Source organism: Artibeus jamaicensis, unplaced genomic scaffold (genome assembly GCF_021234435.1).
Source record: "Artibeus jamaicensis isolate MK-2021 breed Jamaican fruit bat unplaced genomic scaffold, CSHL_Jam_final scaffold_1689, whole genome shotgun sequence".
NCBI classification, from domain to species: Eukaryota; Metazoa; Chordata; class Mammalia; order Chiroptera; family Phyllostomidae; genus Artibeus; species Artibeus jamaicensis.
The window spans coordinates 129800-418157 of record NW_026522029.1 but is presented as its reverse complement, the minus strand read 5'-3'; the positions used below and the strand labels follow the sequence as shown (position 1 = coordinate 418157).

The window sequence follows — 288358 nt, the reverse complement described above, 5'->3', positions numbered from 1 at the left end:
TGGGGAACTTGTCAAGGGGCAGGGTAACAAAGATGAACAAAGGTTAGGGCTGGCCACACAGAGAGGTAAGAAAAGACTGGCAGGAATTTCTTCATTTTTTTCCTTGTGTTATCCTGAGAAAGGGCCAGCTGCTTCCTTTAGTCAGATGCGAATATTCTTCAGTAAGAATCAACAAACTGACAATACCGCTTACTTAGAGACCTTTTTTTTCTTCTAGAGATCAATGGACTTAGCAATTTTAATTATCTTTCACAATGTCCCCTGGTGCTAGATCAAACTGCCTCCTCTGAACAAACATTCCTCTCACCAGGGTGGGAAGTTCACCGAACTTATGGGCTCCTTTATTCCCCTCCTCCAGTGGTTCGGTCCCCCTTTCCAAGGACCCCCCCCACGTTCCACAACCCCCAAGACTACTTGTTTCACCCTCCTTATCTGATTTGATCCTTAGTATGGAGGAACAGTTTTTTTACCATTCATTAAAAGTGAGGGATTTCTTATTAACTCTAGGATCAGTTTGTCAGTTCCTGCTGATCCTGAAGTTCATATGGAAAGGCAAGGGATTCAGAATAGCCAGATGATCTTGAGAAAGAACAAGTTGTTGGACTCGTTCTTCCTGATTTCAAAGCTTACTGAAAAACTATGGTCATCAAGACAGCATGGTACTGGGACAAGGACAGACACACAGATCAGTGGAACAGAGTTCAGAATCCACAAATAAAACCGAACAGTTATAGTCATTTGATTTGTAACAAAGAAGCTGAAAGCCTTCAATAGGAAGGAATTGTCTCTTCAGTAAATATTATTGGGATGACTGAATACCAACATGCAAAAGAATTTGGGCTTATATCAAATATCATACATAAAAATTAACTCAACTAGACCATAGACCTAAATGTAGGAGTTAAAACTGTAAGACCTTTAGCAGTAAACATGGGACTGAGTCTCTGTGATCTTCGTTAGGCAATGATTTCTCAGAGACAACACCAAGAGCATGAGTGATAAAAGAGAAGATTGATGAGTTGAATTTCACCTGAATTAAAAACTTTTGTGTTTCAAAGACATCATGAAGAAAGTGAAAAGACAACCCACAGAATGGCAGAAAATATTTGCAAAGTCATAAATCTGATCAAGGATTTTTATATAAAATCTTAAAAACACTTTAAAAATATTTTATTTATTTATTTGTAAAGAGAGGGAAAGGGAGGGAGAAAGACAGGGAGAGAAACATCAATGTGCAGCTGCCTCTTGCTTGCTCCCTACTGGGGACCTGGCCTGCAACCCAGGCATGTGCCCTGACTGGGAATCGAATTGACAACTGTTTGGTTTGCAGGCCGGCACTCAATTCATTAAGCCACACCAGCCAGGGCAGAATCTTAAAAACTCTTAAATTCAATAATAAAGAGACAAATAACCCAGTTTAAAAACAGGCAATTATGATAGACATTTTCCAAAGGAAATATACAAATAGCTAATAAGCACCTAAAAAGTTAGTAGGGAAATGCAGATTAAAATCACAATGAGCCTTGGCCAGGCAGCTCAGTTGATTAGAGCATCACCCAGTATACCACAAGAATTTTTAAAAAGATTTTATGTATTTATTTTTAGAAAAATGGGAAGGGAAGAAGAGAGGGAGAGAAACATCAATGTGTGGTTGCCTCTCATGTGGCCCCCACTGGGGACCTGGCCCCCAACCCAGGCATGTGCCCTGACTGGGAATTGGACCAGTGACACTTTAGGTCACAAGCCAGCACTCAGTCCTCTGCGACACACCAGCCAGGGCTACAAGAATTTTTTTTTTTTAATTCCAATGAAATACCCATTAGAATGGCTATAACTAAAAAAGCAGACAATAACAATTTTTGGTGAGGATGCAGGTAAATTGGAACCCTCATATATTGCTGATGAAAAAGTAAAATGGTGCAGCCACTTAGAAAGCAGTTTAAATGCTTGTCCTCTAAATGCTAAAAATAGAGTTTGTTTCTGACCCACCAATTTCAATCCTGGGTTCCTACCCAAGAAAAATGCAAACACATGCCCACACAAAAACTTGTACATCAGTGTTTATACCACCTGTATTTGTAGACTCAAAAGTGTAAACAAGCCGAATGTTTACCAACTGTTGGATGGATAAGCAAAGGGCGATTTAACCATATGATGGAATCTTATTTAGCAACAAAAAGGAAAGAAGTATAGATACATGTTACAATATCGTTGAACCTCAAAAATAGTATGCTAGGTGAAAGAAGTCAGTCACAAAAGAACACCTATTGTGTGGTCTCACTTATATAAAACATTTAGAATATGTAGATCCATAGAAACTGAAAATAGATTAGTGAGTGCCAAGAATTAGGGGAAGTGGAAATGGTGAATGACTGCTAATGGGTACAGTTCCTTTTGGGGATAATGAAAATGTTCTAAAATTAATTAATGTGATGGATGTACAACTCTCTCTATACTAAAACCCATTGCATTTTACATTTTAAACATGTGAACTTTACAGCGTATAAATCATACCTCAATAAAGCTATTTTTTTTAAGTGGCTTCATGTTCACTATTGGAAAAGGACACCAGATTGTTCCATTCGGTGCCCTGTAAAAATTTGTTCCTGTAATGCTTGAAGGAGCATGCTATGAGAACTGCCCTAAGGGTTGCTAGGAATAAAAGCTGGAGGCGGAGAGGGGCCAGGGGTGGAGGAGGAGGATGGACTGAGGGAAGGAGGAGGGATGATAAGGAATAGGCGAAGAGACGCGCCCAGAAATGAAGGCATAAATCATTTCAAGGTTGGCTGGGGAAAGGAAACGTGGGAGTGGGGTTTGCAGGAGAGCTTTATTGTCAACTGTGTACACATGGGGGCGGGGGGTTGGGCAAAGCAAAGCTGCAAAGCAAATGACGGAGAGGAAAACTTCACTGATTCCTTGCGTCTATAGTGCCGGGTAAAGCTGACGGGAATTGTTTGGTTAAAGTATATGAGCACTGCAGTGAATTGGAAAACTCATTCACGACGGCTATCACTAAATTTGTATCAGAGCAAAATTATAATGTGATTCTGCAACTGGCCAGAGAAAATAAAAGGTTAACCCTTCCTACAAACAAAGCTGGGGATTAACACTGGGTACTTGTGTGACAGTGCTCCTTTGTTTAAGCAGAAGTCTATATGTATAATCTTATTTGTACATTCCCTTGCATCTTAAGAAGAGTATTTTTTAATTTCTAAAAATGTTTTCCCTAAATTAGAGCTTTTAAGAGAGATGTTAGATCTAAAATGCGCCCATTTTTTGAGTAAGAATTTTAAAATAACAACATGGGCAAAGTGAAACAACACAATGGTTAACTCGTTGTGCGCATGCGCACATGCACACATCACCCCCTCAAAGGTTAAAGCAGGGCGAGGTGCAAAGCCCTTACCAGCAGCCTCTTCTGTGGGGCCTGGGCCTGGGCCTGCCCATTCAAGAGCGCACGTCTTCCTCACCGCCCTGTCAAGTAGGGTGGAAAAGACAGACAGAGCGCTGTGACCAGGGCTTACTCATCTGTACAGTCACTAGATGACAATGGTTATAATAATTAACACGTGTGAAGGGCTTTGCCGTGTATAAGCCTCTACTGTGCATTTGATTTTTATTTAACTTTAATCTTTATAGAACCACCCCCAACCATGAGAAAAATCAAAGCTTAGGAATGAAGTGACTTGCTTAAGATCTCTTACTACTTTCTCAAGTGTATAAACATACCTAAACCTCACTCCTCACACCCTCCTGCCAACCTATGCCTCTTCTTTCATAAGTAAGCTTTTTCGCACTCCCTGTCTCCCCCTTTGCAGTCATATTGTTAATTTCCCTTATCTAAGGAATGTAATATACAAAGGCAGTTCACAAGCTGAAGGATCACACCTGGGGGCACGGTCACTCAGCTCCTGCAGCTTGGACACGCGTAAGTATTAAACACAGCTTGAGGGTTTAACAAGAGGAATGTCCTTGATCGCTGAAGAAAGCGGGCAAACTGGGCAGGGAAGCTTGGGAAGATTGCAGCATTCCTCAGAGCTCCAAGGAACTTCCCATTCTACGGTTACACTCCCCTCCCTTCCCCTCTCTGAAGGGAAGAAAGAAAGGGAGAAAGGGAGGATGAAGGCAAGGAGGGAGGGAGAGAGGGAGGGAGTGGGGAGGGTAATTTCAAAACAAAGTCATCTGACCTCAAACCCCTTTATCAGGATCTGTTCTGATTCACTGCTGTTGGGGTTGCAAAACGGAGACCACATTTTTAGAACTTGTAGCTCTGGCCTTGCGAGAAAAGAAGGTCCCCATACTCCAGAATTGTTTCTTTCACCTCCTATCAAAGTACCTATACTTCCTCCATTGCAACCTCATTAATGATCTAGATCCTGAAAGGTTTTCTGAGTTGAAGAGTCTCAAGGAGCTAAACCTGCTAGGAGGGGGTGAGGATGCTGCAGAAGCAGGAGTTACCTGAGGCAGATGTCACCTGCTTCCTAGTGCTTCCCAAAGTCCAGTCACTTATAGGACAGAAACACTTACAGGACAGAAAAGCTTGATGCAAAGAGGCCAAGGAGTAACTTCATGGTCTTGGGTACACACTTAGTTCTCTCCCCTCCCAGCTGCACTAACCATACTTCCTGTTCTGTTATGTGAAGTGTGAGTCTGGCACTCTGTGAAGACACGGTGCCCACTTCCAGCCAAGCACAGCAGCCTTTCCTCCAGACACAGAAGGTGACCCCTGTTCTCAGGGCTCTGCATCTCCAGCTGCAAAAACAGGGTGCAGCTTTCATCTCCCCACATTCCGAGGTAATGAGCCTCTGGGAGACCAGCATTCCAAGGACATCCCAACCTGACCAGTGTTTAAAATCTAGATGAAGCCCCTGCACATTTCCCCTCACTTTCCATCCCTTCTCTGTAATTCGGGCTGCTGAAGAATACGTAGATCCTTGACAGCAGAGGGGACACATGCAGGTAGTCAGGAGAGACCACAGCAAAAGCACAAAGCAGGTGAAGTATATCTTTGGTGCTCGCATCTCTTCCCCTTGTCCCTCTCCCTTTACTGAAGTCAGGAAAGAATCTGGAAATACTGTTTGTAATTCAGTGTGAATGTGAAGTTCTCTTGTATCTCACAGGGCCTTTATCTGCAGTTATAAAATTGAAAAAAAAAAGCAGCAGCTTTTCAGGCAGGTAGCAAAGATGCTTTTAGGGAATGTGGGTATCACCCTAAGTGGAGACCTGTTGGAAACACTCATGTACCCAGGCTCTTCCTGCTCGTGGAGCTGGACCATGTGGGAGGTTCGAGATGAATGCTCCATTCACTTCAGAAACTTGCCCTCAGCCTCTACCTCTCTGGAGGCTTTTCCATCATCACCCACCTTCTTAGGCCAGTGCCTGGTGACACTCCTGGTGACCCAGAAGGCTGGATCAGGGGAAATGGAGAACAGGCTGTGCTGATGATTTATTAAACCCTGTGGCTTCTGACGCCTCCCCAAGACTCCTCATCAGAGGGTGCGGCTTGGGTCATGCTGGGCACTCAGCAGCTTTGCGGTGGGTATCGGTTTGTGCTTCCTCCCCTTTGCTTTCGATTCAGAGCTTTCCTGTTGCAGTCTGAGCCGGTCTCCTTCAACCAGGGCCCCACAGCAGCTACCGCTGCATGCAAACTGGGTCCACCGAGGGGTGAGGATAGGGCAACCAGAGGGGAAGGGTTGAGAGGTGAGAAAGGAAAGTGGTAGAAGCCAGCTGGAAATGAGAAAGAAATTCCAAAGATAAAATGTCATGATGAAGAACAATGAAGAAAACATTCCAGTAATTTAAAAAACATGTTCCAGTTCACATTCGGCCATGGTAAAAGTCGATCCTGATCTAACTTAATTTGTTCAAATACCTTTTCATTAGAACATAGCCTTGGAAATATTTTTCAAAGAAGTAAGAAATATGTAGAATGAAATAAGGTTAATTCAAGATTTAACTAAATCCAAAGGAGTTGGGGGAGGACAGAGAGGGCACAGGGGGTCAAATATTGGGTGATGGGAGGAGACCAATGTCAGGTCAGGAGCACATGATAGAGAATACAGATGTTGTATTACAAAGTGGCACACCTGAAGTTTATACAATGTTATCAACCAGTGTTACCCCAATAAATTTAATGTAAAAGCATGTTTACTAATTTAAAAAGAATTAATTAAAATTGAAGTAGCCAAGGCCAGGTGGCTCAGTTGGTAAGAGCACTGCCCTGATACACCAAGGTTGAGGGCTCAATTCCTGGTCTGGGCACATACCAGAAGCAACCAGTGAATGCATAAATAAGTGGCACAACAAACCAGTGTTCTCTCTTCACCACCCCTCCTTCCTCAATAAATTGAAGAAAGAAAAAAAAGAAAGTCAGTGGGAACTGGAGAGTTTCAAATCCACTCCCCAAATGTTACCAAAAAATGAAGTATCCAAATCCAATTTTAATTCAAGAACAAGATAACTGACAATGGAGGGGGAGTGGGATTTAGATTAGCTATGTTCAAGGTCCTATACTAGATTGTTTGAGTAAAGGGAAGAGTGTCTGTGAGGGCCTAGGAGCAAGAAGAAGCAGGTGTGTTTGAAACACCGGAATCCAACATGAGTGGGGTGTGGACTGGTGGCTGCTGATCCCGAGGGGCTTATGAGCCCTGACTAAAAGACTGGGCTCCAACCTAAGGACAGTTAGAAGCAACTACACGATTCTGAACACAGGGAGGTAAATTGATCAGATTTGCATTTACAAAAAACTCCTGGTCACTGGTGGAACTTCATCCAAGGGCAGAGAAACTGAAGGCGGAAACTAGCAAAGAGTTGCACAAACCCAGAGGTGATCACTTAAACCAGGTGGGGATGAGGATAAATGAGAAGATTCAAAGAAGTAGATTTTACTGAATTTGGTTATTGATTAAATGTGGAGGGTGAGCAGAAGAGTAATCAAGGATGAATCCTAGGTTTCTGGCGAGGACAGCAGGGTGGATGTTATGGTATATATTTGGATAAGGGACACTAGAACCTTATTTGAGTGAGTGAATACGGTTCCAGGAATTTCCAACTGAAGAAGTTCTAGGAGGCAATTAAATGTATGTCTGGAGTTCAGGGGAGGTAGAGATTTGGAAGTCCTTGGCATGTAGACCTCAACTAGACATGGAAGGGGGTGAGATTTCTCAGAGAATGTGTAGAGGGACAAGAGGCTGATGTGGGTCAGGATCCTGAGGAACACTAACATTTCAGAAGTTCATAGAGAAGGAGGGGCTTGCAAAGAATGCCGAGGATCTGTGACTAAGGCAGGACAAAATACTAGTGCATGGAAACCAAAGGAAGACAGTGGGTCTTTCAAGGAGATCAATAGCATCAGCTGCTTAGAGACATGTAAGATAAAGACTAATGTGACCATTAAATTTAGTGATACAGGAAGCACTACTGTCCTAAGCAAAAGCCCCTTAACGCAGTGGGAGCCAACACCAGATTAGACTGAGTTGAAAAGAGAGAGAGAAAGAAGCGAAGAATTAGAAAAACAGCAAAGGTAGGCAGCAAGGTGTGCATACTCCACCCTCTCCCCAAGATGACCTTCCACACCATTCCTACTTGGTAAAAATCTTGCTCGTTCTAGGACTGGACTGAAGTGATGTGGGTTTATTTATTTATTTATTTAATTTTACTTCCAATTTTATTTTGTATTGGTTTCAGGTGTACAGCTTAGTGGTTAGCTAATCACCTACCTGACATAGTGTTCCCTCAGTATTTCCCGTACTGACCTGGCACCATATATAGTTCTCACAATATTATTGACTATATTCCCAAAGCTGTACTTTACGTCCCTGTGACTATTCTGTAACTGCCAATTTGAGGTGAAGGGGACTTATAAACAAACAAAAATTTAAGGAATTTTTTTTCCAGAGATGAATTCCGCCAGGGCTGGACGTCAGGAAGTGAGTGACTTATTCTGTGCTCACCAGAGAGGAACTTTCAACCAATAATGGCCCGCATACTCCCTGGTGCCCACGTGGGGGGTGTCGGTCTACATTACGCCAAGAATGTGATGCAATTCTTAAGAACAGGAAGAGGTTTAGCTGGAAGGGAAAGATGACTCTGACTTGGAGGTGGTGGTGGAGGGAGGGGGCTGGAATGGGAAAGTCTTTTTTTTTTTTTCTTTCAAAAGAGCAGAGCCAGAAATGAACTGACAAGAACAGAAGAAATTGAAAAACTGTAACAGAATGCCTTTGCACCCTGATTGTAGTAAAACAGGCAGAAAAAGCATCAGGTTCAGAATTGGCTCTTTTTATCACTTAGGAGAGAACAAGTACCCAGTGCTTAGGACTCTCTTGTTACATGGAGCATCCCCTGAACTTTAAGCACAGAGCAGGTATTCTGATAACAGATGAGAAAATGTGTCTCCAAGTTGGGGAGAGTGGCTCTTAACCACATTTGAAAATATAGAGGAGAGGACCTCCTCTGCTATTGAAACAGTTCAGATGTTAGCTGCCGGAGTTCTTACACAGTATAAAAGCACAAGGATATTTTAAAACAAGTTTGAATAATGAAACAATAAGAATGATTAGATGCAAATAACATTTGCTCCGAATGACAATGACACACTCTATAACAGACACATTTAGGCAGTGTAAGGGATCATTTTTTAGACTTAGGTAGGCATCTTAAATGGAAGGAATTAGGCCTGAACAACTTACTTTCTCCTTATTAAAAAAAAAATTATTTCAAAGCCAGTGCTATGTGAGATGTAAAATTCTGTAATTAAACAGGAAAACATGGCTAAGAGTTTCTGGTTACACCAGTCAAATCTTTAAAATGAGACCAAAGGAACAGCCCAAATTATTTTCTTCAGAGGATACAGAAAAGACAAAATATTATTTGAAATGAGTGAATGTTTGTTATATTGTAGTATTTATAATAACACGATGTGTCTCATCTGTCACTTAAAGACCATTTGTTAAAAGCTGTTCTCTTAACAGACTGATGGTTGCCAGAGGGTAGGGGGTTGGGGGGCTACTTGAAAAAGGTGAAGGGGTTAAGAAGTCCAAATTGGTAGTTACAAAATAGTCACAGGGATGTAAAGTACAGCATAGGGAATATAGTCAATAATATTGTAATAACTATGTATGGAGCCAGGTGGGTACTGGGAATATCAGAGGGAATGCCTTGTAAAAGTATACAATTAACCACTGTGCTGTACGTCTGAAATTAATACAAATAATATTGAAAATAAACTGTAATTGAAAAAATGTTAAAGAATAGCAAATAAATAAATAAAGCGATTCTCTTTGCAATGTAGTTGCGACCTCCCAAGGAAAAAGTAGGTTAGACACTTTGAGGAAGTGACGAGAGCCTTCGAGTTGGAGTTTTGCTTCCCTCTTCTGGAAACGGTAAGTCATGACCTGAGGACTGGGTGGATGGTGCTAAGGGATCAAGAGTAGAATAATCACGGGACTGAGTTGTTAGTGTCCAGAGGAAAAGATGGATTGGGCTGGTCCTGAATGTTTCCCTTAAGTTAGAACAGTAACAATAATAGTAATAGTGACATTCTGTGGCACGTACAGACCACTTAATAGTTCATAAAGCATTGAACCATGATTGCATTTTTACCTTTATCCTCCAATAATCCTTGTGAAGTAGGCTAGCAGATACCGCTCCCCTTTTCAACCGTGAGAAACTGAGGCCTAAATAACTCACCTCGAGTCCCACAGGGGCAGAGTGGGGACCTGAGTCTAGAAGCCAAATCTCCCAAGTCCCCAGTTTGGTGTTTTCTCTCCATTCACCTGCACAGACCTACTGCGTGGGACACCAGGAATTCATCTCTGTTGTACTCTCATGTAAATTTCTATGCTCCATCAGCAATGTCCCAGTGTTCCCCTAATTGGTGGATATAAATAAGTATCGGACTGCAGAGAATTTTAGCAAGGTTACACAGTTATTGTAGCAAAAACAACAAAAATGTATATATTGAAATCCCAAAGTACATGGGCTATAGCAGATCTTAAACTTTAGCTTGGAAGTTCTTCAGTATTTAGTTTAGTGGTTTTTGTAATTTTTAATTTTTCAATTACATTTACCTTACATTATTGCATTAGTTTCAGGTGTATAACAGTGATTAGACATTTACAGAAATGATCAAGTGATCTCCCTGAGAAGTCCAGTACTCACCTGTCACCATACAGTTATTACAATATTATTGACTATGTTCTCTATCCTGTACTTTACATCCCATTACTATCTTAAAAAATTAAAACCACTGTTTTATTATTTTTAAAGAATCTCTGGCACATAGAATTTTGTTAATAGTAAGTCCCAACTCTGCTACTGGGAAAATTGAGTTTGTGAATGATGGAAGAAAAAGCAGAGTGTAAAGATGAAAAAAATCAAGGAAAACCAATTTGAAGGTCAGAGTACATTTATTTTACAGTTCTAGGTGTGCAGATAAACATACTCTGCATGTTAACAAAATGGTCAAACAAAAAGCACACAAACTGATGTGCTCTTGTCTTTACTTTCATAGGCTGTACCACCTGCCCTTGCATGCCCAGCCCCACAAAATTCATTGTCTACCTACACTAGTTGCAAGGGAACCATGGGAGACGTTAGGCAGGTGAAAACTGCCATCAGTTGGTCAAAACTAAGCCTTTCACCAGTTTTGTAATGGGGACATGGTAAAATATGTCTTCTTTTATAGGGCATGTCAGTCAAGGTATTTGTTATTGAATTGGAGTCACTTTTTTTTTAAGATTTTACTTGATTAGGCGCCCTGGCTGGTGTAGCTCAGCGGATTGAGCGCGGGCCTGCGAACCAGACAATCGCGGTTCGATTCCCAGTCAGGGCACATGCCTGGGTTGCAGACCAGGTCCCTGCAGGCCAATTCCCCGCAGGGGATGCACAAAAGGCAACCACACATTGATGTTTCTCTCCCTCTCTCCTTCCCTTCCCCTATAAAGATAAATAAATAAAATATAAAAAAAAAGATTTTACTTGATTATTTCTAGAATGAAGTGAAGGGAGGGATAAAGAGAGGGAGAGACACATTGATCAATTTCTTCTTATATGAGCCCCAAATGGGGACAAAAATCGTAACCCAGGCATGTGCCCTGACCTGGGATCAAACTGGTGACCTTTCAATTTGTGGGATGAGGACCAACAAACCGAGTCACACCAGTCAGGGGTGAAGTCCCTTTTTTGATAACAAACTGGTAAGGAGTTAAGTGACATGAAAAGCTCATTTACTACTCTCCACACAACATAAAAATAACCACAGGCATGAAGGCTCTGTGGTCAACTAAGAAGACTGCCAGCCCGAGGCTGCCAGTCTGACTTCGTGTTTGGTTTTCAAGCCTACATTACCTCTACGCCCCACTCTCCTCCCTCTTCCCTTTTGATTGTTTCTGCCCTGAAGGGCTGACTTCATTTGCTGTATTATCTTCCTCTTCTCCAATGTGTTCACTACATATAGAATCTTCCTGTTGGACTTTTGTTGTGACTTCTTTTTAACATGCCTCTTTCCTTCCCTGTTTACTTACTAGACCTATACCATTGTATTCCACTCTTGTTTTCTTTTACTCAAATGATGTATATATCCATGACTTACAGAATAGCCCAGTTCCAGGAAACTTGCACATAATTTTTTAAATCAGTGTATTCATTCTGCAAATACTGCCGAGTCCCTCTAACGTCACCCAATGTACTGAGCACCAAGGAGACAGACAAGCACCCAGCAACCGCTATTCTAAGTTGGTGAGTTCTACGCTAGAAATGTTAACAGGTTGTTATGGGAGGATGAAACCGTAATTTCTCCCAGGTTAGTGGGAAGAAGCACATGAGGCTGTTGGAAAGGTTTTCCAAGGTTTCCAACGGAAACCTTTCCATGGTTTTCAAAGACAGAGCTGGGTCTTTGAAAGATAAGCAGACCTTTAGATCCTTTTAAATCAAAAGGGAAAAGGAGAGGGGTATGGTTTACAAAAAGATGTTCTGGAGAGAAGGTACTACTAAGCCAAGGTACAAGGTCAAGTGCCTGACTGGTAGAGAAGAGATAATGTGGCAGGGCTCAGACACAGAGGTGGGGGTGGGGAGTGGTGGAGGAGCCTGGAATGACACAAAGCACAGACTGTGGAAGGCAGACTGCGGGGTATGTGATGGTTTATTCTATAAGGAATGGTGGTGTGATCAACTCCTTAAGAATATTTCTGGTGCTAACATGGAAGTGCTGAGTTGGAAAAGGGACCTGTGTAAGTAGAGTAGTAAGGAAGCCACTGCAAGAGTCCAAGTTAATGAGAGCTTGAATCTAAGGCCGAGAGAAAGGAAGTGATGTATGAGTGGTTATTAAGAACAGACTTTAGTTAACAGTGGAGAGGTGGAAGGCAAAACCGGGACTCAAATGCGGTTCATGACTTGTAGCTCAGGTAAAGGGGATGCCTACAAACTGAAATACAGCAGGAAGCCCAAGGCAGTTTTACCTTCGAGTGTTGAAATGGAGATAATGTTTTAGATGTAATTACATATTTATGGGCCATTGAAACACAGATCTCCGATAAGCAGCAAAAAATTTGGGTCTGAAGCTCAAGTGTGAGCACAGACAAGGGTACTTCAGAGTTATCGATACAAGGTAGAGCTGATGCCCTAAATATAGAATGCAAACCAGTGAGGCTGGTTCTTAAAGAATTCTTGCCACGTTTGAAATTTTTAGTAAAGGGATTCCTTAAAGCAGGGGCATGTCTGTATTAATGAGAACATAGTATATTATAAAAGCAATAAAAGGGAAGATAAACTAAGGACTAAAAATAAAGAGTACACATAACAGTTGATTTTGAAGGATTACATTAACTCCTCAGTAAAAACAGCATCTAGGAAAATGAAGTAAAATGGCAAAGGGAGAAAAAGAAGTGAGGAAAAGAGAGAATGGGCAAAAGGACTAGGAAGGGAAGATTCAAAAATCATTTTGCTAAATTTTAAATGAGTCAGATATAGAAAAATGTTGAATGAACATTGAGACCAAATGAAAAAATCAAACCAAGAATGAGAAATGGCAAATAAGAACTCATGAGGGAAAAAAAACAAACACACAGAACATTAACAAGGAATATAGGAGAAATGACAAAAAAAATAAAGAGAATGGAATAACATGAAATTGTTTAAAAAGATATACCTTTCTCCCCAAAAAGCAAATTAAATAAACTTGACAGGACAAAGCAAAACACCAAATGCTGAAGATGAACATGTCTGCATGATTATTCAGGAGTAGGAACTAGAATGTGTGCTGGTTGAGTGTCCAGTGGTTCTGGAGTTGAACCTCAGTATTTCAGTTTGCTATGTGGCCTTAGGCAAGCTGGGAAAATGGTTATGAGGACTGTAATATCATGTGTAAAATGCCTAATACGTGGTTCTCAGTAAATGAAGGTTATGGAAGAAAAAAATTGGATGTCTTGATTAGTACATGAAAATCAAATTTCCAACAGTTTTTCTGATCTAAAACATGGTTTCAGTTACAGCACTTGAAACAAACTTTATTAGAACTGAGTGACGAAACTTCTCGAGATAGTTTTACATAACTGTTGGGTCAACCTTTGCTGTAATGAGTAACAATAGGATGTGAAAGTCAATTATGTAACATGCTATAAATTTTCTTTGGGGGCCTTTACGGTGCAAGCTACTTGGTTCAACCAGGTTATTTGCAATTATAGTAACATCTATACACCCACTGTACTTCCCCTTTTTGCTGAGCTGTTTGAAGACAAGCAGGGGAGGGTTCAATCAGTTTTGCTAAATACATTAACCAAAAAAAAAAAATTGTGTGCCCACCAATGTTCAAGCCTTCAGTCATAAACTCCCAATAAGATGGGAAATTAAATTATGTTTTCTTAGACATGTAGCATGAAACATTGTGTGTGCAAAAATAATTACCCTTAGTCTTAACTTGCTTTTGCTAGACTTCCTACTGATAAAAGTAGAAAACTTTAAGATTCTTAAATGTGATTCTGTGGAACTGAGACCAAAATATTTATGTAACTAATCTGTATAACTAGCTCCCTAAAATGTACTACAGGAAAATAGAATCTTTTTTTGTAGACAACTTTCAAGAATGCATCTCATCCACAAAGTTAGTTCAAACTATACAGTTTTTCCAATTCACCAGAGCTGGACAGTTTCCAAGGCTTCTGGGTACTTACCTTTGAGTTCCACATCCTACATTTCTGGGGTTCTTACCTGGGGGATCATGGACCACTGGGTTACGAACAGGCTTTATGGAGTTCTTGATTCCTTGATGTAGTGTGTGATACTTAGTATGCATGAACATGTCAATGTTTTTCTGAGGTAAAGGCACATACCTTTTACCAGATTCTCAAAGGCTTTCCAAAAAGCTTAAGAACCAGTTTGACACTTAAATGAACAGATGTACAATTGGCCAAATATTGCTGTATATTAACATTTCTGAGATTTCTTAATTTAATAAGCATCTCGGGAAGTTCAGTGTTGTAACTAGCAGAAAAGCTGCTTATAAGAGTAGTTCTTCCTAGTAATTCACACAATCCTCAACCTACTGTGATCTGACTTCTGTCCCATTCTCTGGAATTACTTGTCTGTATGATTAAGTTCCTAAGTGCTAAATTCAAACTATTCTTTGGTACTTATTTGACCACTTGGTGGACTAGTATAATGGAGAAAGCAGACTGTGGAGCCAAACTGTCCAAATCTCAGCTCCATCACTTTCTAACTCAGCAACTTTGGACAAATTAACTCTCTGTGCCTCAGAGCAGTATCCTTTGTAAAAAGCTTCTTCACTCATGTTGTGTGAGCAGTACTTACTTCAATGTGAACTTAAATTAGCTCCCAAAAAAGCGAGCATTATGTGTTAGCTATTATTTGGCACCTGGGATAACTCCTGTCTTGGAAATCATTTGAAACCTGTCTCCTATGTCTCATTTAGTCAACTAAGGATGGCTCCTTAGTTGCACCTTCCTACCTCTAGGTTTACCCCTCCCTAATATTATCTTGTACACTACGGCCAGAACGATCATTTGAAACTATAAATCTGATGTCATCTCCTGCCCTGGACATTAGTGTAGCTGACATTCCTTAGCATAGTACACAAGTCCCTTTAGGAGAGTGGACCACTCTAGCTCTTCTTCCTAAGTCTCCATTGCCTACACTTACCCTACCAGGTACATTGAACCGGCTAATTATAATCCCCAAAATGCACCTTATTCTTGTAACTCATGACTTTGTATAAGCCATTGACTCTGGAATATCCCATTCTCCTCTTCTTACCATACTCCTTCCCAAAGTAAATTAGGTGGCTTCTCAATGTGCCCCTAATAGCCCTGTACACTACACTTTCTGTTCTATTTGGTTACAGATCTTCCCTTCCCACTACTTCTAATAAAGAAGTAGGAGCCATATTACAACAGTCTTGTTCTTTTTCTACCATAGTTATCTTAAACCATTTTTAAAAATTTCTTTGTCATTCTACAATCCCTCTTCTCATTTTTTTAACTAGCCCAGTGAGTTTAGATAGAAGTATACCTAGAAGGTCCTATGTACATAAATGAACTAGATAACAAAACTTCACACTGAAGGGAACATTCTAGAAGCATTTATTTCACTGCTGACCACTTGGTTACAGCATGCAACTCTCAACGGTGAGCTGCCACTCTGCACTCCTACAGAAGCACCGAATGCTTTGCTGCCACTATTTAGCTTTCCGGCCTTTCAAAGGCTTTTATTACCAACATCATTACTTAGGGACAACATTACTTTCAGGGACTTAACTTATTTTCTATAAAAAAAGAGTAACTTCATATTTCATGCACAAAATGCCAATTAGCAGGTTTAGGTCCAAAATGGAAAGAAAAAAATTTTATTCTAGTTCTGGAAATTATCAGGAATAAAGTAAGCATTTCTCCTTGCCTTATTACAAGGAAATAGAATTTTTGTCTCTATCAGGAATCAGGACAGTAGCTTTGGTGACCCCATAGTTATAAAATTACTGACTGGTTAAAGTTCTTTCCAAAGATGTTAAGAAGTTGGCTCATTTTCCTGTACAATTTAAATAAATATTTGCAGTATTTGTAGGAGTTACAGGTTATACTGCAGATCCTTGTGACAATACTGAAAAAGCCTACTCTCCCATTTAAAAAATTCTATCTCAGAAGGTAAAAGGAAATCCCCATTATCCCTGAGCAAGGAAGAGAAAAATCATAGGTACTTTGTTAAAAGAAACCACTATAAATGAGTTACATAGCTCTAGATCATTCTCAGAGAATTTACATAAACTGAAGCAGGTGTGAGGAGCTCTCCACTTTTTCAGATAAATGTAGTATTTAGTAGTTTGAGTAGTCACTCCACAAAAACCTTAAATTTAATTAACTACATAGCTGAACATCCTTCATTTTGAAATCTGAGACTGTCCTGAGAGGATGCTTATGGGACATGAAACTACTGGGCAAGAATTTTAAAAATGTTAACAAATCGTAGCAAGGAGAAAAGACAGTGAGAAAACCGTGACGGAGAAAGTGAGAAAGGGGCAGGACAAAGCTGTAGTTATGAGCTGAGTCTTTCTTTTCCTAAGTCAGGGGCCTCCAGCTTTACGTATGCTATGCTCACTCATCTTAATATAAACCAGATGCTGAAAAATAAAATAAAGAATGTCCCAAACAAATTTAAGTCTTGTAAGGAATAAATGACAGAAAACACTTTAGCTTCTTAATCAAGGAGTGCTATAATATAATTTCAAGGCATCTTGATATAATTCGTTTAACCCTAAAGCAATTGTGCAATAAGCAAAATATAAAAGAAAAATAACAAAGGTTAACTTGCTACAGGGGCCAACAGAAAAGGTCTTTGCAGCACAGCAATTAACCTTCACATACTGGAGTCTTACTTTAAAGGCCATCAAAAAACTCAGATTACTGAAAATTACAAAGGTCACCAACAAAAGGAATGTTGATCAGATAGAGTCAAAAACCTGCCCAGAGGACTGCCTTCTCCGAAGGAATTTCTGACTGTTGCTAGCACAGGTTGGTTAAGTTAAATCTCACTGATGGCTCCGATTGAGAATGAGAATTCCCCAGTCAGTGCTGTTTTAAAAATGTAAAACAACTGGGAAAGAAAACAGAAAACGAAACAATCTACTGTTCCCTAACATACATGGCTTAGTACCCAGAGAAAGCCTCTGCCCCCAAAAGAGACTTTCTACATAGGGTTAAGCTTTATTAAATGAGGTGTAATCTTTCACTTTCAGGATATGTCTTTTCTTGCAAAGTCCTTAGAGGCATAAGTTCCACTTGGATTCTAATACACATCTCCGTGAGCTCAGCTTCCTGAAAACATACACCTGCTGGGTTCTAGGCGCTCCCTTGCCAGTGCCCGGATTCACTACTTCACAGCCACCAGAATCGCACATACACTATTAACATGATGAAAAACACAGCTACTGCTGCAAGTTTGGCGTAGGTGGACCGCATGTTCAAGTACTTCGCATCCTGGCGGTATTTCTTGGACAGACTGGACAAATTGTTAGCCTTTGAATCCAATGCTGTCAAAGAAGAAAAATGGAAAATATTAATTAGTACATGGAAATATTTTATCAAATGTATTAAGATATAAAGATAACCAAAATGAGTGATATTATACCAAACCACCATGAAGCTTAAATTATCATTTTTAAGGGTAAGGTAGTATGTACTGATTAATCCATGATACTGAAGTACTGAAAAATCTACAATGTACTTTATTTTTTTAACTATATTCTATTGGTTATGCCACTATAGTTGTCCGGATTTTTCCCCTTTGCCCCTTCCCACACAGCACCTCCTACTCCCTCAGACAATCCCCCCACCATTGTTCATGTCCATGGATCATACATGTAAGTTCTTTGGCTGTTTCATTTCTTGTACTGTAGTTTATATCCCCATGGCTATTCTGTAACTACAGGTTTTCACTTCTTAAACCCTTCACCTCTTCACCCAACCTCAACATCCCCCTCCAATCTGGCAACCATCAAAACACTCTCGATATACATGATTCTGTCTCTGTTCTCATTTGCTAAGTTTGTTATTTACAGTCAATCATTGATAAGATATATTTATTGACATTTTGTTGTTCACTGTCTTGAACTTCTTTTTCTTAAGTAGTCCCTTTAACATTTCATATAATAATGCTTTGGTGACAATGAACTCTTTTTGTTCTTGTCGGGGAAGCTCTTTATCTGCTCTTTGCTTCTAGATGATATCTTTACTGGGTAGAGTAATCTTGGCTATAGGTCCCTGCTTTTCATGACTTTGAATATTTCTTGCCAATCCTTTCTAGCCTGCGAAGTTTCTTTTGAGAAATCAGCTGACAGTCTTATGGGAACTCCTCTGTAGCTGACTGCTTTTCTCTTGCTACTTTTAAGATTCTATCTTTAACCTTTGGCATTTTAATTATGATGTCTTGGAGTGCATCCATCTTGTCTGGGATTCTCTGTGCTTCCTAGAATTGTATGTCTACTTCCTTCATCAGATTAGGAAAGCTTTATTATTTTTTCAAATAGATTTCTAATTTTTTGCTCCTCTCTTCTCCTGGCACCCTACGATGCAAATGTTGGAATGCTCAAAGTTGTCCCAGAGGCTGCTTACACTATCCTTTTTTTGGAATATTTTTTTTCTTGTTGTTCTGATTGGTTGTTTTTTGCTTCCTTATGTTCCATATCATTGATTAGATTCTCAGTTTCATCTACTCTACTGTTGTTCCCTGTAAATTGTTCTTTATTTCAATCAGTGTGTCCTTTGCTTCTGACTGGATCTTTTCATATTGCTGAGGTCCTCACTAAGTTCCTTGAGCATCCTCATAACCAGTGTTTTGACCTCTGCATCTGATAGATTGCTTATCTCCATTTCGTTTAGCTCTTTTTCTGGAGTTTTGATTTATTCTTTCATTTGGGTCATGTTTCTTTGTCTCTTCACTTTGGAAGCTTCCCTGGGCTTGTTTCTATGTATTATGTAGAGCTGCTATGACTCCGTTTCGGTAGTGTTGCTTAATATAGTAGGTGTCCTGTGGGGTCCAGTGGCATAGCCCCCACTAACACGTAAGCTGGGTACTCAAGGTGCACCCTTCATGTGGGCTGAGTACACCTTCCTCTTGTAGTTGAGCCTTGTTTGCTATTAGCAGGTCAATGAGAGGGAATTACCCAGGCCAGTCAGTTGCAAAGATTGGCTGTGACTGCAGACCACCAACCTCCATCCTCCACAGAGGATCGGTTGTGCAGCAGCAGGGTGGTGGTGCTCTGATGTGGTCTGTAGCTGTCTACTGGGTGCACTGGCCCTGTGGTTTCCCAGGCGGTACAGGCCAAGGTCAGCCCCCACATGTATTTTTCCCAGGGCAACCTTGTCTGAGCTATAAAGCAATCTGGGATGGCTACTATTGTGCTGGGCTTGGAGATTCCCAGGGGAAGCCAGGCTGTGAATCTAGGCCGGCTGCCACTAGTGCCATGTCTGGAGCCACTTAATAAAAGGTACAGGGGCTGGTAGCTCACTAAGTCCACCTGTTGCTTGTTTGAAAGATTTAGGAAGTTGTGAAGCATAAGCCAAGACCAGCCATTCATACAGAAAAGCTACTGTTAACAGCTGTAAGTTGGGTGGGATGGAGCCTCAGGGGATCTCCAGGGCAGTACAGTATTAGCCACATTGATGGATTTTCAGATATGGGACATATTTGCTGGCTCTGTGGCTCTGAGCACCTTTCTGTCTAAAAAAAATGCTGTTGCCCCAGCTCTCACCTTGATGCTAGACACTTCAGTTCCTCCCTGTATGGTGTGGTACCTTTCAAGCTGCTACCCTGATGCTGGAGCTTAGAGGAAGTGAGTCTGAGTAAGTTTGTGGGTGGGTTCTTTAAGTGGAACTGCTTGGGACTCTAGAATTTTCTTCCACTAACTCAATCCCTGCTGCTTTTTGCAGCCAGAAGTTATGGGGATTTATCTTCCTGGCACTGGCCCTGGCTGGGGGGCCTGGTGTGGAGCTGGGACTCCTCACCCCTGAGATATTCCTCCCGGAACTTTTATCCACCACCCATGGATGTGGGGCCAGCCTGTTCCATCTCTGCCCCTCCTACCAGTTTGGATGGATGTGGTTTCTTTAATTCTGTAGTTGTCAGACTCCCACTAAACTCAATTCCTGCCACTTCTGAGTGATAGTTGTTGTGTATTTTAATCATAACTTTGATGCGGCTGAGCATGATGAGCTATGTTTACCTATGCCCCCATCTAGACCAGAAGTCCCTCTACTATGCATTTTAAAATTATCAGGCTAAATTTTGCTCAAATTCTTGAGACTGTATAGTGAAATGGTTAGGAGTGCAGACTTTGGCCTCTGACTCTTTGGTTCAAATTTCAGATGTACTGGCCATGTGACGTTGGTCAACTCAGCCTCTCTAAATATCCAGTTTCATCATCTATTCAACATATAATGGGGATAACAGAAACTTATCACCAGAGTACAGGTACGTGAGAATGTCTCTAAAGTGAGTGCAATGCCTGAATACAATAAACATCTGAGACATGCTGGCTGTCCTAAGCATCTCCATAATCTTTCAACAGTCTAAATCATATTATCATATTATGAAAAATAATAACATATGTAAATAAGACTCATGAACCCAGAAAATTCAAGGAACCAAACACTAAGCTTTATTTCAATGGTGAATGCCAAATTTCTAAGATTCTCCAGCAATTATATTCAACAGACTTAAGAAAGTTGTATTGTACTTAAAATACAATAATAGGTGCTACAATACTACTAATTTCTACTAAATCAAGCTTTTTAGAATCTTTTGCAACATTTATTTTTCCTACAATGACATTTGTAATGTCATTATCTTCTTGTAATTGTGAACTGAGCACTTAGAGAAATAGCCAAACAGACACAAGCTAGACTGGAATAAAGTATACAGCATACTTTAATAATAAAAACGGGTAGAATAAAACCTCTCAGTTTGACATTAATGAATTTTGATTAAACATTGCACTTCTTTAAATTTTTGAATAACTATTTTGCAATCTGAATTTGCTTGTTCTCCTTCAGAGAATGCTTTTGGAATATTTGCAGTTGCCTAATAGAGACTGGTTTGATTGAGAAATATGCCATTACTTAATAACGCAGGCATGACAGCCACAGCTAAATTATCAACTTGTCTACAAGAAAAACACCTACTCATGTTAAAAAAAAGTTATAGGCTGAGAAATAACCATGACAGTGCTGTAAGGAACCTTTCTAACCTGTCTACTAGAGTGTATAACCTACTGGACAGAGGTTTTTAACTACTATGTTGACAGCTATATCGCCAGTAACTAGGACAGGGTCTGGCATGTAGTCAGTGCTCAAGAAGAAAATCTTTAAGTGAATCTAAATCCACTGGGAATAACTGCGCAGAGGAACATACATATGAAATATGAAATAAGTAATAGGTAAGGGAATTCCTTTACACAGGAACATTTAGAAGTACACCATAGCATTAACACAAAGCTACTGCTGAGAAAAGTCATTTAGGAAATATGTGAAGGCACTATGTGAAGTGCCAGGGGATACAGTGATGGTCAAACATGGTTTTTTGATCCCTGTATTTGTGAAATTTACAGTCTAGCAGGGTGACCCTTTTGAATGAAATCCATGGCTTAAAAGAAACAGTATATTTAGGCAGTAAAAAAGGGCATAATTTGATCTTCCTAAAAAGAACCCATAAGAACTATTCTTGGGTCTTAAATGCAAAGTAGACTAACTATAAAACTTAAAAAAATTGGAAGAGAAGCAGGCATAAAAGATGGGTTCTTATTATGAAGAAGCTTAAAGAATAAAATTTTTTGAGGTAGGCTCATTTTTTCACTGTCCCTCTCATATGCTCTGTTCAGAAATGCTTTTTCTTCCTCTTAAAATACACTCTTCATTCCTTCCTGATTTATCAAATTTCAAGAAATCTTTCCTGCTCAGTTCACATTTACCTACTTCCTTCTGCATTTTTATAGTTCTCTTGGTCTATATGTCTATTTAAAACTGTCCTGTGCTGGAGATAGACAACTCTGTGGCCAACAATTTCCACCAGGCACTAGCAGGGGGACTTTTAGTAAGCTACTAAACTTTTCTGAGTTTCTGCTGCTTTATCTGTAAAACTGATTTGATACCATGCACCTCACCTGGGATTACTCAAAGAATACGTAAGATATATACAGATATTTACCAGATATTTACCATACTGCCTGGCACAAAGTGTTCAATTGATATTTGTTTCCTTATACCATCTATACATTGCTCTGTGACAATGTTTCTTATTTTCCCAATCAGATCAAGTTACTTTAGAGTATAAATTATTTCTTTTTATTTTTTTGATTTTATTTATTTATTTTTAGAGAGAGGGGAAGGGAGGGAGAAAAAGAGGGAGAGAAACATCAGTCAGTGCCTCTTTCATGCACCCCAACTGGGGACCAAACCTGCAACCCAGGCATGTGCCCTGACCAGGAGCCAAATCAGCAACCTTCAGCTTTGCGGAACAGTGCCCAGCCAGCTGAGCCACTCTGGCCAGGGCTTAAATGTACATTTCTTTTTCAATCAGCATATCAGCCATGTAACAACCAGCAAAGCCCTAGAAGAGAATTCTTTACGCTTATGATAAACTAATCAATGTAGTATATATTTTGAATTTTAAAAAATTCCTGTGCACGTCTACTTTATCTCGGATAGAAACTGTAAGTCTGTTATGATGAAAATATACACAGACTCACTCAAAATTTGATGTTTAAAGAATGTGAAGCTATACACTGGGACAACTTCTCACTACTAACATAAAGGTTCAATTTTGCAATATATAATTTTAAAAATATATTCATGAATAGGTAACAAGGTTAAATTTAAGAAATATTAAGATATCTACTTGTGATCACTACTATGAGGCATAAAAGAAGTATATGAAATAGACATGAAACATAAGCACTACCTTTAAACACTTCAGTTAACATTTAAACACTTATATAACATTTCAACATTAAATATAAATATACACTATATATTAAATATATATTTATATTTCAGGTAAATAGGTAAACAAGAACATCTACACATTTATACACCAATGCCCCATTATACGCCAAAAAACCCACACATGTAGCTAAGTGCTTTAAAGAGTTTAATGTGATGTGAGCTATAAGGATCAGAAAAGCCTTCTGCAAAGAGAAAGGTCTTGCCTGGGCCAGCTCACTTGGTTAGAGCGTTATCCCAATGCATCAAGGTTGCAGGTTCAATCCCCAGTCATGGCACACATAAGATCCAACCAATGAATGCATAAATAAGTAGAAAAACAAATCAATACCTCTCTTCTCTCTCCCCACCCCCTTCTTCTCCCTCTAAAAAAAAATCAGTTAAAAAAAAGAGAGAGGTAGTTGTTATCTAGATTTTAAAGAACAGTTCCAGGATGACCAGAATGAGTCAGAATGTTTGTGAACCAGGAAGGAGAGCAGCTCGTAATCTCTTTATCTTCCATCACAGAGAACACAGTGCTTTGCCCACTGCCAAGTACTCAATAATGATGCCTGACTGAATGAAAAGTAAGTTGAGGCCAGACTAGGTCTTATCTTGCAGTAAGAGATTTTAAAGTTTTTCAGCTGAGGAATGCCTTGATGAAAATGGCATTTTATAACTTTTGCTCTGGCAGCAGTAAAGTCGCCCAAAGTGCCTACTCAGGAAACCACTGCAACAGACAATTTCCTCTCATTCTTCTTTTCATTTCCCTTAACTTATGTAGGTGTTCCTGTAAATACTTAATTTTGTAAATATCTTAGACACAGTAATTACTTCTGATATGGAACGATATGCTTACACAGTTCCAACTCCGCAAAAACTAACCACGCTAGGAAAAAACGTATTGGAAGTTTTACAATGTAATCTATTTCTGAGAGATGAATTCATAACAGTGCTCAACAGAATCTTACAGCATAAAAGGTACCCCAACCTAAGCTATCCTTGCCTGTGGACATCTAGATTTTCCGCAGGCAGGGCTATCAGGATGAGAACCACCTCTTCAGAAGACCCGTTATCGCTTTCAGGTACCTGAGAGTGCTTCTCCTCGTTGTAAGACTTCTTCAATATTGGCCACCATAAGTCTCTGCACATCTTGTAATTCAGTGTTGATGGAGCCTAGGTTTCTCCGAGCACGGCTGTCGATGTAGAGCTTCTTGGTTTTCTGAATGTAGGTCTCTAGAATGATAAAGAAAAACAGCCATTAATGACTTCTTTCGTGTCCTTCAAAGTACTGAAGTAGGCAATACAGAGTTCTGGGTTCAGTCCTCGATTGCACCTCTCCATGGTTAAATCCAGCACTTGAATGAGTATCAAAATTTGACTTCTGATGTCTTCATTTGTAAAATGTAAAAATATAATCAGATAACCCTTCAGAAGAAATGCCATTTGTACAACTCTAAATTAGAAGTATCTGCTCTCAGATCCTTAGAGAAATTAAGACCCGCTACTGTAGCCCTTCCTGAAAGCAGAAATTTTCAAAGTGTATTCCAAGCACCCGAAGGGTTTCATCACTTAACTTGACACATTCCCTGAAAAGGATGCTGGCAATCATCTAGCATGTCTACAGGCTAACATGACAAAAGAGTCACTCCATCATTCAAAAGTCGAAAAAGCCTTGGCTGGTGTGGCTCAGTGGATTAGATTCCCAGCCACACATGCCTTGCTGTGGGCCAGGATCCCAGTAGGAGGCAACCACACATTGATGTTTCTCTCCCTCTCTTTCTCCCTCCCTTCCCCTCTCTCTAAAAATAAATAAATCTCTTTTTAAAATTGAAAATATTGTCTTAAAGTATTTTCTTTAACATACATTCCCAATGTCACTGTTTGTAAACTTCAGGTAAAGCAAACATGTGTTAGGGTGTTTCCCAAATAGCCACTATAAAACTGCAGTCTCATGCATATTTAGTCCACGTCTAAACCTCTCAAAAGTATAAGAATGACATTATTATAGATTATATACTTAACATTTGGCAAAAATCTTAAACTGTGTGTGCTGGGTGCCTTCCATTTGCCCCTGTAGATCTCCTCTCCACCGTCTGCACCCCACTTTTGCCTTGGGAAGCTGACCTACACAGGCTATATCCATGGGCTCCTTGTCCCACGGTGTCCGGTTAGGTTCAGCCAAAGGGGCGGCCCCGAGAGCAGGAAAGAAGAGCGAACAGTGATGTTGGTGTATGTATCCTCTAGCTCCTCCCTGAGAAGTCACCTTGAGCTGGCACCATTCGCCCACCAAAAGTTACAACTCAAGTTGGCCTTCTTTTTTTTTCCTAATGGTTTATTTATTTATGTTTAGCGAAAGGCGAAGAGAAGGAGAAAGAGAGGGAGAGAAACATCAATGTATGGTTTGCCTCTTGCATGCCCCTAACCAGGGACCTGGCCCACAACCCAGGCATGTGCCCTGTCTGGGAATCGAACCTGTGACTCTTTGGTCCACAGGCCAGCACTCAGTCCACTGAACCACACCAGCCAGGGCTCAAGTTGGTCTTTATAAGTTTTCTCCCTCCCCAATCCTTCCTCTCATCCCTCCATGCCTAGGGATGATAATGATTACTGTCCAGTAAGTACCCTGCAGTCCTCCTATATCCATTCACATCTTTGCATATAAATCTTTAACCTAATTTGAGTGTATCAACTATTTCCTGTTGACCTTGACAACAGTAGCTTATCTTTTTCTTGGGTTTACTGGACCGCTATTATCTATAAAAGTAAAACTTGAAAAAACAAACATTAAAAAAAATTAGCACTTGGAGAGTTTGGAGTTATAAAACACTGGAGTATTTTGCTAAATTTTATTTATTGCTAAAAAGCAAATGATCTTATCTAGAAAACCTGGAACATTTCAGAAACTCAGAGACAGTAAAAACCAATTTCTTTTTTTTTAACTAAAAATGTCAGTGATGTAGTCTGAGCATACTTGTTCTCACTTCCTCCACTTGCTGTACTCAGGACATTCCCTCTGACCTACTGCCATCAGATACTTTAACAGATCTGAACAGTGACGAGTCTGTCATTCTTACATAGATATCAACACCTGTGTTTACTACTTCTGCACGTAGTAATGTTACCCGCCAATGACATCTATCTTCTAGTATTTTTCTTTAAAATTAGCGAATCTTGCTTTTCTCCGAGAAACAAAACATCATTCTTCTGATTTTCAAATTCTGACCTCCATAAAATGAGCCTTACTGTGAGTGTGCAAGTGTGTGGATGTGTCTGTGGGTTTGGGGAAAGAACTCAACTATTACATGCCAATCAAGCAGATCTTCAGGCACAGTTCTTGAGCCTAATGAAGAATCAAACCAAATAACCAAAAAGGGCAAAGGGTAACGAGTTCTGTGGGGAAAAGATCAAAAGCCCAGAGAAAATTACTTATAAGAAGAAAGCCCCATTCATTCAAAAGAACAAGAAGAGGTAGAATGGGAGAGGCAGAATCCACTACTTCAGTAAGTAAACATCAGTACAATTATGTGAAAATTATAGCAGCGTAACAAAAAGCTTTTTCCATATTCTTTGCTCCCTTTGCTCCTTGATATAGAGGCGAGGAGCAAACACTTACCGAACTCAATGAAGCAATAGGGTCTGGACACAGTGGGCACCTTCTTCCCATACTGTTCATCAAACTCTGAGTGCAAATCTTCTAGGTAGGCAAAAGCCAGCTTCTTAGGGAAGGTAGCTTCACACAAAACCAAATAGCACACTCCTTGCTCAATAATGTAACTGGAGGAACAAAAAAGCAAGAAAAACTTTTTTGTAGAGTAACAATACCTCTAACAATCTGAAGCAGACTCTCAGCGCCATACAAACTTTTAAAAATATTCTAACTTAAGCCCTTTGAGGATAACTAAATCAGAAAGCCAACTCAAAACCACAAATTCTTGGAATCAGAAGCAAATATCTTTCCATTACTAGAAGTATATTGCAAAAGGAGTATCTAGACATGTTTATTACAATTACCTATTCACTATATAATTCAACTAAAATATCCTAATACCTAAGGCTTTTATCTCTAAACCATGGAGTTGTGACTATATCCATCCTTTGATTATGTATGATATACTAGTATACACAGTTTCAAACTCCTCCTAGCTGTAAGAAAAACAGTGAAACTAAAAAATTATGTGGCTACTTAACAGTTAGAAGTTAATGCCACAATATTACTGGGTACAGAAAACAACCACCTCAGGACTAGAGATATTCCCTATCTAGGGTAGGTATGCTCTGTTCAACTGGAAACTACCCAGTAACAGAATGACTTCCTCTTGTGAGAGTGAGCAGTGAGTCTCCTGGCCTTCTGGAAGGCGCTTCATGATTACATTCCTGACATACCCTTGGAAAGAAGTTAGGCTACTCAGTGATTTTTCAAATGTCTTTTTAGCCACTATACTTTTTCTTTAGCAAAAATTACATTCAGGAAACCAATATGTATAGTAAATAAAATAAGTTATTTAGTTTAAGTAGGAGTCTAAGGGCCTAAAGTATTACACATACCCCGCTCCTAAGGCACCCTAGAACTCTATGGAGTAGTATTTACAGTCTATTATGTGATCTCTCAGGCCCTTGAAAACAATGATGATGATAATAAATAATTACGGTGATGACGATGACAATAATAATAACACTGCTGTCCTATCTCTCACTTGGGCACTGAGTTAACTGGTCTCCTTGCCATCAGTCTAGACCATCTTCTAATCTAAACCATTGGTTTTATTCCTAACAAGTGAAAAGACTGTGTTACCCTACTTAAAATCTTAGGGGTCCCCAGTACCTGTAACCCTCCAACACAAGTGTAGACCACATTGCGTCATATTTCCTAATACACTATATGACATGCTGTTCTCCAACCAGCTAGGTTAGTTCCCATCCTCGTGGACTTCTACTTACATAGTTTTATTATAACTATAATACCCTTTTATGTACCTGAGGAAACCTTATTAATTTTCATATGCTCAATTCTACTACAATTTTTCTATGAAATTTCTTTATAGTCTCCCTCTATCCCCTTTCCTCAAATTTACTCCCTACAAATGAAAATGTATTGCTTCGTTCTCTCTGTTCCCAAAGGATTTCAATTATATCCCAATGGTAGCATTTCTTGCCTTACAGTTGCTTGCATATGCATCTCTCTGCTAATTAAGAGGATAAGTTCATTAAAAGCTATGGCCATTAAAGACAGGACTTAAAACATAGTCTGCCAAAGAATAAATCTTTAGGAAATAGCTCTTGGATGGAAATGAAGATTGAGATAAGTATAAAAGTCCTAAAGAAACAAAGCAAAAGGAAATCTCTTTCCAACTCTATGAGAACTCTCCTAGGCTTTTTGTTTCTTTCGTTCCTAACCCATGATTGATAGAAAGGTACTATATACTTAAATGCCTGTAACTTTTTGACATTAAAAATTAGATTTATAGAAAACATTTTATATACTACACAAATTAATACCTTATAAAACTTAATATCCACTATTTTAACCACTAGGCCATGGTTTTTTGTTTTGGTTTTGTATGCTTATTTGATTATCTTTGATGGGTAAAGATTTTTTTTCCTTTTAAGTTGAATACAGAGAGTCCCAAAGAAGTTGGACCCAAGAAGAAACACACCAAGGCACATTATAATTACATTAGCCAAGATTAAAATGAAGGAGAGAATCCTAGAAGCAGCAAGAGCTAAGGGGACAGTCACCTACAAAGGAGTTCCCATCAGACTGTCAGCTGATTTCTCAAAGAGACCTTACAGGCAAGAAGGGGCTGGAAAGAAGTATTCCAAGTCATGAAATCCAAAGACCTACATCCAAGATTGATCTATCCAGCAAAGTTTTCATTTAGAATAGAAGGACAGATAAAGTGCTTCTCAGATAAGATCAAATTCAAGGAGTTCATCATCACCAAGCCCTTATTATATGAAATGTTAAAGGGACTTACCTAAGAAAACGAAGATAAAAAAGATGAACAGTGAAAGGACAGCAAACTCACAGTTATTAACAACCACACCTAAAACAAAAGCAAACTAAGAGGACAGCTAGATCAGGAGCAGAACCATAGAAATGACGATCACATGGAGGGTTAGCAACGGGAGTGGGAGCAGGAGAAGGGGGAGAAGGTACAGAAGATAAGTAGCATAGACAGTAGATAGAAAATAGGTGGGGGGAGGGCAAGAATAGTATGGGAAATATAGAATCTAAAGACCTTGAGACACGTGGTCATAAATTAAAGGGAAGAATGGTAGGGGAGGGGTGTGCAGGGTGGAGGGGAATGAAGGAGGAAACAGAACTGTAATGGCATAATCAATAAAATATATTTTAAAAAACTAAAAAGAACAAACTGATAGAAAGCAGACAGGAGCAGGGAGAGAAATAACATGGGAAAGAAGGGAAAGGGTCATAAATGAATATGTATAAAGGACCAATGCATAAAGCCAAAAGGGGGGTAGGATTGTAGATGAGAGCTGGGGTCGGGTAGGGAGGAGAAAAGTGGTGGTGGTAAAATGGAGACAACTGTATTCAAACATTAATAAAAAATGAATTAAAAATAAAGTCGAATAGAATAAAATAAAAAAAAGGAAGGTCCCTCCCAAGTCTGTATTACCTTAGTTATCAGAGTTCTTAAAATAGCCAGGTTTACTAAGCTAGTCCTTTTACGTTTTTCTCTGCTCTTCTTGTCCTCTCTCTTTTTAAATCCTTCCTGTTTCATCATGTTCAAACTTCACATGTATTAAACATTTAATACCAATGATTTGTGAGTAATTTGAAATCCAATGATGTGCCTTTGATCCCTCTCTCAGCTATATGCATTATCTACAATCACTAATTGGAATGCTCTGAAAGTGTTCTTTATAATTTTTTTCTAAGTAATAACTAACGGTTACTGACTATTCTCTACGTGCCAGGCAAACTATTAAATGATATACATGGATTCCCTCCATGTATAATCTAAACTATGATTATGTTTCCTATTTTATAGAGGGAACTGAGGCTGGGAGAAGTGTATGTGAATTTTTCGAGGTTACATTGTTAGTAAATGTTTGATCAGGGTACTACCCTACATGTGTCTGGCTCTATGAATGTCCTAAAGCAAAAAGCTACCTATCATTGCATTGTATGATAGGTACAGCATTCACTAGACATAGGATAACAGGTTAGATTACTGTGTGAAAGTGGAATAAACAAACCAGGATTCCAGTTTTATAGAATTAGAGCTAGGGAAGTTGCTTCCATGAAGAGACTGTACTTTTAAAGTTACCTTCACTTTTAAAAAATGGTTACCATTCTCATCAGGTGTTACTTACACTCACTATTATTTCACACTTAAATGATCACAGAGAAATCAGGGTTGTACTCACTGAAAAGTCATGGTGCCGGCTTCCAAGGTGCATCTGGTTGGGGACTGTTCGTTCAACTTTCGAAAGAGCTGCTTAGCCTGACTCTGGTACTTCTGAAGATCTCGGACAGACTGAAAGAAGACACTTTCAGTTAAGAATCTTCTACACACACACTCAAAAAATTATAAATTAGTAAGGAGCATCAGAGTATGAGAAAGGACTATGTGAACAAGGTCCTTCATTTACAAGTTAGTAAGATTCATTTTAACAAACACACACACAGGCCTACTTTTATACCAAAAGAGAAAATCAAACTCCTAGTTTTCAAGAAAATCATATTAGTTATTTGCTAACAAGAAAACGTACACTTTTCAACTATATTTAAGGCAATCTTAACTTTCTTTTTGTTGTTGTGCTTTTAGAAAATAACCTCTTTTTAAACTTTTCAATTAGTTTACATTCAGTATTATTCTGCATTGGTTCTGGATGTACAGCACAGTGTGCTCCCCATAATGTTTCCAGTACCCACCAGGCCCCATAACTGGTTATTACAATGTTACTGACTATACTCCCTCTGCTGTCATTTACATCTCTGAGGTACTCTAAACTTTCAATCCAGTGTTCTTTCCACTATTAAGCCAGTGCCTCCTCATAACCCACTTCACTTGTAGAGTTACTGGCACAGAACTGTACTCGGGACTTGTTCTGTACTTGGGAAAAATCTTGGGAACAGCGAACTGGTTTTATTTTTATGCTGGAATGTCAAGCAAAACCTTTCACCAAGTGTTACAGTACTGATGAGCATTTCAGCAAAAATAAATGTGTGCACCAATGACTGTTCAAATTCTTATGAACACTGTAACTGCAACTAAATAAAAATGAAAAGTAAGGACAAAGATTAGTCAAATATCCTTTACTGAATAAATATTTGGTTCCCAAGTCTGGATAGCAGAAGTTTGAAAAGCAAGGGATATGTGCATAAAAACATGAAAATAATATTCAGGTGCTAGAATTACAGGTAATATTTCCCTGAACAATTTCTATATGATTTTATAATTTTGTTTTTTAAAAAAGAGGGGAAAAGGAGAAAAATCATCTCTCACCAATGCACAAGCTCCAAAAGGGAGAAGAACGCATGAAGAATGGAAAGCAAATATGCATTACTTTTTCACCTACGTACTGGGGGGAAACTCCTGCCATGTGATGGGAAGAAATTATTTTATTTGGGGATTATTTATTTTGGTTTGAATGATAGCTACAGTCTCTCCTTGATAGATGTTTAATAACTACATGTTTAATAGAAAGTGTTTATGCAAGGTTTGCCCCCAGTCTGGATGTGAGGTCTAATATTGAAAAAGTATAAAATTAAATCTTAAAATTCTAGATAGTAAACCACTGACCTATAAGAGTAAACACAAAGAAGCAATAAAAAATGGTTTAAGTGGCAGATAAGTAATGTACCAGTATAGCTATATTTAAAATGGTAAACTGGAAATGCAAATCAAACCCACAGTAAGATACCACCTCACACCTATAAGAATGGCTAATATCAAAAAGATTAAGAAATAACAAGTGGTGGGGAGAATATAGAGAAAAGGGAACCCTCTTTCACTGTTGCTGGGAATGTAAATTGGTACAACCGCCATGAAAACAGTATGGGATTTCCTAAAAAAATTAAAAATAGAACTACTGCCCTGACTAAGTAACTTAGTTGGAGCACTGTCCCATACACCGAAAGGTTGCAGGTTTGATTCCTGGTCAGGGAAACGTGCCTAGGTTGCAGGTTTGGTCCCCAGTTGTTGGGACACCTATGGGAGGAAGCTGATTGATGTTTCCCTCCCACTTTGATGTTTCTTTCTCTCTTTTTTCTCCCTCCCTGCCCTTCATTTCTCTCTGAAATCAATGAACATGTCCTTGAATGAAGATTTAAAAAACAAAACAAAACAACTATCATAAGATCAGTGATTGCTCTTCTGGGCAGTTATCCAAAAAAAATGAAAACAACAATTTAAAAAGATATATGCACCCTTAACATTCATAACATTTAAGTAGCAGATATATGGAAACAACCTAAGTGCCCATTAATGGATGAAAAATGGATGAACAATGGATGAAGAAGATGAGTATATATACACAATAGAATACTATTCAGCCATTAAGAAAATGGAATCTTATCATCTGCCACGTGATGGATGAACCTTGAGCGCATTACACTAAGTGAAACAAGTCAGAAAAACACAAATACCATACAACCTCACTTATATGTGAAATCTAAAAAACAAAACAAACAACAAAAAAACCGAAGCTCACAGATGCAGAGAACAGACTGGTGGTTGCCAAAGGGAAGGACAGTAAGTGGTAAAAATGGCTGAAGGGATCAAAAGGTCCAAACTTCCAGTTATAAAATAAATAAGTCCTGGGGATCTAATGTACTGCATAATATTAATAAAATATTAATAATAATGTATTGCATATTTGAAAGTTTCTAAGAGTGAATTTTAAATGTCCTCATTACAAGAGAAAAATCATAACTAGGTATGGTGCTGGATGGTAGCTAGATTTATTGTGGTGACCATTTCACAATATATACAAATATTGAATCACTATGTTGTACACCTGAAACTAATATGATGTTATAGCTCATTTGTGCCTCAATAAAAAAAATTAAACAAATTGGTAACCTGAAATTTTAAATTTAAAATTAAAATAAAATAAAATAAAATGGTAACCTGAAAATTTAAATATGAATAAGGAAGTAAATAAGCATGAGGTGAACCAGGAGAGTTAGGTGGAGCCCACTAAAACTATCATTTGGTATATTTATCTAGTTTAACATTGTTCTTATGACAATTATTTGTTATAATGCTGTTTACTTGAGTAATACTTCTTTATCAACATTTATGTTTATATATGCATGTACCTGTGTATATATGTACATATATACAGTTTCTTGTATTAACAATACTTTGAAATAATTAACATTATATACTATCGTTAAACAATATTACATACATACATATGCATTGCACACATATATGTATGCATATACATATGTGCATTTTTCATAACTGGTCAGCCAGTTATAAAGGAAAGTGTATATATCACATGCTTTGAACTAGTGCACAATATCCTATGTTCCTACGTTTGAACAGTACTTGCTAATTTGTTTGCTTCCCTCTGCCATTAAGTGGCATTCAGAAGAATTCTGACCCCACTACAATAGAGAAAAAGAATGTAAATAAAGTTGAAAACACTACTAAGGTGCCAAGAAATAATATTGACATAGATTAATGATTCTTAACCTTGGCTTTACAAAAGAATCACTTGGAGATCTTAAAAAACAAAGAAAAACCCCACTCACGCACAATTTCCATCCCCAATCAAATTAAACCAGCAAACTGTACATGGAACTCATACGTTGCTATTTTTAAAATATCTACAACCACAGATGTCTTTTTTGACAGGTAAGGCAGGTAAGCACCTTAGGTTTACTTTATATTTGAGAATTCAAACTTGCTCAAGGACTTGGAGCCAAAAAAAGGAAAGGGGATAGCATATGAACCCAAACAGAAGCAATCTAACTCTGGAACTCCTGCTCCTAAGCATATTATACCACTTCTTCCATCCAAGTACTAACCAGGCCCGACCCTGCTTAGCTTCCGAGATCAGACGAGATTGGGCATGCTCAGGGTGGTATGGCCATAGACAATATACCACTTCTTCAGTTGAAACTGCTTCATACCCTGGCTGGTGGATTGAGTGTTGGCCTGTGAACCGAACGAAGGGTCGCTGGTTCGATTCCCAGTCTAGGGCATATGCCTGGATTGTGGGCCAGATCCCTGGTGGGGGTTGCTCAAGAGGCAACCACACACTGATGTTTCCCTCTCTTTCTCCCTCTATTCCCTTCTCTAAAAATGAATAAATAAAACAAAATTTAAAAAAACACTGCTTCAATGATAGCAGATCCACCTCCTAGGTGCTATCTCACCATTGACTATTAATTGAATTCATAGGAAACGGTAAAAAAAAAAAAAAAAGCCCTGGCCACTATGATCTAAACCTCATAATAAAATCACTGCTTTACAGATAAACCCTCAGTTTGCTTTCAAGGTTAAAGTCACAGAGGGCCCATACTCAGTCTACCTAAAAATAGATTAGATATCCTAATTCTGTTTCCTACTTCATCCAGAAGAGACTTAAACCAGTATTCACTGTGATGGGGTATCTGTTAGTAATCCAATAATAAAGAGGATGTGAATGTCTGGACAAACTCTGAAACTAACCTGAGGTCGGTCATCCAGTAGCATATTTAGGATTTGGTTCTGTATATAATATAAAAAGTACAGGGTAGTAATTTGCCACACAACCACAATATTTTTTATTGCTGTCACTAGGACTGTGGAACAACCAATTGTATCAATCCCATCTTCTGTCTTACAAGAATGTTTAGCTAAACTCTTATCACTATTAAATTCCTGTTGAACTCAACTGGTCAAAGGCCAGAAGCACCAGAACCAACTGTTTTCCTCTAAAAGCAATTACAGCAAGGAGATTAATCAAAATTCGTTTAACTATAAACAGACTATCTGCTTTCTTGTTGCCTGCTAGGTCCTCAAGTCCACAGAGCTAGGGCAAAATAAAGAGAAGAGAATACAATTCACTTTGAGGTAGAACAGAAAGGTAGGTGAAGAAACTGCAAACATCTGAAAAGGAGAAACACAGCAGGATGGAAGAAAGAAAGGAAACAGAGGATCAGTTACAGATTCTAGGTTTGAAGAGAAACATTCCTCTTTTTACCTGCTGAGGCCCTCATTTCTAGTTAAGTACAGAGGAAACAGTGCATAAGATATTCTGCCTAAATCATTTTTTAACTTTACTCTCTATTGTATTATCTAATAGCCATTCAAATGCAGTAATAAGTCAGCTTGTACAGAGATTAGCACCTAGTAACTACCTAAAACATGGTTTCTATTTTATCAATGTTAATAATTGAAAGGTACACTGAATTATTTGGCCTGGACAATTAACGTATTTACCATAAAACTATTTGGTCAAGATATCCATTTCATAAAACTTATTTCTGGATTCCCAGGATGTAAATACATGATTAAAAAGCCTTAAAACAAGGCAGTAAAGTATAGCAGTTAGGTTCTAAGGCTGTGGTCTAGAGTCTGACAATAGTAATTAAAAACCAGTGGTTCCCAACCAGGTTTGATTTTGCTCCAACCCCTTCCAGGTACACCTGAGAATTTTTTTCATTGTCACAACTGAAGGGAGAGTGGAGGTAATGCTACTGGCATCTAAGGTATAGAGACCAGGGATGCTGCAAGACATTCTACAATGCACAGGACAGTTTCCCGCAACAAAGAATTACTCATCCCAAAGGGCAATAATGCCAAAGTTAAGAAACCTTGCTGAAAAATTCCACTGTGCTATTTGTAAGCTGTGTGACTTTACTCAGGAGACCTATCCTCTCTAAGCCTCAGAGCTTCCTTATCCATAAATTTGGATAATAACAGTACCTACTGGTATGAAAACTGAATGACATCATTCACTTAACAAGCTTAGCACAGAGCATTCTATAAACATTCTCTATAATACTGTACTGGTAAAAAATAGTCTACAGTTGATATTTTTGCAGATACTGAAAGTTTAGGACTTTATCATTCAAAGCCAACATTTCTGGAAGGAAATTACCAAGGAACTACAATCGCAAAAAATCTTTTTGTGTAAAGTTTCTTTCCTTGTCAACTGAACAAAGCAACCCACCTTGGTAAACCAATACCTAACTTGGAAAATTAAGAAACACACAATAATAGGTCAATTTTTCAATAAAGTATCAAGGTAGAAAGTAAGGGCCCACTAAAATTAAGTTGACTTCAAATCCATTTTGCATTCTTTGCCCTGAAATTCTTTACACTGAAATTCAATGCAGTAGTTCGAAAACTGACCTGACTTCCCTCACTTTGGGAAAACTATTCCTCAGTCAAATGACATATCCTTTAAGAAATATTTCCCACACCGTCCTGCTTATTAGAACCACATTCCACTCTAAACTTTCATTCTCTCCTTCTGCAGAGTGGTCTTAGAAAATCTTAACACACTGATTGATAAAGAGAAAAATATTTCACAATTTAAAATTAAGGGCATGCTTCATTTTTCATATATCAGTGTTTGTGTTGAATAAATAAAAAATATTTCACTGGGCATGACATGCAATTTCAAAATCTATGTCACTATTATTCTAAAAGCAAAAGTAAACATTTCTACATCAAACCTACAAAGGCATACAACCAAAGAGAACACTTCCTTATTACTAGACACTATGGTCAGTTTAGATGTCATTTCTTCTGAGACTTTCCTGATCTCCCCAAACCAACTTAGATACCATACCTTTTCCATGTTCAACCACAGAACATTCTTCCCCTCCTACAGCAATTACACTATATTATAATTGTTAGTTATCTGGCTTTTCTACTAAACTCTAAGCCCCATGAAAGTAGAGACTATGTCCCCTAACTTGCAGCATTAGCACACTTGATGTGCTCAGTTTTTCTTTTCATGAATATATGAATGAAAAATCCACAAAAACGGTATGTGCAAAATAATTCTTCCTAAGACTCACATTTTTTAAGGCCTTGAGGTATTTTTCCCCCTAAAACTACTTAGGTTGTAATATAAAATGGATTACTTTAAATACATTATAAAATCTCATTCTCAGCCTCCCTTCTTCAGGACCTTCCAACCTTGCTTCAGAAACCTGTCTCACACCAGAAATTTCTCTTGTGAGCCTGATCACAAAGGACCTCCCTTTCAAGATGTCTGGAGTTGTTGTTTTTTAATAAACTCAGTGTATTCTTGAGCACCTACCAGCATAAAGCTGCTGTAGTAAGTGCTACAGGAAACACAAAGATGACTAAAATCTGTCATTTGCCTGCTAGGAAACTCTATCAAGACAAAGGAAAATAATAAAGGTAGAATTCATAACAGGAATATTACACAGGAGTTATAATTCCAACAGTAAGAATTTACTGAAGAAGGTGCAATTCGACATAACCTTGAAAGAAAGGTACTGTACTGAACTTCAAACAGGTGCGTATATGTGGCAATATTACCTCACCCACTTTCAAAAGATGTCAGCAAGCTAGGTCAAGGATCAGGTGCTCAAGTTGAAGAATTTAGGAGCTGCTTTAACCCAGGACCTGTCACTCAACCTTATCAGCAGCAAATATTTAGAAATCCTGGATTTTGACAAAGTTCCTAAGAGTTACGGAAGACTAGGTGATCACAATCGGCCGAACCTATCCATTCTCCAGAGCGAAGTTTGTTCGTTTTAACAGAAACGAGTAACAGAAAAATCTACCTCCACCCTCAGAACAGATTTCTTCTAACAGGTAGTCTCTCCAAAGTCAAAAGATAAAAGCGAATTTCAAAGGGGACTGGAATGCCTGAGAAGTCACAAGGGTCTCCAGCATCCTAAGAAGGAATCGGGTGATGAGAGCACAACATTTCGGCAGGTACTTGGGGTCGCGGGGATCTAGTAGCTCACCTGTTCGTCCTCCTGTATCGAGGCGGCCAGCGGGAGCCCGTCCGCCACTCGGGCAATCATCGTGAGCAGTAACATCTTCACAGGTTACGGGGACCCAACACTGGCCCCTTCCTCCGCCGCTACAACAGTTCTTGCTCAACCTTAGTTCCCCAAGATCCAGCCCCTTACGTCTCCGCTTCCCGCTGAGGTGGCCGGAAACAAGCTCCAGAGCTTTCCACTACCGGTCCCCAGAATTGGCTTCCCACCGAGAATCACAACTACCGGAACACTAGTTCCGCGGTCTCTCCCTCCACCTTCAGAATCTTCCAAGGCCCAGCTCACTTTTCTGGATTTCAAACTTCCAATAAGCCTTAACCCCTGAAGGGACATGGCACACTAACTAAATCAGAATTTTCTAGTACTTGAAACTTTAAGTTCGGGGAGAGAGCTGGGAAGGAGGGTGAGAGTTGTTGGGTACTTAGATAAAGGGTGTATAACAGACAACAAAACAAAACAAAATCAAGCTACATCTTTTTCTTTTTTCCATTTTATTGATTTGAGAGAGAGAGAGAGGGAGGGGGAAAGAGAAAAATCCACCTGTTCCACTTATCCATGCACCCACTGGTTTTTTCTTCTGTGCACTCTAACCCCGAACCTTGCCCTATTGCGACAAATGCTCTGATTTATCCAGCCAAGGCTTACATATTTTCATATTTAATTTTTATTTTATGTATTATATATGCTATACATAATATTGTATATGTTCATATATTTCTAGGCAGAATTTTTTATCTTTTTTTTGCTTATTTGTTTGTGGTTCCCTAAGGGATCCTTGAACATTTTCTGGTAAAAAAAAAAAAATGTATATGTGAATAACTGATCTTAGGTCACAGCATCCATCAGGAGAATGCCAGAGTTGTCTCTTTTGAAACTGGCCGGAGTATTTAGACCTTAGGAACTTGAAATCTGATTTGCTTTTGCTTTTGACTTGCTCGGCATCATCTCGTTCACACCCAGGAGTTACCTTTGAAATCCTGCCCTTTGGTCCTTTCGGAGATACAGGACTAGGTAATGGCAAACACTGTGATCAAAATCGGGAAGGTTCTCAACTCTTTTACACTGAATGAAAAAAAGGGGGGTGGTAACAAACATTGTTCGGAACTTTAAAGTTTATGAAGCTTATGTATGTCCTTTGCCTGTAACCTGACAACACTGTGAAATGGGTCAAATACCAGGATCATGAAGCTTGTAAATGTACTGGGGCAGGCAACAGAATTCTTGAATATCAGAGCTGACAGCAAATTCTTCACTCTTATCAAAGAAACCGAGAAAGCACATATCTAGACCAATTTAAATTAAGCTGCTAAAACAGGACGACTTTCCATTGGCAGAAGATTGCAGAAATTTTACACGTGAGATCAAAGGAAGCAATAAAGTCTTGTGTCCATTTGTTCTTAAACAATTCTTGAGTTCCTAATTATATGCCAGACACTGAGCTAGGTTTTGAAGATGAATACCAATCCTAGAAACCTATGGTCCTTATGTACCCCCATATCAAACATTGTCGCTTAGGAGAAAAAGTCTCTAAGTAAACAGTAGCTCCTGTTCGAATTACATGATTGTTTAAATGGCGGGGGGCGGGGAGAGCGTTTCTCAGAAGGAGGTGAAGCTCTTAGAAAACGAAAATAGATAGCCACTATATTTGGACTGATATCCAGACATATACATTAGTACTGCGAACCAGTTACTAAAAAATTGAATCTCTTTCTTACAGATTAGTACACAGCAATAGTCCTGAATACCCGTGTTCAGCCCCACCTACCACCCCTCCAGCACCAGAACTTTTCCGGTTCTGCCTCCTCAGTTCACACAGGTTAGGTTCTGATCCGTGGGTTTCTATGCCAGTCAGCTTCAAAAACTCCGCCTCCTAGATGGCTATTGGCTAGCTCCAAGAACGGCCCCGCCTTGACGTTGGTGTCCGCCCTTGGCCACGCTGCAACGCCGCTGCCCCTCACAGCCCTGCCCCTGCTGGGAAGCAGCAGGTCAGGTGGACGGTACTGACACGTTCTGTGCTGGTGGCAATTTTGAATTACCATCCCTGACTAAATTTCTTACAGTTCGAGCTCCATTAAAGCAGGAATCTGTCTTGTTCATTCTTGAATTCGCTCACAGACTTCATCTGTGTCTGTGCACTCAGTCTGTCCAGACACTGAAGTGAAAAGTAAAGATTTGGGGAGGAAGGAGGAGGAAAGAACAAAGTGTGTATTGTAAGTAATGTGAAAGCCCCTATTTAAAAGAATTACTACTTTAGATGGCCGACTTCAAATATCGAGCCTCCCTTCTAGAAACTATTTCACGAAAGTACGTCTTTCCTAGTGTCTGTGCGGTCTCCCTACTTTGTTACGAAAGCCAGGCCAACTTGGAGTTTGGGATAGTGGGGTGGCGTAGGCAGGTGCGGTATTGGGAAGGATAGTTGGAGTAGTTTTGACAGCATCTAAATATAATATTGAAATTAAAATAATTTTAATAGATGTCTTTCTTCTGCTAGCCCCAAAATCCTTTCACAGCAGAAAAGTAGTTTTTTGTTACTCCCCAGGGTCTAGTATCCTGTACATGGAACTTAACAAAGCCCAATTAATGTTTATTGCATAAATGCCTGAATGAATGGCATGCTCATAGACTGAGACAATATTTCATTGGTTGTATACAGCCCAATTCATAATGGGAGTGTACTAAACGAAGACCTATCCATAACCATTCTCTTCGTCCAATTAGTTATTCAACAAATATGTACTGTTCAAGGGCTATGGCCTGAAAAGAATGTCAGGTACTGGCTTAACAAAGAAACACGATTGCTGGTAGGTTACATTTTACCTGGCTCTGTCTCTCTGCCATTAGCTCCCAGCCCACCTCTACACCCATTCCTTTTACCTCTCTCACTTGGGAATAATAAAAGCTTTGAATGGCGATTTTTTTTTAACCCTACCTACCTAGATTGTGTCTAGGTAGATTGTGTCTACCTAGATTGTGCCTCAGACATAAAGCCCCACTTGCTTTCTGTGGAGTCCAAGTGGATTGCATTGTTCCTGGCAGCCATTACAATTTCCTGATTTTAGCTGCTGTTGTCTCAACAACTTCCAGAGTAGGTTGGCTTCTTTGTCTTAAAGTCCTTCAGCTCCTCCTTTTTTATTGGATTTGCTCTCTCTCTTCTATCCAAACTGGTCTTTCAGAAATTAATGAACAACTTTCTCTCTGAGTGATTTTCTTTACAACCATAAGGGTCAGTTATTATTAGTCTTTGTTATCATTCCTTGTAAAAAAAGTTACCAGCCTCACCTATTCAACTTTATATGCCAGAAACCTGAATCCAGTAAGTCATCAACTGTGACAGAATGAAGTATAACTTAATTTGTTGCTAATGCTTTCTTATGGTGATTTTCTACCTCCCCAAAATACAATTTTTGTTAATTAGCTTCTTGTGGTTATCCTTCCCTGTCTCCCTAGCCAACCCTCTCACTCCATCACTATCTGATGTGGGAACTTTTACTCCCTATTTTGTTAGCGGGTATAATCCTCTGGTTCTGGAAATCTTACAGACCCAAAGTCAGCACCATTTCTATAAGGAGTCCTACCTCAGAGCCCTCAGGCAGATGAACCAACATCCTGAAAGCAACTCACTTTTTTTCAACCTGCTATTTATTTATGCAGCCTGTTGCTTCTTGAAAATATTACAATGGTAGGTTTGAGTCAGGGTTTTAGGGGATTAAGATAAAAATCCTTTCTTCCTCTTCTGTGTTGAGATCAAATTGGGAATAAACATAGAAACCAATGGACAAATAATACTACTTTTATTACTGATCAAACTAAGTAGGGCATATGGATTTAGAACTGTGATGATCTAAAGATCTTGCTAAAATTTTACCCCAGAATTAGGTAGACTTACCCACCAAGCCAAGAAACAGCAGGCCTTCCCCCAAAGAGGTAGGCAGACTCCTTACTACATGTTAGAGACGGAACCAGAATGTACCTGCACTGCGGCCAGCATCTTCTCAACAACACTCACCTAATCCTGAGTACAGCCCTACATAGAGGAGGACCTAGGCCCTGCCAGCAGGCAAAAGCTTAGTGGTGGTGATAATCTCACAGACTTCTAGCTTTTCTCTCTCTGCAGCCTTTTGCTGGGAAGAAGTTGTTGCAATACACTTTTTTGGTGCAGGATTTGACTTTTGTAGATGCCTGCCTTTCTTATTAGTCTCCTCATTCTGTGTGTTGTAGTCCAGTTTATGACAAAGTTATTGCTTCAAAAGTAAAATTACTAGTTTTTCATATTACTTTGGGATAGAATGTATATTTTTGTTGGTATCCATCATTTTTGTTGCCACACATGGCAAAACCTCAGCTTAAATTACTGTAATTGAGTTCAGGTTTTTAGCAAGTTTTATGCTGCCACTTGATTTTTTTTTTCAATATGCTCTACAAAAAAAGTTGGGAAATGCTGCTGGAAAAAAAAACCCTGAAAATACCAATAAGACAGAAGCTTTAATTGAACCTCTAAAATGCTTCAAGACTCTGGAAATGATATTATGCATGATTGATGATATTTGAGTGATGTCATAAATTCATATAATTTGTATAATTTTTAAACCACTTTTTAAAAGAGTGATGGGAATTATAGAGGTATTTTATATCTGGATTAGACTATATACAAATACCATTTACCAGAAATTGCACCAGAGGCATTTTGTGTTTTTTTATAAGTTGGTTTTTGTAACTGTCATAACTTTGTAATTGTTGAAATTTATCTCAAATGGAATTTTCTGGTGGTTTTGTTTCGTGGGAGGAGGTGCTGGTGGGGACCCAGATGTTTTTTTAAAACACATAGATCAACTATGTTGTACACCTGAAACTAATACAAAATAATATTGAATGTAAACTGTAACTGAAAAATAAACATAAAAAAATAGAAGAGCACAAACCCCCCCACATTAAAGATTACAAATGAGAGAGGGGATATTACTACTAGCCCACAGAAATACAAAGGATCATAAGCAAGTACTATGAACAGCTGTATGCCAACAAATTGGATAAACTAGATGAGGCTGACCAAATTCCAAGAAAGGCAAAAGCTACCTAACCTTATGTAAGAAGAAATAGAAATCCTGAATAGACCTGTAACAAAGGAAGAGATTAAATTAGTAGTAGTAATAATACTAAAGCTTCCTACAAAAATTTCTAGGTCTAGACAGCTTAATTTGTGAATTCCAGCAAGTGTTTAAAGAACACCAATCCTGTGCAAACTCTACCAGAGAGAAAGAGAGAGAGAGAGAACATGTCCCAACTCATTCTATGAGGTCAGAATTGCTCTGATACTAAAACCACACAAAAATTTTACAAGAAATGAAAATGAAAGACCAAAATACCTATGTAAAAATAAGTAGCAAAATAGCCCCAGCTGGTGTGGCTCAGTTGCTTGGGCATTGTCCCACAACCAAAAGGTTGCCAGTTCAATCTGGTCAGAGCACATGCCTGGGTTTTTGTTCCGTCTCTGGTCAGGGTGTATACAGAAGGCAGCCAATTGATGTTTCTCTCCTTCTCCCTCCCTTCCCCTCTCTCTAAAATAAAAAAGATAATAATAAAATAAAATAAATAGCAAAATAGTAAACTTTTCTCAGTAGTATATAAAAAGGATTACATATCACGACCAAGTGGGATTTGTCCTAGGAATACAAGATCAATTTAATGTAAGAAAATCAATAAATGTATTACACTATATTAATAGAATAAAGAACAAAACTCACATGATCACCTCAATAAAAGCCAAAAAAAGTATTTGAGAAAATCCAGCACCTTTTCTTATTAAAAATGGTCAATATACTAGGAATGGAAGGGAACTTTCTCAACCTAATAAGTGGTATCTAGGAAAAACCCACAGTTAATATCATACTTAAAAGTGAAAGGTTAAAAGCTTTTTCTCTAAGTTTGGGAACAAGACAAAGATGTCCACTTCTACTCAACATTATACTAGAAGTTCTAGCTAGGACAGTTAAGCAAGAAAAAAAATAAAGGTGTCAAAATTGGAAAGGAAGAAGTAACAAGAAATCTATTTGCAGGTGACTTGATCTGATACATAGAAAATTCTAAGGAATCCACAAAAATAGAATTAATAAGTGATTTTTATCACAGTTGCATGATATAAGATCAATATGCAAAAATCAACTGTATTTTTATGAACTAGAAATTAATCCAAAAATAAAATTAAGAATACAATTCCATTTACAACAGCATTAATATAAATGAAGTATTTAGCTGATTCTAACAAAAGTGTAAGATTTGTACACTGAAAATTACAAAACACTGTTGAAAGAAATGAAAGAAAACCTAAATAAATGGGAATACATCCCATATTCATGGGTCAGAAGATTTAAATGGGTTAAGATTACAATAATTCCCTAAGAGATCTACATATTCATTGCACTCCCTAACAAAATCTCAGTTGGCTTTTTCTTTGTACAGAAATTGTGAGAGCATCCTACAGTGCATATAAAAATTCAAAGGACTAAGAATATTCCAAACAATCTTGAAAAACAATAGTTGAAGAACATACACCTTCTAATTGCAAAATTTATGACAAACAACAGTCATTTAGATGGTGTGATCCTGTAGTAAGAATAAACATCTATAGATCAATGGAATAGAACTGAGAGTCCAGCATAAACCCATACATCTCTGGTCAACTGATTTTTAACAAAGGTACCAAAATAATTCAATGAGGGAAAGAATGGTATTCTCACCAAATGATGGTACAATTGGATACTCACATTTAAAAGAATGGTGATGGACCCCCTGTTACATAGCCCAGGTGGCTAAGAAAGGACTGGAAGCCAAAAAGATCCAATTAAGGTTTTTTGTTTGAGGTGGGACACTGTGATCAGGCAGGTTGAGTCTGAGCAGACTGCAGTAGCAAGGGAAAGAGTAGAAGGGTTTTTAAAGGTGTGTAGTAGACCCCTGGGGAGGGTGAGTCACCCTGCTGATCTTCTCCAGGTGTCCTGGGTATAGGTGTTTGCAAGACAATGTCCTCTGGTTGGGGATGGCTGATTTGGTGACAGAAAGTCTGGGGAAATTATGGACCTTGTTCCTGGGGAAAGCCTGAGGGAGAGGGGAGGATGAGTAAGGATTCAATTGGTTTCCAGTGGGATGCTGGTGACTATGCCTCAGTTGCTTCTGATAATAGGGAACCTTGTGGTCAGGTGTTCAGTCCACAGTGCATACCTTCTTTCTTACAGCATAGGTGGTGGCTTAGGCCTCCATGTCCCAGTCCATTCAACACCCCTTACCTCACATCATATATAAAAATCATTTCAAAATGAATCATCAACCTCAATGTATGACCAAAAACTATCTTCCTCTTAGAATAAAACATAGGACTGAATCTTTATGACCTTGGATTCAGGAATAGTTTCTTAAATATGACACTAAAAGCACAACAGGAAAAAAATTGGACTTCATCAAAAGCAAAACCTTTTTTTGCTTCAAGGGACAATCAAAAGACAAACCACAAAATGGGAGGAAATATTCGCAGGTCATATATCAGGTAAGGAAATTGTATGCACACATACTACACACACAAACACACACTCTTATAATTCAACAAGGATAAACAATGGACAATGATTTGAATAAACATTTCTCTAAAGAATATTTATTGTAGACCTCTGGTCAAGATGGAATCATAGGCAGACATGGCTCAACTATTCACAAAATCACTTCAAAATTACAACTAAAATATAGAACAACCATCACTCAAAAGTGACAGAAATGGTGTTGAACAGAAGTCTGACAACTACAGAATTAAAGAAGCCATATCCATCCAGACTGGAAGGAGAGGTGCAGATGTGGAATGGGCTGGTCCTGCACCCATGTGTAGTGGATAAAAATTAGGGAGGAATATCTCAGGAGCAAGGAGTTTCAGCCCCACACCAGGGCCCCCAACCCAGGGTTCCAGTGCCAGGAAGATAAGTCCCCACAACTTCTGGCTGCAAAACCTGGCAGTAATAGAATTGGGGGAAGAAACCTCTAGAGTCCCAAGCAGTACCTCTTAAAGAACCCGCACACAAATTTATGCATACTCACTCCTTCTGAGCTTCACCACTGGGGTAGCAGCTTGAAAAGCACCAGTGGCACACTGGGAGAAACTGAAATCTCTGGCATCAAGGTGAACAGAGGCCATTGACCCTTTTCTAACTCCTCCCCACAGAGCCACAAGCTGGTGCCATATCTGAGACTCCATCAGCCTGGCTAACACTGTTTAACCCACCTTGGAGATCCCCACAGACTCTGCCCCAGCTGACTTATGGGTTCACCCAAGCTGCTTTTCCACAGGAATGGTTGGTCTTGGCTTATGATTCACAGTTTCCTAAATCCCATCAAACAAGCAACAGTTGACCTTGGTTAGCTCCAAGCCCAGCACTAGTAGAAGCCAGCATAGATTTACAGCTTGGCTTCACCTGGGAATCTCACAGTACAGCACAAGTACCAGCTGTCTCAGATTGCTTTATACCTCTGGCAGAGTGACCCTGGGCAGAACACAGGTGGGGGCTGACCTTGTCCTGAACCACCTGGGAAACCCTAGCGCCAGTGATCTGTGAATAGCTACAGATCATATTAGAGCACCATCATCTACCCATACAAAGTTGATCTTCTATGGAGGGCAGAGATTGGTGGTCAGTGGTCACAGCCAATCCTTGCAGCTGACTGGCCTGGGTAAATCCCTCCCATTGACCTGCTAATAGCAACCAAGGCTCAATTACAAGAGGGAGTTGTACTCAGCCCATGTGAAGGGCTCGCCTCGAGTACCCACCTTGGTTGATAGGGGAGACTGTGCCACGGGACACTACAGGACACCTACTACATTAGGCCATGCTACCAAAACAGGGAGTCATAGTAGTTCCACCTAATACATAGAAACAAACACAGGGAGGCTGCCAAAATGAGGAGACAAAGAAGCATGGCCCAAATGAAAGAACAGATCAAAACTCCAGAATAAGCACTAAATGAAATGGAGATAAGCAATCTATCAGATGCAGAGATCAAAGCACTTGTTAGAAGGTGGCTCAGAGAACTTAGTGAGGACCTCAGTCGAGTACAAAAGATCCCGTCAGAAGCAAAGGATACACTAATTGAAATAAAGAATTTACAGGAAACAACAGTACCCAATAAATGAAGTGATGAAATGAAATGAAGTGGATGAAGCTGAAAGTCAAATCAATGATATGGAACATAAGCAAAAAACAGCCAAGCAGAACAATAATAAGAAAAAAGATTTTAAAAAAAAAAGGATAGTATAAGTAGTGTCTGGGACAACTTTAAGCATTCCAACATTCGCATCATAGGTGCTAGAAGAGAAAGAGCCGGAAATTAGAAATCTATTTGAAAAAATAATAAAATAAAGCTTTCCCAATCTGGTGAAAGAAATAGACATACAATCCTAGGAAGCACGGAGACTCCCAAACAAGATGGATGCAAAGAGGCCCACTCTAAGGCATATCATGTAGCAGGAAACCTGCCTAGACAAGCCGGACAAGTCAGAAGAACACTGTGCCTTTGCTGAGCCACTAAGATAAGGAAGGGTGAGCAACTAAATAACTAAGAAGTAAGAACAAAAGAACATTGTAAGACCCTAACAACAGCTCTGCTTTCTTGCTTCTGTAAACCTGCTTCTGCCACACAGGCTTAGTAAAATTGCTTCCCCATGCCACACTATATAAACAAGCCCCTGCCCCAACTCGGGGCCCAGAATTTGAAGACTGCCTCTTCTGGGTCTGAGCGCATAAATAAAGTTCTACTCAGTACACCCGAAAGCAGCTGAGTGGTTTTCTGTAACAATCATAATTAAAATGCCAGATTTTAAAGATAAAGAGAGAATCTTAAAAGCAGCAAGAGAAGAGAAATTAGTTACCTACAGAGGAGTTCCCATAATACTGTCAGCTGATTTCTCAAAAGAAACTTTTTAGACTAGAAAGAATTAGCAGGAAATATTCAAAGTCATGAAAAGCAGAGACCTACAGCCAAGTTTGTTCTATCCAGCAAAGACATCACTTAGAATCAAAGAGCAGATAAAGAGCTTCCCCAACAAGAAAAAAATAAAGGAGTTCATCCCCACCAAATCATTATTATATGAAATGTTAAAGGGACTTATTTAAGAAAGAGAAGAAGATCAAAGCTATGAACAATAAAATGACAAAAAATACAAATCTATCAACAACTGAATCTAAAAAACAAACTAAACAAATATTAAGAAGAGACAGAATCTTGGGTACAGAGAGCATTTTGATGCTTGCCAGATGGGTGGGGGGAGTTGGGGAATGAGTGAAGAGGTGAGGGGATTAAGAAGTACAAACAGGTAGTTACAGAATAGCAATGGGGATGTAAAGTAATTAGGAAACCGAACAGCGAAAGTACTTATAGGCATGACACATGGACATGAACCATGGTGGGGAGATTGTTTCAGGGAGTGGTGGTGAAGTGGGGCAAAGGGGAAAAATCAGGACAACCGTAATAGCATAATCGATAAAATATAATTTAGAAAACAAACAATAGCCCTGGTTGGTGTAGCTCAATAGATTGAAAAAGGGAACAGTTTTCAATCAACCACTCCCTCAAGAGGGGAACGCCCCATCCCTTGCCTAAACAGGCTTTTATTGTTTTCCTGGGGTCTTACATCATAGAAAGATTTATTATCCATCACGTAGAATATTATTGTCTACATTCTAAGTACAATCAAGGAAATAAAAATAACACGCAAAGGGGAATGGTGATGAGCTCATTAGCTCTGTCCTTGGGAGAACTTATACAGGCTTTGGGTATTACCTTGAAGATAGACAATACACACTTGTTATTTTAGACCAGGGTGATGGAGTTTTAGCAAGAGCAAGCCATAACAATCTGTAAGCATTTTCTAGGCCTGATTCCCATGGGAAAACTCAGTTTGAAGGTCTGGCTCCTGCCCACTACTTTGCTTCTGTAGGTTTTCCATACAGAGCTGAGTCACATTTGCCAGGCCAAGACAAACCGGTCCCCCACAATGATCCAACAATTCTACTACGTATCTACCAAAAAGAATTGAAAACATATGTCCACTCAAAAGTGTATACAAGAATGTTCATAGCAGCATTGTTCATAAGAGTAAAAAATGTAGACAATCCAAATGTCAATGAACTGATGAATGAATAAACAAAATGTGATCTTTCCACACAATGTGATACAGTTTCCACAATAAACATGAATGGAATACTGGCATATGCTACAAAGTAAGTGATCCTTGAAAACATGCTATGTGAAAAAAGCCAGACACAAAAGACTATGTACTGTATGATTACACTTTTATGAAATGTTCAGAATCTCCCCAGAGAAAAGAAAGAAAGTAGGTTAGTGGTTGCCAGGGGCTGGAAGAAGAAGAGCAGATAATGGGGGTGGAAATGGTGAGTGCCTGTGATGGGATGCGACTATGGGGTTTCTTTTGGGAGTGATAAAGATGTTCTGAAATTGGATAACAGTGATGATTGCACAATTCTGGTAATTAATAAAAAACTACTGAGAAAAAAATCAAAGAAGAACTAAATGCATGGAGAGATACCCCGCGATCATGGATAGGAAGACTCAATATTGTCAAGATGCCCTTTTTTCCCAACTGTATTTATAGATTCAATGCATCCCAATCAAAATACCAAGTTATTTTGTGGATACTAACAAGTGGATTCTAAAGTTTATATACAGCGGTAGGAGACCCAGAATAGCCAACACAATATTGAAGGAGAAAACAATGTCAGAGGACCAACACTACCTGAGTAATCAAGACAGTGTGACTTTGGTGTAAGAACAGACAAATACATCAAAGGAACAGAATAGAAGGCCCCCAAAATACATCAACAAAATATAGTCAACTGATTTTGGACAAAGAAGCAAAGGCAAATTAATAAGAAAAGGGTAGTCTTTGCAACAAATGGTGCTGGAACAACTGGACATCCACATGCAAAACAAGGAATCTACATACAGACCTTATACGTCTTACAAAATTTAACTCAAAGTGGATCAAAGACCTAAATGTACATGGAAAACTAAAAAACTCCTAAAGGTAAGAGGAGAAAATCTAGATGGCCTTGGCTTAGGTGGTGATTTTTTAGATATAACCCAGATAGGAGCCATGAAAGAAAGAATTGAAAATTTGAACTGCATTTAATTTTAATTAAAAAACTTCTGTTCTGCAAAAGATACTGTCAAGAAACAAACTGCTCTCTTTTTTCTTTTTTCTTTGATTGGGAATTTTCTACTGACCCATTTTCCATTTCACAGACCCTGACTTCTGCTGCACTCAGACTGCTGTCAAGCACATGCCATTGGTTCTTACTTCTGATTATTGTGGGTTTTATAATTAGAATGTCCATATGATTTTTAATAGATTCCAGTTCTATATTGAAATAAATTCTCCATCTTTGCCCATATTTTCTTAAACCTATTAGTCATAGTTATTTAAAGTTCTGTCAACTCTAGTATCTATCTGTTTCTATAAACTTTTTTATCTTTTTTTTTTGAAACATCAATGCAAGAGGGAAACATTGATCAGTTACCTCTCCCATGTGCCCTGAATGGGGATGAAACTGGCAACTGAAATGGTGATCCTTCGCTTTGCAGGATGACGCCCCACCAACTGAGCCACACTGGTCAGGGCTCTATTAACTTTTCTCTTAGTGCTCAGTCATTTGGATTTGATTTTTAGCATGCCTCATCATTTTATATTGTATCCTAGACATTGTAAGTAAAAAAAAATGGGAGGTTGTAGAAAATGTTATCTAACACCAAAATTCAAATAGACAGAATACTGGCAGACTATGGAGTCTCGTTTTTAAGCTTTGATAGATCTATTCTATTTCAGTATGGTCTTTACTCTGTGGGTGTGGCCTCTTTGGGGTTCTGAACTGAAAGTTCTGGGTGTCTCTCTGCCATAGGGAGACTTGAAGTCCAACTCGTGTTGGAAGCTGAAGTCTCTGCTGAGTTCATTAGCCTAAAACTGAAGTTAAAATTTTTATTGATTTTAGAGAGAGAGAAACATCAATTTGTAGTTCTACCTATTTATGCCCTCATTGGTTGATTTTTGTATATGCCCTGACTGGGATGGAACCAGCAACCTTGGCATATCAGGATGCTGCTCTAACCAAATGCACTGCCTGGCCAGGGTCAAATGGCTGTTTTTTGTTTTGTTTTATTTGTTTGTTTCTGGTGGACTTTTTGGCATCTTGCTTTTGCATGCCGGGTTTAAGAATTGACAACTACAATATCTTGAGGCGGGTGAATGCCTAGATTATTGAGCTACTTCTCCGCCATTCTCTTTTCTCTGGGAGTTCTCTCTCAGGTCCCAGCCACTTTGATACCTCTGAATTTTGAACTTTGATTCTTTAGCCCAGCAATCCTGACATTTTATTTGGCCTTTATCTTCTAGCACCTGGTTTGGAAATTTCCCTCAGGAAAAAAATCCCAGGGTAAATATGGTGTCTCACCTCATGCGCTTTTCTTCTAAGGTCATAAATTCAAGTCCTCTCTGCTAACTCTTCAATACCTTCCAAGAGTTACTTTTGTATTTTCTACACTTAGACATGTAATATTTATATAATGCATAATCTGTTTATAAATACTTACAAATATATAAAATAATATAGTCTATTCCATCTCACCCCCCATCCAGGGGAAGCGTTAGTCTGATAACGTATTCCTCCATCTTGGCTGGAGGTGGAAGTCTCAGCACTTCTTAGCTTTGGGTTTGCAGTGAACGCACTAAACTATTTATCTGCCTCAAATAAGATGGCAGATTCCCTTTAAATTAAGGAACCCCTTTCCTATTCTTTTTAATTCGTGTATAAGATAAAATCCACAACTCTTCTGTGGGCTGAAGCAAAGTCTGAGTCTGCCAGAACAGCAGTTTCAGCTAAGTAATAGGATTAGAAGCCTGACTGTAGAAGTTTAGATGGTGAGGAAGTCAAGAAATGTAGACATCAAACGAACACAATGTATTTAAACAAACTAGTGATAAAGGGATGAGAGTATGATGATGGTTTGTGGGGAAAGGACTCTTTTTGGGATAAGATTTGAACTTGTTTATTTGCTGGGGATGGATCTAAAGGAGAAGAGGGCGGCTAGAGATATAAAGGTAAGAAAAGTTAATTAAGAATTTCTTAGTAGAGATGAGAGTGGTAGGGTGAATTACCCAAGTAAGAAACATTGGGGGGCAGGGGACAGGAAAGAGAGGTAAAGACATAGATTAATTTAGAAGATTTAAGAGAAAGAATGAGGAGATCGCTGATGGTTTCATTTTTCTGGAGGCAGTTGGACTCATGATGGGAAGGAGTCCTTAAAGACACAGTAAAGAAGTAGGATTAAAGAAAAGGAGAAGGTGAATGAGTGACAGAGACAAGTCTCTAAGACTCCCAGGTTTGGCACTTGGGGTGGGTGGTAGTGCTGAGATTTTGTTTTTGTTTGTTTTTAAAGACGGGACTCAAAGCAGACTTGGAAGGAAAATGAGTTAAGGATGACTGCAGCTTCCTTCACACTGAGTCAGTCAACAACAGTGATAATTGCCTATGAACCCTGGGGTGCATCGTATCTGTGATACTCCCTTGCAGGCCCATGTTCAGCGTGCCAGCTTTCTGCTTTATTGAAGACTCGCTACCTTCTGTTCTTAGAGGACATGGTGGGATTATAAGAAAAGGGTTTTGAGAACAAAGAATTAGTAGGTTTATTTGATCTATGAACTTTTTTTTTAACCATGAAAACATTCCCTTGATTTGATAGTGGATACCAAGCTATATATATTCTACTGTGAGCTCTTCATGGAAAATGGCAATCAGAAAGTCTCAACTGAAAGGAAAATTAAGTTTGTTTAGGGGAAAGATTTTTACAGTAATGGGAAAACTGAAAGGAAAAGTAGATTTTAAAAGAGGGAGAAAGGAGGCTAACCACTAACCTGGCAAAGTAGTGATTCGGTGGAGAGTCTAATAATATATAAGAGGATGACTGGTTTGGCGGGAAGAGCACGACAAAAATCAGGACAGGTAATGAGAAAAGGAGAAAATTTCTGAGGTTGTAAATTAAGGAAGGTGACAGCGGAGCTTATAGGAAGGGAGAAAATAGAGGTCTGGGAATGAAGACCTCTCTGGGTTGAGGCGCTGGGTGGGGAGCGAACGGGGAGATGGTAGAGGGTGAAGAGGCAGCGGCGGGTGTTTGTGGGAGACGGAGAGAGCGGTCTGGGCGGAGCAGGTGGCAGAGGCGGCCGCGGAGGAGGCCTGGTCCTCCCAGGTCTCCGCACTACGGTGGCAACCAGAGTGGACGCTCGTCCACACCAGAGAACGCGCGCGGGCAGGCGGGGAGGCCACGCAGGGGCCGTGACTAGGACTGGGGCGGCCAGGCCCGGGAAACCCATGAAGCGCGCGGACAGCGGGTCCTGCTGCTGCTGCGCGTCCGGCTGGGCGCACCACGCGCCTTACTGGTTCGGGGACGTGGCTCGAGCCCCGCAGTCCTCGTGGCAGCCTGCGGGCCGGGGAAGAAGGCACCTGGAGCCGGCCGGGAGCTGGGCAGCGGCGGCCGAGGAGGAAGAGACGGCCTCGGTGGCGGAACCCTGGATGAGGTGAGAGCATCGCCGGGACCCCGTCCGGAGGCTGCAGGCGGCTGTGCGGCTGGGCGCCGGCCCGGAAAACCAACTGTTCAGGGGCTGGAGTGGGGTGGGGGTGGGGGTGAGAGTTGATGAGGTTAGGGGCAGGGGCAGGGGCGGGGGCGGGAGGGGGAGATAATGGGGAGTTGCCTAGGTGTGGAGCTGGATTCTGCTGGACTAAAGCTTGAGAAACCCAGTTTCTATCCCAAGATCTTTGCTTTATGTGTTGACACCCACTTTGTTGGTGGAGATGGGGTTAAAGGCCATGCCCCTTGGGTCAGGGAGCGATGAACACAGGATTCAGAAGGCAACACCAGGGTGGAAGCGTTGGGGATAGCACAATGAAGGATCACGAAGTGTGCGTGGGTGTACATTTGAAGGAGTACCCACTGCCTCCTCTTATGCCCCCCCCCTTTAAAAAATATTCTCTTAGCTGCAGACAGCACAGCGGGGGTTGGCGATGGTTCTTTCTTCCTGGGCTGCCTTCCTCCTGCAGAGCTGGAGCTCTGCCCGTTGGCCAGCTGAGGCCGTGCAGGATGAGCGCCACCTCAACCCAGTCCCTTCTGCTGCCCTGGAGTGGCAGACGAGACAGATTAGGCCCAAATTTTCTTCATGTAGCAGCAGCAGGATGAAAACCTGTTATATACATGACTTTTTTAAAGAAGAGAGAGAGAGTGCTACCGCATTTTTTTTTAAATAAGCATTTCCTTGTCATAGCATCTTTAATTTATTCTTTTTGGAGGGCTAGGACTCTGCAAGGCAACAGTGGTTTCAGTCTCTAAGTGGGATCTGAAAAAACTAATTCATTTCTCTAAGGCTTCAGTGTCCTATGCACAAAGTCGGCGTTAGGGTCTTCTGAGTATTAATTACAGAAGTAAATAGTAATGGACCTGTATTCTGTGTTCAGGACTGTGCTTTACTTGTGAACTAGGACTCTGTTTATTCACAGACACTTAATGTATTTATTCATCACACTGTCCACTGTTTGAGAAAATTGAGTGAGATATTCAGTTAACACTGCTTAAAGGAATCATGTTTATTTTTTTCTCCTTGGTGTCTTTATTTTAATTTTTAATTTAATTTTTATTGTACTTTTCCCATTACCATTTAGTCCCCTTATACCCCTCGCCACCCAGCAATCACCACACTGCCGTCCATGTCCATGAGTCCTTTTTCCTTTTTGCTCAATCCTTCCACCCCCAACCTCCCCCACCCCAGCTGTCATCTGCTCTCCATCTATGATTCAGTCCCCACTTTCCTTGTTAGTTCAGTTTGTTCATTAGATTTCACATATCAGTGAGATCATATGCTATTTGTCTTTCTCTGACTGGCTTATTTCACTTAGCATAATGCTCTCCAGGTCCATCCACGTTCTTGAGAAGGGTAAAGTTTTCTTCTTTTTTTATGGCCTAGTAAAGGAATCACATTTCTATTAAGAAGCCCATTGTAAATTACTGCTTTTAGGAAGGAATGAAGCAGTAAGTATTCATTATTTGACTTTTTATTAAAATTTTAGCCCAAACAAAAGTGTTATTTTAAAATGTGTACGTATGGGGTATTGAATATTTTTCCTAGACTACTTGGACTTTTTTAAATGTCTAAAACAAAAAAAATTTAGTTTGATTTTTATTTATAATTTAAAGTCTTCTTGAGTATTTTATGTACACTGCGATGAATTCTTCTACTCAAAAGAAGTGAGATTTTAAATACATCATGATTTTTTGTCATAAAGGTGTGATTTTTTTACTGTCATTAAACACAAAGTTCGTAGGGTTAGAAATTCAGTTCTCTAAATTGGGGTGTAATTGTTAAAATAGATAGCACACTTTCATTATTTCCCTAATAGTTATTCCTCTCTCAGATCTCTGTGTTCAGCTCGCTGATGTAATGCTGACCCTGAAATGCTTTTACACATTTCAGGAATTCTCAAACATAATTCTCGAATGTCAGTGACTTCACCAAGCCTCATGCTACTCTGACCCTCATTTTAAAAGCAGTTCTCCAGGAATGTGCAGCAGACTTTTAAAGAACAAACTGACAGTAACCAGAGGGGAGGTGGGAGGGGAAAATGGTGGGGAGGGGGGAAGGGTTTTCAAGAACATCTATAAAGGACACATGGACAAAACCAAGGGGGGGGGTAGGATCAGGGGTGGGAGGTGGGAATAGTGGGGGTGGGGTGGGGGGAGTGGTGGGGAGAAACTGGAGACAACTATACTTGAATGATAATAAAAAAATCTATCTTAGCTATGGTATTAGAGGTTTATGAATATTAGAGGCTTGTATTTGGGAAGGGGTGTTTTTGGTATCCAATCTTCTCCTTTTTGGTCAGTGAAAAAAATGTAACAAAGCACATTATCTATATTTGACTTAATTCAATGTTACGTAGCATTGAGCAATGATGGCGGAGGCCAGTGTGAAGCTGGATGCAAAGCTACCCTCAGGTAGCCTATGTATAGTTCTAAACTATGTTCCTCTAACTATAGTATGAAGTAAGTGCTATAATAGAAAGATGAACTGAAATAAAATAGAAGTAGAAAGATCTCTATAGGGGAAGCTGACTGTGCCAAGAGACCATGCAAGTGGCATTATCTTGGAAATTACGTCAGAATCTGGTCTTTAGCTTGTTGAGCCTGTTTCTCAGACTGATATTAAATCCACAAGACTAGTATCTGAATCTGGAATGGCCAATTATTAATGCATTATGAGGATTCTAACATCTTAGGGATCTAGAACCTCTTTGGTTATTGCAGTGAGGCTTCTTGGCATACTTGCTGCATTTAGAAGCCAAATCATAATTGAAAGGTTGTTAGCGCAACTTAAAGTAAAACAAGAGGAACTGAGCATTTTAAAGAATGCAGTAGCTTTAGAGTGTCAAGAGATATAAATGAGTTCTTACTTCCCCGATGGTGAGTGTCATCAGTGATCCACTTCTCTTCTCATGCACCTTTTTTTCTATTTCTGATGGGCTAATATGTTCAACCAGGTGGTAGGAATCCTTGTGTGTATTTCAAGTGTCGGCACATTTCTGAACTAGTTTGTCTTCATTGTAAAGTTTAAATTCCAAATGTCAAGCTTACTTCCCTTAGGTAAAATTCACGATGAGGGTAGAGAAGTGGAATTGGGGCCCTTGTATAATCCCTACTGTTAGATAGGAGAAAGGTCTCAAGGTCAGGGGATTCTTGCTAAATTTTAAAATGTAACCCAGTATTTTGCAGACCAACTAGTTGTAAACAGGACGAGTTTGACAGGAACCCAACCTGATAAGTGTAGCCAACTGCAAAGAAGACCAAACAGTGTGTATAAGCAGTGGATAAGCCTTAACTTCCTGGAGTCAGAGCTTTGGAAAGGAATGCTGTCTTCTTTACTTGCCGCCTGTAAATAAAACTGCCATGCAACAATGTCTTATTTATGAATAGAGCACCCCAAATAGTGAGGTCTTAATAGTCATATTCTTTAGTTGCTGAGTAGTATTTCATTATGTCACTATGTCACGATTTGTTTATTAATTTACCAGCTGTTGGTGTTCCCCATTTTTGGTCTATTACAGATAAAGCTGCTGTGAGCAATCATGTACAAGTCTTTGTGTGTGCCATGTGCTTTCATTTCTCTTGGTAAATTTCTAAGTGTAGAATAGTGGGCATATGTTTAACTTCTTAAGAAATTGCCAAACTCTTTGTCAAAGGAATTGTACCTTTTTCATTCTTTCTAGTGATGTATGAAGGTTCCCATTTCTCCACATCCTTGCCAACATTTGTCACTGTTTTTGTTGTTATAGTCATTCTAGTGGGTGTGAAATGGTATCTTATGGTTTTCATTTTAATTTCCCTACTGACTACTGATGTTGAACATCATTTCATGTGCTTATATGCTGTCTGTATATTTCAGTGAAGTGTCTGTTAAATTCTTTTGCCCATTTTTTTACTGAGTTGTTTCATTTTGACTGTTACGTTTAGGAATTCTTTATATATTGTAAATACAAGTTTTTATTACATATGTACTTTGCAAATATTTTCTCTCAATCTATAGCTTTTCTTTTCATTTTAGCAGCAGTGTCTTTCGAACACCAGAAGTTTTGAAATTTTGCTGAAGTAAATACAAACTATCACATCTTTCTTCTATGGATTTTGCTTTTAGTATAATGTCTAAGAAACCATTGCTTAACCCGATGTCACAGAAATATTCTCTTATGTTTCCTTCTAGAAGTTTTACAGTTTTACACTTTGGTCTATGATCCATTTTGTGTTAACTTTGGTATAAAGTGCAAGTATTGATATTCTTTTTTTTTGCACGTAGATACTCAGTTGTTCCAACATTGCTGAGAAATTTATCTTTTCTCTGTATAATTGTCTTGGCGCTGTTACTGAAATCAATGGACCATACATAGCTAGTCTATCTGAATTTCCTATTCTGTTCCATTAATCTATTTGTCTAGTACAAAGTTGAATTGAACTAGTGATAGCAAGCATATTTGTGTTGTTTCTGAGTTTAGCAGAAAGGCTTTCAGATACTACCTGTAGGTTTTTCATAGTTACCTTTTATCAGGTTGAGGGAGTTCCCTTCTATTCATGATTTTCTGAGAGGTTTTATTAGAAATGGATGGTTAATTTTACAAGTGGAGAATACAAACTAATATTCCTCCTCAACATAGATGGATAATTCTTAACAAAATTTTAGCAGATCTAGTGCTCGCTTCGGCAGCACATATACTAAAATTTTAGCAGATCTAATCCAACAATATAGAAGGGATAGGTTAACATGACTAGGTGAGATTTATCCCAGAAACTCAATGTTGATTTTAACATTCTTAAATCAATCAGTGTAATTAATCATATTTACAGAATAAAAAAAATATAGGGATCTCAATAGCTATAAACATTCACTCCTTATTTATTTATTTATTTTTTTCTAGGGAAATCTTTTTTTTTAATGATTTTATTTATTTATTTTTAGAGAGGGGAAGGGAAAGAGGAAGAGAGGGTGAGAAATATCACTGTGTGGTTGCCTCTCACATGCCCCCTACTGGGGACCTGGCCAGCAACCAAGGCATGTGCCCTAGATTGGGAATTGAACCAGTGATTCTTTGGTTTTCAGGCTGACGCTCAATCCACTGAGCCACAGGAGTGAGGGCTAAATTTCATTTTTCAATTAAAGTTCACATTTGATATTATTTTGTATTAGTTTTGGGTGTACAGCATAGCAGTTAGATGAGCATATACTTTAGAAAGTAGTCCCCTCTTGATATTTCAAGTACCTACATGGTACCACACATACTTATTATAGTATTATTGACTGTATTCTCTATACTGTACTTGAAGTCTTAGCTACAGCAATCAGATAAGAAGAAATAAAAGGCATACAAATTGGAGAAGAAGAAATAAAACTGTCATTACTTGCAGTCACATGATACTGTATATAGAGAACCCTAAAGATTCTATTAAAAAAACTGCTAGACCTGATAAGTGAATTCAGTAAAGTAGCAGGATACAAAATTAATATTCAGGAATCAGTTGCCTTTTTGTATACCGAAAATGAACTATCAGAAAGGGAAACTAAGAAAGCAATCCCATTTATAATTTCATCAAAAACACCTAGAAATAAATTTAGCCATGGAGGTAAAAGATCTGTACTTGGCAAATTATAAGACATGAACAAAAACAATGAAAAAGATACAAATAAAATGAAGCATATACATCATTAAAATATCCATAATAACCAAACCAATTTATAAATTCAACGTAATTCATATCAAAGTACCATCAATATTTGCTTTATATATTTAGTGCTCCTACTTGGTTGCATAAATGTTTGTAAGGGTTATAACCTTTTGTTAAATATATCATTATGTAATGCTCTTCTTTGTATCTTATATAGACTTTGTTTCAAAGTCTATTTTGTCATATAAGAATTGCCACCCAGTGTTTTTTCTTTTTAATTTCCATGTGCTTGAAATATCTTTTTCCATCTGTTTACTTTCAGTCTGTGTGTCTTTCCCTCTGAATTGGGTCTGTTGTAAACAGCATATACATATATAGGTCTTGTTTTCTTATCCATTCAGCTGTCCTATATCTTTTGATTGGTGCATTTAATCCATTTACATTTAAAGTGATTATTGATAGGTATGTAGTTATTGCCATTATATTGTTCATACTAATGTTCTTATTCCCCCCTTTTTAAAAATGTCCCTTTAATATTTCTTGTAATACCGGATTAGTGGTGATGATCTCCTTTAGCTTTTACTTGTCTGGGAAGCTCTTTATCTCTTCTGCAATATTAAGTTATAGCTTTGTTGGGTACAGTACACTAGGTAGTAATTCCTGACTTTTCATCTCTTTGAATATTTTGTGCCAGTTCTTTCTGGCCTGAAAAATTAGGGGGGGGGGCTCCCTTGAGGTAACTGCCTTCCTTTTGCTGCTTTTAAAATTCTGTCTTTACCTTTAACCTTTGCATTTTAATTATGATGTGTCTTGGTACAGGCCTCATTGGTTTCATCTTGTTGGCACTCCCTGCACCCCCTGGACTTGTATTTCCATCTCCTTTGCCAGATTAGGGGAAGTTTTCAGTTGTTACTCCTTCAGATAGGTTCTCAATCCCTTGCTCTGCCTCTGTTTCCCTCTGGTATGCCCATGTGAATGTTGTTACGGTTGATACTGTCCAAAAGTTCTCTTAAACTATCCTCATTTTTTTCTTCCCTCCCCTGCCCCCTTTTTTGCTGTTCCGATTGGGCAAATTCTGTTATCTTGTCTTCCAAATTGCTGATTTGATATTCTGCTTTATCTAACCTACTGCTGATTCCTTTTAGTGTATTCTTCATTTCAGTTATTATATTCTTCATTTCTGACTGGTTCTTTTTTATGGTTTCTGTGTCCTTTTTTAATGCTTACTACCTCTTCATTGTAGTTCTCACTAAGTTCCTTGAGCTTCTTTATAATCAGGTGTTTTGAACGCTGTATCTGGTAGATTGCCTGCCTTAATTTCATTCAGTTCTTTATCTGGAGATTTCTCCTGTTCTTTCATTTGGCACCTGTTTCTTTGTTTTCTAATTTTGGCAGCCTCCCTGTGTTTGTTTGCATGTATTAGATCGGCTATGTCTCCCAGTCTTGGCATGGTGGCCTTGTGCATTAGGTTTCCTGTGGGGCTCAGTGGCACAGTCTCCCTCATCACCTGAGCCAGGTGCTCCAGGATTGTCCGTCGTATGGGTTGTGTGTGCCCTCCTGTTGTAGTTGAGCTTTGATTGATGTTGGCATGTAAGTAGGTGCGATCGCTCTAAGGCTGCCTGGCTGTGAGGACTGGCCACAACCATAGCCTGAGAGCTGCGCGTGGAGAATGACACCATTGAGCGAGATTTTTGGCAGTGGGGTCTGGTGCCAAGACCACCCTTTGGTTGTGCAGCTACTGGTGTTCTGTTGTGGTTGGAAGCCAGCCACCCAGTCTGTTGGTTCTAGAGCCTCTTAGGAGGGATTTCAGTGCAAGTCAGTATCAGAAGCTGCCTGTGACTGACCTGTTGGAGCTGCAAAGTGATTCACAGTTGTAGCTGTCTGTACTGGACCTGGATCTATGTGGTAAAGGCCATGCTGCAAACAGAGTCTAGCTGCTACCAGTACTGGGCCTGGGGCAGGTCAGCAAAAGACACAAGGCACACTGAGACCCGCCACTGGCTCCGGTAACACTTAGCCACTGAAAGACCCTCGGGCGCCTCAGGGATAGTACGTGAGTTGGGTAGGGCAGGTTCTCAGGGAGTCATGGGGGGAAGTGGTGGGGAGTGGTGTCCCCCAAGTTAATGCAGATCAGGATTTGGCGCTACTGCTGAGGGTGAGGCCACTCAGCAAAAATCTCAGGGTACACTGATATCAGCCACCACCTACTTATAGTCCTCAGGGCTCACCATGCTAATGAAGATTCAGATTTGGCCATGTGGAGGGGGGTCTTAACCCAGGAAAATGGTGACTGTCTCTCTAGTCCTTGCCCTGAGGCCACACGACTCAGTTTCTCCCTGTGTGTTTCTGGCTCCCCCTAGCTGGATTGGAACTCCTGGAGAGTTGTTAAGGAAAGACTGCTACACAGGCCTAGGGTGGCTGACCACACTGAAGAAGCCTGGGGCAGTACCAGTGTTGGGTGGGGCAGTGTATCAGGGAGTCAGAAGAGGGGAGCCAGTGCAGTTCACTAGGCTAATGCAGATTCAGATTGGGCTGTGTTGGGGATGGCTCAACATGGAAAGGTGTCACCTACCTGCACTGCATTGGAGGAGACCTCAACACAGGACAATGGCAGCCATCCCTCCAGTCACTGTCCTGAAGCCACGCAACTCAGTTTTTCCAGGTATGTCTCTGGCGCCTCCTCAGCCACTGTCCCTCTACCGAAGCCCCGGGTGAGTGCCTGTGAGTGAGAGTCTGTGTGTGGGCCCTTTAAGAGGACATTGGGTTTCCAGCAGTCTTCCATTTCACCCAGATGGACAGAATCCCCTCAGTTTCACAGCCTGGTGTTTTGTGGGCTCCTTTTCTCTGACACTAGTGCTCTGGGCTGGGGAGCCGGGCGTGAGATGGGACCAGGGTGGGTATGGGGCGAGCCTGTTTCACATCCCTGCTCTTTGTACCAGTCTTGATGTGGCTTCTCCTTTATATCTTTAGTTGGAGGACTTCTGTTCAGATAGTCTTCAGATGGTTCTTTAGGTTGATTGTTCTGAAATTCAGTTGTAATTTTATGTGATCACGGGCAGAGGTGAGTATAGCGTGCCCTTACTCTGCCATCTTGACCAGAATGCACATCTCGAATGCTTTACACTTTCTTCCTTTCAGTGACCCTAGATTGGTTCTTCCTTTAAAAAAAAAATGATAAAAACAACAATATTTTGATTGCACTTTGACAAAAATGGTCTTGTCTCCAAATTAGTATATCAAGTGTGAAATGTCATTTGTTGTAAAATAATCAGCTGCATTACTAAAATCTGACTTTGTAGGGATTTGCCCTCAATTTATTGCACAAAATGCCTGCAGGTCAACACAGAGAAATAAATGACCTATTTAAAATAAGAGGAAGTGTGCCTGGACATGACCAAGAATCTATCAAAAAAAAAAACAAAAAACCAGCAGATAGCTCAATATTTAGGTTAATGAAAATAGGTGAATTGCACATTTCATAGGAGAATCTGGGACACTCTTCATATAACAAAGACTTAAAGCAAGCTGGGCTCAGTGCCCAGAACAACAGGCCCCTGTGTGCAGAGAATGGGGGGCTTTAGTTCGCTGTACATGTGCTGTATGTATACCCACACTTAACCATGCAACCTTAGCTCAGAGGAAGTGGACCACATAAAGAGATGCTAACATGCATGAGTGACCTTCCTGTACAAAGAGAAATAAAACAACATTTTAGCATCCTTTTAGTTTCCATAATATTCCAGTCTATAACATCTCATTGCCTCATTGCTACATAAACCTTGACTTTGGAATCTTCAACTGAATACTGCAACTAAAATGTACAGCTTTACTGTCATCTCAGCAAGCAAGTTCTTAATAAATTTTACATATTTTCTAAAAGAAAAATGTTTTGGTAGTAATTAAAGGAAATTTTGGAGAGTGCTTAGGCAGTAAGTTCTACAGAACGGTCTTACAAAGGTGCTACTTCTCACTCCCTAGATTTCCTGTTGTGCTGCCTTAAATAAATGTTTTAAATTCTTTGTCCTTCTTTACTATTAAGAGACTACTAGCTTTTTTCTGACCGGTAGACCTGGGTCTCTAACTTGACAATGTGACCTTGGATTGTAGGAAGGTTCAGGAGTCTCTGTATCTGTTATCTATCACTGCGTAGCAAATTACCCCAAATCTTGGTGGCAGATTAGATCATAAGGTGACCAGATATTTAGCTAAACATCATTTCTGGGTGAGTCTGTGAGGGCGTTTCCAGATGAAATTAGCACCTGAAATCAGTAGACTGAGTGAAGCAGGTTGCCCTCCCCGGGGTGGAGGGCACCATCCAATCACTGGGGGCCTAAATAGAACAGGAAGATGGAGGAAGGGAGACCTTGCTCTCTCCGCCTGACTGCTTGAGCTGGAATATTAGTCTTTTGACCTTGGACTGGGGCTTACACCCTGAGCCCTCTTATCACAACTCTACCATCAGCATTCCTGGGGTTCCAGTTTCTGCACAGCACAGTGTGGGGTTTCTCAACCTCCAGAATTGCATGAGCCAATCCCTTATAATAAAGAAATCTCTTTCCAATGTGAAGAGTGTGATTACCAGGGATCACTGGGGACCATCTTACAGATTGCCTATCGCAATTAGCATCCATTACCTCAGCTCCTGGAAACTAGGTGAACAACAGGATTTTTTCCTTCCCTTTCTTCCTTCTGGAACGAGGTTAGAACAAGTCAAGCACAAAAATCAGGGATGTAACCAGAGCTGAGACTGAAGACTGTGCCCAGCTATGTATGTCATGTTAGAGATTTTCATCTGTATCCTCAGAACAATAAAATCCCAGACTCTACTTGCTCAGTCAGCTCTCCCAGCATCTCTGGAAGACACTGCTGGCAGTGACTAGCTTTGGCTGTCGCTCGCGTGACTTAAAGGTGGAAGGGGTGAATTTCTGGACAGTATAACCCGTTTGCAGCATAGGAGGTACCCTGGTTGGGAAGCTCTGCCTTAGATGACCTGTTGGAAGACCACCTTGTCCAGGGTAGGGCAAGAGTAGGTTTACAGTGTGAGCATGTGAAACAGAGTTTATTCTTGTGTCATTATTTATTTCCATATGAACAACTGTAACCTCCTTTTACCCTATGCTGTATATTTAGTTTACAGAGATGGCCCCTAAGCCCCTATTAATTGACTAAAGATTGCCCAAGAAAAGGCCCTGGTTGGTGTACCCATTGTCTCTCACATGCACTACAGTGTAACAATACTTGCCACCAAGTTCAAGGACTTCTAATATAAATTAGCTGAGCTGCACTCAGACTGGTCAGGGCTGGGTAGAGCCAGAAACTGGGGCCATCTATGCAGTTAAAGTAACTATTAATAGTAATAGTAATTATTGATTTTAAATGAGTAGTTTTCACAGTTATTTTTATTATTGCATTATTTCACTTGTGAAGTAATAATTAAAATGTTATACTTTGAAGGATTAACAGAATTTCAACATATAAAGCATATAAGGGGGTTTTCATTTCAAATACGGTTTAGGTATCCTTAAAACTACTTAACTATATTTGAAATGAAAACTTCAAAGGATACTTAAACTGTATTTGAGAGTAATGTTTAGATATAAAAAAATCTAAATGCCATACTTTATTTGTACTTACTCTCAGCTGGCCCTCAGGACTGCCTGCCCTTCATTCCCCACCCTCTCAGGGCAGCTCCCACTTCGTCTCTCCTGGTCTCACCAGCAGAAATGGATGTCAAGGCAGACCAGAGCAGGACCCAACCCCTAAAACTAAAGCTGTCAGAGACAGAGCTAAGGAACTACATACAGTCCTGGTTTCAGTTGGACTGGGCCCTGAGTTTTACTTCTGTAAAAGAAAATTGGAGGTAGAGTCTGGCCCTTTGAATGGACTGTCAAGAACGTGGCAAATGGTTCAGCTCTCTGGGCAGTTCAGAGCTGTGACTCCAGTGTACCGTCCAGAGGATAGGCTGGAAAAAATAGCACAAGGACCCAGACCTAGCAAGGCAGCCTGGCTCTACGGGTCAGATGTAGGTAGAAAAGCAGAAGGCACTCGGGTTCCTCACCACTAGGAACCAGGCAACCATCTGAAGGAAAATGCGAATACCTGTTGCCTCCAGATGACCTGATGGGTAATATAAATTGTGAAGCAGGTCAGACATAAGACCTTAGCAGGTAGTGTTGGTGGCTGTGATTACCAGGAGAGTTTATGTCCTTTCTAAGGGCCAGTTTACGTGACGAGGCCTCTCTGTAGGATAGGTTCCGCCAGCAGGGGGTGTCTGAAGACGGTTTTCACTGTCACGAGGCCAGGTTTGGTATTCGTGGATGGGCATTTCTTGCCAAAGGAGAGGTTCCGATTTGACCTCGAATTAAGTGGACTCTGCATAAAGCATGTGGCATGGCTCCTTTGATTTCCAGAGCTAACTGCAGTCCATGTAACCAGAGACTAAAGGTGAGGCAGATTTGGTTTTTGAGTTGTGTGGGCAGTTACTTCAAACTGAGAATTGGGGCTCAGGGCTTTCTAATTTCACCTTTGTTTATATTTCACCTAGGAGTTATTTGATGAGCCCTCTTAGATGTGCAGGTTTGAGCCAAGTATCTACCAGGGAAAGTTCCACATAGTTATTAAATAATTCAATGCAAACATTTCAGATTCTACTTCATAGTGACAAAAGCTGGCGTGGAAGAGGTGGCACATAATCACAGTAATTTAATCATTTTAATTATTCTTAGGAGTTACACACTGACATGTGTAGGGGTGAAGAGTCTACATCTTCCTTTCAAATGGGTCATCAATAATTTTGGGGGGGAGGGAGAACAAACGTGACAAAATGTGAACAATTGGTGAATCAAGTGAAGGATTTACAAGACTTCACTGTACTATTTTTTTTTGCAAATTTCCCATATGTTTAATTTTTTAATTTTTAAAAAACTGATTTGTTATATGAATGAAGCTGATTTTTATATATGAACATATATGTGTGTGTATGTATGTGTATATCTATCTAGATATAGACATAGACATAGATATAGATATATCCATAAGGTCCAATCTATAGAGGGCACGGACACCCGGGGATCTAGGTGTCTGCCAGAATTTTAAATCCAGAGAAGCCCATCTTGACTGATCTGGGGACTGGCTAGTAGGTGGCAGGATGTGAGAAACAAAGGTGGGAGCCAGAGCTGTATGGCTGCCTTATCCTTAGCAATATGTTTCCTAATTCAGAATCCAGTCTGAGCCCTAAACCAAGATCATGCACTGCAGTTAGTTAAACACCCTGAGGGTGTTTTCGTGTGGCCTAGATTGACTGAGACGTGCTCCTTGGCCTTGGATGGGAACTGCTTGTCCACTGGTGGAAAATGACTCAGGTTTTTAGCAATGGTGCAATTGTCGTGAATGCCTGGAAAGCTGTTTGTCAGTTTATTTCCAGTATTGTTTCTGATTCCAGAAATTTATTTACTAACCTTCACATCAGTTCCTTCCATTTTTAAAGCCCAATATCCTTGTTCAAAGCAGTGAGAATTATCGAGGAATTTCACACAAGTCTTTTTTCACTGCTCTAACCCCCTTCCTGGAAATTTACATACCACATTTCTTGCATGACTCCCCCTCCTCCCACGCCAGATACACATAAGTAGTGGATGTTGAAAGAATGAGGGGGATTGTCTGAGTAAATTACCACCAGCTGTCTGCAGGCTTGGTCATAATTTCTTTCCTTGAGGTTTTTGTTACAGCTGACAGGGCTGGCTAGTGAAGGAGACGAGTCTGAATAAGACACACACACACAGAGTCCTTAACACAGCGGGAGAAGGTGGGAGATAGAGACGGAATGTAAGATGATGGATATACCCACTTTTTTTTTGCCCCTGAAACTCCAGCCAGGTAGTGAGGGAACCAGTTCATTCAGCTTGCCAGTGCCTTGGTCTCAGATGATAAATCAGAAAGCTGGGAAATGGAAAGCCCGGGTCACTGGCCTAGCCCTAGAGAACAGTTTGGAACAGAACTGACGTTAAAACTCACGTCTTCTATACAAGGTTGGAATCCTGCCTGGTATTCAAACATTCATAAAAATAACGATGATTTATTGAATGCTAAAATTGTGCTAGGCAACAAATTAAACACATCATGTGTTATTTTGTTCTCACGACTGCCCTATTAGGTAGTTATTATTATTAACTTTATTTTTAAATGAGGAAGTGAAAATACAAAGGTTATATAACCTATCAAAATAAGAGGGCTGGAAATTGACAAAGTTGGGGGAGGGGGTTTCGACTTAAGTCTCTTACTCCAGAGCCAGCAATGTAATGCCTGTCACTGTCAGCAGCGACGCACTGTGGCTCTTCTGGATGAACCGGGCCCTACACGGTCGCTCAGAGGAGGCTGGGAATACCTCTCCTTCTAACAGTGAAAATTCAGGTTGTCTAGTAAAACACGATCTTTTGTGATAAAGTTTCGTATTACTAGCACCATGCAGGCTCCTTACTCAGATGCTGCCTTCTTTATGAAACCTTCTCTAGTCAGGTTTCATTAGTCAGTTCCTCCTCTGTGCCCCTCTCTGCACCTGTATTGTAGGGCTTATACAGTCTGATTTGTGTTACGGTTTGATGACTGCCTGTCTGACTTTCCACGCTAGACTTTAAATACATAACACAATGCTTAGGATATGTGGTGTGTTTGAATGAATGTGGAATTGAATGAACTTAAGGTTAACCAAATTGCCCCTGAGTTTGATTAGCTTGTGGGAACAAATTAAGTCCCATTAGCATTAGCTACCTCTGAACCCTTGCCTGTTCATTTAGGAAATTAAATATTTTACAAAGCCTCCTTTATCACACAAGTACTTTTGTGTATCCCAAGGGTATTTCCCAGTACCTCAGAAACTGCACTTGGTTCTGGTCTCTGTGGCTCTGAAGCACAGATGCCACTTCACCTACTGTGCATGTCATCAGAGTCACGCATCCTCCTAGCTCTCTCTGCTCCAGCGACCGAAGTACAGGTCCCTCAGTTCACCTACGTACATACCGCCTTGTCTCCCAGGTTACCTGCATGCCCTGGGTAACCAGGCACAGCCATCTGAGCCTCATTTTGCCCATTAGGTTCCTTTGTTGCACTAATAATACAGATTTGAATTCATGGCTCTATTGACAGTCCTTCACTGTCTGACACTCAAGTTATATGTGGGAACCCGCTTCTCTTACTTGCCCGTCATTTAGTCTCTTTAAGACCCTGTTTTCTCTTTTTATAGAAGAGGGTTGCCTTCCTGGGATGTGCTCTTAATGCTGCTTGGTTTCTCTTCATTGCACCTACTGCCATCCGGCATTTTGTAGTTCTTTCTTTCTTCATTGTCTCCCTGTATCAGTAGACTGTGAACTCCATGAAAAAAAGGGTCTTTTGCTGTTTTCTTAAACTGCTGTAATATATAGAATAGTGCCTGACACACAGTGGCCCTCAGTATATACATGTTTTGAATGAATAAATGAAAGAGATAATGTATCAGAATTCTTGTGTACGTTAGAAGGCATTGGTCCAGTTGTCTATTTCTGCATAATTATGTACTTGAAAACTTAGTGGCTTCAACCAACAACCATTTTATTACATCTTACGGTTTTGTGGGTCAGGAATTTGGACAGGTCTCAGCTGAGTGACTCGTCTGCTCCACGTGGTGCCGACTGGGCCACTAGGTGGTACTCAGCTGAATGCTGTCTTGGAGGTCCCAGAATGACTTTACTCAAGATCTGACGCTTTCCTCTAGACAGCTGGACTGGATTTCACGAGTGGTTTCAGGGCCTCTCCTCGGGGTCTCTCCAGTAAAGTGCTTGGACTTCTTTTAGTCTCGGCTCAGCATGACACCCAGGTGGGAGCTGCAAGGCTTCTTATGACTCAGCCTCAGGATTCATGACCTACCAGTGCATGTTGTAAGTTGAGCAACTCAATTAAACAAGCCCAGATTCAAGGGGTGGAGAATTTGACCCCAAGCCTCAAAGGGAGAAGTAGCAAAGAATTTTCAACCATCTCTAATCTATCACATTCCTCCAGCTTTTGACCATAAACATTTTCAGGTGCATTACTCCCTCCCAGAACGCTGCAGTTTCGTAACATTTACTGAATCAGCTCAGAAGTTCAGAATGTCACCATCTAAATCAAGTTCAGGTGAAGATAGGCTGCTGGGGTGCAGCTCCTTCAGTCAGTTCCTCTTGGTCTGAGGGCCCCTGGGTCTGCCCTCTGGGCTCTGGGTTTCGTTCTCCGAGTCAGCCTTTGTTTTCCAGAAGAAATGGGACTTGTCTGCAGTCCGGCAACTTTCTGGGCCTGCTTCCTCTCAGTAGCAGGTTGAGGGCCCAAAGGCAGTTTTTCGTTCTGCTCTAATTCCTTTCAGTCCATGCTGATAAAATTTGCTTAAAAACTTTGAAGGCATCTTTAGTACAAATTTATAATCAATTCCTTTAGACAAAAGCCATACCCACACTTCATTCTGAAACAAACTCTTCTCTACCTTAGGCTGCCTGTGAGCTGCTGGAGGACAATGGGTCCTTAAATCTTGGCTCTTGTCTCCTGGAGAAGCACACACTTCAGATACTTACAGGACTTAGTTTAACTGAAATGATACACGAGGCAACACCTTAAGGCTTTCTGAGCTCTTACCCATCAGTGTAACAGATAGATCTTAGATTTGATATTTGTCCTGAAATGACAGTTGACCCTTGAACAATGTGGGGGCTTGACATTGCCAGCCCCCACTCAGTCAAAAATCCATGTGTAACTTTGACTCCCCCAGAACTTAACTAGTAACAATCTGCTGTTGACTGGAAGCCTTACTAATAACATAAACAATAAACATATTTCTTTTTCTTATATGTATAATATACTATATGCTTATAAACTAAGCTAAAGAAAATGTTTTAAGAAAATCATAGGGAAGAGAAATATACATTGATAATATTATATTGTTATATCTACATCTTTATTTTATTTTTAAATTACAGTTTACAGTCAAGATTATTTTATTCATTTCAAGTGTATAGCATAGTGGTTAGACAATTATATAATTTATAAAGTGATCCCCTCGATAATTCTAGTATCTACCTGTTATCATACATAGTTATTACATATTATTAACTATATTTCCTATGCTGTAATTTATGTCACTGTGATTATATTATAAGTACCAATTTGTACTTCTTAATCTCTTCACCTTTTCACCCAGCCCCACAAACCCTCCTCCTATCTGGAACCCACAGTTCTGTTCTCTGTATCTATCAGTCTGTTTCTGTTTGGTATGTCTGTTTATTTCATTCTTTTAGAGTCCACGTGTAAGTGAAATCGTGTGGTGCTTGTCTTTCTCTGCTGACTTATTTCACTTAGCATAATACCCCCTAGATCCATCCATGTTGTCCCCAAATGTTTGGGTTTCATTCTTTTTATAGCTGAATAATATTCTATTTTATACATGTACCACCTCTTCTTTATCCAGTATTGATGGGCACTTGGTCTGCTTCCATATCTTGACCCTTGTACATCTTGCTGCAGTGAACATAAGGGTGCATACATTTTTTTGAATTAGTGTTTTGAATTTTTTGAATATATGCCCAGAAGTGGATTTACTGTGTCATAAAGTAGTTTTAATTTTTTGAGGAAACTTTATACTGTTTGCCATAGTGCCTACACCAACAGTACATGAGGGTTCTCTTTTCTCCATACCATTGCCAACACATATTTGTTGATTTATTGACGATAGCTATTCTGACAGGTGTGAAGTAATATCTCATTGTGGTTTTAATTTGCATTTCTCTGATAACTAGTCACATTGAACATTTTTATATATATCTATTGGCCATCTGCATGTCCTCTTTGGAGAAGTGTCTATTTAACTCCTCTGCCCATTTTTAAATTGAATTATTTGTTTTTTTGGTATTAAGTTGTAAATTTTGGATATTATCCCCTTATTAGATGTATCATTTGGTGAATATCTTCCCCCATTTAATAGGTTGTCTTTTCTTTTTGTTGATGATTTCCTTTGCTATGCAAAAACTTTTTAGTTTGATGTAGTCCTATTTGTTTATTTTTTCTTTTGTTTTCCTTGTCTGAGGAGATGAAAAAATATTACTAAGAGCAATGTCAGAGATTTTACTGCATGTGTTTTCTTCTAGAAATTTACTGGTTTTGAGTCTTACATTTAAGTCTTTAATTCATTTTGAGTTTATTCTTGTACATGATGTAAGAAGGTGGTCTATTTCATTTTTTGCATGTATCTGTCAAATTTTCCCAACCCCATTTATTGAATAGACTTTCTTTAACCCATTGTACAATATGTTTTTACCTCCTTTTTAATATATTAGTCGACCAGAGAGGTGTGGGTTTCTTTCTGAGCTCTCTATTCTGTTCCATTAGTCTGTGTTATCTGTTTTTATGCCAATACCAGGCTGTTTTGATTAGTATAGCCTTATAATATAGTTGGATATTAGGAAGCATGATACTTCCAACTTTGTAGTTATTTCTTATAGTTTCATATCAAGTTTTAAATGATTTGTTATACTTCTGTGGAAAATGCTATTGGTATTTTGATAAATATTGCATTATATCTATAGATTACTTTGGGTAGTAAGGACATTTTAACAATGTTAATTATTCATATCCGTGAGCATGAAATATGCTTCCATTTACTTGTATCTTCTCCCATTTTTTTCTTCAGTGTCTTATAATTTTCCAAGTACAAGTCTTTAAATCCTTGGTTAATTGATTCCTAGGTATTTTATTATATTTTGTATGCAACTGTGAATGGAATTGTTTTCTTAATTTCCCTTTCTGATAGTTTATGATTAGTGTATATAAGTGTAACTGATTTTTTTAATATTAATTTTGTACCCTGCTACTTTACTGAATTCACATATCACTTCTAGTAGTTTTTTGGTGGATCTTAAGGTTCTTGCTGTATACTATCATGTCATCTGCAACAATGACAGATTTATTCCCTCCTTCCCCAATTTGGATGCCTTTTTATTTCTCTTGTCTGATTGCTGTGAGTAGGACTTCCAGTACTATGTTGAATAAAAATGGTGAAAGTGGACAAGTCTGTCTTGTTCCTGATCTTAAGGGAGAGGCTTTTAGCTTTTCCCTGTGTGTATGATGTTAGCTGTAGGTTTGTTATACATGACCTTTATTATGTTGAGGTTATGTTCTCTCTATTCACACTTTGCTGAGTTTTTATCATGAATGGATGCTGCATTTTGTCAAATGTTTTTTCTGCATCTATTGATACGACCATATGACTTTTATTTTTTTGTTAAGTGGCGTATCATGTTAATTGACTTGTGGCTATTAAATCAATTTTGCATTCCAGGAATAAATCCCACTTGATCCTAGTGTATGACCTTTTTAATGTGCTGCTGAATTTGCTTTGTAACATTTTGTTGAGGTTTTTTGCATCTATGTTTATGAAGGATATTAACCTACAATTTTCTTTTTTTGTACTGTTTTATCTGGTTTTGGAATCAGAATAATGCTGGCCTTAAAAAATTAGCTTGGGGGGCCTTCCCTTTTCTTAAATATTTTGGAATAGTTGAGAAGGATAGGTGTTAGGTCTTCCTTAAATGATGAAATTCACCTGCGAAGCTACCTCGTCCAGGACTTTTGTTGGGAGGTTTTTGTTCTTGTTTTTGAGACAAAGAGGGAGAGGGGAAGAGAGAGAAAAAGGGAAGGAGAAAGGGAGAGAGGGAGACAAATAGGCATCATTTGTTTGATTCTTGTATGTGTCCTGACTGGGAATCAAACCTGCAACCTTGGCATATTGAGATAATGCTCTGACCAAGTGAGCTATCTGGTCAGGGCTGTTGGGAGTTCTTTGATTACTGATTTAATTTTGTTGGTGGTAACCAGTCATGTAGATTTTCTGTTTCTTTTTTATTTAGTCTTGAAAGATTATACTCATATATTTCTAGAAATTTATTTATTTTTCCTAGATTGTCCAATTTGTTGGCTTACAAGTATTTTTAGTAATTTCTTATAATCTTTTGTATGGCTATAATCCTGTGGTGTGATTTGTCACTTCTCCTCTTTCATTTCCAATTTTATTTATTTGGATTCTCTTCTTTTCTTGATGAGTCTGGTTAAAATTTTAGCAACCTTGTTTATCTTTGCAAAGTACCAGCTCTTGGATTCATCGATTTTTTTGTATTGTTTTCTAGACTCTACTTTGTTTATTTCCCCTTTAATATTTATATTTTCTGTCTTCTACTCTTCCAGGGCTTTGTTTTTCTTTTTTTTTTTATATTTTCTAAGTCCTTGAAGTATAAGTTTACATTGTTTGAGTTTTTGTTTCTTTTTTTCTTGAGGTAGGCCTGTATTGCTATGAATTTCCCTCTTAGAACTGCTTTTTCTGTGTACCATAGGTTTTGGGTTGTTGCGTTTTACCTTTCGTCTCAAGGTATCTTTTGATTTTTCTTGATTGTTAACCCATGTTCACCAGCATATTATTTAGCCTACAGGTATTTGTGTGCTTTTCAATTTTTTCCTTGTAATTGATTTCTAGCTTTACACCATTAGGGTTGGAGGAGATGCTTGATAGGATATCAGTCTTCTTATATTTACTGGGACTCGTCTGTGGCCTATTCTGGAAAATGTTCCATGTGCACTTGGAAAGAATATATATTTTGCTGTTTGGGGGTGATAAGCTCTAAAAATATCAATTAAATCCATTTGGTCTAATGTGTCATTTAAGGCCTCTGTTTCCTCATTGATTTTCTGTTTTGAAGATCTATCCAAAGATATTAATGGGATGTTAAAGCCCCCTACTATGACTGTATTACGGTTGATCTCTCCCTATATTGATCTGCCCATCAATATTTGCTTTGTATATTTAAGTGCTTCTATGCTGGGAATATAAATGTTTACAATGGTTGTGTATTCTTGTTGAAGTGAGCCTTTTGTCATCATGTACTATTCTTCTTTATCTCTTTTTTAAGCAATTGTTTTAAAGTCTATTTTGTCTGATATAAGTATTGCTACCCCACCTTCTATTCATTTCCGTTTGCATGAAATAATCTTTTTCCACCTCTTTACTCTGTCTGTTTCTGTCTTTTCATCTAAAGTGGCTGTCTTGTAGACAGCAAGTATATGGGTCTTGTTTTCTTATCCATTTAGCCATACTATGTCTTTTGATTAGAGCATTTAATCCATTTACATTTTAAGTGATTATTGATAGGTATGTACGTGGTTGTTGCCATTTTATTATTCATGTTTATGTTCCCCTCCAACTTCTTCTTTTTTAAGATGCTTGACATTTCTCGTAGTACTCTTTTGGTGGTGAGGAACTCCTTTAGCTTTCTCTTGCCAAGGAAGTTCTTTATCTCTTTTTCCATTTTAAGTGGTACCCTTGCTGGATAGAGTAGTCTTGTTTGTAGGCCATCGCTTTTCAGTGCTTTGAATATTTTATGCCAGTCACTTTAGGCCTGAAATGTTTCTGTTAAGAAATCAACTGACAGTCTTATAGGAGCTCCCTTGTAGGTAGCTGTCTTTCCCTTCCTGTTTTTAAGATTCTCTTTTTGTAACCTTTGGCATTTTAATTATGATGTGTCTTGGTGTAGGCCTTTTCAGGTTCATCTTGTTTGGGACTCTCTGCACTTCCTGGACTTGTATGTCTATTTCCTTTGACAGGTTATGGAAGTTTTAAGTTATTATTTCTTCAGATAGGTTCCCAATCACTTGTTCTGTCTCTCTTCTTCTGGTACCCCTATGATTTGGATGTTGTTATGGTTAATGTTGCCCCAAAAGGCCCTTAAATTATTCTCTTTTTTTTATTTTTTATTTTTTATTTTTTTTCTTTTTCCGATTGGGTTTTTTTCTGCTACTTTATTTTCCAAATTGCTGATTTGATCCTCTGCTTCATCTAATCTGTTGTTGATTCTTTTTACCATATTCTTTATTTCAGTTATTGTATTCTTCATTTCTGAGTGTTTTCTTATGGTTTCTATGTTCTTTTTTATGCTTACTATCTTTGTTTTGAATTTCTCATTGAGTTCATCTATTCTTCCTGTTACTTCCTTATAACCAGTGTTTTGAACTCTGTATTTGGTAGATTGCTTGTCCCCATTTCATTTAGTTCTTTAGCTGGAGATTTCTCATATTTTTTCATTTGGAACATATTTCTTTGTCTCATTTTGTCTGCCTCTCTGTGTTTATTTGGGTGTATTAATTAGATCTGCTATAGCTCCAGTGTTGGCAGTGTGGCCTTGTTTATGCAGTAGGCGTTCTGTGGGGCCCAGTGGCAGAGTATTCTGAGCACCTGAGCCAGGTGCTCCAGGAGTATCCCTCCTGCGGGTTGTGAATGTCCCCCTGTTGTAGTAGAACCTTGAGTGCTGTTGGCATGACCCTCAGGTTGACTGTCTGTGAGGGATGGCCACAATCATAGTGTATGGGCTGCTGTGTAGGGGCTGACACCATCAAGTGGGATTTTTCCCAGTGGGGTCTGGTGCCTGCTGAAACTAACCTTTGGGTGTGGCACTAGTGGAGCTAATCAACTTATGCTCTGTTGTATACAGAAGCTGTTACAGAAAACAACTCAGCCGTATTCGGGTGTACGCAGTGGAAGTTTATTTTTACACGCATAGACCCAGAGGAGTTAATTTCCAAATTCTGGGCCCTGAACAATGGAAAAGCAGTTAATTTTATAGAGCGGAGGAATAGAGCAGGGGAGGCCTGTCCTTCAGACCAAAGCAGGAGGCAAGTTACAGAAGCAGAAAGCTGAGGGCTTCATTATCTCTGGTATGTAGCCGATAAGCTAGAAGGAACAAGGTGAATCACTGTGCTGTAAAAAAAAAAAAAAACCTGGGCTGTAAAAACAACCCCCTAATTGCTGAGCTATATTTCTAAAATAGTGAGTCACTCCCTACGCACAGAGCTGAGCTATCAATTTCCCCCAACAAAGCCAGCTACCAATTATGTTGGTTCTGGGGCATGTTGGGAAGAACTCCATTGCAGGTCAATGTCAGACACTGCCTGTGCCTGGCCTGTGACTTCTGTTAGGAGCTACAGAGTAATCTGAGGTTGGTTGCTGCCTGTGCTGGGCCTGTACTGGGCCTGAATGCACACAGGAGGGGTACGCTGTGAATTGAGGCTGGCTTCCATCAGTACTGGGCCTTGTGCAGGCCAGCAAAAGTTTCAAGATACCCCATGACCTGCCATCGCCTCACTGGCTGCTTATAAGACTCAGCTGTTGAAAGATCCTTGGGTGGTACACAAGTTGGGTGACATAAGGTCTCAGGGAGTCACCAGAGGCAAATGGCATTCACCAGGTTAATATAGGTTTATATCTAGTGCCAGCACTGGGCCTGAGGCTACTCAGCAAAAGTCTCAGGGTACACCAAGGCCAGTGGCATTTGCCTGCAGCCTGCGAACCTTTGCAATAGGGTGGGGTCTTAGGGAATTATTAGGCTGGGGTGAGTGGAGTTCACTAGGATAGTCCTCCCTCCAGCCCTCGTCTTGATGCCATACAGCTCAGTTTCTCTCTTATGTCTTTCATACCTCTGAGCTTGATGGAATTTTTTAAGAGTTTTTAGGGAAGACAGCAATGCGGGCCCAGGCAGGTTGCTTCTGAAAGAGCCTTGGGCCGTGTGCAAGTTGGGTCAAGCAGAGTCTCAGGGAGTCATCAGGGTGGAGCTAGTGGAGTCCATACTAAAGCAGATTCAGATTTGGCGTTCTAGAGTGGGGGCCTCCACACAGGAAAGATGGTGCCCTTGGACCTGCAGGAGGAGGGCTCAAAACAGGCACAATGGCAGCTGTTCCTTCTGCCCTGGCCCTGAAGCCACACAGTTCAGTTTTTCCTGTATGTTTCAGGCAGCTTACAAGTTTGACAGGAATCCCTGGAGAGGCTTTTAAGAAAAGCTTCAAAGCAGGTCTAGGCTGGTTGGTGCTAAGAGAGCCTTGGACCATGGGCTAGTTTGTGTAGGTGGGATCTTAGGGAGTCATCAGGGTGGAGCTAGTGGAGCTCACCAAGCTAATGCGGTTTCAGATTTGCCCGTGCGGGAGGAGGGCTCTCAACACAGGAAAGATGGCACCATCCCTCCAACCCTCACTTCCAAGCTGCACAACTCAGTTTCTTCCTGTATACCTCCAGCATCCCCTGAGCTGCCTCCTCTCTGCTGGAGCCCAAGGTCAGTGCCTGTGTGTGCGAGTTGGTGTGCTGGCCCTTTAAGAGCACATCTGTGATTTCAGCAACCTTCCATCCCACCCCTATGGATGGAATCCTGCTGATTTTCACAGCCAGATGTTATATGGGCTCCTCTTCCCAGCACTGGTGCTCTGAACTGGGAAGCTGGACATGGGGCTGAGACTCCTTGGTCCTCAGTGGGCGGGGTGGTTGGGGGCAGAATCTCTGCAGCAGAGATATTTCTCTGGACTCTCAACTACACTGGGAATGGGGCCAGCCCCTTTTGTGTCTCTGACTCTCCTGCCAGTCTTGGCATGGCTTCTTCTTTATATGCTTAATTATAACATTTATGATCAGCTAGTCTTCAGATGGTTATCCAGGTTGACTGTTGTATAATTTTGGTGTAATTTTAATGTGGTCATGGGAGGAGACGAGTGTAGCGTCCTCCTACTCCGCCATCTTGACCGGGAACATCCACGTCCTCTGCTCACAGGGAGGAACAAATCTGTGTCAGTGGACCAGCGCAGTTCAAACCTGTGTTGTTCAAGGGTAAACTGGAGTTCTTATTTTTAAAGCTTTTGATATCTGGAGAGGCTGGGGATAAGAAGCAGTTTTGGTTTTGAATCTAGTGCTGACTCTTTATATTTCTTCTAAATTTTGCTTAAAAACTGAATGGTTCCTTCTTTTCAGTCCCTCTATTTTCCACATTCCAATGGGTAACGGTTTTGCTAAATTTCTGCCAGTACATAACACAGATCATTTTTTTCAGCTCCCAGTAGCATTTTCTTCACTGTCCTGCACGGTTTCTCCGTATTCCTCTCAGTATCCTTCCACTGAGAATGTGTCAGAATTATCATATGCATTTGCAGGTATTGTTCCAGTTTGTGGCCGTTGCTGCGTCCAGGACCCAAAGTCATGCCACTTATTTTAGGGTTTTATTACAGTGACACCCCTCTTACAGGTACCAAAGCTGGTTCAGTTATCTAGTTCTACTTAGTAAACTGCTTCAAAACTTATGGCATAACACAGAAGACATTTTATTATATCTCATGATTTGGGGGGTCAGTAATTCTTGCATGACTCAGAAGGGCAAACTTAGTCCATATAACCCACAGCTGGGGTTGCTTGATTATGTCCAGCTGATGGCTAGACCTACCTGGAGAGTCCAGGACTGCTTCACTCGTATCCCTGGCACCTGGTGGGAACTGCTAGATGGCGGGCTCCGTTGGGCCCCCTCTTCTCTTCCTGTAGTGTCAGGGCCTTTCCACATGGTTTCTCTAGCAGGGAAGTTCCTTATCTGGCAGGTCAGGGCTTCAAAAGCAAGTCTCCCAGAGTCTTACAGGGAAGCTGCAAGGCTTCTTTTTGAATAGGCCATGGCGGTCCCAAAACATTTCTTACGCTGCATTCTATGGTTAAAGAAGTCCCTAAAACCAACCCAGAATAAAGGGAGGGGAATTAGATTTCACTTTCAGTAGGAGAAGAGGAAGGAATTTGTGGTTATCTTTAATCTACTACAGAAAGTCTGTCTTCGATTGCAGAATGCTTCCTCTCTGTCTGGAAAGGACACTTCGTAAGCCCAAGGTTAGAGAGACGAACATGGAGCTGAGAGGGGCAAAGGAGACATCTGCTGACTAATGGAGTTAGCTGAATCAGCTGATCAGTGAAATGACAGGTGCTACAGACAGCGTCCTGCTAGGTCTCAGCGAATGTAAGGGGTCAAAATTAGGGAAGCAGTGTGCATAGTGAATGGTTAGGCGTGCCATTCTGGAGCTAAACTGGCTTCAGATCTCAGCTTTGTGAGCTCAGGCAACGTATTTTACCTGCCTGTGCACCACAGTGGTCATGTATAGAACAGAGATAATTGGAGCCCCCTCATTACATTGTGGGGAGGATGAAAGGTGTCGGTACATACAACACTTTCAGGAGAAAATCTAGGAAAATGTTAGATGTGGCTATTTTTTCTGCCTTTCTCTTTTCTATTAGTGAAGTTCTTAATTAAATTGAGACAAGTAGGTAGAAAAGAAATTATGCAGAGAAACACAATTGTAGTTATGTTTCTCTTTTTAAAATATATTTTATTGATTATGCTATTACAGTTGTCCCATTTTTCCTTCCCTTTATTCCCCTCTGCCCTGCACCCCCACTCCCACCAGCATCCCCCCACCGCCCCCACCATTTTAGTTCATATCCATGGGTCGTACATATAAATTCTTTGGCTTCTCCATTTCCCATACTGTTCTTGTCCTCCCCCTGTCTATTTTGTACCTATCATTTATGCTTTTCCCTATTTCTTTTCTCCCTTTCTCCCTTCTTCTCCTTCCCACTGATAACCCCCCATGTGATCTCCATGTCTGTGATTCTGTTTGTGTTCTAATTGTTTTCTTTGTTTTTGTTTTGTTTTTAGGTTCAATTGTTGATAGTTGTGAGTTTGTTGTCATTTTACTGTTCATATTTTTTATCTGAACTTCTTTAACTTGACCTTATCTAGGAAGCACTTTATCTGCCCTTTCATTTTAAATGAGAGCTTTGCTGGTTAGAGTAATCTTGGATGTAGGTCCTTGCCTTTTGTGACTTTGAGTACTTCTTCCTAGCCTCTGCTTGGCCTGCAAGGTTTCTTTTCAGAAATCAGCTGACAGCCTTATGGGAACTCCTTCATAGGTAACTGTCTCCTTTTCTCTTGCTGCTTCTAAGATTCTCTCCTTATATTTAATCTTGGGTAATATAATTATGATGTGCCTAGGTGTGTGCTTCCTTGGGTCCAAATTGTTTGGGATTCTCTGAGATTCCTGGACTTCCTGGAAGTCTATTTCCTTTGCCATATTGGGGAAGTTCTCCTTCATTATTTTTTTCAAATAAGTTTTCAATTTGTTGCTCCTCCTCTTCTCCTTCTGGCAACCCTGTGATTTGGATGTTGGAACATTTAAAGTCATTTAGGAGGTTCTTAAGCCTCTCTTCATTTTTTTGAATTCTTGTTTCTTCATTCTGTTCTGATTGAATGTTTATTTCTTCCTTCTGCTCCAAAATGTTGATTTGAGTCCTGGTTTTTTTCCCTTCACTGTTGGTTCCCTGTACATTTCTCTTCATTTCATTTTGTGTAGCCTTTACTTTTTCCTCTATTTTGTGACCATACTCAGCCATTTCTGTGAGCATCCTGATTACCAGTGTTTCAAAGTGTGCTTCTGATAGATTGGCTGTCTCTTCATTGTTTAGTTCTTTTTGGGGAGCTCTGATATGTTCTTTCATTTGGGCCATATTCTTTTGGTCTCAGCAGCCTGTTATATTCTAAGGGGAGGAGCCTTAGGTATTTGTCATGGCAGGGCAACTTACTAGTTGTGGTGCTGTATGTGGGGGAGGGGTCTGAGAGGGAACAATACTGCTTGCTCAGCTCTCTGCCAGCTTTCAGTTACTTCTCCTGCTTCCCACAAGCAAATCGAGCCCTACTGTTGCTAATTCACAAGTGTGAGGGCTTGTGTACATTCTAGGACCCTGTGGGTCTCTCCAACAAACTCTCTGTGAGCCTGGGAGTTTCTCCCACTGCCGCAACCCCCACAGGTTTTTACAGCCAGAGGTTTTGAGGCTCTCTTTTCCTGTGCTGGATCCCCAGGTTGTACGGTCTGCCTTGCTCCCCAGTTGTTCCTCCCAGTTTATCTGCACATGAATATGGGACCACCTGGTCCTTCAGCTACCACCTTGTCCTGTCCACCCTGGCTGTTCATCTCCATCCCTCCTACCATTCTGGATGAATGTTTCTTCTTTAACTCCTTGGTTGTCTGACTTCCATATAGTTTGGTTTTCTGGCAGTTCTGGTTATTGTTTGTCTTTAAATTTGTCACTGTTTGTCTTTTGATTGTGTGAGGAGGCAAGGTGAATCTACCTGTGCCTCCATCTTGGCTAGAAGTTGGAGATGTGGTTATTTTTATTACTTCCCTATAATTCATGGAGTAATCCACATTACGATTAATAGTCCTTTTTACCCAAAATCATGTGGGGGAGGAGAAGAAAGAGAAAGGGAATAGAAAAACTTAACAGTTGGTTAAAGTACATTTGGAATATTTGCAGCTGTGTGTAAAGACAGATACCTTCCTATTTTGTGTCCCTTTATCATCTATTCAAATATTTCCTGAAGCACAATCAGATGACCAGTTCAAGAGTAATGATAATTGTCAGGAAAGAATAGCATAACTCGTCTAATTTATCAACGTCATCTACCCAGATCCTGTGAGTGCTAATCCAGAAAACTGGGAGAGAGACACAAGCAGGAAGATATGTGACTTTCTACATAACAAGCACTGGGACCAATAGTCTTCTCTCTTCCTCCGTCTCAAAATGAATTAAAAAATAAAATACAACTTGTCAGGATAGGCTAGGTTATGCTGCAGTAACAAATACCCAGATTTCAGTAACTTAATACAACAAAAATGTATTTCTTACTCATTCAATTGGGTCAGCAGGAATACTGATCATTAGGGTCACTCAGAGACCCAGGCAGATGAAGACTTCATCTTGACATGTGTCGCTCTTCAAGGATTAATACAACAGTGGAAATTGACAGTTGCCTATTGTGTACTGGCTCTTAAAAACTTCCACATTATACCTAGAAGTGGCCACGTGAGACTTCCTCTCACATTTTGATGGCCAAAGGAAGTTATATTTCATTGGTCCAAAGCCACACCTAACTTTAAATGGTGTGGGGAAGGGAAAGTTATCATATATATCCACAAGGAGAAAAGCTTAACAAAAAGCCAAGAAGTAGGACATAGCATTGACTGGTAGATTGTATTATTGTTCCACAAATACTCACCCCTCCTGCACTCTGTGGGCAGAGTGCACTTTTCTGCACCAATGACTTTGGACTTGGCCATGTGACTTACTTGGCAGAAAGGACAGTTCTGAGCAAGGACTTCAAGAGACATCACAAGTCTCTGCCACTACTCTTTTACTCCCTGTACTCTACCATGGTAAGAATATTTCCCAGGTAGCTAGCTGCTCTTCTTCAGTGTGGGTCCTGGGATGAGAGATACATGGAGCAGATTTGAACCCATGCCAATTCATACCTGAACCACAGATCCTTGAGTAGAAATGGATATATGTTGTACAACACTGAGATTTTGGAGTTCTTTGTTAAGCAGCATTGTTTCAGCAAAAAGGTGACTAATACAATGTAATGTATATTGTATAGTATACAGTGACTCAACACAGCAAGATTTCATGATGACCAACTACTACAGACAATGGTTTGCAAGTAAGCATATGAAACAAGAACTTACTAGTCAGTATTCTGAGAAATAGAAAGTAAAGTGACATGATGTTGAATGTAGATATATGTCTAAAATATCATAACTATAAATTATATCTTACTAAATAACAAAAATTAAAACAATAAATCCTAGTGCTGTTGAGGTTATATAAGATGATAAAATTAGTTCTTTTACCATAAAATTTCTATCCCTTCCAAAGAATAAAACAACAAAGGCAGTGCTTCCTTAAGGTATTGTTTATGGGCCTAATATTAGAAACAGTATAACTATATAATAATAAGATGATATTAAGTAAACTAGGATCATACTGATATTCTATAATGTACAACCATTAGAATAATGAATATGGGCACTTCCTAACAGCGTGGACAAACATTTAAGAAGTGAAAAAAAGGAGGATATAAATTTATGTCTAAGTTGTAATTGTAATTCTATGAATAGATGTGTAATATCTAGATAATGACTAGAGGGAAATATGGAGAAATTTAAACAGTTGTGCTGAAGGTTTGGGTACATGGGTGAATAGTTTTCTTTCGAAATATAACGAAAGTTTCTTTTTTTGACAATAAGTTTAACTCTTAAGAGTTAAACTTTGTTTTCTTGAGAAAACAAAGATGTTTCTCAAGAATATACTAATATGTGTAAGAGAGTCACTGTTTGGATTAGAGGATATTTTTAAAAGACTGGACAGAAATTAAACAAATTTTAACATTGATTATCTCCAAGGACTATAGGTAATTTACTTTCTAAATCCTTGTCTGTATTTTTTTCAGATATTTTACAATGAACATATTGTGAACTTTATACAAAAGTAATTTTAAAAATAAATGAGCATGTTTTCTGGCCTCATCTCCGAGACCTCCACACTGTATCTAGTGAATGTATCATTTCTTAAGTGCAGTGCATGTAGACAGTTTCTGTCCAAACTCACTGGCCCATAATTTGATTTGAGACAGAACTAAATATAGCACCAACTTGGAGATGGAGGACGGAAATCTGACTTTCCCTGCCCTTCTCTTCCCCACCCCCCTTCAGAAGCAGCAGGAGATTCTTTTCAAGACAGGTGGCCTGTGAGCCTGGTGTCATTACATATTTTAAAATGTTTCCTAGAAATAGCCTAAGCTCCAGTGCTGTGGCCTTAGGTAGAAGCTAAGGGGGGTTCCATGCTACAGGCTTTTTAGACTATTACTCTGAACCCTCAAATATTTTAATATTACCCTGCCCTCTCAGCCCCCGTAACGCACTGATAATCAGGACTACTCCAAGAGATGGGAAGCAGAATGACAGTTTTCCCCAAGAATGCAAATTCCCTACAATCTCACCCATTCTAGGCATGCTAGGGTCCTTGTGAGTTTAACTCCAGGATACCTGAGAGAATCCGTTCATTCTAGACAAGCCTTGTGGGTCTGATCTTCAGAGAACATGTCTTTAGGGCCACACTGTGTAGAAAACAAGCCTTATAGCAGAGACTTGGAGCCTTTGGGGGGTATCAAATTTCTCATCTGTGAAACAAGTAATAATAACTAAATCAGCATTGCCACATGTGGGCACTATAAAGCTTTCTGCAAATTAAAAAAAGGTCAGTGGTAATGCTAATAATAACAGTGATTATGTCACGTAATGAAAAGGTTTTATTTTAGAGCTAAAAAGGAGCTTCAGGGCTGTAAGCACTTTAATTATAGCATGTCTGACTTGTTTAAACCTTGTTTCATAAATAGATGGCCCAGGGTAGAGCCCAGTTGCCTCCGTGCAGGGGAACCGAAACCCGGGGGCTGGAGTACCATAGAGCCAGGATGTGTGAGATGGAAACAGCCCATGCGACCGCAGCATTTCCTTGGGATGCTGCCCCTCCTGAGGAAGGTTCCTGTCCCCAAATTAATGGTGGGACCGACGTGTCAGATATCTAGGAAAGGAGCGACACGTCCTCTGACCATCTAACTGTGCATGTGCATTCAGCCGGGGTTGCGCCTGAGACGTTCCTACAACCAGCTCTGGCCCCGGGATACCCGTGGGCGGGGTGATGCAGACGCGCACGAGGACCTTCTCTCTAAATTCTCCCAACCGTTGGTCTTTCCAAAGCCCCTCCTCAGTGAGGTGGGCGAGGGACAGAGGGCTCGGTGCTGTGTCCCCTAGGTCCTCTGCCCTCCCGCCACCATCGTCAAGGCCCGCAGGCTGGAGGGTGTGTTCGGGCGGCGAGTAACCTGGACCGGCTCAGCCGCTGCGCCGGGGCAGCCGCGGCCCCGCCTCCTCTCGCGGTTGACAGCTCAGCTGGTCCCGAGCCGCTCGTGCCAGCCAGTCGTGTCTCAGCCTGCGCTGCCTCTGGCCGCGGCTCCCAAAACAGCTCCGAGCGCCGCTCGCTCCGCGTCCAGCTTCCTACTGAGAACAGTCCCTCCCTTGTGCCCGTCGCACCGTTAGCTGGAGGTTTGGCCACGTCAAATCGGGTTTAAGGGAAAAAAAAAAAGCAGGAGCGGAGCTCACTCTTCGCGTGGCGGACACAGAAGGAGGGAGCTGGGGAGGAAGAGGCTGCCGCTCTTTGCACTGGAGATCCGTGGGCAAGGCTTCTCGTTTTCCCAGGCTGCGTCCACTCCCGGCTGAGGAGCTCCCGGGAGTGAGGGCAGCGCCTGGAAAATGGAGCGGACCTGGACGAGGTAGGTGAGCCGGGCGTCCTCGCCGCGTCCAGCATTTGCTGTCCCCCACCCCCACCCCCAGCCTTGGGGAGAGGTCGCCTCTCGCCACTAGGGGCCTCGGACAGCTGCTCTCTTTCGTGGCCTCGCCCTCCCTCATTCCCAGCCCACTTCTCTTGGTCCTCCTGCACACAGTCGGGTCTCCGATGCTTCCTTGATCAGGGACTCTCCTCTCCGCCCGTCTGGATGTTAAAAATACCCAGGAGGCTGCTTGGGAGTTTTTGTAGAAATGTCTGTCTGTCTTTTCCTCGTTCCACCGATGAGAGGGATTCCCGCAGGTCTCTCTTTAGAGATACCTTTGATTTCAGCTACCTTGAAAAAGGTCACATTTTCTTCTCACCCTGCCACGTTTCCTTTCCAACAACTCCCTCCAGGAGTCAGTCACACAAAAGCAAAGGGCTGAGGGAGCAGAGCCCAGCGACGCTCGTCTCCACAGTTGGAGCTGACTTTGGGAGAGGAAAGGAGAAAGAGACCAGGGCGGCTGCCTGCTTTTAGGTCATATTTTGGAGAGGCTTGGTGACATTGTGTTTTCTCCACCCGCCAAATATTCTTTAGAAAGGAGCTCACTCAGGGATAAGAGGCGGTGTTGAGACGAAGACTGCATTTTTGTTTTTCAGTGGGAGGGCAGGTGGAGGTACTGGGTACAGAGGGGTTTCCGCCACCTCCAGACTTCGCTTTGGAGAATTGGGATGGGGCCAGAGAGCGCTCTGTGTCCTAAGAGAGCTCGGAGGCTGGACAACCACAGAGGGTAAATGTGGGCTTCACCATAATTGTTTAAAAGACCTGGAGATGTTTAGCTCATTGTTCAACGGGAGTAAGCTGTATAACGTGAATTTTAAAAAAAGGGCGAATTGAAGCTTAGGGTGTGCCGATGAGAAGTACACCGTCCAGATTTACAAGTGATGAGTCTACGTTTTGCTCTTTTCTGCTCTTCTCAGGCCCCTCTGGGGGCACTGTGCTCCGTTCTGGGCATCACTGGACAGAAGGAATGCATTCAAGGGACAAGAGGGACTGGAAACCGCACCTTGAGGGGGTGATTGGAGGACCTGGGGTTCTTTAGTCTGGAGAAGTGAAGACTTGGGGGGTGGTTATATAGTTAGTATCTTCCTTCAAACATTTAAAGAGCAGCCAGTGGTAGAGGGAGTACATTTATTTGGAATCTGTTAGAAGGACAGACCGACCGTTTGGAGCAAGTCGTGGGGAGGCAAGTTATGGCTGAATGTAAGGGAACAGCTTTCTAACAAGTGACCTACCCGGGCAGTAAATAGACTGTTGGCCCTGGAGTTATTCAGGCAAAGGTGTGATGACCTCTTGATGGTAATGAGAGCGTGTATCAAGGATTCTTGCTCTCTGTGTGTCTTTCACACAGAAAAAAATGTTATTAACTTTTTTGAACTTTATATTTAGATATAACAATATCATACAAATGCAGAGCTAATTTAGAAAAATCATAAGCCACATGTTTGTAGTCCAGGTAACACAAACTGCATCTGCCTCTGTGACAGGCACTCACAAGAGAGAGAACATTAGTGGCACCCCTGAAGCCCTCCTGACCTTCAGATAACCATCGTCCCGATTTTTAACACCACAGATCAGTTTGGCCTCGTTTTAAACTTTATGTAACTGAAATTGTCCACTGTGTACTCTTTGTGTCTGGCTTCTTTCCCCTCATCTTATGCTTGTGGATTCTTTGACATTGTTGTGTGTAGTTGTAGTAGTTCATTCATTTTTGCTTCTGTGTAGGTTTCAATTGTGCATAAATATGTCAAATTTACTTATCCATTCTATTGTTGTGAGCATTTGGGCAATTTCTAGTTTGGGGCTGTTATGAATGGTGTTGCTATGAACAGTTCTGTACATGTTTTTTGGTGAACATATGTACACATTTATGTTGAGTAAATACATGGTAGAATTTCTGGGTGGTAGGCAATGCATGTTCAGCTCTGGTAGATACTGCCAAGTAGTTTTCTTAAGTGCTTATAAGGAGGATCTCAAGAGGACAGACACAGCAAGGTCTCCACTTTGCTAGTCATCAGGGAAATGCAAATTAGAACCACATTGCTCTACCACTATCAGGACGAAAAGAAAAAGACAGAAAATACCAAATATTGGTGAAGTGAAACAGTCAGAATGCTCACACTTTTTTTTACCCTTCTGTTTTAACCCCTACCCACAATAAGAAATATATTTATATTGCAACCAAGTACACTCCCACACTTAACTGAGACAAAGTTTGACATAGCCCTGGACTCTTGGCTCAGTTGGTCGGCGTGCCCTTCTGTGAAGCAAAGGGTTGCCGGTTCAATTCCTGCTCAGGGCACATGCCTGGGTTGTGGGTCTGGCGTGGGAGGCGACCAGTCAGTGTTTCTCTCTCACACGGATGTTTCTCTCTCTCAAAATCAGTGGAAGTATGTCCTCAGTGAAGATTTTTTTAAAAGTTTCATGTAACAGTAGTTAACCTTACTATGTGTTTTGTACTCTGATCTTTTCTACCCTATTTTTTTTTCTTTAAAAAAATGCTGGTATGACTCACTAAATTTATTCCACCACCTAATGGGTCACATATGGAAAAACCCAATGATCACGTATGGTAACTGAATTCTCAAATACTTCCTAACTCACAGCTAAGATCAGTTCATTATTTAAAATGGGAGAGCCCAGTGCAGATCAGACACTGCTAAACGCTAAGTGCAAAACGGTGAGTGAGGCTGGTTTCTGCCTTTGAGGGTTTCGCCTGCTCATTGTCTAGTTCTGACGGAGGCTGAGGCAGACGTGGGCACTGGCTGCTCTGGGGGCTCAGGGAGGCAGCACAGCGTGGGGAGTTCAAAGAGTGGAAGTTAACCAGAAAGCTACCATTTGTTAAGCTTGCATTCATTAGCTTGTGTGTTAATCCCCTTTCATACAGTACTTTATAGTACTTGATCCTCAGAACCCTATAAGGTATAAGATAAATGTTATTGTACTTTTAGGACAAGAAAATTGAACTTTAGAGATATTAAGTAATATCCCCAGGCAATGCACACAGGTGAGGAAGAAATACAGCCTCGAGCCATCTCCTGTATTTTGCTGTGTATAATGCGCATACACGTTTTTGTGCACATTATACATGGGATTATCATACCTATGGTGTGTAATCATTATACCCTTATTTTTTCCTTCAAAACTTGGGCAAAAAGATGCTCATCATACATGGCAAAATACATAATTCCAAAGACTATGCTCTTCGTTGCTTTGCTTGAATTGAGTCTCGTAGGTGGTTTGGTTTCCGAATTGTTTGTGAATCTGGCTACTTAACCTAACTACTCCTAAGTTTATGAGTAAGTTTAAGACTATGAGTCTATTCCCAAGTTGTATTCTTGGCAGCTCTGGAAAGACACCGCACACCTCTCTGAGTGGTTTTTCACATGAGCCTACACACTCTTTTTCTTGATTAGACTTCAAAAAAAGGACAGGGTGCTGAGTATTTGAGTTCTCTTAGTTCAACATCCCCTACCCCAGCTCTGCACATCTTCCCTGCTACAGGTCAGTGGGAGTCATTTTTTTTTTTCTCAGGAGTCATGCCTGACTATTGCCAGATGCTTTGGTTAAATCCTTTCGGGAGAGCATGGTTAGTTCTGGAGTAGCAAATTTCACAGGAATATGTAAGCCTTACGAAGGGCTGGTTTGGTCACTAATCACACTGCTCTCCATGGAGAGGGCGGGAGTTGTCAAAGGACTAAGCTACTGGAAATGATGAGGACCTGGTGATGAGGACAGCTTTGCTCATCCTGTAAGTCTAGTACCAGTCAGACAAATAGCTTCTTCTGCTCTTAATTGTTAAAGTGTTCATCTCTCTGGACTAGCAACTCCTTAGAACTGTGTGGGTATTCCAGAGTCTCTGTCACAAATTACCACAAACTTAGTGACTTAAAACAACACAAGTTTATTACCTTGCAGTTCTGAAGATGGGTTTTCTAGGCTAAAATTAAAGTGTCAGCAGGACTGTGTTCATTCCTTGCCTTTTCCAGCTTCTGGAGGCTTTCCACATTCCTTGGCTCTTGGCCCCTTTCCAGAAATGGCATCACTCCAGCCTCTATTGGTCTCCTCTCCTCTCACTCCAGCTCTCCTGTTTATCTCGTACAAGGACCCTTGTGCCTTGTGGTTACACTGGGCCCAAGGAAATGATCCAGGTTAATCTCTCCATCTCAAAATCCTTAATCGATCTGAAAGTTCCTTTTGCATGTAGAGTAGCACATTCACAGGTTCCAGATGTTGGGAATGTGGGCAGCCTTGAAAGGCTGAGCCTGCCACACTGTTAAGTGCTGGAAAAGTCATTACCAGTTCTCTTCCCTTTTTAGTTCGGTGGAAACATTCTCCTTTCTAGAATACGGGAAAGCTGAATAAAAGTCAGGTGAATCATATGTGAACCTTATACAATTTCCCTGAACAAATAACTAAAAAAAAATAATAATAAAAGAACTTGAAATATTTAAGGACTACCTTTAAGACTGAACTTTAGGAAAAGAAAACGAGTTAATTAGTCTGTTTTGTTTTACATTAACCTGTAATTTGATTTAATAAAAATGCAAATATTGATTAAGAAGGCAAGAAACATCCAGGGGAAATAGAGATTTGGCCTCACAACTCAAGAATCCTGATTTCCTTTCTTCTCTCCCACATAACTAATGTGTAGCCTTCAAATAAGACAAGATGCAGTTATATTGCACTTAAATGATTTTCACTGACACAGATTATTTGCATTTTTTCTGCTCAGTACTAACTCTTAAGCAAGAGGAAGCAAGGATGTTTATTTCTCTTTGAGTTCAGGGTGAGTTAGCAGAGTCCTGTTTACTCAGGCATGATGACAGCCAGAGATGGGAGTTTCCCCCATTTTACAGATGTGGCAGCTGAGGCCAGAGCGGTTACATAAGCACTGGAGCTTGAAGGTCTGGTTACTTTCTTATCTTAGCTTACCGAGGTGCTGCTGCTTTACATATTAGGGAATGCCCCTTTTCAAAATTCTACGGTGGAGAGGTCTTTGGACATAGGATTTCCTGTTTAATTCAGCACTTATAGAAATGTATTTTCTTTATGTGGTAAAGGAATATCTGTGCCTCTACAACTCTCATCAACTCTGATCTGATCTGAGTAGGCCCATACTCAGATTTTGGCCTGAGGAATGTACCTCCGTCTGTGTTTTCACCCCTACTTGGTTCCCGCATCCTTGATCAGATGAGGCCTCCCCTCCCGCCTTCTTCCTGTTTATGTGTTAAGCCTGGACTTAAACTGTCAGAGGACTGGGAAGAGGTTGTGCTTGTCCCTGAAAGGGTAAGTTGGCTGACTCCCGCCCGTCACCATGCCCTCTCCATCTCGGGTGACTCAGGGATCATTTATTCAAGTCTCTGTGGAGCCCCATTCATTTGGTGGATGCCCTGGGACACTCACTACTCCCACTGAAATGGACCTTATTTTATAAATAAAATTCCAAATTGGGCTCAGAACACTCCGCAAGTTGTCTCTGGCAAAAATTCAAATAACATTTAAACTTACCAGAAAGTCCAGAATAAAAGGGGTGCCATGATGACCCGGGGCAGCCCTGTCCGGTTCTATTTTAAAGTGCCCAAATGCACTGAAGACTTGTTTTCCTCGGTCTCAGAACATCTTCTGACTTCTGTGGTCAGCAAGACAAGCACGCTCTGAATTTTATTTTTTTCCTCATGGCTGAAGCACTTGATTAGTCATAGGCTATTTATAATAACAACAACAACAACAACGTGTTTTCGTAACACATTTCCAGTCCTTTTCTACTCGTTCCATTCTGTGGAAACTTCTTTCTCTCTTGACTTCTTCACGGCCAGCTAGGGAAGAGGTGTCTTCTCATCAAGTCCAAGGTGGCAGGGGTACGTGTAAAGAAGCAGTAACTGCTGACGTGTAGAAAACATCGATTGACTTAAGAGAGTTGAATAAATTCTAAAATTTCACACAATTGAAGAACATGTTTATTTTCCTTTTCATAATGTGGAGTATTATTCTAAATGTAGAGTAGCATGTCGTGTGGAAAAATAATAACATGTCACGTGGAAAAATAATTCTTTACTTAATCATTCCCCTATACTAAGGCTTTTAAGTTTCAGAATTTTTTTTATTGTTGTTCAAGTACAGTTGTCTCCTTCCCCCGCCCACTCCCCCCACTCCAGCCAGACCCACCTCCCACCCTGGATCCTACCCACCCCTTGGTTTTGTCCATGTGTCCTTTATACATGTTCCTGAAAACCCTTCCCCCTCTTCCCCCCATTATTCCCTTTCACCTCCCATCTGGTTGCTGTCAGTTTGTCCTTTATTTCAATGTCTGTGATTATACTTTACTCGCTTGTTTGTTTTGTTGATGAGGTTCCACTTATAGGTGAGATCATATGGCATTTGTCTTACACTGTCAAATTTTTAACTATTATATATTTTCGATAAACATCTAGGTGGTAAAGCATGTTCTTTCATAGGTTTATTTTGGAAGGACAAATGTTCAAAGTAGAATAACTATGTCACACTTCTAGTTCTTGAAAATACATTCCAATTTGCTTAGGGTTTAGGATCATGTAACTTACACTACTATAGAGGGTATCAGATTCCATTTAAATATCTTTTTCAAGGCCTTTCAAGGCCTGTTTGCAGAAAGGGAACTGGAGGCGCACTCGCTGACATTCAGCGGCACACGAGGATATAGGGCGTCCCGGGGGAATCACAGTGATGCTCCCGGCCTTTACTTCTCTCTGGGGTAAAATGCCTCCCGCTTGCTGTTATCTCAGTCACCATCTCGAAGTGTTTCCTGAAACAGAGAGAAAGTTTTAATATAGGAAACTAAAAGTGGACATAATTTACATTAAACTTATGCAGATATATTGGGATGTCTTTTCCAAAGAGAGAGAAAGAATAGTTGCTGCATTTGGTTATAGGATTATGGACAACACCCTTTATATGTTGCTTTAAAACTAACTCAATATGTTTTTATGTCTGGTTACGTTTATGTTTACCAAGTGACAACATGTGAAGTTTGGAACTGAGTTGGTTTTGGAAGGACTCTTCTGTGCATTGATTTACTTAGAGATTTTCAGAGTGTTGGCACCATGGGAGCAGACCGAGGGAGCTGGCTGTAGAGTGTCGTTATTTTCTCACCCTGAGCTAAAATTATTATGAGTGGGCCTCAGTGTACCAGTTGTTCCCACCTACACACCTAGCCTTGCCTTTGCTAGGATAACTTTGTCCTCCAGAGGTTATTTTCAGCATTATCTCCTTTACAGATTATTTTTGGAACCTAGTTCTGGGTGTTTTCTGTACCCAGGGCACACTCTGCCTTCTTCATTATGGCAGGCAGCTAGTTATTTTACTGGGTATTTTTCATACTCTAAGATTATTGGAAGAAAGAACTGTTTTTTGTTTCTAAATATTCAGTATCTTTTGTAGCTTCTAGCACTCATTGGAGCTTCAATTAAGACCTTTGCAGACAACATTCCCTGCAAGGCTCATCTGAATATATCTGTTCGGCAGGTGTCTCATATGGAATGGACACAGCAGGTTAGCAGAGCTTGATGCCATTATACATTCAGATGATCATTATGTGTTTAAGAAAGGTGCATCATATTCCTTTTATGATCCAGATTTCTTAAATGGTAGGTAGACAACGGGATGATACAAAAATCCTGGCTTTAAGGTGCTGCCATTCTACAGGGGTCACCAGACATGAATATGTATTTCTGTTGCATCTTGACCTCAGAGTTCCTCAATTCATATTCATTTGAACACTCCAGAAGCACAGCCAGTCTTTGTAGCTCATCTTCATTCCAAACTCCCCATCCTATGACTCTTAACTCTAGAATTATGTTCCCTGACCACGGGGTCAGATCCTCCATCTCTTCATTCTTTCTGAATATTCACTTCACCTTACAACTTACTCCATTCCCTTCACTTTTCTGTACCTTCCAGGCCTGTGCCTCTTCATCTGTCTCCCTACCAAGCATTGGCCTCTGAGTCAGCTATTTGAATTGTTCCCCAGGGTTGCTTTAGAATCTCCTGCTGCTTCAACAATTCCCACCCCTAGTCAATTTTATTATCCTCTAGCATGCTGTGAGCTCTGTTTTAGTATACTATAAAACCATACTGAGAAGGGAGATTCTAAGTTCATTCTTTCCACTCTCTGGCAGGTCTGTAATGTTAACACTCTCCTCCTTCCCTCACCCGCCTCCTCTTCTATTCTTCTTCTTCCCTGAAAAATGCAGTTCTCAAAACCTTTGATTTCTATAATATAAAATCCAGATATGAAACAGTTTCTTCAGTGTTATTTCTGTTTTTGTAGAATTCAGACAGGCAGGTGAACTGAAGAGCAACTAAAAGTAAATACATAAAAATCTTTACCAATATGTCTTTAGGTGGTAACATTTAAACATTATTTTTATTTTTCTCTGTACACTCTTCTCCTTTCCAAATTTTCTAAAGGAAGCATGAAATTCTTTTTAAATCATTAGACACAGATGTTACTAAAAAAAGAAACTATAAAAGATAATGTGAATAAAAAGATGAAAGCGGGAAAAAAAGTCACCTGTCTCTTTTTCTTAATGTATTTTTTCCCATTAGCATTTAGTCCCTTTACGCCCCTACCTGGCCCCACAATCACCCTGCTGTTGTTAATGCCCATGAGTCCTTTTTGCTTAACCCCTCCACCCCCTAACCTCCGCCCCTACCCCGTAGCCATCATCTTGCTCTCTATCTATGAATCTGTCTCTATTTTGCTTGTTAGTTCAGGTTATTCACTAGACTCCACATTTGAGTGAAATAATATGGTATTTGCCTTTCTCTGACTGGCTTATTTCACTTAGCATAGTGTTCTCCAGGTCCATCCATGCTGTTGCAAAGGGTAAAATTTTCTTCTTTTTTATGACCAAGTAGTATTCCATTGTGTAAATATCCCACAGTTATTTTATCCACTCCCCTACTCCTGATGGACACTTGGGCTGCTTCCATAACTCGGCAATTGTAAATAATGCCACAAGGAACATAGGGATGTGTATGTCCTTTCAAATTAGTGTTTTGGGTTTCTTTGGATATGTTCCCAGGAGTGGGATCACCAGGTCAAAAGGCAGATCCATTTGTAATTTTTGGAGGAATCTCCATACTACTTTCCACAGTGGTCCCCTCTCTCTTGATGTTTGGTCTTGAGCCCTGAGCTAGATGAGCCAACAGTCTCGGCATACCCCAGGGCTGTGAGCAGTGGTTGTGAACAAAAATTGAGTAGTACAGAATGCATCGCCAGGACCAAAAGTAAAAAACACAAGCTAAGTTTTGGAAGTAGGTGGAGAGCCCATGTTATCATCCCTGGGTGATAGGACTGAATCCAAAGCATATTATTTTCATGTCTCTTTTAAAAGAATATTAGTGCCTTGGATGATTTAGGGAACAGGGAGGAGAATTTGTTAGATATTCGGATGTCTGATAACCTCGTAGGTCAAAAGTATAGTAGTAAGTGATTTTTCTGAACCTTGATGGATAGCAGCAAGAAAAACATTAGACTCCTTATCCTAGGGGATGAAGACTTCGTGCAGGAGCAAAAATAGGTCATAAAATGCAAAGTTGTTGCAGGTGCACAATGTTGCTTGTAGCTCCCTATATCTACTGAGGACTTAGCAGTCCAGAAAAAGTGCTTCCCAGAGCTCGATAGGCCAAGGTCAATCTCAGTGAATAGATTCTGATGAGTGAAGGGTGTAAATTGCAGCCTGTATTGGAGCAAACCGGGTGTTACTGTAGCGGTGCCAAGTCGGCCCACACTCAGCGTGCAGAGGGAGGCGCACGAGTGATGCTCCCTCTTGTCAGAGGGGCTCTGCCAATTAAGCATGCTAGCTTGCAGTTTTATAATGATGGGTCTTGAGGTAAGAAAAAATGATAATCTTACTGCATTTATTATATAATAGTGTCGTGCTCTGCATCTGTGACTTCTACCCTATTTGCATTTGAATATATGTTTTTGCAAGCATGGTGCCAAGTGGGGGTTTTCTGGCAATATTTGGAACATAGGGCACACATACTCAGTGTCTCTCTTGGCAAGAGTAAAAAAGATCTGTGGAGAAATCTCTGAGCGTATTCACTAACGGTCTTTCCCATTTTGATTGTGTCTGTTACTGTCACCTCTCCTGCCTGTTGTTTTATTCCCTTTGTCTGTTAGGGACAGTGACAAGTATTAGCACAGAAGGGGTTCGAAGAAGGCATGAATTTGGAGGAATTTTGGTAGAGATGGGGAAGTATAAAATAATGGATGGCTCCCTTTTCAGGGTAGGACCTCTATAAAAAGTCATACTTACCACTTCCCTTTTAGGACTTTAGTCATTCATCACATGGCATCTGTTTATAACGGAACACACACTCAAGTGTCAGCCATGCCTGTCAGGAATGAGTCAGTATCCCAAGAAACAAATTTGTGTCAGATTTGAATCTAAATTCCATCTCCCTCCCACGGCACCACTGCCCACCTGTCCACTCACCTCGCTTTCTCAGGGGTCATTTCCCTGGAGTCAAGGCAGGTACAAAGGAGGCTCGTTTACCCAGTAACTACATGGGTGCAAATAGAGTGGACGGGACAGAGTAAAGGTTTGGAGTCAAACATACAGATTCCAAGTGTCTGAACCAACTAGCCAAATCGCTGTATAATCTTAGGCAAATTACTTTATCTTTCTGGGCCGCTCGTTTCCTCATCTATAAAACTGAAGGTAACAGTTTGTGTTTTACAAGACTTTGTGAGGATTGAAGGAGAACAGAGTGGGCACTCAGGAAGTTATGGCGGCAGCACTGGTGGTGGTTGTCTCAATAGCGATGCTGGTCATTCAGTTCCAGGTCACTGGTGAGGAAAATTCCAGTGTAATAAAACATGTTGAACTGTGAAGCCATGTGCAGGCAGTCCAGAGAGTATTACCGGTGGATGTCTTTGTTTCTGAGTTGGCACTGTGTGTGAAACTCTGCCATTGACAAATTCTCAGAGCCAAAGCGTCACATATTGAAGAAGGTGCGGGCCGCAACTCTCCTTCTCCTTCAGGCCCTTTTGTGTCTGCCATGGTTGAGTGTGGATATAAATTAAACATGGGGAAGGTAGCTCTTTGAACATTAGAAAGATTTCTCTCATTTGAACCAGAATCTAGCGACTCATGTCGAGTGAGCTTTGAGAATACGGGGATTAAGAGAGGTGGTGCGTTTGGCTCAGTGCCCAGTACTGGACCCCAAGACACAGCAAACTTCAGCAGCCTTCCTGTCCTACATGTCTGCTGCTGTTTGAGAAGGCCATGCTAGGCCTGATCCCTTACCTATTTCACCTTTTATCAAGGGCGTTTATTAGAAAAGCAGTGTAAATTAAATCGAAACATGCTTCCTCATTTTATAAGAATTACACCATCCTAAATGCCCTGCTACTTCACTTCTCTGGGTTCTCTGCTAGTCTGTATCGGTGGGCATCCTTATGATAGAGCGAATTAGCCCTGGTTCCTTCTTACTGACATTATTTTAAGTCATCTTTGGGGGTTCCAAGTAGTTAGGTAAAGCTATAGCGCTTGAGGAGGGAAGTGAAGATGAAGAAATGGTTTCCCCCGTGACTCCCCTTGATCCCCCTACCTGAGGGTTTGGGTTTGGGGGGAAAAGAATTGAGGAGAGAGGAAAGTACAAAGGAGGCTGGAAGGAGGGGTGCTGAGGAGTAGCCAGTGCTTTCAAGGGTGGGAGGAGCAAAATGAGCCCAGAGCATGCCTTTCATTCCCCTATTTTGGGACATTTGTCACGTCCTATGTGTCCATACCCACCCTTCAAGGCCTAGATTCAGTGTTCTCTGTTGTCTGTAGATTTCTGAGACCAGACTGTCCCCCACCAATCAGGACAAAATTCGCTGTCATCTCATTTATGTTCTGAAGTCTGTTTTAAATCTATTACTCTAACCATTATTCCTTTGAATCCTGTCTTCCTCCCCCAGCAGACTCTGAGCACCTTGATGACAGCCTGTATTTCTCATTTACTTTTATGGTGCTGCTGCTTGCCGTGCGAGCAGCTCCACAATGAACGTTTCTGAAATGGAACGGAAAACCCTAAACGTAGCACTCAGGAGGCCCAGGTTTTTGCTCTAAGTACTGTTGTAGCAGATTGTTTTCCCGCCTTCTGAATTTTTGTTTATAATAAGAAAACCATATAAAAAGAAGTTGGAAAGATGCATCTGGGAGATGGCCTTGGTCCCCAGGCTGAGAGACATGAGGCCAGGTGGGGGGTGAGTGAGCAAGTGGGACCAGCCTGTGTGGTGACCCAATAACCTCGGTGAGTGCGAGTGCCCGGGAGAGGGGCCCGAACAAATAACCAGCCCTTTGGAAGTCTGGACACTCATATGGCAAGAGATAGCTCTAGATTAATGGTCTTAATAGGTGAGACTAAGAAGGAAAAAGTAATGGGGCCTAGATAGACAACAGCTCCTTAGAAGTAGTTTGAGGGAGTCTGGTACAGAGATACGAATATCTGATATTGTTCGAAGACTTGCTGATCGATTTGCTTTGTGATGGTGAAGTTGCACAATTACCATCTTGCCATTGCTCATGAATAATATAGTCAGTCCTTTGTCATGATCCATCGCTCTTCTCAGTCCACAAGTTACACAGGCAAAACAAGGCAATAATACCAAATGGGCAGTTTGCAAAGGACCGTCCAAGGCTACCTTAGAGAAACTGTCTCCTCTCAGGCCCTGTGGTGGTGTTGCCCTTTGCTGAGGTAGAAGGACTGAAGTTTCTACCCCTCCCCACAGTTTTAGGAGACACCGGACTAGAGGGACCAGCAAGCTGCTCAACTTTCGGAAGGAGCTATCTCAGTGGCCATTTTTGAGCAAAGCAAAATTGATTGCCTTGGATATTCCTGACAAGTGACATTTCTACCACACTTAAAAAATTGTTGGATGGCCTGGCTGCTGTAGCTCAGTGGATTGAGCGCGGGCCTGCGAACCAGACAATCGCGGTTCGATTCCCAGTCAGGGCACATACCAGGGTTGCTGGCCAGTTCCCTGCAGGCCAGTTCCCAGCAGGGGATGCATGAAAGGCAACCATACATTGATGTTTCTCTCCCTCTCTCTTTCCTTTCCCCTCTAAAGATAAATAAATAAAATCTTAAAAAAAATTGTTGGATGAAATTATCAGAGCACAATTTGACAGCGTCAGAGTATCAGAGTGTAGCAGATGGCTTTGAGGGGAGCAATTGTTTTCTGAATATCTTAACCGACTCCTGGAAAACTGTAGGAAAAGCTAGTAATAGGATATATTGAATGTCGATGTGTCGCTTGAGCCCAGTGTCTTCATAGCTACTTATCAGCAGGCTGTGACAATGTGGGTAATACTCTATGCAGAAATTAAGTGGGTGGACAGCTGGTGGGTGAGCTGTCTTTGGAAGAGTTTTTGTTGATCAAACTGAGCAAAAGAGTGTCTTGGTGAAAGTTAATGAGACAAAAAAGGACGAGGCTCATTGAGGGAAAGTATAATTCATTTATATAGGAAAAGCAACTTTTAGAGTAAAAAAGCATCTCAGAGGGAAGATCACATATGCACATCAGTGCAGGAGAGCTATACATACTCTGGTGAACCACATACTAGCTGAGCATGGGTCATTTGTGGACTCATGTTAAAAAAAAAAGAAATCTAGAAACACTCGAATCTCAGAAACTAGGACAAAGGATATACAAGTTTTTTTTCCAGACTTGGGTAATATGAGAGAATTTACTAACACATATTTCTGCTTTGTGGGTGTGATTTTTGTATGTGTGAGTGTGTTGGGGGACAAGCTTTGCGTCTGTCTTGACTATACTGCAGTTCCCTTTGCACTTTGGTTGATCAGATGCCACAAACTGCAACCCCTAGACATGTGCCCTGTGTTTCTTCACTAAGAGCCCCTTCCCTGTGGGAGCATCAGATTCCTTACCAACCTTTTGGAGCAGCTGAATGAGCCCTACTCTCCGGCAATAAGAGGGAACTTGAGCTGTTAATAGAGTTAGAGTGATTTTTTTTTAAAACCTCCTGAGACTACATACAGTAAGCCCATTAACTCGGTGCCCTTCGAAAGTGACCTCTCTATCCTTTCATTGATTCATCTGGGCAGGCAGCGAGCTCAGAGTGGATGCGGGTGAGGTGGAGAGGGGGCGGTATTTCATGGGGCCCATTTGTATGGAGTGTGGAATCTTCAAAGCAAGGACCACTGAGTGAGATCCTATCTGGGAAGTTCCCTGGATCCTTGGAAAGTATTAAAATGGATTTTTATGATGAAGCATCTATTAGAACAGAATTACATAATTACTGCAGGGAGCTGTAGAAATACATGCACCTTTTTTTCCTTTTTACAAATATTTGAGGAAACTGAAGCCCAGAAGAGGTAAAAGTGACTTATAAGCCCTTTAATAATAGCTTATAATCACAAATTAAAGAATTGTGTGTTAAAGCCAATAAGTTACTCCAGACTGTGTCTTAAAGCAGAAATGAACTGCCTTTTTTTAAATGTTTTTTTAAGATTTTAATTTGTTTATTTTTAATGGGCAAGGAAGGGAGGGAGAAGGAAAGGGAGAGAAACATTGGCATGAGAAAGAAACATCAATCTGGCCTCTCGTTCGCCCCCAGCCGGGGACCTGGCCTGCGATCTAGGCGTGTGCCCTGACCAGGAATCAGACAGATGTCCCCTAAGTTTGTGTGACAACACCAAACCCACTGAACCACACAAGTCAGGGCACAAGTGAAACTCTGTGTGTACTTGACCTATTACTAGGATAATAGGTCCCTGCAGTAATTATGTAATTCTGTTCTAATAGATGCTTCATCATAAAAATCCATTTTAATACTTTCCAAGGATCCAGGGAACTTCCCAGATAGGATCTCACTCAATGGTCCTTGCTTTGAAGATTCCACACTCTAGATCAGGAGCAGATTACGGCAGGGCCATACAAATGGGCCCCATGAAATACCGCCCCCTCTCCACCCCACCCGCATCCACTCTGAGCTCGCTGCCTGCCCAGATGAATCAATGAAAGAATAGAGAGGTCACTTTCCAAGGGCACCGAGTTAATGGGCTTACTGTATGTAGTCTCCTCCGAGACCTATAAGGGGCCTGGCAGGTGTCAAATGAGTTCATGAGTTGGGACTACAAAGACAGGACATGAGAGGGACCGAGGCCAACTGGAGAACATGTAGGTTATCCCCATGTGGGAGGCAGGCTCCCAGTGCTGCTAGACACATTCATTTCCAAGAGAAGTCAGAGATGGGTCAACTTTGTGTTAACTAAATAAAACATGTTGGGTGGGCTGGATTTAGCCTGGGGAATAACCCTGCTCTGGTGGCTACCTCGGTCTGCAGGGGGGGTGGGGGGGCATGAAGGGATTCATCCAACGCATGACCAGAAGCAGCTAAGATAAGATTTATTCCCACAAAATTTTTAAGATATTGTTCTGGCTGATAGTTTCAACACCAAGTAGTGCATTCATCTCTTAACTGTTACACTCTCTAGGAAAGTTTTTAACGAGAGGCGGAAAGGGAAAGAGGCAGGGGACCTGGAAGGAACTACAAACTGGTGATATTTTGAATAATCAAGAATTGGCAGGTGCTGTGTGTAGACCAACGTGTCCCTCCTGGTACTTTCACGTCCATCTGGAACTTAACAAAGTGAAGATTTGTGCCAAGATCCAGACCCAAGGCAGAGAAGAAAGAACAGTAATTTCTGTACAAATCCAGGCTCTCCTTGGCCATCCTGTGAATGTCTTCTGGCTTTTATAAAGAGAAGCCCTCTGAATCTCTGTCTTCAGAATTATTTTTGGAACAACCAAAATAATTGCTGGCAGGAACAACCAGCTGGGAGTATCCAAAATTTAAGGAATAGGCTAAATGCTGAAAGCGCCTCATTGTAGGATTGTTGCTATCCTCTCTGTTTCTGCCTTCCCCACCCAGCCAGTCTGTTGTCAAAACAGCAGCCAGCCCTTTTAAAACAGTGCATCACTGACTTTATCTCTCTTTTTGACTCACAAGACTCCAGTGGCGAAGTGTCACTCAAATGTCCCAAAGTTCTATGTAATCTGATCCCACTCAGCCTCCCCATGACTCCCCTGGCCTCACCTCCTACTACTCACACCAGGCTCACTCTGCGAAGCCACCCTGACCTCCTTGCTGTTTCAAAACGCTCTGGCATGTTCCCTCCTGAGAGCCTTTGCATTTGATTTTCTCTGCTTAGAAGACTTTTTCCTTAAATGCCCTATAGCTACCGCTAGTGCTTCTCAGCAGGACCCTCTGCTCCCCTATTACTCCCCTATCCTCATTCCCTACTTTAATTTTTGAAAGCACTTGTTCCCAGTTGCTAGTGACACATTTTCCTTATTAGTTTCCCCTGACTCTAAGTTCTGTGAGTACAGGCATTTTGGTTCACTGCTACATTCGAGTTGCTTAAAACTGTATCTAAATACGTAGACGCTCGACAAGTATTTGTTAATACATTTTGAGATTTTCCCCCCTTTTGTGCTAAGAATGGTGGTCTTCAATGTGTTGAGTGGATACACACCTCTTGCTACTCAGTTTTGGTGTTTTTAATGTTTTCGTTAATAGGCTTGGTCTGTTTTACAAGTTTGCTATATCAGTTCTACTTTCTGAACATATCAGTTTTTTGCTTCTCTCCATCTCCGCTGTCTTCTTGCTTGGTGGAAACCATCACAATTTCTTGCCTTCTCCACCCACTCTTGTTCCTTCCACACAGTGTCACTCAGTAGCTAGAAGATCTCTCTAAAATCTAAATCTGCCCATTTACCATTCATTCCCTCATTTAAAATCCTTCACTGCCCTTCACATAAAATCCAATATCCTTACTCCGTCCCGCCACACCAAAGTCTGGTCGCAATCAGATTTTCTCTGTTCTCTAACAAGCCCATTTCCTTCCTGACTCAGGTTGTTTGCTGTTGCCCCCCCCCCCCATGATGAAATACTCTTCTGTTCCCATTTTTCATCTGGTTGACGTTCTCTTCATCTCATTTTTTAAAAGATTTTATTTATTTATCTCTAGAGAGGAAGGGAAAGGGAAAGGAAGAGAAATATCAATGTATGGTTGCCTCTCATGTGTCCCCTGCTGGGAACTGGCCTGCAACCCAGGCATGTGCCCTGACTGGGAATCACACCACGACCCTTTGATTTGCATGCCTGCACTCAGTCCGCTGAGCTACACCAGCCAGGGCTTTTCATCTCAGTTTTAATGTTCCTTTTCTAAGTTTCTCCGAGTCTCTCTGTTGTTCAACTCACTCTTCATTTTCCTTCATAGCATTTGCCACAAGGCAGTTCAGTACTTACGGAATTGCTTGTTGGATGGCGATCCCTTGGTATACTCACTGGGGGGAGGAGCCCCTCCTGTGGGGTTGGTCTTGACCTCCAGCACTGAACCCTAGCCCTGACACATAGCAGGAGTTCAGTGAAAACTTGCAGAGAGATAAATGAAAATAGAACGTAGTGGTCTTGCTACCCTAGGGATTGGGGATCTTGGAGAGAGGTTTTCTCATGAACTCTGTGTTTCTCTCCACAGAGATTATTTTGCAGAGGATGATGGGGAGATGGTGCCCAGAAGAAGTCCTGCAGCAGGTAAGGAAGCTGTGTGCCTTGTCTTGGTAAATTCTTGGTTTCCTGCTGGTCATAGATGCCTTGAATCATGGACTCTTTCAATTCATCATGGCAATGTCCTCAGACTTTTTGTGCATTTCCACATGTACCACCGCAGTGTATAATTCCTCATCTTCCCAGCACAGTGCAGTGACTCATAACTGAAATACTTGTATGAACGCTTCATATTCTTAATGGTTCTGTAATTGCAAGGTTAAAGTCACTTGTGAAATGATCAAAATAGATTCTGCCACTAACACGAAATCTTGACTGTAATAGATCATTAAACTGGGTATAATAACAGTGTCAGTGTAAGAATTGAGATTAAGTGGGAGGAGCTCTTAGTCCAGAGCTCGTGAAGGAGTAAGCATCCAGTAAATGTAATTATTAATGTGGTCACAATAATACCATGCCATTACTGCCCTGACATTAGCCAGGGATCCACCTCCATTACAAAACCAATGTGAAGATAGCGCTCTGGTGGGGACAGCTTTTCACAACACTTAGTCATTTAAGGGTTGGACTCTGCTCAGTGACTTGCATTTTTCATACCAGCCTTGACGCACAGATGCTTCACATTCACAGTGTGGAAAAAGTTTATAATTTGAAGGTGTTAGGACTTCAGAGTGGCTTCACATGAACACTTTTAATTGTGCATGTTATATCTACAAATTCCAAGGACCTACCATCCTCATTTTGGCATTAAGATTCTTCATTTTGAGGTAAAGATTACAGGACTGGGGCAAAGATGGAATGGAAGAAACTCCTAGTACAAGCAAGATTTTAGATTGGGTGCTCACACTTATTATTCTACTTACTCCATATAGGAGCTCTGTGAGGTATCATTGTGCCCATTTTTACAGCAATGCAGTTCAACAGCATTGAGAGAGTTGACTAAATTCCTAGAATTAGCAAGTAGTTGGGATTCATATCCGAGCTTCAAAAGCTTGTCTTTTCCCATCATATCCCACTGACCTAACTGCAGTATATTGTTCTGGTTTATCAAATTTTCTTCTACTTAATAGCCTATTTAATGTCACCTAAGTATGGAAGAAATAATTTTCTCATTTCTTTTCATGGAAACATTTGCATTTACTTAGAAATACTCAGAATATCAACAAAAGAGGTGCAACATTATTATTAATTTGCAATCACAGAATGGTATACAGTCAACAGAATAACAGTTATTTTGTACAAGCTGAATCAAAGACAATAGAAGATGGAAAATATACCACTTTTATCTATAATTTGTGCTGTGTGCCAATAAAACCTGCTTTAAATTTCTGTGCTAATTTAAACCTATTCTGAACTTGCTACCAGGCCAGGTCAGTGGACATGAATCCTCCTTTTCCTTCTTCTATCTTATTTTTAAGGCAGAAAATGCTCTTTTCTGAGCATTTAAGAAAATCCTGAGAGGTCAGTTGAAGTATTTTCTCTTGCACTATTTTTGGCAAGTTTGCAGAAAGGAAGAGAGAGAGGAAGAGAGGGAGGGAAGGAGAGAGGGACATCCTCTCCCATCCCGTTGTTTGCCTTTCTGTGCTGTTGACAGTTTCCTTGCTCAGCAGAAGCGTTTTGGTTTGATGTGGTCCCACTTGTTTATCTTTGCTTTTGATGCCTTTGCTTTTGGTGCCCATGCATATATGGTCAGTTAATTCTTGACAGAGAAGACAAGAATATACAAGGAAAGGAAAGAGGGGGATAGAAGGAAAGAAAAAAGAAAAGGAAAGGAAAGGAAAAGACAGGACAGGAAAGGAGCACGCGAGGGCATTTCACTGCCAGCTCCTCAGGATCTCCTTCGCCTGTGTGCCTGGGTCTAGTTCACTTTTCCTCCTTGGAGCTCACGGAGCCCGTTCTGCTCTCACTTGCCCTCCCCGGATGCTCCCCACGAAGCTCAGTATTTTGTGATACTGTCATTCTTCCTGACACAAAAACAAAAATTCAATAATAAAGGCTCATTGTTTCTTTCTGTCAGCCAAGAAAAGATGTATTTTTCTGTCTTCTACCCACAGTCCCACACTCACCCCATTCTGAGGCCCTCTCTGTGCTGCACTTAGAGTGAGCCCCAATTTTTTCTCTCACATCGTTACTATGCAAAGGCAGGCACAAGGTTAGGAGCAGCTTCGCCTTTGCTAGCCTCTCCCAGAGCAATGCCTCCTTTGATTAGTGGAAGGGTAACATCTCTGCCCCTTTGCCTGTTTTGCCCTAACTCTTTGATGTGTTACAATCCCCTTGGATGCTACAATAACACAGTAGTAGCAGACTGTTGGGAAGGCTGAGTGGAGAGAACCTAGTTCTACCACTTTTCAGAAATGTAATCCTGGTCAAGCCATCTTTCTGAGCCTTTATTTACTTGTTAGTAAAATGGATTACATTAGTCTATTTCACTGGTTGTAGTACTTTTATTTATTTTTAATTTTACTGATCTATTCATTTATTTTATTCTTTCATAGAAACAATGAGAAAAACAACAGAGAAAATTTTAAAAGCCAGAAGGTGCTTCTTTGGAAAGATTAATAAAATGGATAGAACCTAGTAGGGCTTATAAAGATAAAAAAGAGGGCATAACAGCCAGTATTAGGGATGAAAAATGAGATACCACTACAGATCCCAGACATTAAAAAGGATATTAAGGGAGTATTATCAACAACTTCATGGTAATAAATTTTAAAACTTAGATGGAATGAACAAATTTCTTTAAAAATACAATTTACCTTAAGTGACACAAGAAGAAATAGAAAATATGACAGTTCCATACCATATTAATTCAATTTCTTTGAATAGGTATTATGAGATTGAGTTCATATTTCTTTGAGTAGGTATTCAAATATGAAATGTGAATTCATAATTTAAAACCTTCCTACAGAGAAACTCCAGGCCCAAATGGTTTCATGGTATCAGACATATAAGGAATAAATAACACCAAAGTCTTACAGAAAATGAAGAACTGAACAAGATCCATCTCATTTGATGATGCTAAAATCAAAGCTATTATAAGAAAACAACAGACCAATATTTCTTATAAACACAATAGCAAAAAAATTCAATAAAATATTGGCAAATCTGTTCCAGCAATATATAAAAAGAATAATATATCAGACCAAGTGGGCTTTACCTGAATAATGCCAAGTTAGCTCAGCATTAAAAAAAAAATCAAAGTAACTTCTTCACATTAACAGAAAAAAAAGGAGAAAAAAATCATATGATGTTTCAATAGAGTCTGGAAAAATTTTTGACCAAACTCAACATTAATCCACAAAAGATTAGTATGAATCAAATAAGATGTTATACTCGAAAGTGTCTGGTAAACTGAAGGATGCTGTACAAATGGAAAGTGTTTTTATTGTCATCGCCTGCTGTGACACCCTAAGACATCTATGCTATAAATATAGGCCCCTTTCTCATGAGGGCTTCTCGGGATCTGGACCACATAACTTTCTTTTTTCTTTCTTTTTAAAAATAATTTTTTGAATCAGAAGAAATGCCTTTATTAAAGTTAACAAAGATACAGAAAACAGTAGAAATAATTATTAATAATGTCTGCATTCCTGGGTATATACACACTTGCCTAAGAAGCATTACCTTTACAAATGAAATAATTCATGGAAACTATTTTGTAACCTGTAATGCCAGTTAAAGATGTTGGTTGTTACAAATATTGTTGTTTCTAAATGAGAACCTGAAAGATTCTCTATAGAGAGATTTGTAGAAAAACCTTTTGCTAATAGCTTGACTTAAGAAAAAGGAGAAAATGTTTCAATTGTCTTTTGTCATGTGACAAACTTAGTGGCTTAACACAGGGTCAGCAAACAATGGCCCGTGGGCCAATTGCCAATTTTTGTAAACAACGTTTTATAGTGACGTAGTCACGCTCATTCATTCACATATTACCCATGCCCACTTCGAGTGAGTGATAAAGGCAGAACTTTTAGTTGTGACAGAGATGGTGTGGCCCATGAGCCTGAAATACAAGCAAACGTTGGTCCACCTGGGGCTTAAAACAATGATTTGTTATTTGTCACAGTCCTGTGTGTTGGCAGACTGGGCTTTTTGTCTGCCAGTCACATTTGAGTGAGACTGTGAAGTCTCACTCAGACTTAACTGCAGTCTTCTGACATCTTGCCTGGGGCCAGGGGTCCACAATGGCTTTTTCCTCAAGTGTCTGGTCGTTGGTGAGGGGCTGTCAGCTGAGCATGCTCATTCCCCCTGTACCTGACCTTCACTCCCCCAGGAGGGTGGACAGAACTACTTCACAGCAGGGGGGCCTTGGGTTTCTAAGAAGGTCAGAACAGAAATGCAAGGCTTCTCAAGGCTTTTGTCTGTGGAATTCACACAGTGGCATTTTCATCATATTGTGTTGCGCAAAGCAAGTTATGCAGCCAGTCCAGATTCAAGAGGTGGAGAAACAAACACTTCTCCATAGAGAAGCAGGAACATCAGATTACAAAGAGGCCTGGGTGTAACTGATGTGTTTCACTGGGTGGGGGCCATTATCAATAAGATCTGTCTCAGGCTACTGTGTGTGTGGACTGCTTCTGTGTGGCCAAGAATTGGCTTGTATTTTGCAAAAATCAAATTCCACTGGATGATGTGGGTTAGAAAGATCATAATGCCACCATTATGTAACATCTGTTCTCTCTCACTGGCAGCTTTTCTTAGTGACACTAAAGACCGAGGCCCTCCAGTGCAGTCACAGACCTGGAGAAGTGGAGAGAAGGTCCCCTTTGGGCAGACACATTACCTGAGGGCATTTGAAAAAGCCCCTCAGGTGCAGACCCAGGCTCTTCGAGACTTTGAGAAGGTAAGTCCCCTGGGTGGGTAATTGCTATCCCAATGAGAGGAAATACCATGGGGGCAGCAGTGATGTCTTAATGAAATATGATCCGTGGCTTGCTCTGGCTTGCGGGCATTCTTACCATAATGGTGTCTCTTTTATGAGCATGTGTCCCAATAAGCATCTGCACTGTTAGCTACGTGCTGTGCACTGTGGTTTGTGGGCAACTGCCTGTACCAGTGATTCTGCTGTCTTACCGTTTTTATCCCTGGTTTGCTTCTCTGATCAATTCAGGAAGTTTAAGTGGCATCTGGGAACCTGGTCCAGTGGGCTGGCAGCATGTTCTCTATAGCTGGCATGGATGACTCCACAAATTTGGATGCTGTCTGTGGTGTGTGGTGGCTCAACCACAGCCATTTGCTTCTCAGTGAGAATCTGCCATCATGGCTCGAAATTCCTGATTCAACTCTTGAATTGCTCTGCGTCTTGATATGTTTATCCTTAGATTGGGCGCAGGCAAATTACTGACAATGTAATGCAGGTCGCCAGCTCCCTGCGCTCTGGATCGCTCCCAGGAAGGCTGTACCGTAGAACTCAGCTACTGACACGTAGATAGCCTGCAAAGAGCACCCAGGATTTCTTACACCCCGTTTGCTAAAAATAGAAGTAGCTCTTTGGTGCCCCCTGGGGGTTACCCAGGCATCAGGCCTCACAGGAGTACTGTGTAAATATATTTTCAGATGGGTGCATTTCTTTTATTCTTGAATTGACAGCTTCTGACATAAAATAATAAAGTTCTGTTTTCAAAGCAGGGTCAATAAAGCAGTGTTGACATAGGCTTACCGCATCTTCCCTCAGTTTGTAAATAGAAATGTTTCACTAGGACCTAAAGTGCATCCTGCCAGATATTCCTGGGGACAAAGAAGATGCTCCATATCATGTGTGTCTGAGAATTAAACAGCCTATTCTTGGCTTTGTTTTGTTTTTACACAGAGTTGTCATGGATACTGGTGGGTTTTTTTTAAGACACAGAGAGTTTGCAGGAATATTAAGAGGTTTTTGAAGAAGCAACCTCTGAACAGCTGTGGTGCTGGGGGTGGGGGTGGGGCTGGTAACACGCCAGCGCCTTCTTCTTTCTTCGCCTTTAGAGTCTCCTCCAACACAGAAGGGGCGGCAGAGCTGCTGCACCCCTCAAAGCTGGGTGGGGTGCTCTCTGAAAGCCAGTCTGCCCGCGTGTTCCTTTTGGTTGAGAGCTGACTGGGAACATAGAAGTGAGGAATGCCACTTCTGCTGATAGAATCAATAGCCAGATGCCGAGGGGAGAGAGAAGATAAAGGGCTGAGTTGGGGACAGCAGAGGTCACCTGACTCTCAGGTGTGGAGTTTTAAGTCCTTTTCTATTAACATCGAGGTCTAATATCTCTGATTAGTTTTTCCTTCTCAATGCTTGGAACCACTGACAGAAACTATGCCAGGATGGAGAGAAAAGGCCCATAGGAAATACAGGGTCTGGCACAAATAATGCCCCTATTTTTACTACAAAAGCACAAATAATACCCCTATTTTTACTACAAAAGCACAAATAATACCCCTATTTTTACTACAAAAGCACGTAGAGAATTACGTGTAATTCTCTAACATAAGAATATCACACTCAAGTACACATGACATTTTAGGTGAAACGTTCAAATCAAACTATAAATTATTATACCCATAGTATTACCCTGCCAACCACACTCAAGCAGGCCTTACTTCTGCCAAACCCTGTATTATTCTAAATCTCCCTCCCTTGTGTGTCCAGCAGTAAATAAATAACAACAAGACTATGATACACTTTTTACCAGGGCTCAGGAATTGTGACTCTTTCAGGGTCACAGAGTTCAGTCCCATTGTCATAAATGCTGGAGAAAAACTCCTTCTTGTAGGCTTTCTCACCGATTACAGTACCCACTCCTTCCCACCCCACCCCCAGCGTGTCCGGGCTGAGTGAGACCAGAGCAGTGCGCACCTAATACCAGCTCACAGAACTCGATCACTTTCTGTGTGTCGGGTACTGTTTGGAGCATGTGCAGTATTGCCTCCTCTAATCCTCCTGACGACGCTGTGATGAAAGCATGATTATCACCCCAGTTTATAAATGAGAAATAAAGACACAAAGAGTGCCAACAGAACTTACCTAATGTCTCATAGTGTGGGCCTGAAAATGCTCATCATTTGTGTGACCTAAAATAGTGAGTACTTTCTAGGTTAGGAAGCTCAGCCAATGAAAGTTTGGTGGTGATAGGACAGGAAACCAGTAGCTCCTCCTACTGAGATGAGAGCTGAGTGCAAGGTAAACTGGTAATCTGCTTTTATCTCCCAATACTCTCCCTCACACTCCCTTTATTCTGCTCTGCTTGCAGTTCAGAGCTCTATGATATTCCCCAGTCTTTGTTCTGCCTGGAATACCTTTTCCAGTACTACCTGGTTAAAGCCTCCTCATCCTTCAAGATGCAGCTCGTGCCATTTTCTGGTTGGTTTGTTGGTTTGCTTGTTTGTTGTTGTTTAGGATGCCTTCCCCGGCTCTCCAGTCTTAAATTGATACCCTGACTCTAAGATCTTCAAGGGTAGAAAACACCTCCTGCTCATCCTTTTTTAGTCTCTAGGATCTAGCATAATGCCAGTACATACTACATGCTCAGTAAATGCACACCAACTAAACTGAACTTACTAAATTTGGATTTCCCCAGCCTCTACTCAGGATTCACTCAGTGTATTCATAGTAAATTGAGTGGCTCTAAGGAGGATTTTGGTGTATTAATTGAGTGATTAGGATAGGAAACTGAGAAGTAAAGAAACATACATTTGTTTTTAACATTGAGTTTAAAGAAAGACCATTGTCCACCCAAACTGGAATGATAAAATTATACAGCCAAGTAAGAGAAAGAAGCAGAGACCTTTTGAAATATTTGACAGGACTTAACTAAGATCATTAATAGTAGCTAATAATAATAAATGATATTTATTGAGAATGTATTATACATTAGATACTTTTCTAGATACTTGATGTATTTTATTTCAACTATTTTTCAGTTCATTTTCCTAACTATGACATAGATATTATTATATCCATTACACCAGTGAAGAGACCAAGGCTCAAATCACATAGCTAAAGCTATACAGGTTTAAAGTATCAGAACAAGATAACTCCAGGGATTTCCATGGCTCCTAGACAAATGAGAGGACCATTCAGAGGAAGAGAGTTGCCTTGGTAAAATGCATATAGTGCAGTTTTACATATGGAATCAAATGGCAGATGCTGTAGAAAAGCTATGTGGAGGGGCAGGGTGCCTGCACTGCCCTCTCCTGTTTACCCGTTTTTTAAAATAATGTTGTCTTTAACATGAAAATGCCAGCACAATCAGCTGCAGTGTTCACCTAAATACAGTCCGAAGCCAGCTTTCCCTGGTAGCCTGAGTCCAGCCACACTGAGTCAGCCTGGCCAGGCCCCACCCAACCTGGGAAATGTTTCCACTTGACTCTTGAAATCTGTAGGGGAGGCAACAAGTCCTAAAAGGGACTTTTCTGCCTTTCTGAGATCTGAATTCTCTTTCTTTTTTTTTCTACTTCTCTCAGTTCCACTTTACTAAGAATTTTTATGAGTAATGAGTATTAAACTTTACCAATTTTTTTACAGTTAAATTTCTTTTTTTAATATATTTTATTGATTATGCCATTACAGTTGTTCTATTCCCCCCTTCATTCCCCTCCATCCTGCACACCCCTCCCCCACCATTCCCCCCCTTTAGTTTATGACCACGTGTCTCAAGTTCTTTAGATTCTATATTTCCCCTACTATTCTTGCCCTCCCATCTATTTTCTATCTGTCTATGCTACTTATTTTCTGTACCTTCTCCCCCCTTCTCCTCCCCCCACTCCCCTGTTACTAACTCTCCATGTGATCTTCATTTCTATGGTTCTGCTCCTGATCTAGCTGTCCTCTTAGTTTGCTTTTGTTTTAGGTGTGGTTGTTAGTAACTGTGAGTTTGCTGTCCTTTCACTGTTCATTTTTTTTATCTTCGTTTTCTTAGTTAAGTCCCTTTAACATTTCATATAATAAGGGCTTGGTGATGATGAACTCCTTGAATTTGATCTTATCTGAGAAGCACTTTATCTGTCCTTCCATTCTAAATGAAAGCTTTGCTGGACAGATCAATCTTGGATGTAGGTCTTTGGATTTCATGACTTGGAATACTTCTTTCCAGCCCCTTCTTGCCTATAAGGTCTCTTTTGAGAAATCAGCTGACAATCTGATGGGAACTCCTTTGTAGGTGACTGTCCCCTTATCTCTTGCTGCTTCTAGGATTCTCTCCTTCATTTTAATCTTGGCTAATGTAATGATGATGTGCCTTGGTGTGTTCCTTCTTGGGTCCAACTTCTTTGGGACTGCCTGAGCTTCCTGGATTTCCTGGAAGTCTATTTCCTTTGCCAGATTGGGGAAGTTCTCCTTTATTATTTGTTCCAATAAGTTTTCCACTTGTGTCTGTTCCTCTTCCCCTTCTGGTACCCCTATCATTCGGATGTTGGAGCATTTAAAGATGTCCTGGAGGTTCCTAAGCCTCTCTTCATTTTTTTGAATTCTTGTTTCTTCATCCTTTTCCGTTTGGTCATTTTTTTCTTCCTTCTGATCCACTCCTTTGATTTCAGTCCCAGTTTCCTTTACATTACTATTGGTTTCCTGTGTATTTCCCTTCATTTCAATTAGTTTAGCCTTCATATGTTCCTCTAATTTGTGACTAAAATCAACCAGTTCTGTGAGCATCCTGATCACCAGTGTTTTGAACTGTGCATCTGAAAGTTTTGCTATTTCTTCATCGCTTAGATTTATGGGCTCTGGGGCTCTGAGTTGTGTCTTGAGCCATGTTTTGATCTGTTCGTGCCTGTTACATATGAGGAGTGGTCCCAGGTGGCTGGTTTGTGATGCTGTATGTGGGGGCAGGGTCACAGAGGGACAATGGTGGTCCCCTCTGCTGCTTCCCGCTGCTGGGGCCTGTGCAGTTCATCTCACTGCTTCCTTCACCAGTTTATCTGCACGCAAATGTGTGACCGTGGCCAGCCCTCAGTGGGTCCACCCACTGCTACTCCACACCTGGGATCCGCCCACTGCCTGCGTGCCTGGGTTGCGCACCCAGGTGGGTCTGGTGGATCTTTCCTGCCCGACCCCACTCTGCTGCTGGCTCTGCCCCTCTTACCAGTTTGGCTGAAGGGTTCATTGTTGTCAGATTTCTGTACAGTTCAATTTTCTGTGGTTTGGCTGTGTTTTTGTTGCTAAAACTTTGTTGTTTTTAAACTGGGTTGTGTGAGAAGGTACAGTGCTTCCACCTACACCTCCATCTTGGCGGAAGTCCAGATCTGAATTCTCGTAGTCTAGGTTTCCCGTTCTGGTTCAGGTGAATCTGGACCATGTCACTGATGTCTTTAGATCCCGAAGTTTCAGTGCTTCGTGAGTGTTTCTCTCTAGTTACAGCCTTGGAAAACAAATGCTACCAGTGAAGTGCATTTTTATTAAAAAAAAAAATAAAATAACAAATAAACGTCACTTATGCTTCCCAAACCACAGTGCCTGGGCACACTGATTTTGTTTTCACTGGTGTCTGAGGCATTCACAGAGTTATTAGCTGAGAAGGGGAGGGGGGAAATCCTGAACTTTTGGCAATAATACAGACAGAATTTTCTTCTTTGAAAACACAACTTTTCGGAGGGATTCCACACCATCGTTACACAGAACTTCAGAAGCGTTTTCATTCCTAAGCAACATTGCCAGATAGATATCAATGCAATTGTTTTTTCCTTAACTGTGAATGAAATGAATGATTCTGGGTGTTGTAGGAGTTGCATACCAGATACCATGCTTAAAGAGTATACAGTCTGATCAGGGCATGTGAAATTCAAGTCACGTAGGATTTAATTTAAATAACAGCTAAGGCAACAGCAAAAGAGACCTCACAAGATTGCAGTATTTGCCAAGTAAATGTATGTCTTTAAAACCTAAATATTAGAAAAATATAAAAAGTTATAATATATATATATATATATATATATATATATATATATATGAACCTCTCTTCTTCACTGCATGAAGAAAGCTGTATCTTCCTTCTGTGGACCTTTAGGAATTTTCATTCCAGTAATAATTTCCATTCCAAAAATAAATTTTTTAAATAGCAACAAAATAATGATACCAATTACTATTTATTGAGGGCTTGTGGTGTGCCGGGCTCTATGAATGCACTTGACTTGTGTTATCTTATTCAGTTCTTATTGTAACGGGCCACTGAGGTTAGTACATCCTTTGTCTTGATTTGGACAGAGAGGGACACTGAAGCTCGAAAAAGACTGGTGATTGCTGGGAAGTGCGAGAGCTGGGATTTTCACAGGCGTCTGGAATTCAGAGCCTGAACTCTGAGCCACACTCTCATTGCGCCTCTCTGCGGACAGCTGATCCCTTTACTCATTTCACTGTTTATCTGCTTGTCCCCTCAGTGTGTGCGTGCATCCTGTACCCCAGGCCCAGTTCTAGCTGTTAAATACACAGTGATCAAGTACAAGTGTCTTTTTAAAAATGTGTGTTCAGGAATAAATGTTCGTTGCAGTGTTTTTGTACTAAGTAAACATTAGGAATCTCATTATCCATCAAAATAAGAGTTGATTATCTCAAATATGGTATACACACACACACACACACACACACACATATATATATATGCAGAACATCATAGGAGGATGTTCATAACAAATTTAAGATGAAATAACAAAACAATAACAACCTGACTGAATATTACATAAAATATGATCTCATTTTTAAGGGAGAAAAAATAGAACTGTCTGAAGGATATACACCAAAATATTAATAGTGATTATGTCTGGGTGATGGGATTAGCCATGATTTTTGCCTTCTTTGTAGCTTTCTGTATTATCTAAATTTTTTTTATCCTCACCTGAAGACATTTTCATTTGTTTTTTTTAGAGAGACAGAGGAAGGGAGGGAGAGAAACATTGATGCAACAGCAGCATCGACTGGTTGCCTTCGTATTCACCCAGACCAGGGATCTACGCTAGGGGGCAGGAAGCACGGCAGGGGCCCCTGGGGAGGAAAGGTCTCAAGCTCCAGTGCCCAGACCGGGGATGAACTCACAACCTAGGTGATATGCACTGACCGGGAATTGAACCTACAACCTTTCAATTATGGGGCAGTGCTCTAACCGCTGAGCCACAATGGCTGGGGCTGTATTATCTGAATTTTTAATAACATGTATTCATTTTATTCATAACCATTCAACAAATCTTTCTAAAGTGCCTACTGTGTACAACATAATGTCTTAAGTACGGAAAATACAGTAGCGAATAAGCAAACATGGTTTTTGCCTTCATAAAGTTTGCAGATTAGCCAATTACAACAGGATATAATCATTGTGATAGAAGTACAAGAGATAGATACATAATCTATCGCTGGGGCTAATAACTCAGTCTGAAGGGGTGAGAAGATTCGGGGAAAGATGTAGTTCTAGGAAACTACATCTAACCGAGGACCTGAAGGAAGAAAATGAGTATTAGCTGCTGATATGGGCTGGGAGTGGGGCGATGAAGAACATTCCTCACAGAGGAAACAGGGAGAATCCAGATCCAGATGAGAGGAAGCACTGTAGTGAGGTCATTCGTCTTAGATCGTGCCGCTGGGAATGCAGAGCAGAGTTGAGGCTGCAGGAGAGTGAGGGAAGTCACATACAGGACTTTATAAGTTAGGTAAAAGGTTTTAAATTTAATCAGAGCTCTGTGGGGAGCCATTGAAAGCTTTTAAACAGGGAGGTGACCTAATCAGCTTTTTCTTTTAGAAACACCTCCTGCGGCTTCTGTATGGACTCTGGATGGGAGGAGTCAAGTCCTTAGAGGGCAGTTAGGGCTGTAGCAGTAGTCCAGACAGAGGCTGCTGGTGATGGCAGTGTAGGAGTGAGAGAACTGGGCAGGTGAAAGAGAGATTTTAGAAGCGGAAGTGATAAGACTGAGCACTTGATTGGATGTATGACCAGTGAGAAGAAGCTGAAATGCAACCTACCACCAGTTCATTTCTTCATTCCCAACGCAAGCTAGGTTGTTATCAGTTGTAAACTTCCAGAATACCTTGTGCTTCTCTGACTCAGACACTGGCCCACAGCGGGGTTACGGATGAGATACGAGGCAAATTCACAGGGACTACGAGTCCTGTGGAGGAAAAGGGACAGCCCGGCTACTGTCTCAAGAATGAGTGCCTTGGAGCGGCCCGGCCACTCTCTCGAGGGGAGAGCACCCCAACCCTTGCCTTCACAGGCTTTTATTGGGTTCACTTTGCACAGGAATACAGGTAAATCTCATTAATCATTATCAGGCAGTGAGAATCAAACATACAAAGACCTCTGAGGGCCTATTCTGAGTCAGGGTCTATTAGCCAATGGGCTACAAAACTTTGAGAAACAGACTCATTTCCTGCCCAGACCCTTATCATTTAATTAAGAGCATTCTTAGAAAAGCAGATTTCATAGGATTTTACATATTCCTTCTGTGGACTGATCACCCAGGGAACCCACCCTTTCCAGCACAGGGCTGCACTGCCCTCTCTCATTGTTTTAGGCTTAAGTCAGGCAGGGGAAGTAAGGCAGCCAAGAGATTAGGAGACTTCTCACAGACAGAATGAGGACTCAGGGTATGTCAAAGCCAAGGGGTGAGGGTCCATCACCCACTTTTGCTGTAGCCCCCTAAATCCTTCCCTGAGGCCTCCACATGATCGTGCCTGTCTTAGGTCGATCCTCTCTTGGGGAATCTTACCCGTCATTGGCTAACCGACCAAGCATTGGGGGCCATTTATGGATGAAGTCACAGGAGGAGAAGCGGTGCTCTTGCCAGGGAGATGAGCTTTGTCTCCTTAGCAGCTTATGGTCCAAAGGTTGCTAACTCAGCCTTAGCCATGGGAGGGTTACAGCTTCTGAAACTAGGCAGGGAGGTTCCCAACACTTCTTCCTTGATAACATGATTTGTTTGTTCAAAATCTCTCTTTTCTGCTAGATCTAAGCTCCGTGATGGCAGAGGTTTATTCTGTTCACTATTGTATATAGTGGTAGGCATAGTGCCTAGTGATAGAAGGCGTGCTTTTTACTTTTTTATTGTGTTTTGGATGAATGAATGGATCTCAAGCTTTGTCACGTGAGCAACTACTAGGTGATACCATCCACTGAGAAAGGGAACAACTGAGGTAAACACATGTAGTTTTTAAATAATCATTAAAACAACAGCCACAGAGACCAAAAGGCAGTAAAGTGATTTTCTGGAGCAGAATTAAGGAGATCCTTGTGTTGTTCTTAAGAAACTCTAAATCTAATTGGCATGACAGTCAAGCAGATAATCCCAATAATAAGAGTAGGAACCACTCAGGAGGGACCTCAACCAATTCGCTGGAGGATCAGAGAGGATTTCCCTAGTAGGTGTTATCTCATTCAGTGCCTCAAGGGCAAGGTGGGGATAGTGCAGTCAGAGCCCTGGGGGTGGTGAAGGGGAATGACTTTTGAGGCTGACACTGATACCCATGACCAACCCTGGAAGCAGCAGAGAGCAGAGGGAACTCAGAAATAGGAGGCTTTTTGTCCAGGCTGGAGCACTAGAGTGTTGACTGAGTTTCAGGTTGGCAGCGTCTCCCCCTGCCCACCCCCGTTCCTGCTCAAAGCCTTATTGTTGCAACAACAGTTGTTCATGGTATACTGTGAACTGTTAGCGCTTATGCCTAGAGCAAACTCAGTTTCCTAACTGTGCTTTTGAAGTTGCCTTCTATCCTAGAGAAGTATAGAGAAAGGTTTATTGAAAGACCTGGAAAAACAGGTGAGGTCATAAATATATGTTCCCCCTGCATAGTAGAAGCTCAGCAAATATTCTTCCTGGGTTGAGCCATTTGTGAACAAACAACACCAGGTTCTGCTGGTGCCGATGGAGCCAAACTGATGGAGACTCTGGTTTAGAGCCTAAGGGTCCCTGGGAGCCGCCAGCAGCAGTGCAGCCCAACAGCCATTCCTGCTGTGGAGAGCATTCAACTGTCTCTGACAGCACTGTTTCTGGCTGGGCTGTGTATTTTTGGTAGTCAGGGAAGTTGTTACTTGTTTTGTTTTGGCTTTATATAGTTCATGGTGCTCTAAAGTGATGATGACGACAGCACCTTGTTATTCTAGGATTGGGGGTGGTGTGGGTGTGTATCTGTGTGGGGGCGGGGGGAGGCAGCAGGGACATTTCGTCCACGTGATGATGCTGCCTGAGACAGGGTTATTTACTGACCTGATGTAATAGCTCTGTTGTTAGCTCTCTTGTCATCAGGCCAGTTATTTCAAGAAAAGGCTGTGAGTATCAGTTTGCTTCTGAATTTTAGGGGAGGAAATGGAATGAAATGATTAACACTGGAGCATTTAAGACTCTGGAACTTCAGGAATTATGTTGAAATTTTAGAAGCAGGGTTTCAGAAGAAAGATTTATTATGCAACGCGAAAGAAAAAAGTCTTTGTAGGATCTGCAGTCTGCTTTTTGAAGCAGGCATCCACAGTTGACTTCTGAAACAGGGCAGAAACCCTGGGTGAAGTGAAAGGGGTGATGAGTGGAAGACCAAGTTCATTGACTTTGGTTGACACTTTCCTTGTTAGAATGCTGTGCAAATGTTGTGCATATTCTTCAGGATAGCCTGATGAGTATGTTTTTCCTGTATTAAAACAGAGTAGACCATATGTTCTTTTTCTGTTTTACCTGAGGATTGTGACAAAACCTTAACTTAATAAAACAGTAACCCATGAGTTTTCGATACTGAGGGCCATTTAAAGGATACCTCATCGAGCCTTTATGTTAGGGTTCCCTAAACTGAGCAGGACCAATATACAAAACATTTTGAAACAATTAGTTCTAAAACACTTGCTTTTTACTAAGTTGAATTGAATTGAATTTTAACTGAAACTTTATCATTAAAAATTTTTTTGTAAAAGGCAAAGGACTGGGCAAGTTACTTCTCTTAGATTGGGTTTCTTTCTTCTTAAAATAACAGCTATGCTAAAATATAATTTACGTACCATAAAGTGTACAAGTCTGTGGTTTTAGTACATTCATTGACTTGTGCGACAATTGCCACTATCAAGTTACAGAACACTTTTTCCACCCCAGGAAAACCTTGTACCCCTTAGCTGTCACTCCCTGTTCCCCCTCTACCCAGCTCCTGACATCCACCCATCACCTTCTCGCTCTAGGACAGAAATATTTCCCATTTCTGAACATGTCATATAAACGGAATCATATGATATGTGACTTTTTGCCTGGTTTTTTTCACATTAGTATAATGTTTCAAAGACTCATTCGTGGTGTAGCATGTAGCATTTCATTTTTTTCCATAGCTGAATAAAATTTCATTACATTGATATACTAAACTTTGTATATCCATTCCTCAGTTAGTGGAGATTTGGAATGTTTCTACTTTTTGGATATTATGATTATTCATAGACAAGAATTTGTATAGACACATGTTTTCAATTTTCTTGGATGCATAAGTAGGAGTAGTTGCTAAATCATCTGTTTAACCTTTTGAATACTTACTTTGGTTTATTCATCTTGAAAATGGAGAAAACTATATTTTATAAAGGTTCAAGTAGTCAGAGCCTCCAGAGTCACAAGGAAGAGTATTTACAGTGAATGATACTTTTTAGAAAGATCCTTCAGGGACTTGCAGTAGAAGTGGGAGTCCTTTGTCAGTCACAAGGTAATCCCATGTTCATCTGGTGTCATGATTAAGGCCCTGAGGAGGATGTAATTATATCCAATTAATTTTGTAAGACAAGCCCAAGTCATTCAAAACAACCAGAAGTTGAATTTTTGTATTTCCGCAACCAAGAATTTATCAGAAAAGCACAGGGACTCCCAGACACGTAAATGTATTATAAATAAAATATTTATATTTCAAACATACCATCCCCCTCCTTCTCCCTGCCCCATTCCTCCTGTCTACACCCCTGTCCTCCATTCCAAAGCAAACTGGGTTCCTGAATTTGATTCTACTGGATGCTAAGGAGCAAGAAATATTGTCCATTTGCATGCTCTTTCCACAGAGCTGTTTTGAAAATATGACAGTTGGCAAAAGTTATGGGTTGAACAGTCTATTGGGGGCCATCCTTGGATCCCAGTCATCATTGCTGCTTTCGTCTTGGAAATATGTCCTTTATACTCACTCATCTCCTTTTTAAATTTCTGCACAAGGCAGCCAGAGCTGTCAGCCTGAATTGCCCACTCTCTTTAGGGTTCAGCTTTGGAGAGCTGATCAGGTATTTTGAGATTCTTCAAAGAATTATAGCTCTCTCATTAGTGCCTCTTCTGGCAGTATTGTTCCTATGAAAAAAATATGTCTCCAACATAGAATCTCAGGACAGCTAGGATCTTAAAAGTTTTTTAGAGCTAACTACTCCTAGGTGATATGTGAAGACTTTTAACAAAATTTCCAGCCAAGATGGAGGTATAGGTAGATACACTTTGCCTCCTCTCACAGCCAGAAGAAAGACAACAAATTTAAAAACAAAAAATAACCAGAACTGCCAGAGAATCGAACTGTATGGAAGTCCAACAACCAAGGAGTTAAAGAAGAAACATTCATTCAGACCGGTAAGAGGGGCAGAGATGGGCAGCTGGGGTGGAGAGGAGACATGGCAAGATGGCAGGGGCTGGAGGACGGAGTGGGTAAAACAGTGAGTGGCAGACTGGGTGGTCCCACACGTGTGTGCAAGACAGACCCCACAACCCAGGATTCCAGGGCAAGGAAATAAAGCCTCAAAACCTCTGGCTATAAAAATCTCTGGGTGTTGTAGCAGTGGGAGAAACTCCCAGCCTCGCAAGAGAGTTTTCCTGGAGAGACCCACAGGGTCCTAGAATGTACACAAACCCACTCACCCAAGAATCAGCACCAGAATGGCCCAATTTGCTTGTGGGTAACATAGGAAGTGACCGAGAGCTGAGCAAGTGGCATTGTTCCCTCTCGGACCCCTCCCCCACAGACAGTGCCACAGCACAGCTAGTGGGCTGCCCCGCCCTGGCTAATGCCTAAGAGCCCCCTTTAACATAATGGGCTGCTGAGACCAAAAAATATGGCCCAAATGAAAGAATAGATCAAAGCTCCAAAATAGAACTAAGCATTGAAGAGATAGCCAACCTATCAGATGTACAGTTCAAAACACTGGTAATCAGGATGCTTACAAAAATGGTTGATTATGGTCACAATATAGAGGAAAAAGTGAAAGCTATGAGAAGGGAAATAAAGCCAAATCTACAGGAACCAACAGTGAAGGGAAGGAAACTGGGACTATCATCATGATCTGGACCAGAAGGAACAAATAAACGTTCAACCAAAATAGAATGAAGAAACAAGAAACCAAAAAAAAAAGAAAATGAGGAGAGGCTTAGAAACCTTCAGGACAACTTGAAACATTCCAACATCTGAATCATTGGGGTGCAAGAAAGAAAAGAGCAAGTGCGAGAAATCGAAAACTTATTTGAAAAAATAATGGAGGAGAACTTCCCCAATCTTGCAAAGGTAATAGACTTCCAGGAAGTCCAGGAAGCTCAGGGAGTACCAAAGAAGTAGGGCCCAAGGAAGCACACACCAAGACATATCATAAGTACATTACTGAAGATTAAAGATAAGGAGAGAATCATAAAAGCATCAAGAAGAAAGGGGAGTTACCTAAGAATGAGTGCCCGTAAGACTGTCATCCAATTTCTCAAAAGAAACCTTGCAGGCAAGAGGGGGCTGGAAAGAAGTATTTGAAGTCATGAAAGACAAGAACCTACATCCAAAATTACTCTTCCAGCAAAGCTATCATTTAGAATGGAAGGGCAGATAAAGTGCATCCCAGGTAAGGTCAAGTTAAAAGAGTTCATCATCACCAAGCCTTTATTATATGAAATGTTAAAGGGACTTATCTAAAGAAAAAGAAGATAAAAAATATGAACAGTAAAATGACAACAAACACACAACTATCAACAACTGAACCTAAAAACAAAAACAAACTAAGCAAACAACTAGAAAGAAACAGAATCACAGAAATGGAGATCACATGAAAGGTTATCCAGCCGGGAAGGGGCAGGGAGGAGAATGGGGGCAAAGGTACAGGGAATAAGAAGAATAAGTGGTAGGTACAAAATAGACAGGTGGAATATATTATAAAAAGTATAGGAAATGGAGAAGCCAAAGTACTTATATGTGTGACTCATGGTCATGAACTAAGGGAAAGGAATGCAGGTGGGAAGGGGGGTACAGGGTAGAGGGAAAAAAGGAGAGAAAAAATTGGACAACTGTAATAGCATAATAAAGTATACTTTAAAAAGATTTTAAACAATATCCCCAACAAGAGGTTCTCTAAGGTTTCAACTGTATCCCTTTTGTGACAGGAAATTTATTCTCTCATAATGTACATTCTTGATAAATATTTGGTGTATGAATGTGTGAATGGAGTGTGGCAATAAGTTCATTGCATCCAGTTCTACTAGGGAGTTTATCCTTGTATCTAATCGATGAATACCTCCCTACAATTTCTTTTGTTCCTTTCAAAATAGTTTTTTAAAAATTACGGGCTATTTTACAAATGACAGGAATGTACAAAGAATAATAAAATACTGTCCATGTATCCAATATTAAATTTTACCAAATATTCTTTTCACTCTTTGCTGCAGATTCAAAAACAAAAGTGTTTCCGATACATTTACAAGCTTCTTAGTAGCCTGCCCAGGTCTGTCTCCTGACTCCTCTCCTACAGTTAATTACTTGTAGGTAATTTCCCAAAGTTACCCAACTAGAAAATAGCAGAGCTTTGGATTTGAACCTAAGTCTCCTTGGTTCAAAAGCTTTAGCTCTTTCCACAATACCCAGCTACTTCACCTAGAGAAATATGTGTAATAGTGATAATATTTATTGCCTATTTGTAAATGAATAATAAGTATGATGTTAGAGGTTACTTAAAACACTATTCTCCTGTTCCTCTGTTTATGCTATTTAAGAATATTTTTCACAAAGATATGAATTACCACGGATATCAAATTAGTAGAGTTTAAGTTGCGAAAGTGTTACTATATTTGAAGAGAACATGCCAATTAAGATAGTAATCATTTTTAGTTGAGCGGAACTTTATTTTTAGAGAGAGAATGGTAAGAGATAAATACGTTTTCAAAAACTTCCATTCAAAAACCTCTCTGGGGGTGTGAGTATGATTAGGCAAATATGAAACCGAGTTTTTTTTAAAGGCTGATTTGACAGTTGTTTATTATGTTAATGGGGCATGATATACAGCGGCTGGGTTGTAATCCTCCTGCTATTGTTGGTGTTGACTGAGTCCCTGTCAAAGTCTTATTTCCAGTTTGAGCTAATACATTCAGAAGCAGTGGTCTCTGGCCGAGCAGGTTGGTTGGTTACAGCATCTTCCCAATACACCAAGGTTGCAGGTTTGATCCCAGGTCAGGGCGCATACAAGGAGCAACCAATGAATGCGTAAATAAATGGAACAAAAAATCAGTGTTTTTCTCTCTCTCTCTCTTAAAAAATAAAAAATGAAGAAGAAGCAGTGAGAAGAAGAAATTAAGGAAAGAGTAGAGGGGAGCCGTTAGTGTTTGAAAAAATATTTTGAGGGAAGAGTACAGATTTTCCATGCACTGTCTGCAAAAGGAAGAACGAGGATAGAAGCGCTAAATCTTGCTCAAGAACCCACCGTGTTTGTTTCCTGAGTAATTAAGAGTTTGGGAAGACACGTAGGCCCGGGCCCTGCCCACGAGAGGACCTCATTTACTAGGTCTAGTGTGCATCCCAGGTATGTGCACTTTTGTTTATTAAAACTACAAAAAACAAATACAAGCAACCACGAACCAAACATTCATCCTACTAAGCAGTTCCTGGCCCTCCCCCCTGCCTTTCTCCTCACCCTTTGTCCAAATTGACAGCCAGCATGTGCCTAGATGAACAACTCAGGGTCTGGAACCCTGATTTTCCAGATCTCCCAAAAACGGTTCTTCCCTTCCCGCCCTCTCTCTTCCTCCATTACAGGACAGTACGTGCCCTTTCAGCCCAGTTGGCTCTCTGCACCTCTGCTAAAGTTCCACCCACCTAGATCTCCTAGTATTTCCCATCCAGCCTAGCCAAACTTGATTCATCCTTTAAGGAGAGCTGAGAGGCCAGTTCTCTGTGGAACCTTTGGACAGCTCTTCTTCCTAATTTCTTTAGTTTTTACTATATGTGCAGTTCATACTGTCCTTCGGTTGTAATTTGTCATATGTTGTATCTCACTTTTTCATAATCTTATACAAAGTTCAGTTTCTGCATTAGGTATTAAAATTGTTAGAATAATTTATTTTACTTATAACCTTTTTATAAAGAAGAAGACCTTCGGATATGCTCTTCATCCTAAAACATCTCTATAATTTAGTATACAGATTGAGTTCTTTTAGGATTAAATCTGGTGAGGTCAAAGTGCGTTAATGATTCACCATTCTTTTACCCAACAAATACTTATTGAGCATCTACTATGTACCAGGTACCACTCTTGGTACTGGTGACACAGCAGTGAACAAACCAGGCAAAAATCCTGGCGTTTACATGCTAGTGGGAAGAGACAGACAAGAAACAAAATAGAAAGGTATATATAATTTACTTTTATTTTTAAAAGATTTTATTTGTTTACTTTTAGAGAGATGGAAGGGAGGGAGAAAGGGAGAGAAATATTGATGTATGATGTGTGAGAGATACATCAATCAGTTGCCTCTCTCATGCCCCCAACTGGGGACCTGGCCCGCAACTCAGGCATATGCCCTGACTGAGAATTGAACTGGTGACCTTTTGGTTCACAGGCCAGTGCTCAATCCACTGAGCCACACACCAGCCAGGGCAGGTAAATATATTTTAGATGATGACTGTGCTATGGAAGAAAAAAACAATGGAGATATGGAGTGCTGAGGTGAGAGATACAGTGAGTGACGGTTTTAAATACCTAAAGAAAGAGCATACCACCCAGAGGATTAACAAGCTCAAAGGCTCTGAGGAGGGAGGCTGTTTACTGTGTTTGAGAAACAGCAAAGAGAAACAGTGTGGCTGGCATAGAACGAACGTGTAGGGGGAGAGGAGGAGGAGACAAGTAAAAGACAAAGTGAGGAGAGATGAGGGCCTTGGGCCTTGTGGGCTAATGAAATGATTCAGCGTTTCACTCTAAATTAGACGGGACCCCATCGGGAGTTCCCAGCAGAGGAGTAATCTGACTTATTTTAAACATATCACTGTGACTGCCGAGCTAAAAACAGATTATAGGGGAACAAGGGTGGGAGAAGGGACACCCGTGAGAGGGCGATTCAGATAATTTAGGAGAGAGATCATAGTATCTTGGCCCAGAGTAGTACTAGATGCAGACTCCATTCAGCATGTGAACACTTGCCAGATAGATACATTGAAAGCAGAAATAATAAGAATTACAAACAGATGAGATGAGGTGTATGAGGAAAGACAGACAAGAATACACTCAAAGGTTTTAACCCAAGCAACTACAAGTATTGAGTCGTTACAGATTGAAGTGGGGTCCAGTGAGGAAGGAACAGACACGCTGGGCAGGATCAGGAGTTCGGTGTCAGGCATCACAAGTACGAGACGTCTGTATTCAAGTGGAAATCTCTACTAGGAAGTTAGACATAGACTGCGGCCCAGGACAAAGGTCAAGATAGGCGCATAAACCTAGAAATTTAAGTGAACAAAACATCATTTTTCTACAGTAATCATTCTAGCAAGTGTAGTTTCTTTGGAACTATGGGAACAAACCTTTCTACATGATTGGCAATTTGTGCCACTAGCCGTATAAGCAAGCTAGCCCGTATAACAAATGTACTTAGCAAAAATATGAAATATACTGAACTTGCCTGTTCATCAATTCAACAAATCTTTAGGGAGTCCTTCCTAATACTATGTGATGAGAATATACAGGCACAAAATGCGTTCTCAACACATTCTGGTCTGGCTGAGGTGGTTGTGAAACAGGCTGTAGGGGAGCTGAAAGTTACTGGAGAGGCCTCCTTGGTTGTAGGGGGAGTGAAATGAAAGTAGAAAGATATGTACCATAAGTCCTTCCTTGGACAGCTTTCAGACTAGTCGGAGAAACAGAAATACACAAGTTAAATGTCTTAAAAGGGTGTGCATGACCCTTCAAGACAACAGAAAAGCAGTATCATGAGGCAGCATGTGAACACTTGCCAGATGCAAAGATTTCTCTTAGGAGCTCAAAAGAAGATGAAATCTTCCCAGGCTGGGGTAGCGGGGACTGCTTTGTTAGGGTGGGATTCGAATGAGGGACTGCAGAGTGAGGCAGGGGGTTTTGAGGGAGTGGGATGGGTTTTTTTATCCTTTAATTCTGAGAGGGATGAGATGCCCGATAAGGGTTTTAAGTAAGAGAGATGACAGGGTGAGGTCTGAGTTTTGAAGACATAAAAACCTTAGGTACAAAATAGACAGGGGGAGGTTAAGAATAGTATAGGAAGTGGGGAAGCCAAAGAACTTACATGTGTGACCCATGGACATGAACTAAGGGGCTGGGAAATGCTGGTGGGAGGGGGGGTACAAGGTGGAGGGGAATAAAGGGGAGGAAAAAAACCGAGATAACTATAATAGCATAACCAATAAAACATATTGTAAGAACTATAATACAGAGAGCAGATGACTGCAGTGAATCTGGCAGATGTGAAACGAGACTGGCACATTGGAAACAGTGAAAATGTTTCCGCCGTGGGGTTTGTTGTGAGATTGGGACATTGAACCTGAACTCTCTAGCAAAATGTATGGAATGTAGACTTGGTTGGAGATTTGGGGGTTGTTTAGGAGGCAAAATTGATAGTCCTAAAAGTGGATAAAATCTCAAAGGGAGAAAGTATGAGGAGAAAAACGGAAGGCTGAGGACTAACCATCATTTAAGAATTTACTTTAAAGAGCAGCAAAAGTCAGAAAAGGAGCCGGAGAGAAGAACAAAGGATCACAGGGCATCAGAGGAAATAGGCATTAACATGCAGAAAGAGCTGTCTAGGCTGGTGAAGGACACCCTGCATCCTTATGCAGCTTTACTTTTCATGAAGCTTTTGTTAAGTTATCTCACTTGACAAAAGAAACCAAGTAGGCAGGAAAACATTATCAAACACTAGTCACAAATCCAGCACCCTGATTGCTCTTGTGCAGAATGAAGGCGATAATAACTAAGTTATTCCTGAAGCAGCTTAGACCGATAAAGTGCCTTAAAAATCACTTGGGTTCCAACCACTTCATTTTACAAATGAGCACAGTTAGGCCTCTGGAGAAGTGTCCTAAGGTCATAGGACTCTTTAGTAAGAGAGCTGGGACCAGAAAAGGATCTTGATTTTCAATTCAGACTTTCCCTCACACTAAGCCTAAAATGACATTCATTCATTCTGAGCATTGACTTTATGAAAATAGCTAAATGAATTTTAAATGTCTATATTGTTTTGGGGTGTTAACCTCACATCTTTTTTGGTGGAGGGCGATGTTAACTAAATGTCTACATTTTTCAATGATTAATATTTTGTCTTAAGCTGTCAACAGTCTATGGTAAAAAAAAAAAGTGAGTTGACTACTTATAATTCAGACCCGTTTGAGAGACTGCTCAGTTCTAATTACGCCATCCTGAGACCACTCTATCCACTCAGACTCTTTCTTTCAAAGTGAAGGGCAAGTGCAACTTCAAATGAAGTTTCCTGTCATCAGCTCAGTGAGAATTAAACACTTTGTCTTCTGGGTTCCCATAGATTTCAGTGCTTTTCAAACCCGAGGTGGAAATGTCAGTGTGGCCTGACATCAGTTCAGTGGACCACCCCAGGAAGAGAAATTAGACTCGATAACATCAGCCTGTGTCACACGCAGTGATGGTGACATTACTTTGTGAAACTTCCACTTCACTTATGTGTGTGCTAGACTGAAGTATGAAGTGTAAAAAGTGTGACTAACACAAGCCTGGAGGAGAATGTTGTAAAACAGGCACCTGTGTCTATGTAGTTCTTTGAGGGGTGGGACTGTCTTCACCTTCGTATCCCTCATGCCCAATGTACTACCTGGTGGGGACTCAGGAGATGTTGCTCAGAATCATTATGAACAGTTAAGAAAGAATTAGATGAATGAAGAGCAGGTGGGTTGGGGAGAAAGTGAGAATTTGAATTAAGTATAAACTTCTCAGTCTCCTTTATCGTGGATGTTAATATTAATTTTTCTCAACCTATTACTGACTGCAACCAAGAACCTGGGTCTGGCGTGTGTGTCTCCTGGTCAGTCACTTTCCGTGTCCTGTGTGATGTGGTATAAATAACACTTCCTGCTAATGTTGCAGCTGTCATTCAAGGATCTTAAGTTGCTTTAGGAGCAGGATCTGGTGGCGAGTGCTTGGCTCCACTTGGCAGGTGCCTGAGTTAAGAACCAGGGACTGGCCCAAATCTCTGGGCTCCTGGCTGACGCCTCCCGCCCTCCGTCCCCTCCCCCGCCTCTTCCCCACATCCCTTGAGGGAAGGAGCCTTTGACCCTGGCGTTTTCTGAGCTTGCGCAACTGGTAAACAGAACTTGCATAGATTCCGGTGAACGAGAAGGTTCGCTTTTTCCTCTGGCGTGTATAGGGGAGCTCATGGTAATAAAGGCTATTGATTTAAGCATCTCTGGCATCGAAAAGTCAGGGGAGAAAAACTGAGAAGGAACTGATTAGAGGTGAACGTTGGGACCGTCAAAGGAAATGAGGGACCCCTCTGGCTAGTAGCCCTTGAAGATTTCCACCTGACAGAAAGGGGCTATTTGACATGTGATCACCATTTGGTGTACGAGTGATCTTCATCTCTTGCTTTTGGCCACATTTGGTTGAGTTTTATTATGCAAACCAGCCACCCGGGGCTTAACGCCCCACCCCCCCCCCCCCCGCCCACCTACCCCCTTCCTTTCCCTGTCTTGTTTGAAACCCCACCATCCCCTTGAATTACTCCCGTCCCCCATTTCCTGGAAGCTTCTAGGGGTCACTCCCCTCTCTTTTCCGAGAACCCGCGAACTGCCTGCAGTTGGACCTGGGAGGCTCTGGGAGGGTGGCAGCTCGCAGTCCTGGCCCGGAGTCGGGTTACACCACTTGTGTCTGAGTTCACGCAGCATGTTCCTCTGTCAGGGATTCCGCAAATATCTCCCCGAGGTAAAAAAGGAAAGTGCGCTGCGCTCCAGCACCCAGAGCAGCGAGCCCGGTCCCAGGTCCCCGAGACAGCACGAGCCACCGGGCCATGTCGCCGTAGCCTCGCAGCCCCCGGCCACTCGCTTCATGCCACGGTGCAGCCGCACCACGTTCCTGGGGTGAAGGGGTGACTGGGCCAGCTCCTCCCCATGGGTTGCCCACCATGTCTAATGGATATCGCACTCTGTCCCAGCACCTCAATGACCTGAAGAAGGAGAACTTCAGCCTCAAGCTGCGCATTTACTTCCTGGAGGAGCGTATGCAGCAGAAGTATGAGGCCAGCCGGGAGGACATCTACAGGCGGGTGAGTGCGGGAGCGCGGGCGCCGCTGGGCCGCGCGTGGGTATTCCAGGCTCTTCCTAGCCCTGTGGATGAGCGAGAGAGGTGGGTTCCAGGCCTGGACTGCTCACCTTGACGCCGTGTGACCTTGGACAAGCCCATGCCACTTGCTTTGTGCCTGTTTTCTACTTTCTCGCTGTGAAGACGGGGAACTGAATTAAATCAGAGGCTATCAGACTCTGGTGCGGAACTTTGCAGAACAATCCAGTCGCCTTGGGAGCTGGTTTAAAATGTAGACTCCGGCCTCACCCCCAGGGATTATGACTTAGTAATGGGTGGGGAGCCTGGAAATGTGCATTTTAAATGGAGCCCCACAGGTGACTGAGGCAGAAATTGCCAGAACACCCACACCGGTGGAGAAGAGCCCCTTCTAGCTCTGGCCCCAGGGAAGCAGAGAATGATGCTGTGGAGAAAAGGGCAGCGGTTGAGGGCATTTTTGTTGCTTGAGAAATTCATGCTTGTTTGGGAAGATCGCTATGCAGATAAAGTTTAAGACAGAATCTTAGGCATTTTCAGTCTTAGCAACAGACAACCTTAAAATGCAGGAAAGTGGGGAGGGGAAATGGTGGCTTCCCTGAGGGAGAGCTGTCTTGACTGACAGCTGAGTGATTGGGGTGGGGAAGGGAGCTGGAGGGGGTTGGCTGCCTCCGGGGTGAGATGAGACAGCACCTTGGTAACAGGACACCGGGCTGCGGGTCATAAGGATTAAGCGTCCTAACTGGTTTCCACAATATTGGTCTCCACGGCCCTCTCAGTGTCTGGGCAGGCACTGAAGTGGCCTGAGTGACCTGGAGCTGGTCACCTGTGACTTTATCATAGATTCTAAATCTCCAGCTGGGCTGTTGCCACCAGGAGACTACAGCCATGATCATTGTCCCTACGTGCTGTGGGAAGCATCACAGGCTGCTCGCTAGTATCTGGAGCAGAGGAGTGACTAGTGTCCATGAAACCCAAGTGATTATTTGGTAGATCAACTAATGTGAACAGCCAGCCTGGGGGGGATTTAGCCCTATTTTCTTTCCTTCCTGGATTTCTATGTTTTAATCGGAATTTTCCCCATACTGGTCTACAGTTACCTTTCATCTTTTCTATGGGCTAAGTAGTGATGTGCCCTAATGGAGCCACCAGGTGTGGTGGAGGATGTTGCTGAGGGACATTGGTGGCTCAGAGAGATGGACAGAGGGGGAGGCAGTATTTGCTTCTGGGTGGAAATAGGGGATGAATTGGGTTGCTGTGCAGAGAGGGGAACATTTTTCCATCGACCGTCCCCAAAGCAAGGCAGAAAGAAGAGTAGTTTCTTAGACGTTGGGACTCATTTCATCTCCCCATCTGCTCTGCAGTGAGCACTTTGGGTGGGGTGTGCAGGGGCACGGTTGTTGTACTGGAGAAGTGGGATGAGGATTATAGGAGGTGCCCTGGCCTGGTGGCTCAGTGGGGTGGGGCATCGTCCGCGTGCACCAAAAGGTTTTGGGTTCAACCCCCAGTCAGGACACATACAGGAGGAGGTAACTGACCAATGTGTCTTTCTCTTAAAAAAGAAATGGCTATAGGAGCTGCTGTGGGGAGGGGAGGGAATGGTTACAGGACGTTGTCACGTGCAGAGGTGACAACCATTTTGTGAGACCAGTGTTGCCACTAGTCCCATTTAGACATGGCCTAGTCTCTTCTCAGTGTTAAGTACAGTCAGGCAGCTACTGGCACCACTTGATTTGAAGGATCTCAAACTACTGTGTCGCCGTATTTCCCTTCTCACCAGATCTTTGTTCGTTCCACCTGTCACTTACTCATCCAAGGACTTGGGAAAAACTAAAGCCTTAAGTTAAAATGCTCTTATTCGGGAAACAGAACACATAAAGCCGTGAGTAATCATTAACTCCATAATTGGAATTATTCTCTCACATAGCGATGTGAGATTATGAACATAGCGATGTTCGATAGCATTATTCTCGACATAGCGATGAGGGATTGATGGAAACCAGCGCAGTTTTGTGTTGATGAAAGGACAAGGACTTAGAAAACCACCACAGCAGGAGCCCTGAACAACCAGGGGTCATGGTCAGGTAATTGAACCTCTCGGGGCTTGTTCCAGCCCCCATAGAACTGGCATTAAGAGCAATGCACTCCACAACAGACGCTGAAAGTTATTTGTTGAGAGTATGAATAAATAATCTTTATGGCTGTTTCTAATACTACTTTGTTTGGATTCCTCTTTGATGAACACCCAAACTTTACAGACATTCCTTTCTAATGAACACCAACTTTCTCTGACCTGTAAATTTCTCACAGATACTGTTTCTTTGTTTAAAAGATGCCTGGTTTGAGAATTTCTTTGAGCCTCATTTTATTTTTTTATTAGAAATACAGCCATAAAGATTAACTAAAAAGATATTCAACCACTTTGTTAAACTTCATAGCTTCATACATATACGAAGGGGTACTAGTTATATGTCCGCTAGTAGTAATAGTTACTACGATATTTAAAAATGAGGATGAGGTTTAGCTCTTTTAATCTCAAACATTCCCATGAATGTGTTGTTATGAAAGGGGAGACCTCCCCATCCCACCCAGCTTCTTTAGTTCTTATAGCTGCACTAATTGACACAAAACTAGATCAACAGGGAAAAAAAAAAAACAATTTAATACATGTGTATGAGAGAATCACAATATGATGCCCAGGTCATAAAATGAGGCTCAGCCCTAACCAGTGTGGCTCAGTTGATGGGGCATCGTGCAGCAAAATGAAAGGTCGCCAGTTCTATTCCCAGCCAGGGCACGTGCCTAGGTTGCTGGTTTGGTCCCTGGTTGGGGCGCATATGTGAGGTAGCCGATCAGTCTTTCTCACATCCTTGCTTCTCGCCCTCTCCTTTCCCCACCCTTCCCTGCTCTCTAAAAATAAATAAATAAATAACATCTTTAAAAAAATAAAATGAGGCTCAAAGAAATTCTCAAACCAGGCATCTTTTAAACAAAGAAACAATATAATGTGAGAGATTTACAGGTCAGAGAAAAACTTGGTGTTCATTAGAAAAGAACCTCTACAAAGTTTGGGTGTTCATTGAAGAGGAATTGAAACAAAGTAGTATTAGAAACGCACCAACAATATTTGTTTACATAGACTTTTCAGTTCTGAGTTGCTTAACTCTAGTGATAAGGGGTGTCTTCCAGGTGGGGGAAGACATCTTCCACCCTGGAGATTTATTTTCTGCATTCAATGAGACAGAGCGGGTCAGGGGGCCCTTCTGGTACCCGCTGCAACTGTAATTCAAAGTAACCAAGATGCTGTTGTGGGATATTTTGGGGTGTCCTGTCCTGGGCCCCAACGGTGTCTTACATTCACTCTTTTTAGTCACATCATGACTCCTGCCACAAGATTAGGTTGATTAAATAACAGCCGTGTGGGTGAAGAGACATCAGGGGTGATGTGCATTGCATCATCACGTGCTAAGTCATGTGACTCAGATTTTTCTTTAGTGTTAGAAGGATACTTCTTTGAATAGAGTAAAAACATTAAATCACACCAACTGAGTTAGAATCTGCAATAATTTGGGTGTTGTATGCACAATTCTTTTAAATAAAAACCAATGTTTGGGAAACTCGTAAGCCTTGTAGAGAGTAATTATTTAATTATTTTACATATTTCTGCCACTTTACATTTTGTCGAGACGTTTGTACTTAGGAGTGAAAAATCACCGTCTGAAGGAGAGACAGTGGAGCTTTCTACAATGATGACAGCAGAGAAGGGAAGTACCGGGAACTTACGGAGAAAAGGACTGGAGCAAGAGGGTCCTTTTGTCTTTCCAAGTGGCAAGTAGTTGATTAAGGGAGAAACTAAAATAGATACAATTCATAAGGATTTTAATTAATTGCAAGAGAAGCATTAAGAGTTATATGAAAACTTAGAAGGATCAACCTCAAAGCAAGTAAATAAAATAAGAGTTTCTCTTTTTCAAGCTGTTCAGAGAATTCAGAAATAATCAACACATGCTAACCACAGACTAATAAAAGTGTATTAAATTGTATATAAAAATCGGTTCTGTAAGAGTGGGTACTTCTCTGCTGAGTGTTTAAACCATCCTTTAAGTTTCAATTTTTGTAAATAACTAGAAACAAACATAATGAGCCTACTTACCTTCAGCACAGAAAAACTGGTACATGTACCTACCTACCTGATTAGGTGCCACTGCCCCCTCTTGGTAGCAAATAGTAATTGTAAGTCCAGTTTTGGGGGAAGAATTTGGAACAAGTAACTAAAGAAAGAAACCATTGCAGTACACCTAGGTCCTGATTCTGGTGCAAAGTAAAGAGAGAAAATGCTGTGACTGGCCCACAGCTGAGTATGGATGGCCCTCTCCTGTGGAGAAGGGCTTGTTCACATTTCTGACTGCAGCTGCTCTGGGAAATAATTTCTGGGTGGCAACTTGGTTGATTTCCTCGATGTTGATTAATCCTGCATCTTCTCATCATAGCTGAGTGTGTGCCACTAGAAATATGTTCAGCCCTGGAATTTATGAAATCCACTGCTGTGTGGCAAACACCCAACCCTCAAACAACACACAAGGACACCATCCACTGTGTTTTGCCTTACAATGAGTACTTATTTGCTAAACTTCAATGCATTATTATTAAGGCGCTTTTAAAAAGATTCTAGAATGGAATTTAAAATCTGACCGGGCCAGGTCCAGTTACAAAAATATCCGAAGAACCCGAAGGTTGTCTTCCTGGACCAGACAGAGTCGATGTTTAGTGACACAATGGACATTAGAAGGTTAAAGTGAATGTGGCTTCAGACAGGAGTTGCAGTAGTTGCCTTCCATGATTGTGTGGGCTGTACCTTTCCTGGGTTCTCTGAGCCATGGTTTCTTATCTTGGAAGTCAAATGATATTTTTCCTGGACAAACTTTGAAGTTTATCCATAGCATATTTATGCAGCTAGGTTTTTAAAATTGTGGTGAGCAGATACTACTTGCCTACCAGATTTTCATCATTTCTACTATTCAGCTGTCACTGGGCTTAGCAGCTTAAAGTTATAAACCAGACAGACCCAAGATGGAATCCTGGTTTACCACTTGCTCCCTGTGTTCACTTGGACAAAGACTATAATTTCTCTGAGCTGAAGTGAGTGTTGTAACAGCACCTATCTTAGAGGGTCTGGAGGAGGATTAAATAAGCCAGTTAGTTGAAATCAGTATGATACCTATCATGTAGTAAGTCCTGAAAAAATATTTGCCCTTATTGTGACAAATTGAGAGATGAAAAAATTATCCAGATAAGTTCAGTTACTGGACATATTTGATCTGGACCATTTTTTAGGTTCTAAATTCGTTTCTTTGTTTTCAGTAGTGGGTTTGGGATCATTTATGCTTCTTGTTTCATTTCTTCAATCTAGTTTTCCCATTTATAAAGAACATAATGTGAAGTGCCGCTATTGTAGCAGATTTACGGTTACCCTCAAACACGAATTCTTTCCTCAACGACAATAGATAAGAAAGGCTGGGTTTGCTAAATTTCTTTTTTTTTAAGATAGCATTTTATTTATTAATGGTACAAGTCCTTTCCTTTTATAAAAATTATTATGACTGATTGGTTATAATTCAGTATGTCTTATCATTTTGGTTCAGTACTTTCTGATATAATTTGGTCTGTTTCTAAATTCAGCTTTAAAAAGATTTTTCAAGCCCTGACCTGTGTGGCTTGGTTGTTTGGGTGGTGGCCCATGAAGTGAAAGGTCACTGCTTCGATTCCGGGTCAAGGGCACATGCCTGGGTTTCGGGTTCTCTCCTGGTCAGGACACAAGCAAGAGGCAACTGATTGACGTTTCTCTCTCACACCAATGTTTCTCTCCCTCTCTTTCTCTCCCTCCCTTCCCTTCTCTCTAAAAATGAATAAACAGTCTTTAAAATGTTTTAAATCTATCTCATTGAGATAGATTGACATATTAGTTTCAGATATGCAACATAATGATTCAGTGAAAGTACATATTGTGAAATGGTAGCCACAGTAAGTCCAGTTAACATACACTGCCACACAGACTCACAAAGATCGGTTTTCTTGTGATGAACACTTTTAAGATCTACTCTCTTTGTTAAATTTGTTTTTCCCACGCTGATTTTCTTTAGTTCTAGCCTGATTTTCTTTAGGCTTTGGGCAATATGATGAGTAGCAGTATATGTGAAGTATACTGTTACTTTAATAGTGTATACGAGGTATACCGTTACTTTAGTATACTGCTCCTTGCTAAGCACCTAGCAGTTCTGTGAAGTGCCAGGGTGCTCAGTCAGGCTATATGGCTTTTACTTGAACCAATGGAAGGCAATTACAGAAAGATAGTATCATGTTTAATTATTTTGAATCTTAACCTGAGGGTATGTTTTTCATTTTTTTCTGAGTAGATGTTTTTAAATTGATTTTAGAGGGAGAGGAATGGAGGGAGGGAGAGAGAGAGAAGGAGAGAGAGGAACATTGATGTGAGAGAGAAACACCTATCAGTTGCCCCCCCCCCCCATGTTCCCCGCCCAGGGAATGAGCCCGCACCCTTTTTTTAGTGTATGGAGGATGCTCCAACCAGCTGAGCAATGGGGGGGGGGGGGGCTCGTTCTGCAAAGGCAGAAAGACAGTGTCTTTGAGGGAAATCTAAATGTAGGGACTCAAGTTTCAGACTCAAATCAGAAAACCTGAATTCTGAGTCTACCTTTTCCTAGCGATGTCTTTGACCGTGTCCGCAACGTCTTTGAGCCTCAGTTTCCTGAAGGGGAGCCGTGGATTCCTGTCCTGCCGTCCTCCCCTGTGCGGACTCCTAACTCGTGTTTTAATGTTAAATGAATGTAAAGGGTTATTAGTGTCCTGCTTACCTGGAGGATATGCACTTCTGAGATTATTCTCCAAAGTGCTATTGCAGCTACTGTTGCAGTGAACGGTGTTCTTATGTCTGTTAGAGTTAACTCTCTTTTATTTTCACAGTTGGATACCTTGTTTAATTAGCTGTCGAAGTTTCTTTTCCCTATAGTTTACTGATGTGAACTTAAAGAAATGTACATAGTAGGGAAAGGAGAACTATAAGTAAAGAGAGAAAAATAAAAATTACTTTGGCTATGGTCCTGGCTGGGGCTCAGTTGGTTAGAGCATCGTCCTGATATGCAAAGGTTGTGAGTTCGATCCCCAGTCAGGGCACAAACAAGAATCAACCAGGGCACATACATAAATACATGGCACCTACATGGAACAACAAATTGATGTTTCTCTCTTCCTCTCATTCTTCCTTTCTTTCTCTAAAATAAATTTTAAAAATAAATTAAAAATGTTGGGGAAAAACCCCTAATTTGGCCAAACTGTTTTAAGCCCTTCTCTGGAAGCCTGGTGTGAACACAGAGGTGTGTGAACACAGAGGTGTGTGCCCACGTCTGTGCAGCCACGGGTGCCCACGCCTTGTTCTCGCTTTCGGAGGCCGGCGCAGGCAGGCTTGTCCACGTCCTCTTCTTGGGAGTGGCAGTGGGAAGAAAGTAGGGGGAGTCCATTCATTAAATTGTGGTAACCTTTACGTCCTTGGTTTAAAAAGTTTAAACCTCACACCTATCAAGGTGGTTCTCATCAAAACAAGACAAAACAAACAAACAAACAAATGAAAAAGAAAACGATATGTGTTAACCAGGATGCGGAAAAAACGGTAAACCCTGTGCTCAGCTGGTTGGGAATGCAAAGTGGAGTAACCACTGCGGACGGGGTGTGGTGGTTCCTCAGAAAAGGAAACGTAGAGTGGTCACGTGCGCCAACAATGAATTCCATCTTTCAGTTTATACCCTGAGGAACTGAACCCAGGAACTCGAGCACGTGTTTGCACACCCGAGTTCACAGCAGCGTTATTCACAACAGCCAAAAGGTAAAAGCAACCTAAGTGCTCACTGATGGAGGAATGGGTAAACAAAAGATGCTGTACACGTGTAATGGAATATTATGCAGCCTTAAAAAAGAAGGAAATTCTGACACACATTACAACATGGATGAACTTTGAGAATGTGATGTGAGGTGAAATAAAGCAGTCACAAAAGGACAGATATTAAATGGTTCCAACTATGTGAGGTACCTCAAGTAGTCAAATTCACAGAGACAAAGATCAGAATGGCTGTTGCCAGGTCAGTGGAGTAGCGGGGTATGGGCAGGGTGTGCAGACGGGAAGTTATTTAATGGGTGTAGTCAGCTGGAGGAAAACGTCTGGAGGTGGGTGGTTGCACAACTGTAGGAATGTACGTGATGCCACTGAACAGTTACTTAACAGTGGTTAAAATAATCAATTTTATGTTACATATACAGTACCACACTGAAAAAGTTTTTAAAGCAACTTTCCCATAACTGTCCTACTTACTTATAAAAACTGTGGGACCCTTGACTAACACGACTTTATTTCCTGTTTCTGCTTAATAAAACTTTTTTTCATGTTTTAAAGGTTTTAATTAGAAGTCATAATACTTGCCTGTTGGGAAGAAGAGATTTTTTCCATTGAATACTTGGGACCTTTTATTTGCAATCACTAGGAGATAAATCTAAAACTAAATCCTGGAGCCTGATTTAATGCTAATTCACGTTCAGTTATCTCCTTACCTGTGTCTCCCTAATTTATATTGTTCCATGAGCTTTTAAAAAGAGCCTCTTCTTTTTATTAGTGGGGTACCTCCTGGTTTACACACTGGTAGAAGGAGCATGAAGTAGTTGGAGGCATTTAAAATTCCTGTCTCAAATGTTTCCCTTATTTGCATTATCAGCTTGGCCATCTGTTGCACACACACATTCACGAATTCCTTCAAAAGGTCTGTTGATGCTCTGCTAGGAGCCAGCTGCCATGCTCAGTGTTGGTGGAGAAAGATACTAACAAATATAAAAATGGTATAGTAAGGGCTTCCATAGAGGTAAGTACAGACCGTTCTGCAGTGCTAAGGGGAACAATAAAATCTACCAGGAAAGGCCCTGCCAAGTGTGTAAAGTTTCCATTGAATCTTGAAGCATAATCAGCACAACAAGGAATGGGGGGAAAACCCTTCAGACAGAGGAAAAAGCACACAGAGGCATGGACAAGTGCTGTGTGCTTGGGGCGGCGCTGGGCATTCAGTTGGGCTGGACGTGTGGTAAGGCTGGTGGTGGTGGTAAGATGAGTCTGGAGAGGTAAGCAGGGGTCAGATCACGGAGAGCTTTGGATTTATCCCTTCACTCACCAATAAACATTAATTGGCTACCTGCGATATTCCAAGTCTGATGCTAGAAGTTGGGGATTCAAAGATTAATAGAACACAAGTGAGAGGGTGTGGCGAAAAGCAGAAACTGAGCTGTGTGCAGAGTTGGTGGGTGGATGACAGGGTGGACAGAGCGGTTTTGCAGAAATGCGGGCCTGGAGGCAAGAAGCCACAGGGGCCGCATGGAGAATTAAAGTGGTTTTGTGTTAATGAATCTAAGTAGTAGAAATTCAGAATAAGGCTGTAAGGTATGCAGGGCATAATCCTTTGTGCCATTTTATTTTATTTATTTTTGTATGTGTTCATAATTCATTGATTATACTATGACAGTTGTCCCACTTTATCCCCCTGTGCCTACCTCCACCCGTCACCAGCCGCTCCACTCCCCCAGGCAATGTACCTTTTTAAAGAATGTAGACTTTAGCCTGAGGATGATTAAGGAGCGGTTGATAGGCTTCAAATAGCTGAGAACACCTAGATCGCTCTGGTGGGTGGGGAAGAGAGACTGGAGGAAGGTAAGACAGGAAAGCAGGGCAGACAGGCCAAACACACGGTGGGGACAGTAAAAAGATCAGTAGTTGCCAGGGGCTTGGAGCGAGGGGGCGGGGACAGAGCATAGAAAACTCTTAGGTGAGTGAGACTGTTCTGCAGGATACTATCATGGTGGCTACGTGTCATTACACATTTGTCCAGACCTGTAGACTGTACAGCACCAAGAGCAACCCCGAATGCACACTGTGGTCTCTGGGGGAAAATCATGTGTCTGGCAGTGAGTTTTGTAGGTCGCCGCTCTGTGCTATGCTGGTGGGGCATGTTGGCATGGGGAGGTTCTGTGATTCTGAACAGCCTCTCTGGATACTCATCCCAGTTTAGGTCGTTGCCCGCCTCCCTCCCCCCAGTCTCTCAGCTCCTCTGATGCCTTCTCAGTGCGGGAGGTGCCAGCAGAGCTGAGGCGGCTTTAACACCGCAGCAGCCAGTGTCGGGAAAGTCTAGTGCTGTTACCAGGTAGCTGGGTTATAATTAGCCCAGTTGCTAGGGGAAAACAGAGATTCTGTAAGCAGGGACTGTCAGAAACAGCTTTTCCCTACTCGATGAATTGACTCCTTTGTAGGAACAAAGTGGATAAGGATGGAGCGTTTTTAATGTGTTTTTAGAGAATTCAGTTTTTGCTGGGGATATGCTAAAAGCAGAAAATAGGTTTGTGCTGGGGCTAATCAGCATCTTCTGTGTGGTAGGAGGAATGGGTAAAAGCTGCTTTGATATGTATTTGTATACCTGGAAAGAGATTTACTTTAAATATAACTTAGAATTACAGTTTAGAGCTCAAGAGGATCTTGAAGATAATCTATATAATCCTTTCACTTTTTAAGAAAGCCTTTTATTTTAAAACAATTTTTGACTGACCGAAAAGTTGCAAAAATAATATAGAGAGTTCTTATGTACCATCCTTTCCGCTTTCCCTAGTGAGTAAGCCATTGATTTTAAAGATAAAGAAGTGGAGGCCTGAATAGTAAAGTAACTTGCCTCAGGTCATACAGCAAATTAATGGTCAGGTGAGAACTAGAACCCCAGCACTTGCAATGACTCCCTTGGTCTTCAGCAAAGTTTTAGGGGGTTTATGTGCTTGTTAAAAATTTAGACTTTCTTTTCCTCTGCACAGCTGGGGCTAAAATAGAGTATTCACAGCAGGAGCCAGAGTAATTATAGATAAATGACTCTGTACCCCATGCCTGCTGCCAGAAGAAAACATTTAGTTACGTAGTTCCTCAGCTTATATATGCCTTCCCTAGGAGTTTCGTTTGTGTTTCCAAAGCCCCTGGGAACATTTTTTTGAATCTCTGCTTCTTGCTCTGGCATTTGCCATCTCCTCTAAGCAAGTTCAAATTCACAAACTTCACAGCAAAACGCGGTGCTGTTATACACGTTGAAGGCACTGAGTGGAGGCTGGTGCAACCTGGAAAGAAGTCCATCCTGTCATGTTGAATGGCCACTAAACAGCCCACACACCGAAAGACTTGGTACATGCTGTTCCGTGCACAGCTGAGTAATAGGCCAGGTGGCCTTTTGCCAAGCAACTTGAGAACAGACTTTGGGCCACACTGGGCAGTTACCATCCCCGTTATTTAGAAACTTGGCTTGAAGAGGTTGGGAGTAAATAAAAGGCACTGGCTGCCTTGTAGTGCCAACTTTTCGTCTCCCAACCTCATACAAGGCCCACTGTCATGAAGGTCAGGAGGCCACCTCTCCATGTTGTTAAGTGCTTGGGGCCTCAGGGAGCCCACATGGAGGCTTGAGGAAGAAGCCTGCTCCGAGGCCCCTGGGTAAGTGCAGGGAGGCTGCCGGCAGCAAGGCCAAGACCTGGAGCTGCAAAAGGGGACTCTCAGCCCTGGCTGAGGGCCAGGAATAGGCAAGTCCTTCCAGGTCACTTGTTCTTGAGAGGTTCCCAGGCTTCCTCTGGGAGCCACAGTGGCTGCCTCTCTCCGATGCACTGTTCTACCTCCCCATCCAGATTCTCTCTAGTCAAACTGAGTCTGTGCTCAGGACCAAGCAGAAACCTGGCACAAGTCAGTTCGTGCCTCAAGGTGTCATCACTCTGGCCCAAGGTCAGGAACTCCTGAGTCCAGAGCTGGACCCTAGGGTCTTCCTGGCACAGACATCAGAGGGAGGTAGGGGACCTCTGGGGCTCAGGTGAGCAGACCCTCTCAGATGGGGCACACTCTATTCAAAGTGCCTCTCTCTCTGATCCGTTCTAGGCCGTGGGACTGGGGAGCGGCCCAGCTTGCTGCCAAACCATTTGCAGCCTCAGAGTACTAGAGTGAGAGTAGTAATGACTGGTCCCTGCCAGCCTCTGAAAGCTGGCACTGAGAGCACAGGGGTGTCCTCGCCTGTGGAAAGCGTGGTTGTTGAGGGGCCACACGGCAGACTTGCCTGAATTGCTACAGGTGGATGGTGGTGATGTCGATTAGTACTGGAACTCCACCTCAGGCTCTCTCCACCTCAGCTGGCCCTCTTCTCTTTTCTCCTAACCCTTCTTCCTCAAGGTGTGTTGGCGTATGTCACCAGTGCCTCTGAGTCGTTGGAAGATGGAGGAAAATAAATGGTCAGGAGGAAAACAGGTCTTGTCCCACCTTCTGGCGTCAGTGTTGTCCCCACTTTTAGGCTCTTCCTGTCCTTCTTTGTCCCACATCTTCTCTCCTTTTCCCCAGTTTTCACAGATAAATGCTAAATGTTTCTCATTTAAATCCTCTGGAGAAGGAAGTCCATTCAGTGTTACTGCTGGCCAGGCTCTGTGCTTTGTATTTGATACATATTTAATTTCGACCACAGAATAGCCCTGTGAAGTTGGAGTCTTGTCCTCATTTCTCACAGGGCCAGATTTGCCCTCAGTAGCCTCAGGGAGTATACCTGCTATCCCCGAGGCTACATGGCCTGATTCTGTAGTTAATAATCCAGGCCTTGGCACATTCTTTAGAATTAAAAGTCCCTCTTTCAAATGCAAATGATGTTTTTTAGTAACTAGCTCTGCATTGTGTTAAGGCTGGACTGAAGAGAAAAGAAAGAGCTCTAGTGAACTGATACCTATTTTCATAGTGACAGGAAGGGGTGGCATTATCTCACTGATGTATCTGCAGTAGATGGTGGCACTGACCTCATTGCACTTGTGAAATAAGTGCAAATTGCCATGTGGAATGTAATACAAACCATAGCTATCCTTATCCCCATACACTGCCTTGAGTCTGGTGTCGAACTCCAGAAATACAGAGGAAATTGGGGATTACTCAAACCAAAATAAAAATTAGAAAATGAGGTTTATGTGAAAAGGGCAGTGGAATTGGGATTTTTAATTTGGGGAAGGACAAACTCAGAGGTGACCTAATAATAGCTTTTAGAGACTTGGAGTCTCAGTATGTGGCAGATGGTGACTAGCTAGCTGTACTCCGTCTCTGATGAGAATGAGAATCAATTGATTCTGGTTTAAACATAGGCATTAGGACTCATTCATTTAGAAATACTTTTTTGAGCACCTACTGTTTCAGGTGCTGTTGGAAGTGTTTGGAGTATGTATCAATGAACGAAGCAGGTAAGCATTGCTAGCCTCATGGGATTTATATTCTAGCTTGAGAAGACAATGAACAATAAATACATAGAATATTGGAAAGTGTTAAGTCCTCTTGGGAATAAAAAGCAAAACATAGAATAGGGTGGAGAGGGTCAGAAAGTGTAAGAATGGAGAGCAGGTTGTAGTATTAAAGAGTGGTCAGGGAAGGCCACGTTTAGAAAGTGATTTTAAAAGCACACATACATGTTTCTTATTTCACAGTTTATGTGGGCCAGCATTCCAGCCACAGCTTAGCTCAGTTCCCTGCTTAGGATGTCACTGGGCCCCTGTGAAGGTATTGGCTGGGCTGAATTCTCATCTGGAGACATGACTGGGGTCGAAGCTGCCTCTGAGCCCACTTGGGTTGTTGACAAAATTTATTTCCTTGTGGGGGTAGGACTAAGGGTCCCAACTTTTTGCTGGATCTTGGCTAGAGGCTGCCCGCAGTTCCTCGAAGCCTCCTACTGTTCCTTGCCTGTAGAAAGCCCACATGGCAATTTATATCAAGTCAGCAAGGAGAGGCTCTAGAGCAAGTCTGCCAGCAAGGCAGTCTTAAAGCTTAACATAGTCACAGGAGTGGCATTTCCTACCTTTGTTATATGTATTGGGTAGAAGCAAATGATACGTGCTGCCCATACTTGGGGCCGGGGGAATTATCGAAGGCGTGAACATCAGGCAGGAGGCAGGTATCGTGGGAGTCACATTAGAGTCTGTCCACCACGCAGTCATCCCACTTTTTTTGTAGAGTTGGGATGGAAAGGGAAGTAAATAACCATGAGGTTAACTAATAGAGGAAGATTTCTTCCTAGGAAAACCCTTGATATGCTTTCTGCCTGTCATTTAGTTTTATTTATTCTAGAGTGTCATATAAATGGAATCATACAGTGAAGGTTCTAGTGTCTGGTTTCTTTTACTTAGCATAATGATTTGAAGTTCATTCATGTTGTGTCTGTAGTTCATTCCTTTTTATTGCTGAGTAGTATTCCATTGTATGAATAAAATGCAATTTATTTATCCATGCACCTGCTGATGAACATATGGGTTGTGTTGAGTGCTTGGCATTATGAATAAAACTGCTTGCGTACAAGTCTTTGTTTTATTTTGTGTGTGGGGGGGGTAAATACCTAGTAGTGATTGTTAGGTCAAAAATAAGCATATATTTCAGCTTATAAGATACTTCCAAACTATTTTCCAAAGTGGCTGTGTTTTTAAAGCAACGCCTTAAAGGAAATGAAGAAGTTAGCCAAACAAATAAGTAGGAGAAGAACATTCCAGGAAAGCCATGGAGTCGAAGCAGCAGGAGAAGGTGTAAGAAGATGCTAGTGGTAATGGAGCTGGGGTGGATCAGATAGGCCCTTATAGATAGTTTTAGAGACTTTGGCTTTTACTCATACTGACAAGGAAAGCCATTGAAAGATTTTGAACAGAGCAACAACCCGACAAAAGACAATCCCATCTGACTTTTGAAAAGATCACTGTGAACTGTCAGTTGACAGAGGGGAGAGGAGTTAGGCAACTGGGTGAAAAAGATGAAGGGATTTAGAAGTACAAATTGGTAGTTACAGAATAGCCACAGGGATGTAAATTATAGCATAGGGAGTAGAGTCAATAATATTGAATAATGATGCATGGGGCCAGGTGGGTACTTAGAATGTCTGGGGAGCACTCTGTAAAGTACATGATTGTCTAACCACTGTGCTGTACATCTGAAATTAATACAGAACAATGTTTACTGTAAGTTGTAATTGAAAAAAAAATTAAACCTCACTGTGGTTATGGTATTGAGAATAAGCCCTAGAAGGGCTACTACAAGCTGTTGCAGTAATCCACATAGGAGGTGATGGTGATTAGACTGAGGTAAGAGCCATTCATGTGGGGCAAAGTGAAGGAAGCACAAACAGGACTTGCTGATGGACGGATGCGGAATGTGAGAGAAGGAAAGGAATCAAGACAGACCCCGGGGTCAAAACCTAAGCAACTGGGAGGATGGAGTCGCCGTAGTTAAAACTGGGAAGGCTGTACGTAGAGCACATTTGAGAATGGAGTGCGATTTCAGTTTTGGTCAATTCATGCTTGAAATATTTGTCGGACATTTCTAGCGGCACTATCAAGTAAGCAGTTGAACATAGAAATCTGAAGTTCAGGGTAGTAAGTTAGGTTGGAGACATAAATTTGGGAGTTATCAGCCTATAAATGGTATTTAAAGCCATGAGAATGCTCCAAGATCACCAGAGAGTTAGAAGTACCAAAGGGGAAGAGAAAAGGACCAAAGACCTAATCCTGGGGTCACTCAAACAGTAATAGTTTGGGGAAAGGAGGAAGAATCAGCAAAGGAGATAGAAAAGCTGCAACTGGTAAAGAAAACTTAAGAGTCTGCAGTCATGTAAACCAAGTAAAGAAAGTATATAACGGAAGAGGGAGGGATCAGGGTTTTGACATGCTGCTGATAGCCCAAGTCGTATGATGACTAAGATCTGAATTTTAGATCGAACAATACACGAGTGTCACTAGTGATCTTGACCAGAGCAGTCTTGGTGGACTGCTGGAGGCGAGGCCTGACTGCAGCAGGTATAACAGAAAATGAGAGGAGAAGAATTGGAGTTAATGAGTTGACAGATTATGTTGAGGAGTTTTGTTGCAAGGGAGAGCAAAGAAATTCAACAGTAAGGATTTATGAAGATTTTTTAAGGGTGGATGAATAATAATGTGTTTGTATACCAATAGAATTTTCCAGTAGAAAGTGGAGGATTGGTGGAGAGGAGGGGAGACTTGCTGGACATTACTTTTGAGAGGCAGAGAGAATGAGACCAAATGCATAAAATGGAATGTCTGGCTTCACATGGGAGTGTGGATAGTTGGTCTACGGTCACAAGTGGAGAGACAGAGGACGTGAGCTCAGATGCTGGTGGACAGGCAGACAGAGTGGTTGGGGATTTCTTCCTGCTGTTTCAGTACTCCCAATGAGGTAAAAAGCAAGCTTTATTCTCCCACTGTGTATTTCCAAACGTGTTCCTAGAGTGAATCACTCTCTCTCACTTGTGCTAATTCCTGCTGACATATCCTTGTTCACACCTGGAATACCCATATCCTTTTTCTCTGCTCGTCCAAAGCTTGCTCAGGTTTCAGAGTCCAATGCAGATTCTACCTGCTCAGGTGGGCCTTTCCTCACCACGCTGCCTGAAATCATCTTTCATCCTGTGCTCCTCCCACAGTTACAGTTCAGGTACATTATCCAGCAGGTGTTATTCTCAGCCAACAACTATCTTTCCATGTATACATTTCTTGTCCCTCCTTTTAGAACTGATCTCAAACTTTCTCTGTAGCCTTCAACATAATCTTGAATATTGTTGAATCTTGAATTATGTTGAATATGATTCAACATAATCTTGAATAGAAACTGAGAAAGTTTGTGTTGATGGATTGCAAACACCCTTGAAGTTGCAAGTGCGGCTCCTGTGTACAGAAGAGGACCAGGAGACCACCTTTTCATCCTGTGCCATCCCCTCCGGCAGAGAGGCCCAGCAGCTGTGCTCTGGGCACCCAGGTGAGCCCACAGCCCTCCCTGCAACTGCGCAGTCTCTCTAAGAGAAGGCTGGGCAGAAAAAGCACACTAATTAAGATGAGAAACAGGTGAGAAGAAGAAATTCTTTTTTTTAAATTTTTTTTATTTATTTATCTTTTTTAGAGGGAAGGGAAGGAGAGAAATATCAATGTATGGTTGCTTCTGTGCATCCCCTGCTGGGAACTGGCCCCTGCTGGGAATTGGCCTGCAACCCAGGCATGTGCCCTGACGGGGAATCGAACCGCGATCTTTTGGTTCACAGGCCCGTGCTCAATCCACTGAGCTACACCAGCCAGGGCTAAGAAGAAATTCTTTTTAAAAAAAATATTTTATTTACTTATTTATTTTTAGAGAGAGGGAAAGGGCAGGAGAAAGAGTGGGAGAGAAACATCAATGTGTGGTTGCCTCTCATGTGTCCCCTACTGGGGACCCGGCCTGCAACCCAGGCATGTGCCCTGACTGGGAATCCAACCAGTGACCCTTTGCCTCACAGGCCCACACTCAATCCACTGAGCTACACCAGCCAGGGTGGAAAAAGAAATTCTCGACAGTGAGAATTGTTTGAGTGGGCTGTGTTTTATATTGAGCAACATTCATTCATTCAATGGAGACATAATCATCTATGTATGAGCACTGTTTGAGCACCAATGGGGACACAGTGGTGAGAAAATAGAGGGGGGTCCCTGTCCTCCCGACACCCAGAGTTTAGTGTCCGAACACGGTTTGAGCAGTAATGTGATCTGACTCCTGTTCAGTCTTGTGCGTGTAATCAGTTCTCTCATTTTGCTTCACTTATAATGAGCTGGAGTCGTGTCTGTTTTGTTGGTTGTGGAATGCCATCATCCCTTAAAACACCTAAAAATTCTTCTGTGCCACAGGATTGAGTGCAAGGCAGGTCTGACTGAGCATGTTTCTGTGTGATGTACTTGAAGCTGGTCCACCTTTGTCCTGACATCGTATGGGGCAGTGCTGTCCAGCCAAAATCTGCCGTGAGCCACAGATGAAATTTAAAACTTTCTGGTGGCCATAGAAAAAGGAAAGTACAAAGAAATACGTGAAATTGATGTTCATAATATATTTAAAATATTACTTTAACATGAAACGGTTATTCGAAAATTGAGAATTTATATTCTCTTGTTGTGGTTAGCCTTTGCTAACCCAGTGCGTACTAAGTCTTTGAAGTCCTTACAGCGTATCTCAGTTTGGACTGGTCACCTCTCAAGGGTTCGATAGTTACGTGGGGCTCATGGCTGCCATCCTGGGTCGGGGAGCTGTGGGCTCTACAGTATAAGCGCTGTCCCTGGTTTCAAACACAAGTACAACCTGAGACCAGTTGCCTGATCACAGGCCCTGGCTGCAGGTCACAGCTGGGCTTTCCAGGGAGGAGTGACTTCGGCTCCCGTGTGGGGTGTGAGCTTCAGCGTGAGAAAAACTGCCCTGGACTCTGCAGGACGCCCATCAGTGCCTTTATCCTTTTTGAAAAATAAAAGCAAGGGAGTTGAGTTTGGGGATAAATGTCAGATCATATCAGACAACATGGATAATTTAAAAATATTAGTAGGACTTGGGTTTCCTCTGTACTAATTTACCTGTAGAAAAATTAATGCAGTTTTTATACATTTTAACTCCATAGCAAAGTTTTACTTTGTTCCCCCCTCCATGCCTGCTGTTCAGAGAGAAGCCAGCAAAGCACAGGGCCGTTCCCGAGGCTCCACTTCCCGAATAGCTGAGGGAAACAAGTCATGCTGAGCATCCTTTTAACCGCTCAAGTGGGCTTGGGCTCCTGTCCCCGCACAAGGTGTCCTGGGGATTTCATGGGCTCCGGCCTCACCCCAGCTTTCACAGGAGGCCTGCACTTTGCTAAATTAAGCCCAGCCAGGCCTATTTGTGGACCCAGAGGCTCCAGCCGAGGGAGAGAGATTCGTCCAGCTGAGGAATGTTCTGGGAGGGGGAGGGAGAGAAGCACTGAGATCATTGGTATTTATGTGTATGGTTTCTCACTTGCCGGCTCACTTGGGCCAGATCATTGGAGGCTTCTGGGACTCAACCAAGATTTTAACAGAGTGACCCTAGGGGATGAATAGCTGGAGACACACCGAGAACAGTTTAATTTGGAGAACAGCGTGAGCACCAAGGCAGCATGTATATGGGGACCTCTGAGCTCAGCGTCTAACTAAGAGAAGCCCAAGACACCTCGTATCGTCTCCATATTTTGTAATACACTTGATTTTTAGAGCAGTTTATGTTCACAGCAAAACTGGGCCAAAGGTACAGAGATTTCCAATATACCTCCTGCCCCCACACCACTGCCTCCGCATCATCAAAATCCTAAGACAAATCATTTTAATCTTCCTCTTCTTGCATTCCTAAATTTAGTGTTGACCAGAAATAGCTCTCTCTCCTTCTCACGACTCACGCATCTCCCTACCTTTGGGGAAACTGACATTTATTGAACACCTACTGTATGTCAGATACTTTCACTATATCTTCTCACTTAATTTCACAATATTCCTGAAAGGTAGTTATTAGCACCTGAAGGAACTGAACCTTAGGTTAAGTGATTTACCTCCAGGATACAGAGGTATATGGAACTATGTGAAGTATGCGGAACTGTGGAAAATGGTTAAATCTGTACTTTCCTGTGATTCAACCCAATAAGAATGTGGGAGAGCTAGCATTTTAGTTCTAAAGTCTGCGTTCTCTGCATCGTGCCACGTGTTGCCCTAAGTACTGGACTCTTTCTTCTCCCCTGGCAGTGCTGCAGTTTCGGACTTACCTCTCACCCCCGAAGGACTAGAATGAGGGAGCCGAGAGGAAAGGTCTAGGAGGCCAAAGCTGGAATTACAGGATGGACCTGCACTGATTGTGTGTCCGCTGCCGTGGACTGTGCATCTCCACACGCTCTCTGATTCCGGGTCCCTTCCATTTATCAGACTCCACTGTAATCATCTGTGTAATTCACCCCATAGGCTGTAAATTCCCTGAGGACTGCGATTAGGTCTGCCTTGCCCTATCTAGTACCTACTAGGGTACTTTGCACATCTAAAGTGGGCATTTCATGTATATTTGATCCAAAAAAAAGTAAATAAATGCTACCCTCTCACAAGTCACTCTGTCTTCTGCTCAGTGAGTCCTCCCTCTCTCCCCTCCCCCTCTCCCTCCCCCTCCCCCTCCTTCTCTCTCTCTCTCTGTCCACACACTTGACCTCCTTAGAACTTCTCAGCCTCAGTGTTGACTCGGATATGACTGTCTGTGTTTGTCTACTCGGGCTGGGAAGAGAATGGTATTGTGTTCAGGCCCCCACTTAGGACCGACACGGGTTGGGCCTGAAGGAGTGACCCAAACAGAGGAGCTTTGCCATCTGGATGTGGATCTTCTATTATGTATTGTAGGAGTATAAGCTGAAATTTTCCACTTGGTTTTTTTCCATCTCTTTGACAACTGGACTTTAAAACAGGTTCTGGCAGGAAAGTACCCTGGCCTTGAAGAGTCTTCTGGTTCCAGAGGCTGTGAACACTGCCCTGCTGTCTTTTCCCTGGCATGAAGGACACTTGTCACATGTTGGGACAACCTCTGTGTCTAATTTGGAGCTTAACTGCAATAGTAGAAGACAGTGAACCTGGAACCTGTAGAAAGGCAGGAGTTACACCTCTGACTAAAGTCTTGACTGTATGGTCTAAGGACTGTTAAACAACAAAGTTCAAGTGAGTCAATCTGAAGATTGCATTGGTTTTATTAAGCAACTCATGAATCGGGCAGCATCCCATCTAGCAGCTTGAAGGGTGATCCCGGGGCTGTACAAAATGGCAGGTTTTATGGTAAGAAGGGTGGGGAAAGGGAGCTAACAGCACAAGGAAAGGACAGCTTTAGATCACTGACATCTTCCCTCTCGGGGAAGGGAACAGAGAGGGTTCTTATCGGGCAGATTGCCTGGTTTTTATCTGGGGGATGGAGAGGGCCCATGTGACAGATGACCTCATTGGTGTTGACCAGTTGGAATCAATTTCTGATTCCACCAAAAAGGAAGGGGTGTCTTACAGGGTGGTAACTTCAGGGACTGGAGCAGGGCTGGGGGGGAAGGTGGGGGAGGGCAGGATTGCGAAGAGGGATGGAGCAAAAAGGAAAAAGAACTCATGGATATGGACCTCGGTGTGGGGATTGCTGGGCAGAGGGAAGTGTAAGGGGACCAAATGGTAATGGAAAAAAGTACTATAAAAGTTAAACCCCCTCCCCAAAAAAGAAATATGCAGTGCTAATCTCTTAGAGAAGCTTTAATTATCACTGAATTTTAACTATTCTAACTTCCTAGGGCTTTGGAAAATATTTTTATAACAATTTGGGGTAAAATTCACATATCATTGTAACTCACACATTTAGAGTCTATAGTTCGAAGATGTACACGTCAGCATTTTTAGTGCACTCATGGAGTTGTGCAAATATCACCACAATGGACTTTAGAACATTTTCCTCATCCCTCCAAAAAGCAACCCCAACTTTATTAACCATCACTCCCCAATCCCCCTGTCCTTCTTCAGCCCGAGTCAACCACTGAGTCTATTTTATTTCCCTGTGGCTTTACCTCTTTTGGACATTTCACATTAATGGAATGTTATACAATGTGGGATTTTGTGCCCAACTTCATTCACTTAGCCTAGTGTGTTCCAGATTTACCCATGTTATATATCTCGTTTCTTTTAATGGCCAAATAATAATTCTGTTGTATGGCTATACCACGTTAGTCCTATCCATTCATCAGCCAGTGGTTAAAATTTTAAAAAGTTATTCTAGAACTTTGCGGTATCAAATGTTTATGTTTAAAATAAGGGAGCTCCTGAATGGCGCTTGTACATTTTGGATTCTATATCAACTTCTATCTCAGCACCATATTTCCTCATCTACAATGCCTTCCACCCTTTTTTTTTACTCACCCATTAAGCCTTCCTTGGAGAACAACCCAGGCATCGAACCCGCAACTTAGCTACATGTCCTGACTGGGGACAAACCCGCAGCCGTTTGGTGTACGGGATGATGCTCCAACCCCCCGAGCCATCCAGGTGGGGCACCATTTCTCTTTTTTTTACCAAGTATATATGTATTTTAGATTTCCATGTGACTTGGCTTCTGTTGGAGCATACATTTAAAAATCTTATTTTTAAAAGTAGAAGCCACATTTTGGATTCTATGAGCAGTAGATCAATTAATAGAGTTAAAATTGAAGGCTTGAAACCGAGTCAGGTAAGGTCACTGCTGGCTGCGTTTAACCCACGTCTACGAGGGACTTTTCAGGGAACACCAGGGTGGGAATCAGTTCAGCAGAATCTTGGGTTTCACGTGGATTGTTGTTCAGGCTCTGGTCCCAAGATGTTTCCTGAAACAAAACAAGCTGCCAACACAGAAAAAGCTGATTAAACACTGTTTAACTAGTCAGTGGTTTTTCTGCAGAAGTAGGTTATAAGTGGGTTAGACTTTATCCCTTTAAATTGGTATGTACTTGCGTTTCCGTGTGGTAAGATTTTGTAGCAGCTGTGAAATTACTTTGATCCACGAGAATCATTGATTGTAGATCTAATCTTATTGAGGTGAAGCGATTTTAACAATTTTGTGTGAGACTCATAAATTTCATCGTTTGATTGAATAGCCATAATCCTATAAAGCCTGGAAAAGTAATTCATTTTTTATCTTTCCTAGTTTTTTCTTTCCCTCCTATCTATTTCTCTTTTCTACTTACTTATCTCAGCAGGATAAAGCAAACGTGAAGAATGTTTAGCTTGTGTGTGTATTTGTATGTAGGACCCTGGGATGGCCCACTTTCGTTGTAATAATTTTTTTCCTTTCTATGAAATAATACTAGTTTAATATGTGGTTATGGCGGAGAACTTTAGCTCTCCTGGGCAGACAGGGTAAATTGTTGTTTTTATAATTCATAATAGTTAATAGTTTTTGAATGCTTGCTGTACGGCAGGCACCATGCAATGTGCTTTTTGTGTGTTATTCAGTCTTGTTAATATCCTTGTAATCTCTTCCATGACCCCCACTTGATAGATGAGGAAGCTGAGGCTTTTAGAAAGGGTGGCCGGCTTGCCAAGCCCTCTTCCCACCTGCAGGGCCTGCACTCTCGGCCACTACACGTCCTGCCTCCACAACCCTCAAGAGTGCACTTAATGTGCCGCATTCCCTAATTTTATAGCTTACTACGCTCCACTAAATCAGGGACAAGCTGGCCATGTTTCCTGACCTGATCTCTCGCTGAAATGCTGGACTGTTACTGCTTTTATCTTAGAGAGGAACCCTTCTGGGTTTCAATTCCTTATTTTTAAAAGTGAGGGACCTGGAACAGAAGAATGCTAAGGTCTTCAAATTTGTGAATCTTCCACCAAATTAATTCAGTTATTCACTTCCTTTTCTTATCTAGGATTTAGGACAGGTAGAGAACACATAATTCACATCCTCCCTTTTTCCTCCCTTTAGAGGTAAATGTTTTTCCTGGCGCAGCTGAGGAGATACTAGATAGCCTGGGAACAAAAGGGAAGTGAACAAAGTTTATTCAGCACCCAGGGCTCTAGGTATATTGTGTACATTATCTCATTTAATCCGCACCAAGTCCCCTATGGGATGGACGTCATTGTCTTTATTTTAAAAAGAAAGCAACCACACTGTACACGTGAGAAAACTGAGGCCCATGTGCCGAAGCCCCATACCATAGTATTAATAAGATTCCTCCTGCTTAATAACATGTTGTGGATTTCACCAGGGAAGGGACTGACTCATCTCTGTGCATTTAGCTGTAAGCCTGAATAAGTTAAATCCCTGACCCAAGACTTCTCCTTGGGTTACCCCACAAACCTGCTTCTCTTTTTATGTTCCCTGTTTAGTTAATAATATGCATTGCTACCGACTTGCTAGAAACTTCAATGTCAGCTTGGCTCCTCCCTCTGTTCTAATGAGAGTCTCTCACAGATCAGTGAGCCTTGTGGCTTCTACCTCTGAAAGGTCTTCTGAGTCTTTCTCCCTGTGCTTCGTGGGCCTCAGACCGCCCCCGTCCGTATTCTGGTCAGTTGCCTCTTGACCCATTCCTCTTCTTCACGTCTACCCTAAATTTCTTCTTCCTCCTGCCTCAAGACAGACCTGAGCGTGGCGGTATTTTGCCCGCAGCTGTCCAGTGAGTTGTTGTTCTCTACTGATCACTATTCAGTCTCTTCACACGCCTTTCATGAACTAGTTGTAAACCGTTTTCTGGACTGATTTCCCACTCCTCACCACACACCAGGCCGCTTCACCTGTCCCTGGACTCTGTATGTGCAACCTCTCACCGAATCTTTGCCCATACTTCACTTGGATGTTTTTCTTTTCTTTTTCTGTTTGTCAAAATCTGATTTGTAGCTATTTCACCTCAACAACAATCCATTGTTCCCTTCATTGATCTGCCATCAGAATCTCCTCTCACCTTAAACAAATGCAGTTTACGAAAGTCCAATTTTATGCTAAAGACAGTGTATTGTTTTTTAAAATGTTCACAACATAACTTCTTTAAAGAATTCACTCCCTAGGTGTATTTAAAATACAGTCCTATATACAGCTTTGGTTTTCAGGAATAGACCTATGTTGATAAGAAAAAAATATTTTAACATACACTCTGTCCTCCATACCTTAGAGGCAAACAGGCTTTGCTGCTGTTCATCGCCAGCGGCAGTGATGAACGAACAGACGAGGAGGATGGGTAAGCAGCTCCCAGGAAGGCCTGGAGCTGCACAGTTCGCTCATCATTGGCTGGGTTATTGACTCCACTTCTCTGTCAAGGGCCAGGAGAAGGGCTGACATGAGATTACAAGTTGTGGACTGAGGCAAGATGGAGTAGGAACCTGGTTCCAGGGTAGAGGGTCTGTGGCAATTAGGCCAGTTATTGTCTATGTGCTTTGCAGAACATCGAGCTGAAGGTTGAAGTGGAGAGCCTGAGACGAGAACTGCAGGACAAGAAACAGCATTTGGATAAAACCTGGTAAGTTTCACTTTACGGTAGTTGAATTCTGATCCCTTCAAGAGTCCGGCCACTAATCTGAGAACAATAGATTTGGAACCAAGTTTCTTACCCTGAACTCTGGCGTTTGGATGCCGTGTCCACTTGAGCAACTGAAATAACATGCTGTCTTTCCCTTAGACTCTCTGTGTGTTACTAAGTCCGACAGACCCGGCCATAGGTTGGTGGGTTCACCACACCTAAGCTTTTAACCCTTCTAGTCAGTATCTACCAATAACACAAAGGGCTGGCACGGTTTGTGGAAAATGGGCACACTTAGATACTGCTGGCGAGAGTGTGAATCGTAGCAAAATTTGGGGGATGGGGCACTACCTCTCCAAGTAAAAAATAAGCATTTCCTTTGCTCAAATAAATCTTAGGAGGAATCTATTCCTATAAATAAAAGCATGAGTTTGAAAGGATAGATGTATAAGGATGATTACAGAATCATTATTTGTAATCGCAAAAACCTAGATTCAACTATGCTTCAATAGAGCAGTGGTAAAAGGCATTTTGATATTAACCATGCTGTGGAATATTATGCGTTCATTGAAAAGAATGAGTTAGCTTTATATTACTATCCTGGTCAGAAATCTCTGATAGACTAGGTGAGGGTGAAAATTGCTGAGTGATGTTTATAGTATCAGCCCTTTTGGGTAAAGACAAGCAGCCCTCTCTGTGTGTACATGTGTTTGCTTGATTACGTATAGAAAAAACTGGAAGGTTATATGTCAAACTCTTTAACATTGCTTACATCAGGAGAGTGAGATCGACATTTGTAATGAGGAGAAGACTTGATTTTTTTTCTTTATATGCTTTTGTGTTGTTAAAATGGTTACTTTCATAGTTTGTAGTTTTTGTCATTTGAAAAGTGTGTTTTAAATGATAAGTATTATTAAAATTGTCATTAAAAACAATTTCCAGATTATATTGTGAGGATCAGTATACAGTCAATCTGATCTGACATTCTTTCTAGTGCTACAGTATCTCTTGGTGTTTTGGATAATGAGTCTAGCAAGCTCAGAATACTCAAAACCAGACTCAATAATATACAATATATCGGCATTATTAAACACTTACTAAAGCATTAAACAGGCTGGTAGATTTTAGGAAAACTTATAAAATACAAAGTATTTTATAAAATGACAGTTGAGCAATAGATTTTGAGATTTGTGTAATGCTTTAAGAAATTTCTATTATCATTTCAGCTTTTAATTAGGTGGAGCTGTTGTATTTTTAGAAATGAGAAAACTAAGGTGCAGAGTGTTGAAGTCTTCTCAGATGAGTGGCAGAACCCACATCTGGCACCAGTTCAAGGTTCTTCTGACTTTTCAACAGCTGTAGCCTGTCGGATCAGGATTCCTGGCTAACTGAGCACGCAGAAAATGCGTGACTTCTGTTCTCACAATATGATAGTTAGCTGTGGTCTATTACATTTATCAAGGAGTATGGAGTCAAAATAAAAGTTGATGATTCCAGAGGTCTACCTGTTTAGGAGTCTTTCTGTTTGGGGTTATTCTCATGACTTGTGTCCCTTATACAGCCAAGACCCTTCTATCCCCAGAAGGCTATATAATGACCTGGGCACTCAAGTTAAATATAGCCCCTGGGGTGGTGCTGAGCAGTGTCCACCAGCAACCAGTGAATCCTGTAATCTTCAGGGAAGCTCCAGTTGGTCTCCATGGACACGACCTTCTGGCTCAAATATTAAAGTACCGTGGGGCTGGGGTAGAGTAGCTGTGATTTATCAAGAACCTATGAAGGTTCAATATTGTTCTCTGCCCTGTGGACAAAAAGATGGCTCATGGTTCTCAACAAATGGCTTAAAACAGGAATAAAAGCAAACCGGAATTAAGATCACTGAGCACCTGATACTGCCCCCAGATTTCTAATCCTCAGATATCCAAGGGCAGCTGTTACTAGAGCTAAAAATAAGCTGGTGACACCTGACCCGCTTCATGCTAGTGCCTGGACATTTCATTCCTGAGGACATCAGAGGAGCGAGGCTGGGCCAGAACCCTGAGCTTCCGTAGACTAAATGTCTGCTCTCTGCATGGGACCATGGGAAAACGGGATGGAACTCTGGACAGGTAGCCTGGATTCAGGACAGATATTTATGGGTTTCTGGCTGTAAAGGCAGAGAGCATTTCTGTGACTGTCCAAATGGAAATTCTGGCCCAGCAACCTACATGGAAGGAACACTTTAAATACAAATAGCAAGAAAGGCAGGGAACTAGCAATGTACTCAGGGAGGACGGTCTGAGTGGAAGAGTCCAGGGACAGATGATGGTGAACATGGATGTTGGGTTCTGAACCCTTTGATGACCACCCACCCACCTTCCAAATGAAAGACGCCCCTCATGAAGCTGTAGCAATAATGGAGCTGCCAGGGAGTCTGATTGACAGGCAACAAAAATTTAGAGTTCCTAAAAGATTACCTGAAAAGGTTAGAAAAAGCAGTTCCACGAATAATTGCAGAGGGGAAAATACGCCATTTTCCTCCTCATCACTGTGAAACAACTTCACGGGTTCACTTGCCAAATTCCATGATGGGCTGTGACTGGTTTTAGTGCCGATGTGGAGAACCTCAGCAGCCAGAACGAAGCGGAGCTCCGGCGCCAGTTTGAGGAGAGGCAGCAAGAGACGCAACATGTGTACGAGCTCCTGGAAAACAAAATCCAGCTTCTGCAGGAGGTGAGTGGGGGCTCCAAAGGGCCGGGCCCCCCTCTCCTCTTTCCCCTCTGCTCCGCCCCCTGCGTTCACCTTTCCCTCCTTACTCGGCTTCCCACACTCACCAAGCGTCCCTGTGTTGTAGAGCTCCTAACCGAGGTGGGGACTTTGCAGCCTCTCAGCCCTTGTTCTTTTTGCAGGAATCCAGGCTAGCGAAGAATGAAGCTGCGCGGATGGCAGCTCTGGTGGAAGCAGAGAAAGAGTGTAACCTGGAGCTCTCAGAGAAACTGAAGGGAGTCACCAAGGACAGGGACGACGTACCAGGAGACTGCGTCAGGCCCGACCAGTACACTGAGACCCTGGCCCAGAGGGACAAGTAGGTGCCTTTGGTTCTGTATTTGTCGCTTGTCTTCTGCCTCTTCTTGAGGCTATGAGTGCATATAGCAGCTGTACTGTTCCCTTTAAAGGACGTACAGCGTCCATTTCTAAGACTCGATGGCTCCTACAACCAAAGCTTTTCTTTTTAGGGTCGAGCCTTCAATGGTATTTATTAATGGGTGTTGGCAATCAGGAGCCTGAAGTAGTTATAAATAGAACAATGGTCAAGTGGTGTGAGACAAGAGACATGAATTCACTTATTTTATGAATGTTTATTGAGCACCTGCTCATTCCAGGTACTGGGCTAAGCACTAAGGTTACAGAGATGAAAGACCCAGACCCTCATTAAGAAGCATTACACCATCAGCATCAGTTTTCCGACAGAAGTAACATGGGATGCTCGGGGACTTACTTGCAGGATTGTCATCTGTTCCAGACTAAAAGTTTCATAGAGGAGCTGAAATCTGAGCTGAGTTTTGAAGAAGGAAGAGAAGTTAGCAGAAAGCATAGGAAGTGGATGGGGTAAAGAAATGTTCTGTGCAGGAGAAACTGTGGAGGGGAGACACCATGAAGGGCATGTTTCAAGACCTGCGAATAGTTCTACATGAGCAGAGCAGAGGGTCTGGGGAAGGCTGGGCAGAGGTAAGCTGGGCTGACAGTAGGGGTCTGACTGTGTCAGCTTCGTATGCCACAGTAAGGGACTTGAATTTGTTGCTAAAGGTAGTTGGGCAGTTGGTAAGGCCATCATTATTACTTGGGTACTGCAGCAGCTTCTAGCTGTTCTCCTCCCTTCTGGTCCTGCCTCTCTCCAGTCTATTCCAGTCTAACAATTCGGAGCAGTTTTGAAGCCAGGAATTCAATGTTATCACACTGACAAATAATTTAGCCTCTTAGAGGCATGATACAATGGTGTCAGAAAAGCCTTACATGGTTTTAACTGAATAGGTTTAAAAAAATGCAGTGCACACACCTCGACCTATGTGATTTGACACCAACTCTGATCATGCCATTTAAAAAGCTCTCCAGCATCTTCAGGAGAAAAGATCCGTTCTCCTCAGTGTGGCCATCAAAGTCTTTCGTGATCTAACCCCCGATGTCTCCCAGAATCGTCCCCCACCGTGAGACCCCTTCATATTACACTGATGGGAACTAAGTTTTGTTGAGTTCTTACTCTGCAGTTGAGCTGAGTACTTTACATTTTTGTTTAATCCTCCTAACAGCCCCCACGAGATAGGGATTACCATGCTTTATAAATGAAGAGATTGGCATTTAGAGAGTTACGTAGCCTGGTTTCAGGCACAGCTGGAATCCAAAACTGAAGCCACCCTGGCCCATATAAAGCAGTCATGCCACATCAGGTTTCCAGAATGTTGCTTGTGCTCTTCCTTCTGTGGGCAGCATCTTTTTCCTCCTGGAAACTATTCATTCTTAAAAACCCACTAAGGCTTCAGTCGTTACATCTGTGAAGGCTTTTGTGATGGCAGAATTAAGTCAGTATTGTTGCTTTGTCTTATGTACACATCCTTTATTGCACAATTCTCAGTGTGGCAGTGTATTTTCTTTCAGCTCTTCCCTGCTAGATTCCTTGAGACTCAGTCGTATTTCTGCATGTCAATAAACACTTGTTAAACTAAAAGAAAAAAAGGAAGAAAAGAAAGAAAACATTCACACCTGACAAGTAAATCGAGGGGGTTCAGTCAGATGTCCTCGAACAGCTTTATAAAGTAGGAGAAACAGATCATTTGCAGAGATGGAGGGTCAAAGTGATGAGTGAGGTCAGAGGCTTTGCAAAGTAGAGGTGTTCCAGCACAGATTCGTGGGGATTTGAAAAGGAGGCCACATTCATCATCAGAATTAGCATGACATCTTGCATTTGCATACTGCTCTTAAGTTCTAACCTTCTTAGCCCAAAATCTTAGCTGATCCTCATACCCTAAGTAAATTTATAATTTGCCTTTCTGGTGCCCCTCACCTTTCTGCCAACCTGTTTTCCTCCCAAGGTGCTATCACTGTCTTATACTTGCACAGGCGTAATCATCCAACTTGGAAACCTTTCACCTGGCACAGTGCGTTTTCCAAGGAAAGGGGTCTGTAGTACTCTAAGATGTACAAACAGAGAAACAGCAAGATGTGCCTTGTGCATTACAGAGGAATAATGTATACAAGAGACAGGTTGATTTGAACCTGTTGTTTGTATACTTCAGCACAGCACACAGCATCTTTTAACTTAATGTCCAGCCTCTTCTCCAGCCATTGCCTCCCCCCCATCCCCCTTCCCCCTGCCTGTGACTCTTCCCCAAATTTACCTTATATCTAATGCCTTCATTCCTCTGGTCAAGCTCTTCCCTGAGTCTGGAAAATAATCCAGTCTTCAAAATCTCGTCTCCTGAGCTTTCCCTAGACTCATTCCAGTCGAATGAACCCACCCCCTTTTTTTTTCTCTGTGTTCCTTAGCTCCTTGGCAGTGCCCAATGTACCACATGGTATACAGCTCTGGTACGGTAGCACTTATTACATTCCATTACGGTTATCTATTTCTATTCCCGTGTCTCCCCTCTCCCCAAACTCTTGGCACATACCCTAAAGGATTTAAGTTTGTGTAGAGCACAGTTTGTGTCTTTCCAACTTTATATTCTCAGTACTTGGTAGAGTGCATCGAGTCTACATAATCCTTACCTAACAATTTTTTTTTGAATGACACAGCAATAACAACCCCCAAAACCACAACTCCTGGGTCCTCATTTCTAGAATTCCATGTCCTTGTGGTGTATAGATCCATGGGCCGACTTCAGGAGGCCCATGAAACTAGTGACACTGTAAGCACAGAGTCACTTGTGTGAATATTTGGGGGCCGGAGCAGAGCAGACATGGCTTCCTGAAGAAAAGAATCAAAGAGTTAAACAACCCCAAAGCCCAAAACCTACTGTATGGAACCTTTCTCTGTCTGGAGTGGGCTGAAGGTAATAGTAGTCTCACGACCATAATTGTCGCTCTGTCTTTGTCTTTGACCCAGACACATCGAAGAACTGAGCCAGAGCCTGGCTGCCCAGGAGAAGCTCGTGGGCCAGCTCTCTCAAGAGAAACAACAACTGCTGCGTCTGTTGGAGGAGCCAGCGAGCATGGAAGTGCAGGTGAGGTTGGGGCCATCCACGCTTCCGTGAGTCCTGCGCTTCTGACGTCTCAGTGCACTGGCTCTGTATTGCCGCATGACAGATGACCACATACCTACTGGTTTAAAACCACGTATGTTTATTATCCCACAGATTCAGTAGGTCAGAAGTCCAGGAATGGATTAGCTGGCTTCTCTGCTCAGGGTTTCAAAAGTCTGAAATCAAGGTTTTGGCTGGGCTGCTTTTTCTTCTGGAGGCTCACTTAAAGGATTCACGGCTAAGTTGCTGAGAGAATTTGTTTCCGTGTGGCTCTAGAAGTTATGGCGGCTTGCTTCTTCACAGCCAGCAGTGGATACAGGGCTGGGAGGATATGGAGAGAGAACGCTATTGTTTTTCTCAGTTCTAGACACTCTTTTAAGGGGCTCACCTGATTAAGTCAGGTGACCAGTATGCTATTCCTTTTGGTTAACCTAAAGTCAACTGAGTAGGGGCCTTAATTTATATCTGTAACATCCCTTCACTTTTTGTGTGTAACATACAATAACTATGTATTGATATCCCATCACCTTTTTCTTGTTCTATTGATTAAAAGGAAGTTATAGGTCCTGCCCATACCCAGGGGAGGGGATTATACGAAGGTGCGGAGACCCAGGTGTGGGAATCATGGGGGCCATTAGAATTTTTCCGACTACACTGTGTGATTTATAACTCAGTATGATGTGTAATGTGGTTTCACTGTTGAAGGGAGAACCCTCACCATGGTGAAAATAATTGCACTGATCTATATATATTATTGCCCTTGGAACTTACCCCAGAGGGAACTCCCACCCTCCACTGTACTTTTTAATTTACTAAAAAGATACATTATAAAGGAACCCTAGAATATATCTGTGTCCAAACAATATAAACAATTACCAGGTATTCTTAGAGATCTCAGGCCCAAAACAAAGCAAAATATATGTGGTTTCATTTATTGGTTCACCTATACAGAAATCGGACTCAGGAAAAAAAAATGCAGTGATGACAATTGGTTTAAAGCAGGTTTCGAGACCTTTCTGTGTCATGAGACAAAGAGCAGACGGTACCATCTGCAAGGTGTGGTGGTGAGCAGAGGGAGTGTCCCGCTTGAAGGAGGCCAGTCTAGGTGCTTAGGCCGCAGCGAAAGCAGAAGAAATCACTGTCTAGGCCACACTCGCAAACCTCTTGGACTGTGGCTCCATTTCGGTTGGAAAGCCCTGATTAACACACTCGGAAAATGGTCTGTATGCATCTAGTTTGACAGATATGAATACGAATTTAAAGTCCATGGGCTTTTTGCAAGATATATATTGAAATATATGGAAGTTTTCTGATGGGACTCTTGAAAAGATTCCATAACACTGTTTATTTCCTTAATTTTTATAAATTTTTAAAATTTAGTTCTAGGGAAAGGAAGGGGAGAGAGAGAGATTGAGACTGATTTGTTATTCCACTTATTGATGCATTCATTGGTTTATTCTTGTATGTGCCCTGACTGGGGATCAAGCCCGCAACCTTGGTGCATTGGGATGATGCTTTAACCAGCTGAGCTACCTGGCCAGGGCCCTCCATAACACTTTTTTAATTAGAAAAAACTTGAGGTAATTAGGAGAATTGGATTTCTATCCTGATTCTTTCTTTACCAACTGTACAACTATGAGTACACTATTTTCTCAGCTTCCACATGTGTAAAATTAGCCCAAATAATCTCCCAAGTCTCATATAATGATGACATTCTATTATAACAAGTCCAGCGTCATCAGAAAAAGTATATAGTTCCCCAGGTGAGCACTTTGAAAGACATAATACGCATGTGAATTCTGGAATAAAATCACTCTTATTGTTCCAGTTTTATATTTAGAGACACATAAATACAGATATATTTGTGTACATGTATTTATCTGCATCAGTATCTTTGGTAAGCATCAAACTGAGTATCGCTCCTTCAGCATTTGCAATGTTAGTGAGGGGAATTGGCTTGGTATCAGTTTTCAGAACAGACTTGAAGAACAGAAGGATTATAATTTTGGAGAGACTAAATTGTTCCTACCTATTCTAAAGGGATGCTTAGAGCAAGGGTAAGTACGGCATTCAGAGGGTGATAACATAGCATGGGCAGAAAAAGAAATGCGTCCAGTCCTATAAATTATACTAAATTGATAGCTTCTCTACTGAGGCCTGGTACCTACCTGTAAAGACTTGTTATTACCCAACTCTTTGTGCACTTATAAACCTGATGTGCTGTTAATTCTGTAAGACGGTGTTTGTCAAACCTTTTCATAGAAAGTTCATTTTCCTAGGAAATGACTGTCGATGGTATTTTGAAGTGACCAAGGCTGGTCACGGTTGGAGGTGACTGCCCATGTCCACCTCTGGATCCATCCCCGACCTGACTGCCGAGGGGCTGACATCTCAGCAACGTGGTGTGCCACTCCGGGCCACTCCGAGGCTCACCGGCTGGAACACGCCCGTTGGAGAGCTCTGTCACACGGGGCCTCTGACAATGGGTCTTCCTTCTCAGATGTGGAGGACAGGGAGCCTCCCAGAGCCTATTTCCTAGTTTCTCCGGTTGGGTCTGAGCCTTACGGGAAAAAAAAAAAAATGAAGCCCCAAGTGTTGGCCAATGTACATAGAATTATTGTGTCTTATCATCTCTGAAACAGCCCAAGTGGCCCGGCCGGAGAATGCCAATGCAGCCTTTCAGTGAGCATCCAGAGCATCTCTGAAAACTTCCTTCTCCCAGAGTGTGTTCGGGTTCCACGGAAGAGGAAATGGTTTTGGTCACTGTGCTTCTATTTTATATTCTGTGGCCTAGACAGAAAGAAATGTTGAAATGATTTCTCTAATGTCTTGGAAACTTTTAGCCCTACACAAGTGGTTCAGATTGACCTAGGGAAGGGTGCAGTCAGGTTCACATCTAGAAAAACAATCCTGATCCTTCAGTAAGTGATTCTAGTGTAGTCTCTTGGGCTCAGGTTTTCAAATTTGAATCCAAGTATCAACACTTTTTTTAATGGAGAGCCTTGGGCAAGTTACATGAACCCTCCAAGTAGCTTCGTCTTCTGTAAAATAGGCATAAACGTTCCTCATGTTCAGTCCTGCGTGGGGGGTTTAGTTGGTTGCAGCATCATCCCATACACAAAAAGGTTGTGGGTTCAGTCCCCGGGCAGGGCATATACCTTGGTTGCGGATTTGATCCCCAGTCTGAGTGTGTCCCAGAGGCAGCCAATGGGTGTTTCTCTCTCACATCAGTGTTTCTCTGTCTCTCCCTCTCCCTGCCTGTCTCCTTTCCTCTCTCTTTAAAAATTAATAAAATATATCCTCAGATGAGGATAGGAAAAAATAACCTAATTTTTAAAGCATATTTCTAGCATATGAAGTTTCTAGCATGTTACTTAAAACATGGTAACTACTATTATCATTATCCATATAACAACCTGGAAAAGAGTAAAACTATTCTTAAAATGAATCGCAGCTACAAGGATGTGGTCAGTGAGTCAGATATTGTAAACCTCACTCACATGGCAAGTATCTTTGCTTTACAACAAAGACAAAATTAATAAATATAGCAGTTATTTATTAGGAAGAATAATGGTCATAAATCTCCCTCTGGACCAGTTAGCATTGCACATAGAAAAACTATTTTATAGGCAGAAACCGAACCCAGAGTGGTCAGTCCGAGTCATTGCTTCTCAGGAGGACCACATCGGAGCGTGAATGGCTCAGGCTGAACTGGCCACGATGATCATTATATCCCACGTTAACCTCTCAGACGAAAAGAAACATTGAAGCACATTTGGTAGTATCCTGAGAACATTTAGTCACACTCATATGGTTCCGATTATTATAAAACCTAGAAGTGAATTTACGGGATTTCTTAAATACATATTCTGAGTGTAATTTAAAATATGTATCAGTGAATATTCAAGAACCTTTCTGTAGCAGTGAAATCAGGACATATTGTGGCATTTTCTGTGTGCCAGGTGCTGCTCTAAATACTTTATATATTAACTCAAATCTAAAAACAACCCTGTGAAGTATATTTTAACATGAGACATAAAAATAGAGTCATTTATAATAAAATAATGTTTATTTTACTGTTTAAAATTCTTTTAACACAGCTGTATTAAAAGATGTAAAGGAACAGGTGCTTATAGCTGTAACGGAAGTCACTGTGACTGTTGCAGCTTTGAATGTGGTCTGATGTTATCGATGATGTGATAACATGCAGGCATGTTATCTTGGCACTTCAGAAATGTCAAGAGGTGCCCTGGCCGGTGTGGCTCAGTGGGTTGAGCACTGGACTAGTACCGGGCTAGCTGTGATGCTAAGGTGAAAAACTCTTGGTAAATTTCCAAATGAAACAAAAGCAGTCCTCTCTTAATGTACATACTGGTTCAATTGTTGGAAGCTTTAGTGAATATTAATGTGCTCATATATACAGGCCTAAGGTCAGATGGTTATATACAGTTTTATTACCTCCCTCAGTGCCCCAGGGGTCATTTGAAAGTCATTCAGATGACATGCTTTGTTCATTGCAAGTTGTGTAGCACCCTTTGCTCCACTCATCATTGTAATGACAACAAACACAAGAAATGCCCCCATGAATTTGCAAAATGCACTTTTACAGATTTTGCAGTTGCTCAGTAGAGCCACAGGTCTAGCCTTCAAGAGGTTTGTAGAGCAATAACAGTGTGGCATGTACAGGACTCAAATACAGGATGATAAAGACATAGAAATATGCAGAGTGCTGCGGGGACTTACGGATAACAGGGAGCATGTCTGCCTGTGGAGGTCAGAGAGAGCCTCTCGTAGAAGTCATGTTTGACCTGAGCCTTAAACAGAGTTCACCAAGCAGGAAACAGAAGTGCACTCTAGGCCGGGGGAGCAGTATATACGGTGGGATGGAACATAGTTAAGGAATTGGGAGGAACTGATATAACCAAGTATATGGTAAGTGTTGGAGATGAAATACATAGCTGGAAGGTCCCAGAAATGTCAAGCTAAGGACTTCAAGTTAACAGAGGACTTCTCTGTTAAACAGAGAATTTAAAAAAGAAATTAAGAGCATATGATTGCATTTTAGAAACACTGGTGGTTGTTTAGACTGAGGATTGACTGAGTAGATAATTGATGTCACCCTTTGAGGCAGCAAATCATGGTGTGAAACAGCTGTTAACTGCTTCAGCTAATCCATTCTGCGAATGAGATAGGGGTAAGAAGAACGTTCTAAAACCAGTTATACAGCACTCTGTCTCCCCCCTCTGTATGCAGTAACGTGTGGCAGCTCTTGCTGTTCATGACACCTGACGCCTTTGCTCTAGTGTTGCCTTCTCATTGCAGCTGCATTTTCATTCCCTCAAATAAGACACACTGTTTTGATAGATTATTTAATTGATTTTACTATCCCTTTGTTTTCCCTTTCCATTTTACCAAAATACTGCACAGCATCTGTTTTAGCTTGCACAATACCTCTGTGCTCCTATTATATAACTAACTGTATAGAACAACAACAAAATGCATACGCTTGACCTGCCACCAGTGGACAGCTCTCCATGTTTGCTTCCAGCCTCCACACCCACTCAGACCCATAGCATGCCGTGATGAGAGTGCTCGGGCTCTGTTTGACGTGGCTGTCATCTTTTTCACCAGGGAGTCAGAAAATCGTGAAGTTTACAGAGCGTTTCTTGCCTCCTTAATGAAGGCATCCTCAACGTTGCAGCGCAAAGCTGGCAGTGGTTACGGTTATTGATATCATGCTCTTCAGAGCATGATAGGGGGGAAGGGGCATGACAGAAGAGGGGAAGCTTCATCTCAAAGAACCTTTTGAATGAAACCAGTCCTGGAGGGTGTGCAGGCAGGGGAAGTGATGTCCTTGCAAAGGAGAGGCTAGAGGAATTCTCATTTGGTTGCTTTCCTTTTTTCATCTTCATCTTTCCCCGGTGTAAGATAAGCAATATTTATTAACATGTCATTTCACTGTGGCTGGCCTGAAAAATGAAACAGGACAACAGGATTGGGGAGAGGCGAACCTTACACAATCAGGCACCCACACAAAGCGGCAGACACTCAAGCCATTGCATTTCTGGCTTGGCTAGAACCTAATGCAAATAGCACTGCATTCAGTGAGGCACATTTCCTAAAATAGCAAACATTCCAGCGTTACCATGGAGAGGTCTGAAGTGGAGGTTAAGGCAATAATGTATTCTGAAAGCTCAAGGCAGACTGAAACCTTGCAGGGATTATTACCTCAGGTACCTCCAGCCAACTTCATGAGATTTTTTTTTTAAAGCAGCTTTTTTGCATCTCCCCGTCCCCACCCCCTTTTTAAGGCTTATTTATTTCTTCGATAGAGGGGAAGGGAGAGAGAGGGAGAGAAAGATCCATGTGCAAGAGATATGTCAATTGGCTGCCTCTTGCATGCCCCCAACTGGGGAACCTGGCCCGCAACCCAGGCATGTGCCTTGACTGGGAATTGAACCTGCAACTTTTTGGTTCGCAGGCCAGCACTCAATCCACTGAGCCACATCAGCCAGGGCTGTATCCCCTTGATGCTGGACTCAGTGACAAGTCGTCATTCAACATGACTATCTCCCAGACATAACACTCAATGGGAACAAGTCTCAGAAACAGGTCTTATCAGCTAAGAACACTGTAGCTCTGACCCTTTAGAGCAGCAAAGGAGGTGGAAAAACAAGGGACTTTTTTACAGCTTCACTGAAAATATTTATTGAGCATTTACAATGCACATAGTACTGTTAGGTGAAGGAAGAGGAACACAGAATGTATAAGGTTTCGTCTCTCCCTTCTAAAAATTACAGTCTAACTGGAAGGGAACAAGGGCTCTGATAGAAACAGAATACAGGGCAGCAGAGAAGAACAATTGTCCTGGGTTGGGCGGGCAGTGAAGATTCCAATCTGTGAGGAATGAGTAGGATTTTAATAAGGGATGAAAAGGAAAGGCATTGGTTCATTCATATTCATTCATTCATTCTAGGATTATATACTTAGATCTAGGAATATACTGTTCTTTGGTACATCAGAAGATAACAAGATGATGTGTATGGTCTTTCTTAAGGAGCTTACCAGCTAATCGGGGAAAAAGCAATATGGAGAAATGGCACACAAATCACCATAGGTACTAAAGGACTTTGGAAATTCAAAGTAGAGAAACATTTCTTTTGAAGATATTAAAAAAGGTAGCTTAAAGAAGATACTTGAAAGTTGGATAGGATTTTGACAGGGGAGGTGGTAGTGATTAGAAAGAACATACCAAGTGGACAAGATGGGGAGGTAGGAAGTTCAGGGTAAGGAAGCAGTGATCAGAATAGGATACACTCGGGGGGCACAGTGAGTGGAGGCGAGAGAAACAGGGTGAAGCAAGAGTCAGGGGGATTAGGTGGAAGATTAATAAGTTCGTGATTAATAAGTTATTAGGTCTCCAGGTTATACTGCAGAAAAGTGATAGATCTGAGCTCTGTTTTGGAAAAATTAATCTGGAAGGAAGATAGAGTGGAGGGGAAAGAAGCTCAGGGGACTAATTATTACAGAACTCTATTGCCTAAGATATGAGGTCAGTAGACGGTAACCAAGAATGGAAATTCATAGGAAGGCAAAAATTTGAAATAAAATTTGTTCATTCGTTCATTCATTCACATATGCTAGTCCGTGACTACTTACTGAGTGTCCGCCATGGCCAGATTGTGGTGCTGTTATGTACTGGAGAAACAGTATGACTAAGAAAGGGAGAGCCCTTTCTCTTAAGGATCTTACCTTCTAATAACAGACAATCACCAGGTAATCAAACAAACAAAGAAATAATTGCAAATTGTGGTAAGTGCATTGAGGAAAACAAAGAGCAGGGACTAGCAAACTTTTCTGTAAAAGGCCAGATAGTAAATAATTTACATTTCAACTTTGCAGGCCATAAAGTGTCTGCTGATGTAGCACAAAAACAGCCACACACATTACATAAAGGATCTGGTATGGCTGTATTCCAATAAAACTCTGTTTACAAAATCAGCTGGGAGCTGGATTTAGGCCACAGTTCATAGTTTGCTGACCCTGAAGCAGAATTAGGAGGAAGGTGGGGGGCGTGACAGGTAAGGGGAAGACGGAGATCAAGAGTTGAGTCTTCCCTGTGGTAATTTTCAGATGTCTCTGACACATCACAGACACAAACAGGTAGCTTTGTTATGTGAGAGCTGAAGTTGGTGGAGATTTCTGGGATAAAGATGTACATGGGAAGTTACTGGTATAAAGGTGGAACAGGATGAGATGACATTAAAAGAATAAAAAGAAGCAGGTGAAAAGGCTCTAGATGAGGCCTCAGTGAACCCCTACAAAAGGTTCATTGTGGGTATAACTCTCAGTTTACAAATTCATTTATACAGGAAATGTTACATTACTGTCTTTAAATCAACTTTTTTGTTAAATGTGTTATTGTTATTTTATTACGGTTGTCCCAGTTTTTCCCCTTTGCCCTCTTCCACTCAGCCCACCCACACCCCATTCCCGGTCAATCCCATACTGTTGTCCATGTCCATGGGTCATTTATACATGTTCTTTAACTAGTCCCTTCACCTTCTTTCCACCATCAGCCCCCTCTTAAATCAATTTATTGTTATCCCGAGTCCCTATCCTAATCAGGCTTGGGGGGAATTCTGTTTTATCCATTTGGTACTTTCTTATCTTCACCCTCTCAGTTATGTTAAGGTGAAAGCCCCTAGGTTTCTTCAGGTGCTAAAGCATCAGGGAGATTACTCTGATCATTGGTCCACCACTGAAGCACCCGGACCCCAGCAAGCCTGGTTTGGCCACCCCTGACAGCTTGCTGTATTAGAATCTTACAGAGCAAGAACCCACGGACCTAGAGTCCAGCCTCTTCAAGTCACCCACAGTCTTCTCCTCTCAGGTCCTGCTGCTTCCTCAGCGCACTGATAGGGAATGCAGGTGGATCCTCGTTACTCTTTGACCCCCCAGACACTTCCCAATATGGGTAAAATCTCACCTTCTCCTCCTTTGTTGACCTCAAAGACATTGTCTCTCTCCTTTCCCCCACTAGGACATCTGGCTTAATCTTCTAGGAAGGTTTAGAATTTTATAAAAGTCAGGGAATGCATTTGACTTCACCCTCTGCTTTTTACTCTATAAAAACTCTTGAGACAAGATAATGCTAAGGGCCTGTCCATCAGATTAGGAAAGAGGGAGGCAGGGACATATAGATAAGAAAACACATTTCTTTTTAAAAATTTACCTTGTCACCATTTGATTAGGGAAGAAGTATGAGGAGAAGCTCAAAGTACATTAGGATCTTTTTGTAGAGATATTTAATGCCAGGCTAAGGGCTTTGGATTTTATCCTGTAGGTAGTACAATGATGGATCTTTATTAGGAATATTCTAGAAATAGTATGCAAAATGATTAGAGAAGCATGCTTCTAAGACTGCATGATGATTGAAGTTTTAGGTTTCAAGAACCTGAAGTGGAAAGTGTAGTGAAAATGTGAAGCAATAATGTTTCTCAGAAACTAGAGATGTTCAGAAAAAGAATAAAAAATAATTTAGTGTCTGGTTTAATATGGAAGGATTCTGAGGAATTAAAGATAACAATTCTGAAGTGTACAGTCCACCCAGTTACAGAAAATGAGACTTCTGGCCAAGATGGAGGCATAGGTAGATACACTGTGCCTCCACCAACAACCAAAAGGGCAACAACAAATTTAAAAACAAAAAACAACCAGAACTGCCAGAAAATTGAACAGTATGGAAATCCAACAACCAAGAAGTTAAAGAAGAAACATACATCCAGACTGGTAGGAGGGGCAGAGACGAACAACTGGGGAGGAGCGGTCTTGCAGTAAAGCAGTGGCTGGAGGACCTGGTTGGGTAAGGGGGTGGCTAGCAGAGCAGGCGGTCCCACATTTGTGTGTAGATAAACTCAGAGGAAAACTGGGGAGTGAGACAGACCATGCAACCTGGGGTTCCAGTGTGGAGAAATAAAGCCTCAAAACCTCTGACTGTAAAAACCTGTGGGGGTTGAGGTAGCAGAAGAAACTACCAGCCTCACAGAAGAGGTCTTTGGAGAGGCCCATAGGGTCCTAAAACATACACAAACCTACCCACCTGGGAATCAGCACCAGAAGGGCCCAATTTGTTTGTGGATAGTGGGGGAAGTGACTGAAAGCTGCCAGAGCTGAGCAAGTGGCACTGTTTTCTCTTGGTCCCCTCCCCCACATACAGCAGCAAAGAGGGTTGCCCCACCCAGGCGAATACGTAAGGTTCCACCCCTTACAACGTAACAGGTAGGCCAAGACAAAAAAAATGGCCCAAATGAAAGAACAGACCAAAGCTCCAGAAAAAATACAACTAAGCAATGAAGAGATAGCCAACCTATCAGATGCAGAGTTCAAAACACTGGTAATCACAGAAATGGTGGAGTATGCTCGCAAAATTGAGGAAAAAGTGAAGGCTATAAAAAATGAAATAAAGGGAAAATGTACAGGGAACCAACATTGACAAGAAGGAAACTGGGACTCAAATCAATGGTTTGGACCAGAAGGAAGAAAGAAACATTCAGCCAGAACAGAATGAAGAAACAAGAATTAAAAAAAATGAGAAGAGGTGTAGGAACTTTTGAGACAAGTTTAAACATTTCAACATTCAAATCATAGGGGTGCCAGAAAGAGAAGAATAAGAGCAAGAAACTGAATACTTATTTTTTAAAAAATAATGGAGAACTTCCCCAATCTGATAAAGGAAATAGACTTCTAGGAAGTCCAGGAAGCTCAGAGAGTCCCAAAGAAGTAGGACCCAAGGAAGCACACACCAAGGTACATCATAATTACATTACCCAAGATTAAAGATAAGGAGAGAATCTTAAAAGCAGCAAGAGAAAAGGAGACAGTCACTTACAAAGGAGTTCCCATAAGGCCATCAGCTGATTTCTCAAAAGAAACCCTGCAGGCAAGAAGGGGCTGGAGAGAAGTGTTCAAAGTCATGAAAGGCAAGGACCTCCATCCAAGATTACTCTATCCAGCAAAGCTTTCATTTAGAATGGAAGGGCAGATAAAGTTCTTCCCAGATAAGGTCACATTAAAGGAGTTCATCATCACCAAGCCCTTCTTTTTTTTTTTTCTTTTTTCAATGTATGGTTGCCCGTTGCGCATCCCCTGCTAGGAACCGGCCTGCAGAGAACCAGCCTGCAGCCCCAGTATGTGCCCTGACTGGGAATCGAACCGCAATTGTCTGGTTCGCAGGCCCGCACTCAATCCACTGAGCTACACCAGCCAGGGCCCATTATCAAGCCCTTCTTATATGACATGTTAAAGGGACTTATCTAAGAAAAAGATCACAGCTGCAAACGGTAAAAAGACAAAAAACTCACAACTATCAACAATCAGACCTGAAAAAACAAAAACCAACTAAGCAAACAACTACAACAGGAAGAGAATCACAGAAATGGAGATCACATGTAGGGTTACCACTGGGGAGGGGAAGGAGGGAGAAAAAGGTAGAGGGAATAAGCAGCATAAATGGTAGGTATAAAATAGACAGGGGAAGATTAAGAATAGTATAAGAAATGTAGAAGCCAAAAGTACTTATATGTACAACCCATGGTCATGAACTAAGGGGGGAAATACGGGTTGGGGGAGTGCAGGGTGGAGGGGAATAAAGGGGGGGAAATGGGACAACTGTAATAGCATAATCAAAACATATTAAAAAAAGGAAAGGAAAATGATACGCCGAACTGTACTTCTCCTGCTGGTCTATCTCTAGCTTTTAATAGTGTTATAACCACTGTTCTCATTCTTGAAATTCTGTCCCCTTCTCACCTGTGCTTTCATTGCTGAAGTTTTCTTGAATCTCTTCAACTCAGCAGGTCACAAATCAAATATTTCTTATTTTTTAAAATATTTTTTACTTTTTTTTTCATTTTTAGAGAGAGGGGAAGGGAAGGAGAAAGAGAGGGAGAGAAACATCAATGTGTGGTTGCCTCGCACATGGGCCCCACTGGGGACCTGGCCTGAAACCCAGGCATATGCCCTGACTGAGAATTGAACTGCAGCTCTTTGGCTCACAGCCCGAGCTCAATCCACTGACCTACACCAGCCAGGGCTATTTTTTAAAAAAATTTATCCTTCAACTGCACATTTCTGCCCATTTAAACCATTTTATCAGTCTCCAAACCAAAAACCTTATCTCCATTAATATTTTCTTTTTCTTCACCCTCTGCATATACGTCATCAAGTCCTGCTGTTCATTCCTTCAAAATGATTCTTGTATTTATTTACTACTTTCTTTATCAGCAGGTCTTCCTGTAATCATCCCAGATCTCTCCCTGAAACTCCAATTTCTGATCTTTTAACTGAGATTTTGCCTGCTGCCTGGGTTAAAATAAGGTCTTCCTAAAATAAGGTTTTCATCATGCCATCTCTGCTCAAGTTTGTAACATGAAGTCCAATTCTAATAGTTGCCAAGGCCCTCCATAGCACCACAGCATAGTGTCTGGCTTAGAGTTGGCCCTTCATACATGTTCTTTGAACTTGGATGTAGGATGAACCTGGCCATTCAAATGTCCCACAAAATCTCTAGCATCTCCTCTTACCTACAGGCTAGCACTGTTCTCAATCCAACTTCCGAGACTTCAGATGATGCACTTTTCTTTTTCTGCCCTCCCTCCCTTTTTTCCCTCCATTCTAAGACCCATCTGAAATGCCTCTCTTGACCCCTTCCACTACATTAACCCATGCTAATTTCAGTTGTATCTGCACTCATATTAAAGTCAATACCTTTCAGTTTAGTAGTCAGTTGGTCTAATCATAGCATCCACATTTTCTCCCCTTCAGCTAAACTGAAAGCTCGCTGAAGGCAGAGAAAAGAAATACTGAAGTTTGCCTGAATTCTTACTCATTGGTTGATTGACTTAGTCATACTTTAAAATTGTCTTAAATAGCTATGGGTATGTAATAACTTAAGTTGAAAGACTCTGATGTTACTATTTTAAGGGATTCTGCTGATACCTATATTATTACAATCTGTAGTCCAACTGGATATCCCCTGGTTTTAAGACAGGTGTTTTGAAATGCTGTATTAGTAATTAATGCAAAACATGATTGTTTTTTGATTCTCTTAAATATTTCCAGGCAGCACAGGGAAATCGTGCTTGTGGTATTACCATAAAGCCTAACTGGGTTGACTTTGATATTCTTGCATTTTCTCATTTTCTTTGGCTTCTCTGCCAGTCACTTTGTCTTTTTGGCATAGTTTTCAGTAATTAGAACAGCTATTTCCAATGCCATAACTAGGGCAATGAAACCTCATACAACTGGTTTGAGACATGGGGATTTTCCACATCTGATTCTCTTGGAAACTCCCAGCTTACAAGTAGGTCTTAGAAACAAACAGTAAAATGCTGAGTGTACAAAAGTGACTACCATCTTAAGAGGTACTTGCCAGGGCCCCAAAATCTAGAGATCAAAACAGAGCACAAAATATCCTGACCATAATAATATTGTACTTAGGAACCTTGTTTCAAATTAATATACAGTTCCCTAAAGTCAACAGTTTTGTAGTAGTTCTACATTGATGAGTTTTCAGTTTACCTGCAGACTTTCTGATCTTTTGACTGAGAACACAGTTTGGGATGGTTCTAATTCAGTGGTTTGTGTGATTCACAGAAAGGGCCATTAGCATGATCTGGGAATTTGTTAGGAATGCAAATTCTTGGGTCTCACCCCAGACCAACTGAATCAGAAACTCTTAGGTCCCAACGATGTGTTTTAACAAATCCTCCAGGTTTTTCTGATGCATGCCAAAGTTGAAAACCACTGTTTAAATTCAACGTGTTTACTTTGTAGATTAGGAAATGAAGGGCCAGATATTAGTGACCCGACCTAGGACATAGAGCTAGTAAGTGAATGCATTTGTCAATCCATTTTGAGGGCAAATTGCTGATATATAAAATTAGTAATTTGTTTAATTCATAATAGCTTGTTGTAATATGAAACATTTTCACAAATTTTTGTTCACAAATTTTTGTGTACCTTTGATACATTCTAGTAGTCATCCTACTCTAAATCATCACATAGACCCTAAATCTCACATGAACAATATGCTTTGCTTCATTCATAAATGTGTGGCATGCATATGCATATAATTTCCCAAAGCTCTCGTGGACAGGCACTATGAAGATTTGAATTTGCAATGGGGCCTTTTATAGAATCTTTTCTGGGCTGTATTTTCTCTTCCCAATTTTCAAAGCTAATTCTTATGATTAGTGTGGGTTATTTTCTGCCAAAGAAATCCCTCAAAGTTTATAAGTAATACATATGTTTACATTTGAACTATACTAACATATAAAATCTATAGACCTAAGCATTTGGTTCAGTGAGTTGTGACAATTGTACACATCTACGTACCTGTGACCCAAACCAAGATACAGAACATTTTTACAACCCCAGAAACTTCCTTTGTGCCCCTATGCACCTGATTCTCACCTTATCGCATTCCCCATAACCACTTTCTGAATTTCTATCACTGTAGATTCTTTTCTTATGGAATCTCCTAGGATACAGATTTGTATATGGCTTGTTTCAGGCTTTTGACATTCATTCATGTCATGGGTATCAGAATTCATTTTTTATTGCTAGTCAGTAGTACTGCATTGCATGAGTATATCAAAATGTGTTTATCCTACCTTTTTCTTAGTATTTTTTCTTATCAGAAAGGCAATAATGCTTATTATAAAGTTATAGTATACAAATGAAAGAAAAAAGTAAGTATTCATAATTCCATTCTGTAGACATGATCACTATTTAATAACTTGTATAACCCCTTTAGAACCTTTATTTATATAAATTGCCCACATATACATAGTTATATATATTTCAAAAATTCTTATTTTAGGTTCAAGTTTTACCACTTAGATGCTCATCTTTGTGTGTTAAATTGGCACAATTCTACAGAATATTTTCTAAATTTAAAAAAATATCTAAAAATAATACATGAATACACATTCACTGCCCAAAATTCAAGTGATGCATGGTATATAGAATACATGTTCCCATTCAGTCTCCCCTTTTTGCTTGCCTTTCCACTGGCAGGCCATGTTAACTAAATAGAACACCTCCACCAAGATGATACTGATAAGGACGAGGAAGTGCTGAATTTATCATCCCATAATTTTACTTCATTTATTTTTTAATTTTTACTTTAAGTTTTGTTATACACCAGTCATCTTTTAATTGAGATTATTTTATAATACCAATAATTATGTTAGGACTATTTCTAGTACTTCAATTTACTATCCACTTTGAAATACGGTTCTTGAGTATTTTCTCAAGGGGTGAAGAGTGCCATCTTCAGATTTTCTTTGATTGTTGAGTGATTCATCCCTATTTGTTGATGGAAGCCTAGCTACCACTAGCTCTCTCTTTCAGTATATTGATCTTTACTTATAGCAAACATATTCTTCAAAGGTAAATGGCCTTTTCTTCAGTTATACTGACTAGCACTTCTACACCAAGCTATCTACATAGTCATTAACGTGTAAAGACTACGGCCCTGGCTGGCATGGCTCACTGGACTGACTGCCAGCCTGCAAACCAAAGGAGCGCAGGTTTGATTCCTAGTCTATGGCAGGCACACGCCTGGGTTGTGAGCCAGATCCCCAGTAGGGGGCGCATGGGAGGCAGCCACACATTGGTGTCTCCTACTCTTTCTCCCTCCCTTCCCCTCTCTAAAACATAAAAATCTTTTAAAAAAAAAGTAAACTTTAGAGACTGCAACTAGATACAAAATCTTACTATGGAATAGAGAATGATACGAAGTATTAGTTTGCTCCTGAAAAGCATTTTGTCTCATTAATTACTTTGTTTTATTAGCATGTTTCCAGTAGGAAAATGTGGCTTACAATGACAGTGAAAAAAGAGGCTTGATTAGTGTATTAATTTGCTCTTTTATGGACCTTTGAATCCTTGCTGTTCATTAGAAAAATACTTAAGACAGGGTAGTGTCCTGGCAGGTGGTCTATCATAGGGTGAGTCCAGTAACTATTTGCATGCCTCTTTGTAGATCACTGTAGATGCCAAAGATTGTTGTAATTTCTTCTCACTGTGAAGCTCATATACCTAGAGACAGACAAAAATGCAGCTGTGATGAGTTTTACTTGGAACTGTTTTACATTCTTGGTTTTAGGGCCAGAATATACATATTTAGGTGAAATCAGACATGCAAAGTTCTGTACCCCATGAACCCCAAACTTTTAAGAACTGTCCTCCCAGTAGAGATAATAAGATTTTGTTCTGGTGATTACGTAACAATGCACTGATGTGTACAGAGCACCATAACGTTTTAAAATTACTTTAAAATATTCTTTTTATATTAAAATAACATCAGCTCTTATTTAATGAGCTAAGTAAGCACTGTTAAAGTGCTTACTAAAATAATCTCATTTAATCCACCAAAATAAATTGCATGGCTTATTATGAGCTCTTATTGAAGGCATTTGAATGTCTTCATGTTTGGGAGTAGGGGCTCAGATATTAGACTGTTGCTGGGCTTGATCTCTCACAAGGTCAATTTAGTGAAATTTCAGTATTATTGTCACTGAGAAATGTCCTGCTCAGGGGGATTCCAAGTAACTGCTGGAGGCCGTTTTCCTTCTGCCTAGTGTCTGCCTCTCACGCCAAGAAAATTATTATAAACGATTTGACACCCGGATTCCTCTGAGTCAGAGCTGCAGCTTCCCTCCAGTCTTTTTGTTTATGCCAAGTTCTATACCCAAGGGTGGGCTGACTTACAACTGCCTAGTGTTGGGTAAGAGAATGTTAACTGAAGTCAGAGAAATCCCAGCCCTAACTGCGCAGAGAGCAGCACTCTCCGACACCCTGGACTCGTGCTCAAAGAAGCTAGGTCTTTTCTTCTACTACCCACCCCCTCCCCCAAAATAAGGACTGCCGTTACCTGAAAGAAAAACCTCAGGTGTCTACATTCTGGAAAAAGCCCACTTAATCTTGCTTAACCAGGTGCATTCACGTGGCAATTACTGGATTCTTTCTCAGGTGACTGCTTTGTACCACCTCTTGATTCCTACTCTGAAAAAAGGGGCCAATATCCAGGACTGCTAAATCCACCACCTGCTCCCAACATCGCGAGGGGAAGAGAAACACTTTTCCTCTTTTCTAGGTACTCTCAAAAAGTCGCGGGCAAGGTTGAATCGAGCCTCCTAAAATCCTCCCAAAATCCTCCCAACCCGCCCCACGGTTTATCCACCCTTTCTCCTCAGCCACCTCTGCAGCCCCAGGGCCTTTGAACCCAAGCCCTAGACCCAGTGGGGAGAGGAGGTGGGGCTGCAGGCGAGAGGATGACACGCCCGCGGCGGTACTAGTGGCGCTGCCTGGCTCCCCCTTCAAGAAGACGTGGCACTACCCGTGGGGGAGGGGATTCGGCTTCCTCCTCCCGCTCGGAACCTCAGGACACGCTGTAGGCGCGGAGGGAGATCCAGGCGGAGAAGGGTGCGGAATTCACCAAGAATTCTGAGCAGATCAGATGTAAGTGGCCCAGAACGTCCTGCTTCCCACTGGGAATACGCTGTAAACCAAGTCTGTTGTTCCACCGCGAGGAAGAGTGACCCGATTTGGTACACATCACCACCCGCATGCGCAGATACGGGGCGCGGCCTCCGGACTACAGTTCCCAGAGGAACTTGCCGCAGGCCGCGGGCGTTTAGCAGCTAACGCCATCTTGAAATCTGATCTTCAGTCTCCCAGCCTTTGCGTCAATCTCCGGCGGCACCTTCTGCACCGCTAAAAGAGAGGACGCCGAAGACGCCGCGTCTGGTGGGAGAGACAGTGCAGACTAGACAGGTTCCGAGCGCGGCCTGCGCTGCTGTCACTCAGCATCTCCCTGAGGCGTTTCTTCGCTGGCGCCCTTACTGAGGGGCGGGGCTGACCGCTCCGGTACCCAGAGCTCGTGCGCGGGTGGCAGAGGTGACTTCTTGCACTGTGGGGAGTCCACGGGGCTGTGCCATGCTGGCCCGGAGCCCACCGACCGCGACCCCACGCCAGTGAATGATCGCCCAGCAGCAGCCGCCTCAGGGAAGCTGAGAGGGAAGATGAAGGAGATTTGCAGGATCTGTGCCCGGGAGCTGTGCGGAAACCAGCGGCGCTGGATCTTCCACACGGCATCCAAGCTCAACCTCCAGGTTCTGCTCTCGCACGTCCTAGGCAAGGATGTCTCCCGCGATGGCAGAGCCGAATTTGCTTGCAGCAAGTGCGCTTTCATGCTTGATCGGATCTATAGATTCGACACCGTTATCGCCCGGATAGAAGCTCTTTCTATTGAGCGCTTGCAAAGGCTGCTGCTGGAGAAGGACCGCCTCAAGTTCTGCATTGCCAGCATGTATCGAAAGAATAACGATGACTCTGGCGCGGAGGCCAAGGCGGGGAATGGGACGGTTGACATTTCCAGCTTACCCGATGTAAGATACTCTGCGCTGCTCCAAGAAGATTTTGCCTATTCGGGGTTTGAATGTTGGGTAGAAAATGAGGACCAGATTCAGGAGCTGCATAGCTGCCATGCTTCGGAAGGCCCTGGAAACCGACCCAGGAGATGCCGTGGTTGTGCAGCGTTGCGGGTTGCTGATTCTGACTATGAAGCCATTTGTAAAGTGCCTCGAAAGGTGGCCAGAAGTGTCTCATATGGCCCTTCTTCCAGGTGGTCCACGAGCATTTGCACTGAAGAACCAGCACTGTGTGATGTTGGGCCGCCGGACTTAGCAAGCACGAAGGTACCCCCAGATGGAGAAAGCATGGAGGAGGGGACTCCCGGATCCTCTGTGGAATCTTTGGATGCAAGTGTCCAGGCTAGCCCTCCGCAACAAAAGGATGAGGAAACCGAGAAAAGTGCAAAGGAACTTGTAAAGTGTGACTGCTGTTCCGATGAACAGGCTCCACAGCATATGTGTAATCACAAGCTGGAGCTAGCTCTTAGCATGATTAGAGGTCTTGACTATAAACCCATCCAGAGTCCCCGAGGGAGCAAGCTTCCTATTCCAGTGAAATCCAGCCCACCTGGAGCCAGGCCTGGCCATACCATGACAGATGGAGTTAGTTCCGGTTTCCTTAACAGGTCTTTGAAACCCACTAACAAGACACCTGTCAGTTACTCCTTGGAGATTTCAGACCTGCAGGAGCTCTGGGATGATCTCTGTGAAGAGTATTTGCCACTCCGGGTCCAGGTATACAAAATGGCTACATAGTGCCTTTCTGATTATAGTTACTGGCTTCAAGCTTCACATGACTCCAGTTTAGGTGAAGGATAATAATATTATAGACTTAAGAAACTCATTGAGCCCGTTTTTGTTGGCACCTTTCACTTGTGTGCCATTTACACTCAATACTTTGCTTTTCACAATACTCTTTGTAGTAACAGCTATTATTAGCCTTCGCATTAAATATCAAAACTGCAGACCTTTTTAAAGACAAAAAGATAAAGATTCCTAATTCACTTTGACCCTATGAAAAGACATACAATCTTATTTCTGACAGAACTCTTTTAGAACTTTCCTTTTAGCCTCCCTTCTTTTTCTGTTTTGTTTTTATTTTTAGATTTGTAGATGTTTTCTCCCATTCTGTGAGGGAGTTAGTTCTCCCTGGAGCATTAAGCCTTTTTATCCCCAGGTATGCCTCAGACTGATAGGGCATAGGGTAAATGTTTGGGAAAACCTATTAATCCACCAAAGTATTGTAACATCTGGGCAATATTAACATTAATTTACATTAATATTGCCCAGATGTTATATTTACACTAATTGTATTAGTGTTTACATTAATACTGTCATTCGAAGACTAATGATGACTTGCTCATAAAAGAGACTTTGGGAATTCAAGTGTTGTCATTTAAAATGTTAAGAAGAAAACTTTTCACAGTCAGTTTGTCCACTGACGTCCTTTAGAAGATGTTTGATATTAAAGGATTCATCCATTATCAGGTGATAGGAGAGTTTCATCCATTATATTATTGAATTTCTAAATGACTAGAAGATGGCAGTAGATCTTAATTTGAGCTGTTTGTATGTGGCCAATTGATTTCATGCAACCTTTTGAATTCAGCCACGTAGGGGACACTGACAGATGCTACTTTGTTTCTATAATAACAGTAAATGCGAGGTTCGTTAACTTTATCAAACATTCAAACATCCGGCACGTTCTGTTTGGTGCACGTCCTTTAGTGATAACCATTATAAAGGTGGACAACCTAGAAGGCATTTTTGGAAGCCAGCCACAGTCAACATCATCCTGCAAATTTAGAGCTTGATAACAAATTAAATTGTTGTCACTTGAAGTCTTTGAAAAATGCTTTTATTATATATACATTTTGCATCACAATTACAATACTGTCAGAAACAGTATGTATGAAAGTGCTATGAAAAAGTTTTAAAGTGTTTTTATTTGTATAAAATATTGAGTATTAGTATGTTCAGTGTTTGTGTGCTTTTCTTTTGCTTCCTTTTCTTAGAGTGGAGCCTCAACAGCTAAATTTGGGCTTTACAGTATTTGTGTGACCAGACATAGATGCACAAATTAAAAATGGTGCTTTCATATTAGATTCTAAAAGTAGGCTGGGCAGGGTGGGAGGGAAAAAAGCTTTTTTTACCCTCCTCATATATGGTCACTGTTGTAGAAAGTAAAGACTTGGAGAATTGCAGGCAAAACGAGGAATTTTTAAATCCATAGTTAATTAAAAATACTATCTTTTGGTGCCGGTTCTCAACAAATTTTGGTGTTGGAAAGGATTTTAAAGATCATCTCTTGCAGGTCCTCAGTTTAGAGATAGGGAAAGCTCGTGGTGTAAATAACAGCCCAGGCAGAGCCCAAAGATCCCTAGCTATTCTCAGCCAAGACCTTTTAATTCTGTATATTAAGCCACATTGCCTGATATACATTGAATAAGTACTTATTTTAAACAAAGAGCTTTTTTTCTATAACTTAAGGATTCCAGGAGAATTCTTTAGGGATTCTATGAAGAAAACAGACCACATATAAACTATGTTGACTGTATCTTTAGTTCAAGTCCCTTCACTTCACTAAATTTGGACAGTAGAAAAATAGACATTTAAAACAATGGTATATGACCTTTATGCTGTCACCTGGCTTTCATTCTTTATTTTTTGTTAAATAATAAAACATCAGGGGGAGGGAGAAAATAACATTCAGCTTGAATTATGGCATTTAATTGCCATGCCATTTTCTCTGATAATTAAGGATATGGGGGGGGGGAATAGAAAGATTAATTAGGCTTAAAGTATTTGTAAATAAAATGTATATTTTGGACCCCTGGTCTGTTCTTTAGGTAGGTTGACTTTTAAGGTCCCTAGGCCTGTTGTGCTTTATGGCAAAGCCAGAGCAAAGTAGAACAAAGGCAGACTGGTTTTTGTCTCTTTCTCTAAACAAATGTGGAAAGAATAGAAGTAAATGTAAATTATTTTTGGTAGTTGTCTTTTTAGTTTGCAGAAAGAAAAAACAAATAAAAATTCATTTAGTTATATTCTATTACCAATACGAAGAAAACCTCTTATCCTAGAGAGTAAGGTTGCTCTGTGAGTTCCTTTTGATTCCTTTGTTTAATCCTCCACTTACCCCATTCTGTGCACTATTACAGTGTCACCATCACAGTGCCTCCTGATTACTTGTCTTCTTTCCTTTCTCTTTTCTTCTTTGTTATATTAAAGACAAACAGCGACAGTGTCACTCTCCTGCTACCTAAATTTCTAATATGTAAGTTGACTTACTTGCCTTCTGCAGAATTTGTGCTTGAGTACACAGGATTGTTTAAATATCCAAAGAAGCATCTGAAGGCATATTCTAGCGGTAATTATTCCTTCTTTACTGTCTGTTCTGAACTAGAAAAGCTGTTATAGGAGGGGTGTGGTTCCTTAGTAAACAGCAATTCAGCTCTGGCCCATAGTGCAGTTTCCTCTTCTACCTAAATTCAAAGAGCACATCTTTGCTTCAAGCTTTGCAGTGCCAGGGTCAGCTCCTGTGTGACTATGGTAAATTACACCTCTCATACAGTCCAGCTACATAACTTAGATCAGGCTGTTTGGAAGGCGTATTAGATGTTGGTCAAAGATTAGGCCTTTCATTTTATGTTAGCTGGTTCTTACGTGTCTTCTCTTATTAACAATAGGATAGAAAATGGCAGCAGTTTGAGATCTGTGACCTGCCATTGTGAGAACTAGAAAAGTGCCAAGAACATTGCTGTTAACCCAGAAGATATAAAGTACAGCCTTTTGGCCTCAAGGTCTTAAAATATACAGCATGAGGCCTGGAAGAAGCACTTCTCTTTTCTGGTACTGGATTGGTCCTGAGTCAGGAGCAACTTAGTTAAGATTATTACAACATGATTTTAGTAGCTGATACTCTGGAAATCAGCACTAATCAACCAAGTCAATTATACTGATTTCAGGTTCTGTAAAATCTTCATAGGAGCGGTTGGTTTATGTACTTGATACTGCCAAGGATTCATGATGAACTGTTGACTCAGTGGGACTTTGCTAAGTGCTATTTTGGCACTCTGCTATCTGAAAGAACATTTTTCTGAGATGTAAAATAATAAAGAATTATGAATAAAGAAGAAACTAACATTTTCCAGCTTTCAGATTGGTATATTACATTTACAGAATTGGGAATTTCCTATGATAATTTATGCCAAGATGGGTTCATGTGAGATCCAGATTCATATTTACTTTCCTGTGGCATTCTTTGGCTTTAAAGTTGCTGCTATGAAATATCTACATTAAATATCTATCTATCTATCTATCTATCTATCTATCTATCTATCTATCTTCCTCCCTACCTACCTCTGTATCTTTGTAGTCTTATTTCTAAGAGAGCTACTGAATGATTAGAACATTTGCAGAATTAGGAGACAGGCCTGGGGTGTTTTTTTTTTTGCTTTTTATGGTTATTAACTTATTAAATAAAAACTTTTGATCTCCATACTATTTCAGGCATTATGGTAGGTAATGGCTTTATAGAGGTAAAAGATACATTACCAAGTCCTGGTTTAATTGGAACCTTTTCCTGATTTCCTGTGTAGCTTTGGACAAATCACTTATCATCTCTGAGTCACAGGTTCCTCAAATGTAAGATGGGATTGGACAAGGTGATTAGTTTTAAAGTTTTTTTCACAGCCCTTTGGTTTGAAGTGCATAGATATGACCACTTTTCCTGCTATTTTAAACTTGAGGCTATTTTCTTTCATTCTGTTTGTTATGGTTTAAATTTGAAAAGTATCTTATAGTAGGTGTTAATTGGAAAGTCATTTTATTTGAGGAAGTAAGAAGCCAAGTTTTGTAGACAATGTTTTATCATTAAATAAATTATAAAAGTATTTATCATTTAGAATTGTTATACAAAACTATTAAATAGCTACCTCTCCTATGTGTGACATAATCCACATTACTTCAGGGCAAAGCTCCCTGTTATACCACAACAGATATCTTAGTTTTTCTTTTTGTTTTAATTTATTTTTATGTTATTTTTTCCATCACTGTTTATTCCCCATCCCCTTATTCCACTTCCACCTACCCTCCCTACCCCTCAGTTTTACTAGAAGTCATTTTCTTTGCTTCTTTTTTTTTTCTGTCTTCCACTATCTAATCCTATTGACTGTACTTTCAAAATGTATCTATCCATTTCTCTCCCCCTCCATTGCTACCACTCTAATCCAGGGTACTGTTATCTTTCACCGACATTACTGCTACAGCCTTCTACCTAGTCTCCCTGTTGCTATTGGTGCTTCCCCACCGTCCACTCCTCACAGAGCAGCTTGAGTGACCTTTTAAAGAATTAAATATGATTGGAATACTGTTCTGTTAAAAACTCGGCAGTCCATTCTCATTTCTCTGAGAATAAATGCTCTATATGACCTGACCCCTGCCCTTTCCACCCCATCAGAAATGACTATCTCCTTTGCCCATTAAGCTCAGTCCCTGTGCTACTCAGCCAGCCTTCTGTGGCCACGGAGCACCTGAAATGTGGCTAATCCCAACTGAGATGAGCTGTGAGTGAAACATGTACCCCTCGTTTCAAAGGGTTAGTGTGAAAAAAATGTAAAGCACCTTGTTTATAATTTTTTATGTTGAATACGTTTATGATAGTATTTTGGATATAATGGTTTAAATTCGATCTTTTATTACAATGTCATTTACCTATTTTTACTTTGGCCAATGAAGTTACTAGAAAAATTTTAATTACATATATAACTCATTGTATTTCTGTTAGAAAGTAATACTCAGGTTACTTAGGCCTCTTCTTTTTCCCCCGGCTCGTATCCACCCTGGGTCTTTTCCAGTAGCAGTTTCCTTTCTTCTGCCTTGGCTAGTTTTGTGCATCTTTGAAGGACAGGTTCATTGTCATTCAAATGTCCATTTAAATGTTGCCTCGCCTCATGGAGACTTTCTGATCAACCAATTTGGAATAACAATCACTTCGTCACACTTCGTATTTTATTGCATAAGGCTTGTCACTACCTGATATTTTGTGTATTTCCTTGTTCCTCTATTACATAGCTCCCCAATCCATCTTCCACAGTGCTTTGTGTACTATGGTATTTAATACACCTGCTGGATAGTACAGGGCTAGAGTACAGTGAACAAAGGAGATAGCAATGCACAGTGAAGTAGAAAAATTGATAAATAGCACTGGAGGAATGGAAAAGATTTTTCTTCTGAAATCTTCATACTCCCCCGCTCAGTTGCTGGCAGGAAGGAATTTAAAGTAAGCCATAACTTCACTGCCTGCAAGGTGGTAATCAGAGTTTGAAGTGTGGAGGAAAGGAAAAAGGAATAGCTGTTGGCTTTTTCTCTTCCTAATGGGTTTATAGTTTTCCTACCTGGTCTGGGGGTGGGGCAGCCAGGGAGGAGATGGAATTTAATGCCCACTGAATTCCTAAAGCTTTAGTTTAGTAACTACTCTTAGCTCATAAATATTAGGTGCAGTTCAATAAGTTCATCTTAGATTGATCAGCCCGTATATAAATAATACATGTTTGGTTTTTTTCAACTGAATTTTTTTGGTGAATTGCTGTTTCTGTAAGACATAACTCCTTCTTGGGCCACTATGGATTTTAAGGTTTATTTTAAATTTTTTACATTTTATTTTGAAATACTGGCAATTTCAAACTTAGAGAAGTCATAAGGGAGCTACAAAGAACTCCCACATTCACCAGTTGCCTCATATTTTGCTATAGTTTGCTCCTATCGTCTATATAAATACATTATTTTTTTTTATTTTGGAACCATTTGAGGATTAGTTGCAGATATTAGGGATCTTTATACTGAATTCCTCAGCATTTATTTTCTAAAGACAAGGACATCACTTATATAACTACAGTACTTAGTATTGATAAAATGCTATGGGAGAATTCGGGAGGGGAGCTAGGGAGTATAGTAAAGGTGGATGCGAATCAGTCAGTGCTCTCAGTAAGGAACAGGGCTGTCTTAGGAATTCATATTGATAATTCATGCCACAACTCTGGTTTTCTAAGTCTGACAAAAGATGCTAGAAACCTTGTTGTGAAGATAAAATTTATTGTTGGCTACTTTTAATGCACGTTACTTGTCTTGTTTCTCCCTAGCCCATGACTGAAGAGTTATTCAAACAACAAAAGCTGAATTCAGATGAGACCATCATAACTCAACAGTCTGTATCTGATTCCCACATGGCAGAACTCCAGGAGAAAATCCAGCAAACAGAGGCCACCAACAAGGTATGACCACCACCAGCCCTTGGAGATCACAGGCTCTCCTTGGGATGCGACTGGCTCTAGCTGAGTCTGTTAACCTCTCTGAGTAGGACTTGGGAGATGGGTACTGTATATTCATGGTAATATTTGATTTAAGCGTAGTTCTTCTCTTTATTTATCATCAGGATTTTAGCCTGTTCTGCACAGATGAGAATTTCTGGTGCCTTCTAAGTCTGTGATTAAAGCTTGAATATAGTCTTTAACTGTATAAGGTGCCAAGACAGGAGATTTGTGCTTCTGAATTTAGCTGAATTTCTCACCCCTTTATAGCCCATGGATTTTAACACCTGGGTAGAAGAAAAGTCCCAGATGCTGAGCTTCTGGGCTGGTATAGTCATATCCTGTACTACATAGCAGAAGCCCCTTGGTTTTCGTGTAAGGGGTCCACAGTGACTCATGTGGACACATGCCCAGGATGGTTGCCACCACAGAGAAAGCACAGTGAGTGGGAATTGAAGTAACTGAGGGTAGAAGGAAGTATTTCACATTTCCTGCTACTTTCTCTAGCTGATTGGCTTAGGGCTTCAATAGTCACTATATGTAGAAAATAAACAAGGCAATTATTTCCCAAGAAATCTTATAAACCTAGATTTGAGGGAGAATCTTATGGTTCCATTTGAGGTCAAAAGAAATTGAACTAGCAAACTATAAATATTTTACTTTTCTGAATTCAGATTCTCCAAGAGAAACTGAATGAAATGAGCTGTGAACTGAAGTCTGCTCAGGAGTCATCTCAGAAGCACGAAACTACAATTCAAAGCCTCAAGGAAACTCTGAAAAGCAGGGAAAGCGAGGTACAATATTTGGCTATCAAGGACTTGGAAAGAAATGATTTGTCCCATCACAGTCAACAAGTATTCTGTATTTTTGTAGAAGTGGGTATTGTCAGACTAACAAATCTCACCCTAAAGAAATTGTAGCTCAACCTAAATTGGTATACTAAGTAATCCTCTTACTAAAGTCTGTAAAGGTGAGATAATGGAGTTTGTGTTCAGTTTACTAGCATGTTCGGTATTCCCTCTTTGGTTTTCAGACCGAGGAGCTGTACCAGGTGATCGAAGGTCAAAATGACACAATGGCAAAGCTTCGAGAAATGCTGCACCAGAGCCAGCTCGGACAGCTTCATGTATGTGGGGGTCCCATAGATGGGACTTCAGTGGGGGGTGTGCCATTCTCTGTCACAGTCTTATTCCGTTGGTCGCCTCGGCTGCTCAGTGCCTGCCCTCCTTGTGATCGTGATTTTTACTCTGTTCAGGCCTCTGAGGGTACTTCTCCAGCTCAGCAGCAGGTGGCCCTGCTTGACCTTCAGAGTGCTTTGTTCCTCAGCCAGCTTGAAATTCAGAAGCTGCAAAGAGTCATTCGACAAAGGGAACGCCAGCTGGCTGATGCCAAACGATGTGTGCAGTTTGTCGAGGCTGCAGCCCAGGACACGGAGCAGCAGAAAGAGGCTTCCTGGAAACACAACCAGGTAAATCATTAATCATTTTGTGACCCTACAGGCTGACTCTGCCCCAGTGACGTTTATTCCAGACGGTTTGTGTCAATTCCTTTAGTCACTTGCTTAATCTGAGTAATTCAGTTCAACATCTGTTGTCTCATACTATTGTGCTGAATATTGGGCTGTGTTCTGCAAATATGAGAGTAAAGATCACAGGTTCCTTCCTCGTAAGTTACTTGTAATTTAACGTGAGGTATGGTCACATAAACAGAATTTCAGTATGTTAAATACTGTAGGGGAGGTACACATGGGGTCCTGTAGGAAGTATAGCAAGGACTGAAGAAGGGGGTCAGGGAAAGCTTACTGAAGAAGGCAGGATGTGAAGTTATTCTTGAAGAATGAGCAAAAGTCAGCAGGAAACAAAAGTTGGAAGAACAACCAAGGTCAAAGGAATGGTGCCCACCACTAGCCATGTTTTTAAAAATAAAACACATAATCATTAATGATTTCTTTATCTTGTTACCTTAGAGCATATGATATCTCTTTTTTTTTAAGATTCAAAAGGGAGGTAGAAATATCCTATTCTTACGCTTATTGTAAAGGATCCAGGTTTATAGTCAGAGTTCTCCTTAGTAGTTTATAGAGGTCTATCATTTTTAAACCGAAAAATTAGTATTGAATTATAATGTCAAATGTACATCCTACCCCCATCCGTAGTTCTCACAATTTCCCACATCCTAGTTCATTTGTATATAATATTTCTGAGTAATTTTAAGAATGGGTCTTTCTGCTACTCGATATTTCAGTCTACATGCCTGGAAAGTTTTAAGGCCTTCGTATCTAATGCCCATGTGAAAATTTTAGATTGTTTAAAAAAGAGAACCTGGGGGAACATTTGAGGTCTTATGTTATCAGTTTGGCTCAAATAAACTCTTATAAAAATTCAAAAAATAAAAAATAAATCAAACACACAAAGAGGAATCTTTTTAATTCAGGAATTACGAAAAGCATTGCAGCAGCTACAAGGAGAATTGCAGAGTAAGAGCCAACAGCTCCGTACCCTAGAGGCTGAAAAGTACAATGAGGTTCGAACCCAGGAGCAACACATTCAGCATCTAAACCATAGTCTGAGTCACAAAGAGCAGCTGCTTCAGGTGAGTCATGTAATGATTTCAACTAAAACTGGAATCTTAGAGCTTTGAACCTCTGGTTCATGTAATCTCCAGATATCAGTCCACCTACTTTGAGTACCTACTACACGTAGAATAGTGAGAGGTGGGAACCAGTAGGATTCAAAAGAAATAGAAAGTGCAATCTATGAACCAAGATGCTAACCAGAAAGGGTAGGAGGCAATAAATATACACCTGAAAGATGTAGGCACTAAGTACTCAGCAAATGTTTTTTTTATTAAGCATCTCTATGAGTCAGTGTGCTAGGAGGACAAAGATAAGATATGGCCTCTGCTCTCAGTCTAGCAGGTGAAGATGTGTATATAAATTTTCCCAGAAGATAAAATGAAAGCTTTAGGGAAAAATGGAGCACTAGCCCTGGCTGGTGTGGCTCAGTGGATTGAGTGCCGGCCTGCAAACCAAAGGGTCACTGGTTCACTTCCCAGTCAGTGCACAGGCCCCTGGTAGGAGGCATGCAAGAGGCAACCACATGTTGATGTTTCTCCTTCTCTCCCTCTCTTTCTCCCACCTTTCTCTTCTGTCTAAAAATAAATAAAATCTTTAAAAAATGGGACACTAAAGAAGACAGCAATCACTTCTACCACTTACTGTAAACTTCAGTCACCTCAAATCCCTTACATTTCATCGTGCATACATTTTTTTCTTTGATAGAAATACCTCTACCACCTCTTCACTGGCGAAACACCTCCTCCTTTCAAGACAGAGCACATGTAATCTTTTGCGAGATCTTTAGAGACACCTTTAGGCAGAGTTAGTCAATGCATCTTGTGTTCCCCTAGGAAGCTAGCAATGCACACATACATACATGCGATGTAGAATAGTTAAAAATGTTTTTCTCTGTTAAACTGTGTTCCCCCATGAAAGTGGTTACATTTTGTTTTTATCCTGAATAACTCACAAATTGTTTGACAGAGTATGGGAGTTCAGTTAATACTGGATACAGGAAAAAAGGAAAGGATTTTTTGGTCTCATTAGGAATTTCGGGAGCTCCTGCAGTATCGAGATCACTCGGACAAAACCCTTGAAGCAAATGAAATGTTACTTGAGAAACTGCGGCAGCGAATTCAAGATAGAGATGCTGCTCTTGAGGTATGTCTCATCATTTTGCTCGCGACGCTATGGATTGTTCTTTCCACATAGGTCCTATAGAAATCTGTGTCTGTTGTGTTTGCTGCTTTTCAGAGTTGATTCTCCGTTCCTTTATATTTAGATTCTTACTGAAAAAGGGTGATCAGAATAGTGACTCTTACGGAACTTTAGGATCCTTGCTTTCCTTGCAGCGGGCTATAGATGAAAAGTTCTCCACTCTAGAAGAAAAAGAAAAGGAGCTGCGGCAGCTTCATCTTGCCGTGAGAGAGCGAGATCACGACTTAGAGAGATTGCGCGGGATCCTCTCCTCTAATGAAGCTACCATGCAGGTACGAGCAAAATCTGTCCGTCTTGGCATCCCTCCCTACTTGAAGTCCTGAAGCTTCAGCCCTTCTATCATTTTCTGAAAACCAGCATATTTGCTTTATAAGAAAAAAAATAAAAAAAATAACAGTCATTAGTTTCATCAATGAAAATTAGGAAGTGAGAAGTTTTAGCACTTTCACAAACTTTGTAGGGGGAAGCAGTGAATAGGGATTTCTATACATGGTTCTAATTAATTTCTAATCTTTGTCAATATCTGTAGACTTTTACATAAGCATTGCCAGGGTGCAACTATTAATTGTGGTTTTCTCATTAATGTTGCACATGTGTCTGTATGGCTACAATCAGAGTACTTGTTTATTTTACTAATATTTACTGTGGGCTATTTTTGGATATTTATTTTAGAGCTTATATATCTAGCCATCTGCCACTTCTTAAAGTTCGTCACTTCCAGTATAATATAGCCTACTACCTCCAGAATACTTATTATATATGTTTTATTTATCTTTCTACAAGCTAGATGAGAGTTTCTAAAAACAAAAAATAGATTATCCTGGCATTTTTAGATGATATACTAAGTTTTCTCCTTTCGTAAAATAGTTGATAACATAGGAGGTCATTTAAAGGTAGGTCAAGTTTCTTGTGTAAACTGAGATGTGCGGGGTGGTCTTTTGACTTACGGTTGCTTCCTTTGTAACTATAGAGTATGGAGAGTCTTCTGAGGGCCAAAGGCCTGGAAGTGGAACACTTATCTGCTACCTGCCAGAACCTCCAGTGGCTGAAAGGAGAAATGGAAACCAAATTTAGCCATTGGCAGAAGGAACAAGAAAGTATCATTCAGCAGTTACAGACATCTCTGCATGACAGAAACAAAGAAGTGGAGGCAAGATTTTAGTTCATTTAAAGACCATTAGTTTAGCGGTTACATAAGCTCAGTCTTGGATTAGGACTCTTGAGGTCTGGCAGGCCAGTGACCCGAGTCTTTAATTCCTTTCTCTGCCTGGCAAGTCACTGGCTTTCGCTAGGACTTTTATTCCTACTCCTATAAAGTCAAGGAGACAAATTATCTTACTTAAAAAGAAGTTATGCAAGGATTAGTGAGGTCTAAAAAATGCACCTACAAAAGGGCTGAAGGAGTCCTAATCGATAGATACAAAACAGTCATGGGGATGTAAAGGAAAGCACAGGGAATGTAGTCAGTAATATTGAAATAACTATGTGCGGGGCCCGGTGGGGACTTGAAATGTTAGGGGAACACTGTGCAAAGTGTATGAGTATCTAATCACTATGCTGGGTGCCTGAAACTAATAAAAACAGGGTTGAATGTAAACTGTAATTAAAAATAAAATGAAAAACATTTTTAATTTTAAACCTACAATGTGATGGCTAATCTTTATTAGTTATAGTGCTCATGCTGTCAGCTGCCATTTTAAGAGCTTAATGGGTATTAACTCACTAAATCTTCCCAAGTCTATGAGGTACATATTTTTATCCCTCTTCTACAGATAAGGAAACAGAAATCTCAAGCGAAATTAACTTGTCCCCACCCATTAACATAGCTAATAAGTGGCAGAGCCAGCGTGCAACCCAGGCAGGGTGGCTCCACGGTTTTAACCACTGTTTACTGCCTCTCAGTGTAGAAATGGGAACTGTATCACCGGGCCAAAAGATACACTGCTTATTCTTTTTCAGCTTACCAAATGTTACACTGGGGAGAAATTACATGAAATAAATGAACCGAGTGACCATTTATCCTCATCTAATATTAATTACTATGTGCCTTGAGCAAATAGGGAAAGGACTTATTTCAGAAAACAGTGTCAGTTGCCATTTTAAGTATTCCGTATTGTTGATGTTCATTGACTGAGCATGTATTTATAGTTGTGCCAGGCCTATGCTAGAGCTGGGGAAACAAAAATAAATGAAACATTGATACTTGTTCTTCAGAATCTCGCAGCTCTTTCTCCTATGATAGATTCTTCTAAGCCCTTTGATATATAGCAGACGGAATTCTTTCCTCCAAAACTTACACTGTTTCTTCTGCCTTAGGATGTTAGTGCAACATTGCTCTGCAAACTCGGACCAGGGCAGAGTGGGATAGCCGAGGAGCTGTGCCAGCGTCTGCAGCGAAAGGAAAGGATGCTGCAGGACCTTCTCAGTGATCGAAACAAACAGGCGGTGGAACATGAAACGGAGATTCAGGGCCTGCTTCAGTCCATGAGCACCAGGGAGCAGCAGAGCCGGGTAAGGACTGACACACAGAGGAGAGCAGTGTTCCTTAGTGCATTGGTAGTCTGCGAATAGAGCGCATTTGAACCTTGGAGTGTGTGTATTTGTTATTTTACAGTTCACTCTGTTAGGTTTTTTTCCCCCTTCGGTCTATTCACTAGAATACAGTTTATATCACTCTTCAAAGTATGAAATAGTTCTAGGACACTTGGCATTTGGAAGGATGCCTAAACGATGCATGTTCCCACCCATTAACTTCTTATGAACATTTTCTTTTCCTCAGTGTTCTGATAGTTTTGACAAAAAGATATGGGGTCCCAGGATATTTTGATTTTGATTTATTAAGATATGAGTGATATTTGGTATTTCCAACCAAGGTGTGGGAAAACTCACATACATTTTCTCTTAATTTTTGTGAAATCTGAGTTATCTTAAGAGGAGGAAAAATTGTATTTTTTTTCAAAGCCATGACGAGAATCAAAATTATGGTGCACAAGTATTTCCAAAGTAAGTTTTTAAGTTACCTTCATTTTCATGTGTCTGTCTCCTCAAGGCTAGAGAATGGCATAGTTGACTTGTGCTCCATTTGAGGGAGCAGTTGATCAGAATCTCCCTAGTCAGTTTTGAGAGGGAAGCAGGTTCTTATCACTTGCCTGTGTGATCTGACCACGGTGTTTTCTAATGCTTCCTCGTGCTGGGGGAACAGTGACACTCCACTCCCTAATTCTTGGGCCTCTGAAGCAAATATGCTTTGTTTGGAACATGCTGCCATGTACTGCAGAACTGCTTCTAGAATAGACCTAGCAAAATCACTGTGAATTAGTTAAGTCTTTGGCAAGAAGCTAACTGGTATTTATTTGAATTTTCTTCTTAACCCCTTTGTAATTTGAAAGAATCAATCTTATTACACCTCAGAAATATTAGACAGTGCTGTCAGTAAAACAAGAGAACCTAGGTGATGACTAAAATTACAAAAGATTTCCAACTCAAGAAGAGGAGTAATGATTGTATTCCTCTAGATTTCCTCCTCAAATTTGGCATGCAGAATAACCCCCCTCGGCTGCTTTTTAAACACAGAGACTCCCAAGCTCACCCCCAAACAGAAATTAGGAGGAACAGGTGGGGCTCAAGATTTGCGTTTCTTACAGGCTTCCAGATGATGGAGGAGCACCACTAAAAACAGCATTATCAGAAAAAGAATCCCTAGCCAGATAGATTATACATGTAACACCAGATGTCTTACATGTCATTTATTTTTCTCATAATAAAATCTCTTCACAGATTTTTAATTAGTCAAATTAATAATGCTTTGATACCTGTAAGATAGTTATGTCCGAATCCCCAGAGAGCCCAAATTTTACTTGTTGAAAATGGAAGGTTATCCTTGTATTTCCCTTAGAAATGATGGCTGGGGCTCAGCTTCTTTACAATGGTAGAAATTCTCCCCAGAGACAGTTCGTGCTGTGATACAGCTAACACAGTTTTGATTTGTCCTCTTAAAACCCTGAATAATTTTACTGTTAGTTCATTATTTCCAGATTTTCTGATTAAATGCAGGCTTTCTTTGTGGTAACAGTCACAGGTAACGTTCTCTATTTCTTCCTTGTTATGCCATTGTCTGTCTTAGGAAATTGTGAGATTTTAAATGAGTCAACTGCATTGGTCATTTTGAGGTTCAGATTATAGTCTGATAATGTTTCTGTGTAATTGCTTCATTCGGTAGTTATGTACTGAGTGCCTACGATGTGCTAGACACTGTTCTGGGTGCAGCACTGAACAAGCATCATAGTACCTATAAGTTTCCTTAGAAAACTAATATACACTTGGGAGAGAGACAGAGGCAATAAAATTTATGAGGAAGGAAACTGGGAATAAAGACAAGATTGCAGTTTTTGATAATCTGTGCTGAGAAGGCCAATCTTAAAAGGTAAAACTTGACAAAGCCTTAAGAGGAGCAAACCAAATTGGTGTTGGTGAAGGACATCTAGGTCAAAAGCACATGAATCCCAGAGTAAAGAAAAACCCCTATTCAAACCAGGGTCTTAACACCTTAGTCTGATAGAATTCTAGCAGAACCAATTTCATATAATTTTGTCTTTAATAGATCTGTTATTTTCAGTTTTTCCAATATTTTACCTACAAGAGACTTTCCACTCATCATCTGTGTTTTTACCCATAAACTGAAAGCGAAGGAACTATTTTCTAGGGCCCCTCTGGCTTCATAAACAGTTAGCTTTTAACAAATAACATCAGAACACAAATTATGTTTTGTTAGAATATCTTTCCAATGTTATGTATGATTTCCTTACTAGGCTGCTGCAGAGAAGATGGTGCAAGCCCTGGTGGAAAAAAATTCAGAATTACAGGCCCTGCGCCAGTATTTAGGAGGGAACGACCTCACGGTGAGCCAGGCGCTCCTCTCTAACCAACCAGCTGCAGTTACTGCCATCGGCCCCCAGCTTGGAGAGCAGACTGATCACGTAAGTAAGCACTAGAGACTTGTGTAGTATTTGAGGCCCAAGTTTGATAATTATCCGAACTGTGTGAGCACATTCCAATCCTTGTCATTATGGTCATGGCTCCTGCATCTTCCTAAATTTCCCAACTCTTCCCATTTTCAGGCTTCAAAGAATATACCCTACAGAGATGACAGCACTTCACTGACCACCAAAGGGGATACCAGCCTACCCAGGTCCTCATTAGGTAAGTATCAGATTTCATTTTTAAGGAATCTCTGTTTTTCCTTCTGTAATTGTCTGTTAATGGGTTCGGCCAAGACTCTCTTTCCCTTCCTTCCTTATTGGAAAAACTAAATTTGGATTCCCCTGAAAGGATGAAGACATGTCTACTCTAGGAAGAACTGCCTTTCTCTTATGTTGAATTGAGGTTATTGCTCTGGGTACCCACTTCGGCCCAGGGAAATTGCAACCTCCTTTTCGGATAGCTCTTCAGGGGTTCGCAAGTGCAGGAGGTAGTGTTTCCAAACTTGCACAGCAGGACCTGGGGCTGACAACTCCTGGGTATCTTTCAAGAAGGCTGAGGATACTCCCTGTAACTCCCTTGACATCACCTATGTACATTACAGTGTTGGGCGGGGCAAGCAGTTGAGTTATTTGCCAGGGTCGGCTCCATCCAAGGATGGTTGTAGGTGTTGAACTCCCTAAAAACAACTAAATTCTATAGCAGGTAGGAGCAAAATTCAAATGGAGACCTGGAATTATTCTCTGTGACTTCCACAGATCAAAAGGTTGGGATCTATGGTAGCCTCAGGGAAGATGTTCCCCAGCAAGTCCTGGAAGGAGGGACTCAACATGATTAAGGAAGTGGTAAATACAGTCCTGTGATAAGAAAGGTTGTGTACTTAGGATTTTTAATGATATCAAGAATATAAGAAGTTTGTGTCTGTTGTAGTGTAGGATATTATGGAATCCATAGATACTGTACTTTTAGGACTATAAGATGCACCAGACCATAAGATGCACCTAGGTTTTAGAGGAGGAAAATAGTAAAAACAATTTTGAAGCAAAAAATGTGGTAAAATTTTTAATAACCTGTGACCCTGTTCCACTGCCACCGATACCCACCCCCCCACTGTGAGCCAGGCAAGATACATTCGAAAAACAAAGACACTGAAATAGAGAACAGGGGGACAGTGACCAGAGGGGGGAGGGGAGGGAATTTCAGGGGAAAAGGGGAAGGATTTACGGGAACTAGTATAAAGGACACATGGACAACAACTAAGGGGGGTGGAAATGGGAGGAAGATGGGGAGGACTGGGGGGGTGGCCTGGGATGGGAATAAAAGACAGAAAGCTGTACTTGAACAATAATCAAAAAGAAAAAAGGAAAGAAAAGATGCACCCTCACTTTCCTCTCAAATTGTGGGGCAAGTGCGTCCTATAGTCCGAAAAATACAGTAAGTCATAGTCATTTTATAGTAAGAAAACTTTATGCTAGTTGAAGAGTGAAGAATGCTGCATTTGTTTAATTTACTTTCTACATACCTTTCTTAAAAAGTATCTTCCCCCGTTTTCTATTTTGCAAATTTCAAACCTATAGAAAGTGGCAAAAATGGTATATTGAATACTCTTGTACACTTTTACTAAGGTTCATCAATTACCATTTCACCACATTTGCGTTACTTATTTGCATACATACAGATGGGACACTTTTCTCTGAACCATCTAAAAATTACTTACACTCATCATAACCCTTCATCCCTAAATACTTCACTGTGTGTTTCCTAAGAACAAGGGCAATTACTTACATAACTACAGTATAATTATCACACAGGAAATGTAAACTTTGTGTGGATCTCTGGTTTATTCAGTCTTCTTTTTATAGGCAAGGAGTTTTGCTTGCAGTGTTTAGCTTTTATAAATAACACTTCAAAGAACAACTTGTGCATATGTTTTTTATTGTTTGTCAGAGTAAATTCCTGAGAAATGAGACAGCAGAGATCACATTATGTTAAGAGTGATTAAAACTAGCACTATTTTTAAATTTTAGGAGACTTGGACACAGTTGCAGGGCTGGAAAAAGAACTGAGTAATGCCAGAGAGGAACTTGAACTCATGGCTAAAAAAGAAAGAGAAAGTCGGGTGAGTTTTCTAGTCCAGCCTAATTTCTAAATTCCTGGTTTTTCTTTCAAAATACTTTATATTTAAAAGAGTACAGTGCTCCAGGTAATATGTGGGCCCAAATATAAGGTGTGCAATTTTTTTCTTTCTGGAGAAAATATATAATCATTTCATAAACACGTTACCTTTCCAAGATGCTCTTGTTTTTATAAATGGGGACTATTTTTTTAAGTGCTGAAATAACAGTTTTCTCTGCCCATTGCTAACTGGAATAAAATAATTGTAAAGTACTTAGAATAAATAATATGCTATACAACTGCTGCTTAGAATTACGACATTAGAGCCATGAAATCAGTTTTGGAAACAAGGGAATGAGAGAGATTTGAGAATGATCAATATGTTTATTGACTATGTGCTATAATCAGTGCACTTTCTTGGGTGTTTGAATTAGCACTAATGTTTGCCATTTATGCAAAGTAAGTGGTATTGGTCCTAGCTTATAGATGAAGAAGCTGAAATGAGGAGTTTTTTTAAAACATGGAAGTGGGAGGTAATTATATGATTAAGAAATGCTAAACCTAAGAAATCAGGTCAGGTCATTTGTGACTCAAAAGGCTTTGTAAGTAGTCATTTCCTGGAACAGATAGTTTTTCCCATTTTTATGCTATATTTCCAGCAATAAAATTTTCATTGATTTTTTATAGAAGAGGCCTCTCAGCCTTACAGAATCCCTTCCCTTTCTGCCTCCCTATGTAGCTAGTTATATGTGCACTTATGATCTAGAAGAAATATTAGGGCCACGATAGCATTCCCGATGAAAATTGAGAGCCTTTATGTTACCATGGCATCCCTGTTAGATCGGTCAGGGTCACGGGTTCCTAAATGAAGTGTACCTGGCTAGTCTGTAGCTCCTCAGTTTTGTTCCACCCCTTTGGCTTAGATCTATAATATAAAACCTATGTTTATGTTTGTGATGGAATTATATTATTGGACCTCTAATTTCATTTTTTACACCATTTATCCCCTCACAAGCAGACTGACATTGTATGATTACAGTTTTGAGGATACAAAATTGTGTGGAATTTTTTAAATTACCACTTTTAAAAAGCCCTTAGTCTCACCCCCTGCCCTTTTTTTTTTTTTTTTTTTTGGCTCTGCCCTAGCCATTTTCTGATTATTCATGTCAGATACTCATTTCAGAGCAATGTTACTGTTTGGTCCCATTTTCTGAATCATAAAATTATAATGACTAAAGGGGTATTTTGATTGAATGATATGTAGCTATATTACTTACCTTCATGTGTCCTAATCACTAGCAACTTCTCAGTTCAGTGCCTTATGTTCAGTATCACCTTCCCTCTAATATTAGGTGTTTTTCAAAAGGCATATAGATTTTCCCAGCTTTCTAAACATCCCCACTATTATCTTAAGATAGTAGTAGTGGTGGTAGTAGTGGTTATCATTCATTGATTGCCTGCTATGTGCCAGGCACTTTAGATACATTTTCTCTTATTCTCACCCATTCCTGAGAAGTAGGTATCATTCCTATTTTACAACTGAGGAAACTGAAGCTCGGTCTAATTGTCTTGTTGGGGATATCATGCCATATTTAAAACCCATGTGCAGACCTTTATCATGCGGCAATGATATTTCTTCCTCATGTTTTCATTTTTCTTCAATGGAGCAAAAATACCTGGATATTTAATGATAGAGACCTCTGAAAAGGGCCTAATAAATAGCACCCATTCTTCCATAACCAAGACCTGAACAAATGGAGAAATAAAGTAATGGCAGGTAGTGTGATACTTTATCAACCATATCACTGATAAAGGCTTAGGTAGAGAACTTAATGCCAGAGCCAAGTGAGCCTGCTAGCCATTCCCAAGAATTAAGTAGATTTATCTTCCCGGTCCCAGGTAGCATTGGGCCCTGGCATATCACCCAATCTGCATGGTAGGGAAGAGGCTGCCCTTGGAGAAGCCAGGGCAAAACAGGCTTCCTGCAGACGGCTCTCTCCCAAGGTCAGGAAAGGTGAAACTAAGTCAGACATGCCTGGTTTGTCCTTCCCTTGCCTGCATGAGGCTGAGTGAGGGAGGGGATCAAGAGAGGTTAGGAGTTACACTACCTGGGCTCCTTCAACATGCAAAGAAATGTGAGGAGGGACATTTTCCCCTGACACGCCACAGTAGCCCAGAGCCATTAAATAACTTTGTGTACTTAAAAATCATCATGAGCGCACACAGTGATACTGTAAGTATTGATAGAATTAGACTCTACATTTTATGTATTTAAGGAAAGAAGTGTTGCTTCCTTTAGGAAGCTTGGTTACACCTTAGACTAGCTGTGTGCCATCCGTCTTTACTGACCACACCATTTTTTTTAGTTATTTCAAAATATTTCTTTAAAATGTTTACTTACAAATAACTTGCCATCGCCTTAAAGAATATATGAATGTACAGGATCTACAGGAAAGTCATTCTAGCCTAGTGGTTCTGAGTCCTCTTCCTTGAGTTTACATTCTGGATTTACCACTTCTTCCTGGCTATGTGATTTTTTACCCATTTCCTTAATTTCTCATAGCCTCAGCCATCTCATCTATAAATTGAGGAGAAGAGTAAGTTATCCACTAGGGCTGTTGAGGATGTACTCATTCATTCATTCATTCATTAGATACAAGGGTGCCTTGTCTAAGCCAGCGCTAGTGCTGGGCTAAGGTTGTAAACAAAATCAGCAAGGTGCCTGACCCTGTGTAATTAATTCTCTTGGGGAGAGATACACAGTATACAAATAAATAATATAACTACAGATGATAATAAGTAGCCTGGGGGAAATGACAGTTATGTGGGCCGTGTGCAGTCACTGTAGGCCTGGCCGTGGCACGGCAGCTCTCCCAGGAGCAGGGGCATTACTCTGCACGGGAGCACAGAAATCATGGCCAAGTTCTTCTCATTTGGCATCAGCATTTTAGATCAGTGTGGCATCTATCCACCTGGAACCTTTACTCGAGTGTGGAGATATGGACTCACCTTGCCTGTAACTACTGATCCTGAGCTTTCAAAATACCTAAATAATGTGGTTATACAAGCGTTCAGTTTAGAAACCGGTGGTAGTCATCCTGAACATTGAAAGTGGCGAGGTCCTTGAAAGATAGTTGTTTGGTATTGGGTGTGGCGAGGCTGCCAAAGATGGCAGTACCCCCAGAGAGAAGTCTCAGAAAGCTATCCAAGATGAAATCTGCTCGGTGATCAGATGGATCTAGCTACAGTGACATTTCTACCACTGTTGGAAGTTTTCTGTTCATTTGATCTACTGATCTATACAGACAAAGATTTGGTTGTACCTGGAAAGTGTGAAGAGTTGGGGCCACAGTTCACTGTCAGTTCCGAGCATGTCATGTGCGTTCCTCCCCTACTACCATCCACAGAGTAAACAGCATGGTGGTCTACAACCTCCCTCTTCATGACTGAAGATGAGGCAAGAACAATAATGTAATTCTCAGATGTGTGTTTCCTAAAACCAAGTCTACTGTAGTTCATGTCTGATTTCATTGATTAATTTTTAGTTGGGGAAAACTTAACACCATACTTTACACTTTGGGGTAACTGTCTGACTTCCTCTAGGGCTGATGTAATTTTTTTCACACTGCTCAGAAGGAACTAGCAGATTATATCAGTGCTGAAATGTCAGTTCCTTTGAAGGTGGTAACTGTAAATGGAAAAACTTTTTCTGTGAAGCTAAATGCCTTCCTAAATCAGACCTTTTGGTCAAATAGCTTGACTCAGAATATCGGTAAATATGAATGAAACACAGCAAAAGAAGTCTGAATATTCAGAATCTTTGCTTATGTCCTAAAGCAACTGATAATCCACAATAATAAAACATTGCTGTAGAGTCCTTTTGCTATTTATTTCATTTATATTATTTCCATGTTGAAAAAATATCTCCCAGTTGTTTAGTTGTACTGCATGTAATGTACATCTGCAAAGCTATCGCTCTTTCTACTGTTGAAATTCCAGTTATATGGAACTTTTAAAAATGTCTTTTTGTGTTTTATAAAGTCAAGCTATAAATGACAGTGATAAAGAAGGTTAAATATATATGTTTTTAAAAAAAGTAACATGGACGAGGATCAAGCTAGAGTGGCCAAAGAAGGCTTCTCTGAGTAGATGATAGGTAAGCAGGGACCCGAGGATGAGACGAAAGCAGCTCCAGGGCAGGGCAGACATTCCAGGCAGAGGGAAGAGCAGGTGCCAAGGCCTAAGTCAGTCTGATATTCCCAGCACAGAAGAGTCCGGTGTGCTTAGAGAGTCCCGAACGAAGAGCAGAATGAAGGTATTGAGGTTGGAGAGGCAGGAGCCAGGTCACTAGGTTTATTAAAAGGATTAAATATCTCCAACGCATTTATAGTGCCCGGAGCATAGTAAGCACGTAGTAAATGTTAACAGCTGTGATTATCATCATGATTATTAGTGGTGTCATAATAAAATATAATAAAATTCTTTGTCATAATAAAATATTTGTCATTTTCCGGTGAGGAGAAAGGGAAGGTGCAACACTGAAAGTTTAGGGCATGTGGCGGGACTTCTCTGTAGGTAGTGGCGTGTTCGATCGGGAGGTTTGTCCTGTTTGGTGATCTCTAGTGATGTAATCAGCTGTCGATGCCTGTACCCATTAGTTCATTAAGGGTTGCAAAATGATACTCTATCATGTTTTCATCTATTAATTAAAATACTCATGTAAAGAAAAACTTCATCTATTCTTCCATCTGCTAGTGGTGACCAGCTTTTTAAGTATCATAAAAAATGTATTAATTCAACAAATTTGATGTGTTACAGTGTTGAATAAACTGGAGGACACCACTCAAGCCACTGTTACAACTTCCCGTAAAACACCCTTTGGTGCCATACTGTGTGGTTTATTGAGCTGATCCAGGAGGGCACTGTTCATGTTGCGATGTTTACCTGTGGTGTTACTGGCTCTTAGTGATGTGATGTTGAAAAGTATTTGCCTCAGTGTTACAATATAAATGTGACAGATACTGTTTCCTCGGCCCACTGACTGGAGGATTTCTTCTCTGCAGATGGAACTTTCTGCTCTACAGTCCATGATGGCTGTGCAAGAGGAAGAGCTGCAGGTGCAGGCGGCTGATATGGAGTCCCTGACCAGGAACATACAGATTAAAGAAGACCTCATAAAGGTCTTTCAAAGCTTCTTAAAGACCATTGGAAATCATTGCAGCTCAGAAAACCTGTAGGGCATCCACAAACATTTGGATGCATCGAGTCCCTTGACCTGTGCTTATCTCTTTGATACACTGTTAAAAAAGTCTCTTGATTTTACCGTATTCTCTTCAATTTATCAGAGTTGCTAAGACTTCGTAAAGAATACATCATTACCTTCATATGGCTTATCAGTGTCCCACTTGAAAGAGTAGCAGTCTGTTTTAGAAGCGTTAACTTTTTTGCTGCATAGCATTTTTACTACTGTTTTTTGTTTTTTTGATTTCTAGGACCTGCAGATGCAACTGGTTGATCCTGAAGACATACCAGCTATGGACCGCCTGACCCAAGAAGTCTTACTTCTTCGGGAAAAAGTTGCTTTGGTAGAATCACAGGGTCAGGAAGCTTCAGGAAACCGAAGACAACAAGTAAGTTATTGGAACACAGTCTGTATTTTAACTGTGAAATAAGCAGTGGAAATGCTGTCAGTTTTAGTTACAAAGGGGTCGGTTGATGGAATTTCACGGAGAATCTGTGCTCTGGAGTTTCCTGCCTTGGTCAAGGGCAGCCACGGCTCTTCCTTTCTCACAGTTGTAATTCTGTGGAGAAGTGGTCACACGCTGTCAGCTCCACCTCATCCATCAGGCACCTCTCTCAGCTGAAGCCTTCCCATCTGCCTTCATTTAACCATTTTTTAAATTTTTTTTTTTAAAGAAGAAAACCTCTTCCCCTACCCCAAATTCTCTTGTAGCTACTACCAGCTATCTAACCTTTTCTTAGTGGCACACTTTTCAGAAAGGCCTGCGTGCCCGTGCTCCGTGCCTCCTCTGTCATCTCTCACTAACTGCCCATCTCAGTCCAGTCGGGCTTTTAAGTCTGCCAAGTTCACCTAAACTGATCTTTGCTGGGTACACACTGTCAGAACTCGTCTTCATCTCACTTATTATATGGCACAAAATGGCACAATGACAAGTGTGATTGATGAGTGTCTTCCCCTGACTAGAGAGTAAGCTTATCCTTAGGTCAGATCCTTGCACATAGTAAGGGGCTCAATATTTACTGGATGAGTGAAGAATACTAGTAAGTCTTATTATATGGTTCCCCCTTGGCCGCCTTCTCTTTCTCTTCCACTCCTTCTGTCTGCCTCTTTTCTATGCTTTTGGCTCTTCTCTTTCTTGTACTTGCTTCCACGTTTAAATTCTGCCTTATAGAGTTTTAAAGATGAAAAAGGTAATGCATGTGACATCAGTTTGAAAACTAAAGTACTATGGAAAATGTAAGTAATAATATAGTGAGCTTTTTTTAGTCACAGTACGTGCTAATACATTCTCTTGGTCTCTTTCTCAGGATTAACTGCCTTCATGTCTCATGTCTCCATTTGCATATTTCTTCTATTCTTTTCTCAGTTGCTGCTGATGCTAGAAGGACTGGTAGATGAACGGAGTCGGCTGAATGAGGCCCTACAAGCAGAGAGACAGCTCTACAGCAGTCTGGTGAAGTTCCATGCCCATCCGGACAGGTAAGTGAGTGACTGCACTGTGTTTCCTTCCATCCTCATTAAGTGCAGGTGCTTACTGATATCAAAGAGGGAAGAAAAGGAAGCAGAGACAGCTGTTGGGACCACATAATTTGTCATTTGTTGTGTGGATTGCTCTGAGCCAATGCCTAAATCTTAAATGAGTCATATAGCTATTATAAATTTCAAGTGAGAAGACCTGGCAGGTGTCAACAATAATGGCTTGCATATACAAAGCACTCAGTGTATAGTGCTTTTCATTCTTTGCTTCATGCCCTATTAAAGGGTGTTTTAGGAGTAAGGCTATAAAGAGAACTAATGTCCACTGAATATCACTAAAGAAAATATATTTATTATGATGGCAGATATCACCCCAGGATCACTGAGAGCCATCATGATGAATGTGTATACTTTGACACCTCGATTTCGGTCGCATATATTATATCATTCTGGTTCATTTTGTATTGCACCCCCTCCCTTTTTCCATTTGCCTTCCCTCCTAGCCCCCTTTTTTCTTTCCTGATTTTTATTCATTTAGTGTTGGGTTTAAAATATTTTTTCTTTCTATTGTACTTCAAGCAAATAAATGAAGAGGAAAGGTAGAATACCCCTTGATTATGTTACTTTTTAAAGAAGGTCTGGGTCTTTAGTTTCTGCGAACTGAATTCCTTTTCAGGGCATTGTCAAGTTTGGTTAACAAACAAGAGAACAGATGTCTTCAATGACAGTCCTGCTGGCCCAGTATTGCTTCAGTTTGTGTTGAGTTTTTCCTGGGTTTTGGTGTTTCAGAAACTAATGTTTAGTCAAATAATGAAATTTTTCTTATGTGTGCTGTAGGGATATGAGATAAATCTCGGGAACTATGTTATGTGAGATTGGCCCAGAACCTAGGATAAAGGGATGAGCTTTAAGGAAAGGAGCAGGCCTTGCTAATCCACTGGCAGTGAAAACAAATGCCACCTCAAAGACTGCATTCACTTACCGTGTCCTGGAGACAGTTACTTTAGAAGGTCTCATGGCGTTGATGGCTCTTTGGAAACATGTGTGGACTCATTACAGTTGATGGCTAATCCATTTTCCTTCCGTATGGCATGTTTAATCAGCTCTGAGAGAGACCGAACTCTGCAGGTGGAACTGGAAAGGGCCCAGGTGTTACGTGGTCGGCTCGAAGAAGTTCTCGGAAGAAGCCTGGAGCGCTTAAGCAGGCTGGAGACCCTGGCCGCCAATGGAGGTGGGGAACTGGAAAGTGTGGGAGTTCGTCACAAGCATGCCTTCTGAGCACTGGCGGGTCAGACTGCAACCAGGATGGAGAGAGCCTTGTTTGTACTAACCAGAGAGAGCCTTGCCTGACTTTGGCAGAATTAAATGGTGACTTACTAATGATAAAACTGGTACAGGTAGCGTCAAGTGCAAAGTGAAACTCACTTTAGTCTACCTGTATTTCACGGTACATATTTATCTCTAAGTTGAACGGTGGGGGTTACAAAGTGTATTTGCACATTTTAAATCATTCCATTTTAGTTTTCCCACCCATATTCCCTCTTTCTCTCAGCCCTTCCTCCCGATTCCCTTATCCCTTCTGTGGGCCAATAAAGTTTATTCCTCCCCCACTTTCCCAATCCATTGCCTATGTTCCATATCATGTCATAAGTGCATGCGTGTGTATTATTTTTGCCATTCAATCAACTGCTCTTTGAGGGAAAGCAATTTTAAATCAAATAAGTGTTCGAAAATAAGAGGGAGAGATCAAAAGTCTATAAGAATACTATGCAAAAGTGATATAATCCTTATCAAAAGGTAATCAAAACCAAGTCTTGGCGTAGTAGACTACAGTCTTGGTGGGGACAAGTTAAGGAGCAGAGGCAAATATTATTAAAGCATTTATAGTGACCCTTTACCTCTAATAGTGTTTCAGAGTTGATTATTGAATGACAGTGAAATTAGACTAGGAGATTAAATTCCATTAACTTTTTTTTTTCTTTAAACCAAGGGTATGCTATTTAGTCTGAACGTGACTTTAGAAAGCTCCCAGGTCTTCTAGAGTCAGAATTCTCTATGTGAAAAGGTAATTTCAAATGAACATTACCCTTTAAATTTAGTGTTTCACCAAATAAGTCATTATAGCCAGAGGAGTGTATTGCTAGTATGTTTTCAGTTGGTAGTGACCCTGGATGGAAATCTGTATTTTTCACTTTTTAGTACTTCTACATTTTTTCATATTAAAATGAGTAATAAGCTTCAGGCTTTGAGGTGTCTGAATAGTTTAGAAAGAAATATCATAGATCTGTGTTCATAGGCTCTAGGCTTGTCTCAGTGCTTTCTTAGCAGCATGACAGGTGTAAGGAAAGAGGCACTAGAGGTCGTATTTCTGGTGTCTTCAATGTTGAGAGTATAAAAAGTAACCAGGATAACTTTGGAGCTTTCTGGGTTCAACACCATGAGGTTTCTTACTTCTTTGAATGGAAGTCTCTTAGATTAGAGCTGAGATTTCCGTTTTTAAACATGGAGTGTGATGAACAGAGATTGAGGCTTTCTAGCACTGTCCATGTGACTGTGTGCACTCTGTGTAAAGTAGGGAAAGCACAGTGAGTTCTCTGTTAGCCCTCCATGTTTCGCCAGGACACTTTTATTTTTTCGCACTTACACATGTTGATACACCTTGCCTGGTATTCTAAATTCCATCCAAGAGTAACACCCTAGCATCTTCTGATTAAGTATTTTGCAAAGACTGATAGCCGTAAGCCTTCCTTTTAATGGAAATGTTTTCCAGGTTTAATGGCTTTGGGGGGAAAAGGGGTCATTTAAAGAAGGAGATAGGAAATGTAAGCAGAACCATCCATTTTTCCTAGTCTTCTAATCTTAAGAGACCCTTTCCTCCACAAAGCTTTTTGTGACTTTCTAGAAGGAAGGAGGAGGGGTGGTTATCGAGCTTTAAAAACGTCAACCAACCAAATATTTAGGAAATGTCTTTCCTTTATTTGTCTAGTAGACCAAGGAAGCTTTCTAAGACTATTAAGAGTCAACCTTGGGTGAATCTTGTGTTCTAATGGTTTGCAGTGAGTACAGAAACTCATGTTAATTACCACTGCTGCTTCTGTCAACCATAACAAGAGCAGGAATTTCCCTTGGTATCTTGAACCGTTGCTAAGTGTTAGAAATATTAAGGTAGTTGGATGGATAATGAGAAACCCTGACTTCCTATTGAAAATAGATAAGGGGAAAAATGTAAGTGAGTTTCTGGTCCTCCTGATTTGGATTCTGAAAAGACAGACTAATCTGGTACTTGCCTTTGATATTGGTCATTGGAAAACATTTTAGAAAATTAAGTGCTTTAGTGGCAAAGGATAAATTAGGAGTTTGATCTTGATACCAGAGATGTGACTAAAATCCTGTACTAACTTTTTGGTGTGGATAGCAACAATCAGGCTTGCAAACAGTGGTGCCTGGAGAGAGCTTGCTGGTTCAGCCCTTTTGTATGATAATGTGACAGCTTATTAGGGAACACAATTCTGATGAATTTTGTTCTATAACCCACATATAGATGATGCTGTGATTGACCACATCATTTATATAATCATATTTAGCATGATGTAATATTATTCCATTCTCTTTTCAGAAGCACAGACCCTTTCTCTTCTTACTGGATTATTGTACCTCTTATGAGGCATTTTTCAACATTACTATAATTTTAGCTAAAGCATTGTGTGTTTTGCTAATAGAATCTTGTGCCTAAATTTAAAAATCTCAAAAAAAAAAAAAAGAATTAAATTCCCCCTAAGCTCATGCTAAATTTGAATTGTGAAACTTAAATTGAGGAAAATCCATATTGATAGATTTGGTTTTTCTCCCATTTCCTTTTTGAAATAATAGCAAATGTGTAAAGTAATGGTTGTAAGAGGCCAGGAGAGACTAAGTCTATAGTTCTTAAAGTACCAAGTTGAAAAGGATCTCCAGGAGGATTTATTTAATGAGTGAAATGGAAGTCCTTTTGATAGATATTTCCCCTAAAGTATTTTCTATTGCAGGTTTAAATGATATTGTTGAAGTCTGATGATTGTTAGTGCCTAGTGTAAATCAACATTTTCCTGGTGTCCCCTTTTTAGCTACTTAGCTAAGTTATAACTTTAGAAAAGATATGATTGGCCTATTGTAATATTGTCAGCCTTTTATTTTGATAGGTGTACTTTAATTTTTACCCCTACTTAACACCCTCCCCTCTCCCACTCCATTCAGTTGTGGACAGCAGCAGTATTTTTGGTACCTCTACTTCCTTATTCATATTTTTAAAAGATTTGTCAATAGTCTTACATATCGTGAAAGCTCTATTAAAGATCAAGAAAATCTTGACCTAGACGAGGTATCAGATTCTAGCCTCAAGACATTTTCTTAGAAGGTTCTTTAGTATATTTTACTTGCACAGTTTATGCACGAGTGATCTCTGTGGGAAATCTTTATAAAAGACCCATCACTAATATGCTTATTTATGCTCCTGGTTCCGTAACCGGTCCTGAGAAGTTTGGCTTACAGCTTCAAAACAGTTCCAGAAATTGACTTCAATTTTCTTTGTCTTACAGTTGGATCTAGAACCCTGTGGTTATGAAATGGGGGAGGAGATCAGATTAAACCAAAAATTTCTCCTTTCTTTGAGGAATGAAGGTTGACTGACCTACCTCAAGTCACTTCCCTTTTGGACTGTAAGCCTTAGAGGGAACAATACTTGAATACCTCGGCTTTCATTATGCTAATATTAGAAAGCTGTAGTTCCTGTTGTTGGGATAAAGTCATCATTTTCTGGTTTCATGATCTTTTTATATGGAAAAGTCACAGAATCTTCGCATTTCACATCCCTGAAAATTTCAAGCTGCCTCTTCAACTAGGGCCTCAGTAGGTTGAGGTCCTACTTACTCAGTAATGATTATACCAAGGTGCAGCCAGTGTCCTGCAGAGAAATGTGACAAAGGTCCCATGAAATCAGGGAGAAATATTTTTAACCCACACACAGTTTATTTTCCAACTCATCTTTTAGAAATGGTACTGATGGTAGAATAAATGCAACTAGCTTTCTTTTTCAGATACTAATATCCTGTGACATGAAGCCTGTAGAGTATTTTCTCTCATTTCTCTTTGGGTTAAAGCTCAGAGAGCTTTCTTCCCCATTTGGTAACATGGAACCCTTTGCACTGGAGAAAGAGTAGCTAGGACTCTGGAGCTCATGAGGCAACCAACCATGAAAACAAAGGAGTGAGTCAGTGGTCAGTACACCAGAGTGATATCTGTGGGGTGCTGGTTTCTTCTTCATGCATTTTGGAGTGTGATTTAAGCCACCCTCTCTCAATAGTCATTTGGAGCAAGAACTTTGTTAAAGCATTTTTATTATGATTCCAAGACAAACATGATGCTGTTACATAGGCTGAGTATTGACAGAAGGTAAGTCCTCAACTTCTTTCTGTATAATCACATGAGCTGGGATGAGTTTCCCAAGTAAAAAATTTGCATTGTAATTAGCTTCCAACAAAAAGATGGAAAGGAGAGGGGGAACACAAAATTGTAGAGCTGACGATACTAATTTTTCTAGGTTTTTAAAAAAGATTTTATGTATTTATTTTTAGAGAGAAGGGGGAAGGGAAGGAGAAAGATTGGGAGAGAAACATCAATGTGTGGTTGCCTCTCATGTGCCCCCTTCTGGGGATCTGGCCTGCAACCCAGGCATGTGCCCTTACTGTGAATCGAACTGGTGACCCTTTGGTTCCCAACCCGTGCTCAGTCCACTGAGCTACACCAGCCAGGGCTCCAGATTTCAAATAAGACAATTATACTCATAAAGTCATGTACTAACTGTTTTTGCGTTGCTTTCCCTTTTTGTTGTTTAAAGTCAAATTCCAGAAAGAAAAATCTTTATCATGTTATTTTCCTCTTCCTCTAATTCTGGAAGCATAAAAATGGAAAGTTCAGCAACATCAGACAATGTTTGATCTAAAATAATCTGAAGAGTAGATGTGTTAAGTACATGAACCAAATCAGCTTCCTTGTTCCCTTGAAGGAGCTCACAATTGTCTAGCAAACACATGTAGGTTTGCTCATATATCCTGAGCGTGCAGTGCTGCTTTTTGCAACTATCAACGTCATTGCTTTAAAATACCAACCTCTCTGTCAAGCTGCATTTGTGTATATAGAAGTGTGTTTTATAAATCATGAATTTATTACCATGAAGTACTATTGGTTTGATAATAAAAACAGCTTTGCTTTTATTACTTAAAAGTTTGCTTCTAGAGCTGTTGAGAAAAATTCAAGTGATTGATGCATAACAGTTTAGATGACAGAGGCAGTGACATTTTCAGTGATGCAGTCACTTGGCATTAGATTATTTCCAGGACTATTTCCCCACCAAAATTAGCTGTATATTTTCTCTTGAAGTTTATTTCTTGACAGCACAGTACTGTGCTAAACTGTGTTGTCATTTTGTGCTGAAATGGGAGAGTGTACTTTTTTTTTATGTGTTAGAATTTCAGCTACTTCAGTAGAGGCACACTGAAACTGTTACTGATCAATAAAAAGATCCAAGGCCAAACAGTCACTATTGGTTTCATTCTTAAAAGATTTATGGAAAAAAAGTAGAGAAAGCTCATATCTTTTTTTTTCCTCTTGTAGGAAAATCAGTCTGTTGATCATTGTACTGAATTTCCAGGTCAAAGTAAGGCTCTGGAATGAGTGAATGCCTTTGTATTTATGTAACTAAAGGAAGGAAGAGGAATAAACCCGAATTTTTCTGCTTTCAAGGAAGTGAGACTAAAGAAACTATTATATTTCCTGCAGAAAAGTGAAATGGATTACTCTACCTTAAAACCCATTCTTGCTCTCCTTGTGCAGGAGAGGAGTAGGAAGTGGGATGGGGATGCGAGGAACCAAATGTGGTGGGTGGTGCTATCCTCATAAACGTTCCTGGAGAGGCCTGCTCCCTGCGTCCATTGAGGGGACAAAAGAGACCATGAGCAGGAAGAATTCCTTGAAATTACAGAATTTCAAGCACTGAAAACAGTTGCTTTCTGAACAAAACAAGCTGGAAGGCTGCTTAAGAATGTTGCAATTTAAAGACAAAGATGTACCATGAAGGGGCTTGACCACAGACAACAATTTTCTAGCTACTTCTGTTCTATGATCAGAATCTGTCTAGTTAAAGAATTTTATTTCTCGGCAGAAGTTTATGGAAGACTATGCAAAATCGGAAAGTTTTCTTACGATCCAGAAGGGAGTGAATGCAGGTGAAATTGCAGCTTGACAGAAGAATGTTTTTCTTTGATTCTCTCATATAGCATCACAAAGTTTAAGCCAGCAGTAGCTGGGGCATGATGTGCACATGTGAGAGTCCCTGTAATGAGCCCGTGGCAGAGCGCCCAGAAGTGAAAGATGCACCCAGAGAACCTGGTGCATAAGCCTGACACTGAGGGAAAGAACTTCCGGTGCTTGATACCACGAACTTGTTCATGCTGTAAAGTTTTTAGCTCCTTGAACTTTCGGAGTAGCTGTGACTCCTCTGTTCTGAGTAACTATGTAGGGAAATGTTACCCTTTATCTGTTAGTCGCATGTTAATGGCTCATAGGGGACATAATAATGACTATAGAGTTTGGGGAGTATCCTCTCCTTGCAATTGTGTTCGGGCTCTTCACCGAAGAATGACCATAACACTTCATGACCTTCCCTCTAAGGCTCATTCATGCATGACGGAGTTCTATGGCTGTTATAATTTGATGATGAGCCCTATGTGTGAAGCACCTTATTATTCAAAAGAGTGCATCCTACATACTTAAACTCTGTTCTTTCAACAGTGCTGTGAAGCAAGGGGAACAAAGTATTATTTCCAACCTCCTGTTGGGGGAAATACTGGGACGTGAAGTGCAGATAGACTCAGTCAAGATCATGCAGTTAAAAACACTGGGTATAAAATTCCCCTCTGCTAGTTACCGTTAGGTTTCATGGCCTGCTTTTTCAACCATCACCTTTTCCGCTTACGGGCCACTCCAGTTTACCAACAATAACAAGAAAACAATAATAGTGTTTAAGGGCAATATTTATTGGTACACACCATATGCCAAGCACTGTTCTAAGCATTTCAAAAGCAGCTATCTTTTAAAGTTCACAACTGTAGGGAGTGGATATCACTATTAACCGTAATTAACTGAGGGAATTGAGGTGTAGGAGGGCGTGACTTGCTATAACTCACATAACTAATGACAGAAGCAGAAATCTAGACATTCTCGCTCCAGAGCCCAAGCTCTTAATAGTTGCGCCATTCTCAATTTTAAAAGTGCCACGAACATGAATTTTTGCCTCAAAGATAAAAAGAATATATTTGCATAACACTTAAATTTTTGCCCAAGGATTTTGTAGTATTTCGGAGGTTTGTTTAATTTCTGTGTACTTTATAATCAGATAGCTGGTAGAACATAATTTCCTAAATCTAAAAGAGGAAGGTTTTGGTACCACCTCATGTGTGGTTCAGAGCCTAGAAATTTGCAAGAACTACAAGTTGAGAACTACCATTGAAGCCTCAGATAAAAAATTTTAATGAAATTTCCAGTCTAACATGTAACACTTAACACTGAGATAAAACCTAAAGAAGCAAGTTAAATTTGCATGAAGTTTCTTAGCTTTCAGAGATCCCAAAAGTGACAGATACTTCACATTTATAAAGAATAAGTAGTAGATTCATTAATATAAAGGACCTTTAAATTAGAAATTTAAAATATTCCAAATCAGTTTTGAAGATAGTCTTTTGTTGCCCTGTAAAAGTTTAGAAAGGAGAGAAAAAGTTTAGAAAGGAATATTTCCCACAAAAAAGCTCTTATATTGTCATTTATGGAAAAAAAACAACAGGAAGAGGGATCTATAATGTAAAATATACAGGACCTTGTATGGGATAATATGCATTTCAATATTTTCTATGTTATAAGAATTTTTATCTTACCCCACTATAACACAGAAAGGCTTTCCACGTTCTGATTTAAATTGATGAAAAGGATGAGCAGCCCTTAAAGCTGTCCCAAAGGTAGAATAGCAGACTAGCTAGAGAAATAACTAAGGGAAGCAAAGCCCTGTACAGTGGAGTGTTGGGACGAAATGAGCATTCTTGCTTGGTCTCCAATTTAACTCCTGATGAAGTGAAAAGCATACTATTCTGCCCCTGAATGAATTAAAGAGACAGCTTATCTAGAAATGCAGATGTAGCATCAGAAAGGCCATGGAGGTAAGTGGAGGGCAGAAAGTTAGACAAAAGCCCTTTGAGACCAGTGACGATCACCCATTCCAATTGCCACTTGCCTTACTCCAGGGAGCTAGCACAGGAATCACCTTGGGATGCGGGCCCAGCATGCTGGCTCAGCATGCTAGCTGCACAACCCCAGCATGGTCCTGACCTCGAGCTGTGCTTTCTTCAACCACAAGGCCATCCTCTAGCCCAGCGATTTTCAACATTGTTCATCGCATGGCACACATAAACTCATTACTGAAGTGCTGTGGCACACAATATTTTTTGCTGACCTGACAGAAAAAAATGGTATAATTTTTTATTCATTCACACCAGATGGTTATTGTTATGTTTGGATGTTGTCATTTTTTAATTGGACAGTTTAAGGGAAAAGAGGTCAGTCCTCCTGACTAAATAATCAGGTATGGTGTGCTTTAAGATTTTTTACTGCACACCAGTGCACTGTGCCATGGCACACCAGTTGAAAATCACTTTTCTAGCCCAACACTCAGAAGGGAAACAATGAAGTGTCTTGTCTTAATCTGTCACTGAGTGAGGCTATTCATTTTCTTTGCAGGAAAAAATAAAGATTCTGATCTGTACTGTTGTATAGAAAACATTTTTTGAAAGTAAACATAATATATGACATAGACATCCTCAAGTGAATTAGCGTCCTAGACTCAGAGGGCTGCCAAAACTTAGGGAGTGTGTTCATTCACCTCTACACAGCCAATGTCCTGAATGAGGTCTTTCTGAAGCTGGTTCGAAAGAATAAGCATTGGAAATTTCTACTATGCCCTGCCCGCCATGGATCTCTAAAGATGCTCAGTGGTAGAGGTGCCTTGTAAAGCCTTATTGAACAGGGTACTGCCTTGATGCCACCTTAACATTCATGGTGATCAGGGAATGAGTCATAAGATTAAGCTGTCAGGACAACTTGCTTACTCCCTTCAGTACTTGAATGAGATTGCTCAGACCACTGCAAACATTCGGTTACGAACTCACAGGTGCCGAGGTAGAATGTGGGTGTGAACTGCCCGTTCATCTAATCTGTAGGTGGTAGTGAATGCTCATTATTCTTGCAGGGCCTTTCATCCATGAATGCCTGAGTTTAGCAGCAGGGATTTAGTCTTGAAGGAAGAAATAAAGGTAAAAATCTGAGTTGTAACTAGAAGGAACAGTGAGTTGCCATTGAAAGTCCAGAGACTCAGCTTCTTGGGACAGTACTGGTCAGGACTAGCTTTATAACCTTGGACAAGCCACCTAATCTCTGAGGTTCAGGTTACTACTACTCAGTGGTCAGAAGAGGAGTTTAAACTGGTTGCTTGCCAAGGTCAGGATCACCACTAGATCTCTAGGTTCTCCAACTTGAGTAGACCCAGAGAGTGTCAAAGTAGATTTTCTTTGGTATTCAAATGAATTAACCATCATAAATTCCTACACTTTCAGAAGACATCTATCATGTGGGCCATAGGCCTTAGTCTAAATTGGATGCCCAGGCAGTATTTTATTCTTACAGATGTGGAGAGGAAGAAATGTCCTTGGTTTGTGCTATCCAATACAGAAGCCACTAGCCATATGTGGCTGTTTGAATTTTAGTTTAAAATCACGATTAAATCACGATTTCAGTTCCTCAGTCACACTGGCCACAATTTCAAGTGCCCAGTAGTCACATGTGACCAGTGTCTACTGGACTGGGTGGCGTAGACACAGGACTGCAGAAAGTCTGTTGGTCAGCGCTGCACCAGACCATCCACTGCAGCTTCTTGTCCCTTAGTGCGGGTTGTAGATGTGTGTGCCCTGGGATGACTGTGTGTGTCTGTGGGGAATGAAAGAGTGGATTCAGTGCCACTCAGAAAGGCAGTGCAGGAACCCCTCAGGAATGGATGTCCGCATTAGACAGTCTGAGAGAGATGGGGACGGGGGAGGTCGGAGAAGGAATCAAGGAACACCCAAACCATTCCGTGCCTTGGGTCTTGACGAGATCTGAGCTTTTGTGTAGGACACAGGGACCCTAGAGCAGGGTTCCTCAGAGAGATTGTCACCCCATGCACAGCTGATTCCAACAATGGGAAAGTATGAGAAGGGCAGAGCTACCCTAGTCCCCAGAAAACCAGGGACCCTGTCGACACTCAGTGGTAGGAAGAAGGTCAGTCATGCTAAGTTGTTACACAGCCTCTCAGTGGCAGGAGGAAGCATAATTCAGATGTTCTGGAAATAGGTGAGAGGGGTAACCACTGACAGTTGGCTCCCTGGGTACAGGTCTATGCAGGCTAAGCCAGCTTATGTTTTGAGACTTGAGCTTGAATGTGTTAGTAAGAAAGTATCCTGTGACACAGCAAGAAGGCTTTTTCTACAGAGTTGGCATGTTGGCTCCGCCTCCCCTGTGGGTCCTGATGGCTAGGGGGCCACGCATATGGGGAAGGGAAAAAAATCAGAGGCGGATGGCAAAAAGAGTGTAATTTTAGCTGCTGTCTGGAAGCCATCTGTGAAGGGAGTCACCTTTCTCTTCTGGACTTACTTCCAGGCGCAGCTGCAGGGGACGACACCGAAGATGCGAGCACCGAGTTCACTGACAGTATTGAGGAGGAGGCCGCACACAATAGCCACCAGCAAGTAAGTCCGAGTCAGGTGCTGGGCCCCAGGGTGGAAGGCTCCTAGCCCTGTGGGGTCCGGTGGTCTCCTGCAGCCCTCGTGCACCTAGAGGAGGAGCTACCCTTTTATATAAAGCACTTCCCAGGCTTCTCCCTGCCCTCCCTGAGCTTCCCAGCCACCCCGCCTACCTCCCTCCTCACTCCGTTTCTCTCTTCAGTCCACCCTTTTGTCTTTACTCCTCCTATCTCTTACTCCTGCTCCCTTCCCCCGCCCCCCGCCCACCTTTGCCCCATGTACTGTCTATAGCTGTAGTTTCAGGAGAATATTTACTTACAAGACCACAGACACTTTCCCTCTTGGGCTTTGGTAACTGAAACACACCACAGAAGACAGAGAGTCATCGAAGGGCCACTTGGGGAGGGAGCAGAACCTGGGACCTGCTTTGGGAGATTGCTCTCTGAGAAACTCTTAAGAGGATCAGGGTCATTCCCAGTGACATCATATTGTATAAAAGAGAACTTTGTTGGGCAACTGGATGGACCACCCAGCTCACGACCCATCAGTGACCAGGATATGACATTTCGAGAGCAAGCCCCTGTCACCCCTCAGAATTCAAAACCCAAGGCTGAAACACGGTTCTCACCAACCATCAATGAAGCTCAAGAGTCGAATGTCCTGGATCTCAGAGATTAAGTCCCCAGCAGCAATACCACAGCACTCACTGGGACTCCCATGTGTCCCCAGTGACATTTAGTGCTCACATCTCCTACATGGACCATGCCTGTGGCTCTGAGTCGTTAAGGAGAACGTGAATTACTGGTACCTGCCCTGCATAGGCCACTGGGCATCTTCACTGATAACTTCCTTGGGGCTGTTAGGAAAGCTGTAGGGGAAATGAGGCTTTCTGGGTCCGCCTGTACATCTGCACAAGAAAAGGAAGACACAGCTAGTAGACCAACAAGAAGAGTCCAAGCAAGCAGTTCCATAATTTCAGAGGATTTCGCAATCTTTGGCTCTGGAAGACACGAGTATTTGGAGTATCCCACATTCTCAACACAGATTCTGTACCTTCTGTCAAGATCCTTTCTTTATTGCTCTAGACATACCTGACCCTTACTTTTCCCTTGAGTTTCTGCATGAGCTCTACTTATCCTTTTGCTTGAACAGCTTCTTCTGAATCCTGCTGACCAGTGCTTGTAACTTTAAGTATGTGCACCACAGCCCTTTGGACAGGTCCCTCTGCCTCTCACTTCCTGGTTTCACTGAGGATCTTGGGTGAGCAAGAGGGCTCTGCAGGATTACCAGATGTCTACCCCAAGACAGCTAGGTTGAGCTCTCAGCAAGTGGCTGATGGTTATTGCTACCGTGGTTCAGGATTAACCTCAGAATAATGGACAGGAGACACAGATATGAAGAGAGTCAGATTCTCATTGACAAGCCTTCACTCTAATTCTCAGATGTAGGCAAACTGGTCAGTAAAGTCATTTCTTCCTTAACCTTTTTTCCTATAGCCTGGCATGGAGAAAATGACCAGAGCACATTTTGAGAAGGTTAGTTCCATCCTGAAACAAACCTTTAGGGGGGCATCTGTGTTTCCCTTACAATGTCTGCCTATTACTTGGCATAGGAGATAGTAAATTAGGGGTTCAAAAAATCTTTGGATTGGGGCGTGACTCGTGGTAGACAAGGTACATATACCTATTGGATGTAGCATATCTTGGGTAAGCACCATTTTGCTTTCCATCACCTTTCCTTGAAACTTGGATCTTCAGTCCTGGGTAAGAGGTGTGTGAAATCATTGTAAATTTACTTGAACTTTTCTGAAGCTTGAGGGTGTGACTCTTCTGCTACCAATTAAATAAAGCTTCTTCTTTTTTTTTTTTTTTGCTGTAACTGTTTTGTGTCAGATTCTCAAAAATGCGTTTGCTTGTTTCCAAGGAAAATGGTTCCTTAAGAATATAGGCTCTGAGCTTCTTCTAGGTGTGTTCTTAGAAGGTTGACTTTATTCTCAACACAAAGCTCCCCTCCTACCTCAAGCATACACACAAGTGCCCTAACAAACACATCCAACTTTGTGTTTCTTCCAAGGCAGGAACCACCTTTTGGCCAAAGCAAGTCGCTCTATCCTTATATTTGAACTCACCCACCTCAGGAAGTCTCAGGTCTGGCCATGATGGTAATTTCCATTCTCAGTCAACTGTAATATCCATAATAAATACCTAAAAATTCCTGTGAAAGAAATGAGTTGCTGTCATACTTAAGCTTTTGCGGGAGAAAAGTGAATCAAGAATCAAGATTCAAATCAAAGGAGAGAAAAGTCGGTAGACTCAGTGTGATGAACTTGAGAAGAGAATATTTTTAATGTCCTTAATGCCGTCAGACAACTGACTTACATTGTGAGGGACGTGAAGCAATAGGGTAAAAACAGAGCAGCTCTATTCCAACAAGAGATCAGAGCTACATGTAGACCTCTGTGGGGCAAATGGAAACCCAGCACACCAAAAAGTTGAGTTCTGTTCAGTGGAAGCAACAGAACAGATGAATTAGGAAATGTGAAAAAAAGGGGGGAGGCCCTATAAGATATATAATTAACAATAGAAATAAAGGATTTATACTGCCACCGCACATATTTGGGGTTTTATTGGGGGGGGATATTAGCCTTCATGCATTTCCATTAAAATGTTAAAAATAAGTTAGCCAAAGTAAGCCTCCTTTGACGTGGAAATATGAAAACCCAAATTAGCCTGGGAACAAATCAGATCTCCCTTTTCTTGTTTTCAGGTGGGAGATTAGACCAGATGGACCCCATGGTCCCTTACAATGTTAACATTCCATGGGTCTTTATTTTTTATTTAAATAAAGTAGATATATTGAAATCAATAGAAAAAGATATTCATCCAGAAGGCACATTAAAAATAGGCAGGCATCATTAAAGTTAGGCATTATTTTTAAGCAGAAGGAACCCTTAAGGTTTAGAACAGAAGAAATGTGCCCATATTCAAAGATGATGGCAACGTTTACTTAGGGTAGTTGCAGAGTTTACACAGACAGATTCACACAGTTTCAATGGGGGCTGAGGTTCTGAACTTTCAAACGTGGTCTTAGCCAATCCCCCTTCCTTTATTTTGTCCCAGAGCCTTCGTGACACATGCAGGAGAGCCACCAGTCTAACCCAGTCTGGCAACAGAGGCGCAGAGACAGACATTCCAGAGCCTCCCAGATCTCAGGCTCACAATCCCAGGGGGGCTTGAGTGTCTAGGAAATGAGCAGCCATATTGGCTCACCTCTTTCATCTTTGACCCGGATGCACTCTCTTCACAACCCCAACTGCTAGGCTACAAATCGCCATCGCACATGCATGCTGTGAATCAACCCCATCACACACCTGAAACCTAGATCTTACTATGTGCTCTGTTACGGAATCAAAAGCAAAAGCCAATAGCTTTGTGCCAAGCCAAGCAGCAGTATCAGTCACTAACCCATTTATGCTCCTTGGGACCCTGTTTTGTTCAACATATTTGTGACCTGAATGAAGGAATAAAGCATTTAATTCTATGATGTGTCCTTAATCAAGCAGCCATTACATGATTTATGGAGATGCACATAAATATTTTGAGAACCCTGGGAAGTGATTCTGTATAAGCAGGATGAATTCATAAATGACAAGTACAGTCCTAATATTTACAGAGATAAAAGATGACAAGCAGCATGACCCAGAAACAGGCGTGGGGAGAGGCGGGAAACTGGCGGGTCAAAAATGACCTGAAGTGAGGTAAAACCTCCAAATGTTGCTACTGAGGGGAAAAAGAGCCAACATGACATCGGGGGACAGGATTAGTGGTGGACTGACAGGCAAAGTCTTGCACTGAAATAATTAGTCATGCACTAAGTTGACTATCTTACTCGGGGGGTTGGTTTCTGCACTTTTAAAAGCATAGGGAAAATTGGAGAGGAGCCCAAGATGAATAAGAAAGTCTAAAAGTTAAAAATTCTCAGTGGAGGAAAAATCATATGATCTGCTTTAGTTGAAACATTGAGGAGTAACTTCAAGAGTATTTTTAAAAGGGTGGTGGGGAATCATTGCTGCCCTGTTTTTTCTCACGTGCTTAGAGTTGTAGAGAGAGTGGAGCAGGCAGCATGAGCACGGGGTGATTACCCATCCAGAGAAATCGCCTGCGGCCTCACTTTAACTTCCCAGCAGTTGTGGGGTGTGAGCTCCTGCTGCCAATGAAATTGAGCTTGCTTTGTCTTACCTGCTGCTCCGCCCAGACTCTGATTCTGTGACCGTGACTCCTGGCTGTGGAGCACCCTGAGTCCTCTGTCTGAATCACCCTGAGTTAAGAGCACAGCCCTGGGGTTTGAGCTCTGGGGTCTGGAGTCTTGATCTTCACAGTCAAGGACTCAAGTGTCTTGGAGCCTAGGAAACTTCCTTACTTGTGAGCAGACTCTCAGGGAAATCTGCCCCCTCAGGAAGAGAAGAATCACAGCACCCACATTTTCCAGTCCCATTTAAACCTTATTTGTTTGCTTTTTTTTTATTATTTGCTGTGTTTTTTTTTCTCACCCACCTCTGGAATCTCCTCTTCCTGCCCATGGCAATAATTCTTCCTGCCCGCAGAGAGTATCCTCCCCACGCAAACCAGTCCCCAGGGCCCTTGTGGTAGAGGAAGAACTGGAGGGAGCTCATTTTAGGTCTGCCTTTTCTAGTTCCCATTTCAAGGCTGCCTTTCAGGTCTGATGTTCTTCTTGGGTCCTCTTCAATGACCTGACTTCTTTAAACCATGATTTTCTTTCAGCTCATCAGAGTGGCTCTGGAGAAAAGTCTGGCAGCTGTGGAGACCCAGAAGGTGTCTCTTCCCTCTCCGTTCCCGACAGGAGGGGAGAATGACAGGGGTCTTCAGGAGGAGATGCTCCACCTGAGAGCTGAGATCCACCGGCACTTAGAGGAGAAGAGGAAAGCTGAGGGGGAACTGAAAGAGCTAAAGGCTCAAATTGAGGAAGCAGGATTCTCCTCGGTGGCCCACATCAGGTAGGACATGCCCCCAGAGACGGGGAGCCTGCCAATTGAGAGGCCGCCATAGCCCAGGGACTCACCTTGCTGCAGCCAAAGCACCGGCGCTGCTGTGGGGCTTCTCAGTCCACATCCCAGGCTCCAGGCGATTGTGTTTCTACAAATTCTTTAGAGAAAAGTGAATAATATTGGATAATGGGATTGTCAATAATTACCCTTCAAATTATTCAAATAAAGCTGGTTTTAATTTCATATGATAATGCTCCTTTGTAGCCATCCAGATGACAATCAGGAGTGGAAATCTAGTTGTATAACTGGTATTGCTCTTTTGAATTGACTGGAACATACAAGGAATCTCCTGGCACCCAAGATGCTTCACTGCTGTGTGCACAACCAGAACAGTTTACGAGAAGTATCAACTCCATCTCCACTCAGCTCGGTCCCAGAAGCACGAGGCCTTGAATTATAGAACAGCAATTTTATTATTCTCTGGTATCTTCACAAAAGTGGGAAATAGCTGATTCATGGGCTAGACTGGCCACATTGTCTTTAATGCCTTTTTCTTTTTCCCCCCAAAAGATGCTTGGGAACATGCTGGTGACATGGGGTCAATTCCTGTATTCATTCATCCCTGATTATCCGTAATCAGCATGGCCTGTTGCTTAGAGCACAGCGCTGCAGACGTACCACTTCTCCCTCATGCCCTTATTTCCCCGCCTATTATGTGCCCCTGAAATATCCCTGAATTCTAGAATAACAGTAGCCCTAGAGAGGACCTTGGCATCTGACCTAATGTTCTTGTTTTGTAGTTGAGGAAACTCAAGCCTCAAAAGTTCTAGTAACTTGCTCAAGGTTGGGTGAGAGTCCCGGGCCAGACCCCTGGCTCCCAGTTTCTACGGTCTGTGCTTTTCCTTCACGCTACAGACTGTGTCAGACGGCGTTGGAATCATTCTTGTGCTCACGGTTCTTTTTTGTTGGTTCTCTTACTCTGAGTTACCCTGGAATTTCTTTCTTTAAAGTCTATTTAAGCTAAAGGATGAGTTTTACTTAAACCCTGTTCTATGTAAACTCAGTTGAGCTATCAGAGGTAAGAACATTATTATCTCTTTTGATCCTACAGTTGATAGAACTCACAGTCAAACCACAGGCACATATTTTTGTGGATTATTTTCCTTTTCTTTTACTCTCACCAAGGATGTATTTATTGATTTTAGAGAGGAAGGGAGAGAAAATGAGAGAGAGAAACATCGATGTCAAAACATCAATGGTTTGCCTCCCTTATGCTCCCTGAATGGGGACTGACCCCCAACCTCTTGGAGCGTGGGGAACAGCCCTCCAACTAACTAAGCCACTCAGCCAGGGCAAGCGTTACGTTCCTTTTTTCCTGAGAGTTACTGACCGGAAACTTTGACTTGTTTTACTCTCTACCCAACCTTCAGATTCCCTGATATTGCAGAAGATAGAATGTATCTAATTAACGCATAGCTTACCTCTTGAGAAGATTTTGTTGAGCTTTGTTTTCCCTAGTTTATATTGTGAAAACAATAGGGTTTCCCCCAAAGCATAAAGTTAAAATATTAAATGTTTTTCTGTACTACACATGTGTCCCTTTTATTCCTTCTTACACCTCAGTTTGGGTGAAATACCAGCTCCCTTTTTCTCCATTGAGGAAACCCCCTTGGAGATAGTCTGTGCAAGTCCTATGTCCTAAAGTATTTCCTTCCTTCATTAGTACTAGACAAGCTCTGCTCTTGGTTCCAAAAATTCAGGATTATGAGGAATCGAGTCTAGGGGCATAGCCAACTGCTGGTGCTTCAGGTGGCGAATTCTTCATTCCCTCTGCCTCGTCTAGTCAGCAGTTCTCGATTTACCACACTTGAGAAGCCCCTGTGGAACTTAAGCAAAAATGTAGATTCAGGGGCCTTAGAAGCACTTCACCGGACCCTGGTGTTAGTGTTCCTCAGGTCTGCAGCTGCTTCAGCAGAATTAAATGGTTCTCCACTGCAGACCCTGCGCTGACCACCTCACAGATGTAGTTTCATTTAAGCATCCAGTAACTCCACTAGGTAAATGTCGTAACCTTATTTATGTAGGAGACTGAGGCTCAAAGAGGTTGGGCAAATTGCGTGTTTTGAAGTGAATTGCCTTGTCAAAGCCATGTCGTTTTCATTGCTCCCACCAACCCAACTAATGGATTTGGTGGGAGGAAAGAGTGGGTCCAGAATGACTCGGTGAACATGACTGGTTGAGTCCATTTTATTTCTTTGATGTGGAGGCTCTGGGGATGCAGGACGAGCAGGACAGAGCCCCCGCTCTCATGATCGTCTATCACGGCAGTCAGACGCAAGGCAAACTGTTATGAAAGTTCATTCGATTGAAGTTCGGATTAGTAGTGTTCGTTTCCTCTGTGTTCCTGGGTCCCAATTTCTCGTCCAGTAGTTAAAAACTGACGGATGGTAATTAATAGAACTGTAGAGTCTATGACAAAAAATTTGTCCCAGGCAAGGCCTTTATTATTTTTTTTCTTAACAGTTAAAAGTACCCTTGTTTATTCCAGGGCCCAAAGAAAGTTAGAATATCAGGCTGTGTGGTACAGGTAAAGACAACAAAATCGGGTGTCTAAAGTCTCGGATTTCCAATGACGATGCTGCCACCAGGTAGCTATGGGAGCACAGGCAAGGCTCTTACTCTTCCTGAGCCATCATTGTCTTGTTTATAAATGAGAGCGTTATTGTAGGTCTCTGAGATCAATTCATGTTCTGGCCTCTGAGTCTATGATGGAGCGAGACGTGGGTAAATGGGCTTTTAGGAACCGAGGTCAAGATCGGACTTGGGCCCTGATTATCTATGCTTCCGGCAGGAACACTATGCTGAGCCTTTGCCTTGAGAACGCAGAGCTGAAAGAGCAGATGGGAGAAGCAATGTCTGATGGATGGGAGATCGAGGAGGACAAGGAGAAGGGCGAGGCAATGGTGGAGACTGTGGTGGCCAAAGGGGGTCTGAATGAGAAGAGCCTTCAGGCTGAGTTCAGAAAGCTCCAGGGAAAACTGAAGAATGCCCACAACACCATCAGCCTCCTCAAAGAACAGCTGGTGCTGAGCAGCAAGGAAGGCACCAGTAAACTGAGTCCCGAGCTCCTTGTGCACCTGGCCAGGGAGAGCGACGCAAGGAGCACAGAGCCGGTTTGCCCTCCTGGGAAGCCCCAAGGCCAAGAAGAGGAGGATGGAATCGTGAGGCCCCGCCCCAGACCCCAGAGCCTTGACCTCGGGGCTGCCCTCTCAGTGGATGCTCCCCGAGTAAGTGCGGGATGAGCTGGGAAGAAGCACCTGTGGAGGAGGAGGGCTGGAGATGTCAGTTTTGGGGTGAGGAGGTACCAGGGAAGGGCACCTTTGCACCACAAGCGGTGGGTATGATATTCCTCACATATTCAGCCTTAGAAAGCCTTTTGCCACATTATCCTATAAGTATTTCTGGAGTAATTAATTCCCATAAATATGTCTTGCGTGATTACTTTTCTAGTAACACAGTAGGTGTTGGCAGGAAGCAGTAAGACCTGGTCTCTGTCCTTCAGGTACTCAGTGTGGAAGAGAACGATGTCACGAAAACAGATCGTTTCAGTGGTATGCCCTATAGGGGTGCGTGGGTTTTAACGCAGCCCAGACAGGTGGTGTGTAATGACATCTTTCCCTTATCACTGCCATTTTCATCACAGCTCATCACAGGTGTCTGTCCCTGAGTCTCAGAGGAGGTTATAAGGATCCTTTTTAAAGGGGGGATGGCTTTGCTGAGGCTTCGAAGAGGATGGCTGGGGCAGGAATGCAGGGAGATGACTGGAGTTTTCTACCCATTCCCTTTCCAACCACTGAACAAACATTTACTGAGAGCTCCTCCGTGGACTCGACTGGCACTGTGCTGTGTGCTGGAGATGCTGAGATGAATAAAACATTATCCCAGCTCTCCAGGAGCTCCATCTGGAAAGCAAGTCACTGCCAAATGGCCTGAGCAGTGCTGTGACGGGCACAGGAATGAAGGCCGCAGAGCTCAGAAGGGGAAGTGGCCCTCAGTGCCTAGGGGATGACCTCAGACTGCCTGCATCCCTTCACTTCCCTGTGCCGGCTCCTTTCCACAGCTGGATAACCAGCCCCAAGCGCATGGTCCCGGGCCACAGTCAGAATTGAGCCTCCCAGGACCCACCAAGCACCTGCGTTCCCAGCTGGCACAATGCAAACAACGCTATCAAGATCTCCAGGAGAAGCTGCTGATATCAGAAGCCACTGTGTTTGCCCAGGCCAATCAGCTGGAGAAGTACAGAGTCATGTTCAGTAAGTCTTGACTTCCTAATCACCAAAGTGCTTGTCTTCTGCCGGAGAAGCTACATGCTTTGCAAACTTCACTTTTCTGCCCCAACCTGAAAAGAACCCAATCTTGACCATGGTCCTAGAATTGTGGAAGTGGCTATTTAATTTAATTTGCAGAGGGCAGAGAAGAATGTTTGCAGTGTGAGTATCGGGAGGAATCTCCCAATTGTTTCTTTTTTGCTTCTCTTTGCACCACATTAGATTCTTCAAAAATATATCATCACACTTGGTCTAGAATCAGTGCTTTCCTATAGGACTTCCTGCAGTGATGGAAATGTTCTGTGTCTATATCACATGTGGTTATTGAGCACGTGAAATCTAGCTAGTTCAAGTTGGGAATTTTAAGTTTTACTTAACTTTAATTGATTTAACATAAAATAGTCACATGTGGCTAGTAGCTACCTTATTGGATAGTGCAGCTATAGATGTCTTGGGATTCTAAATTAGTTCAGCTCTGTTGGAATATTTACTGAGCTTCTGTGGATAAGGCGCTTGCTAGTTGCCCTGGGGCTTCTAGAGATAAGAGGATGCAGTACCTGCCTACAGGTGTCTAGTCCCAACTGAGCCCAGGTTGTCTGTAGGGACACCATCAGCGGTGAAGGGAGGCTCGTCCTGGCGGAGGAAGTCCTGCTGCCTGGAGAGGGTGGTCTCTTCTACCACAGGCGTCCAAAGAAGCACCTGCTCCACTCTGGATCTGACCTCTCGCCCCCAGGGGCTAGTGTATGTGCCACTGAGTATGTGAGAATCTCAGATGCCCTGTGACACCCTCTGTCTCCTCCAAGCAGGTGAATCCTCGGTGAAGCAGGTCAGCAGGAAGGTTCAGGTGGACCTCCAGGACCTGGGCTACGAGACCTGTGGCCGAAGTGAGAATGAGGCTGAGCGGGACGAGAGTACCAGCCCCGGTGAGAGCATACACGTGGGTGCACCTTCCCTCCCCAGAGTCAGCGTTCACATCTGGGTGCTGTTGGCCAGGCTCCCACCTGATGAGCAGGAGGGGTGGGGGGTAGACTAGTAGACTGAAGAGGGCACGGGAGCAGAGAGGGAAGGGAAGTTTGGAGGAAAACTTTTTAAAAGATTTTATTTATTTATTTTTACAAAGGAGGGAAGGGAGGGAGAATGAGAGGGAGAGAAACATTGACGTAAGAGAGAAACATTGGTCAGCTGTCTCTCATAAGTACCCTGACAGGGGACCAAACTTGCAACCTAAGAATGTGCCATGACTGGGAATCGAAACAGCAACCTTTGCTTTGCGGGATGACACCTAACCAACTGAGCCACCTGGTCAGGAAAGGAGGAAAACTCTTGCCCAAGATGAGGCTTATTGTGAGTTTGAATTTCTAGAATTAGTTTCCAGCATACTTCTGTTAAAGAAAGAACTGTTCTAGCCAATTGATTTTTATAGAAAAAATACCAAGTCTTACTTATTAATGAAAAGACCAAATGAGCTTTTGGGAATATGTAAATCATAAGTTAAAATTGTTTCTCTATTATAAAAGGACTTTGACTGTAGGGGCACCCTCCAAGCTGAAAATCTCACCACTGAGTAACACAGAGGGTGACCGTACCTGCCTCCAGGGCTGTTGGGAGGACGACAAGTGCTGTATTTGAGTGCTGTATTTAGTCCGGTGCCAGGGCTGAATACCGTACTGCTTCAAGGGTCGCTGTCGTAATTACTGACCAAACCTGCCTCCCCTTGAAGGGAGAGGCTTTGGTAGCATGACCAGCTTTATTCAGGAAGATGTCTTTGTCTTTCCTCAGAGTGTGAGGAGCACGACAGCCCCAGGGAGACAGTCCTCATGGAGGGGCTGTGCTCTCAGCAGGAGCGCCTGGGCTCCACACTGGCCAGTCCCCCGGGGAAGAAGCCCTTGGAGAGCCAGCTGGGAAAGCAGGAGGAGTTCCAGGCATATGGAAAGTCAGAAGACATCTCTGTCCTCCATAAGGACATCAGAGATCTGAAGGCCCAGCTACAGACCGCCAACAAGATCATTCAAAACCTCAAGAGCCGGGTCCGATCTCTCTCAGTAACAAGTGATTATTCGTCCAGTCTGGAGAGACCCTGCAAGCTGAAGGCCATTGGCACCCTCGAGGGATCTTCACCTCATAGTGTCACTGATGAGGATGAGGGGTGGCTGTCTGATGGCACTGGGGCTTTCTACGCCCCAGGGCTTCAGGCTAAAAAGGATCTGGAGAGTCTGATCCAGAGAGTGTCCCAGCTGGAGGCCCAGCTCCCGAAAACTGGACTAGAAGGGAAGCTGGCTGAGGAGCTGAGATCAGCCTCGTGGCCTGGGTAAGGGGGACGCTTACATGACTGATGATGTCTGAGTTTGTGCTCGAAGTAGGGTAGCCAGGCAGGTAGAAGAGAAAACCCATCAGGGCGCTCACTTCAGTGACTGACCTAGGTCTGAAGCAAGGACACCGAAGCAACCAGCAGGGCACTGGAGGGTGGCCCTGTCCTGGAGAGGCCGGCTCTCCAGATTCCCCCCAGGAACACATTAGTGAGGTGACAGGACATGCAGCGTCACAGTGAGACAGGTCAGACGGCCCGGGTGTGGGTCCTGGCTCTGGCACTTACCAGCTGTGCAGCCTACTTAGTCTTTCTGAGCCCATTTTCTTATTTGTTAATAAGTTCTCTTGAGAATATAAGAGAAGTTATATCAAAGGGTAGTTATTAGGATTTAGTGAATTAATACAAGCACTTACAATAATGCCTGGCATATGCAGGGTCCGGCAAAAGTAATGCCTGCTTGAGTGTGGTTGGTAATCATTTATAACTTTAATTTGAACAGTTCACCGAAAATATCATATGGTGTGCTCGAGTGTGGTATTGTTATGTTATAGAATTAGGTGCTTATATGATTTTATAATAAAAAAGGGGCATCATTTGTGGCAGACCCTCTATTAAGCTCTCAGTACTATTTGCCATAATTCTTACTGTTCTCGATACTTTGTGTTGAAAAACACTGGGTAGATAGCCACCCAGCATCTGTCCTGGTGATCTGTGCTGAGTAACAAACCAGCCCAAAATTTAAACAATAACTATGTGCATTGACTGGGCCCAGCTGAGTGGCTCTCGCTTGGGGGTCTCTCATGTTGGCTGCCATCCGTGGGTGGAGAGGGCTGGAGTCATCTGAAAAGTCTGGCTGGGCCGGACAGGGCTTCTTCACCGACAAGTCTGGTGACTCTGCTCCTTGGCTCCTTTCTCTCCATGTGGCTTCTGTGCCCAGGCCAGAAGCCACATGGAGCCACATGGCTTGGGCTTCTCAAAGAAGAGTGGTCTCAGGGTAGTTTCACTTCTCTGTGGCAGCTGGCTTCCAAGAGACAGGAAGTGCAAGTTGCCGGGCCAGGTAGGGGCTACTCTGGATGTGGCCCAGTGTCACTTCCACCATATTATTTGGTTGAAAGTCATCACAGGGCCCAGCCAGATTTAAGGAAATGGAGAATAGCCTTTACCTGCCGACAAAAGAGCAGCAGAGCCGAGGGGTGACGGAATGGGAGCTGTGTAATGGCCGTCTTTGTGATACAGTCTGCCATTCATACAGATGGTCTTAGGGACAGAGCACATGACAGGTCCTCTCCAGATTTAGGATTCAGTGAGTCTACTCGGTTTAGTTTTAGTGTTTACTTAGTACTTGCTCAATAAGTATGCTTCGTATTTATTAGTATCACCTGAGTCCACACTATGCTGGCACTGTAGGGGCGTAAAAGCTTATGGCTGTCTTTCCCCCACAGAACTTATGATTCACTTTCAGTCATATGACTAACATGTACAGAACGGTGTCATAAACTGTTTAGTGCAATGGTTTGTCAGAGCAGAATTTATTCTGAAACACTTGTCCTTTTTGGCTTATGTGCCAGAATCCCCCAAGGGGGAGATCCTTAGAGTTTTCTCACAGAAGTCTCATTGGAAGCCCCAATAACCTATCACTCACTCTTTGCCATTTTTACTCTTTCCTCTTCATCTCTGCATTAGGAAATATGATTCCCTGATTCAGGATCAGGCCCGAGAACTATCCTACTTACGCCAGAAAATACGAGAAGGGAGAGGTGTCTGTTACCTTCTTGCCCAGCATGTAAAAGACACAGTAAAATCTTTTGAGGATCTCCTACGGAGCAACGACATTGACTACTACCTGGGACAGAGCTTCCGGGAGCAGCTCGCCCAGGGGGGCCAGCTGACCGAGCGGCTCAGCGGCAAGCTCAGCACCAGTAAGTTGGCCACAGGGCTCTGGGACACTCAGTCACTGTCAGAGCCCCAGGCCTAGACACCTCCACCGCAGCCTTTTCATTCAGCATCCAGGTTTCACTTCATTCACCGGGGCCATTACAGGATCAGGCCTGAAAGTAAGAATGGCAGGAAGCAGGCAGTGGAACACACAGGGCTGGAGAGGCCTCGATTACCACTGTAGGGACGGCAGCATGGTGGAATGTGACCGTCAGGGAGGGGGGCTGCTGCATCCACTGGCACTGCGTCCAGTGCTAGTGGGGAGAAAGGGAGATGAGATCAGCGGCCTTGTGATAGTGAAAAGAGCCCTGAGCTTAGAACTGCAATACCCAAGTTCTAGCCTGGAGCTGCCATGAACTCGCTTTGGGCAAATGACTTATCTTTTTGGTGTCTCTCTTTCTTTATTTATTGCATGGTATCATACATGAATGTAATTCAAATATCCAATAGCTAAAGCACCATGCCCTTTAGGACATGGTTTAGGTGTGATTGTCATAGTCCAAGGGCTAGGAATGTTGGTTATTATTGGAGGTCTTCGCTTAGAACTTCCTGGGTACAGCACAGATCAGTCTTCGGGGCCAATAAGGTGGGACTGGGCTGTTACTCACCTTAGGCAAAGAGTAGACTCTACAGGAAAGCTGGGATGGGATACCAGCTGTACGACTGGCAGTCAGTGTAGGGCAGACTTGGACACTGGATTATTCCAGAGGGAAGCCGGGCAAGGGCCTTTTGAACTTTTTCGTATTGATTCAGGGCAGAAGTCATGGTGGCCATCCCCACACCCAGACAGCCTGCCCAGTGAGCTCAGGAAGCCTGCAGGTCTCTTCTCTAAAGATACACTGTGAGGCCTCCCAGAATAATTCTCCCACCCCTGCTGGACCCACACAGAGTAATCCTTACTCTCTACACAAATAGCCTTCTGCGTTTATAATGTGCAAAGTGGGACCTGCCTAATTTTTTTACTGTTTGTTTTCTGAATTTGGTTTGCAGAAGATCATAAAAGTGAGAAAAATCAAGCTGGACTTGAGCCTCTGGCCCTCAGGTAATTCAAACGGGATCTGGTCAGGGGATAAGGAACAAGGCCCAAGGAGTTCAGCATGGCTGCAGCTTCACAAATGGGGGCGGGCGGAGGAGGAGATGCTAGTTGTAATGAATTTGTTTATTCATGGAATACTTCACTACTGTTTTTAACCTAATTCTTTACTGTCTTTTGATACAATTCTACTGATTTCTATTTGCATATTTATTCTTCAGGCTTGGTTACATAGAGGCGGCCTGATTAAAAGTGAACTAACCAGATTTTGGGGGGTCCTTATCACCCCAAGGGTCTCCTCTGCTCTCCTCCTCGTATATTTATTTACATTTTAAACTGAATTTATTGGAGTGACACTGGTTCTTAAAACCATACAAGTTTCAAGTGTGTAACTCAGTAAAACATCGTCCGCCCACTGCATCGTGCGCCTGTTTTCCCAGGCAGAATCTCTTCCCCCCACCCCATGAGTTTAAAGACCAGGCTGTACTTTTTCACCACGTTGGCTTTCCCCCCGTGAAGTTGGCAGCTAGTTTAAAGCCCCCCAATTTCCTTAGGAAAAAATAATTATATCACAGTTCCTAGTGAAAAAGGCCTAGACATTGATGATCCCTGGGTCACCACGGTGCCTTAGAAACCAGTTTTCAGTGAGTCGCTGCATACAGCCCTGCACTACACAATAAAATATGGGCCCAGGGTTGTAGCCACTAGTTTGGGACACTTGTGTCATGAGTGTGCTTTCACCATACAGTACTTCTCAGAATACCGTGGTGGCGGACAAAGTGTTTTGGTTTTGCTTTTATTTTCATTTCTAATCTGTCAGACACACATGTGGTCTGTCTCTCATCATCCGGATGAGTTCACTCACTGTACTCTTGGATGTTAAGGCAATGCCAAACTGCTGTATGTTTCTCAGTGCTTACCTTCATTTCTATACTCATCTTGTTGGAGGCAGGTAACCACTCAGGCTGCAGCCATCATGGGGACCATACTTTAAGCAGCAATATACTTACAGGACTAGCCCAGTCTCTGCTAGTCCTCAGCATATCATGTGGCCAGTGCACTGGGTAGCTATTGCTTCCCTCCCTCTGCACCCCACCTACTCCACACCCCTAGTCAGAGGTGGGTTATTTAGATTATTCTCTGCAGAAATGGTCCCCTTGACTTCTGTGGCTTTTCTCATGTGCCTCAGTGGAGGCCAGGTGGTCTGGTGACCTTGATTTCACCTGTTGTCCTCCCTCACCTCACTAGGCTAAGCAGGGAGCTGCAGGAGAAGGAGAAAGTGATTGAAGTTCTGCAGGCCAAGCTGGATGCGCGCTCCCTCACGCCCTCCAGCAGCCGCGCCTTGTCCGACTCCCACCGCTCTCCCAGCAGCTCCTCGTTCCTGTCTGACGAGCTGGAAGCCTGCTCTGACATGGACATAGCCATCGAGTACACACACTATGAAGAGAAGAAAGCTTCAGCTGGTCACCCAGGTAGCCTCCACTGTCCAAGTGGCACCAGCTTTATCTAGGCTGAGAGGAGACCTCCATAACCAGGCCTTACAGATCCACCTCGGTGAGGCTCAGGCTGAACATGGCCCTGAGACCAAGGGCCAAGCACAGGCCCCAGTGGGTCAGGATCTTTGCTGTGCTCCTGACTCTGCAAGTGACCACTGTCACCAGGTCTCCACGGCACAGCATGTGCACGCTGTTAGACGCAAGGCGAACCCCAGTGGGGAGAGGAGGAAGCTCATAGCGGACTTTTCTTCCCCACTGCCTCCTAAGCACAGAATCTGCCTGGCTGACCTCCTTCTCTGAGATGGGACACCGGCTCCTTCCTGTAGTAATCTTGTTGGGTGCAGCTCCTGAACAGCACCCCACAGACGCTGCACGCTGGCCTTATACTATAGGAGGTGCATTTTCCTGGTTTCAGGGCTCTCTGCCCCACGTCACCTCTAAGGTGGCTTGCCTCACGAAGGGAGCTGTCTGTGCATAAGGAAATGAACCCTGCTCACAGTGCTTGTGCTTGGTGCTTTCCCCGAAAGCGAGGCTCCTTCCCGTTACCCCTGGTTAACTGTCAGGCCAGATTCCAGTTCTCTGTGGAACATCATTTTCTTTCATTCACGGGTTTTGTAGATTCCATCCATCATTCAAGTCATTCTGCCGTACTGTCTTCTAATCCATCATCAACCACCACCCCTCCGGGGGCTAAGGCCGAACCGAGCCGCAACCCTGTCAGCTTGCCTGCTCCCCAGAACCGCCCCCAGGAGGCCAGCCAGGTCCACCCAGGTATGCACCCGTCAGCCGGCAGGGGCCTCATCTCCTCTCCCCCAGCTGCCTGTTTGACTTTTCTTCGGGGACAGATGTTTCCACTCTTGGGGGCTTATTTGAAGAGACCATCCTCACTCGCTGTGTCTGGCTTTTCATTGTTTGAAACATTTTAGAAAAATCAGTAATCCACAACAGACTTTGAGATCCCTGCCAATTCTGATCAGCAGTTAGCTAATGAGCATTTTCATTTCCTTCTCTCATTTCCCCCTGGAGTGCGAAGGGGCAAAATGTTTCTCCCAAGACTATAGTAGCCAAAGGAAAAAAAAGAAGTTCACGCCTACTGCTCCCCTGTCCATGTCACCCATTTTATCTGTGCCGTAGCCTCGCAGTAGGGCAGCTCGTACTTCCTGGCTGAGGAGCCTCAGTATCCTCAGACAAGATTCTGTTCTTTCGGGATTTATGAATGGGTTGGCAGTCCCTGAACATTTACGTGGTGCGTATCCTGGGGCCAGTTAGAAAGGTACATTTCACTTACCTGCCTCAGCGCAGGCGCAGGGGTGCGCTGTTTAATCACAGGTCTGCACCAGCCATGGTGCAGGGAAAGGGCAAACCTTGTCTTGCCTTCCCACTCCCAACCCCCACTGGCCGCTGTCTTCAGGGTGGTGTGCGGTGAGGTCAGATTTGTGCAGAGGTGACCTCAGAAAGCACAGTGCTTCCTTCTGTCACACCTGTCTCTCCTGAGAACAAGTCTGCCCAAATCTTAAGGGGCGGGATGTGTCTTCCTGAGCCTGGCCTCAAGTTTCTCTGTCACAGTGAGCAGTAGCCGGACCAGGAACCCCTGGGGAGAGGCTGCTCACCTAGCGTGGTAGACATCTGCAGAAACGCGCTGGGGCCAAACAGAGCAGAAGGCCAAGGGTTTCAGAGTCAGAATGCCTCCCTGAAGGGTGCCTGGGCTGTGTCACTTGGCAGTTCGGGCGTCTCTGCAGTACTGCTCTGATACTGTGTCAGCGTCCTGGGCCAGTGGGTATGATTTCGAATGTGATCATCCTCTTCCACATGAGACATTCTCCACATGTGACTCTTAGTGTCTGCTCCCTCCCTGGAATGCCTGCCCTGTAACTGTTCTTAGGGAAGAAGAGACAGATTCAGACGTCAGAACTTCCCAGGTTCCTAAAGACCTTTCTATAGGTGAGCCGCATAATGACACCCTGCAAGGATTCGTTTCAGTGCAAGTTTCCAAGCTCTCCTCCCAGAGTTTGTGGTTCAGTAGGTCTGCACTGGGTCTCAAAGAGTCTGTGTGTGTGAGGAACTTTCCCCAATTGATACGAATGCCCAGACAGGTTTGTAAGCCCCTTTGTCCATGTCTCTTTGTGGAGGCCTCTATTTTTCATTTGGTGAATGAACATATGGCTTTGGATTCTGAAATCTGTTTCCATCAGAGTCTTGAATTGCATGCTTTCATAATGGCAGATGTTTCCACTCTTGGGTGGCCCTGGCAGGGGAGAAGGAGGAAGGGCCCGCCAGGCCAGCCTCCTGGGTAGCAGTGCTCACCCTTGGCCATGGCAGTGGTCACTCTTAACTGTCCCAGGCAGCACCATACTGAGTGACAGTCACTTCCCAAGGAGACATCTGGTGAGGGAATAGTTTTTATCTTCTACATCTTTTACCCATTCCTTTCTCTCCCTTTCCCTCTAATGATGTCTCGACTTTCTCCCGAACTTTCTGTTTCCAGGCCTTCATTCTCCCTCCATCCCCACGCTGGTTAGCCTCCCCCAGGCACCGTTGCCCTCAGCTCCACCCGGCTTCCTGCCTTTCTGCTCCACTGGCCCTCCCCTCCTTGGCTGCTGTGAGACACCCGCGGTCTCCTTGGCCGAGGCGCAGCAGGAGCTGCAGATGCTGCAGAAGCAATTGGGAGAAAGTGAGCACTTCCGCCGATTTGTGTGCTTGCGAGTGGCAGCCCTCTCCCCGACCCCCATGTGGCTCTGCATGGCTTGGTGGCAGTTTTCCCTAAAAGCAGCCTAGGGTCACATATTATCAGTGGATGGTGGCAGGATAACTCTGCTTGCTTTTTTTTTGTAAATGTATTTACTGTTGTCTTTCTGGGGTGTGCGTCTCATCTGTTCACTAGGCCCTAGACCCGGTGCCCCTCCCTCCACTGCCAGTGTAGAACACCCGCAGGTGTGCTGAAAGCCTGACACGCCAGTGACGTGCCGGCTGGCCGGGCGAGGTAGACAGCTTTGAGCCCAGCCCGTGGACGATGAAGCGGCCGTGACAAAGATGGCCGTGTTCCGTGGGACCCTTCCCGTGGCCGTTGTATCTTCCTGCTGTGAAATGCTTTAAACCGAGTCTGCATCCTGACATCCTCAGGCGTGAGCCACAAGAGGTGGTGGTAGAGGGATTCAGGAGAGGTGACAGCCCGTCCTCCTAGTGCACAAGGTTCATTTCTGCCCCTGGGCAGCGGCCACGTGGGCAACTAGAACCAGAAGCACAGCTGTGGTGTCTGCTGTGAATTCTGCCCTCTGACCCACAGAGAGCTGGGGTTACGTAGTCACAAATGCATGAATTCGTAAACTGTGTGCAGGCACGTTTTAGAAAAGGGCTCAGTGTGTGTGTGGGCTAGATGCCTCATCATAAAATTATTTTTGTGTTTGGTCAATTATAGCTTAGAAAAAATTAGAAAAGAACCTTACACAATTCATTTGCTGTCTAGTGGCACTTTAAAAAATGACAGAAAGCAGTTTGCAACTACCTTAAAACGAGTTTGTGCCTCCCGAGAAGCTCAGGCGAGCCGGAGACTGATGTAAGGATCGCCACACAAAGGGAGTCCAGTGACCTAAGAACACACCGAGAATTTGTGTGTCTCAGCCCTCAAATGTCATTTGGACCAGATTATTTCTTTTGTCAACCCTGAAAATGGAAATCCCTGTTTGATTTTCAGAACCAGGCAGACTAACGCCACTTTTAGGAGACTTTGCACATCTTCTTTCTGCAGACAGTGAGTCCGAGGGGCTACCTTTTGCTTATCCACTCACATAAGTACAGCAGTCCAGGCTTACATAGCGACATGAACCTGGTCTTACCTGAGCCTCACACAACTCGCATGATAGGGAGAGCCAGAGAGGGGACCTAAGGCTCAAGGAAGTGAAGCTGCTTGTTCAAGGTCACTAGTAAGTAGGAGGGAAGGGCCCGAATCTGGGTCTTCTTCAGAGCATGAGCCGAGCTCAGCTGAACAAATTCTCGAGGCCCCTTGTAACAGTTTTCTTTCTCTCTCTTCAGAGGTCAGTGGAAAATGCTGGTGTGTCTGACCTAGAACTTACTGCTGTAGCAGTTCTGGAACCAGCCACTGACGGATAACAACTTTGCCCCATGCCAAAATGGCAAGAGAGTTCTCCAGCCTACTTTTTTCCCCTTTACCTTCCCACAGCTGTCCGCTGTCCAAAGGGGAACACAATAGGAGAGCGCTGCATAAAAAGGGGCCTGGTGATGTGGGCTGACGTCATATCTAGTCTGAGGTGTTGACCAGAGTTGCGGTGGTCCCAGCATTCATGAGAAACACTATAGCCCTTTCTTTGCCCGCCTGAGATGTGGTCTTCTTTGAGGGACCATCGGTCATGAGCTCTCCTTTCTGCGTTGAACAAGCTCCCACATGGACAGTGGTGTGTGGCAGGCTCTCAGGTCAATGCGGGGCTAAAATCTCCAGCAAGAGTCTGTCTGGGGTCTTTGTGGGGCTGGTGGACTGTGCTCTGCATTGTGCGGCCAGGGAGACTGGGAGTGAGAACACCTTGGACCCTCCGTGACCTTGGTTAGAAAGTAAGTGACCATCAATGGCTCCTTTCCCCCTTTGCCTTGTCGGGGCCAAAGTGGGTAGGAAATCACATCTTTATTGTATCCCAAGTAAAATTCAGAGGCTTACATGTTTCATCCTCTTCGCAATGTAAGACCCCACTGCAGGGATTTGCTAAAAATCTGTATTTTGCAAACTGGGGAAGGGAAGACCCATGACAATGCCTCTCAAATTTTGCTGCCTGTTAAAGCCCCCTGAGATGATTTCAAAACACCCAGTGCCCACGCCATACCCAGTACTGATTACGGCAACATCTCTGGGGGTCCAGTCATCAGTATATTTATATATTTCTACATTGTCCCAAGTACTTCCAATACGTAGGCAAATTTGAGAACCAGCTACAAATGGAGATAAAAACTGGCAAGTGCCGATGGCATCAACCCCTCAGGGGGAGTCTGGCTTGGCTGGAGGAGATCTGACCTCACTGGTGTTTGCTTAAGTGGAGCTACCTGTTTACCCTGCTGCCTGTGTATATATCCCTGGAAGAAAGCAGTCATATGAGTACGAATAACCCAAACTACAGGCCTGCCCGGCTCTCTCTGTCTCTCCCCAAGCTGAGCCTCTTTCTGCATAGAAGCCGAGGTGATGGGGCTCAGGGAAGGCGCATGCTTTCCCAAGACCCATGAAAGCATCAGTCTAAGAAAGGAAAGGCCCCCGCCCCCCCTCTGTGGAAGAGTCTTCAGTGACCCTTCAGACAGGAGTGATGAATCACGTTGGGTGAGGTCCCAGTCACCGCTTGTCTGCCACAGCGCCTCCCCCAGACTCAGCAAAGAGTTCTTCAGTCTGGAGGAACTGGGGTGACCACGTCTACCTGGATCTACTGTGCCTTTCTCCTCCGACAGCCCCAGAGGAGAAGGGGGGAAATGATCGGTCAGCTTCTGGGGAAGGCAGGTACCCAGAGGCCAACAAAACATTCCTGTTCCCAGTGCGCTCTGTGCTCTATCCTGCCACGCCCTCGTGCCCTGACTTGGGGAGTCGGTTCTACCCCAAAACTGTGATCTGTAGGGATCACAGCAGGAGCCAGGAGTGGGCCACTGGGCTTCTCTTTTGTTTTCACTGGTGACTTGCAGGTACTTTATCCGTTCCCTGCCTCTTGGTGTCTCCGGATGGCAAATATGTGACGTCCAGATTGTGAGTCTCCGTCTAACTGGTGTGCACAGTGGGCTGCATTACCTCTGACATCCCACGCGTCCCCTTCAGTGTCCATTCTTAGCAACCACACGCTTCCCCTCTGGTGCCGTTCTCACCCGTGTTCCTTTCTGCCCAGGTGTCAGCACCGGTCACCCCGCCTCCCCAGCCACACTGCGGAGCAACCATTCAGAAGCCAGCTCTTCCCACCACCTGAACGCTGCCCAGCCCCCCTCTCCTCCAAGGGGCACCCTAGAGCTGGGCCGAATCCTGGAGCCTCAGTACCTGGGCAGCAGCGGCCAGTGGGATATGATGAGGCCGCAGAAAGGAAGCGTATCCGGGGACCTCTCCTCGGGCTCCTCCGTGTGCCAGCTGAACTCCAAACCCACAGGTAAGAAAAGAGATCCCGTTCAGAGTCTCCCCCTTTGCTCCCCAGGCTTTTTTCCTGTCTTCTCTACCCCTGGCTCAGAGTGGGCTTGAAATGAAGGGGTGTGGCTGTGCTCCCAGCGGCCTTCATCCTTCCCGCCCAGGGCCTCCTGCTGTGCAGTGAGGAAAGTCAGCCCCCCCTCCAGCACTACTGTGCTCTCACATTCACGCCCTCTCTCCCTGCATCCTGAGCCCAACAGCCACTCCAGGACCTTCCTGAATGCGCGGTGCCAGCACTCCCAGGACATTCTTCCGGCAGTCAGAAATCGCTACAGAGACGGTGGCTGTTTCTGCATAGCTCCCACCCCACAAATATGCCCTGAGCAGAACACCCAGCTCAAACTTGCCCTCTCACTTCCACCGTCCCAGTCAGGGCAGGGGGCCGCTGCACCACAAGGGCAGGTTAGTTAACTCAGGTGAACGACAGTAGGACGATTGTCAGTTTCAGAAAAAGACAGAGCCCGAAGCAAAATGGTGCAGGGGCTGTAGTCTGTCATTAGCAGCCTTCCCACTTCTGGTTTCTGCATCTTTTATCCTTTCCTTGGGGGCACTTCTTCCTCTTCTCTCAGAGCACTCGGGGTTGTCCTTCCGTGTCCTTCCCATTAAAGGTGACGGGAGGGCAGCATTCAGGGCCATTAACCACACGGGGTGAGTTTATGTTCCTGACATGTGACCTGAGGCCTTCTCTCAGAGGGGGGGAAGAGCTTTGTTTCTTGCTAAGCAATGTTTGATCAAGTATCAGTAAGAGGAGAGGTATCAGAGTAGCCTGAGACCTTCCCTGTCACACCCAAAGTCACAGTCAGGAGGCAGCCCCACCTTTCCAGATGCTAGTCAGGCCCTGTCCACAGACTTCAGTTATCTTCCTAAACCATGTGGAACTGTCTTACACTCACTGCACACTTACACTATTATCTCCCTTGCACTTAGCCCTGTGTGGGAGGAAGCCACTGGGCTTGCTATTAAGCACCTGGCTGTCCTGTGTTTGAAATTGTCCTGTGTTCCTGGGTGCCCATGTGAGAGGGTGCCGTTGGCACAAGAATAATGGTGATGTTTAGGAATCTTGCTGAGAGGCCAGTGGCCCCGCCCCCACCTACCCCACCCCACCCCAAATGGGCCCCATCTGTGACCAGGATTCTCCATCTCCCACCTCTCTCCTGTCCTGGTGGGTGACTGCAGGGGCTGACCTGCTAGAGGAGCATCTTGGTGAAATCCGGAACCTGCGCCAGCGCCTGGAGGAGTCCATCTGCATTAACGACCGCCTGCGGGAGCAGCTGGAACACCGGCTCAGCTCTGCTGCCCGCGGAAGCGGTAGGACAGGCCCAGGGCGTCCTGTTTCTGGTCAGAACTGGGGAGTTCTGGAGGGAGGGCCCTCAGGCAGAGCTTTGCAGTATTCGAAGCACGGTGGTCTGTGTTTGCTCCCTGCAAACAGCCCAGCAAGGCAGCTGGGCAAGTACCGTTACCCTTGCTTGGACGATGTAGGGAAGCTCAAAGAGTAACTCTCCTCGGGGCAGAACCAGCAAGGTCCGGCCCAGAGCCCTCTGACTTCTCATCCCAGTCTTACTCTGCTCACCTACTTCCTGCTGACCCCTCTGCACCCTTGTCATGTGGATGACAAGTGAGAGAGTCAGGTCTCAGAGATGCTCCCCCAGCCACTTACCAAGGTGGCCTTCCCCCCACTCTCCCCACAGGTGCAGTCACTGGGGTGCCATTCCTTCCACACACCTTGTCCTGCCCACAGCTCAGCAGCAGCTATTTAGGGGAACGTGCCCCCCTAAAGACTGCAGCACAGGTGTGATAATGCAGCAGAGAACCCTGCCCCCCCACAGGAGGACATGAAACCAGGCCTTCAGCCCGCACTGGCCTTTAGGCCCAGGACTCGAGTCCTCGGGGTTTTGTGCTGGGTCAGGACAGTATCTTTGGAGACACAGAGGGGGCATCTTCTGACAGCGCCTGTTACCCAGTTGCATAACTTGACTGCTTGAACTTTCTGGAACAGGAACCACCTCTACCTTCTGCAGCCAGGGCCTGGAGTCCACACCTCAGCTGTACAATGAGAACAGAGTCCTTAGGGAGGAAAATCGGAGCCTTCAGGCTCAGCTGAGTCGCATTTCCAGAGGTAGGTGGTTAAAAGCCCCAGCTGTGATTACTCTTGCATCCCTTTCTTCCCTGGCCACACCAATTACCGATTGGAGAAGCAGAGGAGTTGGACATAACCGCTGCCCAGGTCCAGCAACCCCAAATTTCTACAGCTGTTCTCCATCTGGAAAGGGCTGCTCCTGAGAGGTGCCCACGATGGGCCCTCAGACTCCTAGGCTCCAGGACAGGCAGCTGTAGGAAACCCACCACTTCTGTGCAAACTCACCTGCAGGTATGCAGTCATTAGCTCTCACAGTGGGTGCCACCTGGGTATCTGTTCTGCCTCCTCCAACTCACAGCTGATTTGGAACCAGGAGAGGAAGGACATGAGTTGCTCCAGACTTTCTGCAGCTCTGTGTATCCCACCCCCGGTAGAGCTGCCATCCCTATGTCACTTCACCACGTCCCCTCCCTCATCAGCAAGCTCCTCTCTGGTCAGGAACCCTCGTGACCCTGTATCTGGAGGTGCTGGCACAGTGTCCTCCAGCACTTTCCTAACTCCGCACTGGCACCCACGGGTGGGTGTCATTTCCTGTGTGGCCTGGGGCACAGCTGACCTTGGTGTTAACTGACTTGCTCCAATCACTATATCATCAATAATAAATTATTTTTATTTACATATGTTCATTGAATAGCCATAAAAGATTAAGAATAGTGTCAAAAGGATCAAGTCCAGAATGCGTGAATGCTAGTGGAAAAGGAAAAAGTTAATTAATAGAGTTTTCTGAATTAGCCGTTGCAGAGTGAGGAGATGTGAGAGGAAAGCTCACTGTTCGGGGAAGGTAACAAAGTCAACAGATAAGAGAGAAGGCACAACCACTGAACTACCATTGAGTGTCCGGAAGGACTAGAATGGGCCTCACAGGTGAGAAGACAGTGAGAGATTTAAATGAGTGCAGTTTGCCAGGCCCCAGAAATTCCACCCCAGAGGACCGATGGTGCCTGCAGTCCTATTTTCAGAGTCCTTATCAAGACTCTTTAAGAAATCATGAAGATGAGAGAGTTGCCACAAGGCTAGAACTGATGGCCCTTTTTTCAAAATGATGGCAATAACATATCCTAAAATCTGCAGACAGGAAGTCTTGATTCAAGGGTGGATTATTGCACAGAGGGTTGTGAGCACTTAGAAAATACTGAGTGTTGGAAACTAGAATGTTTTCTCTAACAGCAAGGTAGACCCTATTAAATCAGAGGATCAGGCACCACGATGACAGAGGCCTCCCTTCCCCAGGGCATGTGGACACAGTGAGCCCACACTCTGTGCCTTCCTGGCTCCTTTTGTCGTAGTTCTGTCTGTCAGATTCGATGTGCTTGGGCTCCCCTTCCCGCTGACCTGTGCCCCACAACCTGAATGCGCTGTGTTCTGCTCACCAGAGCACGCCCAGGAAACGGAGTGCCTGAGGGAGGCCCTGCTGGCCTCGAGGTCCCGGCTGCAAGAGCTGGAAGTGCAGCTGGAGCACCAGAAGGTGGACCGGCAGCAGCTTTTGGAAGACTTGAAGGAGAAGCAGCAGGAGATCGTGCATTTCCAGGAGGAGCGACTATCCCTCCAGGAGAAAGACTGCAGGTCAGAGGGAGCCCACCAATAAGGAAGGTGGCCCCAGTTTCAGATTTCGAAGAAGGGTTAATGGCCCCTTAGGAAACCTCAGTTTCCCCTGTGCTGTCTCTGACTTATGGGTGACCGAGCAGAAGGAAGGACTTCTCTGGGATGGCCCCTTCCCTCTGAAGTTGAGAGTTAAACTTCTATACCAGCGGTGAAGCCTGTCCCCAGTGTAAACTCTTTAAGTGCCTGGCAGCATGAAAGGAGCACTTTGGGGGCAGTGAGAATTGGCGGCAGTGTTGGTGTGTCCTAGCCAATGCAGCTAATGACGTGGCTCCGAGCAAAGCTGCTTTACCTCCCTGAGCCTCTGTTCCCACGTCTATAAAATCAAAGTCGTGGTCTTCACGACCCCTGAGTTGGTAGCTAAGCCTAAGACTTTATGAGGCAAAGGCTGGCTCACAGCACAGCGTGTTGCCCTGGTGCGGCCAAGTGGCTGCCCCAGCTCAGCAGGACCTCTCCCCAGCAGGCTACAGCACAAGCTGGCCCTCCTGCAGCAACAGTGTGAAGAGAAACAGCAGCTCTTCCAGACCCTCCAGTCGGAGCTGCAGATCTACGAGGCACTTTACGGCAATTCCAAGAAGGGGCTGAAAGGTATGTGTTCGCCCGGCTCCCCCACCCTGTGTGTCACATCCCAGTGAAGTCCTCATGACCTTGGGAGTTTAGAGAGCTTGGAAAGCTACAAAGTTCTGTCTCAGAAAAAGATGCCCAGACCTGGGGCTTCCAATAAAAAGAGAGGGGAGCACCCATACACAAAGCCCAGAGTTGGGTGCCAGATTGAACTGAGACATCCTTGAAAATAGGCCATAAGAGTCAAACTTCACCCACCATCAAGGCCAAAACCCAGGTCATCAAAGTCCTGACTATACAGTGATGCTGCGTAAATACAAAGAACTGTGCCGGTGGTACCTGAAAAAGGCCTCAGACACGTCCCGACCACCGTGCAGCCCACGTGGCAGGCTCCCACTCGGACCCCTTCCCCAGCGAGAGAATTAAGATAGAAGAGTGTTTTTACGGAAATTCCACTAATGTGACTTAAATTTCAGTGCTGGGTTTAAATTTTAAATTCTTATTGAAGATGTTTGCCACCTACTGAAGTAATAAGTTTAGAAAGTCCTGAGCTTGATTTAAAAAAATCAGAGGTAGAAATATGGAGGTGGGGAAGCCGGGTCTGTGGCTATTCGTGGGCTCACGGAAGTGGAGCGGGGGCACCGAGACCAGCCACAGCTTTTGCAGATGAGGGAGTTAGGGAGACACACATTTCCACGAGGAAGTTGCAGACCAAGGCTGCTAGAAAAGCCAGTGCAGCCTCCGACCACAGCCGTGTGAGGTGGTGTCCCTGTGGGGAGACCATGTCAGGAATATTGTTAGATTATGGGCGCCATCGTAAGAGGCACATTGACAAACTAAGGAACATAATGAAGAAAGACATGGGCCACGAGGCTGAGGGACCAGAAATCTCAAACTGGTTGGAGAAATTAGATATTTTTCGGCTTGGAAAAGATCCTGAGGAGATGAGAACTGGCCTCAGAGATGAGAACTGGCCTCATGTATGTGAAGTGGAGAGGAGCTGACGTGTTTTGTGTCCCTTCAGAGAGCTGAACAAAGGGTGACAGAATTGGGGTCCACATAATTCAGGCTTGCCCTGTCCCTAGAGACTTCTAGTGATGGAATGGTTGGTTTGTGAGAGAGTAAGCTCCCCATCCAAGCCTCGTTTATTATTTTTTGAAGATTTTATTTATTTATTTTTAGAGAAAGGGGAAGGGAGAGAGAAAGAGAGGGAGAGAAACATCAATGTGCAATTGCCTCTCATTTGCCCCCAACCAGAGGGACCCGGCCCACAACCCAGGCACGTGCCCTGCCTGGGAATCAAACCAGAGACCCTTTGGTTTGCAGGCTGGAACAACCTGAGCCCAACCAGCCAGGGCTCAAGCCTTGTTTAAATAGGAAGGGATGCTCTGTCAGGTACTTGCTCTGCATGGGAGGTCGACTCCCTGAGTCTGTCAACTCCAGGCTGATTTTGATTGTATGTTTAAAAATTCCATGAGCAATATGGTGTATTATATTAAGAATTTTCACTATTGTGTGAAATTTGAATTTTCATAAAACCTGATTGAGTTTCCTAATTCTGCTGTTGAGCTAGAACTTGAGGAAATCTGGAGGGCACAGCAGGCTGAGCGGATGGCCCTGCACAGGGCACGGGAGTGTTGGGCCGGGAGACCCAGCTGCCTGCGGGAGAGCTTTGTGTCGGGAGGTGTGGGAAGTCAGGGTAGTGGAAAGGGGAGTTGGAAGACCTGTAAGGTAGGACGAAACTTTACCCTCTGTGAAGTAGGCGGTGGAAATGTGCTTGGCTTTTCCAAGCAAAATAGGTACATGATGGAAACAGAATCTTAGGATGGTCAGACTGGTGGAATATGCTGGAGTTGGAAGACCTTAGAATCAAGGAGACCTATTCAATGGGTGTAGTGATATTCTGGGCATTAAGTGATGAAAGTCTAATCGAAGTGCTATTGGGGAAAAAAGGGAGAATGGATAAGTGACATTTTAAAATAAGCAGAATATTGTGAGAATTTGAATATGGGGGAAAAGGAAGAGGGAGGAGCATCATGGAACTTTGGGGTTATCCTGACTCACCTCCTCTTTCATGCTTTTATCTGTTTTTATGAGCCTTTTAGAATTTATTTCAAAGCTACTACCACTAAAGCCCCATAATCCCTTTTTCTTAATTCTGTAATCTCATAAGAGCTCTGAATTGAAGTCTTTTTTTCCATTTTTTTTAGTTTTATTGTTGTTTGAACTCTTTTTCATATACTCATTTGGTGACAAAACCTAACTGAACTGACCAAAGTATATTTGTCATCTTTGTTCATCCCACTTAGTGAGAATATCCACATGCCTCCTTGCAGAAATACCACCGTGTCTGAGGACGTGCTGCGGCCCAGATGCAAGTGGGGGCCTGTGTTCTGTGGAGTGCATGGTAGATGCATTCCCTTGCCTTGCTAAAAACCAGAACAAATTCTACCTTTTCAGATACACTTGGCCCTAAAGTTCTCAGTGAAAGCAATTGTGGTCTAATAGATGATTTCTCCCATCTCTTCATTCCCAATAGGTGCAATAGGCAGTGTAGGGAGTAGAGGTAAAAAACATGGAGCAGATAAAAATTTCAATTAGGCGCGGTCCCTGGTCTGTGGTGCCTGATTCCCTCTTGTACTTGCTGCCAGAGGCCTGAAGCCTTCCTCCTCCTGTCCTCTTTGATTCCTGAGCGTGGGGGCTGTCGATTCTCCTCCTCCCCCAGGCCCTGCCCTTTGTTGGCGCTGTGCCGACCTCCTGTCTTAGAAGACCCTGCTCGCTGGCCAGCAGGACTAAAGTTGACACGGAGATGAAGCAATCGGCCTGACCCCATCTGCCAATCAAATGCCCTCTAAGTGCATGTGGGTAATTTGAGCCTCAGAAAAATTCCAGACTGGAGTGTGTGCCAGACTCCACATAGGAAAAATGACACACCCATCACAGATGTGGTGCCTGGGACCCTGCAATGACAGTGGGTCCTTGGCAGAAAGGAACGTTTCAGTGTCACAGAGGAGTGTTCTGACAAACGCATGGAAATACTTGGATCAGCGCCACCAGCCTCTTCTCTCTCTTCTGTCAGCTTACGCCTGGGATGGCTGTCACCAGGGCCCTTTGAGCAGCGACTTGAGCCACCTGGTGGCAGAGATTCGAGCTTTGAGAGGGCAGCTGGAGCAGAGCATTGAGGTGAACAACGGTCTGCGACTGCAGCTGGAGCAGCAGTTGGATCGGGGTGCCGGCAAGGCCGGCCTCAGCACCCCCCCAGCCAGCCAGAACTCAACGGCCAACTCCGACGCTGGAAGGGAGCAGCCGCTCTTCCAAGGTAGGAAGGAAAGGGCATTGGGAAGCCCTCAGCGAGCAGGGAGGCCGCCAGGATGTCTGTGGGGGAAGGGACAGTCTTGCCTCCTCCAAGCTCCTGAAGGTCAGCGTGAAACCGGAGATGCTTCAATAGAGTGGGAGCCGGGATTCAGGGTCAGACCTGCCTCCAGGTTCGGAGTTCGCCTCGGCCAGGGTGTTTCAACTTCTCAGTTATTTAAGCCTTGATTTCCTCACTTTTAAAGATGTGGATAACAATATTTTGTGTGGTTATTTGGAGCATTAAATGAAGTAATTTACAAGTGCTTGACACCATAAGAATTGCTCAACAATTGACAGCTGTGTATCTTAACTATTCCTTGTGTTTTGGGAGTGTTTTAAAACCACAAGTGTTCAAACAGCTTTTCAAATAATTTCGTCTGAGGCAGGGTAGGGCTGAGTTTCGTCTGAAACCCTCTCTGTTTTCGCATGAGAAGACTTAGGCGCTGAAACATTAACTGACATGCTAGGCTTACAGGAGCTGAGATCCACCCAGGGTTCGCAGCGGAGGTTTTGCCTTCCAGTTTGTGTGCCTTCTGCCTCACCATGCTCCGCCGTACTGCCGGCCTCCCCAGACTGTGTAGCCTGGCTTCCCTCTCCCAAACATGTGCGGAACCTGGCTGTGTGGAAGAACATTCCTGTCCCTAAGAAAATCCTGGTTATGAGAAAGTAGTGAACGGCAGTCATGTTTATTCCAGGTGGCTGTCAACCAGTTCTGCCCCCACACCTTGCCCATCTCTGCAGGTGGAAAAGTTTTAACTGGTTCTCTCCCTCGTCTCAATATCCTTCATCAATCTCTCTTCCCCCAATTTAACATGAATGGCAATATTGCCCCCACACAGTCTCTGGATACATTTATTTCTACTTCCTCTTCCCCTGCTCTCCACCGATTGGTTCACCATTTAATTTTTATCCACTCACCTCCACAGCCATATCCTCAATTTTATTTTAATCAGAAACCACCTCTGCTCAGATTCCCTAAAGCTGAGCTTTCAAACTTTCTTGCCTGCTGCTCTGGAGCGTGTTAGTCTTTTTCTCCCTCTGGTTCTGCCAGATGTTCGCTTACTGCACAGGGACCTCACCTGTCAGATGCAGGTGGTGCTCCCCGATCATGTTTTGTGGCCATTAAGCGGGAAAGCGCGTGCGGACTGGCGTGGTGCCTGGCACGTAGAAACCACTCGGCCTGCTCAGGCTGCTCGGGCCGCCACGCCGGTCGCGGTGTTCAGTAGGGGCCCCGCTCTCTAACCAGCCTCTCCCCTCCCGCACTGTGCCCCCCAACACAGCCGGACTCGGCCCCGTGGGCGCGGTCACCGTTCCTCCTGCTGTCCCGCCGCACAGGCCCAGGTGGGAAGCAGGCGCTAAGCCACATTTGCCTGAGCAGCAGTGTCTCTATGTGATGTTTCTTTTTTTTTTTCAGTTGGTGTTAAATTACAGTTGTCCCCATTGTCTCTGTGATGTTTCCTACTTCCTCCACGTAGGCTTGCTTCCTGTTCTCCATCATGACACCTCTCACCCACCAAGGCGTCTGCCTTTTAGTCTTCTGTCTTTTCTGCAGCACCAACTCCGCATCAGAATGCTGACGAGGATGCCCAGTGGTCACCCATACACCTATTCATCTCTTGAGTCAGCAGTTTTAACATATGTACCACATCATTTATGCACGTGTATACTTAGTTAAGAAGTATGGTACATCTGAAATTACTCAAAACTGGGGTTAGAAAAATATACCTAGTAACTTTTTAAACTAAAAGTTGCTTTCTCATGGAACACCCTTAAATTAAAGGAACATCTTGTTCCAAAATACATGATTCCTTTGCTCTTGCTCAGGGCACATGGGTGACGACTGCGTGCGAGGTGAGCGGCAGTCGCTGCCTCAGACCTCCAGTGCGGGGGAGGGGGCCGTGCAGGTGCTGGGGAGCAGTGGGTTTCAGGGTTCCTGAAAGTCCTTCTGCCTTCACTGCCTAGATGCAGCCGCCTCCCCTCCAGTTCGGGATGTTGGCATGGATCCAGCCCCGGTCTTCCCCAGCTCTTGTTCCACCGCTCCTGGTCCAGACATGGCCAGCTTCAACAGGACAGATGGTAAATATGGCCACTGAAGGGCTCAGGGACTGAGGACCAGAGATGGTCAGTGCAAGTGGCCTTTGGTTTTCTGCATGCACGTCATCTGAATTTAGCGAGTCTTCTCTGTGAGTCCCGAAGCCCTCGGCTCTACGCGTTGCAGCTGCTGTGGCCTCCTTTCCCGTCCGTACACTTTCCCCACCGGTTTTCCTTGTGCCCCGTTGCTCCATTGCACTGTAATCACTCCCTTCTGTAAAGTGCTGGAGAACGCAGCTACACTGCTGCTTGGTGTCTCCTCATCCCAGAAATTAAATTTTTTTTAATTAATATTGGTTGTAAATGTTTGTAATTAGCATAATTTGCCTCCTGGCACCTCTATCACTATGAGATAAAGTAAGAAATATTATAAAAACCCAGAACCCAGCACATCTATCGGCTTCACGCCACACTCATGCTTTTCTAAGACAGCCTCCCTTGTTCTGGCTCTTTCACTCTCTGATCGATCTTTTGCACTGGAGTGAACTGAAGATACGATTGTAAATGTCAGTGGGTCCTGTTTGCTGTGGCTTCGTTTTCAGAGCTGGGTTTGGATGCTTCTCCGGTAACGAAGAGCCCTGCCAAGCTGGAGGGAGATGCTACCGATGGCTCCTTTGCCAGTAAGCACGGCCGCCACGTCATTGGCCACATTGATGACTACAGTGCCCTGAGGCAGCAGATTGGAGAGGGCGAACTGCTGGTCAGGAAGGTGGCGTCTGTCGTGAGGTCGGCCTGCCACTGCCCTGGCCTCGACGCTCGGGGCACAGAGGTAATCACATCCCAGCGCTGTACGTCTCCCAATGGCCGCAGACACATCCTACACTTACACCCAGCCAGCCTTGTTCCCCGTCTCCCGTTTTCACTGTAAACTCCGTTCCCGGTGTAGCCACCTTGGTACTTCCCCTCAGAACCCCAGATCAGCCTCTGCAGTGTCGGCATCCACGGTGCTGTGCCGAACGCAACGCGGTAGCTCATTCTCTGTTACGGTCCTGCTGGCACGTGGCCATCCATGGTCACAGTGAAATCACTTAGTCAGAATTTGCGAATTCACATCCAGATGGGCTGTGTGTGTGTGTGTGTGTGTGTGTAAGTGTGTGTAAGGGGTGAGAAGCCTGGCAGCCGTGGGAGTTCCCTGTTGGGGCTGAGCCGGGGAGGAAGGCAGGCAGCCGCTTCTCAGAGCGCGTCCCATTGAGACACCGGGCACCAGCTGCTGTGCTGGCCTGAGCCACTGGAGATGCTGGGACATGTGGGGACATTCTGCCCCGGGAACCCCCCCACTAGAGAGGAAGACACTCGTGCAAGTGAATGCGTACACCAGGGGCTCCGGGCGCAGTGTTAGACGCGGTCCGCTAGGCGTAGGGCAGGGATGCAGAAGTGGCCATAGTCCCAGGGGAGCAGAGTGCCAGCTTCCTAGGGGACACCGTGGGGGGTGCACAGGTTCTCTGGGGGAGGAGCGCATGCCAGGTAAAAAGAGCTCAGTCCCCAGAGCTACAAATAAATGGTGCAGCCTGATGCCCAGACGAGGCACACGGTGTGATTTAGGAAGGGCAGGGGGTGCCCGGGGAGGAAAGCCTTTCCCTTGCCCCCGAGGTGCTCTGGCCTGCCCAGCAATTACACTGACATCATTAATGGGAGCAAGATAAATTTAATTTCACATGGAAGCCCCAAAGGTCTGAGGCTCCAGGAAGTGACCAAAGCAGGCAGCTAGTACACCCCTCAGACAAAGAAAGAATACAAGTGTGAGAACTGACAAAGCAAAGGGGTTTGGGCTTGGGGTGGCTAATGGAAGTAACAAGGTTTGCTTGTTGGTACAGCCTTCAACTCCCCGTCCCTGGTGATAAGGATGTTTCTCTACCTTCTAGTCCAGGGAGGGTACCTTTCACCTGGGAGATTTATATCCTGCTTTCACGGGGAGGGTCAGAGTATCTTTCTTGCACCTGCTCTTCCTTAAGTAACTTTAATTCAAATTGATCAATATACCAAAGTGGTGTAGTTCGCTCCCCTTCAGGACTGTAGTCTGAAGAGCACAGAGCAGAAGTGGAAGCTTAAAGGGCGTGTGGGGGAAGCTGGAATCAAATGAATTCTTGCGAATGGAGGTGCCTGCCGAGGTTGGAGATGCTGGGCTTGCAGGTTAGGGTTTCACAGGTACACCCTGCGCCTACACCTCGCTCACAAAGGAAGCTTCGTATCACCAACAAGCCGTGGGACCCACTGTGCTTGGGGGGACATGACCTCTCAGCCCCAGTGATGGCCCCGCCCCCTTTTCCCAGGTGCTCAGCAGCGAAGGCCTCCGTGAACTTCGCAGCAGTGCCAACGCCCTGCACCACGTGTTGGAGGAGTCGGCCTCCCTCCTCACCATGTTCTGGAGAGCGGCCTTGCCCAGCCCCCACAGCCCTGCGCTGCCTGGCAAAGCGGTAAGAGGCCAGCGTTCTTTACTGGTCTGCCCCCCGTTTGCTGTGCTACCTCCTCAGCCCCACGGGTCCTGAAGATCAGGGGCCCGGTGGTGAATTGAGGTAGATGGGACCTTAGAGGAGGGTCCCTGGGGAGACCTTTCAGCTGTGGTGGCTGCTTTCAGTGCAGTTCTGACCGCCTCCCTCCCCTCCCATCCCCCCACCCCCAGGGTAAGAAATCAAAGAGGACAGGGAAGGAGAAGGCAGCGCCGTGAGAACCCTGGTCACCATAAATGCTCAAAGTCTTTAACTTTCTGAAGTGGGACCAAACTTCAGGGACAGGTTAAAGCACAAATACTCCCACCATCCGCATAGTCAAGCAGGGTCACAGAATGTCACCACAAGATAAGAGGACTCTTGTAACCACCCACTGGAATCCCAACGTATCACTCGAGCCTGCGTCTCCCAGTCAGGCCTAGGGAGAGTCAGCCACCCCCAGGTGCTCTCAGACCTCAGGCCTGCCCGCTGGTTGCTGGTACCTTGGACAGGCAGTTTCAGAATATCCTCCCAGGCCTTCTAACTCCAGATTAACACCACTGACACCTTACGGGACCCAACTATGCTAATTCCAAGGGAGGGGGTTTTTGCCATCTTGAGGCTGGCACAAATATTTACAAAATTGCAGACTGTCTGAGGCTAGCCCCGTCCCCCCGGGCATAATAACCGTAATTACCAAGGCTTAGCTGTGATGTCCAGTGATATATCGCGGCCGGCGCTCAGCGGGGGTGCTGGTTCGCAGCTGGGAGATCGGTGCTGGCGGGGCAGGTTCTCCTCAGCAGCAGGAGTGGAGGCCTCTCCCGCTCTTGGGGGCTTCCAGGTGCTCAGAGTCCCTGCCCAACAGCCTCGCCCTGAGCTGGTAGCAGCTGCGGGGTTTTAGTTTCTCATGGAATCTGGTCCTGAAATAGTTGGGAAGATTCTAGAATCCTGCTGTGGATTGTAAAAAGCCACAAAGGGTGCTTGAGGCCTTCTGATCTTGACAGATGGCCGTTCCTCTTCCCCAGGGAGAGTCCATGAAAAGGGAACTTCTGGAACTGAGAAGCAAACTGTCCAAACAGGAGAGCCTCCTTCAGAGCACCGCCGAGCACCTGAGGACCGCCACCCAGCAGAAGGACAGCTTGGAGCAGTTCATCTTCAGCCAGTGTGGGTGCCTGAGCCAGGGAGGGGGACAGGAAACGGGGCTGCCAGACTCACTCGTGCCGTGGATGGACAGTGGCCAGAGAGACTGGGGGCAGGGAGACCGATGTGATGTCCCCAAACTTCCTGAGAGTCATCACGAACACAGAGGGATGGTGGGGCGGGTGAACGGCAGGAGACCCCCAGGCTGAGTGGGCCCGAAGGACACACTTAGCACACACCCCCAAGGCAAGTGGGGCCCAGCTGGTGATGTCTGTCTCGTTGGGCTGTTCTGTTGTTGCAGTGACCAGGACACATGATGTTTTGAAGAAGGCGAGGACTAATTTGGAGGTAAGAAAACAACAGAGAGCCCACCCAAACCCCATCTCCATCTGTCATCAGAGTCTGCAGGTGACCCTCCACCGGCTCTGACCACTGCCGGGTCCCCAGGCCACGTGTGGGAGCACAGGTGTCCCCGTCCGCCTCGGCTCTGCCACCCCAGGATGCGCTCCTGGCCATCTCAGTTCCCTCTCACATGGCATCGGCTTCTCTATTCCGGTTAGCCCTCCTGTAGTGCCGAGTCAGGGCCCCAGGGAAGTGCAGTCCCCCTGCTCCCGGAGGTCAGAGGCCACGTGGCAGTCGGCCTCTGAATTAGCTTTCGGTGAAGGGCTCCTGAGGCCAGTTGTATGTTCTGGCGTTTTCTGTCCTACTTTCTGAAAAAAATAAAAGCAAGATCCAACCTAGTACATTGATTTCGCTGTGCACTATTAGGCAGCAAACAGCGATTGGATTTGGATTTATCTTTTTCTGTGAAGCAGCATCACAGCAGAAAACCAGTGGTCTTACTGACCCGAAGGAGAATTTGACAGTAAAAACTGAAACTTAAAGGGAAAGACTTGATGTGTAAGACAGTCTCTACGGTTCCTTATACACTAACACGTCCCCTAGCAAGGAAGTACTTTGAAGAAAAACTCGAGATTTTAGAAATGGCTTAAAAATCAGAAACGAGGTCTTCTAACCTGCACTTTAACACTCGGCTGTAAGCACCTGCGCATTCTCCCGACCGAAAACCCGAGAGGACACGGCCCCCAGCCTGGGGTAGCAGGGGTTGGGCCCCGAGAGAACTCTGTCCACCCCCTTTTTTCTAATTCCCTTTGGTTTTTCTCTGATGATTCCTTTCTTTCCTGAGCCTTTTTAGAAGAACACTTCCAAGATTGCCTCTGTAAAGCCTTATTCCCGTCCCAGCAAAGGTAACCCGCTGGCTGCAGTACCCGCTGGCTTCCCCACTGGGAAGCTTCCTCTCTCTCCTGTTAGGCCACTGCAGAGTGCCTGAGGCCTGGGTTCTAATCCCAGGCTTGTCACTAACTGGTTGTGTGGCTTTGGCTGGCCCTGTAGTCTCTGAGCCTGCTGCCCCTCCTCCGCAAGAGGTGGCACTGGCCCTGAATGATTGCTGAGGTCCCCTGCTGACGCAGCCCCTTTTTCTGTGTTGAGTACGCGGGACGTACAGAGGGACTCCACTGCACAGCGCCCTCCTGTCCTACGTGTGCATGTGTCGTACTAAGCACTTCATTTCCTGGGAGATCACCAGAGTCATCACTTTGCTCCAGAATGAACTGGAGAGGGAGCTGGCGCCTGCGGAGGGGGTGGGAGGGTCTGGGGTGCAGCGGCTCTGGAGAGGCGTCTTGCCGCACCGGGAGGTGGGAAGCTTCCCTCTAACCTGGTGGTGGCAGCGGCTCCCTGGCCACAGAGCATCCCCAAAGCTCATCCACTTAGTGAGCTGCCCCCACTCAACCCTCGCAGCAGCCTCAGGACGCCACCAGCAGGGCCTGATAATAGGCAGTTACTTTGTTTTATTTTCCATCCAGGTGAAATCCCTAAGGGCTCTGCCGTGCACTCCAGTCTCGTGACCCTTGCCTTCCAGGAGCCTTGCAAGAAGCGAAGCCACCAGAGGTCCTTAAAGCAGCAGGAGGGATGGGCCCGCCCCCCTTTTGCACAGCTCCCCATCCGCTGAGATCCTGGCCCTGCACCTCCACCGCTGCTGGGGGTCTAGGGGAGCTGGGGGCAGGGTGACGGGCAGAGCACCTTTTCTGCACTTAGCGAACAGATCTGCCAAGGTCCACGGGTGCTCACTAAGCCAAACTCGCCTAGTCTGCGCAGGGCCTCGTGGCGCTGCTTCTAAATGCCCCAGTGGCAGGGGAACCAGCAACAGCACATTTTTCGCCTCAGCAACTACCCTCAGATGGTCAACTCAGGGGAAAGAGGACCCTGCTCCCCACAAACGGGCGCATGGTCCCAAAACGAGCTCCTCGGCAGTTCCGAAAGCACACGACTGAGCGGCGGTGTCCTGCAGGACGGTGGGCTCAGCCAGCGCCGCTCACAGACCCCACCAGACCCGGGTCAGCTCGGCTGGGTCACAGGCCGGTGTCTGCCTACAACAGCAGCACATGAGGTCTTTGAATCCACGCAGTGAAAGGGGTGACTGCCCGGACACCATCTCGCGCTTAGCCTAGGGCCTCCCGTTCCTGTTCTTTTATGAAAAAGCACCGGCTTCGCTCTAGACCCGCTGTTCCGCTCCACCATCCTCACTTCTCCTGGGCAATTGGGACTGAGGGTGAGAGCAGGCCCACTGCAGGTCCCACGTAAAGCGAGCCAGTGATCATTTCTAGGTGGCATGTGAGAGACCCCAGTTGTGCTAAACCCCATGTGTCTTCCCAGTGCTTTAGAAGGTGTGTATGTGTGTACAAATGTATGATATATATTTATATATGTTGCCGTAGCGGTATGTGGAAGGCCGACATGACTGGTGGGCAGGGTCTGAGAGAGGAAATGAAAACTCTGTTCTGGTGGCTATTAGGGCAAAATGTGCATAAAGAAATAAACGTTTTTCTTCGCCTACTGTGTCTCCAGGGTCTGCCGCAGTCTCTAGGCTGAGTGAGAACAGGAAGGGCGCACTGTCTCATACGCGAGGTCTAAGTTTAAAAGACGTTTTCCCTCTTTGTCATTTTGTGAGAATCCCAGTCTGAAGATGTAAAGAGCGGTCCTTACACCTGGGGTGCGTACAGTCAGCTGTGGGGGTTATCGAAGCCGCTTCCTGGGCTCCAACCGGAGACAGTTAGTCGTGTGGGGCCTGGGCCCTGCATTTGTTACAAAAGCGCCCCAGGTGACTCCAGTGCCGGCGGACCGCAGGCCACAGTTCAAGAAACGTCGTTTTATAATGTTGAACCAAAGCTATAAGTACATTTATTTTATTTTAACATTTCATTTAAAAAAGTACGCAAGTCGCACTAACGGGGTAGCGCCGTGGTTAGAGCATCAGCCCCACACCAAGGTTGCGGCTTTGAGCCCCGATGAGGGTCAACCAGTGAAGGCGTAAATAGTGGGACAGCAAATCACTGTTTCTCTCCCTCTCTTCCTCTTTCGCTGAAATCAATTTTTTTTTAAGTAGGTAATTTGTTTCATAAATGTTGACATAAAAACCTTAAAATATTCTTTGAGGCAAGTCCTCAGTTAGGTCCAGTAAAGCTACCACTCCACAGTTATTTTCTAGAAACCATTAAAAAATTAAAACATCCATCAACGCACTCATGCCTGAGCTACAAACACGCCTTACCTCCATAGCAGCTGGTGTGACCGCCGCATCGGTGCCCACGCCCAGGTCAAGCATTCCCACGAGTGCCTTTGGCTGTCAGTACAGAGGAGCTCGCTGGCAGATTCAGCAAAATGGGTGAAGAGTCAGCACAACTATTAGGTTAAAATAGCGAAATCTGAGGACCACTTGCCCTGTGGTTATTCCAGCATCCCGGCAATTCTTCCTTCATCCCTGTGCCAGGGCTGATAGGCATTGAGGATGTGACCAGTAATCTATGGAGAACTCAAATGTTGCTTCATAAGAAATGTATTTATGAACACATGTGACATACAAATCTGAGATCTGGTCAGGATCCGTCACAAACTAACTTTTGGGAAAGTGAAATGTCAAAAAGTAGCTCTGCTTTAAAAACAGTTGCAATCGTATCTCTGAGAGGGGGAGTCTCCAATATTTAACTTTTTATAAATTATAGTGTTTCCATGTGACAGGAATAGAGCCCACTCTTAAAAATCAGTCGGTGTGACCACCAGTGACTTCGGATTTGCCTTCATTAAATTCAAATAAGAACCATGTTGAGCCCTGTGAGGAGACTTGGTGGCTGAGAGTTCTATAGAAAAGAACGGGAAAAAATGATAGTTAATGTAACATTTAAACTATGTAAAAATATATCTTGACCTGTCAACTTAAGACAGACAACACAACCTGCAGAGTTCACACAGAGTTTATAGATCCCTCAGGTCTTACTCCTGCTACAGTGAGTGAGCTAGACACTTGCCTTGGTTTTCTGATGCTGTCATAACATGTCCCAGTGCACTTAGTGGCTGAAAAGAAGACACTGACTGTCTTGCAGTTCTGCAGGTGAGGAGTCTACGAGGATTTCACTGGACTGAAATCGAGGTGTCAGCAACACTGCCTTCTAGCTTTCCGGGAGTTCCCCGAGATGATCTGTTACTTGGCCCTTTCTAGCTTCCAGAAGCCGCCCACATTACCTGGCTGGTGGCCCCCCAAAACTAGCCAGAGCAGGCGGAGTCCTCACATGGCATCATTCTGACCTTTTCTGCCTCTTCCATTTCCAAGGCCCCTTATAATTATGTGGGGCCCACCTGATAACCCAGTATATTCTCCTCACTTCAAGGCCTTTAATTAACATAATCACATCTGCAAAGTCCCTTTTGCTATGTAACATAACATATTCACAGGTCCCCACAGGAACACAGGGACGGGGTGCGGGGGATGTGTCTATTCTGACTACCACAGCATATTAACTCAGATGCCAAGTACAGGAACTAAAACAAACTTTTCTAATTTCAACAGTTTAGTAAAATTAAGACACCACCTCGAGACATAATCTAGAACAGCAAATCAAGACAAACCCAAGTTCGACCCCTAGAAGTGCTCCATTGGTGACCAGTTGTTTTCTTTTGCAGATACGGGTTTTATTTTTTTTCCTCCAAAGGCTTTGATTGTAGAGGTCTCATCCAAGGCCAAAAGCTCACGGTGGAGGAAGGGAAGGTGGTGGCAGACTTGGTGCACCTGGGACCCTGCTAACCTTTAACTTGAAGCTTGGTCAAAATGGGGCGGACAGCATGGTTTTCTTTGGACGTCCCTTGCCTAACACAGGGCCCAGAAGGCCACGAGGGGGCGCTGTAGTTCCTCTCTTAGAACCTTAAATTTTGAAATACATTTATTTCTCTTTTATTGGGGTGACACTGGTTAACAACACACCATCTGTACAGTGTATTGGGTGCTCCCCACCCCCAAGTCAAGTCTCCCTCCATCACCATTTATTCCCTACCCTCGTCCCCCTCGCATCTCCAAACTGCTGTTGGTGCCCATGAATTTTTCCTTTTTGTTTATCCCCTCCCCTAGCTGTCAGCCTGCTCTCTCTGAGTCTGTCTCATTTTGGCTGTTAGTTAATTTTGTTCCTTAGATGCCACATATGAGTGAAATCGTAGGGTACTTGTCTTTCTTGAAATATATGAACTTTAACCCAGTATAGAATTTTGTTCGTGGCAATATGCTACCCCTAAATATTTTGAGTCGGAGATGAGCAGTGGCAAACAGGAATTTCCCTTTAAATTTTTTTAAAATTGATTTTTAGAGAAAGGAAGGGAGAGAGGCAGAGGGAGACACTGAATTGTTATTCAACCCATTTACTCATTAATTGCTTGATTCTTCTGTGTGCCCTGGCTGGCGATCGAACTTGCAACCTTGGCGCATCCGTGTGATACTCCAACCAACAGCCACCGGGCCCGGGCCAGGAGTGTCCCTTTTCTGAGTCACCTCAGGTGGGGAGTCATTCTGATCCGCACGCGCTGCTTGAGCCAGGGAAGTGGCAGTGGGCGGGAGTCCCGGTGCTTTGCTGACCGAGTTCCAAGTGCAAGGCCCAAGGTGACCTCTGCAGGGCCCCGCAGAGACTGCGCTGGGCGATAGGAGCCGCAGGCCCGGGAGACCAGAAAAGCGCGGGTCCGAAAACAACAAAAACCAGACAACCCACAAGGCCCCATTTAGACCACAGGCGAAGGTCCACGGAGCCACGGGCACTCACCTCCCCGCCGCTGACGCCCGGCCCCGGGGGCCTCGCGCGGAGTCCCAGCCGCCTCCGAACCTTCGTCCTCCGGGCGCGCCGCGAACCGTGTCTCGGGGAGGACTCGGCCTCAAACCCAAGCCCCGTCGGTCCCAACAGCAGCCCAGTCACAGCACGACCTCCGAGCCGCCTCCGGCCCGCTAGCCCTTGGTCTGCGGGACGCCAGAGCTGAACCTTTTGTCCGTCTGTCCTCCCCAGTCACCCTCTCCCCGCTGCCCCGTCCTGGGGGAGCGGGGAGGAGGCTCTAGACGTTTCTAGAGCATCTACCCGGCTCCGAGTCAGCTGCCGCAATCAGTTTGTAAGGACAGCCGATGTGAAAGATCTGGGTCCCTGTTGGACAGAAAGTCCCCGGTAGATTTGTCTGGGTTCACCCGCCCCGCACCCCACCCCCGGGGCGCGTGCGTCCTTCCCGGGGCATCTCCAGGGCGCGCCCGGCCCGGCCCGTGGCTCCAGTCCTCCCACCGCGACCCGGGACGCGGGCCGGAGCCGGAGGTGAGTGACCCCCGCGCCAGGGGCCGCGGGCCTCCGCCGGGCCCGGGGCGGCTCTCGCTGCGGCGAGGAGCCGGCGGGGGGCGGTGCGCCCGGCGCGCGCGCCTCGGATTCCCGGCCCATTGGGGCTCAGCGCCCGGACGCGCCCGCGGAACGGAGCCTTCCCGGCGGGGCCGGAGGAGACGGGACTGCGCGCTCATCCCGGAAAATCGGCACGCGGCTCACGCCCACTGGTGTCCGCGCCGCGCTCGGGCGGAGGGACTGGCCGTTACCTGCAAGGCGGTGGTTCGAGCCCACCCGGGGACGAAACCTGCCCGTCTGGGTGGTTTTTCGTGCCCTGCAGCCCTCGGTTCCTCCCCGCCCGTCTCCTGAAGGCCCCGGAAGCTCCTCGGAGTTTCTCCCGGCAACGCCCACCGCCTCCGGGACCCCGGGGAAGCGGCCGGCCCGAGGCCGAGCGCACGGGCGGCCTCACTGCAGCTGCGGGCCCCCGGCGGTGGCGTCTCCGCGCACGGTGCTCGCTAAGGGATCGCAGGACCCCACGCCCTTCGCTTTGGGACTGACGCCCCCTGTTAAAACATTAAGTTCACATTACAATAAAGTTTAACCGTTGTAAACTTGTGTTTTAATGACAGAGGTGGTCAACCAGCATCCTTGGTGCCCGAGCCCCGCCGCGCCCTCCTGCAGCACCGACAGACGTCACTGTGCTCTTCGTCTCCACGAGTTTGTCTTTTCTGGACGTCCCCTGCGGATACCACAATATGAGTGGTTTTTTCCAATATTTTATTTATTTATTTTTAGAGAAAGTGTAAGGGAACAAGAAAGTGTGGGAGAGAAACATCAATGTGTGGTTGCCTCTCACGGGTACCAGGAACCTTGCCTGCGACCCAGATATGTGCCCTGACTGGGAATCGAACCAGTGACTCTTTGATTCACAGGCCCGCACTCAATCCACTGAGCTACACCAGCCAGGGCCACATGAGTGTTTTGTGACTGGCTTCCTTCATTTAGCATAACCTTTGTGAGGTTTTTCCGCGCTGTAGCTTGTATCAGATTTCGCTGCTTTTTATTGCCAAACACAGTCCATCGTACAGACGCGGCGCGTTTTGTTCACCCAGCTGACGGGCATTTGGGTCGTTTCCAGTTTCTATTGGTGTAGCTGTTGTGGTTAATGCTGCCATGAACACCTGCGAACAAGTCCTGTGTGCACCTGCCTTCGTTTCTCTTGAACAGATTCCCGGTGTGGAATTGCTGGCTCCTGTGGTAGCCAATGTTTACCTTCCAAGAAACTGTGAAAGCCTTTTCCCAGGTGACCGCATCACTTCACCTTCCCACCAGCAGAGTGAGGTGGTCCCGTTTCTCCACGTTCTCAGCCCCCGTGGCCGTGTCTTTTTGAACAGAATCCACTAGTTCGTGTGAAGTGTTATCTTCTTATTTTTATTTGCATTTCCCTAATGGTTCATGACATTGAACACCTTGTCGTCTTCTTTGGTAAAATATCTATTCAGATGTTTTACTGTTTTTAAAAAAATTATGTTGCTTCTTTTCACTGAGTTAAGGAAGTTCTTTAGCTATTGTGAATACAATTTTTTCCATTGGATATTTGATCTGCAAGTATTTTTTGCTGGTAGATGGCTTATCTCTTCATTTTCTTAATGAAAAATGAAAAGTGTTTTTCGATGCAAAAAAAGTTCTTAATTTGAATGAAATGCAACTTGTTGATTTTTCATGTATTGTGCTTTTGCTGTAGTGTCTTAGAACTCTTTCCTGAGCCCAAATTTACAATGATTTTCTTCTGCGTATTCCTTTTGAGGTTTTAGTTTAGCTTTTATATTTAGTCTGTGACCCATTTAGAGTTAATTGCTGTTTGTGGTGTGATTTCAAGCAAAGTCCAATGGGGAGCTTTGTCCTGACAGCCGTGGGAGAGCTTGGAGGTAAATTGTGTTTAAAAGTTAATCTCCTCCAGGCCAGGAAACCCAACAGCCAGACTCCTGCACCTGTTAGTGGCTGCCAGGTGCCTTTGGGGAGGAGCGGTTAATGGGGTTTGGGGGTGAAACATTCTTGGACTCCCCAGTAGCTCCGGTAGGTGCCCAAGGGCAGGCACTTCTACTTGGAAGAGTCTGTAGAGGCAGGAGGGGCTTACACAGAGGGATAAAAGGGATCCCTGGTGGTCTGGGTTGGGCTGCTGGAGGGTCTCCTGTTGAGTGGACGGAAGGGAAGCCTTGCTCAAAGCAGGAGGTCAGCAAACAAGTCTGGAGAGATTGGAGCAGATTGCAGGCATTTCACAGATTTGTAAACATTTTTGCCAACATGAAAATAGTGTGGGGGGTGTGTGCACACGAGCGTGCATGTGTGTGCTTTGCCTCGGCTATCATAAAGTATCCGGCTCAGAAACTGGGAGTTACCACCCCACCCCCACGGACCCCGTCCACCCACCGTCCTCCTTGCAACAGTGAAAGGACAGGGGCACTGCCTAAGGTCCAGCCTGATCAAGAGCCCTGCCGAGCTCTGAGAGACACGAAATGCTGGCTGACATTTCCCAAACACGACCCAAAGACCCCACACGTAAGGTTTTTGGGTTTCCCGTGTGTGCTCAGAGGTACACTAGCAGACAGAACTTGACATGCTGAGTACAGGAATAGGCAGAGAAACATACTATTACACAGATATACCACATCAGTATCACTCTCAACGGCAGTGACCGCTCTGAACATGGGAATGGGCCTTCGAAAGCATTTCAAGTTTGGCTGACAGTTTAAATGGTTGTGTCCTTTGATTGAATCTGATGGCAAGTGGGGGCTCCATTGCAAAGTGTTTTAGGTTCTGCAGATGGAATTGAAGGGCAAAGGGAGAAAGCAATTATACAACTAAGAGTAACTTAGTATCTTTCACATTTCACACACTGTTTCTTGTCTGATCCCATGGTCCCATGCTAAAGTTTGTACCAAAGACGTTAATATCATACAAAATATACAAAATCCATACCATTAAACCTGGCAGTGTACATTCCTAATGGCACCTTACACTGGTTTATGACTGCAAGTAGCCAAGTTAGGGCTAACTTTGGACACAGCCAGGCGTATGCAACTCCTTGGCCCCACCTCTAGGGGGAGCAATACATCTGAGCTGGCTCCATCACTGGGGGAAGGATGTAGGTCAAACAGGTTATAAACGGGAATGAGGGAAAGGGTGGCAAAACGGAAGCATGCTCATAAAGTGGCTTATGATTCCAGAGAGGATTGTGATCATGTTATTTCTGAGAATATGCCCCTCTGAAATCTGGCACTAACTAATGAGCTAGGCTGGGAGAACCATTACAGCCTTTCTCCGAGAAAGGGAACGGAATGCCTGCTGATTTACAAGTTGTGCCTAAAACTCCACCTAGACAATTTGGGGGAGAGAAACAATGTTCCCTTCGATTGCTATTGTTTCCTCTCAGTGGGGAATGGTCTGGAGAGGGAGAAAGTCATCTTTGTTAGTTTTCCTGGAAATATCTAATGAAGACCAAATACACTAATGGTAGTTACTATTGGGAGATTCCTTACCTATGGAACACTTCGGTAGGTTTTATGTAGTGAGATATGTGGAACTATTCAAAACCGTCACATTGGTTGTGTAAGTATTGGCATAGGAGGGAACCAAAAACAGCTCCGTGTTATGTGATGACCTCGTGCATTAGGCCACACATGGCTAATCGGGGCCAGAGCATGTCCTAACACGGGAAGAATCAGGGTTGGTGGTGGCAGGCTACTGGTTTCTTTGCTTGTGCCTCCCAATTAATTTTAACCTTGAAAATGTCAGTACACCTTGAGCTCAGTCACATTTGTGATTTTTGTGAGAACGATTTGGCAATGCGATATTTTGTGTTGTCTCCATTTCAGGGAGATGTGCTCTTCTGCAATTCCCTGACCTTCCTTAAAATAGTTAATGTTGGACAAGGCCAAACCAGGACAATCATTCTATAAACTGATTGGCAGATCACGGATTAAATATTCAGTGGTCTTTATCACCAAATATGTTGTGAAAGTGTCTTCTAAAGTTATGTGTTTTCTTTCGCACATTCCCACTCGCAACTCCAAAAGTCCAAAGCCATATTTCTCTGCTACCTTGTGGTCACTGTCACCACCACTTCAGCCACCTTAACCTGTAGATTGAACGGTGCAGAGACACACGTGCTGCTTCTTCAGGTGCATGAAGAGGACACGGTCCCTCTGTAGGTCCGTGACACTAAGCAGCACTCCTGTTCTCTAAGTCACCTCAGACTTTCTATTCACAGTAACAGTTTCACACACGTGCCACCTGAATGTCGTCTTACTGAGAAAACGATTCCATTGTACAAAAAATTAAACAGTAGATCACCGCTCTGAAAACCAGCTTGTCCCCACTGAGCATGTTCTGGCTAGGACTTCAGAAGTTTTTAAATAAGCTTGGAACATAATTGCTCAATGTATAGTGTATGGTATTAAGGGTATTTTAACAGCACTTAAATCATGGCAACATGACTTTAGACAAGTCACTTAACTTTGATTAGGTTTCAATGACTCTAGTTTAAGAAGAATTTGGACTTTTTTTTTTTTGCCACAAAATACACATTTGAGCCATAGCAACGCCCAGGCCTTCCGTAGCAGAGACGGTGCTGGCAACCAGAGCACTGCCCTCTTGTCTCTGGGAGGAAGGGAGAAGTGAGGAGTGGAAGAAAGGAAGAAGGGAAGATGCACAAACAGATGGAAGGCAGAAGAGATGGACGAAAGAAAAAAGAGGGGGGAGAAGAAAGATGCATAAAATAGATGGAAGGAGGACAAGACAGCTGAAAGGAATGAAGGATGGATGGATGGATGGATGGATGGATGGATGGAAGAAAGGAAAGGATAGAGGGAGGGTACCGAGGAAGACAGGCAGATGGAAGAAAGGGGGCCAGAAGGAAGGACGGACAGAAAGATACATAGAAGGCAGGAAGGGAAGCAGTGAGGAGGGATGATGGTTCGAAGGACACATGGATGGGTGGATGGGTGGATAGATGGTAGAATAAATAAAGGAAGGAATAGGTGGAGGAGGAAGAAGAGGAGGATGTCTGAAAGTAAAAATGAAAGGGAGGAAAGAAGGAAGGAAGGATGCATAGATGGATGGAAAGATGGGTGGAAAGGTAGAAGGGGGATGGACAGAAGGGGGCCTGCAAGGAGTGATGAGCAGAGCAGGGGAGGGAGGGAAGAAGGGAGGTAGACTTTTCTTCCCCAGAGTTTTGCCTTTTTTTCTTTCAGTTTTACTTTGTATTGGTTTCATATGTAGAGTTTTAAATAAACAGCCCCTGCATCACTTTTCTATTCTAGAGCCAAGTCACTGGTCTCACCTGCATCGTGTGTTCATTGATTCTACTTCTGTTGTGCTCTACACGGGTCATACCAACCACTGAACTTTGGACCAGCTGCATGAGTCTCAGCAACTGCATAACAGGGGTGATCAAGAGCAAGCACTGGGGTCCACACCAGACTCCCCCTCCCTCCAGCCAGGTGGCCCTGGGCAGAGCTGTGTCCCAACTGGCAAGAAGAAATTGGCCATGAATACTATCCTAGGCAGAGGGGACAGCATGTGCAAAGGTCCTGTGGTAGGAATGAGCTTGGCAAGTTCATTGAACATCAAGGAGGCCTGTGTGGCTGGAGGAGAGAGGAAACAAGAGAGAGAGAAAGAGGGGAGACGAGACTTGAGGTACCATCAGGGCCTACGCCATGTTCATTTTTTTAAATTGTGGTAAAATACACATAAGATAAACTTACCATCTGTACCATCTTTAGGTATACAGTTTGGTAGTATCACGTATATCCCATTGCTGTGCAAGCAGTGCTCAGAACACACAAAGCTCTGTATCCACAAAACAACAACCCCCCCATTTCTCGCCACCCCCAACCTTGTCAACATCATTCTGCTCTTGGGCTCTGCGAATTTGATTCCCCCGGATACCTCGTACCAACAGAGTTATACAGTATTTGTCTTCTTGGGGCTCATTTCACTTACCAGAGGTCTTTAAGCTTCATCCCTGTTATAGCATGTCAGAATTTCCTCCCTTTTTAAGGCTAAATAATATTCCATTGTATTTATATATCACGTTTTATTAATTCATCAGGACCTTGGTTTTTAGGACCTAGCTACAGGTCATGTGCTAGGCGTTGGGGTTCAACAGGCCTGCAGTGCGCTGCACCGTCCCAATCCCTGACCTCATGGATGTCACCATCCGGGGGTAACAGGGACAATCATTTATTTTCTAGATGTAAAACCCTCTGCTTTCGTCTTCACATTCCCCTGTAACACACTGACTGACTGATCGATTGGAATCTTGGTAAAGTGGGTCTCTAAGATCCTGTAGATGCAGGAAGACAGCATTACGATTCAGTATCTGCAAACACTCCGCAGTAATTCCAGTTCCCTCCCATGACCACGGACTTGATCCCCTTCACCCCTCTCACTGTCCTGTTACTGGACAGGGATTGGCTGGGGGTGGGTCTGCCTCGGGCTGTCCTGGAGCGAGGGGTTCTTGACTTGATGTAGGAAAGATTTCACAATATGAGTCCAAATGATTATGAGAGGACGTTCATTGAAGTTGAGGACAGTGACACAAAGGAAAGACTTTGGGTAGAAGAAGCGACAGTAAAACTGGAAGAGTCGGTGCTCGTGCTGCTTGACACCTAGCAGAACAAGTAAGCAGAGACCAGGAATGAATCTTTATGGGCTCACTTCACAGAGATGCCGGCAACCTGAGAAGACGGCGGGTTATGTACCATGAACACTGTCTTAACTCTCAAGCTGACCTTTTTATAAGGAGAAGAAAGTGTAGGTAAGAGGTCTGGAAAAAGTTTAATCAGGTAAAAGTTGTAGTCCAGGGACGATTTTCCTAGTATTTCTCTGTAAACTAATCAATAATTCTTTTCTTTGTAATTTTTTAAATTTATTTTTTGGAGAGAGGGGAAGGAAGGGAGACAAACATCTGTGTGAGAGAAACATCTGTTAGTTGCCTCTCACTCGACCTTAACTGGGGGCCTGGCCAGCAACCTTTCGGTTCACAGGCCACTGCTCAATCCACTGAGCCACAGCAGCCTCGGCAATCACCGATTCTTTATCTGTGTCACAGACGGTCCCTCCCTGGAACACAATGGCTCAGTAGACCCCCTGGGGCACAAAGGTTGAATTGCTTGTCAACCTCCAGGAGTCATGTAACGTAGGTCACGTGCATTTGCAGTAATCACTTAATCCTATCAACTCTAATTAAAGCTAAAATCTTTAACCCTTGAGTTCCCCTGTCATCCTGATTCTGGGATTCTATTTTACACCATAGGATCTTTAATTTATATCAGGTACTTCATTCTTCCTCTTTATCACAAGCTCCCAAAGGATGTTACTTTCATCCAGGTCCCCCAAATCGTCACCTCTGGTCTTCTGCCCTGTCAAACCCCTTCCTTCCGTTCCCCAGCAGCCGGAGCTGTGGCCGACCAGGTCTCAGGCATGCTCTGAGTGTTCGCCACTCCTCTTGTGGATACATTTACCTGTGCCCCCTCCTGAGTGGAGGTCCTCCTTGCAGTCCTCTCCTCTAAGTGCGCGGTCTCTGCTGACCCCTCTACTGCTGTTGGCTCCCAGACCTTTCTGAATACAAAGCAGTTGGAGTCCACAGTATTCTCTGGCCTGTGGTTGTTCGGGGGCGGGCTTACGAGTGGTGTTTTTGACTCTCTGTTCATCTCTAGCCCTTAGAAATCTGTATGGAGAGACTCAGCTGCCATCATCCTAGGTGACCTGCACTCTTTATCATCCTCATACAGAAGTGGAATTTTAATAGCACAGAGAAGTAGACAGACTTACGCAACAGAACATCTGTCTTCACTGGCCAGCTGCAACAGACACCAACTAATGGCTGATTTGTTTTACCCCCATGCCAACCACTTATCTTTTCCTACATCATTTAAATCTAATTCTGAACATCCTATTTCATCTGTAATTATATCAGTATAGTTCCCTAAAAAAGGACTATTTTTGAGAGCATTATCAAAATATTGCAATTATTCATAAATTAATGTAAAATATTTACTGTCATAAGTAGTGTTCAAATTTTCCACTGTTTTAAGTTGGTTTCTTTGAATCAGGATCTGAATAAAGTCCACAAACTATGATCACTGGATATGTCTTTAAATCTCTTGCAAAATGTAATTTCCTATTTCCTCCCTCCCTCCTTCCCTCCCTACTTCCCTTCCTTCCCTGACTCACTCCTGCCCACCCACCCTTCCTCCTTCCTCTTTCTCTTTTCTCTCCTTCTGTCCTTTTCCCCCCATCCACTTGTTAAAGAAACTGAGTTGTTCGTTCTGCAGCATCCCCACCATCTGGATTTATACCAGGATGTGTGAACTTGAACACATCCCTCTGTCCTGCCTCCTCCCCCTGAGCTGGGGGAGGATCTACAGCGCCGCGGTGTAATAGAAAGGATTAAGTCTCATGTGTAACCAAATTTTCTAGTAGCCACACTGAAATCTAAAAAGTGTAAGCACACACCAATACATAATCTCACACACCACTACTTCTAGGTGCACATTAAGGAAATTATAATTCTACCAGAGTTATAAAATTGTGTCTATGCCTCCCCAGCGAGAAGTCTTTCAGAGACGAGGCGGAATGAGGGCGGTTACAGACACGCAGATGCTGGAAGACTCCGTCACGGCAGAGCCCGCCACGAGAGGTGCGGGGGCGTCCTCCGCACGCAGGGACGCCACCAGGCGGAAATCTGGGTTTAGCGAAAACAGACACGGTACCTGCCCGGGAAAATACAGGCGATGGAAGCTGTCTTTCTGATCACTGACATCCCTTTGAAAACGCGGGGCAGATGGCACAGCAGTGACAGTGGAGCATGGTGGGCTCGTGGCCTGTGTGAAGCGCCCCGCGTGGCCACCCGGGCGCGAGGGCAGGCGGGCAGCAGTGGGGGCGGCGCGCCGCCAGGAGGGGGCGCTGCGCGGAGGTCGGACGCGGCTGTGAGCCCGCGGCGGCCGCTGAAACGACGACGGAGAGAGTGATTCGTGTTGGGAGCCCACCCGGACTCGTCCCTTGACGCAGGACAGACGGATGAGGTGCATCTGCACAGCAGAGGCGACTGTGGCTGGACTTCCTGCCTATCTCTCCTTGCAAGTTTGTTTTGGTGATTAATAGGTGGTGGGATTTTTAAACACCTGTGTTTCAGGCCCAGTGATCCACAAAATTCTAATGAGGTTGTACAAGATGAATTCTTGGCCATAGAACAAAGTCCCCCATAATGAAGTAGCCCCTGAATGTCTAAGAGTTGATGAGTAATGGGCCATTACTCCCTCCTCTACCTTGGACAGGAATATATATCAATTAGAATTAGGCCTAGCGTATGCTTCTGACCCATGCCAAATTCTAAATTAACATCCATTCATCAATGAGACATTTAAATCTCTGTATATACAGCTATTTCTAATTATCTGACTGATGGCTCTCCTGGTCAAAATAACCTTTGTGTAACATGACTGAGTCTGTGGAATTTCCTGTACTTTTTCTGATTACCTTTGTATTGATGTTTTCTGCTTAACTGATCATGCCATACACCTGTTCCTTTAATGATATGTAACAATCTCTATAAAAATAAAGCTTAAACCAAACTCAGAGAGTTCGGTCAGACCCTCAGAGGCTGGCTGTTCCCCGGCATCCAGTCGGGTGTCTGACCCTTCCGTCGTCGCCTGCATCGTCCCTCCTTCGGGGACCTGAGACCCGCCGAGGCTGGCCCCCGGCAGATAATAAGTCAACAGAAGGAGCGAAAACGGAACCCCATAGAAAGCACGTAAGCACCGCCGTAGAACAGTTGCTCTTCTGGGGCTCTACCCTGTAGAAATGCTTGAACAAGTGGCCAAATATGTGTACAAGAATGATGAGTGCAGCATTATTTGTAACCCCACAATGACAGAAACAATTTAGTATGAAAAGTATGTGGAAAGTGTTAAAAAAAAAAAAAAGAAAGAAACTACAGCGCAGACAGTGACTTTTAGATTCCCCTAAGGTTCTTGGCTGAGGTCCCTCCTGTTGTGCAGGAGACGCAGTGACCGGAGGGTAGTAACGGCGGAAGTCTGTCTCGGTAACGGCTGAGAGGGAAGTATACAAAGAAACAGCCGCAAAGTTTTCGATTTTGCTTTTTTTTTTAAGAATAAGAAACGCGTCCCTGGGTGGGCTCGAACCACCAACCTTTCGGTTAACAGCCGAACGCGCTAACCGATTGCGCCACAGAGACCTACTGGGGAGGGGACCTGCAGGCAGCGGAGCAAGCGCTCGCTGGCCGCCAGGTGGAGCCCACGCCCCCGTTGCCAGACCCAGCGCCGCGCATACTCGGAAACCTGGGAAAGCCGGAGGCGTGGCATCCACTCTGCGCGTTGGTGGAGTTTGAAAGCCCTGCGTTGGGCGCATCTGAGGGCAACGGGGCAGCCGAGTGGCCTCCTCGACTTCTGAGAGGGACCCCCCCACTCCTGCCTCGGAAGCCAGCACCCCGGAGACGCCCGTGGCCGCGAACCCCTGGGCCTGAGCCGAATGGGGCCGAGGGGAAGCTGAACGGCCGGTGGGCGCCCGTGATTACTTTGCTCCGGCTGAGCCCGACCCTCGGCGCCACCGGGGCTCCCTTCGCTCCATCGGGTAGAGGTGGCTGGGGCGGGAGCCAGAAAGAGTGGGTGGGGAGGGGTTTTAAAAGGGGCAAACGCCAGATGGCGGGGAAGTTACTCCTACCCCTTTATTAGGCATTTTAAGTTTGCACTGTCACTCACTGATTTAAAAAATAATTTAGGCCGTGTTTCACTTTGGATATTTTCAATTGTTCACGGGTTTCTGTTCCCTAATCTTTTCCCTGCAATGTCTCATCTCCTGTTAATTCCATCCAGTGGATTTGTCTCGGACATTACTGCTTCTATCTCTAAAGTTTGACTCCGGACATTCGTACATGTTCAACGTTTCTAATAAACTCTTTGGACATATGTAACACTCATAATAACTGTGTTAAAGTTCATCGTAGCATTGTCAGTTATGGTTCGGTGTCAATAGACTGATTATTCTCCTCCCGGTGGGTAGGTTTTCCTGCCTCTGTGCCTGCCTGGCATTCTTTGATTGGAAGCTGAACATCGTTATAGTTTACCTTTTGGGGAAATGGCTGTTTAGGTAGTCCCGTAAATCTTCCGGAGTTTTGTCCTGGGGTCCAGTTAAGTGACTTGTCAACAGTTTGATCCCTTGGGGGCTTGCTTTTAGGAGTTTTTGGGTCGGTCAGTCTCAGGCTGCGTATTCCCTCACCTGGGTCAAGATCTGCCTGAGCGCTCTTCACCGTGGCCTGTGAGTAGTCTGCTCTGGCTGGTGGGAACGAGCATGATTTCCTGCCCCGTGTGAGCGCCAGGCCCCGAAACTTCTGATCTTCACAGAAGGTTCTTCCCTTGGCCTCAGGCAGTTTCTTCCTGATCAGTGCTCTGCTGAGTACTTGAAGGAGACTCTCTTGCATACGCCTGTGTTCTCTCTGCCCATCTCTCTCATCACTGTGATGCAGGAGAGTAAGAAATCAGGAAAATTCCTTGGCAAGTGGAATGGGGAAACAGACCGATAGCAGATTCAGACTGGCCTCGTCCAACACCCTGACTCACCTGCCTCCTCTCTGCACATCTTCCTTAAGGGATGAAGGCATTAAGCCCTCAGAACCAGGAGGTTCTGCCCACCATCAGCTGATTTTAGGAACAGAAGCCTGGGTCTACAGACCACAGAGACAGTTTTGGTCAAACCAGAGATAACATCTAGGCCTCAGCTCCAGGCTCAGAAAAGCAGCAAATTCAGACGAAGTGATGCCATGGCTGGCTCAGAACCGGATGCAGTGACTACTGACCGCCTACCCTAGCACCGACCAATCAGTAGAGACCAGGTAGAGACAAAGACCCTGACTCTAGGAGCTCAGACTGATGACTCAGTATATTAAAAGACACACTCGGAAACCTGATGAATATTCTATTGTATTCTCCCCTAAGACCTCCCCTGAAAGTCCTGCCTTTAGAAAACAGTTGATAACTCTTAAGACAAAGGACTCAGTTCTCCCCCCCCCCCCCACCTTCCTTCTTCAATCCTGCACCTTCTGCTTTCCCCTAAGCTCTAAGGGCCCATCGTTTGCCTTTGTAACTTGTTTCCTGAGCCCTCACAGCCCCGCTGCCTCACTCCTGCTGCCCCTGGGACTTTCTAAAAGGCCAGGGCAGCTCTCTGAGTACCCTGCTTGACTCTGCTCTTCCATGGTACTTTCGCTCTGCATTCTAAATTGCCTTCCTCTTGTGCTCCAGTTCTTGGTTCTGAACTCTTTCTTGCCAAGCTCAAGAACATTGCTGCTAACATCTGGACGTTTGTTGCATGAACTCTAGCAGCCTTGCTCTCCATGGACAGTCAGCTTCGTGGCCACAACCCGGTGAGTTGGCTGCAGAGCCCCTCCTTGTTTCCACACTGGAAACTCTCTGAAAGCAGTGAGCTGGGCCAGCAGTAGGCTCACCTTGTTTGATTATCACTTCTCAGGGATGCCATCCTTTGTTGCCCGATTTCAGTGTCTGGAAAACCAGCATTTCATGTATTTGTCCTTTTCCTTCCTCAGGGAGGAGGGGAAAAGGAAGAGTGAGATTTCAGGTGGGACTGCCAGAAGCTGAAGGCATCTCCTTCTGTGTTTGTAGTTTGGCTTCAATAAGAGGTGTGCCAACTTATATCCCAATGTAGTTCTCCAACTTGGCAAAAGAGCCTTTTTCTTCACATAGTTTTTAGAGTGAAATTGTTAAACTGATTTGATGCATATGTTAGGGCTGGAATTAGATAAAAGTAGCCAAAAGGAACCCGAGGCAGGCTCCAGACTGTCTCAGCAAGGAAGATAGAAAGTACAGAAAGTACAAAGAGTGCTGAACAAGATAAACTGCCTTGTGCATGACCTTGTCTTTGCAGAAAAGTATCCATTGTTGCAAGCAGAGAACATAGCCATGTGTGTTCTCTCGAGATAGCCAATTGCTAACAGCTACGTCTGCTTCTGTATTTGCTCGCTCGCTCACCCCAATAAAAACCCCAGGCTGTAAGTGCCAGGCGCGACTCTCATCTGCAGCCATTTTGGCACCGTGTCCTCGGACACCCCGAGAGTTCGCCCCTGCGCAGGTAAAACTCTGAAACTTTGGCCAATAAAGTTCCATCATAAACTCCTGAAGGCTTCCGACATTTTGCTCACATTGGGGTATGTTACACATACAAGGAATCATCTTTAGAAATCTAACTTGAGAGGAATTTTTATGCCATTACATGTCCATTGTTAGACTTTTTACAAGTGTTTAACAGTATTTGAGATTCAACCTTTTTATTAACTTGATATTTTTTTCCTCCTTATATTTTATACTTAAGCACTGAAACCACTAATTTAGCTACGGCTAGACTTCTAGAAACCATTCTTGGATTCCAGTGGGATAATGGGAGAAGATGGGCGGTGGCCTCGAGGACCAGCACCACTGAATAGACGTCACAAGTAAAGATGCCTGTATCTGCGTGGGGTCAGACTAGGCACGGGCAAGGGGGACCCTGTGCCTTAGAGGTCGGTGGAGAGCATGTCAAAGAAGTTCCCCGACTGGGAATTGAGCCTGACCCACTGCAGCGAAAGCACCAAATCCTAACCACTACACCACCCAGGAGACACAGGGAAGACCCGCTTTTGCCTCTCCGAGGAACAAGTGCTGAAAGTGAAGGGTCGCTTTCTGAGACGGGGACAACAGACTTGGATGCACTTCCCAGGGGCCCAGGGCTGAATACAGCTGTGCGAGGCTCCCATCCCAGCCCTTGCCCCTCTGCTCACCTTCCTTCACCTCTCCCAGCCCTGAGCAACGTTCTGGGCTCTGAAGCCAGGCCAGACGGGCCTGGGTTGCGTTCCGGTCTGGCTTTAGCACCAGTGCGGCAGAGCCTGGGCCGTGCATGCTCTTTCTGCACCTCAGTTTCCTTAGGAGGAAGGTGCCATCTCTGAGCGGGTTGAGCCGAGTGGGTCTACTTCCCAACGTTTGCGCTGGCTCAAGGCGCTCTCCCGAAGACCACACGGGTACTACGGAGTCATTTTCGCCGGACCATCTCAATCAGGGGGCCGTAAAACTCCTCCTCGGTGTGCCTTTGCTTCCAGACCCGGCTGCAGACTTCGGTTGGTTTTCTTGAGTCACGCAAATCCAACCTGTTCCCCAAGGGTGCTTCATGGGGAAGGACTTGTTAGACACAACGCCTGTCGGTCTGCAGAGAAAAGAGGCGGTCGATGGGAAGGTTAGGGGAGCTCTGGACCGGGCCGAAATCCGAAGCGGGCCTGGTCCTGCGCCCTTGACCGACTGAGTGGTGGCATCGCGTGCTCCAGCGTGACTGGCACCCGGGAGACAATGGACGCCGGGTTCCGCGTGGAGCGCAGGCTTTCAGGCAGCTGAACGCTCCACCCATGTTTCTTGGGAATGGAAAACACAGCCGCGGAAGCCCCCAAACGCCACTCTGCTACGCGCCTTCATTTTTAACCACGAAGGTAACTTTCAGAGAAAGGAAGCAGTTTCCGCCAGGTTCCCAATCGCCTGGTGGGCGAAGGCGACAAGCACTACACGAAGGAATCCAGGCTGCTGGTAACGGAGGATGGTAACAGCTGTACTGGCCACCACGTTTTTGAACTGAAAAAACGGCCAGCGATCTCCCAGACAGGGAGACTGCGGCTCCCGAGAGGCTTACAGTCCCCCGCCTAACCCCACAGTGAGGGCCCCCCTCCCCCCCCGGGCCCCCCTCCCCCCCCAAACATGGGTTTCCGTTCCTAAACTCGGGGTGGCCAGCAGGAGTCGCTCCGTGGACGCCTCTGCTGCCAGCAGCGGCAGGAGCCAGGGCTTAGGTGCATTTTATTTTAACGCAAAATGTTTCACTAACATTTTAAATATGTCGACCAGAAAAGTGGGTACGACGGCGTTATTTCATTAGTGGAAGCTACGAACAAGGCTCCAGGAGAGGATTCTGCATCTGGGAGTAATTTCTGCGCATGCTCAGACGGGGCGTCCCAGGTTCCCAAGGACCTGGCTCTAGGCATTCGCCTTACAATGGTGTCGCCTTTCCTACTCTCCAACGCCTTGCGTTGGTGAGACAGCTGTAACGCCCTCTCTGGTCCCAAATCAGGGTCACGATCGGTGCTGGGATTAAAAGCAAACCGGAAAACGTGTCCGTTCAAATCAAGAAAGACAGCAGACACTGCGGTTTGGGACTGGAGCTGCGGTCACTGCATCCACTACACAGAGCACTGACCTGCTGGCAGATGCTGCGTTTCTTTAAGTATTTTCGACGTGAAAATAGTCACAGTATTATTATTATTTGCTTTGTTCTTGGACAGCTCCATGCCTGGCAGGATGCAGTAGGAAGCACAAATACCTACGTACTGTTCTTTTTAGAAACAATAAAAACAAAAAAAAAGTGGGAGAAAGTTCTAGGTAAGAAGGATTAAAATGCAAATTAGGAATTTTAATTGGTACATGGAGAAATATCAGAGCCACAACACACACTCTTGAGCCTTAACCTCTCGTGTGTGTGTGTGTATTTTATATATAATATATATATATATATTTATATATTCATTTTTCTTGGAGGGGGCTGCGTTTAGAGCTTAAGGATGGAAGGAAGTGTGCTGGAGCAGGAGAGGACAGGCGAGCGTTACAGGGGACTCAGGGAGCGCAGGGAGGACCATCTCAGTCACCGCACCTTGTTAGTGGTGGAAAAAATGGCAGCAGGTGTTACCTGAGGTTCAGCAACCTCGGTTCTGCAGTTCTGGCTAAGAGAAGAACTCAAGGCCAAGACTCCAATTGTAAGAGAAAGTTGTGAGTCACAGAGGTAGAAGAAGTGAACTGGAAAAGAAATGGGCTCAGGAAACAAGTTACAACAAAAGATGGGCCCCTGGAGCTTAGGAGTGGGGTGGGGGCAAATGCTCTGTAGAGAGAGAACCTGTCTATGTACAGAGGCCACATTTTGGAGCATATATTAGATAGTATTATTGAATTGGTATTAATGTGCTTAGATTTGATTGACTTGTACTATGGTTGTATAGGATATTGCCCTTAATTTCAGGAAATACATGCTGAAGTATTTAGGGGTGCAGTGAGCTTTTTGTCCTCATTTGCTAAATATGAACATGTGTGTGGGTGTGTGTAGACAGAAAACAAACAAGTGGATGTTATGTTGAATTTAGATGGCTAGAATTGTATGCTAGGTTTGAAATTCTCAAAGTGAATAATTGTGGGGGGATGTGTAAACGGGGAGACTGTGAAGAGCTGGCTAAGTCCTGGACTAAAATCGCTGTCTCTAGGCTTCCGCCTTGCAGGAGGGCGTGACTGCCCTCAAAACCAGCTGCTGGTGCAAGGAAGTGTCAGTCACTAGTCCGCTGTGCAAACCCATCTGCAAGCTCCCTTGCTGCCACCCAGGACTTGTCCTCCTCACTGGAGTCAGCCTTCTAGCCTGGGGATCTGGTGAGCAGGAGGCTACTTGGTATGTTTCAAAGCTTCTGAATAAGATGTCCCACTTTTATAGTTGATTGCAAAAGACAAATCAGTGGATATGAGGAATTTATTTTCAGGAAAAATTTGTTCAAAGGAGGTGGAGTTACCTGAAACCTACCAGTTCCCTGTAGGTATAACCTCTCTGTGGCTCCTAAACAGAGACCACCAGGCTGGACTTTTGCTAGGCCTATACTCCAAGTACAAGAGTGAACAACAACCTCTCAGGACCTTTCTCTGGAGGAGATTCTGTCATTGTTCCCTTGGACATGTATGAAGCTGCTCCTTTGCATACAGGCACCTAACTATTGGGGGCAGACTATTTTGCCTGAGTTCTCTTGTAGGGGGAAATTGATAGCTATTTTAAAATATAGCACAGCAATTAGGGGACTGTTTTTTATAGCCTAGGTGTTTAACAGCCCAGTGATTTGCCTTGTTTCTTCTAGCTTATCACCTACATACCAGAGATGGTGAAACGCTCTGCTTTCTGCTTCTGTAAATTGTCTCCTGCTTTGGTCTGAAGGACAGGCCCCCCTCGCTCTATCCCCTCCGCTCTATAAAATAACTGCTTTCCCTTTGTTCAAGGCCCAGAATTTGGAAACTCCTCTGGGCCCGCGAGTAAAATAAACTTCCACTCCGTACACCCAAAAGCAGCTGAATTGTTTTCTGTAACACTCTCAGTTCCCAAAGTGAGAGGCACAGTCTAGTTTTTCTGTGTAATACCAGGTGCTTGATAACATTTAATTTTGGAGTGAAGTGATGCATCCAGACTTGATTGCTATCACTCTGGGATATGAATGGAGTGGGCATTTATTAATGTTTATGCTTCCTGCTTTTAGCTGGAGACAGACAGCTTTATAATTTTGATTTGTACAAAAAAAAAGATAGGCGACAGAATGCATATAAGATAAAGTCTATTCTCAGAGATTTCTAAACCTTCAGCCTTTAAGGGAAATGGGCATGTGCTGAACAGCTGAACAGTCTGCAGTGATACTGTTCTGTGTTATACTTGACCCAAGTCATTGCCGATTTCTCCCAGCTGCAGATGACTCCAGCTATCCACAGGAGGGGGGTGGGGAGGGAAAAGGGTTCGGGCCTCTCAAGATCATCTGAATCTAGGTATCAGTGTCTCTTAGGCAGTTCCATCTGCGCGAAGAGGGGCTGTAATGTCTGCAATCAAGCTCTCTGTGTGGAGGAAAAATCTAGAGTAGCCGTGAAATCCAGTCGTCAGAGGTGAAGCCATCTTTATTCCAGATTTGAACTTCCGCTCGTTTTGTTAGGCTCTTTTTCACCAGCTGGGGGAAGTGCTGTGACTAAGAAACTTTACTGAAATCAGACAAGAACTTTTCAAAGTCCCAGCATTAGTTGTTATCTGAAACAAACAAACAAAAACTAAATGAGAATCCTCTCTCAGGTTCGGCGGAGACCTACCTGAGGCTGGAGGAAGAGCTCAGTGAGGAAAGAGGCCACGTGCAGCCCGAACGCAGTTAAGTGGGTCAGCTGGGTGGTCAGCTACAGTCTGGAAAGGGACACTTACACCAGCCAATTAGAGGGAGAGACCCCTTAACCCCACCACCTGCCCTGTTGTGTGGAACACAGGCCTCCACCACCTCATAAGGCTGATGGCCCCGCCCTAAGCTGCTGCAGGTGGCTTAGCCTGCGCCCTTCCACTTCCTCCTCAGCATCAGTTCGCTCTCCCGTCTTCTCTTCTGCAGGAAAGTGGAGGCCTTTTGCACCTCCCAGGAGAATGTGCCTAGCTTCACACGCACACACTCCAAAACGGTCTGCTCTGTGTAAAAGGGGATATTTTGCATGGAAATCTTGCTCCTAAATCTGTAACTTGTTTCTTTTAAATAGGAGGGCAGCACCCAGGTAAAAACCATAGAATGTGAAAAACAGCAGGGTCTTCACAGCAAGCATCTGTGATATTGTGATGTATAACAAGAAATATATATTTGGTCTTCATGCTGTTTCCGGCACAGAGCTCCTAAAACCTTAGGAATTTTCTAAGTGGTGAGAGCCAGAAAGATGTGTTTGGCTATTGGAATGCTGGGATTTGTGAAATGCACCTAAAGATGCGGGGTGGGGGATGATTGCACGGCAGCCATTGGAACCTCCGGGCCCACCCCCGGCCCCGCCCCTGCCCCCTGGGGTGGGGCAGGGAGGGAGAGGCGCTGCAGATTGAGTTCAACTCACAATGGCCAGTGAGTTAATCAATTGCCTGTGTGATGGCACCTCCATAAAAACCCAAAGGATGGCGTGCAGAGAGCTTCCAAGGTGAACACATCAAGGTGCTGGAAGGGCAGGGAAGCTCTGCGCCCTCTCCTCCTACCTTGTCCTCCGCGTCTCTCCCATGCGGCTGGTCCTGAGCTATACATTCTTTTGTAATGAACCCATAATCTAGCGACTAAAATGCTTCTCTGAGTTCTGTTCATTGAACCTAAGGTGAGGGGTCTTGGGAAACTCTGATTTACACAACCAGTCAGTCAGAAGTACAGGAAACAACCTGAACTTGCACCTGGCATCTGAAGTCTGAGGAAGAGGTCACCGGAACCTCCAGTCAGTAGCCAATCAAATAGGGGATGGACTGAAGATATTTTGTAGGTTTGTAAATATTTTTGCCAATCTGAGGGCATTTTGCTTTGGTTTGCTTTTTTTTCTGCATTAGTAAGAGCTGGAAAGCACAGGTGACTGGAATATTAAGGTTTGAGCACAACAAATTTGTATTTTGCCAAGAGTCAACATCAGTTACACTTATTTCAGTGTTTTAGTACTTTATTTTCCTCAGTTTGAAAACTGGGGCCTTTGCTTCTTTTTAAGCTTACTGGACCTTCCTCAAAGGCTACCGACCCAGAATCCAAATTCTGTTTGCTTGTTCTTTCAGCATCCTATCCGTGAGTCTATCTAATCTTGGCAAATTTTAGAATAATTATTTCCTAAAATCTTCTCACTTTGGGCGGTTTTTCTTCTCTCTTCAGGCTTGCAATAGTGGGGTTCAGTCTGTGCCTAAACAGTAAATTTCCCAGAATTACTCATTCCTGGGACTTGCAGTCTGGGCAGCTGTAGGGGGGCACCCAGGAGGCAGCCCTCCTTAGACTGAGAAACACAGTGAGGATTATGGATCAGGAGGGTTAGGATGGCGCTGGCCTCCCACCACCTTCCATTCTAAACCGTGAGGGGCACGAGAAGAGATTGCTGAGAGTGATCACATTTTCTGGGTTTTGACCACTTACTTCTGGGACACGGTTCAGGTGAGCCGGGAGGCTCCGATTTCCTTCCCAATGTCTCTATTTTCATTGTGCAGCTGGACAACGGACTCTAAGATCTCCCTGTAGAGGTTAGGAGTGCATCCTGTTCCAGGAAATACAGCTTGTTTAGGCCAGTTACGCACATTTGCTTAAGAGAATGATTTCTGCCATTCTCCTTCCCTTCTGTCTCAGTGCAGAAGAAAACCAAGGAAACCTAAAGGTTGGGACTTCAGTGAAATGGGGATGAAGCTTAATTCTCATGTGGCCTTTAAGAAATGCAGAGCATCCATATGTGTTCTTGCACCGAGTGGCCCAGCACCAGACGGTAGAACGCTGGCCTTTGTGTGAGTTCAGTCTAAGAGGAGCATGTGGAGAGAACTGCCCTGCCTCTGGGGACGTGAGGCTGGGGGATGAGGGTGGCAGCAACGGAGACCCTCACTCTGCTGAATGAGGAGCCCGTGACCTGCGTCCTACCGAATGACAGTCACACAAGGAGAGGAGCAGCAGGGAATGCGCAGCAGTGAGTGGTTTGGAGGCCAGACGTCTGTGATGGAGGAATAGGTCATCCTCGGGCCAATCTCTGAGCCTATTTCCTCAACAATGAAGTAGGAAGAGAAGTACCTGCCCTGTCTCCCTAGCAGGGCCACTTGTAAAGGCATCAGTGAGGTACAGCAAAGGGCCTGAAACCCGTGATGCCTGCACAGGTGACATGCCCTCGGAGCGAAGCCTGCAGACCTGGGCCTCCTGTGCTGCCTCCTTTGTCTGCAATGCTGAGATGATGCTCCAGCTTGTCTCCGAGGCAGCCGTTGATGAAAAGGATTTCCTCCAGGTGCTGGTGCAGGTTCTGGATCTCACCTTCTGCAGCCACCCCACCAGGACATGGAATGAGGCAGAAGATGGAGAATCCTTGTCAGTAATGGGGTGGCCAGGGGCCTCTCGGCAAGACCTCTGCCTTTTGCCATTCTTCTGCCTCTTCCATATGACTTTCCATTTGCATAGGAAAGGTCTTCCTCTCTACTAATTACCTCACCCACCTGCACTGTGCCTGATCATCTTTAGCAGGTGACAAAGACCGCCCTCTGTGTCTTAGGGTAAAATGGGAAACAGGAATGAGGGTGCCTTTGTAAGGGTCTGTCTGAATAGTAATGGCACATATTTATACCCACTGCCAGCAGAAAGACAGACCCTACCTACCGTGGCTTATAACACTGTAAAAACGGAGATAGCAGTGAGTGAGTTGAGACAGTCTCTCCCTCTGTCACCCAGAAGAGCACATAAGATGTAGAATTCTTTAACAATCCAACCTTTCATCCCCAAAGGAAAGTCAAACAGTCACATAAGGACAGGAGACAAAGGTGGAGGTTTTGAGGTGTACACACACCAGTGAGGCTGCGACCCCAAGGGGTTCTTACACTCTCGGAGGGGCTTCGCTGGGGGAGGGAAGGGAGAAAGGGGCACGCTAATGGCATTGCTGCTATATTCAGATTTTCCTCCACTAGATATGCTGCTTATAGGTTTAGATTAGATTACAGCAGTGATTAAGCTCACAAACGTTCAAAAACAAAAACAAAAACAAAAGAAAACCTGTGGTGCTGCACCAAGGGTGGGAATGCTCGCTTCGGGCGCCCTACCTGATGTTCTGGTAGTAGGATGGAATCTTATGGGAGCTGAGCCACCTGAGGGAGATGGGGACTGGAACGTGAGCTCAGGAACGATGAGAATTACACCTCCAAAAATGTGGGCAAGGCTGCCAATATCCTTAGCTAAAAAAAGCTCAAGGGACACTGCTCAGGGTCTGTAATTAGTAAGGACATTTCAGGAAAGCTAAGATGCTTCATCCTAAAGAAGGAGGCCTATTAGATCCTGTGCACGGCCGAAGCGTTGGCAGGGAGTTTGCCACCACCCCTTCGCTCTCTCCTCTCCTGCCTGGAGTCCGTCAGCCTGCATGTGCCAGCGAGGGCCAGCATGACTGAGGTGACGTGTGGACCAGGAACAGTGCAAACTACCTGACCTCCAGGGACCTGAACTTGACACTTGGCCTCAGAGCTCTGTTCAACCTCATCACCGTTTTCAAAGTTAATCTTCAGGGCCCACCTGCAGAGGTGGTCTCACTCAGCCTAGACAGAGGTGGTGTAAGCACACAGAAGCTACTGGAGCTTAATTCTCCAGTCTTCTAGTTGTTGGAGTTTTATTCTCTTTATAATGGAGGTACTCACTGGCTACAGCCACAGCCGAGCTGGCTTTCTGCCCATCACACAGGAAGGCATCGCTGCTGGGAGGCTGGGGCGAGTCGTGGCTGCTGGAATGAGTCAAATACCGCTCATCTAGCGAGTCCTCCAGGACCTCATTCACTTCTTCCTTCTGCAGCTCCCTGCTGCGCCTGGTTGGGGGCAGAGGGTAGGCAAGTGAGGAGATTAAACTGAGGCAGCCTGGAATCAAAGCTTCACAGCTGGTCCTGGTCTGAGACTCATAAAAGAGGTACCAGAAACCAAAGGGACCATCCAATCAGAGAGAAAGCCCGACAGTCCAGTTTTGACTGTGGTTAGTGTGCCTAGAACCGGGGAAGAGAGAGCAGCAGGTGCTCAGTGTCCCTACCTCATGACATTGAATGAGGCAGAGACTTGGCCACTCCCCTGAAACACACATAGGACACCAGGACACACAGAGACCATACATTGGCTCTAACATGCTGCAGACAAATTTAATATAGGAAGTGGTCCGTTTAACACTGGACCCTGAGAATATCATTTCCTAGGGCTCTCCCAGCATTTAGACCTTTCTCTCCAAATACTTGATATGGGTTGAATTTTATCTTTCAGAAGAACTTTCTGGCTATGAAACATCGGCCAACGTAACCTCAGAGAGGCATCTCACGTTGGTTTTGAAACACACAGGTTTTCGGAGTACAGAAACCAGGGATCACTGGCTGGTTTGCTTTTAGGTCAGACTGCTTTTAGCTAACTAAACTTGAGGAATTATTAGGAAATGCTAATCAATACAAAAACTGCAAAAAGAACAGACAACTTTATTTAATCATTGTATGATAAATTCACAAAATGGACAATCGGCAGTTTCTGTTTGTCTATTTTTTCTGGACCTAGGACCTTGGCCTTTTGGTCTCTTGTTTCTAGAATCTTCTCTCAATTTCGCCACCCCATCATCAGCCCTTTCATCATTCAGAGTTACCTGGGTGCCACGGCCTTCTGTCCATCTTCATCCTTGTCCTTCTGATTTTCTATGAACCACAAATAGAGAGTCAGAAACTGAGCAGACCCCACCTCACACACCACAAATGTGAAGGCCTGTGTGATCAGAGACATAGTATTGAACCTGTTTGTCAGAATCGTCTGGGAGCCTTATTCTAGGAGGGCCCGGTGTGTGTCTTCAGCGAAGTAGGTTGGCGGCTTCCTGGGTGTGGCAAATCATCACCTTGACGTCTGCAACTGAGTCAAGGCAAAGGGTTTTAAATGTCTTTTGTTCCCCGGCCGCCCACAGGGTGCTCGCCCAGCTGCCCTCTGCAGGGCTCTGGCTGTGACCCTCTGCACCGCGGGGCAGGTGCTAGACCAGGTTGTGTGTCCCCACCACTGTCACACAGAACCCGCTGCCGTGTCTGAGCCGCAGAAACTTCAGAAGAAACCACCTCTTTCTAACCAAATGACAGGACAAGAGGACCTCTGCATCCTGGAGAGTGAATGGCAAGAGAACCTTCACCCCTTTTTCGTTTGTTTTTTTCCTCTTCTCTCCTGACCCCACTCAGAGACCAGCACGGCCACAGAAGTGTGTTGTCCAGCTGAGCAGGGACTTGAACCACAGGAGAGAATCCAGCTCTCTGGTCAAAGGAGCCAGGAAAAGAGGGACCTGTTGTCTGAAAAGTGCAAAGAGTGTCCCCCTTTTTTTTATCTCAACTCTCTTGCCTTCTTGCTCTTAAAGTAGCCCTAGTCATGCGGAACTGCAGCGGAGCGTGAGAGGACAAATCTCAGAGAAAGGCCCGTCTTTCTGAAGGGAGGAGCTTAGTTAGAAAAGGGACCCTTGGGCACCGGGCCAGACTGGGAGAGGCTGGAAAGCTGTCCGTGAGCTAACAACAGTCCCGGCCTCATCCACAAACCGAATGTGTGTGAAGCAGACCCAAGGACTCAAGGCCGAGGATTCGAGAACTGAATCACCACATGAACCGCCTAGTTGAGACGAGACCAGAGGGACAAACTTGCTGGATTGTCCTGAACGACACCTCAAAGGCATGAATACTGACCTGACATTGTCACTCAGCCCACAGAGGGTGGACAGAAATCAACTGGCTGCCTCTTGAGCCTCAAGGGGTTGACTGACAGCTAACACATAATTTCCAGAGGATTTTAACAGGGCCAGGGGCCTACAACATAATATTCAAAATGTCCAGAATACCATCTAAAAGTACTTCAAATATTAACACAATCATCTCAACAGATGAATACAAATCATTTGACAAAATTCAACACCTATGCAAAATAAAACTCTCAGCAAATAAGGAATAAAAAGGAACTTCTTCAAATAAACCGGAAATGGTGTAACCATGTTAGAAAACAGTTTGGCAGTTGCTTATGAGTTAAGTATACACTTACCATGTGACCCTGCTCTCAGATGTACCCAAGTGAAATAAACACTTCCACACAAAACCTGTTTGTGAATCCTTATAGCTATTCATCCGGACTGCCCCGCCCTGGAGACCATCCAGATGTCTCTCGGGGGGAGAATGGGTAAACCAGAGGTGGTACGTGGCTCTGACGGAATAGTGCTCAGTGATAAACGGGATAAACCACGGACACACTCTGCAGATGGAGAATCTGGACCAGCGGAAGACAGATCCAGTGACTGCGAGGGGCTGGGGGCAGGGAAAGTGGGGGACTACGAACACAAGGGGACTTCCGGGGACATGGACCTGTTCTGTGGTACTGACACCACTGTATACGTTTTTCAAAACTCAGAACTGACATTACAGTGGGTCATTATATTACAGATCAATAATCCTTAAAAACCACAAATGACTGGCTGGCTGCTGCCTCCTGCTGTGATGAAGGAGGAGGCTGTGACGCTGTGACCTCCAGCCATGTGTCTTCCTCCACCTACTCAACCAACTGAGCCAGTCCTGACAGGTCAGAGTCCCCAGAATGTGAGGTGGAAAACCAGGTGTAGGTAAGCACCTGACAATCGGCTTTTCTCTTCATCAAAAAATTGAATAATTGTGAAATATAGGATAGCAAAACGGTGCATAGTTTAACAAGTGTTTGTAAAGTGAGCACCTGTGTGACCGGCACCCGGGTCAAGGGCCAGAGCATCACCGCCCCAGAGGAGGCCTGCGTGCGTCCTCCCAGCTACCCCCGCCCCCACCTCCCCGCTCATCCCAAGCTCCTGGGCTTCCTCCAGAGCACATCTCTGTCCTGACTGTCACATTTCCTTACTTTTTCATAACCTCACTACTTGGGGATATACCCCAGAACAATAGTTTGTGTTAGGCTTTTTTAAAAAAATGGTTGGTTGCCAGAGGGAAAGGGGGTGGGGGTAGAATAAAGGAAAAAGGGAGTCAAATACATGGTGGCGGAAGGAGATGTAACACACAATGCAATATACAGATGATGTAGTATAGAATCGTATACTTGAAAGTTATATACTTCCATGAACCAACGTCAACCAAACCAACTTAATAAACAAAGTTGTATCTAACATATTAGAACAGTCATACATTTTTTAAAAAGTGTAATCCGAATGCCTGAGATTAAGCTTTGGTTGCAGAGGCAGCCCCTTCAAAGGCACTGCCTCCCCTTGGCACACTGCCAGCCACACAACTGGATCAGGAGGCTCCGCGCCCACCCGGGTGTCTCCTCTGTGTTAGAGATCTCTGGTTGACTTGGATAACTGACCTTTGAGCGCTTGTCTTTTCCTTCCTGCACTTTAATTACCACTCTTATGTTTTAAATTCACCAGTATATAGAGTGAACCTGGGAAACCCTAGACAACCCACCTCAACCCCCATGAAAGTGGGACCCAAAGACCCCGGCTCTAGCTCTACCCGTGACCTTGCTCTGTGGCCTGTAAGGTGCTGGGTACCCTCCAGGACCTGTGAACAATAGACCTTGAGTTTGCTTTGTTTCCTTCCACTTTTCTCCAGTGCTCCTGAGGATGGTTGCCGAGGCGTACCCTGCGGTTATACAATGGTCAGAACCGCAAGGGCTGGTGCAGCCTGGGCATTGGCTCCTGGAGGAAAAATGTCTGTGGGGGCTTTCCTTGGGCCCACGTGATTGTCCCCAGGTATTTCCAGATGATAGCTTCACTATCCATAGGCTGAAACCAGCACAAAACATCCGGTTAAAAAGACGCTCTTAGAGTCTTGGAGGCATGGCGTCTTATATGAGGAAGGGTTCTGGGGAGGAGGTCAGGGTCTTTAGAGCCTGGAAACCAACTTACCGAGGCCAAGTTTGCTGGCGAGGCTCTCGGCCAGCTGGCTTCCTTGGGCCAGCTGCTCACAGAATCTTTGTGCCTGGTGGTAGGCTAGGTCAGTGGTCCCAAGGAGGCTCTCAAAAGACTTGGCTGTGGTCTTCGCGTGCCGGGTGAAAAGGTAGCAGACACCTTTCCCTTCCTGTATCTGCCACTTTAAGTGAGCCAGTTCTCTGGCCTGAGCCTGAATTAGGTACTCGTATCTCCTGAGGTGGGAAAGGAAAGTAGAATGGCAAAGTGAACGTAGCGGATTCATAGGCCATGGGAGTTGCAGCAGAGACACCTCTTACGGTGCCCCCAGGGATCCCCTGAGTTGAATTCTCACACATCGGATCTGTGGCAGAGGGAGTTAGGAAACACCAGTGGGTTTGTCTCCTTGCTGTTTATTAACTTGGCTTTAAAAAGGTGCCTCTTCTCTTCCTCACTTCGGCCACATGCATTTCCACGTGATGTTCATCAAACATTATTCGGAAAGAGAGGGGATTGGGGAGCCAGACACAGAATGCTGGGCAGGTGCATCCGGTGTTAATTGAAAGGACAGAAAGGCAAACCAATCGGAAGGGTCAGGAAGGATAGCACATCAGTAAGGAGGTGTTGAAGAGTAAGTAAAATTTGGGATTTCATTGTTTTCTTGTCATCGTACAAATAGTTCTCATGCATCCCAGTGTAGGACGTGAGCTCCGTGAGGCTGGAGACAGTGCCATTTATTACCCAGCCTACGGTCCCCACACAGAGAGTTCACACACAGGTAGGCATCCACTAATACTCAGAAGCATGTAACCCTACAGCTGGATTAGACCCCTACCCTTCTGATCCCTGAATCTCTTCCCTACTGTGCACTGGGTGGTCTACTGATTGCCTTTCACAAGAATACAGAACTGTATGCTGTACTGTTCCTATAAAGTGCCAGACCTAGGGACAAAGGGGGGCTCCAGACACACGACTCCTTCAAATATCTCTGCTTTAGTGAGTGTCACACATTTGAGATTCTCTGGGTTCATTTCAACTGGAGGTTAAAAGACATGTTGAGTGCCACACAGTCCACCCTGTATTTAAAACCCTCTCAGGATGGTCCATCCTGGTCCTCAGCAAATTAATGCACTTTCCAGATGACAGTTGCTCCGTTATCCATCTACCCAGCAGCCCTACCACTTAGTACTCCACACAGTATAATATTTAGGAAAAAAATCAAAATTGGGGAAGAAACGTTTTTATCACACAAGGGGACTTTGGAAAGCTTGGACAATATCTCTTATACTAGAAAATGCTGGCCCATTAATGACAACCACCACATCCATTAAAAAATAGGAGCAAGTATAACAATTAGAGCAAATATTTGTCAAGAGCTTCTTTATGTGTCAGAGATGGTTTTGACCACATCTCATCATGCATTTAATCTCCCTAACCCTCTGAGATAGTGCCGGTGGTGTTTTCATTTTACAGAGGAGGTAGCTGAGGCAACAGATGCAGAAAGTTAAGTAAACTTGCCCAAGGTCACACAGCCAGCAGCCACATTGCCAGCACTGCGACCCAAGCATGTTTCCATTTTATTCCTATATGATGTAAGGGTGAACCCCCAGACCTCACTAACCAGAACCCCGGTCCCACAGCCGCACCAGTTGTCTGTGTGCTGCTGTGCCTGCCGTGTGCACTTCTGCCCTTCTCCTTGCACAGACTTGCTCTTTATTTTACCAGCCCAGGCCGCCCCACTTCAAACAGTAATTCATGCACTGTGGCACTCAGGTACCTCCTTACCCAAGCCATGCAGCTGTTCCCATCTTCTCTGCCAGATCCCCCTCCTCCAATGGCGTGTCCTCCTTCAGCACGGATTCAGTGAGGTCCTCACACTCTTCACACTCTGAGAAAACAGAGACGCCTGCCACCTGCTGCTGTGCTCACTGCCCGGCAGGGAGGAGGCAGGGTCCATCCCAGGGACGCGACTAACGCCGTTGCCTGGCTCTACGCTGGGATTTCCGCATCTTATCCTTTAATCTTTCAACCACATGGTACTTCATTGGCTCTCATTTTAGAGATGAGGGGAGAAGCCCGGAGGCAGGTAAAATAACTTGCTTGAAACGATTCAACTGGAAAGAGGCAAAGTTGGAAACTACATCCCCCGAGGGCTGACTCCAAGTCTTGGGTCACTTTATCCCTGGCAGCCTCTTAAGCAAAACAGTAACGTGGGGTGAGAAGTAGGAATTTCAAAGACCCGAGTGACTGCAAAACTGATGATTTTCCAACAGTGAGCGTTTCAGTAGCCCCGCCCCCAATATTTCAAAGACACGTTTCTCAGGATACAACTGCATAAAAATATACGGGTATATGAAGGGAAAAACTCTGAGGGGTGTGTGTTCAAATGCTAACCAGTGCTGAGTTGGGCTAAAAGGAGCACTACAGCATGGCGTTTGCCACAGCATTGTTCTAGCAGATTGGCAAGAATTACCGGCATGTAATCGTCACCAGTGCTGTTCTTATTGCCCTTGCAGATGGGAGCACTGAGGCACCAAGACATCAGACAACCTGGATTTCAACCCAGGAAGTCTGGCCTCAGGGAACACACTCTTCCTCACTGTCCTGAACCGCATTACCTTCACTCTGAGATCTTGGGTGACATTTTTCCCCCTGTAGCTTCCAAACATGTGTCCTACAATTGTATTATGATTATAATGAATAACGTAAAAAGTTATACTTCAATACCCCAAAGTTCATCTTTCCACTTTTAATAAGTAGGCGCTCTTGTCCAAGTCAGTAGGTTGGACAGCAAATGTTATATCCCCCCCACTACTGATTTATTGAAAAACGTGTAGAAATTTGAGAGCAAAGTCAACTTAACGTTAGTAAGAACCCTCCTCTGAGATCCCTGTCCCTCCCGTGCCTTTGCCCCCATGTCCCCCACTGACCCGGCCCGCTACTGGGACCCGAGGTCTCCTCCACGGGGCCTCATTCTCATTTTGGACAGGTGTCTCAAAGCCCAGATCCTGGACTCACTTGCTGTGGGCAAAGTTCATGCTCAGGGAGAGAGAGGAAAGGTGTTGGAGTCTCTGATCTTCCCGGCATTGCTCTCAGTTCACCAGGGTGTGAGGAATGGCTTCTTTGAACTTATGGGGGAAAAGAATCTTGCCCTTGGCATCAGGACTTCCCCCTGTGTCTGCTGCTGATGTTCTTCTCTCCAAGTGTCTGTGGTTCAGTTGGGAACAAACAGCTTTAAGGTCCCTTAAGGCAGGTAGGTTGTAGGGTAAGTGGAGGCAGTCTGGTTTCCTTGCCCAGGTGTCTGAGTAACTAAGGGCCGCAGTGTTCCCAGCCCCTGGGAGGGGCCTAATAACCAGTGTTCTCCTAGCCTTGAGACTGAGTCTGATAAACTGTTCCCACAACATGAAGTGGGCTCACATGCACAGAAATGTTATGTCATGTAATGTTCCGGCAGTTTTCTGGCTTTGTTTTCCTCTAGTACTTAAACACGTAGGGACTCCCTGCTGGGGGCGATGATGGGAGACACATGGAAGGGGACTGGTGCCACGCTGGGGAGCAAGGGCCATGACATGAGACATGCAGACAGACACACAGCTTGCAGCATGCATGGCTCACCCACCCGTGAATAAAGTCATGCCAGACATTCCAATGGCTCCGTGAATATTATTTCATTTATGTAAATACCATGGACCTGCCCAGCCTTGGAGGGTCGCAACATACAGGTGTACTCTGCCCTCTCTCTCCCCTGGTGCAGTTAGCACAGTGCTTTGCAAATGCGTGCTCAGTAAATGTCTGACTCTTAGTTTAGTGCCTCAGTCCAGATGTTTGCCTTTATTCGTCCCTAAACTTTCACTGCAAACTTGACTCCTTTCCGCCTCAGCATTTCCATGCTCTGAAAATTGAAGGTGAAATACCCACTTCTATCTTTCTAGGAATATAGTCAGGATGAAATTTATTTTGATGAAGGAAGAAGAAGAAAGTGTGGCGAGTGTTTAGGTTCTTAGAGGGAAGAGGGACCATCATTTATCGCTTTGGTGACTGTGACTGCAGAGCCTTACTGTATTTCTGGAGCTGCTTGGCCGGGGAGTGAGCAGTAGCTTGGCATGTGAGGAATTTCACTGTGATGTCTCCGAAGTTCTGTTTGCTTGCTTCCAGCTGGGAGCTCAAGTGCTGGCCGGTTTTCAGGATGCTCATTTCTGTCCTTGGACCAGAGGAAGTGGGGAGAGATACTGCCGTGCTGAAGTTTGTAGCAGAAGAAATAGAGC

General features: G+C 43.2%; 3 protein-coding genes, 1 non-coding gene and 1 pseudogene across 29 annotated transcripts; 2 read left to right on the top strand and 3 right to left on the bottom strand.

Moving 5' to 3' along the window:
• Positions 1-15567: 15567 nt before the first annotated feature.
• On the bottom strand, positions 15568-38101 carry SEC22B (SEC22 homolog B, vesicle trafficking protein). Its single transcript, XM_037167816.2, has 5 exons — positions 37897-38101; positions 30369-30478; positions 26590-26750; positions 24063-24209; positions 15568-17530 (listed from the first exon to the last, which is right to left on the bottom strand). The coding sequence occupies exons 1-5, from the start codon at positions 37969-37971 to the stop codon at positions 17376-17378; spliced, it is 648 nt and encodes a 215-aa protein (XP_037023711.1). The 5' UTR covers positions 37972-38101; the 3' UTR covers positions 15568-17375.
• Positions 38102-53424: 15323 nt separating this feature from the next.
• PDE4DIP (phosphodiesterase 4D interacting protein) lies at positions 53425-254096 on the top strand. Of its 26 annotated transcripts, none has more exons than XM_053656041.1 (48): positions 53426-53545; positions 102852-102907; positions 107572-107723; positions 129176-129286; positions 154120-154196; positions 156785-156908; positions 157085-157260; positions 160276-160393; positions 186033-186164; positions 186875-186994; positions 187234-187326; positions 187456-187668; positions 188634-188792; positions 189805-189918; positions 190110-190247; positions 190946-191125; positions 192292-192486; positions 194784-194951; positions 195093-195174; positions 196980-197071; positions 202131-202247; positions 202560-202697; positions 203676-203788; positions 204889-205016; positions 215555-215643; positions 220419-220651; positions 223494-223929; positions 224763-224955; positions 225777-225893; positions 226750-227278; positions 228962-229197; positions 230204-230255; positions 231495-231718; positions 232361-232513; positions 234228-234413; positions 237607-237858; positions 239070-239201; positions 239890-240009; positions 241404-241593; positions 242093-242217; positions 245273-245512; positions 247510-247623; positions 248181-248407; positions 249909-250052; positions 251090-251228; positions 251506-251552; positions 252400-252451; positions 253067-254096. In XM_053656041.1, exons 1-48 carry the CDS (start codon positions 53541-53543, stop codon positions 253210-253212), a joined length of 7377 nt encoding a protein of 2458 aa, XP_053512016.1. In that variant the 5' UTR covers positions 53426-53540; the 3' UTR covers positions 253213-254096. The 26 variants fall into 26 exon arrangements, with proteins under 26 accessions (XP_053512026.1, XP_053512035.1, XP_053512023.1 ...); XM_037167846.2 differs by having other exon boundaries at positions 225774-225893; XM_053656050.1 differs by lacking the exon at positions 53426-53545 and adding an exon at positions 84942-85259 and having other exon boundaries at positions 225774-225893.
• LOC119065174 (mitotic spindle assembly checkpoint protein MAD2A-like) lies at positions 199127-202108 on the top strand (annotated as a pseudogene).
• A 13960-nt stretch (positions 254097-268056) lies between the features above and the next one.
• TRNAN-GUU (transfer RNA asparagine (anticodon GUU)) lies at positions 268057-268130 on the bottom strand. The gene has a single exon. It is a non-coding gene; the product is annotated as a tRNA-Asn (tRNA).
• Positions 268131-277654: 9524 nt separating this feature from the next.
• Positions 277655-288299, bottom strand: LOC119035234 (neuroblastoma breakpoint family member 6-like protein). The gene is made up of 7 exons (XM_053655863.1): positions 288152-288299; positions 285879-285981; positions 284094-284329; positions 280842-280890; positions 279872-280035; positions 278391-278513; positions 277655-277758 (listed from the first exon to the last, which is right to left on the bottom strand). The coding sequence occupies exons 1-7, from the start codon at positions 288285-288287 to the stop codon at positions 277655-277657; spliced, it is 915 nt and encodes a 304-aa protein (XP_053511838.1). The 5' UTR covers positions 288288-288299.
• Positions 288300-288358: the final 59 nt, after the last annotated feature.

Bases quoted from the DNA above. Each gene is read 5' to 3' on its own strand.
- PDE4DIP (XM_053656039.1), top strand. From the start codon at position 178,504: ATGAAGGAGATTTGCAGGATCTGTGCCCGGGAGCTGTGCGGAAACCAG. The intron at 224,956-225,773 runs GTAAGTCTTGAC...GTCTCCTCCAAG, and splicing joins GAAGTACAGAGTCATGTTCA to CAGGTGAATCCTCGGTGAAG. The intron at 250,053-251,089 runs GTAAGAGGCCAG...CCTCTTCCCCAG, and splicing joins CTGCGCTGCCTGGCAAAGCG to GGAGAGTCCATGAAAAGGGA.
- LOC119035234 (XM_053655863.1), bottom strand. From the start codon at position 288,287: ATGAGCATCCTGAAAACCGGCCAGCACTTGAGCTCCCAGCTGGAAGCA. The intron at 284,330-285,878 runs GTAAGGAGGTAC...TTCCCACCTCAG, and splicing joins GGAACAGCTGCATGGCTTGG to GAGATACGAGTACCTAATTC. The intron at 280,891-284,093 runs GTAAGTTGGTTT...TGTGGTTCATAG, and splicing joins CGCCAGCAAACTTGGCCTCG to AAAATCAGAAGGACAAGGAT.
- SEC22B (XM_037167816.2), bottom strand. From the start codon at position 37,971: ATGTTACTGCTCACGATGATTGCCCGAGTGGCGGACGGGCTCCCGCTG. The intron at 30,479-37,896 runs GTGAGCTACTAG...GTCTTCTTTCAG, and splicing joins CGATACAGGAGGACGAACAG to TCTGTCCGAGATCTTCAGAA. The intron at 24,210-26,589 runs GTAAGTGTTTGC...TTATCATTCTAG, and splicing joins CTATTGCTTCATTGAGTTCG to AGACCTACATTCAGAAAACC.